Source organism: Pimephales promelas, chromosome 17 (assembly GCF_988280905.1).
Source record: "Pimephales promelas chromosome 17, fPimPro1.hap1.1, whole genome shotgun sequence".
Classification (NCBI taxonomy): domain Eukaryota; kingdom Metazoa; phylum Chordata; class Actinopteri; order Cypriniformes; family Leuciscidae; genus Pimephales; species Pimephales promelas.
In genome coordinates, this window is record NC_142785.1 from 15589371 (window position 1) to 15833163 (window position 243793).

The window sequence follows — 243793 nt, forward strand, 5'->3', positions numbered from 1 at the left end:
GCGAAAATGCCTTGTTGACGCTAGAGGTCAGAGGAAAACTGATTCAAGCTGATAGAAGAGCAACCGAGGTATGCAGCAAAGCATTTGTGAAGCCACAACACACACAACTTTGAGGCGGATAGGCTACAACAGCAGAAGACCCCACTGGGTACCACTCATCTCCACTACAAATAGGAAAAAGAGGCTACAATTTGCAAGAGCTCACCAAAATTGGACAGTTGAAGACTGGAAAAATGTTGCCTGGTCTGATGAGTCTCGATTTCTGTTGAGACATTCAGATGGTAGAGTCAGAATTTGGCGTAAACAGAATGAGAACATGGATCCATCATGCCTTGTTACCACTGTGCAGGCTGGTGGTGGTGGTGTAATGGTGTGGGGGATGCTTTATTGGCACACTTTAGGCCCCTTAGTGCCAATTGGGCATCATTTAAATGCCCCGGCCTACCTGAGCATTGTTTCTGACCATGTCCATCCCTTTATGGCCACCATATACCCATCCTCTGATGGCTACTTCCAGCAGGATAATGCACCATGTCTCAAAGCTTGAATCATTTCAAATTGGTTTCTTGAACACGACAAAGAGTTCACTGTACTAAAATGCCCACCACAGTCACCAGATCTCAACCCAATAGAGCATCTTTGGGATGTGGTGTAACGGGAGCTTCGTGCCCTGGATGTGAAATCTCCATCAACTGCAAGATGTTATCCTATCAATATGGGCCAACATTTCTTAAGAATGCTTTCAGCACCTTGTTGAATCAATGCCACATAGATGTAACACAGTAAAACACAGTATTAGTATGGTGTTCCTAATAATCCTTTAGGTGAGTGTATATGTATGCTTCTGGCAGCATTTTTGAAGTATCTTCAAAATAAAATAAGCCCATTCCTCATTAGTATATCCAGGTCAGTAATATTCTGGGTTTGTGTGCTGCAACAGCTTTCTTCAAATCCCACCAGAGATTTTCTACAGGGTTCTATCACGGTGACTGTGATGACCACTGGAGAATCTTGGAGGATTTCTTCTGAAACCAAGCCTTGGTGGAATTTGAGGTAAGCTTGTGATCATTGTCCTGTTGGAAGGTCCAATGATGCCCAAGATTCAGCTTCCTCACTGATGGGATGACTTTTTCTCCCAGGATTTCCTGATATTTCAAGTAATCTATCCTGCCTTTCACACACTGCAGATTTCTAGTGCCATAGGATGTAAAGCAGCCGCAGAACATCACAAAGCACCACCATGCTTAACTGTAGGCAGAATAAGCTTCCTTCTTCTTCCTCCAGACATACTCTGGTCAGTGGTGTACGTTTGGGATTTCTGGCATGCGTTTAGTATGTGCCTTAATGTGCAAGCTGAAACATCAGTGCCTGTTGCCACCAAGTCTTGCTGCAGCTCTTTTGCAGTCACTCAAGGGTTTTTCTGAAGCTGCCTTCTCAGAAATCTGGTTGCAGCCACTGATAGCTTCCTTTTTCTCCACCGTTCAGGAATAATACCACTGTTCCTTTAACTTTGAACTTGCAAATTATGATTCCAACTGTGTCTTTCTTTAGGAACATTTAGTGCCTTTGCTATCTTTAAGTATCTGTCCATTGTTTGTGAAGGGCAATGATATCTTCTCTTAACTTTTTGGAACAATATTTCTAACGTGCAGTCAAACGTGACACTTAACAAACATAGCAAGTTCAGATATTTCATGTCTTCTAGCTCAAGCACACCTGATGCAACTAATGAAGCCCTTTATAGTTTTATAGTCATCTATCTATCTATCTATCTATCTATCTATCTATCTATCTATCTATCTATCTATCTATCTATCTATCTATCTATCTATCTATCTATCTATCTATCTATCTTTTTTTGTTGATTTAATTTTTAATAATTGTTAACTTAGCAAACTTATTGAAATAACTTTGAGTCGTGATGTGCACTTCATGTTTGATATGATTCACTGAGTTAGTGGTAATGGAGAGCATTTATGTAGTTCCATTTATATTAGTATGCTGTCTTAAAAAAAGCAAGCTGCCTAATTAGGCTGTAGAATGCATTGCATATCAATACTTTTAGGGACAGAGCCATAGTATTTTGTTTGTTGCAAGTTTAAATGTGCTGCAATCTCAAAGTTCTGCACTGATTGATCTTTTATGATGTCGGTGTAACTCTGTTCACTGTGATCTTCATGGCTCCACAGTCACAATTTTAATATGTCCACACAAAGAAGTGGGCTATTGTTGAAGTGAAAGACAGCGCCCTCTACAGTGGCTCAGGGTCACATGAAGATTGATGTGAATGGATCGCTGACCTTTGAAGAAGATCAAAGCCGCACAGGTTACATACGTCTGCCTGTTTAACGCTTTCATCTTTATGCAGCTCTGGGAGTCATGACCTGAGCCTGTTTATCTAGCCAGCCCACTGGTGGAAGCCTGAGAGATGCACCTGTACACTTTATTCAACAGAAAAAAAACAACATATTTTTAATTGAGGTGCTATTGAACAGTTTTAGAACACAATGCACCGGTTGGATACAATGTTGAGGAAGTTAATTTAAAAAAAGAAAATGAATTACTATATATTAATTACATCTTCAACAGTGTAATTATTTTAATCTACTAATCACTCTCTCTAAAAAGTACTGGATTACTTGTTACTATTTACTTTCTAAATCCCATATCAACTTCACCCATTTGAACAAAACAAGGAAAGACACTAAATTGCACTTTTGTGATTATTTTAAATAAACAATATACAATTGCATTAATTATTCTTGAACTGACCGAAGTAAAGGGAGAAGTCAACCCGGTCTCACCCCAAGACGTCATATAACTGACGTTTTGGGACGTCTTTTGACCATACGTCAATATTCGCCTTTTTAGGGCCCCCTTAAACGTCGGTAGATGAGGTTATGGGATCCTAACTCTACCCCATACCTAAACCTAACCCTAAACCTAACCCGTCACCTAACTGACGTTAAAGGTAAAGCGTCAGTTGTATGACGGCCCGGGATCGCCATCTACCGACGTTTAAGGGGGCCCTAAAAGGGCTGATATTGACGTATGGTCAAAATACGTCCCAAAACGTCAGTTATATGACTTTTTGGGATGAGACTGTGTTAGAGAAGTTTACATTAAAAACATACATTTAAACATTACATTTTGATTCACTATTGTTTTCTTATATAGGCTATAATTGTTCTATATACAACATTACATCAGAAGTAACCGTAATTCAATTACAAAAAAAAAGAGTAATCCATTACTTTATTATTACAGTAATCAGATTACATTGTAATTAAACACTGCTCTTCAAAATATGGTTCTTTATTGGCATCTGTGGTTCCATGAAGACATGGAACCTTTGATGGTTCCTTTGATCAAAATGTTCTTTAAAGTGGGAAAAAGGTTATTTGGATAATTAAAAAGTACTTCACATTAAAAAAGAGGTTATTTTCAGATTGAATAATTATTCTTTAAATTATTGCCGCTCAAAAGTTTACAGCAAATTGTCTGGAAGCAATAAACCGCAAACCAATATAGTTCTTGTTGACATAACAGGAGCAGCCCTAACGTGTGAAGATTTGGTCTCATTGGTGGGTAACGGTGGATAACAAAGTGCTATTACATTCCAACAGTGAGAGTGAAGTCAATTAAGCCATTTCCCCTCCAATTTATCTCCCTGCAGCACCTAGATCAATTGGACTGCAGCTGCAAGGGCCATGTGTGTCTGGGAAAATGAGAAGATTGAGGTAAACCTCGCCTGGCCCCTAGGAGAAAGACTGGCAAGATTGTCTTCATACCTGTTTCAGATGAATGGGGGTTTTAAGTCTGGCTGTCTTTAGGGTGTGTGTTTCTCTGTGTGTGTGTGTGTGTGTGTGTGTGTGAGAGAGAGAGAGAGAGAGAGAGAGAGAGAGAGAGAGAGAGTTGGGAAGTTGGGTTAAGGATAAAGATGGGGTGTGGGTTGATACAGATTAGTCATATGCTGTCATAATCCAGAACATGCTATATGTGCTATCTTGTAATATATATATATATATATATATATATATATATATATATATATATATATATCAGAAACAATACAGAAACTATGTAACAAAATTGAACTAGTCAATTTTTTTGCATTTTTTAAATTATAACTTTACAAAATGTTGTAAATGTTGTACTTTAAACAGATTTCAATTTCAGTATTTAAGTAATTTGTCCTTTTTTGTGTACATGTCATGTAAATGTTTGATGGTGTTATAAAAAAAAAACAACAAAGACTATATTTTTTTGTAAAAACAACAACCAAAAAGAAGCTAAAAGCAACAAAACCATTTATTTTAAAATTGATTGCTGATTGCAGAACTATGCTTTATTATATCAAAATAATAACGATATTAATAATCAATCTATTGACTAAGACACTTTTTTGTAAATTCAATAATCAGCCCATTCTCACTCCCAAGGCGTCACCTAACTGACGCCTTGGGAAGCATTTGGACATGCTTCAATATCTGACGCTTTAGGCGCCCTTTGCGTCAGTTGGATGACGCCCTAGGATCGCGTGTACCCTACCCCCACCCCACACCTAAACCTAACCGCGTCCTCTAACAGACGCTTTCCTTTAGCGTCAGTAAGATGACGCCGTAGGATCGCGTCATGTAAGTGACGCTAAAGGGCGCCTAAAACGTCAAATATTGAAGCATGGTCAAAGGTGACGCCTTGGGGTGAGAATGCGTTGCAATAATTTATTCATTGGCTGCAATAATGTAGTCTTTTAATATTTAAAGGGAGGTACAACAATTACTTATAAATACAATTAATTGGCCTTTATTTGATTATTTAATCAATCATGATATAATGTAATTAATTCAATTTAAAAAGCCAATACAATTAAAAATAATATAAATTGAATTATTAGACAAAACATCTGCTTAAATTCCCACCCCCAGCCAACAATTTGAATACCAGAACGTTTTGAGAATGGTTAAAAAAAATGTGTCTTAAAAGAACATAAAACCTAAAACATTAGGAATTGGTTTCCAATTTCCACATTTAGATATATGTAATACTTAGTGCAATTGATTTAAAACGTTAAATGGGTCCCAACACAAATACCATCTTGTCACAATTAGAAACACATTCATAAACCTAGTTAGGAGTTTCATAAAACACACTACGAGAAGATGGTGTAGCATTTTACAGCAATATACAAATATAAAGTTAATGATATGCTAGTGATTTCCCTTTAGAAGTGAACTTTGAAATCTCTCATGTTTCTTTAGATGCTGTGGTTGGTAGACATTCAGCTGAACTGTGACCGAAGCCATCTGGAGCATTTCCCCAAAGGCATTCTAGCGTTCCATGCCAAACCCAATTAGCCAAATCACATTTCAAAAGTGCTTGAGTTTACCTGCCAATGGTCAAATCCTTCAGGTGTCAAAAAGAAGGCTTAGACCTGGAGGAGAGAACCAGAGAGCAGAATGGAGTGGGATTAGGTTGAACAAAAGGGCCACAGATATCCTCCAACACCTGTGCGCGTACTGTGGCCAGTGGAGTGTCTGCTAATGGGAAAAGCCTTTGGTCCAATTTGCAGGTGCTCAGAACCTAATCTCCCATCTCTTAGGCTGGGCTGGGTATCTGTTTTCCGATGTACTAGTTCAGCAGACCCAGTCTCAAGTGATAGGCAGAAGACTTCCATCCACCCTTGCAGCATAATCCAGGTGATCAATCATTTACATCAGTAATTAGGGCCTGGTGTCAAAACAGAAATGGAACATGAGCCTGGGGACTTGTGTGTAGCGGGGTTGACATCAGACTTGGCAAGTGTTATGGGTGATGTGGCTCTGCGTGGGTGAGATTGAGGGGGTTGCACGTCTCAATGCCCAACTGTGGTCCAGAAGCCTGAGGTTAAGACATTCCATACAACTTGATACACGTTTAAGAATACCATTTGTTCTGGGACAAAACAACTCAAAGAAAAGATCTATTAGTACTGCAAGATGAAAAAACAGTATCTCTCAGGCACGAAAAAATACCAAGGAGCCATTGGCTCCTAAAACAAAATATATAGCAGCCAAATGACTATATACAGTTGACATACAGATTTCCTCCATCAGAAGCATATTTTTTGTTAAATATTTGAATGTTTCTCAAAATGAGATGATTCCTTAATTAAAAACAAAACGCTGTTGTGAATATATCTGTACTTACACACTGCTATATGACCAAAGAGTTAAGACAAACCTAAAATATACATCACAGAAATGATTCTCGGTTCATTTAGAATCGGGTGAAATCACAAACTGAGTGTGGTTCACTGACTGAGTTTGATGAAAGAGTTTCATGAATAAGTTTGCCTGACTCATTTTAAAAATAAGTATTTGTTCATAAATCAGACATGACACCGTGCTTGTTGTCACAGGCAGGAAAGACTGGCATACATGCAAGTTTTCCGGAATTTCGCTAAATGTTTCAAGATTTTTAATTTTTGAGGCAAATTTGTATATTTGTCGAATTTGGAACCCTTTTGCGCAAAATTTTCTTAAAAATAAAGGTACTTTATGGCATCGATGGTTTCATGAAGAACGTTTAACAATCGTGGAACATCTGCATTGCACAAAATGTCTTTAAAGTTAAAAAAAGTTCTTTAGATTATTAAAATGTTCTTCACTATAAAAAAAAATGGTTCTTTTAAAAAGATAGTTCACCCAAAAATGAAAATTCTGTCATTACTCACCTTCATGTCGTTCCAAACCTTTAGTTCTGAAAACAAATGAAGATCTTTTTGATGAAATCGGAGAGCTTTTTGTATTCTCCATTAACAGCTACACAACTACCACTGTGATGCTTCAAAAAGTCCATAAAGATATCATTAAACTAATCCATATAAATCCATATATAGTCCAAATTTTCCAAAGAGACTCATCCGCTTTATATGATCAACTAACACAGTCTCATCCCAAAGAGTCATATAACTGACGTCTTGGGACGTTTTTTGACCGTACGTCAATATCCGCCTTTTTAGGGCCCCCTTAAACGTCGGTAGATGGCGATCCCGGGCCGTCATACAACTGACGCTTTACCTTTAACGTCAGTTAGGTGACGGGGTAGGTTTAGGGTTAAGTTTAGGTCTGGGGTAGAGTTAGGATCCCATAACCTCATCTACCGACGTTTAAGGGGGCCCTAAAAAGGCGAATATTGACGTATGGTCAAAAGACGTCCCAAAACGTCAGTTATATGACGTCTTGGGATGAGACCGGGTTGGATCAACAGATTGAATTTAAGCTTTTATTCACATTTAAACATGATCAGCGAAACCACATCAGCCAGAAGCTCAACCAAACTGTGTGACGCTCGAGAACAATCCTCAATGGTTCTCGCAGAAGCTCAAATTGAGTCTCTTCAGAAAATTTGGATTAAACCGCTCAATTCATTTGGATTATTTTACGATCTCTTTATGAAGTTATTGAAGTGTCAAAGTGGTAGTTGTGTAGCTGTCAAGAGGGACAGAAATCTCTCAGATTTCATCAAAAAGGTTTTCATTTGTTGCGAAAATGAATTAATTGTGACTAATTATTTAAATTTTTGGGTGAACTATCGCTTTAAGAACTGTTCACTGAATGTTTATTAGCGGAATCAACAATTCTTCTTCTATGGCATCGCTGTGAAAATCCCCTTTTTGAAACTTTATTTTCAGGACTGAAGGTGTCTGTTTTTGGAGAAATATTGACCGATGGGTCATTCAATTGAACTGAGTGAAATCCAATCTGAAAAGAGCATATTTGGGGTGTAAAAGGATTCAAAACTAAACGAGGCACCAATGTGAAGTTGTGCAGACCTAAAAATAAATAATAAAATAAAATAAAACTTTATAAAAAGCCTCCAAACTGTACCGGAGCTGGTGGACAGCCAGCTGATTGAAGTTTATTACCCGTGGGAACGAGGCGAAGTCGGCTCTTACAATAATAACGCCACAACCCGAGCAACTGAAGGTGTTTCACTTTAACCTTTCACGCTAAATACCAGTCCAGTAGCCCAGGGGAGGACGAGAGAGAAAACATAGAGTTTCTCAGCTGAACTAAATGGCCACGCTTTGAAGAGGTTGGCCAGGGCCATCAACAGGTCCAGTAATGAATTAATCCATTGGAAGAGGCTGTCCATGGGTGGGGCAGCAGATCAAAGCATGTTTCTCTTATTGCCTGCACCTCAGGTGAAGTTGAGGCATGCAGCCAGTTGGGGTGATACACTGTCCCACACATCACCAGGAATGCAGAGAACTTTGTATCCCTCTAGAGTCGGGTTTCACGGTGAATGCTGTAGATATGATTTCACGCATGCACTGAGATCAGTCATTATGAAAAATTACTGCGGTCGAAATAGCGAGCAACTGTAAAACAGTAATGATTAAATCCAGGGAGGATATGCTTGGTGATTCTTTGAAATTAAAAAGTATTTTTTTTCCCAACGATTAATAATAGAAGATTAAGTATCATCTTACGACTAAAAATTGGTATCTAAATGCTTGGTAATGAGTGGTTTAAAATGCGATCTGCATTGGAAATTCTACTACAAAGCACCGTACAAAAATATGCAATTACAAGCTGCCCACAATGGCCACAGGAAACGGGATGAAACGAAAGTAGTGACGGATCATTGCTTCCATATTGTGACGTACATCTGAGTGAAAAGCTTATCCCCACCAAAAAAGTAGGACTTGGGAAATGTGGGCGTTGCACTCAAAAAATGGAGGCAAATCTGAATGTGAGCTTGCTGTTCATTACAACAAAGGGAAGATTCAGAAGATCAAGTTATGAATTAAAAAAAATCATAAGGTCTGATTTGTTCACAATATTGAAAATAATTCTGTCTATATGAATGTAAGAGATTTTGGAAAAAAGTTCTAGAAAAGTGGAAGGGAACCAAGCATCAATATTGGTCACTTTACAGTTTGTATGACAGTTAGTAATTTATGTTTCACCAATGCTATGCATTGTCTCTTTGGGGTTTAAACTATATAAAAATATATTGGGATTCAAATAAATATTTTTACAACAACGTGTTTATCTTGTTTCTGTCATGTTTTCACATAGTTTGATGTCACAATTGCGCTTCATAAAGGATGTGGATGTGTTTGAGGATGCATTGTTGTATTGTCTAATTATATTAACACATTTTGGAATTCTAGAAAACAACTTTCTAATGTAACATTTACATAATCATCCCATCCTCTTCATCACGGGCCGAAATGGACGTCAAGCTATAATGTCATCTTGGATTATACGTAAATCAGGCTTTACAAAATGAAAAAAAGAAAAGTATATTTGAGGCATTGAAACCATGCTAATAGACTTGAGTCAAAATATTTTTATTTGATTTTATGTCTTTCTTTATGTAGTTTAGTCCTATTCCTCAACGGGACCTGACTTATGAGACTCAACAAGAGACGGTCTCCTTTGGACCCAAATTTAAACCAGAATGAAAACAAACCTTGTTGCGCCACCTGGCCATATGAACACAAAGGGAGTTAGACTGAGGAATTATGCCAAGAATCAGTGTGTGTATAGCAAAAGCAAAATCTGAGAAGCATAATTTGCTGTGCTTCGCCATTGCCTGCCAATCACTAGCTTCCACTGGGTAAAGATAAAGCGCTCACTCGGAATAATAGCTCCTCTAACGTGCACTGGGATATAATCCTAGTCAACAAAGAAGCACTTTGAGAAAATCCACTAAACAGCGCAGAGGCTCTCCTGAGAACGTCCACTGTATGAAACAAACATCAGAACACATACAGAAGAGCCACTGAGACCTCATTTCACTGAGCTGGATTACTTTCCTGTGGGAACAAGTCATCAAAGATCCATATTTGCCGCTCTCAATAGTTGCGTTGTATTTACTGTGCAACCACCGAGTGTTAATTCCATAATCACGCGGCTCTGCTCTTACTCAGACGAAGTGGGTTGTCCCTTCAAGAGGCAGTCGAAAAAGGCAATGCAAACTGGGATATGTTTACATCATTCAAACACCTGTTTTTACCACAAGGTCTTGTGAATGGCCTCTCTGTGATGCTGACTGGGGATGTGTGTGAGACAAATGATCTTGGGTTGTGGGACCTGTTGTTGTCTGTTCCCCTTGAGTCCACACAATTATTTGAGGTAGATCAAGAAATCATTATCGTAAATAATGCGCTTAATTCATAAACATACGCTCATGGGAAGAATAGAGCAAAGAAATAGAGCATTTCCTGTAATTGAAATGCTGGAGAAGGATTATAGGATAACACATTTATATTCAAAACAAAAGAGAGCTGTGATTTATTATCATTGACAGGTGTCAAGTGTTTGAAGGAGTGAGGAACGTGGCTAGCCTTTGCGGCTTTTGATTAGCCTTAATGATCTACCAATAGGGAAGTTTGGTTGAGATCACACAAGGATGTGGTAAAGACAATAAGAGAGAGTGAGCCACAAACCACAAACAAGACTAATGAGTTAATATGTTTGCTTGCTAACTCTTGCAAACTCTCAAGGTACTCTTCAGATTGAACAGAAACAGCGTCGAGAAAACCCCAAGGGTGCCATTTAAAAAAAAAAAAACAATGGAAAGCCACAAACTGCCGAATCAGGAGCACTGAATTGAACTTTGGGCTGAGAAAAACAACGGATCATTGGAAAAACTTGCCTTGACCATTTCTATCTACATTTTTCAAAATAACGTGCCTATACCTACAATTGACTGCAGTAGCACTATTGGGGTAAAACACTAACAATTATTCCTTTTCACACAAATTATGATTACAAGTGCAGATTATGACTTATAAAGACTTATTTTGTGCATTTCCACACTAAGTTATGACCTCAAAACACGTTTAAAATAGGCTATTACAGTATTTTGATATTGGCATCGCATAACCAGCTCCATAAATATGGCATTCTAATAAACTTGCTTTAGTCCCAACAAGCAATAGCAATCATTTTACCATCTAGGTCAACTCGATATAGTCTATGACTTCATGACTTTTGTGTAAACATACACGCCACTTTCAAGTCAAGTGCATTTTGAGCTATCCGTATGCGTGTATGTCTACGCCATTAATATCCGAGTGATTCCGCGTGTATGTACACACCGTTAAATGTCTGAGCGAAATGTAGATCTACATCTGGGGAGCGATATTTTTTTCCTAGGATGGTAGGGGGAGATTCATAAATGGTATTAACCCCAGTGAGGGGTAGGTTTAGGGACGGTGTTGAGGTAGGTCATATATTTATATATACAGTAATAACGTTAAGTCAACGGTGTTCATAAACACGCTGAAAAGTGATGCGTGTCGATAGCACGCCAAAAATGGAAATATGAATTGGCGTGTCATACACGCAATTTCATGAGATCAGTCTGGGCTATGAGTAACCCACTTCTAGTCAAAATAACCTTGAATTTGGTTTATGGCAAAATAACTTGCGAGATGTATGATATTCCATCATGTAAGTTAAAGGTACAATATGCAGGATTTTTGCAGTAAAATATCCATAAACCACTAGGCCAATTTTATATATTTTGTTTAGTTTATTACTTACAATATCCCAAATGTTTCCAACTATTTGTAAATCGTGAGAAAATTGCGATTTTTAACCAAGGAAACGGGGCGTGTGAGCAGGGGTGAGGAGTCGCCAGTCAATGACGTCATATCCGCGTTACCCCCGGTTTCCGCCAGGTTTGACCTCGTACTGTAATAGTAACCATGGCGACAGACGTGGACAGCTGGGTCGGTTATGTCCGTTATGCGTGCTGAAAGGTGTGAGCGTCCCTATCAAGGTTTTGTTCAAACATTATGGACCATGGCAAGCAAACTTTGAGACAAAAAAAAGACTAAAACGAAGATCAACATCTTTCCAGATGCCGAGAGCTCCACGTCCGTGACTATCTTCGACTTGACAGAGACGCGAATGTTGCATGTTACTTGTGCAAACAGGTGAGCAAATTAATAAAACTAATCAATGTTATATAGTTCAACATGATGAAAAGTTAGAATATGATCTGTATGTTATTCTCTAATGCCTGGTTCCGATTACACAATTTTTTTGTCTGTTACGATAGTCACTGTGTCAGATTACGCGATTTTGGCTCCTAAAATCTTGTCGTGTCGTGGACAACACGCATGTCAGACTACACGTTACTTCCTGACCAGTCATCGCATACAGTCTTTAATGGTGCGCGTGATGTCATCGATAAAGCGAAACTCGTAGCGAGTGAGTTCCTGGATTGCTCGGCATTGCCTTTTCAGCGTGAGAAATACACGGTGTGGCGTGTGAGTGTGTGAACTGGTTGAACTGCGTGTGTCTCACGACCCTGCTCGAAGTGGACAGTATGGGCTGTCAATCCTCTAAAGAGGTAAACTTGAGGTAAAATATTGTTTTCTTATATATTTTTACTTATAGTTTTAACGTTAGCACCATCGTCTCTCTTTCGTTTTGTCTTTTTTGAAAGTTGTATAAAGCTTGTGCTCCTATTGGTCAACCTCATACAAGTGACGGAACCGTCGTGGACGACCGTTAAAAAAAATGAAACGTGCTTACGTCTTTTTGTCGTGATGTTGTGGAGCATCGCAGACGCGACGTACGAATCTCCACGACACCCTACGTCAAACGGATCGTGCCAAAATCGGGCTAAAATCGTGTAATCTGAACCAGGCATAATGTTAATATAGCTTAGTCTCATACAGCCAACACACAACCTAACTAACAACGTTCAACACACACAAATGCAGTTTAGTGTGATAGTGAAACTGTTAGAGCAAGTGAAGCCATGCTGTGTTACCTCAAGTTTAATTCCTTTAATAAACCTGTGTGAGTAATTTAGCACTTGCGTGTAGTTCGGTAGAATTAAATGTCCTTATTCCTTTATATCCATGGTGAGTCGCGTTGCGTGTGATTCTGGTATACATCTAGTAATCGCGCCCGGCTTCATACTACATTCATGTTAAAAACATCACTGTATTCACTCATCCATAAAAGATCCATCAGCTTCACGACAAGATCCATATTTCCGCTTAATGCGGAATATACGTTATTAATATACGCCTTTGTTATTGTATAAGGTTAGTGACCCCTGGTGGTGAAACAATCTTGCATATTGTACCTTTAAGTCAACAGTGGTTACAAGGTGTTGGGTTTCATTTCTTTGACATTATCTTTGATGACGTCTATTGTTGGGCTATATGGTAGACATCTATTACATTTTTAATAGAGGTAGCTCACATGCTCACATGGTACAGCACTGAACTAGTGATGCATGTTTGTTTTTATTCTATCGGTCAGGTTTAGGGTATCTAGTTTATTTTAAACTTTCAGCACTGGACATTTCATTTCCAAACTGTTGGGATACATACAATAACCAAGATAAAATGTTGCTGGATTCACATTCCGTATAAAACTGAACATGCTTTTTATGCCACTTACTGGAAATTTCCATTTTAAAGTGTGGCGAGACATGCAAGAAGCAACGTAATACAATTTTACAGAACCTTTTTATTTAAAAAGATAAATATCCACAGTGAGACACCTACAATGGAAGTCATTGTGGCAGTTCTTTGGAGGATTTAAAAGCAGAAACCTGATGCTTATAATTTTATAAAAGCCCCTACATGAATTATCCTCCCAAAACTTGTATTATTTGAACTGTAAAAAGGTGCTTTTAGATATTGTGTCAAAGTACTGAGTATTTGAATATGTTTTAATCTCAAGTGATTTTCTTAAAGGAGGGAAAAGTCTAAATTAATATGTGAGGTAATGAACATTATGCTTAAATGAGTTTTAAAAGTATTGAACCCACAATATTCCTTTAACCAACCTACAGTCCTGCCACTTTTGCTTGGGTTGAAGATTCTTGATTTTCTCACAAATGTTCAACACAAAGATACAGTACACGGACTACCTGAACACTTGAGCGCCAAATGAAGGAGTTGACAGGTGTGTTCTGCCCGTGATAATTGTTCCAATCAAACCCAACACCTGTTTGCTGCTCTCCTCTCCCATATGTAGGCTGTTATCCCCTTGACATATGTCACCTCTCAATCTCACGAGGGCTAATTCAGTGGTTAGCACGGAGAAATAAACACAGATGCTGCTGGCTAACTCAAAGATGACCTGCAATGGCTTGGACTGCCAATGTAAAACTTTCCTATCAGCACTTGTAAGCTAGTTTGTTGCAAGCGTCTATTTGATTCTAGTATTTAAGGTAAGACAACAAGGGACATGGATTGAAATCTTTGTGTTAGCAAATAAACACTAGTATGCGTGTGGTATCAGGGTCTTAGCTCTCTTTCCTAACGTTGCCTGTGTTTACCATCAAGATGTGGCCAGAGGGTTTGTCGTTTTCCTCTTTCTGAGACAGGCTACATCGAGATCGCTTGATAAGATTTCGGCCTCTCTTGGACACGTTAACACGGGCCCCATTACCCATTATCAACTCCCAAGGGCCAAACTTGAAAAACAACAGAGGGTAGCTTAAAATCTGCAAGAGAAAACCTTCTAAGTCTATTTTTCTCACAAAAAAACAAAACAAAAAAAACTCTTATCTGATTGACTTGGCTGTAGCAGTTTCTTTGACTGGTTTGGTAAAAAGAGTGTTTTTTTAATGCTTTAAAATCTCGTAATTGGCAGGGGAAAAAAGTGAAATGATGCAGAACGGTTCTGTTTCACCCCACTCTGCAGGTGATTACGACCTCTCCAAATTCAATTCTTCAGCGATTGTGCCTCCCAAATGAGCAAGTCCCTGCTGAAATAAAAATAAAGGAACTGGAATGAGTGCTGCAACGCAACAAGTATTGCGCAAACATATCGTTTTCACATGTTTGTGTGAATTAACAATTCAAGATCCCATTAATGTATCTGTGCCAGAGAGAGCGAGAGAGAGTTCATAAATTACACGAGAAAGTTAAAGGAAGAACAATGTTTTTGAGCCTTGAAAATTGTATTGCCTGTGGCAATTTAGACTGAGGAATTCAGCTTTGAGGTTTGTCAAAAATGATGGTTTTCATTTTTGACATGGATCCGCTTTGACATGGAATGATGGATCCGCTGTTCTGAATTGCCAAGAGTTTCTAAGATTCTCTTTATCATTCATGCAAGCATATGTATTTCAAACACATCCATCAAACAAAGGAAAAACCTTCAAAGAACAACAAGATGTTGACGAGAAACGCTGATCCCAGAGCAAAGGAAATGCCTGAGAGTCTGATAAGGCTGTGCTAATGTCCTGACTATATACGAAGCTAAAATCAATCTCCTGGAACTGTTTAAACTCATCAGGAACTGTTTAAACTCGAGTCATGTGTATCAGCCACTCCCAGCAAAAAGGTAGCCTATTATTAAAAGGGGTGGTATAATGCCCCTTTTTACAATATGTAAAATAAGTATCTGTTGTCCCACAGATAATTTTTTACATCATGTTAAAGTTGTCCCTTTTTAGGGTCGGTAAAAATACATTGTTTCATGTGTCCCTTTAAATGCAAATGAACTGCTGCTCCCGGCACAGAAGGCGGAGCTTCAAGAGTGTGTGTTGTTAGCAGCTCCGATTACCTCACATAGACAAGCACTGATATGTAAGAAACGGCAACACAGTCTCATGAAAATGTGTATCTATACCACGAATGTCATTTCTCGTGGCATTTATACGCCAAAAATGGTTTTTGCGTGCATATGCTACGCACTAAAAAACCCTCGGTTAGGTTTAGGGGGGAGGGGAGTTTGTGCGTATTGTACGCCAAAAAGTGCGTATCATATGCACGCAAAAAATGCGTACCATATACTGTTTTTGAAAACTGTTTTTGCCGTATAAATGGCACGAGAAATGACATTCGTGCTATAGTTATAACTTTCATGAGATCAGGCTCGAAACGGTTCTGCCTTTATGTTTAAACGGGAGTCGGACAATGATGGGGAGACTCAAGAAGTGACAACATGGTGGCGAGCCAAAAAAAAAGAAAGTGACAAAATAGTATGCAACACGATTAGTTGATGGCTTTATGTTGCTGATTGGAGTTAATGTGTTCCAGGGGGCGGGGTTAATGTAAATTTTAGGGTTGGTGATGTCACTAACTTGAAAGGAATGCCGCGTAGTCCCTACCAGCCGTTTGTTGTAGTCCTTAAATTATTTCTGTAAAATCAAATCGCCCTTTGCTTTAAACTTTGAGCGTTGTAACTTTGCAGATGCTGTTTATGCTCAAACAGCAACATTACACACTAACTAAAGTGAAAAGTGAAATCATAATCAACCACCCCTTTCAAAACAAAAAACAAAACAAAAAAACACAGTAACCTTGACAAAACAGGAAGAATTTAAGCTAAATAAAGTAGCGACACATTCTTCAAAATTATACTTGGAGAGTAGTATACATCACATCTCATGACACTATTCAGGCTCCATTGAAAGTGTACCTAAAGTTTCTATCAAACAAAAGCCAGAAAAAAAGGCACCAATTCTTTTGTATTCAGCTGTGTTTCTCAGCATATGTAACCAAATGTGTACAGTACACGGCAGCCACAGCAGGTGTTAAAGCAGAAGATCCCAAAGAAAGCAAAAACAATAGCTTGTCTTTCTTCAGCTATCCTCAGTTAAAGCTTTAGTCCACAGGTAAATCACAAGAAGCTGAGTAGTTCTGATCTGCCCCTTCAACTAAATACTGGATACAAAGCACAAGGCTTTAGGGATTACAGAAAAAAAAAAAATCTCTTATCGGGCCTGGGAGCTGTGGTCAGGAAGGGTGTGGCTGCCTGCAACCAAAGAGGATAAACTCCATAAAATCTCAGTATCACAACCTTCCATCATTTTGCATCCATGATGTAATACGCTGGCCACGCCATGCTCCAGTAACACCAGGGACGGCGGTAAGCCAAGGTGACACAAATCTTGCCAATCTTTGTACTGCACATTCAAATATCCGACGGAAACCTGGCCTGTACCTCAGTTTGTGGCTTAGCCCGAGGCAACGGGCTGCACAGTGTCCTTCTCATTGTCATGCATTAATGAGTGCGAGAGCCCATGGGGTCACATGGCTTGGAGGTTCATCCTCTATTGTTTTTTTTTTTGTTGTTGTTTTTTTTAGCTTTTGAGATTTGAAAACCTTACTTTTCCCTATTTTTTCCACTCCTCCCCCACTCTGCCATCTTGTTACCTTCCAGCATTGAGGGCTGGAATGTTTTTGAGTGTCGTCAACAATGACAACAACAACAAAACCGGGACTTGCCCACCTGTGTACCCGCCCCTTCCGAAACAATGCCGCGTCTAGGCCTGCCAGTCATTCTAACCCAACCCACGGCCCCCTGTGGACTCGGGAATGCCTGAGTTTTGTGTTTTTGCCACTCCTAAGCCACTCCTTAAGTTCTCAGGGAGATTAGCTATAAAACTGGAGGGGTGCTAGTCTCCTATCAAACACTCCAGCTGTTTCTTAGGTAAATATGAGGGGTGAGCCTAATTTAAACACTCATTAGTGACATCCACTTTAAATAAATGTCACTGATGTAATCAAAAAGCTATGTTGTTATATCATAATGAACATCTTGTTTTTGTGTGATTTCTTCATAACAAACCAATGAAAATCCAAGACGTCCGGTGATACATTTGGAATCATCAAGAAGTCTCGTAAATGCTCACCAAGGCTGCATGTATTAGATAAAAATGTTTTTTAAAAAACTCAGTAAAACAGTAATATAGTGAGGTATTATTGCAGTATAAAATAATTGTCTTCTAATTTGAAATGTTTTCAAATGTATTTTCAAATTCCTGTGATGGCAAAGCTGCCATTACTCCAGTCTTCAGTTTCACACGATCCTTCAGAAATATCTATATATTATTTGTTCTCAAACATCTACACACTGAATAGTGTTATACAAAAGGGATAGTTTTCCCCAAAATGAAACTTTTGTTATTATTTATTCACCCTTATGTTGTTACACACCCATATGCTTACATACATTTCTGGGGAACACAAAAATGCAAATTTCAAAGAATTTGTCCATATTTTTTCATGGAAAAACAGGTAATATAGTGGCTTCCACGTTTCCAAAAGGACAAAAACAGCTCCATAAAAGCAGTCCATATGACCAAGGCACATTTTAAACATTCTCACATGATTTGTGTGAGAAACAGACCGTAATTGAAATAATTATTCAAATCACATGCGTGTGTCTATACACTCGAGAACCAATGATGTTTGATGCTGTTGATGTCCAGCCTTTTAATTATATAATAACTGTGCCGGAAAATAACATAAAATGATCATAAATGTGGCTTTCTAGCCGGAATTGCTCAACTTCTAACCTCAGCAATTGGGAAGGATAATAAGTTCAGAAGGATTTTTTTATTTTTTATTTTTTTTTTTTAAAGTGGACTGGTGGGAAAGCATCTTGAATCCGTGTCTGTAGGTACATATGCACAGCACATTTTAAGCATCGCCCTCCAGTAAAATCAAACTGTGTTACAGAGGAAATAACAGAACAACAGCAACAACAAAAGAAAACAACAAAATTGACTCTGTAGACCTAGGACCACATAAATAAACAGGAAATTAGATTCCAGTAAGCAGTTACAAAAAAAAAAAAAAAAAAAAAAAGAGAGAGAAGAGAAGAACTGTTTCTGAACGAATGAGATAGCCTCGCCAAATTTCGGACTAATAGGGCTGTGCAGTGATAGAGGTCTTTGGATAGGGACCACATGGTAATGGGGCACACTGGGCGTCTGGGCTTTATCATTTTGACTGACAGCTGGGTGGGGGCACAGCCTCTGGCACTTTAATAGCAGACCTCTTAGCCCACCCACCTGACCCTGCCCTTACACACCATCTTGAAACACCTATATTATGCTCTCAGGAAGAGGGCTAATGAGGGAAAAAGGTTCCGGAATCGGGCGCTATTTTTGGATTTGGGATTTCAGACAGTCATTAAGTGAGCACAAGAGATAAGCAAGTTATTGTTTTTGAATCTTAAGTTTGTGTATTTCTTCTCAAAATTTTTGTCATTAAAGGAATTCAAACATATTCATATTAAAATAAATGACAGAATATTATTAAAATGAATGTTTAATATCAATATAATTAATATTATTTTTTTATAAAGTTACACAAAATCTGTTTAGTATTGTAAAGGGCATGTTTACACCAGGTCATTTCATGTTCATGCGTTTTTACAGATTGGATAGCTCTCTCATTTGTTCAAATGTTCCATTTACTATTCCATTTACTAAATACTCTAATTACTGTTGTGTTGTCAAAACGATTACTCACAATTAATCAACATTAATCACATCTTAAATATATATACAGGGTCACATGGTATGACAAGATATATATAATTACCACTAGGGGTGTAACAATATATGTCACAATGTATCGCAATACAAAACTGCAACATATATCGTGGATAGTGACAATATGTATTGTGTATAGTTCACCCCAAATAAAAATTACTGTGTAAGAAAAAAAAAATCACCATTGTCCTGTGCATTGGGTTATCAACAGTCCAATTCGCATATACAGGCAAAATCCATCATTGGATAACAGTCTTCAACAAGTCGAACCACAAACTGTATGAACGCCGTTCGTGGTTTGACTGGTCGAGACTGTTTTCCAAAGATGGCTCCTGCCTGTATACACGAAGTGGACTGTCTTTTTAAAATATCTTCTTATTAAACTGTCTGTACTCTTACAAAGTTCTCAATGCTTCGGTTTGCATGCAGGGACCCTAATTATGTTACCATGTTAGTGTGGGGCTATTTTGAGCCTTGTTAGTGGTATTTTTAATGCCTATATACTAGCATTATAAGCTGAACAGTTTTTAGAGATAAAACTTTTTACATTTGATTATTATGAAAACAATTCTCAGAGAACAGTTGACTAGAACCAATGTGTAATTAGACCAAAGGTTCATTTTGCGCTGGAGTTGTCTTTTAGGAAGAGTGTGGGTGTGTGCTTGCGATTGATTCAGCGAGAGTGAGGGCGGGGCCTTGATTTCGCAGCTTTACTTCCTGCTCACGACTGCGCATGTCTGGTCCCAAAAATGCAAGTGTGCAGACTCAAATCCCAAGATGTCAGCGCCATATCGGGACACTGGCGGCTTCAGTTCTCTCCAATGGAAAAGAGTGAAGGGGCCTCGTCCAACTTTTTTTTACAGTCTATGGTGTAAACCAATAATAAACCTGCTGCTCTGTGTCACGTGAATCAAAGAGAAAATCAAAGAGAAAATAAGTTACTGGTGTTAACTGAATCGTTTTTTTTTAGGTTTAAAGGTGCTCTAAGCGATGTCACACGTTTTTTAGGCCAAAACATTTTTTTGTCACATACAGCAAACATCTCCTAACTATCCGCTAGCTGCCTGTTACCTAAATACACTGTAAAAAAAAAACGCGGTCTATGCAGACAACCAGAATCCACAAATAGCAACAAAGACAAACTGCGGCGACTCGTCCACGAAACATAACAAACTATTTCAGCCAATAACTGACAAGAAGGCCCTGATGGTGGGGTTTGGGGGGTCAGTACGTGGATGAGGAGAAGGGAGGGTCTATCTAGCCTCTGTTTTGTTTGAAAATACTTTAAACGTCAAGAAGAAGTCACGTCACCCCAGCCCGTTCTCATCCTTTAACGTCATATAGAACGCTATATGCAAAAATGGCGCTATACTACGCACATGGCACCCTTTATCGTTAATATAACACGCGAACCCAAGATGTCATGTATCCTTTAGCGTGAATGACACGCAGACCCTACCCCACGCCTAAACTTAGCCCTCACAGCGCGTGTTATATTAACGATAACGGGTGCCATGTGCGTAGTATAGCGCCGTTTTTGCATATAGCGTTCTATATGACGTTAAAGGATGTGACATCGCTTAGAGAACCTTTAATAATAATACATTTATATTTAATTCATTTTTCCTTTACTTTTGATTTCTGTATAACTACATGTTAAATGAACCTATTGTACCTGACAATCTTAATTTGCTTAATGGATATTTTAGTTATATCGAAGTTGTCCTATTGTTTGTAATTTACTTCATTTTCCTTATTTTTATTAATAGAAATTAGATAAAATATATATAAAAAACTATATCATGATACACATTGTTATTGTGAAAAAAGAATTTAGTCATATCACCCACCCCTACAGTATATAGTTTGCGCGTTGGCTTGCTGAATTGATCCTCATCTGCAGGTATGCTTGTTGCAGTGTCTGGTTATAATGTCATAAATCCTATAACACGCTCTCACACTTTTTATTTTTTAACATTTTGGGAGGAGTACAATTTGCAAATGTGGTTTCGACAACCAGATGTATTTACACTTGTCCCATTTCGTTTGGAATGTGTCTCAGGCCCTGTTAACACGTGAACGCTCGTGGGTGAAAAGAAACGTAAAAATATTTTATCGGATGTGCCTTTCGTTTACACGGGCGACGGCATTTTGGGGGCTTAAAAACGCAAAAAAGTGAAACCCCCTCCAGAGTGGAAATCTTAAAAACGCTCCACCGCCGCGTTCCCGTGTAAAGGGTAAAAACGCTAAAGTCTGCTTGATAGTGAAGGTTGTGCGCAGGCGCGCAGACTTGGTTTTGTTGTGTGGCAGTGCTCCACATTGCCACCTAGCCGCCTGGAGTGCATACTACATTGAACTTCACACACTTTTGCTTCATCATATGCACACGGATTTCCAACCCAAAACGCTCGTCTGAGCGCAGAATAAAAGGTGGTAACGCAACGCCACTTTTCCTTTTCTCTTCAGAATCTTTTCCGTGTAAGCCTCAGACCACCTGCTTAACTGGTTTGAGTGATCAGATTTAAATCTGTCTTGAAAGAGTTTCGGAGGGCATTTATATCTGGTCTTTTCAAGATTGCAGCTCTCCGACCAGAGAAATTGACCAGGTGTAAACATTCTTGGACAAATGGCAACTTTGGAGGTTAAAGTGTATATTATCAATATTCAATATATTATCAATATATTTTTTATATATTCTTTGAGCAACACTAAAGTGCAGTCCCCATTAGCCAGTGAATTAATAGCAGTAATAATTAAAGCAATGAAACATTTCCAGAATGCACCATATACAGTGGAGTCCAACTATTTGAGACTATATTGGTGATTTTAAATACTGGCATTTAAAGGTGCTATATGTAACTTTTATTCTAAAATGAATGCTTTTTTATTGCCTGTGTGTGAAGGAGTTGTAATGACACATTACAATGATCCACTTGTTGGGTTTTGCGATTACCTCTGAAGGCCAGTATTCCTATTTCTATGTGAAGTCTCCGGGTCGGATTCTCTGCGAAATCCATCGGATGTGACGTGCATGCGTGCTCCCGAACCTCTCTCCTTTTTATATACAGCCTATGCGACGACACTGCAGCGAATCAGTCTGATAACACCAAAAAACTCCTGCCTCCAGCACAACACACACTCCAACACAAATCCACATAAATATAAAAAACAAAACAAAAATGTATCTGCTGAAGCTCGTCAAGCCAAATGTCAATCGGATCGACTTAGGACGAAAACACGGATCAACATCGGCACAGCGTTTGAATTATGGAGAGACCTCCGCTATTAAGTTTTCAGATATGCTGAAATAATCGTAAACTGTACACACTGATAAAAGTAGGCAATTATTGTAACGTTGCAGTAGAAGTTTACATGAGTTTCTAGCATGTGTGTTGAAAGTCTTAATGTGGCCGATACCCAGCCCATTCTCACTCCCAAGGCGTCACCTAACTGACGCCTTGGGAAGCATTTGGACATGCTTCAATATCTGACGCTTTAGGCGCCCTTTAGCGTCAGTTTGCGATACCATGAGTGCTCGCTCTTGTGTTCGAGCATGCGTAAGAGCACGACCGCTCTTGAGGAGGAACTGGAGGAAAGACAGAATATATGAAAGAAACTTTGGCTTTTAAAGTCAAGTGCAGATTAAATAATGGTATTTAAATGAATAGTTTACCCAAAAATGAAAATTCTATCATCATTTACTCACCCTCAAGTTGTTCTAAACCTACATGAGTTTTTTTTTTTTTTTTATGTTGATAACAGAACTATAAGTTGCTGATCCCCAAATATCTTCTTTTGCGTTCAACAATAGAAAGAAACTCACTGGGAATTAAAGTTCTGCTCCTTTCTAGGTCACTAATCAAATGTAAGCAAATTTGTGACACTGACCATATTAACATTCATGCTGGATCATGGACATGGATCATCTGGTTTTCTCATGTCAGCTTGAGTGATGCCTGCAAGCAAAACATAAAATATACTAAAGTCATGTTAACTCATATATTTTTCACTTAATTTGTATGCCAATAAAATTATATGTAATGAAAAATAATTTAGAAAAAAAGCAAAAAGTGAGAGGCCAAACGCACTTGCAAACTTGAGTGAGAAATGTAGCTCTTGCAGGTGCACTTTTTGTATATCTCAAAGTCTGTGATATAAACCAGCACCATTTTTTTGCATGTCCAAAGACAACCATTACAAAACGGAGACCAGTGTAACTTGGCAATGATAAATTTCTCCTCTGGACCGGCTGCTTTCCAGATGAAAACAACTAATGAGGAAGTAAGGTGGAAAATCAGTCAAATCAGGTGGGTTCAAGGCGGGTGGGCTGGAGGAGTCCACCCATCACCAGCTTGATACAAACCAGAGCACCTCAGAGTCATATTCTCTCTCATGCAAACACTCAAAATAAATGTTCATTCATAGATGCATTGAAATGAACATGGCATGCAACGTTATATTTTCATATACACAATAAGGAATCGAACAGTGAACAGAAACAGAGGAAAGCAAGAATATCTGGCCAACTGGAGGAAAGCCAGAAGCTCTGAAAGAAAGTTTGGCTGCAAGGCAAGTGCACACTACAAACCTGTGATTAGTAAGTCCCAAACGACATTGCACAAAATGAAGAGGCCATTAAGCAGTTAAAGTAAAAAAATAAATAATAAAAAATCACTAAACTGTATACTTTCATCTGCATGCCTCCAGGTCAGATCTCCACTTTGGAAAGAAAACGTCTGTTTAATTCTGATTTTTGTTGTTGTTGTAGAAAATCTTTCGAATCATAATCAAATTAGCCAAAATCATTTAATAAACAACCACAAAAGGGCCAGGATATGTGTAGAACTTGAATGACGGCTTTTCAAGTTCTGTGAATTCCACGTGGACCTGCCGAAAACCTCTTTAATAATGCTTTAAACAGAGCTCGCCTTGTGTTCGATCAACCACATTAATTCAGCCATTAATGATGCGGCTGCTTTGTTTCACACTAACTCTCTGTATCAAACCAATTACTTAGTCTTTCCGAAACAAGGCTCTAATAAAAACAAGTACGTTAATTGTCCAAAACAGACATCCATAATCATTTGATACTTTCCAGGGCTAAAGCTGTGATAACTGGTTTATTTGTATGTTCTGCTTCATAGCCATTGTAGAAATAACAAGGATTCCTCATATACACAGATAAGCGAGATGCATGCATTTGGGAAAAAAAGCAAATGCATCTATATGTATTTTAAAAATGCATGAGCAAAAGTGTTTAGAAATGTAATCTTTGTATATATATATATATATATATATGCTTTTTATATGAATAATTAATGATCAAAGTTGTCATAATATATTTTTTCTAACAGATAATAAAACCTTTTCAAGAATGTAATTTTAATATTAGTACTTTATGCCCAATATATATATATATATATATATATATATATATATATATATATATATATATATATTGCAAAATGATAATCATAAAACAGCTGCATTCAAGTTTTAATGTTATTTAAATAAATAAACAGGACAAAAATGATACATAAATCAATGCATTTCAGACACAACAGACCGCAAGTTTTAGAGATTCTTTTTACAGCTAGTGAAAGTGAATGGGATGCAAAGAAGGTGATGGAAAAGACATGTCTCGATAAGAACATATGGCAGCAATTATTCAGAGAAAACGCTGTCTGACCAGCTGCAATTAACACACTGCCTCATGTCGGCCTTTCTTTTAATAGCTTGGATTGCCCTGTTTAGACTAAAAATAAATGGGCCAATTTAGGGCTGTGGGGACTGTCATTTCAGGAGCATGAACTCTGACCTTGGCCAAAACTGAATGTCCAGATGGAATGTAGTTTGTTTGGCACAAAACCACATCCCTGCAAATCCAGAAGAAATGGCTTCCACACCTGCATTAATCACTGCGAACGTGTACACTCTAAAAGTGACCATGAAATCGAAATCGAAAATTCTTTCTTTTTTTCATGGAATATTGCAGTATTATAAATAATTATCCGTGCAAAAATCATAATATTTAGCAGTGACATCTCTTCTCTTCTCTGATGATGTGTTTACTGGAGCGAGGGTGGGGCAACCTGTCACTCACATTAGATCGACCAATAGCAAACCACAACCATCCAATTCGATCCAATAAAATCCCCAGTCCCGGCCAAATTCTTTTCTTGTTTGAGAAGACATTTCACTCGGATATGCATAACAATAGGGAACAAAAGCAACTTCATATGACTTTTCAAGATTTCAAAAGGAGGGAATATAGAAGAACCATTTTGGATTGATTCCCTGAAGAACCTTTCAGTGAACAGTTCTTAAAAGAATATATTTTTAATTATATATATATATAACCTTTTGTGGAATGAAACATTTCCATAGATGTAAAAGGTTCCTCATGGAACCATAATAAAGAACCTTTATTTTTAAGAGTTTATCAACTTCTAAACAAAAATACAAAGACTCTTTGTAGATATGTTTATTTTTCCATAGCAATTACACTGGATTTCTCAAACTAGCATTGGCGTTATAATCTAAAGCCGGTTCCAGATCACTATCTAGAGTTTGATGGGGTGTGAAGAGGAAAGCCTCTGCATTTGGGACTACGATAGCCAAACCCTAAATCACCTTCCATGTCCACCCTGAAACTTTCTTCTGCTAAATTACCCTCTTGTTTAAAAGGAATTTGCAGCCAGATTCAGGCTGAATTTGTTCCAGAGCACTGGGCCTGACCGGTAGTCCGGCACAGATGTTCAAATAAGCCCAAGAACAACAAGAAGAACACTTCACACCTGGAAAGTCTCAACAAAAAACTTGGCACCCCAGAATCTGCAGACTTGTCCTAACTCAACCTTTCACCCCTGGTGATGTCAACGCATCATTCGACCAATCAGAGCACTTCAGCCTGCCATTGACTTTGCCGGCCCAGACACAAAGACAAATGAATCAGATTAAATGTTGTTGTTTTTTTTGTTTTTTTGTTTTTTTAAATGGCGCACGGCTAAAGTCAGTGAGGATCCAGCTAGAAGCCATATGTGGGTTTGCTCTAATAATTATTCAAAATGAGCTCCAATTTGTAATCCGCGAATGAAACCGCTCTGGCTCACGGGGGCCTGTGCACAATCTGTGTTGTTTGTTTCTCCAGATGCACTGTATGTAACGACAGCAGAGCTTTGTAGTGAAAGGCCAACTCTTGAGAGTTTTTGCCTACGGCTAAGTCATTTATTCCATCTGAACTGGAGGAATACATTTGAAAATGTCAAGGAAAGGCAAACTTAGACACTAAGTCATGGTACTATTCCTTCCAGAATGAAATGGAGACCACCTGAGAATTACCGTGTCCAAATCATGTCACACTCAATTAAATAGGACTAATAATGAAGGCACATGAAAAGTCCATGCAATATTGTGTCTCCTAAGACATAATGTCCATAACTAATTGTTCTGCTTTGCGCAAGCTACAGCCAAAATTTTCTGAATCATACAGCAGAATATCAAATGTAGTCAGTGTCTCTGTAGCTGTTAATACAATTAGACAAACCAGTACACAGATTCTTCTATTATTAAGAGTGTTTGTTAAGACAATTATTAATCCTCATACTTAAAGGGTTTGTTCAGCCAAAAATGAAAATAATCCCATAATAGGTAAATATGACTTTCTTCTTTCAGCCAAACACAATCAGATTTATATATATATATATAAAGAAATTCCTGACTCTTCAAAGCTTTATACTGGGAGTGAATAGAGTTTTATAGCTCCAAAAAGCACATCCATCCATCATAAAAGTAATTCATATGACTCCAAAGGGTTGAAAAGGGCCTTCTGATGCGTTTTTGCAGTGTTGTAGTCGAGACCACCTCACTCGAGTCCGAGTCTAGACCGAGACCAGAGAGAGTCGAGTCCGAGTCAAGACCGAGTCCATAGAGAGTCGAGTCCGAGTCGAGTCCGAGACCAGAGACGGTCGAGTCCAAGTCGAGACCAAGACCAGTGAGGGTTGATTACCTAATTTACTTTTATTTACTTAGAGAAATCCTTTTTTTTTTTTTTTTTTACTGAATTTACTTAGAGTTTAAAAAATATGATCAGTTTAGGGTAAAAAGGCCACATAGTAGGTGGTGTTAAAAGTAATTTTATTACAATTTGTCATGTGCAGTTGCGCATTAGAAAATCACCAATCACTGGCCGTGTCAATCAATTTAAAGAAATATTTTATTAACATACATTAATAATCATGAAAAATATTTTGAATTGAACACGAGTGGACTCGGGAATAAGTCCGAGTCCTAAAAAAAAAATGTTCGAGTACGAGTCAATTCCGAGTCCAAATGCACACGAGTCCATGACAAGACCAAGACCATTAAAATATGGTCTCGAGACCGAGTCCGAGACGAGTCCGAGTCTCGAGTACTACAACACTGCGTTTTTGTGAGAAAAAATATACGTACTGTATTAATAACTTAATTCTGGTAACGGAAGTCGAGTTCTGGCGGAAGAGTGACCTCTGACCCGACGCTTGTATTGACGAATGTGGAAAAGCAGAGGATAGGGCAAAACTAAAAACCAGTCACAAATTAAAAGTCTAAAACAAGATTTTTTAAGACAAATGTCAGAGGAGCTTGAGATGTTGTTTGAACCGTGAGAAGCGTCTCGCCTAAGCTTTCGCTACTCCTCGCGTATGGCCGTTACCGGGAGCAGGTGATTATAGTTTATAAAAGTTATAAAGAAGGATATTTTTTTAAACAAAAACACATTGCTTCACTACAGAGGCCTTTAATAACCCCTTGGAGCCGTATGAATTATTTTATGATAGATGGACACGCTTTTTGGAAGAGTCCGAATATTTTTTTTGTAAATAAATCCGATTGTGTCTGGCTGAAAGAAGAAAGTCATAAACACCAAGGATGGCTTGAGGGCGAGTAAATTATAGGAACATTTTCATTTTTGGGAGAACTAAACCTCTCTAAGTATTCAACTTTGCCGCAAAAAATTTGTCTTGAGCTGTGAATTTGTCTTGACCATATGAATCAAATGGCTTGTTGAGGTGAGTGATCAGATTTATCACATGGAGAAAACAATCCTACAGAGACAAAAGCTCATATCATAGAGGCATGGGTTCTTTTGACATCCAGAACACCTTAAAAACCCAATAGCAGCACAAAACCACTCAGAAAAAAGAGCAAATAATGGCAAGAAACAACAAAAGTACATGAGAGCACCAAAATCCTGCAGTCCAAGATGCTCCCATTGATCATCGGTGCAGCACAAAAGAGGCCATTCAAATGCTGAGCTAAGGTCAAGTGATGCTCCAACAAAGAGCTGTGGGTCACATAGATCAGATAGACACTGTCCTCCAGTGGTGTTTCTTCATTAAACAGACACAGGTGAGATGACGGTTTGGAGTTTGGCCCAGTCAAACCAGCCTTTACCTGTGATCACCCAAGCATGTAGAGTGGAGAGAGAGAGAGAGAAAGAGGAGGGGTTCAGGACCCTAGCCGAAGGGCAACCTCGTCACTCACCTGGGCCGTTGTCTTTGGACAGGACACTCGACTATCTGAAACAGCAAAGCACCCCCACACACAGTTTATTAAGGGCAGGTTTGTTCTTCCTGACAGAGCTCAATTGTAGATAATTGTCTCTTTCAGATCACCGAGGGCTTGTGTGATCCTCCGTCCATTGAAGTTGAAGGAATGACGGATTCTTTTCGCATGTGGATGGATGGAGGGAGTTCCACTTCACATAGCAGAAAGCAATAAGGAGTCAAAGACCCTTTTTCAAAAAAGGTTTAATTAAACTGTTACATTCAACCTGGTTCATGGTTTTATTTTTACTATTTTAAAATATCAGTTTTAATACTTTGAATATTCTTTAATATTCAACGCCATATATTTCAAATTTATAAAAGTAATCTATAATCTATGGTCTAAATTATTGCAATGGCCTGATTTCACTGTTACATCCCAGGTGAAAAGGAAATATATTTAAATTGTACTTATTTTGATATACTTAATGTATTTTAAGTGTACCGTATTAAATATGTATTAAATGTGCTAAATTGAAACAACTTCAAGTATATTAAGTGTACTTTAATATGTATTTAAGTTCAATTTTAAGGTAATAGTAATATATTTTATTATACTAAATTGTGCTAAAATGGAACCATTTTAAGTACATTTAATGTAATATAATAGCACTTATTTAAAGTGTATTTTAATACACTTTAAATAGACTTTAGAAATACAGCATTAGTATATTTTTAGCTTCACATTAATGCGTTCTGAGTATATTTTAAATATATTTTCAGCTTATTAATAATGTATTAGTAGAACACTATAGGACCCACTATTAACATATTAAAAATATATTTTTCCAAAAACTATTTAATATAAAAATAATATATTTTAATGTATTAAAAATAGATTTAAACATTTGAATTCAACAAAACCCAGTAAAAAAAATATTTCTACAAAACACACAAACACTCATTGAAAGATAAACTTTAATGCACTACATCAGTAAAGCATTATGAAAACTAAACAAAATACATTAACATAAAATGCATTGATTTGCAGAGGTATTAAACAGAACAAAAAATAAATAAATGAATAAACTAACTGAAAGGAGTAGTTCACTTTTGAAAAAACTTTTGGTGATAATTTACTCACCCCCATGTCTTCCAAGATGTCCATGTCTTTCTTTCTTCAGTCGAAAAGAAATTAAGGTTTTTGATGAAAACATTCCAGGATTTTCTCCATATAATGGACTTCACTGGGAACCAAACGGTTCAAGGTCCAATGGGTAACAGTCAATTTGTCGTGAAAGCATGAGAATTGGCTCAATTGCGAGAGTCTTGTGCTGAATGCTTGAGAGTTGGCAGCCCTGACAAATCTTTTTTCGAGTCACTTCATTCATTAAATGAACCTAATGACTCGGAAAAGGATTTGTTAATTTTGATGAACGAGTTCAAATAGGAAAATCATGAACATGCATAACAGAACAGAGCAAGGCGACCATTTGAGCTTATAAAACTTAAACTTGTGGGTTTTTTTTTTTAAATGAGCGATCGTTTCGCTTGATAAGACCCTTATTCATCGTCTGGAATCGTTTAAAGCCCTTTGAACAGTTTGCACAGAAACTGTCTTTTGGACCTTGAACCGTTTGGTCCCCAATGAAGTCCATTATATGGAGAAAATCCTGGAATGTTTTCATCAAAAACCTTAATTTCTTTTCAACTGAAGAAAGAATGACATGGATATCTTGGCCTGGGGGTGAGTAGGTTTTTTTTTTTTTTTAAAGTGAACTAATCCTTTAAGTCAAACAAAGTGAAATACAATAGCAAAAAGTAAAGTGGCCAAATCTTGAGTAAAAAGAGAAGTTCGTGACTTTTTCAGTCTGCCATAGACTCTTTTGGGGACATCAGAAACACAGAGGGAAATCTGGCAAGAATCAAAAAAACAAGCATTAGTATAAACTTGTTCATTTATAATTCTAATAAAAAGCTGTCACTTTGTTACTTAATTCAGAACACTTAATGCACAAAAAGTCAGATATAATTATTATAACAAATAGGATTTTTCTTTATCATAAAGAATTTTCTTACCATTTCTGAGGTTTCAGGAAGACACAGCTCAGATGATCTTGGGCTTGAGCTGAATGAACCTTGTTTCATGGACTCCAGGGCCTCTTTGAGAGATGCTAATATCCCTGGAAGCTCTACAAAAAAAAAAAATCAAGTTGCATGTTATACAAAGTTAGGGCAGAACAAACACTAGTTTGTGTTCTTCATATATAATTTGTATTTTGTTTAAATGGTGATGAACCATATTTAATGAACCATTACTGTAACTTCCACCCTATTATTAAAGTAATTATTCATTATTAATAAAGACAGAACTTTCTATTGAAAGTTACAAGTTGGTGACAGCTGATAACGCCTTGATTAAATGTAAAAAAGCTGAATACCACACATAAAATCATATAAATCAGTCCCTCGAGAAAAACACGATTATGTGATTGCATAAGTCAATGCATAATCAGGCAAAATACATATTCATTTTTCAAATACGTGTTAATATATAATAGGTCACTTAGTTACTTAGCTGCTACATGACACACTATTGCCTTTTTTTGTTGTTTTTCACCAACAAAAAGTTACAAATCAAGAGGATCAACTACTACTTACTCGACTTGACCTCATCTACTCACGGTTAGGTTTAATAAAAAAAAATGTCTTTGCAATGTGCAAATTCCTTGGCTAGGCTAAATATTAAATATAAAATTTCTCATTTCATTATTTAACATCATTTTAATTTCTCAGTGCAAGATATTTAATAATTGGTTTTGTGAAAGCTTATAGTTGGTGATTACAACTTAATTTATTTATCGAATTGACATGAAAACTGACAGCCTACTAATAATTAATTAGATTTTACTATGAATTAAATATCACAAATGTGTATTAGAGCTTAAAATATATTATAATATTTAAAACACAAGAAGTTACTTAGGGACAATCAAGCCTGTTGTGTAATCACCATTAATAACCTTTTTTTTTTGCAAACACAGTGTGCAATGTTTTTATAGTTGTTTTCACTGTCTAACGTTAGATCTAAAACATTAAGTTGATAGACGTCAATGGATAAACGTTAACTCGCTTTAGTGTCAAATCAACAGAAACGCCAGTAATCCACAGAACATCGTCATCAACTTCTGAAAATATTTTAAACTAAACCCAAAGTGAGAATAAAGCCAATTATACTAATCACTTAAACTAATAAACTTACCACCAAGAAGTAAGATCTTTTCTGGCAGTATCTTGCTCTGTCCATGTCGTGGCGGCGTACCTCTGCGTTGTCCTCTTCACTGCTAAATTGTTCGCGGGAGCTGACGACCTGGTAATCTGCTCGTGTGTTCTCTCAATATTAGATCGATGCTATCCACATTCACTAGGTCCGAGTCAGTGAAATAACAAAGCAAAATTTGGAAAATACATGATTTCTGTTGAAATATCCGAAGCTATAATGGGATACCACAGACAGTCAGTATCCGCTGTCTGCGCCCCGCCCAACATGTAAGTTCAAATGGCAGTGTGTGATTGGACAATTGCCGGCAAGCTTGTTTTGAAAAGATTGGCTCTGATTGGTCCAAATGAATGCAACTGGAAATACTAACTAACTAACGGCCACAAAAAAAGAAACAACTCTGTTAATATAAACATAACATGCTTTATAAACAGGTTTTTTATTCATTTTGGCTAAACAAATGTAAGAGTCAAGCTTCAACAAATTTATTTAGTTTTTCTAGTATGTACACCTGATCTTTTATGTTGATGTGTGCAAGTACTGGTATTCACTTGTTTTGTGGAAAAGACTATTTGATTAATTAATGCAGAAGTATATAAGTGCATTACTTGTAATTTTTAAACTTTATATATATATATATATATATATATATATATATATATATATATATATATATATATATATATATATATATATATATATATATATATAGATAGATAGATAGATATATGTATATATGTCTCATTTGTTTTTCACAATATTTTTTTAAAGCAGGGCTGAAGCACATGCTACAGTATAACATAAATATTAAAAATATATTGCTCTAGTCCTATACAAGGTTAAATAAGTTATAAGGTTACAAATTGCTATATACACACACACAAAGTAAACACAAAAAATACTTTAATTTAGCAACAAGTATGCTTTCTGTAAATACACTAAAATTTCACTAAAACTATGTTTGTTTTTAGCATATTTCTAAAAGTGTAATTAAGTGTATATTTATTAGCATTGCGTTTCTAGTAAAACATTTTTAAATACAATTAAAATATGTTTGTATTTAGCATTTCTTAAAAATGTAATTAAATACCAATGTACTTCTAGTACACTTTTTAGAAACATATTTAAAGCATGATTGTCATTAGCATATTTATTAAAAATATAATTAAGCATACATTTATTACCAATGTACTAATAATATACTTTTTTAGAAATACATTAAAAGTATGCTTTTCTATAGTGTATTTCTTAAAAGTGTATTTAAACATATATTTATTACCAATGTAGTTCTAATATACTTTTTAGAAATACATTTAAAGTATAATTATCATTAGCATATTTATTAAAAATATAATAAAGCATACATTTATTACCAATATATTACTAATATACTTTTTATAAATACATTAAAAGTATGCTTTTCTATAGTACATTTCTTAAAAGTGTAATTAAATATATATTTATTACCAATGTACTTCTAGTATACTTTTTAGAAATATACTAAAATGCAATAAAATACATTTTTAGTACACTTTAAATAAGCATGTTGTAAATACAAATGTATTATAAACACACTATTTGTATTTCAAATATATTTTTAATACATTTAATACAACGTCTTTTTCACCTGGGATATACATGCATTTAAATAAATCCCTTGGCTATTATGTACTGTAGTTAATAAAAATCCCATGCATCCTTAAATTAATAAATGAACACAATTAAGACGAATGTTAAGACAATTAAAGAATCAACAATCCAATCAAAAGAAGTGGCATTCCCAATGCAAACGAGGTACACTTGGTTTAACACTACCGACGTTACTGCACCTTCAACTGATTCCAGTTTCAACTTGTGATAACGTTTAGCTCCAAACTGTTTGACGTCATCCGAATAGAGAGGTTCCCCTCATCACACACACACACACACGCACAAATGCACATGCATACATGCACACACCTGCAGCTGGTCTGATTAATAAACTCCCAATGGCAGTCCGTTAACAGGCCAGCTGTAGAACAGCAACAGAACCATGTGTGAAATTAGCAGGTTACAGGTCCTGTTATAATGTGCCTAACATGGGCTGGCCCATTACTCACACACTAACACATATCCCTGTAAACTGAGACAAAGCCTGGTTTATTTGGACAAGAGGGGACATTAATCAGTCATTCCTACAAAAGAGTACATTATCATATCCCCATCATATGTCATAACATAGATATAAAAGTTGGAAATGGGTTAAATTTATATGCACATGCATATATATATATATATATATATATATGAAGAGTTCAGATGCAAAAGCCTCTAAATGCCATTTGAAATTTTCTTCTTGAATGATGATTTTTATCAAACTTGTATATTTAAGTTCAGTAATTTCACTTAAATAATATAACAATTAATAGGTAATTATCATTGCCATTTAAGTGAAATCACTGAACTTAAATATACAAGCTTGATAAAAATGATCATTCTACAAGAAAATTTCAAATGGCACTTAGAGGCTTTTGCATCTGAACTCTTCATAAAACATTTTTTTTACTGTATACAGTATAACATACTGTATATATACAGTATATGTATATATTTTTTTGGAATATTGTTTTACATTTTCACTGGCGTACATACTTCCTTATATTGTCAAGGATATTGCCATTCCTTAAATGAATCATTGTGCGGAATAAATTCAGTTCCTTTAATGACATAATTATCCAGGAAGTGACAACCTTTTATAGGAAATCAACAGCTAAGAATAAGTTTTGTGCAATTTTTTTACCTCAAAGCACTCAATTCTGTTTCATCCAATTACAAAAATATTACCACAATTTTAAAAGATGGTTAAAAATCTTAAAATTAAAGTTGACTCTGATAACTAGTGTTTGTGCATATTATACTCAAATTATGTTTTCTTTCTATTTAAAACCTTTTAGTAAACTGTGATTAAACTGTTAAATAGTTCTTCTGTTCAATTCTGTTGTGTTCCACTCTGTTACTTTCCTTGAAATTATATAAACAATCAAATAGAAAGCCCTAATGTACATAACGCATATTCATAACTAAAACTAGGATTGGAACCAAGAAAAATGTCAAATTATTGTCTTTCCTTGCATCTAGATCTTCCTAGCAGATCTGTGTGACAGACCCCAAGTTCTAAGTGTATTGAGAGCGATGACCCACGCTAAAGGAGTGTCCCTCAGATAAGACTATGTCCTCAGTATTTTTACCTTTTTCCACTCCATTAAAAACCCATTCACAAACACAAACTCACATCCTCAGCCTCAAGAAACACTCAACGCACCAACAAAGACGCTCTACACATCCTGGATGGTCATGTGGTGACAATGTGTGCGCTGTGGTGGAAGTCTCCGAGAGGAGGAAGCGAGCTGTTGCCTCAAGCGACTCGTCCTAGGGAGGAATGTTTATCGTGTCCAGTGTCTTTGATCTCGCCCACTTAATCACTTCCTGCACACTGTACGTGAACTGCAGCACTGCCGCATAGGGGAAGCAGGGGGAGGCCATTAGATGTGGTTACTCCTCCACTACCTTCCACAAGTCATTAGATAGAGTCTGCGATAAGGTGCCCAAACCCATGGTTTCAGGGTGTTGTGGCTGATTCCTTGAACATCTCTGAGGACCGAGTAAGACAGCCTTTAATTGCTGTCTGGATTCGATTGGCGTCTCCAGTGCTGGGAACTTCACGGTATGGGGGCGGACAGGAGCCCTGAATTAGATTTGATCTTGATTCGATTCATTTGTATATATATCGGGTTCAGTACATGTCAAGGAAAAAAAATGTCTCTCAATTAATGCTGCAAACTATACAGAGAAACCTGTCGGTTGGAATATTACAATAATAAAGGTTAATATTATTGCAATTATAACATTTATTTGTGTACTAATGTTTAAAAAGCACATTAGGCAATTTTGATAAGTTTTCAAAGACATAATTATGTTTCTACAGCGCAGTCTCACCCCAAAAAGCCATATAACTGACGTTTTGGGATGTCTTTTGACCATACGTCAATATTCGCCTTTTTAGGGTACCCTTAAACGACGGTTAGATGACGTTATCGGATCCTAACCCTACCCCAGACCTAAACCTACCCCGTCACCTAACCGACGTTAAAGGTAAAGCGTCAGTTGTATGACGGCCCGGGATCGCCATCTACCGACGTTTAAAGGTACCCTAAAAAGGCGAATATTGACGTATGGTCAAAAGACGTCCCAAAACGTCAGTTATATGACTTTTAGGGATGAGAATGTGTTGGTTTCTACTCCAATTTGTTTATGAAATATTAACATTTAAACATACTATATCTTCCAACAATACATTCTGATCTTCATTTATGTTTACTAGTGACGTGGAATAGATGATCAGTTTCGTTTCGCTATAATTAAGGTGGATACAGCAATCTGTTACGCCATATAGGAGTGCCACAATAGTATTGATATTGGATCATCCAAATTAGAATCGATTAAAATCGCGAAATCCACATTTTCAACCTAACTCTACGGCAGTCATGGGCTTCGTTCCTTGTGCACACATGGACAGCCAAGTTCACAAAACACTATAAAAAGTGGTAAAACCGTTGGAATGGCCTTTGCGCATGCCGCGACAAGTTTGAGGTGTTCTGAAGGTAACCTCCCCCTATTATGTCTAGTTCTCACCATGACATGGTTTCTGGGGCATTCCTGTCAATAATAAAAGTGCCACGTTGTTGCTGGGAACCGTGATTCAGCGTAGACCAGCAGACTCCATTACAACCCCATATACAGGCTCTCTTAGGTATCGGTGGAGAACTTCGCTGCCCTTTAGTACAACTCAAGCCCTCAGGTTAACCGGCTCCTCCCTATGCAAACCCAATTGCATGTAGGAGATTCTCACAAGCCTTAGAATAGGGATAAAGCTGGCTCCACACCTGGGAGAGGCACAAGCAGGGACAACCTGTTGGCTCGCCCGTGAAGGATTGGAGATTTACATTTTGTACTTCCTTGTCCTCAACGCTTATGTCACTGTTGCTCTTTTGACTTTCTGCCAGGGTTCAGTCTGTCAGTGGCGTGATGATGGCTGGGCAGTTGGCACGGCGTGTCGGCGCTCATGTACTTCGCTAGAGCCAACGGGTGTAGCTGATGAGTGTTACAGAAAACCTTTTGTTTCTCAGTGAGTGACGAGATCTACAGAAGGAGGATTTGTAGAATGTTCCTGAACCCATTAGTTACCGAGGGTCATGAACTGTTGTTTCCCATTACAGCTTTCTGGGTGTTCTGGGATGAACAAACATGGCAATTATCCAATATTTGCAGCCTGGACTTTAAATAAAACCTTGGCCAGAATGAAACGTTGCAGAATTCAAATGCGTGACATTCGCTAAATTATATGTATCGGACACACTTTGTGTGTCTCTTATCAAATATTTCAGCTAATTTAATGTTAATTTCAGCTATCAGAGTGTAACTCCATTTAACACAATTTATAGTAGGGTCAGTGACATATAAGAGTGCTCACAATGAAGAAAAGGGGTAAAAGTTGGTTTCAAGGAGATTTTATACCATTTTGAAAAAAGGCCTTTTGGAGTAGCCATTTGTTACGTTCCCTGGAGGTTATAAGCTCAAAGAAATGAGTAATACCAGGAAACAAGGGTTTTAATTAAAGAACACAGGAGAAACATCCATTCTAATGCTGCGTTCATGTGCTATGGTAATTATGGTAAATACCAAAAGCCGACGTGGAAAATGCACATGAACACCCCCTCATGTGGTATTTACCACTGGGCAACTCGTAGAATGTTTTCATGGACGGGTTGCTGAGATGAGATAACCTTTGACCATTTCAAAATGGCGGAGAGCACCGCAAGAGTCGTGAATGGTTAAAAAAAATTATATACTATTCATGATCTAGAAAATATACAGCATATTATTTACCTTTTGAGTTTTGATAAATCATTTTCTTGCTGTAGCAGATGACTTAAGCAATCTAAAATAGTTTTAGCTAAATAACAGGTCTGGATCTCCATCTTTTTACCACATTACGACAACAAAAGAACTTGAACGCAACACACTGGTAAATACCAGTTCACAAGTGGAAAATATCCTATTTTCCATAGCACGTAAACGCAGCATAACACCAACTAATTAAAGGGTTAGTTCACCCAAAAATGAAAATTAAGTCATTAATTACTCACCCCCATGCTGTTCCAACCCCGTAAGACCTTCGTTCATCTTCTGAACACAAATAAAGATATTTTTGATTGAATCTGAGAGCTAGATCAGTCCTACATAGACTACCTAAGGGACTGGCTCTTGACGGCCCATAAAGTCATTAAAGAAAAAGTTTAAATATTCCATGTGCCTACAGCGGCTCAATTATAAGTTTATCAAGCGACGAGACTACTTTTTGTGCGAAAAAAACATAAATAACGACTTTATTCGACTATTCCATTACTTCCTGAGAACTGAGACGAGGACGTTCTCCTTCGACTACTTCTTGTTACCGGCTGCTCACCGCTTAGGAGTATTACCGCCCCCTACTGTATAAGATGATGTGCTGATATAGCTGGAAGTGCAAAACTTTCTGTTTACAAGCAGAGGAAGATGCGCGCTGTACATACGCTTTTCAATTAGCGTATTTTCTGCACTATAAGGTGCACTTAAAAGCCTTTAATCTTCTCAAAAAACGACAGTGTTCCTTATAATCCGGAGCGCCTTATATATGGATCATCATTTTATACGGTAGGTGGCGGTAAAACTCCTAAGCGGTGAGCAGCCGGTAACAAGAAATAGACGAATGAGAACGTCCTCGTCTCAGTTCTCGCGCATGCGCCCATAAGGAAGTAATGGAATAGTCGAATAAAGTCGTTATTTATGTTTTTTTTCACACAAAAAGTAGTCTCGTCGCTTGATAAACTTATAATTGAGCCGCTGTAGGCACATGGAATATTTAAACTTTTTCTTTAATGACTTTATGGGCCGTCAAGAGCCAGTCCCTTAGGCAGTCTATATGTAGGACTGATCTAGCTCTCAGATTCAATCAAAAATATCTTCATTTGTGTTCCGAAGATGAACGAAGGTCTTACGGGGTTGGAACAGCATGGGGGTGAGTAATTAATTACTTAATTTTCATTTTTGGGTGAACTAACCCTTTAAATACACAGAGGAATGAAGAGGGAAACAAGACGCAGCTGGGGCAAATGAACTCACAGGTGAATACACTGAAAACTAATGAACACAGGACTGAACCAAAAACACAATGCAGGGGGAAACACAGGACATACATGTAACAAAAACATGTGATTGTGCACATCTTAATCATTTTCAGTTTAATTATATATAGGGGCCTGCAGAGGTCCTCATGATGTCACATCCAGTTTTTTTTTTGTTTTTCTGAATGTTGAATTGCAGGTTCATAACAGCACCGAGATACAAACACTGTTATTATGGTACAACGTGTCATAGCAGTCATGGTGAAAGGGCTGGCATCTTTCATATTTCTCATTCAGTAATACCCTCCAGCCTGTTTCTTTGCTGTCAAACTGTGCAGCTGGCACACATTCACAGCACGGCTTTCTTCCAAAGAACCTTTAGGATCTCTCAAGAACCCGACCAGCCCAGTTTCTATTGACTCACAAATATGGGAGTAAACATTCCAGCTCAGTTACATTCTGTTTGCAAAATATCATTTTTCTAAAGTACTACAATCTCTAAAATAAGTGGCACAACTAAACTGGAGAGAATATATGTTTCTATGACAGCGTAATTGTTTCAACTGACAAGCCACTTGTTGGCTTTAACACTGCCATATTATTTTTATGGTTGCACCACCCACATGTTTACATATACATAATCCTAATTCTGGAGTATACAGGTGACATCATTTTATGACAAGACAGTTAGGTGGATCTATCTTGATACCAAACATATGCTCCATTAAATGAGGCGGCACAATGATCATGTGAGAACTGCACTCTCCAAAATACCTGCATAATAAACTTTCATACTCATTTCAAGTCAACATGAAATACTCACAACCCATTTGACCTTTGTAATGACTATAATGAATTGAATTGATTTTGGACGAGTTCCCTTGTGTTTGCACCTATTGAAAAGAAGAAAAAAAGCTCCTTCCTCCCAGCCTCTTCCTGCAATGAATTGAAACAGGAAAATACAGATATGATATCATTTCTAAGTTGTATCAACGTATATATATATATATATATAAACTTAAATATAACACACACACACACACACAAAGATAATAAACTTTTTTTTTTTTACTTCTTCCTCCAAACACTTTAAAACCATCTAAAACAACACAATGTTAGCACAAACATGTTAGCATAAATGTGTGTATTGTTTATATAGTGAGGTCACTGAGGACCCAGATCAGAAGTTCATAATAGCCTTTAACAAATATAAATACAAAGAGTACCCACAAAACTCCAAGAGAAGCTGTTCTGGCACTGTGTGTACATGTCGGCTTGCGTGACTGGGGTGTGTGTGTGTAAAGGTTCCAGTCCTGCCTGAGGGTGCCGGCACACAGGGAGCAGCTCTTTGCTTTTAATCCTTGAGAGTCTTAAAAAAAAAAGTCATATAAAACAACAAACACTTCAGCTTTGACATGGGATGCCAACGGTGCCCTGAACAACCACAAGCGGAGGTGACTTAGTGCAGAGTCTGCAAGCAAAGAACCAATACACACAAACAAGGGCACCATTATTTAGAAGAAAGAATGCTGTGCCAAGCACTGAGGTTTTTGGAAATGTTTAGGTGCAACGGTCTAAACACAGGGAAAGCGTTAAACTAAAGGTTCATAATAAACTGTTATCATAATTCAAGTTAGAAAGACAGCTGAGGTCTGATATGATACTAGCAATGCAGCTGTTCAGTCAGAAGTGAGTCAGAACAGACAGCAGTTTTGGGAACGCCTCATAAATACGTTGACATGTCATATGTTACTGAGTCACACTGGTCAAACTCATCCTCCCAGCACGCCTCACCACCACAATACACAAAGCATCATTGCGGGCATTTCCTCCTGTAGCTTCCTCAGTGGTGCCACCGTTGACACTGTACTTTGTTGACTTCACAAAAATGCAAATAGTAAATCGATCTAGTAACTAAAACCAACATTAGAACACGCTTCAGATTAGGGTCCAATTCTAACCATTTCTTACTGCTTATTGATATTTAGTTAGGTAGTTGTTAAGTTTAGGTACTAGGAACTGTGATGTAGAATATGGTCAGGCAGAATAAGGCATTCATATGTGCGTTATAAGTACTAATAAACACAAGAAAGGGGTCTTAATTGAAATGTGATGTGAAAACGTTAAAAAGTTTCATTTTGTTTAACTTGATGTACTAAAATAACTGAACTAAAACTGAATTGTATATATATATATATATATATATATATATATATATATATATATATATATATATATATATATGTATATATTTGTCATTTAATTTTTATATTTATTTTGCCATGGCAGTCAATATTTTTATTGTTGATGAACTGGAAAAAATCGTTCTGAAAGTGATTCCATCGATATTGTTCCTATGTACAGTTATTATAATTGTGGTCTGGACACTGCTATTCTTTTATGTATTCAGAACGATTTTTAGAACTATATCCTTAACGTTATAATTATCATCCTTGTTGTGAATGGGCCTTTAGTCCCGTTTGTGTCATCACGTTAATCACAGAATTATATATTAGATGTGATAGTCTCATTCTGTGTATAGTCCCACAAAGAGTAGTGATTTTGTTCCTAATATATTGGTATATTGGCTTAACTCAAGAAAGAATATTCCACATCTGTACCATCATCACATAAGCATTTCAGATAAATGGTCGCTGAAGTTCCACTAAAGTCATTATAAGACTGGGAAGTCTGTTTGAGAAAGTTTGTTTGTCTTTGATTGGTATCATTCGCCTCATTTAGGTTCCATTTTACAATTTGATCTGTGTTATGTTGTTCCTTTTAACATTACCAGCCACTGTTTACTCACTAAAACCAATTTTTCCTTGCATTTGGCGAGGTTTCATTTTGGATCCTGTCTGCATCCTTATTAGATTATATTAAAGGTGACCTATTATGGGAGTATTATACAGAATAAATCCCATTGGAGTAATTTAGTACTTAGTAACTTTTTAGACCTTTTTTTCATACAAAAACATTTAACATTAGACACTAAAGCCAGTTGAAAAAGCATAATAAGACCAAGTATGTGATTTAAAGGGTTAGTTCACCCAAAAATGAAAATTAAGTCATTAATTACTCACCCCCATGCTGTACCAACCCCGTAAGACCTTCGTTCGTCTTCGGAACACAAATGAAGATATTTTTGATTAAATTTGAGAGCTGTATAACTACCACATTGGCTCCTAAAGGACTGCCTCTTGACGGCCCAGAAAGTCAATGAAGAAAATGTTTAAATATCCCAAGTGACTACCGTGGCTCAACTATATGTTTATCAAGCGACGAGAATACTTTTTGTGCGAAAAAACAAACAAAAATAACGAGTTTATTCGACTATTTCTTTTCTTCCTTGTAGGCCAGAACGAGACTTCCTTAGATTTCCACGACGCATGCGCGAGATTTGCGATCTGCTCACACCAGCTTACACTACTTCAGATCGCAATTCTCGCGCATGCGTCGTGGAAATCTAAGGAAGTCTCGTTCTGGCCTACAAGGAAGAAAAGAAATAGTCGAATAAACTCGTTATTTTTGTTTGTTTTTTCGCACAAAAACTATTCGCGTCGCTTGATAAACATATAGTTGAGCCACGGTAGTCACTTGGGATATTTAAACATTTTCTTCATTGACTTTCTGGGCCGTCAAGAGGCAGTCCTTTAGGAGCCAATGTGGTAGTTATACAGCTCTCAAATTTAATCAAAAATATCTTCATTTGTGTTCCGAAGACGAACGAAGGTCTTACGGGGTTGGTACAGCATGGGGGTGAGTAATTAAGTACTTAATTTTCATTTTTGGGTGAACTAACCCTTTAAATCTGATTTTAAAGGCATATTTTAGGCATGCCATTTTCTCAGTATGACAAATTCTGAATCTAGCAGGAGAATTGGGAGATGCCGTTTCTCATCATGTTCCTCATCTCATCAGAGACACTTCCAGGACTCTGAGCAGGTATACAGCTGGTGCCTGTGCGAGAGTGCGCGCTTCTGAAAGCAGAAGGGTGGGAAGCGTGAGGAACCTGCTGTGTCCCGTCCCAGGTGGAAGGCTTTATGTGGGGAGCATTACAGAGGGTCAGGAGGGCCAGGCTCAATACCTGCTGTGCTTCTGAGACCCCCCTCACCTGGCCGACTCGTGTCTGAACAGGCACAACCTGAGCCCATTGTGATCAACGGCTCTGTCTCTCACCAGGGGCCAATCTGACAGGGCCGCTGCTCTCCACAGGCCAACTGCCTGACACCCACAACACCAGGGATAAAGACTCCCATCTGCTGGCCTTGACTCAGTGCCAGATGGGCTGAAGACCCTCTGCAAAGCTGAGGAACCAGGAAGAGGCCGGGAGGAAGGAGCTTTTTTCTTTTCAATGGGTGCAAACGCAAGGGAACTCGTCCAAAAACATTCGAAATCCTCCTAAATTGCGTAACCTGTGAAATCTGGCACAGCTCTCGACTGGAAAACAATGGGCCGCCTTTGAAAGATCCCCATTATATTTCTGACAAGCCAGAATTCATCATGCAATCATTCGTAACGAATGCACACAGAACTCATGCTGAATCCGTTTGAAGGATATTGTGATCCAAAAATAAGGGTTTATAAAACGTCATTTTAAGCCCCGCCTAGGACCGCAGGTTCAGTTGTTGTGACATTCCAGTCAGGCCATTGTGTGCTTGTCCTCCGTGCACGTGACAAGAAATGCTTGTTTGGGAAAGCGAATAGAATTAAAAGAAAAGAAAAGAAAGCTTTTGTTTACTGGACCTGGCCCTCAGGTGCAGGTGACCTTTGACTCCTTCAGCTCGCAGGTGAACAAAAGACCCTTGAGGTGGAAACATATTTCCCTCAAGCTAAACACCTACTAGTGCAGGAACTCCATGAAATACCAATATATATATATATATATATATATATATATATATATAAACAGACCATGATTGGTAATATAAATATCAAAGACACACTCGTGTGTGCTTAAATATTTAGGTAAATAAATTTAGGGATTACATGAAATTTACAGCAGAGCTTCAACAAGTGCCAACAAGTGACGGACAGCATAGTCAAGATTTTGGACTATACAGTATTAGAATTTAATGATACTGTTTTGAGAAAAAAAAAATATGTGTGTAAACAATAAATATTACAGCATACTACATATTTAATGAAAATATTCAGGACTTTTCATTTAATATAGACTTTGTTCCTTATATTATATTATATTATATTATATTATATTATATTATATTATATTATATTATATTATATTATATTATATTATATTATATTATATTATATTATATATTCAACTTGTGTCCCGACTGGTTACCAACTACAGTCAATATTTTGGACTATACAGTATTATAATTTAGTTTTATTTTTAAAAAATTAGCTCACTAAATATTACAACATACTGTTTTATGTTTAATATTCGATGAATCATTTTCATTTAAATGGACCATATTCATTCAGGCCATTTTTTTCACTTAATATGCTCTGTTCCTGTTAATATATTATAATATAATATAATATAATATAATATAATATAATATAATATAATATAATATAATATAATATAATATAATATAATATAATTCAAATCTCCAATTTGTGTGGCACTTACGTTTAAAATAATTGGTCATTATTTATACATAAAATACAGTATATGCAGCTGTGTAGATAGCATGAGTCAGTTAGACAGTGGTATCGTTTCCCATCAGGAGGTATTACAGTTTCAGCAGCTCTCCCAGAGGCGACGATGACCCACCATCAACACCAGTGAATCCCTGTTTGGCAGATTGATGATTGATTATGTATCTCTTTGGAGATTATATTTTCTCGAGACATCTCATCCTTCAACCCAGTCCCAGAAGCTAAAGACAGGTTACGGTTCAGTGACAAGTAAGTCTGGTTGAAAGAACAGGAACAATACTTCCTCTTATCGCCAGGTGACAATAGGACTAGTGACAAAGATTTAAAGTGCAGGGATATTTAAGAAAAAGTTATACAATTTAAAAATATAGTAGGTACAGTTAATCCGAAAAGAAAAATGCCTCCAAAAACTCATCCCTCACTGTACTAACTGTACAAAGAAGAGTTTGTGTTTCTCCAGTGGTTATGTTCTACACACAGCTGTGTTTGGGTAGGTGGGTGTCTGTCAGACTGATACTGGCTCAACACTGCCACCAAGCGGAGTATCCTCAAAAAGCCATGTGTAAATAGGACTTCTCTGCTTCTTGTCACCACTGGAGTGGGCGAGCTGTGGTTATGCTGGTGAGATGACCTCACTGGAAGGGAAACACATAGAATGGGATGGGAAATTCCATTGCGCTGTAGTGTGAGAATGCTAAGACCCTCGTTACAACGCATGCTAATAAAAAGAAGTGTTCGGTTGACTTAAAGGCACAATCCTCAGCCCAATAGGAAATCTTTGTAATCCTTTAAGATTTCATGTTCGACATGTCTGTTTGTGTCAAAGTTATCGGAAAGGGGGAAACCTTTGAATTTTTCATAACAAGACTGACAGAAAAATTCAAGGTTCAACTCACTATTTGAGGATACAAGCTATTTGGGGGTTTTGGAAAGGAGGAAAATGCATGGCATGAAATTGCCAAGCACAATGTTAAATTCTGCCCTTTTTATTCATTTATATTAAGTTTTTCCAAAAAAGGAAAATCTTAAAATATCATCACAGTTAGAATGATTTACAGTATAGTAAATACTGCAACGAAAATATACATTTCCAAAAACAAGTCTGACTGAAAATACAAGTTACAACTCACTATTTAAGGATAAAAGGTATTTTTTTGGGGTGGTGGACAGGAGGATAAATACACTCCCATGTCTGCTTTATCCGTAGGCTGTGATGCCAGTAAACAATGGGAGTGTTGAAGAGTTGTAAAGAATTTGTATACTGGTTTTATTGGTGTGTGGGAATATAAGGATATGGTAATACTCAGAGATGCTATGAAGAATTATGACTCAAGTTATATAAAATTATATATATATATATATATATATATATATATGAAGTCACATCAACATAAATTAATTTGAAAGAAAATAAAAAAAAATAATTTCACCTACAGGAACAATGCTAATATATATATATATTAGAAACAATACACACACTCACCTAAAGGATTATTACGAGCACCATACTAAAACTATGTTTGACCACCTCCCCTTTCGCCTACAGAACTGTCTTAATTCTACGTGGCATTGATTCAACAAAGTGCTGAAAGAATTCTTTAGAAATGTTGGCCCATATTGATAGGATAGCATCTTACAGTTGATGGAGATTTGTGGGATGCAGATTGGTGGAACGGACCCGAAGCTCCCGTTCCACCACATCCCAAAGATGCTCTATTGGGTTGACATCTGGCCATTTTAGTACAGTGAACTCATTGTCATGTTCAAGAAACCAATTTGAAATGATTCAAGCTTTGTGAGATGGTGCATTATCCTACTGGAAGTAGCTATCAGAGGATGTGTACACGGTGGCCATAAAGGGATGGACATTGTCAGAAACAATGCAAAGGTAGGGCGTGGCAATTAAACAATGCCCAGTTGGCACTAGGGGTGTGCCAAGTGGCACTAAGGTCGCCAAGAAAACATCCCCCACAGCCACCTGCACAGTGGTAACAAGGCATGATGGATCCATGCTCTCAAGAAATCGAGACTCATCAGACCAGGCAACATTTTTCCAGTCTTCAACTGTCCAATTTTGGTGAGCTCTTGCAAATTGTAGCCTCTTTTTCCAATTGGTTGCGGAGATGAGTGGTGCCCGGTGGGGTCTTTGTAGGTGGCCCATAAGTCTCAAGGTTGTGCGTGTTGTGGCTTCACAAATGCTTTGCTTCATACCTCGGTTGTAACAAGTGATTATTTCAGTCAAAGTGCTCTTCTATCAGCTTGAATCAATCGGCCCATTCTCCTCTGACCTCTAGCACCACACCAACAAGGCATTTTCGCCCACAATACTGCCGCATACTGGATGTTTTTTCCCTTTTCATACCATTCTTTGTAAACCCAAGAAATGGTGGTGTGTGAAAATCCCAGTAAGTGAGCAGATTGTGAAATACTCAGACCGGCCTGTCTGGCACCAACAACCATGCCACGCTCAAAATTGCTTAAATCACCTCTCTTTCCCATTCTGATATTCAGTTTGGAGTTCAGGAGTCTTGTCCAGGACCACACCCCAACTGCCATGCAATTGGTTGATTAGAATTGCATTAATGTGAAATTGAACAGGTTTTCCTAATAATCCTTTAAGAGGGTGTATATAAAAAGGATGCCCATTAGATGTGTAATTGATACTTTAAGTATTTATGCTTTTTTTCATGTGGTCACATACAAAACAGCACAAACATGTCGGCATTTAAATTAGTGGTATTTTTGCTAAGTTATTACTATTCATCATTTACAGTACTCAGAACTAATTGTACAGACAACATTCACAATTATAACTTAATTATCCCCAACACCAATTAACTTACACAATGAAACTTTTACTGAAACGCCCCAAACATAGAAAGTCAGGACTCAAAGAAAGTCTTGATTACATAGTTTCGGTTTGCTCATCTCGTAAATACATTCTGATATTACCTGTAGTTAGCATTAGTTGCGTCGGGTGCTGGGGTTGTAATTATAGGCGTAGTGCTGGCGCTTCTGAAGCCCAAAGTATGCTGAATAATTCAAACGCAACAGCATCACATTAATAATCACTATTCTAAATTCGACAAGTACATGTTAGCATTAGCATTAGCATTAGCATATGCAGGCAAAATTCATCTAAATCTGATTTGTTTCGATCCGGTATAAATCTTACCATGCAATAAACAAACAACAACAACAACAAAAACACTGAAGCACAAAAACTTGCAAAAGCAAACACCCAGATGCAAAGTTGTGCATGTTGAAGATGACACACAAAGTGCTGGGATTAGTGGTGTTGGCTTTCTTTCCATCGTGCGAGAGAGTGTTACCACAGGAAACCTGATCTTGTTCAATAATTCACAGTAACACTGGACCAACTACAGCATTCTCCATTAGCCCAGTTCAAGACCTCTAGCCTCACACCTTTCTTGGCAGTGGCACACTGGATGTGTCAACACTAGATAAGCAACAATATTTAAACTCCACAAGGCAAGCACCGCACAAATCAAACAAATAAATGTACTTCACCTGGACCGTATGATAATCACAGTTGTATTGTGATACAAATACAAATTTTCTGCAGAATAGATGTCTATAATAGGTTTCTCACTCTCTCATGAATCTCTCCGACAGTGAGTTGACACGCAATCCCGCCTCCCCTCACTCAATCGTTTCATTGGCGTAAATTTCAGCGTGGAATTGCACACAATTTGACTCATTCCCACAGATTTCGGACATAGATAAAACTCCTCAGTACTAAACAGTAAAATACACATAAAATAATGAAAAAATGGCAGTCTTTGTTTTGTTTTGTTATGTTATAAGTGAACGTAAACAGTTGAGAAAGAAAATGCGTATGCAACAGTGTAATGGGTTGTGTGTTAGGTCTTATAAGGGGCTTTTGTACCGGATGAACCTTTTCATAGTTCCTAGAACTATTGGCGGAAGTACCTGGAATTTATCGTGTTCGCACTGAACGATTTTAGTTATAGGATCTTGTTTTGGAGGAACTAATTTAGCTCCTACTAGAACTAAAGGAACTATACCAGTGATTGGTCGAACGCACGCTGATTGGTCGAACGCACGTGAAACATCAGCAGCTGACATTTTAAAAAAAGTTGTATTCTAAAACATATCATGAATTGATTTATCTTTTATTTGAACTTCAATGGAGAATTGTTTTACTGAATTGACTATTTACTGAAAACAAGTTTTTACAGGCAAATAACTTTGCAGATTGATGAAGATTCATTCAAAAGGTATCTTATAGCACACTTTTGCATAATTATATGACTCATAATATACCAGTGGCTATATCAACATCAGACATGTATTATTATTTTTTAATAATCAGGGTCAGTTCATTTTGGTCAAAATCGAAAACAGATATATTAATTGATATTTTTCTAAAGATTTTAATAAATATCATCTAACTACAACTACTTTTTCCCTATCATGAATCATTTAGTAGAAAAGCCCTTTATTTTCAAATGTATCCAATGTATGCCCATTTTGATAAAAAAAAATCATAAAATCATATATAGTACTAACAAAAGTCTTAGACACGTTAGTATTTTTGACAAAAAAAATGGTTTTAAGCCAGTTATTTATATATTTTGCTGTAGAGTGAGTCAGTAGGAAATTTACAGAGATCTCATCTCACCATCGTCGAGTCTGTCTGTGATTACAGTAAAAACAAAGACAGACGAAATCCAGAAAAACTGAGGCAATGTTTCCAAGACGCTTGCATCCTCACTTTACAGCAGTGCCTAAAATTTTCACAGTACTGTAGCTTTAGAGGCAGGTTTCTTCAAGGGTCTTGGAGCAGTTCTTCTGGATTTTGTCTGTCTCCGTTTTTTTCAGTTTCTTCATGTAATCACAGACAGACTCGATGATGGTGAGATCAGATCTCTGTGTGGATCATTCCGGCTGTTGAAAATCAAAAATGGATTATTACATCTAGGGCTTGATATTAACACCTGCCAAATGTGGGTGGATTTCATCATGTGGGTTTGAAAAAAAGCTGTGAAAATACAGATTATAGCCCCAATTTACACCACAAACTAACTCTACGAACATGGAAAACAGTGATAGATGGGCCTCTTAACCTTTACGCTAAGGACAAAATCCAACGCAACTTTGAGGGGACCAAGCCAAATATGATTATGTATTTCTGCTCAGCAAGCAACACTGGACATCAACCACATGGCATATACTAATACCTTTCCATATACAGTCGTTCTATGTATAACAGTTTTAACGTATTATAACGTATTAGTATTATTAGTATTAGTATCTTGTAATGTATTAGACAGGACTGTTAGACAGATCGTAAACTAATGAACACAGGGAATGTGAGCACTGTGTGCTCACTCTTTTTAAGCGCCGTCAAATTAAAGGTCTGCCGTCGTCAACAACAACAGGCGCGACTTGCGTCACTTCAGAATTTCTACTGGCGGTGCAAATGCAACCAGGAAAATGTTCCTACCTAGAACTACCTGGTGCGAAAGCCCCTAAAGTGACAGCAGCCTAATTTAGGCCTACCTGCCACCCAATTATGAGATAATGTTAAAAATATCTAGATGGCAGTTTTTCTCCATGGTATCAATGTCAAAATTGTGGCCAGTGAAAATGCTGAGTGGCTAGTAACTTTGGAAAACCACTAGCCACAGTGGCTGGTGAGCAATAAATTAATGTCAAGCCCTAATTGCAACTAAAAGGAATGCTTGGAAATGTAAACAGATATTTACCTCTGACTGAATGGCATATTTTTTCTACCGCCATGTACCTTAGGGGGATCCATACTCCCACCCCCCTTTTAAGAAAAAAATAAAAAATATATATTTTAATAAAAAATAAAATATATATTAATAAAAAATAACTCAATGACAATCATCCGTTCAAGAAGCGAACTCTAAGAACGTTCAATTCTGTCATTTTTCCAGTAAGAGAATTTTTTTATTTATTTCTTTATTTAAAAGTGGATATTTATAGAAATTTCAGTATGAAATTCCCTTTCTGGGAAGCATCTTAAAGTTTTACAAGCTTAAGCACAAGGCTCACAATGATAAATTTAAAACTATAAAAACTGAAACCATAATTATATCCCAACATATATTACAAGCTTAAGGTGGAACAATACAAGAGAAAAGAAATTCAATCTGGAAAAAGGCTTCTGTTTCACAGAATGACCCAAATCACTCAGTGAGACAAACACGAAGCTATTATAAGAAGGAAAAAGCAGGTTTAGTAAAATGGGAAGATGGGACAGTTCTCAAGTGGAGACATATTAAGGGATGAGGTGAGACAAGAGTTGTGAAGTGCTGGAGAGGCACCAGATCTGGTCAGAAGCTCTCATGTGCACTTTGTCTCCATTTACTTAATTAAGATGTGAAGCAGCGGCCCGTTCTGGGAGGGCATAAATCCTTCGGTTGTCCAGGAAGAGCTATAAACCACACATCAATTATAGAGACCAGCAGCATGAGCGTGACTAATATCCACATCACATGCTTTTTCACACCAGAGCCACAGCCAATGAGCACCTACAGTGCCTTGACAAGACAAGTGCGTCACCTCTTTGACCGGTGATGCTCTTTACACCCACCAGACTGACCTTATGTGCTCTGTCACAGCTGATCATGTTGGTAAAAAAAGGTCACCAAATCTAATATTGATGACATACATTAAAAAAAATCTTGTCTGACAACTCTGTAGAAAGTTCTAAAGACGTGTGGAAACAGAAGCCATGCTATCTGAGATATACATTTTTAAATAGCTCCTAAATTCACATGCCTGAATGGTGGAAATCCAAACTGTGGTTGGTATGAATGAAGCTGCTGCATAGAGCTGTAAGGACACCCTGATAGTTCCAAGTGAAGTAATGATATGTTTAATGGCACAACACCCTCCTCCTGTTGTTAAGCTGTAGAGACATGTGGAACAGCCAACTGTTTGCGTGAGAGAAACTTTTTGGCTTGGTGCCCATGTGTGGCATGCTGGAAACATAAGACACCAGGAAGACACTGATGCTGTTGTTCTCGACACCCAACTCAAGTGGCACTTTCAACGCAGTTTCATTTTTATGCACGGTTTTAACCATGTGTTTTGACTTGGCACGAAAATGTGCTCTGACAGGATGAATTTAATCTCAAGGTACTTCCATAATGTGATGTGGCTGCAAATTTGAAACAAGATAATCAACGAGAAAAAGTGGAGGTTAGGACTTTCTGGGTATATTTTATCCATTGGGAATTGGATCATGAAAAGTGGGCTGAAAGTGAAAAGTCATAAACGATCATGAAAAGGGCTGAGTAGCAAGCCTAAGCAGATGGACTAGTACAATATGGACTCAAAGCACAAACTGTGAAACATCTTTCACATTACACATCATAGCTAGATGTTAGTCATGACTCATAACTGACATCTTTGATTGTTTTACATCATCAATACATGTCAGGCATCTCTACAATGATAGCTACACAGCCGACATTTGTATTTTTTCTGTTGTAGCTGCGGGTGTTTACCAGTTATCCAGTCACAATTATATCACGGCGTTAGCTGGAGGCAAAACAAAGAGAAAACTGGAGAAAACCAATACAAACCAGCATAGATTCAGCTACATATGGAGCTTAAAATGGCATCTTGTGTTGTTGGTGTATGGGCTCCAATTTGAAATTTCATTGCATAATTATTTCTAAACTAATGTGATTATTTGTGAATCTACTGTGATTGTATACATTGTTGTGATTGATTGTGACTAGACTTTTTGAAGAACCTGTTAAGAAAGAATAATCAAATATATAAAGTATCTGCAATTTTTATTTCTAGAAAATATGAAGAGTTCAGATGCAAAAGCCTCTAAGTGCCATTTGAAATTTTCTTCTAGAATGATAATTTCTATCAAGCTTGTATATTTAAGTTCAGTGATTTCACTTAAATGGCAATGATATTTACCTATTAATTGTTATTTAAGTGAAATTACTGAACTTAAATATACAAGTTTGATAAAAATCATCATTAAAGAAGAAAATTTCAAATGGCATTTAGAGGCTTTTGCATCTGAACTCTTCATATTCACATCTTTAAAGGGTTCATGAACTTGGTTTTTAAATGTTATTATATTGTTGTCTGAGGTCAACTTATGACGTTCGCTTGGTTTTTGCATTCAAAAACATCAAAATGAATAAGTAATAGGCTATTTTGTACCCTAGTTTTGATCCTAACTGAAAAATGCTCGGTTTTTACGGGCGTCTCGCATTGAAGACTTGGAAGTAAACGCCCACTGCTGTGAGTGGATAACAGTTTTGCATATTATAATGAGTTTCAACTCACTTGGGGGAAATTGTTTTGAAAAGGTCCAATGTTGTAAAATGGCAACCAGAATGATTCGCCCATACATGTTCGACCTAGAATCCGTGTGTTGCACCATTCCTGTCAGATCCAATATAGACGGCAAAGCACCGTTCTTTACTCTTAATCGGTCTGCAAATCCAATCTTCTTTACAATCCTCAGTGAAATGAAACGAACAGATGGACAATGTTTTACCTCATCAGCTGGAACGTCATTAAAAATAAAGTTTATCCAAGCAGTCCAGAGGAAGCATTTGCAGCGACTGTCTTCTTCTACAACCAGGCACTGCACAATATTCTGTATTGCTCGGTAGCTCGAGGTAGGAATCTATGTTATTTAGCTATGTGTGTAATGTGCAAATCGGTGGGGCTAAACCGGCCGTGTTGAAGCAGGCGTTGATCTTCTTCTGCAGGGGTGGTATTTTATCCTCTTTGACGTCATAGTTCCCCACTTAGAAAAACGAGTCGTTTGCTGGGGCTGGTGTCAATAAAAGCTTTTATTGGACTAACCAGGACGTTTTCAGTTCTTAAACTTACAGGATATTCTTATAATATAATGACCTCTTAGATGTCAAAAGGTAAAGAAAAAATAGATTTCTCAGTTCATCACCCCTTTAAAATCGCACTGTAATGTCACTCTTTACATGGTCGTCTTCTGGTCCTCTGGTCGCTGGCTAGGCATAACTTCGAATCGTACCACGAGTGTGATCGTGATCTTACATTTTCATACGAGTTTGATTAAACAACATGATACAAAAAGTAACTGCATTACTTACTTATTCTCATGAGATTGGTTTGGAAAGTCACACTAAGCAAAGATTTAGCATCAAAATCCATCTTTTAAGATTTGTCTCTTAAGCTTATTTTGACTTAAAATCCTGAAAAAAAACTGTAAATTGCTTGAATCAACTTATTTATTAAATCGTTATTTATTCTTTAGAACAACTCATTTTTAAATATCAATGCCACATTAGTGCACACGTGTCTCATCTTAAGAGCTATAGCATCAAGTGCCTGAGCATGCCACTGTTCTGAATGGGAGAAACCCCAACAATGACAATGTCAGCAATTATGCTCAATAGAGATACTTCTACTGATTCAGCTCTGGAAGAACCTGCTGTATCACAGTGCTAACACAGAAACTGGCACCTGGGGCCCTCCGACTAGCTTATCTTAATTATCATATCAGCTGTCTTTCAATTAGGGCTTACTTTAATGGATGCACCCATTGCATTCATGCACATGGGCCAAAGCACAGACTAATGTAAATTATTGACAACTCGCGGCAAGGCAATTACAACCTAATTACAGCTTTTGTGATTCAAATGACAAAACTGGTAAATAGGACCTGTAACCTAAAACTAATTATTGTCCCCCCGCCCCTCCAGACACTTTTGCCTACATACTGTACTGGCTCTCATTTCCTTTTACTCATTTGTTAGATCGGTATCGCAGCATTGAGGAATGTTTCCTTCAGTGTCTGTTAGCTGTCGGTGGAGTAAAAGACTGTCCTTACGTAATAGAGCAGGTAAAGAGAGGTACAGGAATGTGCAAACAGCCTCTTCATTTTATCTCAGGTCTGTTTTGTGCAACCTTTTCACATTCTTTGTCATGACAGAAAGCTGCAATCATTCCCATTGTGTCGTGCAAAATCAGACTCAAAATGACAGCAATCCACCTCTGAGCTTCACCTTTCAGAGAGCAAGGATTCTTTGATGTTAGTCGACTCGGGATGCGGAAATGCAACAGAATATTCCCTCTTAATCGCAGATGTGGCTCTGAGGGTGTAAGCTGCGGTGGGTTTGCACCAACATTTTAGAGTATTTTATGTGCTTAGCTTTTGTATGAATTATGGCAAATTTTATTGGTAAAAACTACATAACAAATGCTGAGCTCTTGCCTGATCTAATTTAGGCCTCTAATAATTGTCATATGTCTTCAGAATGTCTGCCAGCACAGTGCTCTATTGGCAAATCTAACCTCTTAAACCATAGCACATGCAGTCATTTGTTAATATGGCTGTTAAATATGCTATAAATTCTGGTCCGGTTTGCAGACTGGCCAAAAGAGCCGCCCACTTAGACCTGTTTGTCCAAAGTGACTTTTATTTTTCTGTGCACAATAATAAATGGGTGAGGATTCTAGTTCAAATAATAGTTATTCTGCAGTATCAGTTCAAGACAATACAGAAAACAAAGAATTTACAGAAAAATAACATTGTAGAAAATGGATTTTCCTATCAACATGTGAAAAATGTTAACTACACTCTAAAAAATGCTGGGTTGTTTTAACCCAACTTTGGGTCAAATATGGACTAACCCAGCCGTTGGGTTAAATTTTTACATTACATTTTTAACCCAGCATTTTGGGTTTGTCCATATTTGACCCAAAATTGGGTTAAAACAACCCAGCATTTTTTAGAGTGTATGATTCACAGTGATCTATTTAACAAATCATATAAGGCTAATTGGGAAATCCTGTAGCTTAAAAAGTAGAGTATGGTATTAGCAACAGCATATGGTTTTGATTCCCAGTGAATGCCTTTTTACCTTGTAATTATAAACCTTGAATACAATATAAGTCACATTGATAAAAGCATCTGCAAAGTGCATGGAATTGGAATAAGCATTGGTTGCTGGTATAATACTTTTAGCATTATACACAGTTCATTTGTAAAAAAAAAAAAAAAAAAAAAAAAAATTCATTACAATCATTATTTCAAAATACACATTCAAACTGTGTTTTTCAATTATCATGAATTTTAATATAATTTGGGGTGGATTTTCCATTTTTACATTTTAATCAAAATATCTGATTATAAATATCTAATAATTAAAAAGTAGTGATATAACTTTCCATTTTATGGTTTTCTTGTAATGGCTTCCTGCATATCAGTTACACCACAGTAACAAACGTTTTCAAGTATTAGTAAGTATTAAGTATTTATTTAGCTGTATATGAAGAGGGGGTTTAATTTATGTCAATACATTTACAGTCCAAATTAATAAATAAATATATGAAGAGTTCAGATGCAAAAGCCTCTAAGTGCCATTTGAAATTTTCTTCTAGAATGATAATTTTTATCAAGCTTGTATATTTAAGTTCAGTAATTTCACTTAAATTACAATTAATAGGTAATCTTCATTGCAATTTAAGTGAAATTACTGAACTTAAATATACAAGCTTGATAAAAATTATCATTCTAGAAGAAAATTTCAAATGGCACTTAGAGGCTTTTGCATCTGAACTCTTCATATAAGATGTCGTGTAAAATTTTTGCACAGTTAATTTTTTAAATAAAATTTTATATATTATTTTTATGTGTTGTTGAATGACTTAATAGATTGAAAAGAAAATTGTACAGAACGTAAAAAAGATCTCGTCATTGACCCACTATCCAACACAGTCATTTGACTGCAGAAGTTTTCTAAGCCTTCATCTCATATTCTATTATGAAGGTGACAATCATGGTGAGTGCTTGGTGCCAGTCGCATTATCCACTCTTTTGTGACGTGCACAATACTGTATAGTCACACAGACATCATGGAGCATTAAGAACTGGCTCTCTAACTACCACCCACAAACTCATGAGAAAAACAAGACCTCAAGAGCGAGCCACAGTCAGCGGCGGCCCACACAAACATGATGCAGAGGGGAAAAAAAACATAGAAGAATGTGAAGGTGTTGGTGGTTGACGCCACTCTAAGCCAGTGTGGCTCAGGTGAGCATAGTGCTTTCGCAGGTCTGTTGTCTGGGCTTGGCTCGTCACACTCATGAGAAACTCCCATCGTGCCCTCAGGGCCTTCTCTGCACGGCAACAGGTATGCGTGTTGACACATGCTGAATCCCTTTCTTTTCTTCATTTTTTTTTTTTTTTTTTTTTGCTCAAAGTTCTGGTGAACATCGCGTAACGCCCTGTCTAAACCGCAGACATCAGAAAAACCACCTGAGTGAAGCTGTGACTTGTTTGATTGCACAGGCTCACACCCTGGTCTCTCCCACTTCACCCCCTTCCCATTCCCCACCAGCCCCATCCCAAAAACACACACATTCACAGTTCTAATGGCATCAGCGATGCCACCTGTCCATCACGGCGCGTTCCCCTGAGGGCTGATCCGGCCTGGGCTGCTGCCATGCACAGGGTGAAAAGACATGCTGATAGATGGAGGAGGAGATGGATTCCAGGGGCAGGTGAAGGAGGTGCCACCTTTGATCTGTTTCAAGTGTAGAGCGAGCAGGAAGAAAGAGAAAAAAACAAGTGACAACGCACATTTCAAAGGTCAGACACACTTTGTCATCATGTCAAGTGGTTGAGGAGCGATCTGTTGCCCTCCAAATATGACAAACAATCTTATATAATTTTTAAGAGCATGATTACAAAAACAAGTGTCATCATTGAAAGCCATGTTTCAAGCACACAATTAACTTAACTGTTGCAATTAACTGAATTTCTCCCTTTTAGAGTGATTCCAATCATATTTCATTTCATATACAGTGAGGAAAATAAGTTCTCCCACTTAGAAATCATGGAGGGGTCTGGAATTGTCATCGTAGGTGCATGTGCACTGTGAGAGACATGATAATAAAAAAAGATATGATTTTATTTATTTAACTATTTATTTGAATCATGATACAGCTGCAAATAAGTATTTGAACACCAGTCTATCAGCTAGAATACTGACCCTCAAAGACCTGTTAGTCTCCCTAAGTCAATATTCAGGAGTGGGAGCCCTCCGAGGGTGAATGGGGGAAACCACAGGGGACTGTATCATGACTGACTCCCCTCACGGACCAGCGCCGGGCTTGAGCAGAGACACAAGTGGGTGAGATACGATAATTTGCAGGTAAAGCCAAAAGGAATGATACAGGAGTAATTTGCCTAATTATTCTGAAAGGACCCACGTAACTGGGACTGAGTTTCTTGCATGGCTGTCCAAGGCGGAGATCACGGGTGGAGAGCCAGACCCATTGACCAGGTAGATACTCAGGGTTGAGACGGAAGTGAAGATCAGCCTGTTCCTTAAGACTCGTTGTACAGTAAGTGCACATTGGGGGTGTGCAAAGCAGCCAGTATTTGTATCTGTATTTGTATTTGTTGAGGGGGGAAAGTGTATTTGTATTTTGTATTCAAGTAAAATTCAAAATTTATACTGTAAGTATTCTTTAATTATATCCATTAAAATAATTATGGATATGCAATATTGATTGATGGTTTTTCTATAAATCCAGCAATGAACAACAAGGAACATCACTGAAAAGAAAATAACATAACAGCCATTACCTCATCCACGGTTAAACCAACAACTAATAAAATACCATTGTGAACATTATGAACCCCACCACCCATCCTTTTTGGAGGACACTGAACTAAGTAAGGGATAATGTATAGCGAGGTGGTTGATTATGAGCCCGACGAGAAGCGGAGGGGTCTTACAGTAAATCAGCCTAAAGGGTTTGTATTCGCTATAACAACCGCCTTGCTATACATTATCCCACTTATTACATGGCTACAAAATAAATCAATAAATTTACTCAAAATATTGATTTAAATAGGAGTTTACTGTTTTAAAAACGATTGCTTCCGATAAAAATAAATTGTCCGTTTCCTTCTCTATTATGGCAACGCTCTGTTTTTCATAGCAACGTGTTATACTTAGCACCAGTCTGTTATAGGGCCCTATGAAATCCGTTTTATTTTTTCCCAAATTCCGTTTTTGTGTGTGTGTATGTGAGAGAGACGTGTGAGTGATAGAGAGACAGAGGGAGAGCGGGGAAAGGAAATACAACTGAAAGAATAAGCTGCGTGTTTTAAATTGGGCTAAAAAATAAACAAAACGCAATGTGGTGGCCGGAGTTGATATTGTGACCGCAAATTAGTCTATGTTTGGGAAACACTGCATAAAAGGTACGTGTGAACTGCTCGGCTCGGCACTGATGTCTTATAGCGTTGAGTTTCTTAACTTGGAGAGCCATGGAGAGCCACTTTACCATGCTTTCATTGCTTGATTTCGTCATTGGAGCTGAAATGACAGGGTGGGGGGGGGGTTAATGTGTTACCCAGATTTGCTTCCCCCGGTCTGCATTTTCACCAGACATACGTTGTTCTCCCACACAAAAACAGAATTTCAAACCAAATATGTAAAATACCACGGAATTCCGCGTAAACACTAGATTCTGCGTTAATTTGTCAATTCCGCAATTCCGTTCACAGATTCCGTGATCGTGGAAATCATAGGGCCCCATATTAAGAAATAACCATGGAAATAAAAGACAGCATTCTAGATTAGAATTCAACCAAGCCATGTAATAAAAACAAATAATTACCGAGCTAACAAAGCGACATAAACACAGCGAACATAAGAACACCTGACTATAGACGTCAATAATGCAGCGTAATGGAATAACCTCCTGATCAAACTCCAGTTCCCGAAAGTTATAAACTGCCTCCGGAACCCAGTTAAGGTACAAAAATACCTTTTTTTAGGGGTTGGGGGTTGAAAACAAGGATGCACTGGAAAGGAGTTGAGCAAGTTGAGGATTTGCGAAGAGAATTTTGTGCTTAAGGCCATTGCACACCGAGTCTGAAATTCGCATCCGAAATTTTCGCACGTTAAAAAAAAAATTCGACCTCACGTTATGTCAGTCACGCTTGCACACCGCCTCCGAAACTTTCGTCCGTCATAAAATTAATCAGATCGGGTTCGATTTTTTTGCGTTTTTCGCATCCAGAGCCAGCATTTTGAGAGGTCTTTTGACAATTCAAGGCCGGGGGGAGCTCGTCCTCAAATCATTGCACATATGCGCCGTGCTTTCAGTTTCGGTTTTCAATTCGATCAAGTGTTTATGTTCTCTTCTCTATATTGGATTATGAAATTAATAAACCTCCCCTTTCAATCAGATTGAAATTTAGGATCGAATATGGTGTGATTGAGCAGCCTATTCGATAACTAATGTATTATTTGGGCACAATATACACAATAACAGCCTAGCTGTTCTGTCTGCCCAGCGCTTCCAACGGGCCGCGCGCGGGTGTGTGTTTGTCTGTGTGTGTGTGTGTGTGTCCATACCTGGTCCATTTCAGACACACTGCCAGTCTCCGTTCAGAATCGATTGGTTCACGGAAATTGGTGGTCTTGTTTTTAATATGTGGCTCCAGAATCGCTAGCAAAGCATCGAACTGTCCCACTGACATTCTGAGGTAAATTTTGAATCGCTCAGGATAAATTCGCAACTCCTTGATAACTCTCCTTCCTCTCGGCGCAATTTCAGGATTGGATGGACGTAATATTTTCTCTTTCTTCCCTTTTCAATAAGAGAGAGGGCAAAAATCATCCTCACTGCTTGACGAATCCATTTGGTATTTTTGTGTTTTTTTCGCGCAAAGGTTTAAGAAATACGCAACGGACTCGGTGTGCAAGGTTTCTATGCGTGACGAATTTTTAAGCTGACGAACACGAAAATACGCATACGAATATTTCGTGCTCAGTGTGCAATGGCCTTTACTCTTTCCAGAGTAAGTAACGACTTACAGTGTGATTGATTGTGGTGGCAGTAAGATCTGAGAAATCAGGTGAGTTCTTGATTAAGTCGTTTGACGGTTGGATGGTGGGTGGTAACCAGAGGTGAGACTGACATTGATGTTGAGTTGCTGGAAAAAGGCTGACCATACTCAAGATACGTCTCGTCGAGGTCTGAGTCGTTGTCTTTGGGTAGGGCGTAGAATCTGAATACATAATTACATACGTATTCAGCAGTTTCCATGGCAGTTGAAGACCGGCTAGTAACTGCTTGGAGGATTTGATGATATTGCAAGTGGAACAATTCTGGACAGAAGAGATTGTGTCTGACTGCATAGATGGCCACCATAAGTGATTTGTTAACAGTTGAATTGTGGCTGTGATACCAGGATGAATGAATGAACCCACTGTATAACTCTTGGTGGACAATTTGGTGGAGGTGGATCTGAACTCTGGGCCTCCCTCACTTGAGTCATGATGTCACATTGAACTGGGGCCAGAATGAGTGTTGGAGAGATAATGGATTCATCGGTTTGAGGTACAGGCATGGACTCATGCTGCCGGGATAGAGCATCAGCCTTGTCGTTCTTTGATCCAGGTCGATAGGTAACAGTGAAATTGAAGCAATTAAAGAATAATGCCCATCTTGCTTGTCTGGAACAAAGCCTTTTTGCAGTACTTAGATGTTCAAGATTATGGTCATCTTGATCATCAAGACAAGGAATGGATCTCTGGCCCCCTCCAACCATTGACTCCATTCTTGGCCACTTGCATGGCCAATAATTCAGGACATCATAGTTGTGTTCAGTTGGGGTGAGTTTGTAAGAGAAATATGCGCAAGGAAAAAGTTTAGGGGAGATATACCATGGCATTGAGAGAGAATGGCTCTGATACCAGTATTGAAAAAAAGAGAAATCATTGTAGCGCCTTGGATTGTTGTAGGTTGTGGCCATTTCAACATTCAATTTCAAAACAAATCAACCATGTTTTCTTTATGATCTATAACTATGATGAGGTGCCTTCAAACAATGTGTGCCACCTATCTAGACTGGCAAATATTAAAATCATTTGTTATGCAGCTATGGCAACCATATCGGCAAAGAAAGATGAGCAAACAAAGTTGTAAGTGTCACATGATGAAATAGTAGCATTGCAAAAGAGCCAAAACAAAAATAGTTGCTGTGCCAATACTTCACTGTTAGTAAGTTACAGACTGCTGAGACATAAGCACATGTGCCACAAAGTGCGATCAGTCTCACAAACAGAAAGTGATATCAAAAGCAACCCGACTCCCCATTAAGCCTTTAACAGACTCTCAATAGAGTCGTTCTATATCGGTTTCAGATAATGCATGGGAATAAGGAAGAACAATACCATTACACAAGAATATAGGTAGACTTCTGAGGCTTTCCTTGAGTGTTATAGGATACATGATTTACCTTCAGCTCAATGAAATTAAAGTCGTGATCATTTTACAGCAAAGGCAACATAGCTCAGTGGCATGTATTTGCAGGCTTTTAAAAGGGTTTGTAAAATATTAGTTATACATTTTTTTTTAAGTAAAATATGGTATTTTGTTGACATTTCTTAAAGAAACAAATTACACAAAATCATATCTCAAGCATGGTATAGAAGCCCTTTTCCAACACAAATAAAAAATAAAAAGGTAATTTGAAATAAGAAAATTCACATTTTGGTAAATGAATTCAAACTGGAAGTTATAAAGTCGCAATCATGACAAAAAGTGTTTGCTATTTGAAAACGTGTGAGATATTGAAGTCATTGTCGAATCAAAATAACCAATTCTTATTCTTTTATTTCAATGTTTATTATAAAAAATTATTCTTTAAATTCCTGATGGACTGAACAAAGTCTTGCCCTACATTTTTTTCTCATTATAGGAGAAATTATAGGAGTTGTATACATTCACAAGATGTAAACAACACTGGTTCAGAAGCACTTCCTGTTTCAGTTTGTAACTGTTTTCTTTATTTCACATGTAAAGAAAACATCTTAAAGATGTTTGTTTAACTTTTTGATTCAGTTTTAAATGTTCTGTTGGTTGTATTTTATCCCAGCTTTTATGTAGTGTTAAAAAACTGAAACAGGAAGTGCTTCTGGACCAGTGTTGTTTACATCTTGCAAAATGATAGAACCTCTTTCACTTGGGTATACGTCACAACATAGAATAAAATATTATCACAATTTCCGTACTTTGCTAGCAAGAAGTCACATTGATATTGAAATTCAATACAAATAGTTGTTTTGAAACCACTGTGCTTCAAAAACATTTAAGTTTCCAACACGTTCCTACATGTTACAAGGACGACTCATTGAGCACATAAACTCACATCCTTGTTGTAGTAAGAAATCCTTGTTTTAGCAACTTTTTGAAGCACAGGAAATGAAATTGTAAACGCAAGCAAACCAAGAATGTCTCTTCAAGTTATGTTCAACACTGACCTTTTTTCTCTCTCAATAAATCGAAAACTACCATAAAAACCCATTAGAAACTCCCCAGGGAACCCTTGGCTCAAAAACGCTAATTCTTTTCTGGGTTTTATGACTACAAACCCCCTTTTTTTGTATGAACAGCTCTATATAAAATACAATATGGTCCTTTAAGGACATTTAAAACTTTAACTAGGGAAATTTGGGTCTTCTCTAATCCTGCGAGCACAGACGATACAGGGAGCACTGAAAGATGTCAGCTCAAAGGCACCAGTTGGTCCAGTGCAGGCAGCATTGTATCACACACTGTACTCATAAACAAGGCTGTCTTGTATTTCCTGTTGCTTTGCACGCCATCTTCTTGGCTGCCCTAGACAGGCTTGGCTGCAGTGACATAGTTGAGGTGTAGTGCTGGGACACTGGGCACATGGCCAGCTGAGAGAAGGTGGTTCAGACACCACCCTGGCTTCAGGCACTGCAAAACCACAGCCCCCTGAAAAAACATCAGGCATACTGGATACGTCAGCCCTCCTGAACGCCCCCAAAACCATCATACAAAACCAAGGCAGGATTCCAAAGTCCAAGAAGTACACCCGTCCTCACAGTGCAAGCCTGAGGGAAGCCTCAGCCACAAGGTAATTCTCATAATGTTAAAAAACAAATACACAACATCAATGATTTCCTTCTTTAAAAAGAAATTATAACAAAAACATTTTTTTTAAAGTTATATCTATCATATTAGAATCATTTCTGAAGGATCATGTGACACTGAAGATCCTTAAAATTCAGCTTTGCCGTCATAATTTGACACCTCTGGATTTAAAATCAAATCATATTCCACATTCCATAACAGATGGGGGCAGTATACCTCCAGAAAGTGAGTTGTGCTGCAGTCGCGCGGACTCTCACGTCTTCAAACAACACAAGCGAGCGCTGTTTTGCTTTCTTTCTCGCGCATATTATTCAAATCATTTGGCACGATAGTAAAAGGTTGGAAGACCGCAGTTTCACGTGGAGCATTCGGAGATTATTAGAGATCAGAGACTCAATGAACAACATCTCAACACTAAATGATGAAGACCGCCTCATAGATGCCTGTCTCAAAAACAAGCTGGTGCATTTCAACGATATGGGAAAATAAAAGCCTAGGCTATTATTTTAAGTTTACGGTATTCGTTTTGTTCATATTACACTTTTATTGTTAGTTTGAATTAATTTGACAGACAGCATTCACTGATGTTGATCAAGCTAGCGCCATTCAGAGCTGCCAACTCTCACGAATTCACCACGAGACACACGTAATTGACACTTAGCAAGCAGGTTAGTTAAGCTCTCAGATTTTATTACACATCAGGTTCAAGTACACACACAAGCTGCGCGAGTTACTCGTCTATTGCAGTTTGGCAGGTGGTTATGTTGCCCGCCCGCATACCGCCTCCCATGGCCGAAACTGGTATTACGACACCTGCCGGGCCGGGGCTAGTAATTTAGCATGCTAATTTAGGTTTATATCTCGGCAGCACTATAACTTGTCAGTTTTTTTAATGACATCATTGCACTTATTTCTTCTCATTCTTTTGATGCATGTAGCTCATTTTTTGTATATTTTTACCTCAATTATTACATATGGCACTTTTAAAGTATATATTCAAATAAAAAAAATAATCATTTTAAATTGTAATAGTATTTAAGGGCCAATTATTGATTTTACAATATTTTTCATGAAAATTAAATTATGAAATCTTTAAAAACTGGCATTGGCAGAGGTGTGGTGATCAGGCAGATGCTAACCACAAAGGTGTACCCAGTTTTAAAAGTACATTTTGTTGGTTGAAACATGCTTGTAAAGTAGATTCTTGTTAAACGAATCTTCAGTCTGTATTGTTAGCCTATATAAGGTTTCAATAGTCATAAACAAGGCCTAGGAATTGTTTGCTATAAATAAATCATACAATAAAGATCTTTCATTAGAAACCTGTATAACTTTCTTTCTTTAGGATAAATACAAAGAAAATGGTAAAGGATTGCACTCCTTTGTAACTTCAATGATTGTGGCCTTGTTTCAAACTTCAAAAACGGGTGTAAAATCATCATAAAAAAGCATCACAAAGAGCTCTAACAACGGTCTTCTGAAACAATATGACAGCTTTGTTAAAATAACGGTGTGAAAATGTTGACAATGTTACAATGAAGTGTTGAATGAAGTGTTGTTTTAACAAAGTTGACAGTTCATAAAACATGTCTGATTAATTAGATCATGATTTGAGCTGATTTGGTTGACAGTTCTTCAGTTCGTCACACAAATCTGTCATAAGACTATATTTTGTCCTTTATAATACAAGATATCTATAAAGAGATATGTCCTTTTCAAAGTTCAAAAGCTCCAGGCTGCACTTATCTGTAATTACATTAAATAGAGTAACCAGATCTTTCAAAATCTGCCATTTTGTGCATCACAGATTTAAAGGGATCATGACATCAGAAATCCAAATTTGCCTGGATCTTTTAACATATATGGTCTCAGTATCATTAAAACATCCTGCAAGTTTCTCAGCTTAAAACGTCCTCCTCATTATAAACAAAGCATTTATTTATCAAGCTCCGAAAATGGCTCGTTTTGATAATGCAGGATCTGTGATATCACAAATATTTTGAAATATATGACTGCCTCCAGAGCAAGATATTGACGAAAAGTTATACATCATCGTCCCATAGGCCACTGACATTATCCAGATATTTGAATCAAAACTGCAAATTCGTTTGAAGAAGCAAATTAGCCAGAGATCATCTATCATGATTAGAAGATCTGGCATCTGTCAAATCAGATTAAATGTATTAAGCGAGGTACGAAAAATGGACCCCAGCTCTAGTTGGATGATTATGTTTGTTCGGAGCATTTTGTTTTCTGAAATAGGCACAGCGTAATATGGAGTTTCCAAAGAAACTTGTTGAAAGATGAAGTCTGTATTGCATCTGACAGCAGCTGCATCACATACCAGAAGTAAATGATTTCATAATGCCAAAATGTAAATTACGGTTTACTCTTACTCGCGTATAATAGCAGGTGGGCGCTGACACTATTTCCTATGCAATGACGTGAGCCAATCATAAAAGTGGCCTTTACTGACAAGCCAAAAGAGCCGTCCCTTAAAAACTGATCATTTTAGAAAAGAGGGGCAGAATTAGGGTTGAAAATATATGGTTGAAAGTATGAGAGACTTACAGGACCCCCCTTAAAGGGGTCATGAACTGGCTTTTTAAATTTTATTATATTGTTGTCTGAGGTCAACTTATGACGTTCGCTTGGTTTTTACATTCAAAAACATCAAAATTAATAAGTAATAGGCCATTTTCTACCTAGTTTTGAGCTTAGCTCAAAAACGCTCGGTTTTTATGGGCGTCTCGCACTGAAGGGTGTTCTGCTGTGAGTGGATAACAGTTTTGCATATTATAATGAGTTTCAACTCACTGGTCGGTGCATGTGAGGGAAATTGTTTTGAAAATGTTCAATGTCGTAAAATGGCAACTGGAATGATTCGCCCCAGAGTCCGTGTGTTGCACCATTCCTGTCAGATCCAATATAGTCGGCCTAGCACCGTTCTTTAATCTTAATCGGTCTGCAAATCCAGTCTTGTTTACAAAACAATGCTCAGTGAAATGAAGCGAACAGACGGACGATGTTTTACCTCATCAGCTGGAAAGGTCATTAAAAGAGGAAGCATATGCAGTGACTGTCTTCTTCCACAACCAGGCACTGCACAATATTTTGGATTGCTCGGTAGCTCGATCCGGATTGTCATCACGAGGTAGGCATCTATGTGATTTAGCTATGCGTGTAATGCGCGAATTGGTGGGGCTAAACCGGCCGTGTTGAAGTAGGTGTTGATCTTCTTCTGTGGGGGGTGGTGTTTTATCCTCTTTGACGTCATAGTTCCCCACTTTTAAAAACGAGTCGTTTGCTGGGGCTGGTGTCAATAAAAGCTTTTATTGGACTAACAAGGATGTTTTCAGTTCTGAAACTTACAGGATATTCTTATAATATGATGACCTCTTAGATGTCAAAAGCTCAAGGAAATTTTGATTTCTCAGTTCATCACCCCTTTAATGTCCCCACAGCATTCCCTCCTGTCCCGCTGTCCCCCTCCCTTCATCTTGCTATACCTCCCTTCTATCCCTCTATCCCTCCCTCTTCAGAGTCTGGTATGAACAGTCTGTAATTGTGGAGAGGCCACAGCACACAGCCAGGGATATAAATACCCATTTCTCCTGTTCCTGTCAAAATAAAGGACCTTATGAAAAAAAGAAACAAGGACTCTTTTTTAGTGGTATCCGCCTGCCCGTTTAAGAGTTTATTTTGGGTGCTTATGAGCACTGTGTACCTACAGCATCCTCAAACTGGTTTCCTTAAAAAGATGCACTTGGTTGCCAAGAGATGTCCACATACAAATAAATGAAAGTTGAAATGGTTCATTTGTCCGGGATTCAAACCGTTGAAAACATGGCCAGGTCACAAGACAAAAGTATAATTTGCATAAAAATAAATTAAGCCTGTTTTTAAGATTTGAGACATTATTTTCAGACATTAGACATACAAATTTAAATAATATGTTTTTGTTTTTTTTGTATTTATGTAATAAAAAAGACTTTGAGGGGCACTACAGTGTCCCTGAATAAGGCAAAGGCCTAATGTTTTTTGTTTTTAAATTGATCACTTTTTCGCAAATCCAAATTGCAATCTGATAGTGAAATAGTTTGGAAAGCAGAGAACTTTTTTTCCACAAACAGCTTCCAGCATCTTTTAATTAATCTTTTCATGACTTGATGAAATCAAAACACACGTCGTCTGATATTTTACAAACCCATTTAACTGTTTACTTATTCACAATAGATTATCTTTTGACAATAATGACTGTAGTCATAGGGGAAAGCACCCAGTGTGATAATGCGATTCAGTGCAATACAGTTTGTACAGTGTTGTTTTAAAAAAAAAAATGTTCTTCTGCATAGGCGGCAAGGAATCTATTTTAACAACGGCATTTTGCCTATTCCACAGCAACCTTTTTCTATATCAGTGGGACCACACATTGTGCCGAGAGACGAAAAGGTATACGTGACTACATCAGCTGAGTCTTATTTCATTTGAAGTCTTACAGTAGATAAATGTGACTCCCAAACCGGGGTACTTTAATGGGTTTCAGGGGTTCTTTTGCCTGGTCAAACATATTAAAACAGGGGGGGTGGGGGGGGGTAGTTAATTTACTTGTTTTATGTTTATTTGCAGAGTCCCACTATTATGGTTTTTTGAATATTCCCTTACATGCCGTGTGTAATATAGCGTTCTGTGAATGTAAACGCTCTGCAAAGTTAAGTCGAAAGTGCACAATATATAAGATTACTGTCTCCCAAAAGAAAGAATCGACTCTGAACTGATTATGATTATAATATGATTATGATGCTCTTAAATAGCATAATAGGGGCATTTAGAGGAAAGAAAAATGAACTAATGGAATATATGTGCTACTTCCCATGACACTTCACAGGACAAGGGGTTTGGAAAAAGGATGGGACGGATGAATCAATCCACGTGCTACTTGTTTTTTTTTGTTTTTTAAGACTTAGGTTATCTATGACCATTGTACAGGTAATAAAGTTAAATGATATTCTGTATAAACTGTATTATCTGCATTGCGTACTATGCCAAGTAGGCTACAAATAAAAACAATATTTATATGTACATAATGCCACACATATCTTCATAGTAATCAGATCTTCTGACGATGAACCACAAAATATAATATATCACTGAAAGGACCGAAGTGTTGCTGCTATTGCCACAACAAATGATATGGATCACTGACTCATGCCGGTGTAACCCGCATAAAGATGAACGTGAAGGACAGTGTATTCTAAGCTGTGCGCTGTGCACAATTTACTGCTGCTTGCTTTATTTATTCATTTCTCCCTCATTGACAACAAGTACAAAACACTTGAAAAGTTTGCAAGATATTATCTGCCATGAGCTGTAAAGTTTTTTTTTTCTTTTCCTATACACCAGGATGCCACAACGACAATAAAGAAAATATGTATTCAAGATGACGAGCCTGAAGATCACCAGAGAAGAATGTTTGGAAAAAGAATGGGCGGGATTTTTGATCTTAACATTAAAGTTTATCCTACATTTAAGAGGAAATGCTATGCCAGTAAACTCAGGCTGCATTTAAAGGTCCTATATGCCACTTTTTTTTTATAAAATGAATCCTTTTTTTTTATTGCCTGTGTTTGAATGGGTTGTAATCACACATTGCAATGATCCACTTTTTGGGTTTTGCGACTACCTCTGAAGCCCAATATTCATATTTATATGTGAGGTCTACCTCACATTTCCTGCTAAATCCACTGGATGTGACGTGCATGCGCGCTACCAAGCTGACGACATGGAGTCTGAAAACCCCCAAAAGCCTCCAGCACAACACAGACTCCAACACAAACTCCAAAAAAAAAAAAAAAAAAATGTATCTGCTGAAGCCCGTCAGGCAAAACGTGAATCTGATCGACTCTAGACGAAAACGCGGATCAACATCGGCAACATATTAGTACAACATATTAGTAAACTCTAGTGAAATAGCAAGGTAAACTACAGGAAACATGAAATGAATACAAAAGAATGTTCCAGGATAACAAAAAGTAGGTGCTTTAGGATGTAAGTTATTTTATTTACTAAATCTACTAAAATCACTCACCCCACTACTACCATATTGTAATACACATTTCCAGACACGTTCAGTACGGTACTGTTACTTACGATCTCACTGTTACACTGAAATTGTTCAGTAGTTCACTAACTGTTTTCATTATCATATTATACATTCACCTATATGTTGACATTGCTGATTATGAAAGATGCCCGAATAGTTAGTGAAATGGCTTATGCTATATAACAATCACATGTCGGCTAAATGCAGTTTATTGTAACATTATCATGGTACGAGCACAGAGCATTAGTTCAACGTCAAGCTGAAAGTAGGCTATTATTGTAACTGCAGTGGGAGTTTACATTAGTTTCCAGCATGTAGTGTGATGCTTTCGACGCCGATAGTAAATGCTCGCTCTTGAAATATCGAGCACGAGCGCTCTTGTTGCATTCTGAAACATCACCGCTAGAGGCTGCTAAAAAATACATCAAACACCTTTAAAATAGTAGGTTTTGGTTTTAAAACACATAACCTTTGCTAACCGATTTTTTGACCCTCGAAAAACTGACTTTTTGAAAACTCTGGTGCTGTGTTTCAGCGTAGATGGACCAAAACATAGGCTGTGTCCGAAATTGCATACTCTCTTGAATTGGTACTTATTTTGAATTTGAGTGATTACTTCAGGGCTTCTAAAAAAGTGTGTTCTATATAGTATCATATGCACATCAGAATCTGCTTTTGTCACATACTTTTTTTCGTTTACTCTATAGTAGGAAAGTATGCAATTTCGGACGCAGCTCTAGACTTTTGAAAAAGTTCTCATTGGGTCTTCTGGATCATTGCGTATTCTTCCCTGATTCTTCAAGCCCCTTTCATATGACCATTACGCAGAGATGTATTAAGTACTAGAAACCCAGACTTGAGTAAAATTACAAGTGCTCTATCAAAAAAGTGACTTGAGTAGAAGTTGAAGTGCTCTTTAAGCACCGCACTTAAGTAGAAGTACTAAAGTATTCAACATTTTTTGTACTTAAGTATTGCAAGTAGTTTATTTTAAAATTCACTACTTAAGTACTAAAAGTAAAAGTACAAGTATTGTGTCATGTAATTATTAAAGAAAGCAGTCAAAAGTTTGAACTAGCAATCAAATACAGCCCATTCTCACCCCCAAGGCGTCACTTAACTGACGCCTTGGGAAGCATTTGGACATGCTTCAATATCTGACGCTTTAGGCGCCCTTTAGCGTCAGTTAGATGACGCCCTAGGATCGCGTGTACCCTACCCCCACCCCACACCTAAACCTAACCGCGTCCTCTAACTGACGCTTTCCTTTAGCGTCAGTTAGATGACGCCGTAGGATCGCGTCATGTAAGTGACGCTAAAGGGTGCCTAAAACGTCAAATATTGAAGCATGGTCAAAGGTGATGCCTTGGGGTGAGAATGCGTTGTCAAATAAGGCACTTTGGCGGGATACAAATTTGCTTTGGCGGCCGCCAAAAAAATGTCATTGCAGGACAACCCCTGAATTAGTTGTCAATGTGTGTGTCAATCAATACGATTACCCTATTAAACTGGCGAGCGATTTAGGCAGCATGAAAGCCAACTTGCAACGAATGATTCGTAAAATTTTTATAATTGTAACGAGTAACTAGCAGAACATTAAAAAGAATATCGAAAAGTATTAAATTCATCGAAAATATCTACTGAAGTAAAAGTAGAAGTATGAGAAAAAACAATACGTACATATATAGCATTTTCGTACTTAAGTACAGTACATAAGTAGTTCTACTTCGTTACTATACATCTCTGCCATTACGCTACCCAAACACGACAATAACAGACCAGCCTCGACGATCGTGTAACAGTAACATGGAGACGAAACTGACTTTGCGGACTTTGTGGTCCTTGTGCCGATAAAACTTTGCATTTTATAATGCTGTAGCTGTCTAAATGTGCAAGAGGCAAGCTATTATTAGATCAATATGCAACTATCAACTGTTTACACTTGCACGTGTAACTATCAGATGTTCACACTCGTCCGCGTTTTCATTTTAAAATGCAGTGTGGTTATAGTCTCAGATAATCCGAGAAAACCGACAGTACTGAGTTTGTTGTGTTGCATTCTTTTCACACACTCACTTGTTTAAAGAATAAGGTGAAAAATGTGTCTGTGTTCTGGTATTATGGGATGGAGAAGGTGTTGATAAGAATCTGAGCTGTGCGTGCATAGACAACTGCTGACGGACTGCCTCGTTTGATCTTGCTTTTGACAAGCAGAATGAAACTACGCTTAGCGGCCCACACACCTGCTGCACTGGTTTGCTGCACAGCACTGTACATTTTATAACACACACACACACACACATACAAAGCATGGTTTTTGATTTGCAAAAATAACATGAAATATTCACATTCATGCCCATTTCCACACATCAGACTTGCACATGTGGTTAGAAATACTGTCAATAAACTGTAGTGGTGTTACTGCGGTGTTATTGTAGTGCTGTAACTGGTGTTACTTGTAATGCATTACACCCAACACTGCTTATTGGCGTCACAGGAGAGTAAGGTGTCCATTGAATGTGCAATTCAAAATATCTCTGGAAGTAGCAGGTTATCCGGATACTTCTTGCCTAAATGATCTTCGAAAATTTTAATAAAATAACTGACTCTGAAACAACTTTCCTTTTCAGCTGATATCACCACAGCCTTTAATTTTAAATCCCTCTTCTTCTAAACCATCATTTTCACCATTCAAACAATTCCAGGTCCCTTCTTATATTTTAGGCTGCATTTACACTGCAGGTCTTGAGGCCCAAATCCGATTTTCTGACTATATCCTGCTTGCATCATCTTTTAAAAGTGACCCATATCCGATTTTTGCATTCACACTATACACTGCTGAAACTACCAAATGCAAACGTTCTGACCTGAGAAATTAAGCAAAATAGCACGAAATTCAATATATGCAGATGCAAATAAAATTATCCAGTGTTTTCTTTCCACAATATTTCAATAAGTCATCAAAACATAGGTCTCGTACGGCGGAGAAAAAAAAGAGGAGAGGCTCTAGCCACCAGCACTTAAAACGATGCCTCATATATCGTGAAATGTCTTCAAAATTTTTATTTCTGTAACAGAAATTGTTCAGGATTTATTTCTGTAACAACCTTGCATTTTTGCCTGCACTCTTCACCCCAAACACTCAAAAGACATGAAACCTCCGCATTGCTCCACTGTATGTATCCTTTCTTCCACCGCACCTATAATCGCACACTTTTTAATGACGTACGACTCGCATTTACTGGGGAATATCCGTTTTGTCTGCTTACATGGCACACACAAATGCACGTATCCAATTCATATCCGATTTATTACCACATATGAATGAGGCCTGAATCCGATCTGAGAAAATCGGAATCCATTTTTTTTTCCTGCTTACAAGTTCACTGGTCATATCCGATCTGTGCCACATGAGAGGAAAAAATCGGATTTGGGTCACTTGAACCATGCAGTGTAAACGAGGCTATAAAGCGTTGAATATTCTCAGAAATGATACATTACTGAATGTCACTGTTTTGCGAATTCAATTTCACATTGACTTCAAAATAATCCATTTGTATGGTTCTGTGCTTTCACTGTCCCAGAAAAGGCTCAATAAAATGCAAACGTCTGGATCTAAATCCCAAGAAACATGTTACACACAGTCTTCAAAAACAGACATGCAAAATAACAAGGTACACATGCATAAAACATCCACACACCTGCATCCCAAAACACACACATACATTTTCATAAAAAAAGAACACGCACACGCATCAGAATTCCCTGTCTGGTACGGCTGGGAAGGGCTTGGATGAGAGAAGAGGAAAGAGGAGGGTTATGTGTGGAATGCTCCAAACCCGGGCTGGTGTTGCGACTCGTCCCAGACTCTGTGCCGTCACCGCTGGGGTCTGTGGCCAGACCTCCCTGTGCCAGACCCACTGGCTCCAGAGACCGCCCAGGCCAGTTTAGCTGCAGCACAGGGCCCATAATTACCCAGCTCTACCCCCTACTCTCTCTCTCTCTCTCTCTCTCTCTCTCTCTCTCTCTCTCTCTCTCTCTCTCTCTCTCTCTCTCTCTCTCTCTCTCTCTCTCTCTCTCTCTCTCTCTCTCTCTCTCTCTTCACAATCCCTACAGCAGGGGCTCATTCATCTCTGTTTCAAAACCTAGTGAGCTGCCTACATAGGCAGCATTTTAAGGCATCATTCAAGTACTCCCCACTAAAATTTGGGCCTTTTTAGACAAATTTCGAAGGCAACCATTATAGAGATGCTAATTCCAATATCTATTGCAACAAACTCAGTGAAAACAAAAAAATGTTGTCAAGCGAAATGCAATCTAATAATATAAATACTGGGAATTAACTCTTAACATTAGGAACATTTTATTATTAACCTCTACCAGTGTTAGTGATGACTTAATTTTGTAGGCTAAACTGAAGTTAGCATCACCCTGTTTCCGTCGACATAAACCCAATAGAATTGTTCCTAATGGCTTTTGGATTATTGCAGAAAATAAGCTCTGTGACCAACAAAAGTTTATGATTCTGAAAGTTTATGAAAAGTTTTGTTCATCATAAACTTCACAATTTAATTAATTTTGAAGCCTAAATACAATCAGCAGAAGTAAAAAGCTGAACGTAGGCGATAAACGAAATACACTACCGTTACGACTTCAACGTCACCACTGAGGTAGAATAGTTTGCAAGAGTGTGATTTTTAACATAATGAGGCTGTAAAAAAAGACTAGTAAGTAGACGAGTTTATCTGTTTCGGCAACCTCTGTAGTCTCAATTAGCCACTTGCTAACAAATGCCTTTTTAAAGACAAGTAAAATATATATTTTTTTAATTTATTATTACTGATGCCTTTTAAGTAATAGTATGAAACGTGAAAATATCTTACACTTCAACACAACATCATTTTAAATTCATTTGTTAGTCAAATCTCAAATTCAGAGCACTGTTTGTGTGCAACTATTTGAGTTGTTGCCTATAGAGCATACTAAATCACTCAAAGGCAGCTCGCTAGGTTTGGAACAGAGCCAAAGACTCATTATTCATCATCAGTAACTCATTATTAATGTCATTCACTGCTGTTTTATAGATGTGCTACTAGGAATCGCATGGCACAGTGTGTGGTGGGATGGAGAAAAGACTTGTTAAAGTAACTGCTTATAAGTTTCTGTTCGGCAAACATCGTTTTACATTGTAGAAATAGGGTGGAATGTGTTCGGCAACACAAATAATCTCATAAAAAAGCAATAGTTCTAAACTGATAGGAAAAAAGTTTCACAGGTTTGTTATGAAAAACAAAACTATGCTAAATGCTCATTGTAAAATGCAATAAACCAGATAAAATCAGATATGTAATAAAACTATTTTTTAGAAGGATAGATAAAACACTTCCCAATTTTTTTTTTCCCAACATCTACTATATTTTAGTGCAAATTCATTTGGAGAATTGTGGCGAGCCAGATTCAAACTAATGTCGCCTGCAGGAGAACCAAGGCTCAGTGTTTCTGAACATGTTTGCTAAGGTGGGACACACCTCATTAATGGTGAAATTTACGCTTCTTTCAGTGGCGTTTGAGAGACTGAAGAGCTTGATTTCAGGTGTCACAGAGCAAAATCTGAATAAAAATCGGAGAAAATCTTCAAATTGAAGCCGCTTTTGCATAACATTGCTGTAATAAAGACAGAACGTAAACCCTCTGAAGTCCATGATTAAAGCTTACAGAGACAGAGACAGCATAATGATGCTTAGTGATCAAGGAATGTTCCAGGTTCAATATAACTTAAGCTGTAGCAACAACATTTGGGGCATAATGACGTTACGAAAATAATTTCTACTTGTCCCTCAGTTAGTTTTTACTTTTTTTTTATTTTTTTTAAGTGGCAGCTTCAGTAAGGCACTTAGAATGGAAGCAAACCGACCCCTGCACGGCTGAAAAGCAGAAATTGAGTTTTTGTTATGTTACTGTAACAGTGATTTTGTTTTAAAAATAGCCTACTAAATTATTTTCTGGTGGTAAAAAATATTATGCTACAATTCAAAATGCATTTACACTTCCCTTGAGAGTAGTTAGCAGGCAGCAGTACTGTGCAGCATTGCATAAAATGATAAAACAATGATAAAATGACCCAACGTGCTAACAGTTGCTAACTGCTCATTTGTGGCCTCTAAGCTTTCCATGGAAATGGCTGCAATGGTGAACAGTGTTGACAGTTTTACTATACGAGATGAAGTTTAGATAACGTATGCAAGCGTGCAGAAAGGGTTACAGCAGGAGACACCGAGGCCTCCACTGCGGTTTCCAAGCCTAAAGAAGACCGGCGTTGTTTATCTGGGGTCAGAGGTTTCATAAATCTAATGAAGCCTTCTCGAGGAATACCTCATTCTCCATGAGAGAAATGAGAAAATTATACACTTTACTGACCGCCTGTCCTTTTCTCCCCCTCTCTCCCTCTCTCCCTCTCGCTCTCCGTTTTACCACTGCTGCTATAATTTCCTCTAAAGCAAAGCTACCTAAAATAACTTTAACCTAAAATTCTCCATCCGGAGTCTTACAGGACTTCCTGGAGGTCCTCCTGGGTGGCTTGCCTGCTTCATTCGCACCGGACTTTGAGCAGCGAGGTGGCTACTGATTGATTAGACAGATGCTTAGAAACCAAAAGCCTCTGGTTTCCATGACTTCCATGATTCCATGATCATTGCCATTGGTTTGTTGCAGATTAAGGCTGGTAGACTGAAAAATGAAAATCTTAATCAGTAAAAATATCTAAACATCACTTCACATGTCAGCAATTCGCTCAACTGGGTCTATTTTTGTCTTCGTTTCAACTTTATTTCGATAGTCCACATTAGACATTCTAGCGACTGTAAGTAACTTTGCAATCACATGTTAAAGGGTTAGTTCACCCAAAAATGAAAATTAAGTCATTAATTACTCACCCCCATGCTGTACCAACCCCGTAAGACCTTCGTTCGTCTTCGGAACACAAATGAAGATATTTTTGATTAAATTTGAGAGCTGTATAACTACCACATTGGCTCCTAAAGGACTGCCTCTTGACGGCCCAGAAAGTCAATGAAGAAAATGTTTAAATATCCCAAGTGACTACCGTGGCTCAACTATATGTTTATCAAGCGACACGAATACTTTTTGTGCGAAAAAACAAACAAAAATAACGAGTTTATTCGACTATTTCTTTTCTTCCTTGTAGGCCAGAACGAGACTTCCTTAGATTTCCACGACGCATGCGCGAGATTTGCGATCTGCTCACACCAGCTTACACTACTTCAGATCGCAATTCTCGCGCATGCGTCGTGGAAATCTAAGGAAGTCTCGTTCTGGCCTACAAGGAAGAAAAGAAATAGTCGAATAAACTCGTTATTCATTTGTGTTCCGAAGACGAACGAAGGTCTTACGGGGTTGGTACAGCATGGGGGTGAGTAATTAATGACTTAATTTTCATTTTTGGGTGAACTAACCCTTTAAGTAACTCGCATTGGAGTATTAGTGGACTGTTAGATTGTTTGTGGTTAGGTGTTAGGGTTCGGGTTAGTAGAAGTTACGTTGACTTGTGGTTGCCAAGTTACTTGTAGTCTGTTGGGGGAGCATCGAAATAAAGTGTTAGCAGATATTAAGCATACAGTAGACTAAGGCCCCATCCACACTACTGCGTTTTCATTTAAAATCTGAGACCTTTTGCTACGCTTGCACCTCCCGTCCAGACTAAAACGGGAAAAACGAAGACCTAAAACTGAGAAGTTTAGAAACGCTGCAGCTCCGTTTTGCGTTTTGAATCTCCGTAGGGCGTTTTAGTGTGGACGAGAAAAGACGTAGGAATTTCAGAAACGCTGACGCAGGGGCTGACGCTTGGCTCCATGATTGGGTGTTATCAGTCATGACGTTTCCTTCCCTGATTCGTCAATCACTGTTTACACCGGCACGCGCATGCCCAGTGTTGGTGAATGGTCACGTGATCCGCGTTTTCAGTCGTTTTAATGTGGACGGAGACCATTTCTAATACGCAGATAAAATGCTGGTGTGGACGGAGATCGTATTCGTTTTAATTCTCAGTTTTTTTTTACGAAACCGCAGTAGTGTGGACGGGGCCTAATACTCTCATGAGAGTGTGTTGACGTGTAGTTGCAAAGTTATAGGTAGTAAAATGTCTAAAGAGGACTATCGAAATAAAGTGTTACATTGTCTTCTAATTAAATTTGAGCAGAGAAGTTCGTAATAACAATCTACAGAATTTAAAAGCTAAGACTGATTCATACTTTTGATAGCTGATTCATATCAAAAGTAACTAAGCACAAAGATTATTGTGATTATTGGATGGGAGGTGCGTTAGAAATAATGTTTAGTGAAGATTTGTTGACGCATCAACTAAAATATCATAGACCAATATATTGACCTTGGGATTTAAGAACTAATATCAATTCATCAAAATGAAGATATAGTAAAATCCCAGCCCTAATGCTAATAGCTCTGTAGTTGCTGTTCAAATGTCACTCCAGTTCATGTTGATGTCAAAAAGCATACTCAGCCTTTTCAGTCTCTAGTGTAACTACAGCTTCACATTCAAACTCCCACTGATTATAAAAAGGTAGTTCTCAGAAGTAAAACCCCAAAACCACAGAATACGATTGATGTCTGTTGAAACAGAGATGCCCATGAGCTCATTTGAACCAAACGTTCTGCCTCTCTGAATCGTGAGCTCGTCCTCTGTAACACAAGCCTCATATTTCTCTTCATGATCTTCCCTTCTGTATATCCATCAACAGTAGTGACTAGTGACTGCTTATACAGTCGTGGAAAAGAAAATACAAACCTACAAATTTTGGTTAAGGTATGCAGACTAAAACATGGCATCAAAAAAAGACTGATTTATGATTTATGGTTCCTGAAACTCCCTTTGTGGTTTTGTTGTTACAGTGTGTGCACGTCGTAACCGAGTGAAACGACAAAGGACAGAGTCTCAGTATATTCAGTATGAAGAGCATGACAACCTTTAGTAAACTTATAGCTAAACTTAATAAAGTCAGAGAAAGAGTAAAAATCGGGATATATGCATACAAAATTGTATGCATCTTTTTAAATAAACTCTATGAAAATGTGGTCATGTTAGATTATGCCATTGGAATGTCCTTTCTTCAGAGAAAAGCAATGTATTCCAGTCTTTTTGTCTTATGAGCCCCCGTCAAAAAGCAAGAGCGCTGTTGCTCCTCCCATGAAAATAGTTCCTAATTAAGCCACAGCAGTAACACAAAGAGCAACACTAATGTTTCCTTTGATTGAGTGAATGATTCACTCATACTTGTTTCGGTAATGCGTCCCATTTCAAAGACTGTTTGAAGTCCGATTGCGTCACTGCTACATGACGAAGGCTGTCCCAATTCGAAGGCTCTTAAAGCTAGGGTATACGATTTCAAAGATTGTTCGTTATTAATATCCTCGTTTATATGCTGGTTATGGTTATATAGTACAATCCCAACAATATGAATAGAAAAAAGAATGAAAAAAATCCATTCACTCTATTGGCTGTACAGCCGCAGAGAAGTTGACCAATGTAAGCTGTCCGGCCGGACAGCTTACATTGGTCAACTGCTCTCACCAATCACCAGGTCCACTTGAAACTCTGCCTGGCGCTCGCGTCTCCAACCCAACCGGACCCGACCCCGCCCCCCTTCTTGCGCGAGGCCGCGAGCAAACAGCTGAAAGACCGTCTATGGTAGCTAGCTAAGTAGCGTCAGATCAGCAATGGCTAAAGCAATGGATAAAAATATTAACGTTCGAGCCGATGGGAAGTTGAACAAGATGCGCTGTGTGCTGCTATAACAATTACTGAAAACCTTAGCAATACTAGTAGTATTATAATGGTGGTGGGGAGTTTAGAACATTTCATGTGTTGCTAATCTTGCGTTGACGTGAACTCAAAAGTGACACAGGTCTTGGATCAGATAGCACAGAGGGGAGGGGTGTGTGTGTGTGGAGGGGCGGGGCGGGTGAGTTTTTTAAAACTTCCCTACCGTCTCAGGCTTTCTCGACCGATTTTTAACATCGTATATACCATCGCTTTAAATGCATCCTGAACACAACAGATCTGATACAACAGATGGATCCTTCATGGCCGTGCCTACCCCAGAATTCATTGTTGGGATTAACTTACTCAAATAAAATGAGATTATATATAGTTTATACTCTTTATTATTTACAGAAATGGACCATGGTGAATATATTTAGACAGTTTGTGAACCCTGTTTTGTTTTCAGGCAGTTTAATTTAACTTTCAAAAAAGTCTAGTGAAACCGTTACTGTCACTCATCAAAGGCAACTGACAGTTGCTAGACGACAAGAACAAGATAGTCCAACCTTCGCGGCCTCTGAAGTTCGATTCTTTCGAAGGATGCAGCCTTTGAAGTAGCACACACAGCCAATTCATGTTCTCCTTTTGTCCATGAATAATTAGTTGAACAATCGGTCGCTCATAAAACAGTATGATCTAAACATCAACAAGTCGGGTTTAGTAGGTAAAAACTCATTTTTCTCCATTGCAAAACGGATTTTTAACAAAGTTTGATTGTCATTCACAATGCTTCATGGGATTATAGTTATTTCCCTCACTGTTGTGTACCTTTGTCTTTTGTCTGATTTTTTTAATGCTCGGAATACAAGTTTGTAATATTGTGATCCACCTGGCTTGGATCGTGTCTTATAACGCTTTAACAAGGACTTTTTTTAAAATCCCATGGGAAAAACGAATTGGAAAAACACTTTTGGAAACCAACGATGATGAAAAAGTGGGCAGGCACTAATGCACTAAATGAACCACATGGGTAAATTCTGTTTAAAACAAAGCAAAAAATCAAACATGTTTCAAGTATTCTGCTGAAGTACATTTGCACCATAATAGTTCAAACCAAGGGACTCCACACACACACATTCAGACTCTCTCTCTGTCATATGGAATCTCGTGGGTGGCACTGGATAGGCAGAGCGCTCTGGAAATAGCTCCGGAGCAACCCCTCTGTTTCTCCAACCCAGATTTCCTTTTCTGAGGTCAGCACAAGGGCTGGAAGTGCTGTGCTGCAAACCTCCAGTCGCCATGGCCGACCGCAGTGGCTTCTCTCACAGCACTTCAAGGGCCCGGCGGCAGTGACCAGATGGCCCACCTCACTGGAGCATCTCGTAGACTCTACACTCATTCACAGAGACTGTTAGACACGCTCAATATAGCTAGGAACACAGAGCCAGACTATGAGTGATGCGTGTTAAGCGAGAAAGGAAATGGAAGATTTTTTTCTGCCACAGAAAAAAGAACATTTTAAAAGGTAATTGTGACTTTTTATCTTTTTATTGCTAATTTATATTTCACAATTCAGAGTTGTGAATTGCGAGATATAAACTTGCAATTCCGAGAAGAAAAGTCTAAAATGTGAGATATAAACTTGCAATTGTGGGCTAAAAATATTGCTATTATCTTTTTTTTTTTTATTATTTAGTGGTGGGAGCAACAAACACAGAATTGAGACATCTAAATCAGATTTTATAAGAAAAAAAGTCAGAATCGCGAGAATTGAACTGAGAATTCAGAGAAAAACAGTCAAAATTGCGAGAGATTTTTTTCTGAGGGAGAATAGTGAGATTCTCAACGGAAACAAACTTCCATAAAAATACGTGTGACTTACAAAATCAAGTCTTCGACAAATTCTGTCCTGATTTTTTCAAGGGGAGGGTCTATGGGCGGGTAAATGTACAGGCTTTTCCGATCGTTTTTTCTAATGGACGAAATAAGCTAGAAGCTTTCAGTTTTGCAGTGAAAGTTGCAACTACTGTACTCTGGGAGTGCATGTTAGAAATCTGGAATGGAGAGATAATTGTGCTTGGTATGTTTTCACCTTCAAACCAAACTTAGGTTTTCAAACTTGCTGACAAAGTTTAAATACCGTCTGGCTACCGAGCTTCCCATAATGTTTACGCGTTAAGTCAGTAGGCAGAGAGATTTATTATGAAAATATGTGTTTAATTTAACATACATATACAGCATACCAAGACTGTACTTATTATCAACAATTAAAGTTGTGTTTTGATTTTTTCTTGTAAATCTGGAGTTTTGCACCTCTTTTTAATGGAAGAGCATGCTAGAAGGAGGAGGCCAGTGTAACGCACATGATATCATCACAGCTTATCCTACATGATGAATAAAAATCACAAACAGATGATCAAATATAATTTTATATCAAACTAATGAGGAAAATAAAGTGGGTTGAATCCAAATATCTTTAAATAGATTGTAAATAGAATCTGGCATCCTTCTGAAGGCAATCTGCCTGCACTTGAGGAGTTGAATGAATCATTTAAACATGTGTAATTGCACTAATAAAATGCTATAGTGAATATTATTGATTACTGATTGATTAGCCTATATTTATTTATTTATTGAAGACTTTATTATTAGGCGAAGCAAACTTTTTGCTGAAATATCCACAACATTTACAAGTGCATGATTTATCGTTCGATCAGATTCGTGTGGAATTTGCGTACAAAAGAATAGTGTTGTAGTCAAGACCACATAACGCGAGATCAAGACAAGACCAAGACCAGAGTGTATCGAGACTGAGACAAGACCAAGACTTTTAGGGGCCGAGACAGAGTCAAGTCCAAGACCAGCGCCCCACACTACATGACACAATAAAATGTGAAACATGATCAAAAGAGATTGATCAGAAATTTTCTCAAATTGATCTGAAAAATCCATATTCCCATAAAAACAGAGATATTTAACACTCAAAGGTGAAATAAGCCATCTTTATTCAATACTCCTGGGTGACTTCCATCATTTAGTAGAGAATGTAAAACAAGTCTTCACTTTTCTCCACCTTTTATTAACAATACATGATGACATGGGTGACAGGCAGCAGTAAGAAAAATACATATTTTTTTTACAAGCAAGGATGTTAACAAAAAATTAGTCAATATACTGGCAAATTAGTGATATTTTCACAGTTATGGTCTTGTTCATAGCTGTCAACATTGAACATTGAAAATAAGTTTCCCGGAATCCATCCCCAAAATAAGGGATTTTTCTTCTTTTACACGATTCTTACCCTCTAACTTTAAAAGCACTAACCATTAAAAGTCTAAACAGTTTATAACTAGCCTACATATGTGTGAGAAAGAAAGAGACAGTGTGTCATTTAAAAAAAAAATATGATAGAGAATGTTATACGCTAATATCAGCTTATGAGGGAAACAGACAAGACCTCATTTCACATGGCTGTGTCCGAGGATGAATGACTTCAAGCCGAATCTGTACGAGCTAGTACGTCTCTTACAGTCAGAGTGTAAAAATAAAGGATATTTTATGGAAAATACTAAAACGGGAAGACAGCGGGAAAAGAGCTAAAAATACGTGAGAAACCCGGAAAAACGGGAGGGTTGACAGTTATGCTTGTCTGGTATTGAAAAAAAATCCTGAGTCCTCAATGTCCGAGACCGAGACAAGACCAAAAGCCAAGACCATCAAAAAGTGGTCTCGAGACCAAGACCAAGTACTACAACACTACAATAGAAACATGGAATCCCAGTGCAGTGTCTTTGTCATGTCGAGATCACAAGAAAATGAAGTTGTGATCACGGGAAAACAACTTTTGCTATGTCAAGATCACAAGAAAATGAAGTTCTGATAATGAGAAAGCAAGAAAGAAAAAATAAATAATCCATGGCCTCTTAGGCCTTCCATAGCTTGAACATTCAAGATGCTTTTACTTTAGTTATAAATAACTGGTTTTCTGTTCCATGGAAGGAAGTCATACACACTCAAAAAAGTGAGTAAAAAAAAAGTGATGACAATTTTCCATATGAACACAGTTAAGCTTAAGGTAAGACATTAACCAATGTCAAAAAAGAGGACAAACACAAACAAAGGCAGTCTGCCTGAATGTAAAAATTTTAAATGTTAGTATAAACTCCAATTTTCCATTTTTACAGCCTTTTTTACTCCGGCCAATGTTTTTCGAGCTTCCAGAGGGCTTTACGTTTCCTTTTCCTGTGGTTTTCGCAGACAAGAACAGCCAAACCCAAATGTAGATTCTCAGCTTGGCACACTGATGACACGAGTGTGCCGGACAGACAAAGGCACAGAAGAAAAATCAAGCCCGTTTAGTTCTATGCATCTTTATTTCTCAGTGGTTTTTGTATTTTGTGGCCCAGACATACAGACCCCGGGGAGGATATTCCTAAATTCAGTTGACTGATTGTGCTGAAGGTAGAGCACTAATGTCATCCCCAAGTGTCATACACACAGAGAAGGTATTCTCGTCCATAAAGAAATCTGGACTTAAAGAAAAGTCTTTTTTTTTTTTTAAGTGCAACATGTAATATTTATACAACATGTAAAATTACTTTTCTAAGCAATCAGACTTTTGTTTTTCGCCAGGGAGATGATAACGTGCTAAATATAGTCAGACTTACAATGCCATATGCAAGGTCACATTTTTTTTAGAGTTGTTCCGATTCCGATACTAGTATCGGAAATGCCGCCGATACCAATAAAAATCCGCGTACCGATCCGATACCATTTTATTAAACAATGTCTAGTTATACACGCTAGCTTTGCTTACTGCTGCAAAACGGAGATCAACTCTTCTTCGCTGCTAAAAACAGCGGTTGCTTCCGACAACGCAGGAAGTCGTGCTGTTGCCACAAGCAACCACTGTTTAGAGCGGCGAAGAACCGACCAGCCAGTAAAACGGCGACATGTCTCATATGCCATAGTGCAATTTCGAGGGGTAGAACAAGTATTAGCAACTTCAACACAAGTAACTTAAGCATTTGAATACCCGTCAACCCGCAGAACATGATGGCAGACGGAGGATGAGCCGCGTCAGAATCAACAATCTCTGAAAGCTTCATTCAAACGAAGAGAAATATTTTCAAAAGACAGCCAACGAACAATAAATATAACCACTATATACAGTGCTATAATGAATTGCAGCTGAATAGATACTGTACACACCCAGGTATCAGATAGGTACTGAATCCTGAATCCAGGTATCGGAATCGGGAAGAGAAAAAGGGTATCGGAACATCTCTAAATTTTTTGTCGTATTTTGTATTATTTTATTATTAAAAAGCATATCACACATTCAGTTTAATTTCTGAATCAAAGTTTTTTTTTTTTTTTACATTTTGTGGGGAGCATGAAGAAATAAAAAAAGCCCTATTAAAATTGCCTATAATCTTAATAATCTTTTATTATATTTTCTTGATATATCACTTATATCACCAAAACGTGTTCCCCAATGTTTAGTGTCAAATATATATATATATATATATATATATATATTTTTTTTTTTTTTTTTTTTTACTACGAATGAGTCTGGTATAAAAGTTTTCCAAAACCATCAAATTCAACAAAAATACATGTCTAAGAACTTTGGCATAATTCATTTAAAAATTTTCATTTTATAAATCACAGGCACTTTTTACATAATTGACCCTGAAGCAATGATATCAAGAGCCCCATAAATAGTAATAATATAATAAGTAACCAGTAATAAATCACCGAGCAACCATTTAGAACACCTTAGCAACTGAATAGCAATGCCCTGGCAACCACCCAAAAGCTCTAGTATTGAAGCCACCACACTGTCTCTGAAGGCGGATATTCCCCCACCACCCCAACTCTCGCACACTGTCACCCGTGTAACACACTGCAATGACTTCGCTGTCAGCTGAACGTATGGAACCAATTTAGCATGCTCCCCTTTCCTCTTCCTGTGCGGATGGGTCAAATCTTTGCACATCTGGGCCCTCCTCCAGCTTTACAACAACCAGACCCCTGAATATCATGACGAGCGGAGATGAAACAACACAAACTGAGAAACCACAACAGCCTGACGCAGGCAGCAAATATGACAGCTCTGCTAAAACACATGAGCAGGAACATCCAAATTGAGCTTTTGGACAATTCTGATTCTTTTACAGTAATGTTTATAGGTCAACCTGTATTCTACTTCTAATTGAAAGAAAGAAAGAAAGAAAGAAAGAAAGAAAGAAAGAAAGAAAGAAAGAAAGAAAGAAAGAAAGAAAGAAAGAAAGAAAGAAAGAAAGAAAGAAAGAAAGAAAGAAAGAAAGAAAGAAAGAAAGAAAGAAAGAAAGAAAGAAAGAAATTTATAATAAACAATTACTGATTACTTAGAATAAATAAAGCTATGCAGAAAGAAAGAATATCAATTATTTAATTACACAAAACATATGAATAACAATTTCAAATAAATAAATAAAGATGGACAGAGGGAAAGAATGTCAATAATTTAAATAAATAAATACTGAAAACAGCTTACTAAATTACTACTACAAATAAATTACTAAATATATAACGCTAAGCAGAAAGTTTAAATAAAATAAATAAATAAACTAATAAATGTGAATAACGACTTCAAATAAATTAGTACTGTCAAACGATTAAAATATTTAATCGTGTGTGTATAAATGTATCGATACATGCACAGGTCCAAGGGCTCGATGTTTGCAAGTACACATGCTCAAATGTGTACATGAAAATAATGAACATGCTCCTGAAAACTAAATTGTTCTGTTATTTTCAGTCTCTCCCATTCACTTTCAATGGTCGCCCATTGTGACCATTTTTGACCATGCCTACTCTCAGATAAATGAGGCCCACGATTAATCAGATGCAAACAGACATGTAAAACCAGTCCTAATTGAAAGAGAACAAGTTGACAAAAAGATTGAATCCAAGATTGGGTGAAACTATGGTATAATGAGTGATTTATAAGCTATTTTTTATAGGCCGGTCATTTTTGACCGGGAACACCACAAGTGTGACTATGTGCCATATTTTTTACAAAACAAAAGTTTCAAAACAAAATTCCTGGTGAAACATTAGAGTAGACTAGTGTGATGAACAGTAGCCATTTTTTTCAAAAAAAAAAAAATTCATATTTCCAAATTTACTCATAGATTATTAGTTTTTTACTAAAAAAAATTAGATGCCTACTCTCGGATAAATGAGGCCCACGATTAATCAGATGCAAACAGAAATATAAAACCAGTCCTAATTGAAAGAGAACAAGTTGACAAAAAGATTGAATCCAAGATTGGGTGAAAATATGGTATAATGAGTGATTTATAAGCTATTTTTTATAGACCGGTCATTTTTGACCGGGAACACCACAAGTGTAACAAGGTAACAGAACTCCCAAAAAAAAAAAATACGAAAATGTTCAAAAAACAAATGAGATATAGTTATACCGCTTGGGAACAAAGTCACTAAGTTTCAGTCCAAAGCGATAACATTAACTAGTATTTTCAGGAAAAAGAAAATCTGACCCGAACACCACATGAGGGTTAATGAATGAATGAATGAATGAATGAATGAATGAATGAATGAATGAATGAATGAATGAATGAATGAATGAATCTAAAACTGAGCAATCACAACAGCCTGACGCAGGCAGCAAATATTAAAGGCTCTAAAAAACTTGTGCAACACCTCACAAACAACTGGATACCAATCCCAGTCATGCGTTCATGCACACGTCAGATTGCACTTTTGGACAATTATCATTATTTTACAATTAAGTGTCCCCGTACAAGAATTAAAGAATTATTTCAGTCACTCTTTCCAAATGCAGATCAGCCGGACAAGTAATGCATGTAAACGCATAAATCAAGGATAGACATGTTCTGCAGTTTGGCACACCTTACGAAGCTCTTGCCCTGAGCAAGATTCCCTCACACACACACACACACACACACGGCTCATTCTTTGGCCTGCTCTCACATGCTGTGGGGAGTGTTGGCTGCCTGGCTCACTGGTCAGGTCTGTTGCCAAGCCTCAGCCCAGAACTGAGAGGCCTGTGTTTGCCTGGGCGCTCTCCCTCAAAAATACACTGCGGCTTCGAGGAACAGCTCTCTCAGCAGCCATGGAAAATGTAGACGCAATGAGAAAGACCAGGAAGAGGGAGGTGTGGAGGTGTTATTTTGTTTTCGGAGGGTTTGAACCCCCCCAGACAGCTTGTGATTTTCTTTAAGGTTTTAACACATTGTTAAAGCCTAACGGCCCTCGTCCCTCGAGGAATCTCTAACTGTCGTTTCGGCTTATTTGGTTCTTCGGTGTGTCTCTTTGTTTGCGGTTAAAGCTGAGCCGTTTGTCCAGGTGTATCTGACTGAGCCAAAGCCAAACTGAACGCACCACGCCGTCACGTCGGGCAATGAGTAAAGTATATCATGACTGAGTGCCGTGTTCGGTATGACTGATGTTGTATGTCATAGTTAAGCTGTTGAGTGCTATAATTATCTAATGAAATTACATACTGCTGATCTGGCAGAGTGGGTGAATTAGATTTTGACACCTCACCTGACTCTAGTATAATGACAGCCTTTCGCACTAATGATGTGTGTAACATATTTATTTACGACAGCCCTTTCACTTCAGTGACATAATCGAGCAAAACCACAACAATACAAATCATCTGATGAATGGAAAAGGCATTATAAACGCAGAAATTTGCATTTGTCGGTGCAAAACCAACCAAAATGATATAGGCTGTTGTTAGTCCTTGTTTTGGTAGGTTGCTTGCTTACTATAGCCCAAGTCAAAAGAGGTAAGTAAATTAATAAATACACAAGTTACTTAGAATAAATAAACAAAGCTAATAATGTATCATCAATAACTGATAAAACGGGAATATATATATATATATATAGAATATACTGATAAGAAAGAAAGAAAGAAAGAAAGAAAGAAAGAAAGAAAGAAAGAAAGAAAGAAAGAAAGAAAGAAAGAAAGAAAGAAAGAAAGAAAGAAAGAAAGAAAGAAAGAAAGATTATTAAGGAAGGAAATAAAAAAAAAATAATAACTAATCATTTAGTTCTAAATAAAATAGGTAAAGAAAGAAAGATAAAGGAATCTAATAATTTATAATAAATAGGCTAAACAATGGCAATATATAATAAATAAGTAAATAAATTGGTAAAGAAAGAAAGGTAATAATGTAATAAAGGAATAATAAACTGATTGATGCATTGTCTCCATTTGGTTTGCTTGCGTAACAGACTTGTTTCAACATGATCAAACCGCCAAAGGTCTCATAGCGGTAATGATTTTGCATCCATATGAAGCGGCTGAGCTTCTTGCGTAGGCATAAGTTTAGAATAATACGTTGGAAGAAAAGTAAACTGTTATGAAGCAGCCATTTAAATATGAGGCTTGTTTTTGATGGAGGTTACTGATGAGGTCACTCCGAAATCCTGATTAAAGAACCTTCAGACTGGCAGTAATTGCAGGTGCAGACGGAGCAGTCTGGCTTTCTGTGGCCAGTTAAAGAGTGATTCAGTCCGATAAGAAACTCTGTGCACTTCCTTGTGCTTTCTGAGCCATTCTACAGCAAGCGGCCGACGGTGAGCCCGGATCACAAGGCTGACGGCCTCCACTGGGCGGGTTATCAAAACGTGGAAATCAAAAACTAATCAACACAGCTTGGAGGTCGTCCAGTTACTGCCAAATCCAAATTAAAGCAGCACAGAAACCACAGCAAATCAGACAGGTCTCTGAAGTCTATCAGAAACCAATATATGGTTTTATATTTCGACAGGAGGTTTTCCCTGCTGTTTTGTTCACACTGACATTGAATCCGAGTATTTGGATTAGTAAGTCAAACTATTTTGCGAGGTGGTGATTTCATATGAATTTGTACGATGTGATTTTTCTGGAAACATTAAAAAAAGGAGGCCCACCTCTAAAATGTACCCATAAGCAAAGAGGTTGCACAAATTACTGACCAATTCACCAAAACATAAGATACTATACAAATTTCAATGTGTTAGACTATACTAGCAAATCTCACCTGCTGATTATCACTCAGTATTATCATCTGCTAAATGCTAGCCTGACTTCGTCATACTCATATTCAAGAGAGAATATGAGTCTGAAACTCCTCCGTTGGGCTTTGATTACGAGGGGTGTCGTAACTGAACCAGGAAAAAAACAACAACTCTGCACTCAATTGGATAGTCGGTAGACATACAACCAATCAGAGCAATAAGTCAACGCAGTAAGTCAACTCCTTAGCGCAGTTTTTAAATACAGAACGTAGCCTAACTTTATTTATTTTAGAAGTTAAATAACGAGTGTTGCTTCTTTTACTTACTTCTCCATGAGTGCCACCAAAGGAGAAACCACAACGACCACAGGCTTTTCATTACGTCCCATCTTCTTAACGACCGTCAGAGCCAGCTGATAAGTTACACTTTTCCCGAATCATGTAGGAAGTATGCCAAAAATATCTTGAATGCATATATCAGAATATCAAAATATCAGAATGCATTATAATACAAAAAAATGGAATGTCACCATACTATTTCTTCAGTGTGTAGAATGTACACTGCGCTATATATTTATTTACTTCCTGTATGACAAATGAACCAGATCAATATCAACCAACTTTTTTTTAAAGCATTTCTTTCTCAAACCCCCGAAAAATGAACAAATTTTAACACAGAAGTGGACTGAGAATGCTAATTAATCAATTTTCAAGATTACAAAAAAAACCTGCCATTTGCGAAATGAAGAAATGCAAAGTGACAAGGTCATGTGTCAATAGTGTAGCAAATTACGGTTTAAAATTTGTATTTTGCATAATGTGTTCTTTCACCTGTTTAACCAAAGCGACTTTCAAACGAGGTACACTGCTAACAATTGGTCATTTCAACCAAGTACAAGTGCACTGCAAGCTATACGAAAAGCAGAAATGTATAATGAGTATACCTTATGCATACTATATGTTAACGTAGCGTGAGCATCTGTTGCTCCGTGTACAGACAGAGGTCTGGCGGCTTGTTTGTCTAGGAGTGTGCGGTTCTTCTTACCCACGATTTCAGCGGTGCATTGGAGACGTGGGTTTGGCGCTGTTTGATCTCTATAGGAGGGATGCAGAGGGCTTCCTCTCTAATCTCTGTCTCGAAACGAAGACAGGAGATCCAAGCAGACATAAACCCTGCAGGAGGTGCGCTGGTGGCCTCTGTCTAGTGTCTCAGTGTACAGGTGTACCCACACATCCATCCAACTCACCACAAGCAAACATGCAAGACCCTGAGAAGACCCAGTACTTTTCCCTTAAAGAGGTTGAAAGCTTAAACCTTTAATGCTTTTAATTCATTCTGCGCCCCATCCTGGAAATTTGCTGAGGCTCACTGATGGGTCCTAGTTGAGAACCACTTGAATTGAGCATTTATTTAATGGCATTGATTACTGAATGGATGATTTGACATCCACACCACTAGGTGTCAGTACAAAGGCCAGTTTCCACTAAAAACAATAACTATACGCTTTTTTTTCTAACGAGGTTGTGCTACAAACAATCCTTATCCATCAGTTTGACTGAATGAACTGAAAAAAAAATTCTCACGTTCAGACTTCAAGACAATAACATAACATATTCTATTTTAATGTGACATGGTATAACAAGAAAATCTATGGAAAAAGCTCAGTCACTACATTCTTTTCCTCCTGATAATTTTATTTCTTCCATTTTAAGCTGTAGCAATATGAAAAAGGACAGCATATACTGCACATTGGTGGTCTGCTCTCTCGATTTAAATTATGATAGATCCACTGAATAATTCACTGGAATGCATCAAGAATCTCTTGTTTTTCTTCCCAAATCCTCAAGTCTATTTCAGGTTTGTTTTCACACAGATGCTTTTAAAACATAATTGTCTCCCCTTTTCACTTCAAATCCCTATTCGCAGGGTTTAGAAATGTTTCTAAGGCAATATTTATTGTCGAAATTACAGAAATCACTTTGAAATTGTATCACTCAATGTTCCAGAAACAGATAATTATAGATGTAAGTCTAGTAAGAGGTGTATGTAAACCTCACTTCCCTGGCCTCAACAGGTGTGTTAGCAAAAGTCGCTAGAGACTGTGGTCTTTAACGTCTTTGTTAACGCACCCACCTCCCATACCAGAAACGTTGGTTCGAATCCCCATTTGGTGCCATGACCCGGATGGGAGCAAGGTTTAGGGGGGTAAGTTAAATAGAGGCAAGCTTGTAAAAGCTGTCCAAGTAAACCTCATTTCCATGGCCTCAATAGGTGTGCACACTGTTGTTTTTAGTGTTCTTTTTAGCGCACCTGCTAGCAGGTTTGAATCCTGCTTGAAGTGGGCCAAGAAGGAACGGTTACATTTGGTGCCATGACCCGGGTCGGAGAGAGGTTTAGGGGGGTAAGGGTAATGGAGGCAAGCTAGTAAGAGTTCTGTGAGTAAATCTCACTTTCTCAAGAGGTGTGCTAGCGCAGCGCAGTCTCATCCCAAGACGTCATATAACTGACGTCTTGGGACGTCTTTTGACCATACGTCAACATCCGCCTTTTTAGGGTACCCTTAAACGTCGGTTAGATGACGTTATCGGATCCTAACCCTACCCCAGACCTAAACCTACCCCGTCACCTAACCGACGTTAAAGGTAAAGCATCAGTTGTATGACGGCCCGGGATCGTCATGTAACCGACGTTTAAGGGTACCCTAAAATGGCGGATGTTGACGTATGGTCAAAAGACGTCCCAAGACGTCAGTTATATGACTTCTTGGGATGAGACTGTGTTAGCCAGCGACTGACACTGGAGACTGCGGTCTTTAGCATCCTTGTTAGCGTTCTCATCTCACATGCCGGAGACCAGAGTATGTGAGTGGAGTGGAGTGGGAGCGGAGCGAGGAGTGGAGCGGCATGATTTTGAATGGAGCGCGGAGCGGATTTTTTAAAAGTCGGAGCGTCGTGGTTTTCACTCGCTCCGAGCGCGCTCCACTACCGCTCTATCACGAGGACAATTCATGCCAACGGCTCATTATAGAACTGCATTTTTAGTAAGGATTCAGGTGTTAAACACATTACGCTAGCATGATACAGATGGATCACTCAAATCAGAAAAAAAATGTGAGGGTTATGATGACGCCGATGGACATGAGTGGCTGCGGGAGGTTATAGTTATCAAGCCTGTACTGAATATGAGCGGGCACCACGATCTCATGAAAGTGCGAATCTATAGCACACATTTTATTTCTCGTGCCTATTATTATATGCCAAAAAATTGTTTGTGCGTGCAAATGACGCACACTAAACCCCTTGGTTAGGATGGGTGTGAAGTGCGTTCTTGCCATTAAGTGCGTATCGTAGGCTATATGCCCACGAGAAATAAAATATAGATAGCCTACGCACTTTCATGAGATGGGGCGCTGGATCGGGCGGGGTGAAAGCACATTTTAAACAGGTACTACTTATTCACCAACGCAATCGCTTTCTCACTAATGCATTGCATTCAAACAAATGTAATCATACAGTCGGCTATCTGTCAGTATTTGATTTTAAATTAGCATAAATCTGTGAGAAATGTAGCGACCCGTAGATAAATAACTGATGAAAACGTAGTTATTTTCTTCTTTCCAAACAAAATGTGCTCTGCAAAAAGCAGCAATGATATTTAATTTATAATGCTGATAACCTGTAATAAGCATAGCATGTCATAGGAAAAGTTTGCACACTATCCAAATCCAATAAACAACATTGCAACTATTCTCCTAACGTTGTTTTTTATTTATTTACTATGCCTATGTATCTATTATGATGAGGAGACATTTTGTGAGATTTTAAAGCATACTTAAATACTTTATTCGGAATTTCCTTGGGGAGCGAACACGGAGCGGTGTTTCTGATATCAGTGAGCGAGGAGTGGAGCGGGAGCGGTAAATGGTGAACCCGGAGCGGAGCTGGAGCGGAGTGATTATATAATGCTTGGAGCGTGGAGGGGAAATTGTTGCCGCTCCACTCCGCTCACATACCCTGCCGGAGACACAGGCTCGAATCCCGCCCAGAATGGGTCGAATAGGATCGGTTACATCAGCAAATGACTTTTTTTCTTGTTATTGGAGCAAATGGAAATACAAAAGTTATAGTTGTTGTCTACCCCTGTTCACCCATTCATAGAAGTTTACCCAACTATGATGAGGTCGGCTTCTGAGAACCCTGGAAATGTGAAAAGGGTCCATTAGCATCCACACCAATGCACAATAATGTACTGCTTGTTATAAGAGGGGGCCACTAACAAAACATTTTCTTACTCAAGTCCTCCGATGCCATTTTTACTAGATTTAATGAACTAGTCAATTCAGTCTCTTCTTAGAGTGCTAGCTAATTAAAAATGGCTCATTTGCATGATACTACAGTCAGATTAGTATCAATCTAGAAATATATTTGACTGCAGAATACCGATTGACCAATCGACATGAAGTATTCCAGAGAGCTGGAATAAACATACAAACTTATTCTCAGGCTGTACTTATATATCATTTTTCAGAGCGTTGGGGCAGTTCATAACCACAAGAATGCCAGCAAACGCCAGAAATACCCAAAATGAAACAATGACTTCACAAGTGTGAAGACAAACAGACACGTTTGTGCACACACACAGAAAGCATTGTGCTATACTTAAGAAGATTTTGTGTTTGTCTTGGTGTCTTTATTTATTTTGGTGTAGGTGTTGCGGGTGGGTGGATCGTCTGGGTCTGTTTGTGCTGTCTCTCTTTTTTGTTTGGTGTATTTAAAGAGACTCAACATTCCAAGTTTTTTTCTTCTCTCTCTCTCTCTCTCTCTCTCTGTCTTTCTTTCTCTTTCACTTAAACGAGCTGTGCTGTGTTGCAGCATTTCTGAAAGTTAGGTGTGGGTTTTGGCATAGCTTTGAGCTGACTGTAGCATCACACGGCAATGCTGACGCTAAGACAGAGCAAGTATGACGGAAACATGGCACTACAGTGTTCAGGCTTTTTTTATTGTGCGTGTATGTGTGTTTGAGAGAGAGTTCTACTTCCTGTCTACATTTCTCCGGCCCACTTAGACAGTGAGGGAATCTGGGCGGACTGCTGGCCACATGACATTTCTGTACTCTCGTAGAGTGATGAGTTCAGTCCTTCCCTCCCTCCCTCTGCTGCTCTTCAAAGCTTCGACATGTCATCTCCCACCACAAAAACAGAGGTGGGAAGACTCACTGGCGCTACCGCTGCCTCAGGGTGTCTGGCGCTAAAGCCGCCTGCAAATACAGCGGAGGAGGGGAAGAAATGTACCGTATGTATTAAACAAGCCTCGTAAAGTCAATGGCATCAAACTCTGTGTGAATTTGTGTGTGCGTGTGAGCAATAGCTATATCAGGTTGGTTTCTTCAGTACATTTGGGTGCCATACATATACAGTATATTTTTTGTTTTGTTTTGTTTGTGAGGACTACATCTATTCTACATCTACATCTAGTTGGATCTATTATCCAACACACCATGAAAATTAACTAGTTGTAAACAAGTAAAATGTCTGTATGAGAACCAATCATTTTGGACCCTTTACATTATTCTGGGAAGATGAGTCAGTAATCTCATTCTACACTACTGGTCAAAAGTTTGGAATAATTAAGATGTCTCTAATGCTCACCATAATACAGTTAAAAATTGGGAAAGTTCGTTTTAATATGAAGGGTTCAGATGCAAAAGCCTCTAAATGCCATTTGAAATTTTCTTCTTTTTTTATCAAACATGTATATTTAAGTTCAGTAATTTCACTTAAATAACAATTAATAGGTAATTATCATTGCCATTTAAGTGAAATCACTTAACTTAAATATACAAGCTTGATAAAAATGATCATTCTAGAAGAAAATTTCAAATGGCACTTAGAGGCTTTTGCATCTGAACTCTTCTGATCTGCTGCACAAGAAACATTTCTTATTATTATCAATGTTGAAAACAGTTTTTGCCTCTTCATATATTTGTAGCAGGGATGCACGATATATCGCCCACCATATCGGTATTGGCCGATATATGTTCATTTTATTATCGTTATCGGCCTGATAAGAAAATGTGGCCGATATATTAAAGCAGATAAATAATGTATTATTCCCTTCAGCTGAGACACTTGTTGAGCACTGTTCATGTTTTTGAATTTATTGAAATATGATTGAAATCTCTTCAAAAAAAAAAAAAGAAAATAAAGTTTGGTACAACATGTGCAGCGCAAATCTGTCATATCGGCTATACAGTACAACACTAAAATGAGAACATCATTATAATCGTGCGCTTGGGAGATGGGTTTAATTGTGAGATTTTTGTTTTTGTAATCAGGCTCTCAAAATTATATGAAAATTTGGATTTAAATTTATCAGCTAATATATCGGTTATCGGCTATCAAATATAAAGAATTATCGATTATCAAAATTTTCATATCTGTGCATCCCTATTTGAGGAAATTATATTACACTACCATTTAAAAGCCATTTGTGGTAAGTTTTTAAGTGATCAAAATGGACACATTTTTTATTTATAATTTGAATAAATGATTCCTTTAAATAATCTTGAATCTTGAAAATCCTTTATAATATTAAGCAGGATAATTGTTTTTAACAATGATAACAATCAGACATATTTATTGAGCAACAAATCAGCATATTAGAATGATTTCTGCAGGATTTTTTTACCAAATATGCCAAAAAATAGGCTACCATATACAGTACCACTATAGCATTAAAAGACACAGCACTTCCTTGAAAATTAATTCCGGCACAGCACAGCACAACCATAATGAAACAATGAAATGACCCTTCAGAATAGATGATGCTTTGCTAGAGAGCTACATATGGCACTTCAAATAAAAATGCGTAATAAAAACACCATCTCTGCATCACTTTTACAACATTTCATATCCCACAGTTCTCAATATCTCTGAAAACCCATGCCAATGGTGATTCTTGTTTTATTACAAGCTCTGTCGCGTTCACTTTTTTTAAAAGAAGTGAGAGCTTTGAGATTTTGTGGGCTTCATGTCAACCTTTCTCACTTGACAGCTAACTTATGGTGACAAGACAGGCAGAGATGAGTGACGCGTGTATGCAATTTACTGTAAAAACCATCCCGACACGTCTAAAATATATACAATTATAATTAAAAACATACCAAGCACAATGTTCTCTCACCATTTCTGATCTCTAACACACACTCACAGCATCCGGCTGGTCTTGCGACTGTCAGAACAGAAACAGAAGCTGCTGCATATGCTTGTGTGAAGCCTAAATTCCACAAACATATTTTGTCCATGAGAAAAAAAAACAATGCATATACCATAGACCATTCCCTTGATTAAATCAGGACAGAACTGGTTGAAAGTTGACAAAAGATATGGATTAAAACACCAGCTGTAAAATAGTATGCCTCATCTACTTGTGATCCGATCGACCAAAATGCATTTGAATACCAGGTGCTGACAGGGCCAAAAAAACGTTTTGGAAGAAGGAATTATTATGGATTGAATCATTATTTAAATGTTGTTCATTTTAAACAAAAAAGTTCTTCTTTTTTTGTAATATTATATTACAATTGGGAATATTTAAAAGCAGTTTTTAAAATTCGGTAAAGCTTGCAAATTGTAACAATTTACTGTACGGTATTTACTGTATTCATAGAAACTGCAACTTAATTGTTCAACTGACATATATAAGTTTAATGACAACATGTGAATCGAATGGTAATCTGTCATATACATCTAGGCTTACTATAATAGGCTATATACTCCATAGCAACACCGCCTAGCAGCAAGACAAACACTGCAACAGTATAATATAAACAGTTACTATTAATACTGAAGTCCATAGCTAACAGTTCTCAACCACAAGTTAGCACAACTTAATAATCTAATTAGCTCCTCCAATTGATGTGAGAACCCTTATGAAAAAGAAGTGCTTAATTCTATTGAATGTGCTACTGACTGTACATGCAGATAATAATGAAATAAAAGGCTACTTAAGTGTACCCAAAGAGAGTATACGCTCCTTAACAAACTTTTTAGGTGCAAAAAGTGCACTTTGTAATCCAAATTAAATGTAACTTATTTTGATGTGTTGACTAACTGATTATCATGTATAGTCTGTATTTGATATTATATTTAAAGTTAATATATTTAAAATGTACTGAATTGCAGCTTTATCATTACACAAATATATAAGTTTCAATATAAATGACATTAAATATACAGTAGGCTATCCATAACATATTGTTGGACATATATAAATCAGTGACATACATTCAGGCTTAGTATAACTTCTGCTGTGTGGCCGTAACAGTAGGAATGCATTAAAGCACACTAGATCTGATAATTATAGAGGAGGTCAAATAGACATGAGGGATATGTCTAATCATAATTTATTCTGACGTGACTGACACAATGCCACATTGTTAATTGATTGCCATTTTTCCTCACAGACATTTGCAGATCCAGTTATAAAACACTCCCAGTCTAACCATTATGCTCTTGGCTTTTGCACCTCTGTGGTTCACCAAAGTTGCTAGCTATTGGCTGGAAGACAAAGTAAGCAAATTTGACCATGCAAAGCAGAGCATTGTATGGTGTTCTGAGCACAAAAAAAACTGAACTGCATTCATTGTGTATGCAGTTGTAATTTCAAACTGCTGAAAGGAAAAATGTTAGGACATAACCATGATAACACACTTGCAGGTTTGGTTTCTGTGTGTAGCCATATGATCAGCTGTCTAACAGGCAAACACAATACACCCCTAAGAGTGATCCTGTTAAAAATGGTAAATAGTTGCTTGTGATGACCGTTATGTGTTTGGCATAAGAGCTCAACCTTAATTACGAGAGTTTATATCAGAGCATCTGGGTTATTGTTTATAAGGGACCCACATCAACACACAATGTCTGTGAGAAAATGTCATTGTGTCCATGACTGATGTTTGTTTGAATTGGCAACCGTTCACTGCAGAAAATGCTGGTTGGCACCTAATAAAGTGCTAGGCATATAAATAAATACATTATGTGAAATAACCAAATTCTACACGCCTGTCTTAGTAGCTAATCGACAATGTTATATTATTATACAATTATTACATTTCTTAATTATATATACAATTATTTAACTAAATGTATATTTAGCAAGAACTAAAAAATACATATTAAAATCACTTATATACATATTATATTACACTAAACTGTTTGCTTCTCTTGGATTAGCTTCATGTAAGTCAAATGTTTCTCAGGCTGTATGTATTTTGGTGCTTTACAGCTTTAATAAGTTGTATTCTCATATGACAAGAAAAAGAAAAAAAAGAATGCAGTCTCAAAGGATCTGGATGTTTATCTGGATGTTATATATATATATATATATATATATATATATATATATATATATATATAATAAAACAAATGTTACTGCCTTCCTTCTGATCTCTCATAGGCCACATAATGTGCCATGGGTCACGAAATCAAAGAAAATCGACTTGAAGAACATGAGAATCAGGCCTTTGGGATTAAATAGAACACACTGTCTCTCTGACAATTTATAGCTCTATGCAAGTCTGATGTTACGCCCGCTATTGTGACTTACTAAGACTTCGTTTCAGGAGTCTGTCTGCTCCATGCTAGCAACCCAGAATGTTATATAACCATTTTGCCACTTTTATCTGACATAACACCATGTAGTATGTTTTATCCACGGGGGTGAAACACAAAAAGCAGCCTTTTGGTGTGAAATTACAAAAACGCGAGAAAGAGAAAAACAAAACGATGCAATGAATCTTAAGAATAACTGCAGGATACAGTTGCTCATCACATTTTAGTGTCTTGCCAAGTTGTGTTTGTGTGAAAGTGAATGTGAGAGGATAAAGACGTGCTGACACTATCAAGTCCGTAACATCACAAACAACTATTATGGGGATACTGGTAACTAAGCAGTTGAAATGTCATTGTCTGCTTATATTCTTATGAAAGCATTGCTGTATTTCTACCTGTCCTTTAACAGTTAGGCTACAGGTATGTATATGGTCCAAACATGAAGGTCCAATATATCAAAATGTTGGGTTGATGCCACTGTTGTCACATAAGAAGCTTGAATGGGAATTACAACAGCATTCATTCTTTAGCTGCAGGTAATCACACTTTTATGCAAGATGATGATTGGTTATTACTTGGTAACTGCAGATATAAAGGAAATGGTAAATGTGAGATTAAAGTCAAGTTATTGTTGGTAAAAAGAGCAGACTTGCCAAGAAAAAAAAAAGAAGTGAACAGGGATCATTCAGGGTATGTTCAGTGTTTCATAAACGAAACAAGACTGCCCTCTAATGACAGAATAAGAATCTGTCACCTCAGAGCAGCACTCTGGGCATGTCTGAGAGGCAAACATGATGTTTCCAGAGTGTTCATTTTAGTTTCTGATCATTTCATGATGGATGTGAGGGAGATTTGCATACAGCTAAGGGTTTCAGAATGGAGGGGTTAATTTGCATGTGGTGACCTGAAATGCACTGCCATTTGGAAGTCTACTGCAGTTATATGTTGATTAGTCCACATAACTAAATTTGTGTTGTTTTACACTTTACATATCAAGAGGTGACCAAAATGCCACCTTTTCTTTTTTACACAAAAGTATAAAAAGAAAAATATAAAAATGTATCATACCAATATGTTGTTGTTTTTTTAAAAATGAAATGCAAAATTATCAACACTGATATAGGAAAACTGCGTCATTAAACAACAGCAGAGGCGTGATATACCAACCAAACACATGACCAACACTGGGACTAATATTATTGTCAGTGTATAAGTAATATGGCCTATGAGTCAACAGCATTTTCTCTTTGCTTTTGAAAGTTCATAGATATACACTGATAAAAATGATTTTTTTGGTGAAGTAAATACTATAGAAAAAACAATGCAATTTACATGAAAAAAGTTAGTTCAGGCAAGAATTTTTAAAAATAAGTAAATTCTATAGTAGTACTCAATTCAAACGTGTTGAAATGAAAGTGTAAATATCAATATATAAAATTTAGTATAAATTACTCATCTTTTCTGCACAGGTGTTCCCATCATGCACTGGGCCATGAATAATTAATGAGGTTTATTTTTCACTGTTTTCCATATGTATTTACACTATTGTATCATTGCTTTTGTTGTTAGGATTAGTAATTTGCCATTTTGTGACATTTGGAGTTCATTTTCTACTTAAAATGACAAATTCAAACACAAAAACAATATCAAATCAAATGTTATACGTCATGTGTTTACCAAGTATTGAGGTCTGCGTTCAAACATACAATTTCAAAAATGATGATGTGATGACGTACACATGTATTGATTACTTAAACATTTCTGAGAAAATCATATACTTAAAAAGTGTGGTCAAATTCAATGTTATACTGTTTGAGTGAAATATTGTACGAAGAAAATAGATACTTAACCTTTAATTAGCTAAATAAAAATTACTTAATTTCTTATGTTACTTTCACTTAACTTAGTTACGTATAGTTTACTTAATTCTGTGTGAAATATACTCAAAAAATATCAGTGCAAAAACTTGCCTTAAAAAAAATTACTCATTGTTTTTTTACAGTGTACCGTACATACATACACACACACACACACACACACACACACACACACACACACACACACACACACACACACACACACACACACACACACACACACACACACACACACACACACACACACATATTAAAATGTTGATATTTAGTTTATGAGTTACCTTTAAAACTGCCAACTACAGTGACTTTACTTCTATGCTACCAGCAGGAAAAACCATGTGGTACAAATATTTGTTGTTTGATTGAGCCTAGTACAGAACCCTGTGGCATTCCAGTAGTGTTTCTAAGCATTTTAGCACAAGCAACTATTATTGAAGCACAAGTCAAGACAATAGTGAATAGCGTGACTAAAACAAAGTGTCATCTCTGAAGAGATGCTGGCCTCACCCTAGTATCACACCTGAGATAAAAGGTATTGGTACGAGCTGCTCAGACCGTTCAGCCAGGTTATGTGATGACTCTATGGGAGGAGACCTCAGGAATCTTGGAAGGTCAAGGACTAAATAAACTTGTCAGACAGGAATTGTCCCCAAGCAAAGGTTTACAATCCTACCTTCGTACACAGCAGCTGCATCTCTGAGTGGTGTCTAATTTCCATGAAAGGCACAAAAAAAAAATCTTGTGAGCAATACCATCTGGTCAATTCAAACAAATAAAAGCAAACCTACCTCAATAAAACACACACCCAAGCTGAAGTACTCGTCATTAACAGCAAAACAAAAAGCGATTTATCAACCAGTTTAGATCTAATGGAAACTATGGAAGGCCCATGTTTACTTTTCATCAGGTCTGTTTGCTTACATTACATGTGTTTGTTTGTTTAGGATAAATCTACTGTTTTCCACAGATTAACTCTAGACAATGTTTATCAAAGGTTCTAAGTGGGTAACAAGAAATGGGTAATAATGCTAATATTAAATCAAAAAAACAAAATAAAAACAATGAATGAATATAATTGAAATGTAAATAATGGCTACCCCCTTTGACAGTGTTGATACATAATTTTGTACTTCTCATTTTAATGACTGTGGAATTAAAAAAAAATAAAGTGTTTATGGATTGAATTGGATTTATGGGATATATAATCTTTCTGCGCCTGTCAATTTTCAATAAGAATATTCACACTTCAATAGCTAGTAAAACAACAAATAACAACTAGGTCTGATAGCAGACTTAACTTGCTACAATTAAATGAATAACACTTGGAAACTAAAAGGACATTAAATGGAGTGTTCTCAATGATTGTTCTCACACACAAACACAGACTGGCATTTAGCCAATCTGACGACGAATCTGTCATTGCAGGATTAGAGCACGATGATTTAACAGTCCTTTAACAAGAAAGGAGACGTTTGGAGAGCCGAGAGTCAGTCCACAGTCTCGAGTCGCTGTCTGGATTCTGCATAGACTGACTGTAATAACACATATAACTGACGTCTTGGGACGTCTTTTTGACCATACGTCAACATCCGCCTTTTTAGGGTACCATGTCTAACACGTCCATCCTCTTTTTTTCTCTCTTTTTTTATGGCATCACATACAGTCTACCCTGTGTATCATATTTTATTATTTTAGGGTGTATAATACTTCGACATTTTACAATCATGCTAAAAGACTTTTTTACATGCTAAAATATTACAAAATATCAATCAGGTAGTTAAATTTGAGGTCATGATCAAATGTGATCAAATAGTTTTATCTTTTTCATTTGTGATTTTACTTTTCTATTGGATTGTTTAGCTGTCTGTAGCTCATTATTTCCCTGAAAACCCCATGAACAGTAATCAAACGTCACATTTCAAAGAAATGTTAATTACATTTGCAAGTCGACACTCAAATGATTGAGTTAACAGAAGAGATTCTGATTGAACTGTGCTGGTACATTCTTAAAGTTTTGGATAACTTTCAAATCTCATAGAAATTGAACATGATCCGTTTTAAAGGCTGATAAAAACCTGTTCCAGCACACACTGTTCCACTCCAATCAATGAAACCTGGACCTGCAATGCACTCAGATACAACTGTCTGATTTCGGGGGAAAAATACTTGGAAATTACAGGACAAGTTGAACTACAGCTACAAAGGCAAAGGATATCTCCTCACCTCTATTAAAAGCAACATCTGATCGGCAATCAGTTGATGCACAAAAGAAATTGAAAGACATGTCATGGGGTCAAAGATGCAATCAAGACATACTGATTCCCAGTCACGATTTCCCACCAAGAGCACATGACACTCCTCAAGAGAGTGTTAAAGTTGACCTCAAAACGTTTAAGGATTACTATAGCATAAAGCATTTCATTTACTTTAACAGTGTTGTACAATTATAAATGCACAGGTTAATGCACTCAAAAAATGTAATCAAATGCATGATTTTATTTGAAGTGCATATAAAGTGTCCATTCATTTAATTACACAATTTTAACATAAAATAGTAAGCTTAAAGGGGCTATATGTTAGTATTAATCCCATTTTATTGCCAATGTGCGAACAGCTCATCACGAAACTAAAAAAACAGACCTTACCCGACTCCCTACACTGTATGTGTCCGAAATTGCATACTCTCTTGAGTAAATGCTAATTTTGAATAAGTACGTATTTCTAGGGGTGCAACGATTCCCTCATGTCACGATTCGATATCACGATACTGAACTCACGATACAATATTATTGCGATACTCCAAGACATATGGTAAAAGGTTAACAAAAAATGTACTGTGTTGATTTAAAATGCTAACTTTGATATTACATTGTAGGTTTAAATGAATGGCCTTGGACTTGGTGCTTGCAACCCAATACAGGACAATAGAGATACCAGAATAACAATATTCATGATTCTGAAGCTGAAATTAGTTATTGAGTTATTGTAGATGCTTTCACTGACTAGATATATTTAAAATAATGTCGGCCACTTTTTACTGGTAACATCAGACATTTGGCATTATCAGGACCCACAAATATTCCCCCATTGCATTAGTATACATTATAATCAATTATATATAATAGTTCAATGTAGTGCTTGCATGGAAACTCTGAAAACATACATTTTTTTCCTCACACAGTAATTTTTATTTTGGGGACCTATCTACGATACGTATTGTTGCATTTTTGTATTGCGATGTATTGTGGCACGATATATTGTTACACCCCTATTTCATGTCTGCTAAAAAGTATGTTCTATGTAGTATGAATCTGGACGTTATGGGAACACAGAAAAATATATTTAGTCTCATTCACCGCTATATCAACTAGAAAATATGAAAAGGGTCCAGTCCATAGATATCATATAGAGACATGATATATACATTATTTTCTACATTTACTATATGATGTCTATGGTCCAGTTCATTCACAAATCTTCTCCAATGACCTCATGGGATAGTGTTCAGAATTCAGAATTTTGCGGGAAGTAGTAGGTCACCCAGGTATTTTCTGCCTAAACTTACTAGGTGTTTCTCATTGAGGATACTTCCTTGGCCGGACGGGTCCTTCCAAGTCATTTCCTTCAAAGGCTAGGCGGGGGTCCTCGCATTCGGAGAACGCATAAATGGGTTGAAATTCTGAGGATCCTCGGAACATTAACGACAGTCCTTCGACGGACGTCGATGACGTAGCATCCTCGAAATTCCGGCTCCCGGGGATCCTTCCTTGACATTGAGCTATCTTGCCTAGGCTACTCTCTTTGTTTGTCTATATTCTTATTATGAATATAGGCTATTTATTTGAACATGAATTTGAATTTTTTTTGTGACATGCAGTTTTTCACTTACAGGGGAGTAGGCCTATGTAATTTCGGATGGAACCTGTAAAGCCTGTTGATTTCATGTGAAGGATTCGGGACGTTTTTGGAGGGAAAATCAAAAGGTTGTGACAGGCGCGCTCCTGAGCTCCTTCTATGACACATGAAATGGACGCTTATAAAATATTCAGGATGCTGAAAGTTGTCAATTTGCGTGTAAATAAAGGTATTAATTCAAACTCTCACATATATTATCTATTCTCAAATATAGCCTATGCCTACTTTGCAATCAAACTAACAGTGCAATTTTAATTAAGCCTACCTCATCTGTCGATAGGTGAATTGCAGCAGTGGTGCAAACATCCAGGTCGATGGGCAGATGCTTTAACGGCTGCTTTTTTGCTGAGCATTTTTGTGTTTTGTTAATATTGAGAGGACAGCCACAGCACTCATAAATGTCACTCTCTGCAGCGTCGGGATGTTCATTAAAAGCATATATCACAGCAAACTCACAGGTAGGCTATTTTGAACTTCTTACTTCTTAACAAAGAACGACGAAAAAGAACTATTCCTTCAATTCGTCAGTCTCCTGTAGTCTAGCTACTTTACGCGTGCACGAGTGCGAACAGTTCACTTGTCGGCCACCAGTGTCGCTAATAACACGGTTTGTAAATTCTACAAATAATAAAATAACCCTTTGTTAGTCATAAATAAATTAAACCGATGCTTTTTGCACTCGAAATCATCATTCATTCATTCATTTACAAAATTAATTTATTAAAAATTGCTTATCTGCATAAATCTTTGTGAAATCAAATATTCAGTTAAAAAGTATGATGAACATGGTTGAAATATGGCTATATAAACCTGGTTATTGTGTATTTAAACACATTCAGTTTTAGAACTGTTACAGAAATCTACCCATTTCATTATCAAGTTGATCAACTTACTAAACTAACATTAGTTTGTGTTAAAACATGCAAGGAATTGAAGTTTTTTTTACAGTATATGCAGTTCAAATCATTAATCTTAAATTTAGGCCTAATACTTTTGAGTGTGCATTTCGTAATGAGGATTGTTTGGATGATATAGGCTATTCCATCCTATAACTGCCTGATATGGCAAACAGTTGAGTATAACATGGTAATATGGTGTCAGCATTGTCGGACCCCATTGAATGAAGCAGTTTTCATATGCAAATGAAGAGCCTCTGATTCTTTTTGATTCAGCACTCAATGTTAGACCTCTGTGGGCTTGGAAGCGCATGAGTGGCGTTCAGGTGAAATTATCGAAAATTGGTTTCTTGCTTTGTTAAGCACCTGTGGTGAGATCAAAGAGCACAAATCCGGTGTGTCAAATCCCAGGTTTCAGTGAGAGGTGTTTTTGCGATGCCCGATATGTTAGTCATTTGGAATTTTAAAAACTATTTTCTAATCTAATTATCCGATGAACACAAACAATGCATCAATCTTTTGAAGTACTTTATAAGTACATTTAAATTGCTTCAAAGAAACAATTCATGCGTTCTGGAAGGATGCTGCTCAGACATTGACTTAATCAAATCCTCGTTTTTAATTTTGATATATATTCATTGTATAAAGACATACGTATGAAGAAAAGGTTGAAGAAAGATATTAAGAAAAGGTCAACCTATTAATCCATGATGTTCTAGTGGTTTGGTTTCATCACAGACACTGTCCAGAAGATATTATTCCACGTGCACATAAACCTGAATCATTTAAACAAAGCCAAATGATGATGCATAGGACTGACACTTTAAACCATCTGAATCACTTTGCAGCAGAACACTTAATTTAAATAACTTTTCAATTACTAAGTGGTATAACAAGTTACAGTAAGAAGTAGTCAGCTCGAACAATTCCTTAAACAATTCCAGTTTACTGATTTTGTAAACCCAGGCTCATTTGAAAGCAATGGGCTTTCGCTTACAGAGATCTTATATCTGAAAAGAGCTTACTGAACGATTAAGTACTTAGTGATTTAGTCAACACTACTTGCGCAACAGAAGGGATTGTTTGCCAAGCCCTGTTACAGTATCATAGACATCTTGGTCAATTTGTTTAGCTCAGAAAACAAAATGTCACAAATAAGCTCCTCTTTATGTATGTTGTACAAACAAAGAAATTGGAGGTCAAATAATGACTAATGTCATTTGAATCATATGACCGTACCGATAAATGTAAGTATGCATTGTGCTGCGTATGTTTATCCCACAGAGCACTTATTAATTTGAAATCTTAAGTGTCGGGGGTAAGTAATATGGGGTGAGAATTGTTGCATTATTCCAAATAAATAGATTATGATCCACAAATAAATGTATAAGAGTTTCACCAAAAATATTGAGAAGAACGTGCTACGAATGGTCAGCTCAATGTGGCTGTTATCTGATTGGCTGAAGGAAACAGTGGGTGGAGTCCACTTATTTGTGGATTTGATGCACCTCAACAGAAGTGTTTTAAAATCGTGTGAGGGAATTTACAAATGCACAGGAACCGATTCACAAATAAATGCCAGTCAGAGTTGTGTTTGTGGCATAAAAAACATTTGTAAATTTATATTTTTATTTGCAAATCTCATTTTATTTATTTATGAGTTTATATCCTATATATATATATATATATATATTGTGAAACTATTTACATTTATTTGTGGATCATAATCTATTTATTTGTAATAATGCAACAATTCTCACCCCATAAAGTAACGCATGTGAGTTATGTAATCAGATTACTTTTTTCAAGTAATTAGTATAGCAACATGTTACTTTTAAAATTACAACAAAATATCTGAGTTACTTTTTCAAATAAGTAACCCAAGTTACTTTGTTTTCCCATTTATTGACTGACACCTCTCCTGTACGCATTTTGAGAGAAATCGGGGTCTAAGTGCAGTTGTGTGCACTTAGATTCAGTATTCCTCAAAAGGAATAAAAAGCAAAGTCAGAATATTACATAAACCTGCAATAACACAAATAAACTTTATGTATTTAGTCTCACTTTATTAACCACCAATGTCTTTGCTGCTGAACTTCGATTATCTGACCCCACCTAAACAAAAATCACTTAGATAAAAATCACATTTGTGTTTATTGTTTTGGGTTTTTATTGCTTCTCCTGCATTTATTTCTTCTGCAGTCCAGCTTAAATGTTTGTTTAAGCAGCGCCCTCTACTGCACTGGAGGGAATTTGCATTTTCTTTCAGCCTGAGGCTTATTCATTTCTGGTGCGAAAGAGGGTTTAACCAGAGAATGTCTAATTGAAGAGAATTGGCACTGGCTGGTTACTTCCGGTTTCTGGACTGGCTGCAGTAACACGTCTCTGTCCATGCGGGGGCGCTCGCGGTCGAGTGCAGAATGAATGGGAGTCAATGGGGTTTCACCCCCAGAAATCCACTTTTCTCAGGATGTAATTTTTTGTCAAGTGATTTTAAAGTTGCATTCAAAAGGGAGGGCTAAGATAATACACTCAGCTGAAAATTGCATTTTTAAGTTCACTTATCGGTTGTAAAAATCTGTTCAAAAATGTGATGACGTCACACAATAGCAGAATGCTAGCGTGTTCCGGCCAACAACGGCCTAACCTGTAAGAAATCAAAAGGACATAAGTACTCGTTCATTCGACTTTTGGCCTATAATCTATATTGAACTTGCGGAATCAACAATAAAATCTATGTTGATTTAACGACAAGCAGGTGAAAGAGACACATTTAGCCGTTTAGCCCCATAGACTCCCATTCATTCTGCGCTCGCCCGCGATCACCTCCAGTGGAATTCTAATGGAGCTGCAACCAAGATGATACACAACTGGGCTAATAGGAAGTGCCAAGGCTCTCCGTTAGACGGGCTCTGCTTTAACCAAGGAGGTAATCCATCGACCTGAATTTGAAGCCTCGCGGGAGCTGCCATCTTGTAGCAGAACTTCACTTGCGTTAGCATTTCCATTGACTCCCATTCATTTTGGCTTCACTTTGATAGCAAATAACTTTACATCTGAGGCGTTTGAAGACCCCATTTGTCCTTTATTTATTTCTAAAGAAACACGACCATGTATAAAATGCTCCATTACCTTGTAGCTTATGTTATGGCCCCCTAGAAGCAATTTTTTTGTAAAATAGGCTAACGATTGCGTCATAACCATGCGACTCTCTGTCGCAGAGTAGAGAGATTACCGTATGGACAGGAGGAGAAGCTCGCGGGCAATCGGGGAAACGTGGAGGCAAAATGACAAAATAATTAATCAGAATACCTAGCAAAATTGTCTCCTTCTCCTAGCTCATGGACAGCTCCTACTCACTCTCCACCTCTGCATGTTTCGGAAGGGAATGATTCAGATTTCTCATGACACTGCCACTAGAAGACAGACGGGTTGCTGACGTCACTTCTACGTCGTCAAGCTCTGTTTGAGTCGGTTTGAGTCTGCGCGTCAGGAACGGAAGTGCTAAAAATCGCTAAAAATGGGCTTCACTTGTCTCAATGGAGTTCCAATGAGATGGCTCTGTCCACTTCTTATACTGTCTATGGCTTTAAATCTGCCAAACATTTTTGTTATTAAAACAGGTGAGAAAAAGTAATGCAAAAATAATACAACTCATTACTTTTCATAAATCTATTGCAATTATTATTTTTTAAGGGAGTAATGCAATATTGTACATCTTCAATGATTCTATACCCCCATAAAAGGGCCTAATAATGGACAAAATAACATTAAAAAATCAAACATTATTTCATTAATTATTTTGCATTTTCATTGACGTGTGATGCATCAATTAATCCTGGATCAAAAAATGGAGCCACTTATCACTTAAGTCAAGTGGTATTTATTTTATATATTTTTTTAAGGTGGTATTGAATTGGTTATGGCAGAGAGATGGTGGTGACGTGAAATGAGAGGGGGTTGGCAGGCGTATGGATATAAATGCAGCCACCACTAACAGATTTCAGCAGACCCTCCTGCCAGACAGACTATAGCGACAGGGGAAAAAAATCTATTATTTGAGAAAGTTTTGTATTTTTAAGCTCATTGTCAGTTTTGTTTTTAAAAAAACATATTTAATATTTGTAATTCCACATTTTTGGTCCTTATGGAGATTTGTAAACTCTCAGCATTAATGCTCACCATACTTGTCCTTGCCTACAGTGTTGAAGGATTTTCTTTCTCTCTAAACAGAGAGCACTGGATTTCAGATAACTGGAAGGTGAGTAAGGATTTATGCATACATATATTTAAAGCAGATTGTTCATTTGAGTAATTATGATAAATAAATGAGTGTGTATTCTCTCCATTACAAATGTTTGGTACTAAAAGAATGAAGAATAATGTTTTATTTTTCATCTAAAACTAAAAGGATATGCAATGTTCCTTTCACATCCAATATCAAAATGGTTTGGTTGTTAACACAGGATGAAGCAGTGGAGACACTAGCCAGTCTATTAAAGAGATCCAAATCTCATCCGTTTTATGGGTTAATGGGAAAACGCTCCGGTAAGACTTCAGATTTGCTTTTGTTGGCTCTGGGGTTAAAATGTTTTACTCAGAATATACTAACAATTTGAAATGTGTTGTATTGTAATTATTAGGCTACAACAGAATACAGTCTAATTTAAAATTATTTTTAAGAGTTGTAGCATTTTTAAATTAGGTTTTGAATATGTAACATTATAATTCAGTATTTTAGGTTTTGTCAAATAACATTTTTGTACCCAAGTTATTATGCTGGCAACAATTTGTAAAAAACAAAAAACAAACAAACATTTTGACCTCATTATATATTCATAATCGTATATCCCTTACTTGTTCTAGTTCTCCAACCTGTGGAACGAAGAAGTGAGTAAACGCACATTTCTGAATTAAAAACTGCTAAATAGTATAGCATATTTATATCTCAACAGATTAATTTTGTCCATAGTCTAAATGTCTAAACTTGGTTTAAAGAAACTCACATTGTTTCCTCAAAGGGCATAAGGGAGACATGTTTGTGGGACTCATGGGCAAGAGATATTTAGGAGGTATGACTTTACATATAGCTCTGCTTATACCAGCAATATAATGTTTAATTTAGTACTGTTGATTCTATGCTGCATAGGTTTATACTTGGCGTAAAAGTGATTCTATTAATCTGTAGGTGCCGTCACAAGAACAATCCCAGAGACCAGTACAGAAATGGACAAATCTGCAGATTTGAACAAACAAAAAGGTACAACACTGTTTTCAGAACTGCATTTATGCAAAAATTATGAAATGAACGAGCAGTTTATAAATCTGAAATCATGTTCTTCACACAGGAGATCTTCAAGAGGAATGGGACAGACTGCAGTACTACTGACATTTTCCAACACTGTATTACAAACTTCACAAGCCTCTGTGTCTCAGTTACAATTATTCTTGACTCTTCACTGGCACCAACAATAAACTCAATGAGAACATCATACGTGAGCATTTTTAAGCAAGTAAATGTCTTGCTTAAGATATCAAATGTGACATAATAAAAGTATTTATCAAAAATGACAGTTCTTTTTTTCCCCGGTTCAGATTTACATGATAACATTTTCCCAAATAAACCAAGAGACAATGTTTGAAGAAAATTAAGAATGTAATCAATGTAAATCTAAAGGTTTTTTGTTTGTTTGTTTGTTTGTTTTGTTTTGTTAAGGCCCCATTTTCTTACATTCTATTGATGAAAAACTATTTTTTTTGCTATTAAAAACTCAAAATACTTCTAATTTTAAAATATATGTTGGGGCAAAGAAAATACTTTGGCCAGAGACATCAAAAAATAAATAGCACTGTATAAAACAAAAGTGAGAGAGATTCCAGAGTTACAAAGAGCACATAAAAAGAGACAAAAATGACAGTACGGTATATGCAACAGCTGAAGCCATTGCAAAAGGAGTCATAAAAATATTTAACGGCAGTCGAGTATGAAATGCAACATGTAAGTCCATTAGGTTCCTTTGGGAGGGGTCCATTTTAGAGAGCTGGGATCAATGGTCTTGTTGTTGTTGCCCCTTTTGGTCTCTTTGGCCTTCCACTCGTCAATCAGGTCCTGTGCCATTCATGGAAACCAAACAAAAAAAGAATCAGTTTGTCACAGAAAAAGACTCATAACCATATATTTCATTGTTATAAAATGTTAATATACATCTACATTGTACCTTAAAACGTACAGATTTTAACCGGGTAACTTGTGTTGCCAGGTATTTTGACAGATTGTGTGGTTTTGTGAGCTTGAGGTGTTTTCCCTCAGCACATACAGTATGTAATCTTCCTGTAAAAGTACCCTTTCAAAATCACTCAAGTATTTCCATTTAGGAAAAAAAGCTTGTCCTAAAAGCAAGATAAATGCCATTGAATTCCAATTAGGGATGAAAGAGTTACCGATTAAATGATAAACCATGATAAAAATTCCAGACGGTTAGTAACACTATTTCATACTTTAATTGTCATTAAAAACGGTTAGTAACACTATTTCATACTTTAATTGTCATTAAAACGGCATTTATTATGGCCATTTGAAAAACTGAGTAAATACGATTCATCATTAAGCAAAGTAGAGCAACCGTCTCATGCTGAATAGGTTTCCCTTTGTGTGAAAACATGACGAAAGGCATGGCAATTATATGAAAGAGCATATGAATGAATGTAGGAAAGGTTATAATGTATTATCCTACATTCTGTGTAATGCCTGATGGAATAGGCTGAAATGTGAGGTTTATCATTTACAAAAAAAAAAAAAAAACTATTTGAACATTTTGTATGTGTTAAATTAGTAGATAACATGTTATATTGTAAGTCACCGAACTAACATTTTTGGTAGATTAAATATCTGTCCATCGTTCTTAGTTATTAATTTAATGTTAATGCAATAAAAAAGTGTTTTTTTTTTGTTGGTTTTCAACAACTTTTCCAGCACATTTGAACAATACTGTGATAATATTGATAACCATGTAGCCTGGAAAAACCCAGACAACTTCCGGCAAATTTAGATTTGCTCTCAAAGTTAGTCTGCCGTCGAACATCACTTGTTCCAATCAGCTACCGCGTCTGTTTTAACCCTAAAACCGTATTCTGGACAAATGTGGGCAAAATAGTTTTGATTTATTTTTAAAAAATACTTCCCTTGATCTGAGCGGTACAAGACTTGGCTACTTTTCCTAAGTTTGCCTCCTGAACAAACACAATTTTTTTGACTCAATTCTACAATGTTAAAGGGTTAGTTCACCCAAAAATGAAAATTAAGTCATTAATTACTCACCCCCATGCTGTACCAACCCCGTAAGACCTTCGTTCGTCTTCGGAACACAAATGAAGATGTGGTAGTTATACAGCTCTCAAATTTAATCAAAAATATCTTCATTTGTGTTCCGAAGACGAACGAAGGTCTTACGGGGTTGGTACAGCATGGGGGTGAGTAATTAATGACTTAATTTTCATTTTTGGGTGAACTAACCCTTTAAGTGGGTAAAAAAAAAAAAACCTCCTTAATCTTGTATTAGGGTCAAAAATGGGAACCCATAGAAATTAACGGGGAAAACTGTAATTTAGAGCATTCTAAAATAAGCCAAAATAAGACACCAGGTGACAGCAAAGTCACTTCATCTTTAGGTTTTAGCTCTAAGAACTTATTGGAATGATATTTTAATGTAGTTAAAAAAAAGTAAAAAAAAATGAAACATAAAAATAAGCATAATTTACATAGAAAATATGGTACTTTTTGAAGTAAATAAATTCAAAAATACCCCCCCCCCCCCCCAAAAAAAAAAAATTCCATAAATGGATAGACAAAACCTTGTCGTAGACAGTGATATAACATTTATAATAAATAAAATTAGGATCACACATGAGTGCCCACATTTGTCCACAATTACAGGGTTATGGGCTATAAAGTGGTTGAGCTGTTTTGTTTCCTTCTTGTTAAAAACAAAGCAAAGAACAACACTCTTGAGATGTTTCTCCGCCGCTCATATGTCATCTCATTCATCGCACTGATTGGTTTTAGGTCTATCCGCGACGTCCGTTGGTGACGCCCCTCTGGAAATGATTTGTCTATGATGCTTTGCCAGACCATAACTCAGTTACAACTGAGAATGGTCTGGTTTTAACCAGGCTAATAACCATGATCGTTTCAAATCACTATAATAGTGATACGAAATTTTTCATTGCGTTTCATCTGTACTTGCATGCATATTTATGGACAATTTAGTCTAAAATATTCCTCTTGAAAAATTATTTGAAAAAAAAAAAAAAGTAATTGAAATGTATTTTAATGGAATGATATATTCTTCAAGAACAGAATCCATAGTGTAATTGCTATTAAAAAGATTTTTTTTATATATATATATATATATATATATATATATAAAATCGCTTAATTTTTAAATTGAATAGAAATAAGTGAAAGAATAATCATCATCAACCTTCTATGAAAAAGCAGCCCTATCATAAGCAAACTTATAAAAGCATGTAGGTAGTAAATGTGTGCTTTAAAAAAAAAAAAAAAAAAAGGAAAAGAAAAGAAAAGAAAAGTGTCCTGATACCTGTCGCTTCAAGACCAGATGCTTCCCCTTCCAGTACTTGAGCATCTGAAGTGACTGCAGCGTACTGACAATGTCCACAGGGTTCACTGCGGTCTCTTGACTGATCTCTGAACAGGAGGAAAAAAAAGAAACAATGCTAAACCTGCATGGATTTTACAGGGATGTCATAGTGAACGTGCCTACAAACTGTTCTTACCCTTAATGGAGATCTCTTTGCCCTTGAAGTTGCACATGTACCGCAGCAGAACTTCTTTCCAATAGCTGCGATAACTGATGAGGCCCAAATCCGAGAGAGGGCGCTCCGGTGAACCGACCTTCTCTTCAACCTTCGACAGCAGGTAACCTAGAACCACGACAAACAAACAATGTGATGCACGAGAACTCTGTATGAAAATATGATGATGATAAAAGTCTACAAATGTAAATAGTTTTTATGTCCAGCACTCAATCCATAAAGGTCTTCGTCGCGCTTAATCTGGTACAAACCTAACAGATAGGGCTGGGGCGGTATATCGAGTTTGTACTAGGGCTGAACGATTAATTGCATTTGCGATAAAATCGCGATATGATGAAACGCGATTTTGTAATCGCCAGAGCTGCGATTATACTGGTCACGTGACACGCGAGAGAAAAGCAGTCTGCAAGATAAAGCATCAACTTGCCACGCTACGCGGTCTGGCGTTCAGAAAAGAAAAGTTTATTGTGTTATTTATTCTCTCCTCTCCTCAACAATCCTGGATCGATTCAGAGAATTTCAGAATCGAGTATGAGCTTAGTTTTTAAACACAGATGCGTGATGACGCTGCGCGTGCTTTAGAAACGAACCGCGTTCTGAATCTGCTTGCTTCTATTTTCTCGCTCTCTCTCTTCCTCACTCACACACACACACATGACACCTTCCAAAACATAGTAACGTTATTTCATAAAGTTCGGGACTGAACCGAATTACAAGGACATTCGCGGGCTTCATTGAACAGGTTTTGCCGCTTTGCTTGATGTTATAACGTTACACTTGCAGTGCGCGTTCTCTCCCGCGGGAATTTTCTTTACAAATGCTTCACAGAGGCATTATTTATGTCTTTTGGAATGCAGTTGGCTTATATATTAAAACTATGAAAATCACTGAGAAGGCTGCTTTCATTTTAAAATACTAACGCATGCTTTGTGAAGAGCGCTCGTGCACGCGGCCGTGAGCGACTCATTGGTAAATGTACTTGCATGTCAAAATGCTTTTATGACGCGAAATTAATGTAAACACGGTCAGTTATATCTTAAACCAACAGGACAAACCACATTTACAATTTGAAAAGAGATATATGCATTAGTGTGAATGCAGCTTATCGTATTTAAACTGAGGGGAAATCACTCCAGCTCTTAAATGAAAAACATTCAGACAGCCTACTTTTAAATACTGAGACCACTCTTTCTTTATTGCTTGTAATGTTTTTTTTTTTTTTGTTTCTCTTTATTTACTAGCTTTTATATTTTGAAGCTATATTATTTTATATAGCCTATTTAAAATTCTTAACATGTAATTGCTTTAATTAAATGTTTTTTTTATATATTTATTTTTTAAAGTATGTGTTTTTACACATGTAATTAAATTCATATTTTAAGAGTTATTAAGATTAATTAATAAGAAAAAAAGTAGATCGAATCATGAGCTATCTAAAGATTCCCATCCATACTATACAATTATTTATTGCTTGTCTTTGTCGACTAATACAGAAGGTAAATAACTTTTTTTTTAAATCGCATATTAAATCGCAATCGCAATATTGGCTAAAAAAAAAAAAAATCGCAATTAGATTATTTTCCAAAATCGTTCAGCCCTAGTTTGTACGATATAAATATCTATCTTAAAAACTAAAACACCAAATTACAAGCGCATCTGAAAAATAGTGGAGGACATAGAATGAGCTGCTGTGTGGAAAGACATGATATGCTTTACATTAAGGGCTTTAATAACTCAGATGTAGTTAACGCGCATAGTTTAAAGCAGGCTTGCCCTGTCAGTTGCTCTGACAGATATTTACGCCGTTTAATAAGTTGCGTTTTCCTCAGTGCATTGCTTAAATTTCACAGGTATATTCTACATCTGTAAATGTTAGAAAGTCTTGCAAATATTTAAATTTTGCTAGTCAAGAGTGGGCGAGACTTATGCAAGCAAGTCTCTGCTAAACTTCAGAGACGTCATGAGCGCCACCGTGCACATGCACGCCAAATAGATGGAGCGCAATTTAATAGGAGGGCAATAATTCTTACTAAACTAAAATATAAATTTTGCTAAAACATTTGTTGTTGGACATTAAATGTGTGAATTTTAAACCTACAAGTGTATTTTTATGATAGCAGTAACTGTAAAATGTCTACTGTAATGGGGTAACCAAACGTAGCCGAATATAAATACTGAGCTCAGATAATTGAATGAGTGTTCGTCTCACCAGTTATAGGGGTGGAATGTATCGCAGTTGATCTGTACGGTTTAGCACGCATGTGATTCATGGAATTAAATGCTAAATTTAACCATCATAGAGTTAGTGTTTATAATTTAGACATGTTTTGTCTTGCCAATTTACACATTCAAAGAATTTTAAACGCGGGAGAGAGAGATGCGCGTTTCAGACAGTGCTCGAACACCAAATTGATTCCTCTTTCGCGTTTCCTTGCCCTTGAACGGACACAAACACAAAATTATGTACCCGTCTAAATGCCCGTCTCGGAAAGTATTCTCTCGTTTTTGTCATAAGTGAACAGTTGAGAAAGAAATCAAATGTTTGTCATTTTTTCGGCTATCTTAAGTGACAGCACACAGCTAATGTCTGTTGTCTGGGTCATTATCACTAATAAAACCACAACATACAGCTTTAACAAACATTAAACTATAACAAAGTGTTATTTTACAAGTAGGCTAAATTATTCATTTCTGTACCTGAATACTACTGTTAGACTTTGCAACTTTGTAATTTAGTATTCATCTCTGCTTGTATTTTGTGTGTTCTTATTTTAAATTAATAAATGAATGCAAAGTGTTCTTTGGACATTTCACCGAGCTCTATAAACAGACAGGGATGCATCACAGGTACTCACTAAAATCAATCAGCATCTTTCCATAGCCCTGTCTCATGTACTGTGGCATAGTCAGGATGCAAGACACATTGTAATTCAGGAACGAGTTCTTCTCCTACGGAAATAAAAAGAAGCAATTATGAAAACTCTCCAGACAATGTTATGATTCAGGAAAAGGCTTCAAAGACATAACAGGCAAACATTTTTTCAAAATTAACATGCAAATAAACGTAGCATTATATTAGCATGTTCTGCTGATTTATGAGACTTTCAGCAGACAATTAGGGTGAAGTGCTCTTCAGGTAAGTATCCCCACAAAACACTTTAGCCTGGTTCAGATTTTTGTTTCTTTAAAAATAAAACTTCAAATAATTAACCCCCGTAGATTGGCACTCTAAACCAGTTGATCCTTACTCGCATATTAAGAATATAAAACATACAGATCAAAACAGAGAAATTAAATCAATTGTTCCTTCCCCAGTTTAAAGCAGCATCCCACTAACCACTTTAAGAATGGAAGAGGGATGACAGACTTTTGAATGCGTGTTCTGACTGTGTGTTTGTCCCTTCATGGTTGTGGAAAGTTTCATTGAGAAAAAAGGACATTCATGAACTTGTTTTTGGCTCTGCTTTAATTTATGTGTATAAATGATGGGGCTAACCGATGAATAAAGAGATATTCACAATAAGCACAAAGCAAGAGAACGTCAACTCGTATGCAGGGTTTTTGACCTCAACCAGTTACCTGATTTGACATTACAGACTCTTTACATTATGAAATCTGGTAAAACTTTAAAAGCTGAAAAAGCCAGAGAAGCTCTGATTGGAGGTTTTAAACCCTTCACTAGTCAGTTATTAAATGCGAGGCAGTTATTAACTGGTCGTGGCCAACACCACATAAGTACACCTCATCGACTGACTTTAATTTCAAGCTATTCTGATGTTCTAAGAGGAGTGGACCTTTACCTCAGCAAAGACTTCAGCCTATGTGAATGAGATTCATGACTGAAAATCAGTTAAAAAAAATGGCTAGTGGGACAGTGGCCATAAATGCAAATGTGTTAAGCGATTATGCTATTGTATATCTTAGATCATGCAAGTCCAGCACCACATTACCTTTGAGAAATATCCCACGAGGTGACAGCCTGTGTTATCAGCTTCAGTCATGACATAAAACAGGAAAGGCTCCACATCATAGTACAGTGTTTTATGGTCCAGGAACAGCTTGGCCAGCAAACAGAGGTTCTGGCAATAGATCTGTTAAGACAGGTATAGAAAATATTAGCTTCATTTGTAGCAAACAACACTCATCAATAGACTAGAATTTCACATAAGAGGGCAAATAGTGATGGTCTATTTCACAAAGCTACAAACACATCCAAAACTCCTTTGCATACATACAACAATGAACAATGAGTACATTTAACATCAATTCCTCACCTTGTTCTTTTTCCCATCAACCTCAAACACAGAGATGGCACCTTTTCTGTAGACTTCATCACCAGGAGGGTGTTTCCACACACATTTGGCCTGCATATACCCCATAGGAATAAAAATGTCAAACTTAACTTTCCTTTCAAATATTTTTAGCAGGTAGGAAGGTAGATTTCATACCATATGTCTGCGCAGGATGGTCTGGCTCTTCATGTACTTAAGGCAGAACTCACAGACGTACAGACGCCCCAAACGGGCGTACTCCTCGGGGTAGGGAGAGTGGTACCAAGTGTCTAGCTCATAACGGCCAAACAAAATGGTCTTGATCATGTTACTGCCCTCTGTGATCTGACCCTGCAGACGCAGTTTCTCCTGCAAAAAACAAATTCATTGGAATTTATACATACAGCCAATTCAGCTAAAGTAACAGAACTTTAGCAGTAAATCACAGTATGAGTAATTTTATATCACAGTATACCATCATATAATTATTTTTGCTAAATTCAACAAAAAGTGTTTTAAATGTATTATATATATATATATATATATATATATATATATATATATATATATATATATATACACTAACTGATTATTGTCTTAATTTATTTACTATTTGATGGGATGCAAGCCAAAGGGTAAAGTGTGTTCCCATTGTCAGTTGAGTTTGCAATGTCAAGTGTGACGTGCAAGGAATGTGTAATCTTACCAGATCCTCTGATGCGCGAGCCTGAGCTTTTCTGAAGAGCTCCAGATCATAATCACTAGTGATGTTCTCCAGCAGAGGTTCTCGAGTGGTGCCATGTATCTGTCTGTGCTCCTGAAACATCAAATATGAACAGATATAGTTAAATCACATACATAAACAATTATACCCCATAGGCTTGCTGTGGCAGTGTGTTATTTAGTTCAATTGGACAACAGAATTATAAACAAAGCGTCTGCTCTGCTCAATGACCAGAGTAAGGACAGGTGACTGACAGGACGATAGCACAGATTTGGTGAGCAACAGATGGATCCTTAAAGGGTTAGTTCACCCAAAAATGAAAATTCTGTCAGTATTTACTCACCCTCATGTTGTTCCAACCCCGTAAGACCTTCGTTCATCTTCGGAACACAAATTAAGATATTTAAGATATTAAGATCGCTCCTGCATAAAGTCCATAGGCTTCTTGAGGGACTGGCTCTTGCTGTAAATGGTAAATGATTTGTTTCTGTCCCCGAAAAGTCATTAAAGACATCGTTAAAATAGTCCAAGTGACTACAGTGGCTCAATCTTAAGTTTATCAAACGACGAGAACACTTTTGTGCGCAAAAAAACAACAAAAATAACGACTTTATTTCAACTATTCACTTCCTTCTCCATGAGCCTGTAAGTCAGTTAACGTAGTGTGATTGCGTAGAGCTACGTCACACGTAGGCTCACTATTGACCGACGCTGGTCATGTGTGTGTGATGCGTGTGACGTACAATAACAGAAACTTACGCTATTAAACTAGTAACCTGACTCGCGCAGAGGGAGAAATAAACGAATAGTTGAAATAAAGTCGTTATTTTTGTTGTTTTTTTGCGCACAAAAGTGTTCTCGTCGTTTGATAAACTTAAGATTGAGCCCCTGTAGTCACTTGGACTATTTTAACGATGTCTTTAATGACTTTTCGAGGACAGCAAGAGCCAGTCCCTCAAGAAGCCTATGGACTTTATGCAGGAGCGATCTTAATATCTTAAATATCTTAATTTGTGTTCCGAAGATGAACGAAGGTCTTACGGGGTTGGAACAACATGAGGGTGAGTAAATACTGACAGAATTTTCATTTTTGGGTGAACTAACCCTTTAACATCATTGAAAAACAAAACATGTAAAATCTTGTAAAATGTGTGGTCAGTACTGCCACTCTCTTTACAATTACTTGTGATCATGAAATTGAAAGTTAAAAGCGAGTACGCATTCAAAGGTGATATCAATACACCGCATATCGATAGCGCCTCCCTGATGACTGAAAATTATATACAATATAAATTCTAAAAAAAAATAACTAAAAAAGTTGTATTAATTTCTGAAAATGATCATGAAAAACAAAATGGGTAAATCAAACTCTTGTTGGTCCCAGAGCTCATTTTCTGTAATTATCTAAAAGCCAATGGAAAAATCATATTAGTTTTTTGCCAAGGGAACCAGGTTGATTGTAACTTCCGGGCAGGCCTATAAAAATACGTCATCACTGGAGCGCTTTTTAGCTTATAGGACCACACACACACACACACATTAATACACAGATATTTTAGAAAATCGCTGAAAGAACACTATTACCATGTACTTTTCTTTTTGGTCTTTGGTCAGGCCAGAATCCCTCCTCTTCCTAATCTCCATGACCTTCTCTTTATATCGAACCTGTCTTGGAGTTGGAGCCTGTAGAAGAGCAATGCAAATTAATTACATCACACTTTTACTAAAAGGTACTTTGTGTCTCATCCACATAAAGCTCTTCATGCATAGCTCATCAGTCATAACTTCACTGTGGTTACCACAGAATTTATGGCTTGCAAACAATCACATCTCATCTTAAAAATGGAAGGCAACATGCTGCTGACGTTAGGACTTCACGCAAGTGTCTCTTTTTTGTACAAAAGCATGCATGCACTTAAGAGGCATTAACACGCTGGTGTGATGTTTGTTTAGTGTTGAGTGAACATCTGTTTGCTGAGAACCTGATGTCGAGTAGCGTGTCTGTTCTCCTCGTTCTGCCCCTGACTGCGCTCTTCCTCTTGTTTCTCACGTTCAATGGCTTTCACCTGATCGAAATGAAAAGCACACAAAGATAAACAACAGAAAAAGTGTTAAACAATTTAGAAAAAGGATAAAGCACACACGCTTACAATAAATTATCATTGCAATTTAGCAGTCAACCAAAACTATTTTTCCCCTGAAGATCATACCTCATTCTATCCAAGAAAGTGACCAAAAGATACAATTTAATAATAGCAAATAACAAAGTATATTTTGGACTAAACACACCTTGCACTCATCTGCTGACAAGTTATGGTAGAGAGGGCAGCCTGATATGGAGAAATGTCGCTCATGTTTCCCTGTTAAATGTCCTGTATAAAAGAAATAAAAAAATAAAAAAAAATGTACAGATAAATTTTTTTATAATTTGACTATAAACAATCCAGTGAAATGTAAATGTTTTAAAACACTGGAAACATTGTTATTTATTTTTTTGCAAGTAAGCCCTTGTAAACCATTAGCTCTGAATTTGATTATTAAACAAATGCAAAAGGAAATTAATTTGAAGAGCAATTACCCAGAGAATTGCACCCAGGTGTGGGGCACTTCATATTAAAGTTGTAGCTCTCATGAAAGCGGCGGCGTTTTGGACGATGAGAGGGATCGCTGCCAGAGTCTTTCTGGTCTTTAGTCACGCTCTCATCATGGGATGCATTGGGGCTGGATATGTCGATGTCTGATTCGGATGAGGGTGCATTTCCTGTGGGCGTCCTGGGGGGAGACTCGTCTCTCTCTGCTGCTTGCTTCACATCCGGAGGAACATCTAGATCAGGAACAGAATTAACTCCTTACAAAAATATGTATAGGTAATACATATAATACATAAAGATTTGCAGCAGGGAATAACAAAAACAGTAACTTTTAATAATTATAATAAAATATATTTAGAAGAAAAATGTCCAAGTGAAATGCCTGAACAACACTAGTACTTTTTAAAGACACTAACAATCCATTTGTAATTACATCTATTAATTAAACACATACAGTACGTATATCCTAAGTAACTCAAACTGTGTTCACACTTAGTACGTAGTTACACACGTAGTTTGGTTATCTTGGTTCTTTTGATCCGGACCAAAAAAGAAAAGGATGCATTTAGTCCAGGGTTTGCTTACCATTCACACTGTAATATTTGATACCGAACCAAAAGATACAAAACAAAGAAACTGCTTTTATGGCACGAAACATACAGAACATAAAGGAACGCAATGACACTGTGTGCTAAATGCACCCGTTGTATGCGCGTACATATGGTGGTATTTTTACCAACTGAGAACTCACAACAAGCTTAGAAAATGTGTAAAAGAGTCAAAACAGTATCAGGAATTGCTGTCACACACAAATGAAGATCTGCAACAAGATGACGCAGTTCCAACACCTATTTCAAACTGTAATGAGCAACTCTGCTATGATGATGAGGAAAAAAACAGGTATCTTTGAGTACTTTATTTTTTAGGGTTGCATCTTGAGACATCACATCCTATTTTTGGTTTGTTTGGTCCATGGTGCTTTTTTATTTCAGCCCAACCACACCAGAATCCATTTGTTGGATGCGCACCATGTTCGCACTTAAGTTTGACAGCCCATAAACTGGGTCATACTGTATGAGGCACCAATGTATTATCAGCTGTGTGTGTATACCTTGAGAGCTCTGGCTCAGGCGCAGTGATGCTCGGGTCAGACGGGTGTTATTGCGCTGATTGGCTTCACTATGAGAGCTGTCGGTCTTCTCATGATCTCCGGAGTCATCAGAATCTGCAGTCCCGTCTGAACTACTGCCTGCTGTTCTCTGCAAACATGGTGTCAACACAGTTGAATCGATATGCACGTGTAAACAGGTCAGAATAAAAATAATAATTATAGATACCAACAACACACTCACACATATAGATATAGCACTAAAGTCAAACGGAAACATTTTACTATAAGCTATTGAGTCAGGATTGTGTTTAAAGCCAAATTGCTAACTAGCTTCATTAACAGTTCAAAACACACCATTTCGGCGGCACTTAAGATAAAATGTTAGCTGCTAATAATAGCGTTGCCAAAAAAATTAAATAAAGTACTTGAAAACACACTAATTTTGTCCGAGAATGTAAATAAACATTGAGCTAGCATTTAGCCCGCGCTGAGGCGAATGGGCAATTCTCGAATTTTCTCTCACCTTTCTCCGCGGCATGTTGCGTCTAATAAATCCAAACGCTGTACTTTTTACAGGGTTGTTAAACGGGTATATTTACTCTGTGCTATCTGATATAATACAACAGCAATGTGTTCATAAGTTCGTGTGTTTCTGTTCTCGCCAATTGTTCAGCCTCTCGCGACTCGCGCCACACAGGATCATGGCGGAAGTGACGTAAAACGAAAAAGATCAACATGGCGACGCTGAAGCGCCGACCAATTACATAAAAAAAAGAAAAAAGAAAAGAACCGCCGACCAGTGAGAGGAATGTCAAATATATTTTTTATTTTTTAACAAATTGGCGCAGATAACAAAAGCTACGATATGTTTTTCTTTTATATAATAATTCTAATTATGTTCATTTTGATTGTATTTTATTATAGCGTTGACTTCTATGAAAATTTAATCCCTCTTTATCTACATTTAGGAATAATGTCAAAATAACATTCTTAAATTAATCAATAGCTCTGTGGAAAAAGTACAGGAACACTGTTTTGAAAAGAGCAGCTTCTCTGACTCACTAATTGAATGTATAGTTAGAGTAGTAGCCTAGTAGTCAATATATTTTATTTAATAAATAATAAATGATTAACATGCTGCTGATATATATATATATATATATATATATATATATATATATATATATATATATATATATATATATATCAGGGCTCGAAGGGACAAGGAAAAGATCATTTTACTTGCCCAACCGGACAAGTAGCCTGATTAGAACAATAATAGAAAATTAGAAGAAAAAAAAAATAGTAACAGGACTGAAAGTAACAGGATTGAGTTTTTAAGCAAAAAGTTTAGATACATGGCATATGGCCACATATTATAGATGCTGATAGCATGAGGACACTGAGCCATTTCTAGTGCCTTACCAAAAAATTTTAAATAAAAAAAAATAATAATCAAAGAAAAAGTTTAGGAAACAGGACCATGTGTTGAGATTGACCTTCAGTCATACAATTTCATCAAATATACATCAATTAAAATGACTTACTTTTTGTCACCCCATTGCCTTCAAGATTCAGATGATGCAATTTACTGTTAAAAATATGTCTTGTGGAATATTCCATGTTTTTCAGAGTGGGGATGTAAGGGTATAACAGGACTGAATGAAAATATGGGGATATGACAAAAATGTGTATTTTATCTAAAATATTAGATCTTTTTTTCCAGTTTAAAGCAGATTGGATATAAAGTCACATAACAATGCAAAAAAAAAAAAAAAATCAGATTTCTGAAGGATTTTAATCATTAGATTTATGGTAAAGTTCAGAGATAGAGAGTGGGGACATGCGAGTAGTTTACATAGAGACGATAACAGTATTGTTTTCAAAAACTAGCACTTTGAAACCTGTTTTCAAAAGTTTGTGTTTTTGGGTCCCCGAAAAGGCTATTGTTAATGTAAATGAACAACAACAATTTTTTTTTTTTTTTTTTTTTAGTTGAAAACAGCTCTTAAGCTACTGTGATGTTAATCAGACTCAAATAAACAGCGGTTTAGGTTTGCATGTTGCTCTGGCAGATTCTCACCCGGGGAAGGGTTAGTGTGAAGGGAGTATTAATGTCTGGGTGAGGGTAGAAGCGTCAGTGATTTTCTCGAGTGTTCCACCACCTCCTTTAAATGGGATGAGCAACGGGGGGTTGGGATGAAGTGGTATGTTCCTCTCCCAGCAGCTGAGACCATCCATCCTAAAAATAGAGTCAATCACTCAGCCAGCGAGCCACAGACAGAACTCTCTCTCTAGTCAAGTCTTTTCTACACATATAAGGAAAATCAGTCAAAACATTTACACAAACTACGTCAAATCTACGAGATGCCAAAGATTGTGAGACCAGAGAACTGGTAGGTGTGAACATGGATGTTTATTTGAAATGGTAGAAGCCGCATGCTCATGTCTTCAACAGTATGAAGGGTACATGTGATTTTCACAATGAAGTCTGAACTTAGACTTAAAATGGCTTCATCATGTTAGATCAGAAAGTTCTGATTTTAAAGAGTAACCAAATGAGAAATACTTTGCTTAAATTGGTTCTTTTCATTTCTTTAGTCAACCAGCCAGAACACTGTGGTATGACCGGAAAAAGTACATCACTATCAACTTTTCGGTTCAAAACCCAAAAGATGTTCAGGTAGATATTCAGGACACAAAAATTACTATGAGGTAAGAGAATGATCTTATTTATAATATCTATTATATATCAAATATTTATGGTTGTTTTTGAGTTTCTCAGTTTTTTCTCAGTAATATCCCATAGGAAATTCGGACTGAAATGATTCTCATTTAAAAAACTTCCTGGCACATAATGTATTTCACTATTTAAAAGTAAGAAAATGTATAAATAATAATAATAATATTTCACTTGTTTTTCAGATGTAAAGATGTGGATGACAATGATATCTACAATGAGATTGAATTTTATGAACGCGTATTAAAAGCTGTAAGTAGTTTACCATCCTTTTCTGTGATATAATGAATGTGTAAATGAAATTTCATCCATTACAACCATTCTGTGGCTTTCCCAAACCACTTTGTGGATGATGCCCTTTTTAGGATTCACAGGAGAAGGTCTTTGACCGGACAATTCATATATTAATAAGGAAAAGAAAGGAAAATGTGGCATGGCCTCGACTCCAGAAAGATCTAGCAAAGGTATCTATCTATCTAGTCTGTCATTCTGTCTGTCGTTCTGTCTATCGATCTCTGTCTGTGTGTCTGTCTGTCTGTCTATCTATCTATCTAGTCTGTGATTCTGTCTGTCGTTCTGTCTATTGATCTCTGTCTGTCTGTCTGTCTACTCATCTATGTCTATCTATTCATCTATGTCTATCTATCTATCTATCTATCTATCTATCTATCTATCTATCTATAGTCTGTGATTCTGTCTGTCGTTCTGTCTATCTATCGATCTCTGTCTGTCTGTCTGTCTATTCATCTGTCTATCTATCTATTCATTTATGTCTGTCGTTCTGTCTGTCGTTCTATCTATCTATCTATCTATCTATCTATCTATCTATCTATCTATCTATCTATCTATCTATCTATCTATCTATCTATCTATCTATCTATCTATCTATCTATCTATCTATCTATCTATCTATCTATCTATCTATATAGTCTGTCATTCTGTCTGTCTATCTATCTATCTATCTATCTATCTATCTATCTATCTATCTATCTATCTATCTAGTCTGTCATTCTGTCTATCCATTCATCTGTCTATCTATCTATCTATCTATCTATCTATCTATCTATCTATCTATCTATCTATCTATCTATCTATCTATCTATCTATCTATCTATCTATCTATCTATCTATCTATCTATCTCTTGTTCTGTCTGTCTGTCTATATGTATCTCTGTCTGCCTGTCTATCTGTCTATTTATCTATCTCTGTCTGTCTGTCTATCTCTGTATTTCTGTCTGTCTGTCTGTCTGTCTGTCTATCTAACTATCCGTCAGTCTGTCGTTCTGTATTTTAATCCATCTATCTATTGCATTCCTCTGAGTTTTCTTCCGTCGCTCTTTCAGCCAGCATGGCTGTTAGTAGACTTTGATAACTGGAGGGACTGGGAAAACGAGGAAGAAGATGGCATGGCAGAATATGAGCAATATGTAGATGTAAGTCTCTTACTGTAATCTGGGTAATGCAACTATCATTCTAGATGAAGCTGTTATCATTTCACATATTGTCACGATGTTGTAGTGTGTTGAGATCATAATATATTCCTACATTTGAAATGCAATGACTCTTCTGTAATGCAGATGCTTAATGACATGAAGAACAAAGGAGAGCCACCTGCCATGGATGATCTGGATGATCTCGTAAGTGCCAGAAACTGTATCAAATGGTTACACAGTCTTTAATCATTTCATTTCAGTTTTGAGGTCATCACAACACTTTTTTTTTTCTACACAGAGTGACTGAGTGGAACAGCATTGTCCAAGATGAATCTACACAGTTCAGTTTTTCAAAATGTGAATGCAGTAAAAGTCTATTCACATTGCCAAAAATAAACTTGCAATAGATTTTTTTTTTTTTGGATCAGTACATTAACCCTGGCATTGTGAACTAGACTTATGTAATATAACTGTGACATGTTTACCTTTGATTTTCTTGAATTCCTTGCAAAATCATTGTTGCTTTGTGTGAAACAAAATAGATGTGTATTTATTTTCTATTTGTGTTGTTATATAACTGAGGAAATAGATTGTGTATTCACAAACTATAACGTTTGTTTTCTACATTAAAGACTTTATGCTTTAGTATTTTATTATTGTTTTGTGAACAATTGCTTTTTATTGAATAATTGTTCAATATAAAAATGATACAAAATAGCGGTGGTTGTTGAAGGCAGAAGACGAAGATCCGGGTTAAACACAAACTTTACTTGATGAGTACAGGCAGGACATACACAACCACATTAACAAGAGCCGAAAAGGGACTGAACAAAAGTATACACAGGAGGAAATGAGGTAAACTGATCAGGGACCAACGAGAACAGGTGCAGAATATACAGAACATAATTGTGACAACGTTACAATAAAATATGCATCCCCACCCCCCAGATAGACTTATTAATCATAAGAGAGAGAGCCTAAGTCCCTCCCCTTCCGGTCGACCTTATTTTGGAAAAATATTGAATGGTAGTCAATGGCGAGAGACAACAAATATTTTGATCTCTTTTGAACTGTGCCCTGAATTACACATATGATGTTTTTCAATTTAAAAGATAAATTTTAAAGTAAAGAAAGTCGCAGTTTGATGTAAAACCGTTGAGATATAAGACGTGGAAATACGTACAAAGACTACAAACCCCAAAGGCGCACATTTTCTCTCAATGAATGAAGCTAACTTTACTGAGGCTATTGTCTGTCATTGTTTCAATAGTCTTACGTTATGATCGTAACCTTAAACCGTCATACCTGAGTGTTTTGTACCAGACTGCACACACACGAGCAGCGGATCTCACTTCCCGGGAGATGTAGTTCATAGAGCGATTTTCACATAAAACTAAATGTTACTCTTCTGTTTTATGACAAACTGCGACATTTTTGACTTTCAGAATTATCTTTTAAATTGAAAAACATCATATATGTAATTGAGGGCACAGTTCAGACGGAATAAAAAGATAAGTTGTCTCTTGCCATGGGCTACCATTCATATTTTTGGTCTCATGAGCTGGAAGCGGAGGGGCGGGACTTAGGCAGTTCTGCAGAATTGAAATACATTGCAGAGGAGAATGCAAAAAAACCAAAATAAAATAATTAATCAGCAGATAAATAGAAAATACACTCAAAAAATGCTGGGTTGTTTCAACCCAAATTTGGGTCAAATATGGACATCCCAATGTGATCACACCTCAGTCCAGTTGATGGCGGTAATGCACAACGATTGCAAGCCGCCAAATAAAATCTACCGAAGAAGAAGAAGAACTGTTTATGTTGTAGTTTGATGAATTTTGTGTATTGTGATCCGTTCAAACTCCGAATGGAACAACTTCTCAGTGAGTTCGTCTGATGGATAAATATTTTTTTCGTCACAATGTGATAATAGTAAATGTAGAATGGTGTAAATGATCTTTATATCATCTGTATTTCTGATGGTACCGGTTGGTATTGTTATACAGATAATTTTTATATTGTTCTTTTTAAACGATGAATATCTGCAATGTACTAGCCGCCCGTCGAAATGGCATTGTTAAAATTCAAAGGAGACCTAACGTTAGTTTCAAATACTGGTGACTAACGTTAAACAAACGGTTGCACCCCCAAAATGTATTTACTTATTTATTTGTTATAGGCACAAAACGCGTTTCCACTGTCATTGTGTAAAACTGTGTTTCTTATTGCAGAGCATGTTGGTTAAGGTGAAACTTGGGGATGGCCAAAAATTTGTTAAAATATACGAGCTGAGCCTGAAGGAATTTTTGTCTGCTGGTAAGAAAAAATATATACTTTTTATAGCGATAAATCGTTTAAGTATCATGTTATTGATTCAAATGTGCGTTTTTTTATTCTGCTGACCCCGAGCAGCTGTGTGAAACATTCAGTCTTGTCAAACACGCATCCATCGAATCCTTGTTTCTGTGTTGCAGATATTAAAATGAATCACTGAAGTACTGGGATAAACGTTTAATGTATTGATTGGTATAAACATCGAGCAAATCACCTTTTTTACACTTTAAAATAAAATTGTAGGCTACCAATTACACCGTTATGCCAAAAGGTGACGTCAAGAGACTGGAATTATGGATTTGTTCTTGAATCATTAATTCCAAAGATTAGTCTGATTCATTAGCAATGAAACATTTGAACTATTCAGTGTTTTCAACCACATAATGTTTATTTTTAGATTTCAGACATTTAAATAGACATAAGTATTAGCAAAAAAAACATATTTTGAGTTTGTAAAATACACAATGTCTATGGAAGCGGCAATAATCCTTTCCGTTATGACATGTTTTATTCATATCAGATACACATTGTGTAAGTAGCTTTATATTTTACCCTATTCTTCTCCCAGTTCACCGGCCATTTTCATGAATTTTGATAGGTGCATCTCTTATTGGTTGGTATTTGGTAATTGTATTTTATAATACTGTCACATCTTACATTTGCTCTGAAGTTCAGAGTTACCAACAAGTAACTGATCAACCTTGCATTGTATACCCTTTCTCATTAATTGGCATACTTTTTTCCCCCAGCTTTTTTAAAGTTTGGTGTCCCAACTGTACCCAAGAATGTGAAGGTTGTTGATGAATCGGGGACTGAGGTGGATGAGGATGTTTTTGAGGAAGTAGTTAAAGATCCCTCAGTTGGTGTTCTCACCATAAAATATGCAGGTGTGTATGTTTTTATTTACTTGATTGCTTATTATTAGTATCATGAGGACTTTTACCACCCTATATTCAACTAGACTTAGAATCTGCCTCTCCACAAGCCTCTCCTGTGCAGTTAAATGTGTCCCTGTCTTCATCGATTAAATCCACTGAGGATACTGCAATTATTGAAGAAAGCCCTTCAAGTAAAAGAATTAGACTAGATGATGAAGCTAAAAAGGTGGGCATCAAAGTTGAAAAATTCATCAATCTGAAATAATAGCCTTTCTTTTTATTTTTACATATTTTGTACTATAACATGCCATATCTATGCCTTTTTTAAGTTGGTGGAATCCATTCTTGTCCATAAACCTGGTGGGGAGCATATAATAAATGAATACAACCGATTTAAAACTTTGGGAGATGAAACGAGGAGGAAAATGGTGAATATCCTGGCAGCTGACATGACAGAAAAGAATGGGTAATCTGCATATCTTATCTCTCAATGTAGTTCTGTAATTTCTTGTTTATTTTTAACCTGTGCTAAAGATTGGTGATTTTATTTATTTATGTATTATTATACAGTACATCACCATCAAGGCAGGTTAAAGAAAAATATGCCAGAGGAATTGTGTCTTTGTTCCCTTACCTCAGTGACCCCTTGTCCAAAAAAGGCTACGTAAGAATCACCATTTTGTTATTATTTTAATTCATGTGTTGACATGTTAAATGCTGATGATCACACACACACACACACACACACACACAATACAGGTGGTGTATTTTGCTCTTTTTTGTCTTTCTAAGGAACATTACTATGATGGTGAGAGTGGCACTGGGTACTTGGCATGGAGAATCAAAACTATACAAAGAGGCCGGGCTAAAGAACGAAGAGCATCATTTGATGGTAGAGAATGAAATTCAGAAATCACCTTTTTTTTCATAGCTCATTGTGCCATCTATCACAGTTTTGTTACTATTGAGTTGCCATAACTGACATTTTAAAGATGGTCTCTTTTCCATTTTTTATTTTTTTTAGTATGAACTGTATATAGTTATCATCTTTATGCAGTGTTGATGGTTCTCAAATGCTTAATTCATCAGGACAAGGATTGTTTGCTGAGGGGATGTCTGTTGGACCAACTGTAAAACCGGAGGAAGAGTTTACTCCGGAGACTGTCTTGAGTGAGGATGAGTGCAAGGATGCAATTGCATTCATGAACCATTCTGCTGATGTTCTCACCATAAAACTTGATGCAGGTTTGTATGTTTTTAATTACTTTCTATCAATTTTCTCAGTGCTTGCTTATTAGTATCATGTCATGATGAAGACTTTTACCACCCTATATTCAACTAGACATGGAATCTGCCTCTCCACAAGCCTCTCCTGTGCAGTTAAATGTGTCCCTGTCTTCATCGATTGACTCCACTGAGGATACTGCAATTATTGAAGAAAGCTCTTCAAGTAAAAGAATTAGACTAGATGATGAAGCTAAAAAGGTGGGCATCAAAGTTGAAAAAATCATCAATCTGAAATAATAGCCTTTTTATTTTTACATATTTTGTACTTTAACATGCCATATTTATGCCTTTTTTTAAGTTGGTGGAATCCATTCTTCTCCATAAACCTGGTGGGGAGCATATAATAAATGAATACAACCGTTTTAAGACTTTGGGAGATGAAACGAGGAGGAAAATGGTGAAGATCCTGGCAGCTGACATGACAGAAAAGAATGGGTAATCTACATATCTTTAACTGGTGTTTATCTCTCAATGTAGTTCCATAATTTCTTGTTGTTGTTTTTTTTTTAACCTGTGCTAAAGATTGGTGATTTTATTTATTTATGTATTATTATACAGTACATCACCATCAAGGCAGGTTAAAGAAAAATATGCCAGAGGAATTGTGTCTTTGTTCCCTTACCTCAGTGACCCCTTGTCCAAAAAAGGCTACGTAAGAATCATCATTCTGTTATTATTTTAATTCATGTGTTGACATGTTAAATGCTGATGATCAGACACACAATACAGGTGGTGTATTTTGCTCTTTTTGTGTGTGTTTCTAAGGAGCATTACTATGATGGTGAGAATGGCACTGGGTACTTGGCATGGAGAATCAAAACTATACAAAGAGGCCGGGCTAAAGAACGAAGAGCATCATTTGATGGTACAGAACGAAATTCAGAAATCACCTTTTTTTTTTTAGCTCATTGTGCCATCTATCACAGTTTTGAAGTTTTGTTGCTATAGGCTATGTGCACAAGCGTAGTTTCGAACTTCCGCTTTTGTCAGAAGTCGGCATATCAGTTTCCGGTCTACGACTGTTCACCCGCATCCACTAATAAACAAACAAGATGAGTGCTGCAGTTGTACGAAAAAAAAGAGTTCTTAAACATATCTAAGTTTCTAAGAACTGTAGGTGGATCTAACGTCCGTTTCACACCAGTTTGCAGTGTGTGTTGCGGTGCAGGTAACACAGTCTCATCCCAAAAAGTCATATAACTGACGTCTTGGGACGTCTTTTGACCATACGTCAATATCCGCCTTTTTAGGGCCCCCTTAAATCCCGGGCCGTCATAAAACTGTCGCTTTACCTTTAACGTCAGTTAGGTGACGGGTTAGGTTTAGGTATGGGGTAGAGTTAGGATCCCATAACCTCATCTACCGACGTTTAAGGGGGCCCTAAAAAGGCGAATATTGACGTATGGTCAAAAGACGTCCCAAAACGTCAGTTATATGACGTCTTGGGATGAGACCGGGTTGGTGCAGGAGTGTGCTGTTAATGCATTCATATATTATGATGCGTTTGCAGTGAATAACTGATCCGCGGCTGTAAGTTACCACAAACACATACTTATTTTTTTTTTGCGAGTCGCCCAAAATGTTTATTTTGTGCAGCCACTGCGCACAAAGGTTGGTGTTTATCAGGAAGCAGTGGAAGCTCAAATGGCTGTTAGCGACTTGAAGCAGAGCAAAGTGCTACACAGCTGTCTCCTAACGCACCACGTTAACAGGTTAGGGCTTTCATTGTTGCAGTGTACATATATAATTTAATCATTTTCAGTTTTATTATTTTAATTCCTTTCTACACTGTACTCATTATATTTTTATATGTGGAGTATGTCTAAGAGTGTATGGTCTACTCTCACACATGCTTTTATAGATGAATGTTTTACTGTCTTGAGTTAACTGTGAAGCACTTTGGGCAATGAACGTTGCTATTAAATGTGCTATATAAATAAATAAAAGTTGAAGTTTCACTTTTCACTGGTGTGGTACATATAACAGCAGCACAGCGATCGTTTCCACACAGAGTCTATTTCTCGTGTGCTGCAAACGCTGGTGGTCAAAATGATAAAGATTGACCTGAAAATGTACTACTTAATTTCACCATGAATGCGTTTAATTAAATATAATATAGTAATCTCACCATAAATGCACATTTAATCAAGGAAAACTACAATTTACTTCAACAAGGCGACAGAATGAACAACACTCGTCTCAATCGTGGATCTGGAAAAACAAGTTCTATGTGACATGCAAGATCTATTGTTTTAAAATTGAAGTCGGCTGCTTTTGTCAATTTCAAGTTTTAATTGAAATTATTTTCGATTTTAATACAGTAAATATTTAACCACTTGCTTGAGCAACTTATAAGTAATGCATGGAATAATAGCCCTAACGTTTTTTAAATTGTGTTTAAACGTGCATACAAAGAATCGTAATGCTGACACAACTTTTTGTTTTAAAAAATAAGTTGCAGCATAGCTTCTGGATTTTAAATAGGAATAAAAAGTATGTGTTTGTGGTACAGCCGTGAATTAGTTAATCAATGCAAACGCATCATGTGAAAGCACTAACAGCACACTCCTACACCGCAACCATAGACTGTAAAAAATACCGCAACACACACTGCAAACTGGTGTGAAACGGACGTTAGATCCACCTACAGTTTTTAGAAACTTAGAGATGTTTAAGAACTCTTTTTTTTCGTACAACAGCAGCACTCGTCTTGTTTGTTTATTAGCGGATGCGGACGAACAGTCGTAGACCGGAAACTAATATGCCGACTTCTGACAAAAGCGGAAGTTCGTGACTACGCTTGTGCACATAGCCCATTGAGTTGCCATAACTGACATTTTAAAGATGGTCTCTTTTCCATTTTTTTTTTTTTAGTATGAACTGTATATAGTTATCATCTTTATGCAGTGTTGATGGTTCTCAAATGCTTAATTCATCAGGACAAGGATTGTTTGCTGAGGGGATGTCTGGTGGACCAACTGTAAAACAGGAGGAAGAGTTTACTCCGGAGACTATCTTGAGTGAGGATGAGTGCAAGGAAGCAATTGCATTCAGGAACCATTCTGCTGATGTTCTCACCATAAAACATGGTGCAGGTTTGTATGTTTTTATTTACTTTCTATCAATTTTCTCAGTGCTTGCTTATAAGTATAATGAAGACTTTTACCACCCTATATTTAAATAGACATGGAATCTCCCTCTCCACAAGCCTCTCCTGTGCAGTTAAATGTGTCCCTGTATTCATCGATTGACTCCACTGACTCACAGGATACAGTTATTATTGAAGAAAGCTCTTCAAGTAAAAGAATTAGACTAGATGATGAAGCTAAAAAGGTGGGCATCAAAGTTGAAAAATTCATCGATCTGAAATAATAGCCTTTCTTTTTATTTTTTACATATTTTGTACTTTAACATGCCATATTTATGCCTTTTTTAAGTTGGTGGAATCCATTCTTGTCCATAAACCTGGTGGGGAGCATATAATAAATGAATACAACCGATTTAAGACTTTGGGAGATGAAATGAGGAGGAAAATGGTGAAGATCCTGGCAGCTGACATGACAGAAAAGAATGGGTAATCTGCATATCTTTAACTGGTGTTTATATAATCTCTCAATGTAGTTCCATAATTTCTTGTTTTTTTAACCTGTGCTAAAGATTGGTGATTTTTTTTATTTATTTATTTATTTATTATACAGTACATCACCATCAAGGCAGGTTAAAGAAAAATATGCCAGAGGAATTGTGTCTTTGTTCCCTTACCTCAGTGACCCCTTGTCCAAAAAAGGCTACGTAAGAATCATCATTCTGTTATTATTTTAATTCATGTGTTGACATGTTAAATGCTGATGATCAGACACACAATACAGGTGGTGTATTTTGCTCTTTTTTTTCTTTTTTTTTTTTTTGTCTTTCTAAGGAGCATTTCTATGATAGTGAGAATGGCACTGGGTACTTGGCATGGAGAATCAAAACTATACAAAGAGGCCGGGCTAAAGAACGAAGAGCATCATTCGATGGTAGAGAATGAAATTCAGAAATCACCTTTTTTTTCATAGCTCATTGTGCCATCTATCACAGTTTTGTTGCTATTTTACCTTTTTTTATTTTTTAGTATGAACTGTATATACTTATCATCTTTATGCAGTGTTGAAGGTTCTAAAATGCTTAAAGGGAGTTTTACTGCTTTTTTTCTTTGCATGATTGTGTTTATGGGGTGCAATATAACATATATGCGTGGTTTTTCTTGTTTTAAAAAGTCTTATTTTTCATAAACGTCACCTTTATTGTCAGCCGCGCTCTCCTCTGTCCTCGAACGAGCTGTTGACTTCCTGATTCTCTGAAAACACTCCCTCAGAAACAGGCAGTGGGCTCAGATTGATTAGTTTGGGCTGGTGTGTGGTGATTGGCTAAACTGTCGCTCACGTTGTCCGGAAGGTTAACATCCATTACCTTTACGGGCGAAACGTGCATGCGCTGCAGTATCAGTTTGAGGCAGAATCGGACCGAGAAAAGCGGCGATGAAGAGAGTCAAGCAGAACCTCACCACACACGGCTCTTACTAAACGTTTCTGAATGATAATTTGCTACATTTTTTAACTTTATACACGTTTGTTTTACACAATATCGTCTGATTGGCAACAATAGCAACTGACTGGCTACAAATTTTATACTCAAACCGCGTTGGCATTCGTTTATGTTCTTGATCAAATCGAAAATAACGTCATAAAGCATATATACATGGAAAAATATATTTACAACATTAGTACTTATACAAAATTCAGGTCCATAATGTTTGTACGCATTTGTCGTAGACACAAAATAGCATAACTTGTAGCCTAGTGGCTATAAAGGCAGCGCTGGCATTTGAAAAAAATAAAACAAGGCTACGTCTGGAATTATACATGCAAATACATTTAAAATGGTTAAGTCTTAGCCTACTTACAGGTTGTGGCCCAACAACTGCTGACTCTGGTTTTAAAGTTGAAACTGCTTCATGTTTTAGTAACAGTTTCTTGTTGAATCCGGTGTTGAATTCGTGGAGATTCTGGAAGCTGTCTTCCGTAAAATGCGCAGCACAGAGAGCTAGATTACGATCGTCATTTTCAGGAACATAATCAAACATAAATTGTATCCATTGTCGACGAAGTACAGCGTCCGTGGGAAGCTCGAACACAGAAGACCTGACAGCTGGATGAACACAACACACTCGACGAGCCGCAGAAATATGGCAATGCCCGTTTTTGCATATTCTTGAGGGAGGGTTGATGTAAATGTATGGGTTAGTGACGTCTAAAACCCAGCTGTAGTCCCATTTGAGTAGTCTTTGTAGGCATTAAACTTCCTGATTTTTAAAAGACGATATCTCTGCTTACACTGCAACCAACAGCAACACACTATTTAAAATCAAAAAAGTGAAATCGCAATCAACCCCCCCCCCCCCCCCCCCCTGATTTAATTAATCAGGACAAAGATTGCCTGCTGAGGGGATGTCTGGTGGACCAACTGCAAGACGGGAGGCAGAGTTTACTCCGGAGACTGTCTTGAGTGAGGATGAGTGCAAGGAAGCAATTGCATTCATGAACCATTCTGCTAATGAGGACGCAGTCAAGAAGAATATGAAATTGACATTTGACTATCGCCGTGACATGGTTCTTGACCCTATGCTGTCAAGTGATGTATTGACAGTCTTTCCACGTTTCAAAGACGTTAAAGGCTTGGTAAGTAAAGTCTTTATAATCCAAGATTTTAGGATTTTTAAAAATGCTTAACTGTTTTCTGAAAATTAGTTTGTTCAGGGTTTATATCTAATAGTGATTCCCCTCCTTAGATTGAGCAAGACTTTGTTCTGATGTTTGGAGAAGGAGTGTCAGGCAAGCTACTGGAGAAGTGGACTACTGCATTCAAGAATAAAGTAATTCAGCAGTGCAAAAAGCTTCCAACCACCAGTTATGTTGGAGAACTCCTGCTAGCAGCTGAATCTCCGTCTGATGACTCAGAAGATTGTGTTAATTTTGGTAAGATGTTCAAAATAATTTAATACTTAGGTATTTTTTGTAATATTAAATTAAAACACTAGCCTGACTTCGTCATACTCATATTCTAGTCAGAATGTGAGTCTGAAACTCCTTCATAGGGCTTTGATTATGAGGCGTGTCTTAACTGAACCAGGAAAAAAAAATCTCTGCACTCAATTGGATAGTCGGTAGACCTACAACCAATCAGAGCAACGCAGTAAGTCAACTACTTTGCATAGCACAGTTGTCAACTTACTTATTTTAGAAGTAAAATAACGAGTGTTGCTTCTTTTACTTGGTCCTCCATGAGTGCGACCAAAGGAGAAATTACAACGACCACATGCTTTTCATTACGTCCCATCTTCTTAGCGACCATCGGAGCCAGCTGATAAGTTACACTTTTGCCGAACCATGTAGGAAGGACGCCAAAAATATCTTTCCGATCGACAAATGCCTTGAATGTGGTTTTCTGTTTGTCTATTAAAATGAATGCACTGTCGATTTATTTCACAACAGACGCGAAAGCGGAATCTATACATCTCAATTCTCCAGCTGCAGTCATCTTTGAGGGAAACCAGTTAGCGCTCTTTGATAACGTGATGATTACGTCCCTGCAGATCATCTGTCCATCAACGTATAAAGCCCGCCCTGGCAATTTGATTGGCCCGATCATTTTTGACTGATCATAGTTTCTCCTCAATGGATTCAGTCCAGACCAAACTTCCCGACCAAAAAATGTTGTGGGCAGAGTTCGGGCTGGCATCCAGGCTATTAAAACACTACCTGGCCCCCAAAAAAGTCGCTGTTTGGATTTAAATAGTCCAATGCTTAAGAATATGATTGGATCATCATTGCACTGATTATTTTTCAATCATGTTATATGTTCGGGAACAGTTATTTTTAAACCATTGCAGTGTGCAGCTTTTCATTATGAAGGCACTTCATGGCCATATTCCAGGATTGACAAATATGAAGATTCATCAGGCTCAATTTGTGAAACAATAGTTGAGAAATTAGAATAGAATAGTTAGCCATGATATATCTTCCTACATAGTTGTTTAAGAAATGAAAAGCTACACACTCCATCAATTGTTTAAAAGAACTGTTCCCAAAACACATAACATGATAGAAACATAATCACTGCAATGATGATGATCCAATCATAGACTTTTTAAATCCAAACAGCAACTTTTTTTTTTTTTTTTTTTGGCCAGGCTGTATATTTTATATAGTTCCCATAAATGTTTTTAATATTTATTCTTCAGTATCAATTTTCAATATTGATGAGGTTTTGCTAACATAATTAATTCTGTCTAAACAGTTTGGGACTCCGACCTCTCTTCTATAATACTGCTGCTGCATCTGATTCCACCTCCTGCCCAAGGCCGAAAAAGACCAGGAAAGGTGTCTGCTTCTCAAGCAGAGAAACATCTTGTTGTCTTTAAGAAGGTGTGTGTTTTTTTTTTTTTTTTTCATAGTTTCTTTTATTTAACACATCAGTGATGGTTCTCTTCAATTTGCTTGGTCTTCTCAGAGTGGAACAAACATTGAGGAGCATCTTCGAAACATCACTGCTAGTGCTCAGCCCTATCTCCTGGCTGTGGGACCTCAGAAGAAATCAGTTCACCAGTACTTTATCATCCTCGATCAGCATGCCATTCCATGCAAGTCAACCTCTTCTCTTGGTGCCTTTGATGAACTGTTTAAGGCACACTTTGTTTTTGGTACCTCCTACAACACCATGCTACACAACATGTACACTTTCATTCAGACCACTGTGTACAACATAGATGTTGGCAAAGTGAAAGAGAGTCCTCGTGTTGCTGAAATCAGAGCAAGGCTGCTTAGCTAGGTCCTTTAAGTTGTTCTGCCCCCATGAAGTGTTTTGTTTGTCAAGCTGATTCAAATGGTTCAAAAGAGCTTCTTATGCACCTCAGATTAGTTCATGGGTTTTGTTCCTGGGAAGAATCTTCACCTTAAATGCATAGAAGCAGATTGTGGTTCTGTGTTCGGTACTTTTTCAGGTTTTAGGAAACATCTGCACACAAAACATGCTGAGCAAAGTGACTGTGAGCAAAATATTGACACCACTGATAGCCATGAGACTGCCAAGGCAGATGGACAAAGTAGTTCTGGAGTATTTGATCAGATTGGCAGTGCTGGTGGCCACAACATCTGTATTGTTAACATCAAATAAGAGCACTTTCAATATATGTGCATCTGCTGTTACACAACTAAAAGTTGCTAGATTAAGTCATTCTGCTATAAATGGTTTTGTTTCATCTATGGAGGAAATGGTAACTGAGATTCATAGTCAGGCCCAGGATGCAGCCTTGCACTGCCTGCCTTCACAGGACACCACTACTAAAAGAAAGCTAGAACATTCATTTCAAAACTTGGAAAATCCATTTACTTTGTTAAATTCTGAAGCCAAGCGAAAGAGACTCTGTATGGAAAAGTGGGGAATTATTGAACCAAGCGAAATTGTGCTTGGCACAAGATTTGACAGGAGGAGAAATAAAACTACAGGAACATTTGATCAGGTTGTTGTAACTGATAAATTTGCTTATATTCCCATTTTAGAAACACTAAAGGCAATTTTACTTACTGATTTGTTTAAACCCAGGCATGTTCCAAAAGAAGGCATTTATGTTGACTTAAAGTGATGCAGCATATTTTAAAAGTAATCCTTTTTTTTCTACAGAAAAGGATGCCTTACAAATTCAGTTATTTTATGATGATTTTGAGACCGCTAATCCTTTGGGATCCAAAAGGGGCATACACAAATTGGGCTTTTTTTTTAAAGACGCAATTAAAAAGTTTCAGAAACATCATCAAAACACTAGCCAAAAAGCACCAATTTTGTATTGCGACATACTTGGAGTCTTTTAGCCAGTACAGATTGTCTCTTGGCCCAGGAAAAATGGTTGAACTCTCTGAACTTAAATGTGGCCAAGAGATCGCCTCCAAACTAGGAGTGGGAATGTCACGGATATGTGCGTTGAGTTCCGTCTTGGTGATTTGTTTAAAATATGCTGCAACCCTTTTCACTTCACCAGTCACCGAAGCATTTCACTGCCCATTGGGTTGATATGTGTGGTTGCTAAGAGTGTTGCTAAGGGCGCAGTGATAAATAGAACCGTTGGGTGAAGCGGTCCTAGCCGTGTTTTATCGTGAATAAAGCACAGCTCTTGACCAATCAGAATCAAGGATTGTTACTAACCGTTTTATAAAGTGGATCAAAACTGTATGTTTTGATGACCATTACCATGTATTTACAGTCAGACTGCATCCAGAGTTTTTAACGTAGTGAATATTAATGAGCTGTGTTCTGTCAAACCATTTGATCTCCAGATGAAATATGGTACAACAGATTCTGCACTGCATGTAGTTCCGTATTGCCATTTAAAGGTGCTCCATGCGTTTTTTAGCAGCCTCTAGCGGCGATGTTTCAGAATGCAACAAGAGCGCTCGTGCGCGTGCGTGCTCGATCTCAAGAGCGAGCATTCACTACCGGCCACATGGAGACTTTCAACGCAACGGCGAAAGCATCACACAACATGCTGGAAACGAATGTAAACTCCCACTGCAGTTACAATAATAGCCTACTTTTATCAGCTTGACGTTGAACTAATGCTCTGTGCTCGTACCATGATAATGTTACAATAAACTGCATTTAGCCGACATGTGATTGTTATATAGCATAAGCCATTTCACTAACTATTTGTGTAGTTTTCACAATCAGCAATGTCAACATAGGTGAATGTATAATATGATAATGAAAACGGTTGGTGAACTAAACCGAGCAATTTCAGTGTAACAGTGAGATCGTAGGAAGTAACATTACTGTACTGAACATGTCTGGAAATGTGTATTATAGACAATATGGTAGTAGTGGGATTAGTGACGTTAGTCAGTAGATCTAGTAAATACAAGTTACATCCTAAAGTACCTACTTTTTGTTATCCTGGAACATTCTTTTGTAATCATTTAATGTTTCGTTTAGTTTACCTTGCTATTTCACTAGAGTTTACTATGACTACGTTTATATGCAATTTTCGGGTTATGGTCGGGTTAAGGTCACTATTCGGGTTTCTGAAACATTAGGAATAACCCGTTTACATGCGTGAACAAAGAGAGTTTCTCCTGTATACATGAAATTGCAATATCCCGATGTAAACGGCGATGCGCGGTTAGCGTCTAGACATACGGACAACCTTAAGACGCAATATGACGTCATTTCCGATTCTTCTTCCGGTATTCAAAGACAACAACAACAGCAGCACGCGGATAATGAATAGTTCGGGGCAGATAGCGATCGCCTTTTGCGCTTTGATGCTGGTAACATTACTGACGTGTTGTGTTGTGTTGCCGATGTTGATCCGCATTTTCGTACGGAGTCGACCAGATTCACCGTTTCCCTGACGAGCTTCAGCAGATTAAACTTTTTTTTTTTGTTTTTTATATTTTTGTGGAGTTTGTGTTTGAGCTGTGTTGTGCTGGAGGCAGGACGTTTTGGGGGGTTATCAGACTCCATGTCGTCGTCAGCTGAAGTACCGTTGGTCGCATAGACTGATAGAGGCTTGGGAGCGCACATGCACGTCACATCCGATGGATTTCGCAGGAAATCCGACCCAGAGACCTCGCATATAAATATGAATATTGGCCTTCAGAGGTAAAACCCGAAAAGTGGATCATTGCAATGTGTGATTACAACCCCTTCAAACACAGGCAATAAAAAAAGTATTCATTTTATTAAAAAAAAAGTTACATATAGGACCTTTAATGCAGATTTTTGTAAATGTATGAGTGTTTCCTGAGCCTGAATGTTCATTGTTGTTTTAATAAATGTTTTAAATTTGACCATTGAAGTTGTTTTCTTTGTTTTGAAAACTTGTTTTTAGAGTTAATTTGACATTGTTTAAGATTAATTGTTTTACTGTACTAACACCACAAAGGGAAATACTGACACTTACTTATTTGTTGCACCACAAATGGGTTCTAAGAATTTTACCTTGAGCGATTATTTTTCATTATTAAAAATTTAAATAAACTCTTCATTAGTGAATAATTAACATCAATAAGAGTTCATTTCTGATTTGTGTTAAACCGTGGTAACACCAAACAGAGTTAATTTCCCCTAGTGTTAAACTGTGGTAACACCAAAAAGTTAATTTCCCCTATAGTGTTAAACTGTGGTAACACTGTTCAGTGTAAAGCAGTGTTGAATTTTTACTCAAAATACAGTTAATTTTTTAAATGGAGAAAATTTAAGACCACGACTAGAGTCAATGTATCACCAATTCTGAGTGGGACAAAATACACTCGGACCAAGTGTTAATTCTAACTCTTATAGAGCTAATTTAACACTGCAAAATTTACTGTAAGTGCCATCAAAGTTTCACCGCAAGTCTTAACACTCGTCTTATTTAAGGAAATAACATTTAATATGAAAAACGGTGGAGTATCCCTTTAATCATTAAATATTAAACAACCAACATTGAAGGAAAAATATATTAAAACAAGTGGTATCTGCAATCAGTCGATCAATAACCTATGTCAATCAATCAAGTCCCCAAAAACAATGGTCTTCATTGTTAGTAGTATCCATTGTTTTATAATGTAAAATTTAACATGATTCTTATATTTGTAAAATTGTCCAGATACTACATCTAATAAATGATCAAACATTCTCAAAACATGCAATTTTTTGTTTTAAATAAGTAGTTTAAGACCTTTTTTTTGTTCATTGAAGGCTTTTAAGGTTCACCTTTTGTTCATTGACCAGCCTGTGCTCTGCAAACGCAGCAGAGCTCAGGTGTTCACCACTGTTACGCATGGACAACTGTTGCTCAACTCTTATGCAGCAGGATTGTGCCATCTTTCATTAAATACGTCAGGTGTGTGGAAAAGCCTTTGCTATTGTATAAGCAGAAGTCCATTGGCCAAGTCTTGTTTATCACTGCTTACAAAGAGGACGAGACCCACTTAAGACTGAACCACAGCGATAAAAAACGATAAGGAGAGAATGATTGCTTAGGTGGAAGGAAATATCACATGATTACTAGTGCTATCATGATTTCTTGCAACATTTTTAAATTCATATACTCACCGTCATGATGTTACAAACTTGCATGACTTACATTCCTCTAAGGAATGCATAAGAAGATATTTAGAGGAATATGCTGGTCATGCTTTCACAATGAATGAGGGCCGAATCTTTTAAGGTCACAAAACCTAAATAAAAGTTTAGTGAATCCGACTTGTGCACTATATTTCAAGTCACCTGAATTCAAACGGTTAACACAATCAAGTCTGAATGATTTGTTCATAGATACTTGCAGACCGTTGTAAAGATTGAAGCTAGAAACTACAGTACTTGCCCCTGTGAAAAAGAAGTGTGCTTAATTGTAAGAAATGTGCACTTTTTCACTTCAAGTACACTTCAAGTGTATATTTTTAAGAAACTGTACTTTCAGATAATAAAACATTTATAGAATAAAAGGCGGATTACTTTGGCCAAGTACCCACACTTGCAGTTTTTCATGACCACTTGCCTACTTATTTCCAGAGATTGGCCAAAGTGTTCAAGTGGGCGTGACGACAGCAAGTGTTTTAAGATTTTTGTTTACTCAATAGGACACCACATTAACTGGAGTTTCATTATCAAATCTTTTGCAAAATTCATATAATCTCTGCAGTCTCTGCCCCAATAAAATGTGCAAAACTTTGTTGTAATCAAATAATATGTCAAATCTAATTCAATTAACTTTGGAAAGTTTTCCTAGACATGAGGTGAAATCAACAATTAATCGATTACTATTTTTAAAAAATGCACTGTAAAAAGTTCAGTTTAAAGTCCCCATGAAATCAAAATTGAAGTTTTTTTTTTGCTTTTAGTATGAATGTGTTAGCCTTATTGATATCAATAGTCTGCTTCAAAACAATGAAACAATTTGCATTTAGAAGTTATAAGCATTCAAATCTTACAGTCTCTCAATTTTGATTTTGATGACATCACTCTGCACTTCAGCACTCCTAAGTTAAGATTACAGTATTTTCTGTAAATCTAACCAATACAATTTCATTTAATCATAAAATAACAACAATTAGGTATTTGAAAACTTCACATTCATTTCACACTTAAGTATTATTTAAGTACTCTTTTAAAAAATATGCTAAAGTCTACTTCTTTTCACAAGGGTGCATGACAGTATACGTTTCACCATTGACCAAAAAATTGTCATTCATTACTCACCCACATGTCGTTCCAAACCCATTTGACTCTCGTTCACCTTCAAAACACAAATGGATATATTTTAAATTAAATCTGAGAGGTTTCTGCCACAATTACCACTTTGTCGCTTCAAAAAGGTCATAAAGAGATCGTAAAACTAATCCATATGAATCGAGCGATTAAGTCTTACAGGTTTGGAACGACATGAGGGTGCATTAATGACAGTTTTTGCATTAAATATACTTTTTTTTTTTTTTTTTTTTTTACAGCCAATAACCAAATCGCATTTTTCTGGACAGAATAGTGCTGTGTTGCATGTTACACCCGTAACCTTCAGTGGGGAATGAAAAACATTGATAAGGATGTTTGTGCAGTCTGTGATGTAACGGGCCGCACAGATTCTCCTGGCCACCAAGCGCATAAACAAAATGTTCTGCACTTTGGCCTACTACGCCCATCACAAACCCCACTGAACAACAAAATTTAAAAGTCTATAAAAGAGGTTAGAGAAAAGTAGGCAAGGAAAGTTAATATTTAAAAGCAGTCCTCAGGAGGAAAATTAATCAATGTGGATGGGATTTTTTTTTTTTTTTTTTTTTTTTAGAAAAGTATTTTAGTATAAAAGTATGTTTTTAACCAACCAAACACAATGTAATTAATAATAGTAATAATGAATTAATTTGTAATATTGAAAGCTAATATGCCCACTGGATCTGAAAAATGATCAGAGGCTTTGGTGATAAGTTTGAAGTAAAAGAGAAACAAACAACGTCTCCACAATATAAACATTTATTCTTTTATTATGCAAAATCATGTGCAGTTAAAGTAGTCTGTAAGTAAAACTGAAATAAATGCATGCATGCAATTACATTGTTAAGGGATAAAAAAAGAAAGAATATAGGCCAATCATAGAGACAATATTCCATAATTAAAGTCATAAAAAATATCTCTGGAGATATCCTTGGCTTAGTACTGCATGTAAGTTCAGTATAACATAATACAATATAATGGTACTCAAAAATTGGCTATGTATACAGCCGATTTTTGCTAATTGATTTTTGTTATTTATGTGTGTTCAAAAAAAAAATGGATCTAATCTAAATGGATCTAATCTAATGTGTAGAATTCTTTGTTCATCTAAAGCCAGGGTTTTGTATGACGTAAAGCTTCAAGTATCCCTAGTGAAAAAGAAAACATACTTTATTGTATTTGAAATATATTCCATATTCAGTAGTACATTGCAAATATACTAACAAAAAATATATCTTCAAATATATTAAAAGTGTATTAGCATCATGGTTTTATCTATTTTCACACAGCCTTTAACACAAAAATAATTTTACTATATTTTCTAAAAAATATATATTTTCTAAAAATATACTTGAAGAGAAAATTCTGGTTATTTTTAAGAGTATTTAAGTGTATGCACTAAAATATATATTTTAGGTAAGTCTATATTTAAACTGTGTGCTGGAAATTATCATTGTAAAAATGCGTTGAAAGTATACTTTCAAAATACATTATAGTTTACAATAGTATTTTGTATCAAGTATAGCTAAGTATTATTTGTCTATTAATGTGCATTAAGCAGAAGACAAAGTGTGCAATTCGTAGTATGGACTTATAGTTGGCTCCAATAGCCGCGTGGGCAAGTGTACTAACATTTAGTGTGTAGCCGTTGTGATTCGGGAGAGCCGAGTTTGAGTCCCATGTGGACCTTTCTCGATCCTGTCCCTCCCTCTCTCTCCCACCTCACTTCCTGTTTAGCAATTGTCCTTTCCTAATAAAAGGCAAAAACGCCCAAAAAATAAAATAAAAAGTACAACTATAAATACACTAATGGTATATTGCTTGTATCTTTCAAAGACACTCATAATGAATTAAACAAATAAAGTACACTTTAATATCACTAATCAAGCATGTAACTAGTCCCTACACAGGCATATACTAAGTATACTTGAAGTTGTTCCAATTTAATACACAAAAGTAAACTAAATACATTTAAAGTTATGCTTTACTACAATTTAATTATGACTACAATATACTTAGTACAAAATGAGTTTGGCTGCAAGTAGCATTTTTTTTTTTTCACTGTGGATTCTAAGTGTATATAGTTGAATGGTGCAATAACTCACTTTGAGATGAATGATCCCTATAACGGCAGTCATGGGAACAATGTACAGATCACAGCCGTACTGTATGTCCAGATCATGACTGAGGGACCTTTGAACATAAGATCTGAATGAAAGTTACTTAGTGAATGGGCCAGCCTCCTTTAAAACCATTCACACAGTAACTAGATATGCAGGGAGGCTCCATAATATGATGACTTGCCAACAATATGCTCAAATTATCTTGGAAAGATCTAAGTGATAATTACAGGCACATAAATTCATCATAATCATGCGAGAGGATTCGAGAGGTCTCAATGTCTCATCATGCAGAATAGAACGGAGATATATACACTTACCTAAAGGATTATTAGGAACACCATTCTAATACTGTGTTTGACCCCCTTTCAGCCTTCAGAACTGCCTTAATTCTACGTGGCATTGATTCAACAAGGTTCTGAAAGCATTCTTTAGAAATGTTGGCCCATATTAATAGGATAGCATCTTGCAGTTGATGGAGATTTGTGGGATGCACATCCAAGGCACGAAGCTCCCGTTCCACCACATCCCAAAGATGCTCTGTTGGGTTAAGATCTGGTGACTGTGGGGGCCATTTTAGTACAGTGAACTCATCGTCATGTTCAAAAAACCAATTTAAAATGATTCGATCTTTGTGACATGGTGCATTATCCTGCTGGAAGTAGCCATCAGAGGATGGGTACTTGGTGGCCATAAAGGGATGGACATGGTCAGAAACAATGCTCAGGTAGGCCGTGGCATTTAAATGATGCCCAATTGGCACTAAGGGGCCTAAAGTGTGACAAGAAAACATCCCCCACACCATTACACCACCACCACCAGCCTGCACAGTGGTAACAAGGCATGTTGGATCCATGTTCCAAGGCATGATGGATCCAACTATCCATTTTCGGTGAGCTCTTGCAAACTGTAGCCTCTTTTTCCTATTTGTAGTGGAGATGAGTGGTACCCAGTGGGGTATTCTGCTGTTGTAGCCCATCCGTCTCAAGGTTGTGTGTGTTGTGGCTTCACAAATGCTTTGCTTCATACCTCGGTCGTAACGAGTAGTTATTTCAGTCAAAATTGCTCTTCTATCAGCTTGAATCAGTCTGCCCATTTTCCGTATTTTTGCCCACAGGACTGCCGCATACTGGATGTTTTTCCCTTTTCGCACCATTCTTTGTAAACCCTAGAAATGGTTGTGCGTGAAAATCCCAGTAACTGAGCAGATTGTGAAATACTCAGACCGGCCCGTCTGCCTCCAACAACCATGCCACGCTCAAAATTGCTTAAATCACCTTTCTTTCCCATTCTGACATTCAGGTTGGAGTTCAGGAGATTGTCTTGACCAGGACCACACCCCTAAATGCATTGGAGCTGCCATGGTTAGATTAGATAGTATTAATGAGAAATTGAACAGGTGTTTCTAATAATACTTTGTTTTAATAAATTTGCCATAAAGACAAGTGATTCATGAAATGAAAACTACCTTACAAGTGTAGCGGAGTTGTATACAAACATTTAAGCTTTTGTTTGAGTGTAAATATTATATCTGGAAATAAATAGCAGTTGAATATAATAGCTCTGTTGTTAATTTGAACCTCTAATATTATGCCCATCAAATGAGAGGGTTCTCTAGTTTTCAGCATTATTTGGGATTTTATCCATAAGAAAAAACAGACTATCGACATCGGATGATATCATTCTAAATAATCGGCTATCGGTATCGACTGAGACATTTCATATCGGTGCATCTCTAATATATACATATATGTATATGTACACACACATATTATATAAACGCAAACTTTAATGTTGGATGCAATTAATTGCTATTAGTATCCACCCATCCTGTACATGCCATTTGAGGTATTTTTTTAAATGGTGCACTGCAAAAACGTTTGCTGAACGATTGCATCAGTTGCAATGCAAATCTGCATCAGTCAAACTCTATGGTTTACCATTTAGCAAAGTTTTGCCTGAGTATTGCACTACATGTCCTTTCCATGCTTGTTTTCATTTGAAATCCAAGATAAGGCTCCAGGAACAAGTGCAGTGGGAAGTACCAAAGCAACAGCGCACTTGCTGAATGACAGAAGGTAGAAAAGGATCTGGTTGCTTGAGGAAAATGTCATCTTATCCAGGAGCTGCAGCAACACCAAAGATACACCAATACACCCAGTCCTGAAAGAACCGCTGCTGTGTTTCTTGCTTCTTGTTTCATTGTAGCGTGACAAGTGAAGACCAAGCCCCAGCCCGAACAGGGTGCCCATGTTCCTCAACAGGCTGGCGAAGGGGGTGGAGTCCATAAGGACCCAGTCTGGATTCACACACCATTTCTTTGCCTTTGCCAATGTCCAGAGCAGATCCACACCCAGAGCTTTCAGGAGCACATACAAGCCCACAGCAAAGAAGAGCAGGAACAGCGTGACGTTGAAGTACTTTCTCAGACTTGCGTTGTAGATCCACTGCACTCTGGAGAATGTTTCTGCTACAATTATTCCTGGAAATAAAGACCAACAACAAATGCTGATGCACTGTAAAGTAAACTGTAAAATATCATTTTCTGCTGCTCATTATTTCTTCAGAAATGCATTAAAAATGTTACATATAAATGACTTGAATATAACTCTGGTATGATGAGCATATATTTAATTTCTCAATTGAAAATCATTTTGACATTTTTGGGGTGGGTGGTATATCTGCCTTAATATCATAATAAAGGAGAACAAGCTTCATTTACAGGATGAAATTCTTGAAAATAACCGAGTAGTTTGCCATAATCATTTATTATTATTAATAAACTTGTTATTAATGAACAAAACTGCTTCACTGCTTACTTATTTGAAAACTTTTAGCTTCCAAATAACTGTGTCAAGGTCAATAAGCCAATCAATATATTAGGTAAATGAAAAGTTCCTGAAAGGGTTATTATAGATAATTAAAACAGAAAAACAAAACAACAACTAAAACATGACAAATGTGTTACATAAAAAAAAAAAATAACATAAACTAAAATTTCATTTCGGACCTTTATAATTTTCATTTAATTTAACTTCATGTAGTAAAATATCTAAAATAGTATTATAATAGTATCAATAAGTATATCAAAAACAGGTTGTGAATTGTCATGTGGTGCAACTCCCAAATATAGAAATATACTATATATATATTATATTATTATTATTATTATTATTTTACATAGTCATTACTTTTTAAATATTCTTTAAAATGGTATAAAAGTTTAATGTCCTTTTTTCCATAATGGAAACTCTATGTCATTGGCCCACATACTTGTATGAAAAAAGAAGACACCTACCTGAAATAACTCCACTGATAACTTGGTGTGGGAAATGTGCAGCCAGATAGACTCTAGACATGCACACCAGTAACTCCACCAAACCCAGAAGACTCCAGAGCATCAACTGAAAAAATCTAAAAGCAGACATTGCTGTATATTTAAGCATGAAGCCCTGATGATGTTCAGGCTCAGACCTATTTTCATGTCTCAGACTCACCTATAACTTAAAGGAGGCATTTTTCTTTCAGCAACAATAGAAAGCACAGCTGTAACCATTACGTAGCCAACTCCTGCAGAACCCATGGCATGACCCGACGGACTCCCTGACAAAGAGAACCAAACAAGCACATTGGTGAACACCAGTCTTGTGGAAAGGATTACAATATTGCGTTACTTAAGAAAGGTAACTAATTGAGTCACTTAGTTACTTTTTATGGAAAGTAATGCATGATGTTACTTTTTCCTAATCCCTGGCAGGGCTTGCGTTTTTGTTTTTAATTCCAAAAAAGTTCTATTTTTGACAAATGTAAAGGCCCTTCACACCAAAAGTGAGCAATAATTGAAATACAAATGTGATGCTTATCTTAATTCATTTTTGCTTGTACTGTATGTATGGTTGAATGGGATGCAATACTACAATAAACATCATCAGGGTTCGACAATAGGACTGGCCCAGGGCAGGGGGCCAGCCAGAGTAAACGTCGTTCGGGACAGTTGACACAACAGTCACTTGCCCGATCAGGCCAGTGCTGCATCACAAAAGTTTATCATTTGCACATGTTTTAAGCCTTGCCAATTTAAATATTGAAGCGCAGGAAGATGCGAAAGAAAAAATGCAAAATTGTGAGAAGTTTGGTGTGTGGCTTCTCAGACAGTGTGTGAATGAATGCTGAATTGAGCTCTTTTTCAAGTCTTGCGCTTGAATTCATGTCTCTATCACGTCTTATTGCGCATATTCCAACACAGTCTCATGAAGATGCGTATCTATACCACGAATGTCATTTCTCGTGGCATTTATACACCAAAAATGTTTTTTGCGTGCTTATGCTACGCACTAAAAACCCTGGGGTAGGTTTAGGGGGGAGGGGGGTGGGGAGTTCGTGCGTATTATACGCCTAAAAGTGCGTATCATTTGCACGCGAAAAACGCGTACCATATACACGCAAAAACTGTTTCGTGCTATATGCTATAACTTTCATGAGATCGGGCTCGCATATTCACACAAAATTATGTCAAAAAATGCTGGTCTCAGCGAGTAAACAGTTTGTATTGGTAATATCTTATATAAACATTGAAAGTTGACGATTAAAACGCGTGTAACAGTATTTTGCAGCTCTTAAAGTGACTGTGACCTAATATACTGCTGCTGTCTGTTAATCAACAAACATACAGTCACTGCTCGACTGAATAACTTAAGGATTAATCTATATTTAATTTAGAAAGTGAAGACTGTAATTTGTTTATTTATTCTTATTTTATTTCTGACTGTTTAACAATATACTGTGCATACTGTATATACTGTACATACGGACATACTGTAAAAAAGTTGCTGCCTTCAATTTTTAAGTACAATCAACTTAGATGTTTAAGTCATTTCAACTTAAATTACATCAAACTGACTTCAGTTTGAAGAAAAAATCCGAACAAAAAACTGTTGAAATCAGTTGAATCTTGTATAACATAAACAAGTTGACCTATTTTGGTACGTTAAAGCAATGTAAAAACATGTTGTCATAACTTATTGATCATATACTTTTTTTTACAGTAGGGGACCTGTCAGTCAATAAATTACTTATTTGAAAATAATAATAATAATAATAATAATAATAAAATAAGTGAGATATTTTGTTGCAAATTTAAAAGTAATGCGTTTAAATTTGAATACAAAACTCACATTGTAAATGAATGCGTTACCCCCAACACTGTGGAAAAACAATTGTTTGATCAGAGATACTGTACATCTGTTCAGGAACTTCCCAGTCTAAACTGGTTTGCTGGTCTTGGCTGGTTTATTGGTTGGTTTTCAGACCTGTGAACCAGCTTAGGCAAAATACCAGCAGTCATTTAGATAAAATATCAGTTCATGCAGGTTATTTATGAGCCATGTTAATTGGTCCAGAGTACTAACTCAGGTCAAGAATGAATGGATACTTGGCAGTAACATGTGTGACTTCACTCAAAGACGGCCCTTGAACTGGAACAGGATGATAGCCAGGTGCCAGATCCATTTCCACATGATAGATTAGATCAGCAGAATAGATTAGTTAAATTGCACAACTACTGGTCTACGGAGCAGATTTACTTTACGTATTTCATACATATTTATGAAGTAAGGGGATATAATGTACAGTCAGCCATTTATTATTGCAAAAAAAAAAAAAAAAAAAAAAAACAGACTGGAAGCTTTTATTTAGCAGAACTGACCGATTTATTAAATGACAACTTACCAAAATAAATTAATAAACAGAAATTAAATAATTATTTGAAATTAAATACAATTCATTGAGTGAGAAGAAAGAGACTTCTTCTCACTAAAAATGAGAGATTAAGGTCAAGTTCCCTTTCGTAGTCACTTCGAGTTACGTCAGAAGTGACGGAGATTGGGGGTTTCGCATAGAAAGCCAATCCTCTTCGAGTATTTAAACACGAGCCAATGGCATGCAATGCCTTGGGGCTGCGGAAATTTGCATAGCGTACTCCGCCCTACTCCGTGAGTATAAAAGGAGGAAGTGAACGCAACCGCAGTATGTTTTCGCTTCGGAGCCAAGAGAACCTCTTCACTCCTGAAAGCACTGTTCAAGACTCTTCGAGACGAGCGTCCTCTTCAGTGTTGGTGTGACGGCGGTACCCAGCGAGATTCTGCATCGCCTGCGATCTGAGCAGTGGTCTGCCAGACTTTGCGCTTCTCCCTGGTCGCTTCAGCGCTGAAAGAGTGAATTTCCTCCTCTCATTGAAAGAGCTGCACGCGCACGTCTTTTTAAAGACGGTTCGCCCGTGCTCTTCTGGGTGTGATTGATTTCTGTCGTCATCTGATGGTCACGATCGCTGCTTTGTATGCCTGGGCATTTCAGCATGCAGCAGCAGCGTTCGTGGATGACTCATTTTCCTTCTGTGGGAACATGACCATCTCTACACTGAGGTCGAGACTCAATGATCTCACTTGAGTGAGAGTCCCGGTCCCCCCCGCTCGATCGGTTTCCTCCATAGGGGGCCCGTCGACCCGGGGACCTGGTGATTTACGGTGATGGTGTGGGATAAGCCCCGACGATTCCTCGGGCCACACCTCCCGCCTCAGTGCGAGAGCCAGCGAGCGTTAGTTCGATTCAGTCGGTTGCTTCTTCGGTGGCACCGGCTGCTTCGGGCAGCGCTCCAGATGATGATGCGATGTCGATCACAGCATCACTAGGCGGGCTTGACTCCTCGGGAAGTGAGGATGCGGCCGCGTTGCCTCCCTCGGGAGCGTCAGCGCCGCCGTGTCTGATCCCGCGATGATGGCCGTGCTATCTCGGGCGTCCGTGAGCATCGGGTGGGGGTGGAACTCCGCCCCTCCCCGATCTCTCGCGGCTGAATAATTGGTTTTTGGGTAACGCTGCCGCCTTACGGCCACGGCCAACCCCAATTTCCTTTTTTCCCCGAGTTGCATGCGAAACTGACACGCACTAAAAAATAAATAAAAAAAAAAAAAAAAAAAGCGTGCTTAGTTCCCCGCCCTTCCTCCCCTCGGCGATGCGGCTGTCTGTGGGTACGCTGGGGCTCCCCCGGTCAACCGGCGGTTGCTCTCAGATGCCCCTCCAAAGCCTATGGGTTCTCGTCGTCTATGGCGGCGCGATTCTGTAGAGCGGCGGGACAGGCAGCCTCCGCCCTGCATATGATGAGCACCTACAAAGCTAGCTGCTCAGGAATGTGCACGAGGAGGTGATGGACCAAGCGAGCTGCGAGCCTGCCGCCTACCTTGTCCTTAAACGGGTCACGGAGGCGGTCGCTCGCTCCCTTGGTCAGGTGATGCCCACCGCTGTGGTCCAGGAGCATCATATGTTCGGCGGTGCGGTCCAGGACTTTGCCCAGCACTTCTCGACCGCCTAGGAGCAGACGAAGGCGGTTTCTCTGCCCCGACGGCCAGCTGCTGCCTCCAACCAGCCGTCGGCTCGGACGCCTCCGTCAGCTCGCCGCCAAGGACGCCCCCCTGCGGCTCCCTTCCCTCCCACGCGGCCCCAGCAGCAGCCTTCAGCCGGTTCGCGTCGCGGAGGAGGCCACAGGTAAGCGTCCCCCCCCCCCCCCCCCTCAGGCCGTGTGCCCCGCTATACGCCAGGCGAAGCGATGTTCCTGAGGCGGGCCGCTCAGTGATAGTGTCATGGTTTTTCTCAGGAGGCGGTGGCAGGGCCCCTCCTTCCCCGGTGGAGGGCCGGTGGAGAATCTTTTGTTCTAGCTAGCTCCCTGAGCTGGTTGAGGAAAAGCTGACACTGTCATGGAGCACACAGACTGGCATGAGCGCGCACGACGTCCATTGCGTCGCCCCGTTCATTCCTCTCTGTCTCGGAGGGCGCGGAAGGGTGCGTGTGTCGTCCCCGGGCTACGCCAATCCCTTCCCCCTCTGTCGCCAGACCCCCGGCAGAACAGACCCCCGTGGAACGCTCTGCCTTCCCTGGTCTCTTCTGTCGGGGAGCGGGTTTCGACGGTGCATCCGGACGGGGTAACTCCTGCACGCATGCCGGTCGACCCGCCTCGCTGCCCCTCCGGGGGGACGTCTGTGGTTCGCATGACCCCGTTGGCTCACTTCCTGGAAGCCTAGCTAGCGCTTCCCGGGTATCCCACTGGGTCATCAGAACGATCAGATTCGGCTACGCGATGCAGTTCGCACGGTCTCTTCCCCGCTTCAGGGGAGTTCGCTCCGCGATGGTTGGTGGCAATGCCCCAGTCTTGAGAGCGGAGATTGCGACCCTGCTGGCGAAGGGTGCAATCGAGACGGTCCCTCCAGCCGAGGTGAGGTCCGGGCTTACAGCCCCTACTTCATTGTCCCCAAAAAAGACCGGTGGGTTACGACCGATCCTGGACCTGCGCATTTTGAACCGTTCTCTCCATCGACTACCGTTCAGAATGCTCACGGCCAAACGCATTTTCGAATGTGTTCGGTATCAGGATTGGTTTGCAGCGATCGACCTGAAGGACGCGTACTTCCATGTCTCCATTCTCCCTCGACACAGACCGTTTCTTCGGTTTGCCTTCGAGGGCCAGGCATACCAGTACGCCGTTCTCCCAGTCGGGTTAGCTCTGTCCCCTCGCGTCTTCACGAGGATCGTCGAGGCAGCCCTTGTTCCCCTTCGCGAACACGGGGTTCGCACACTGAACTATCTCGACGACTGGCTGATACTAGCACACTCTCGAGCTCGGGTTTGCGAACACAGAGACCTGGTGCTACGGCACCAAGCCCGTCTGGGCCTTCGGGTCAACCGGGAAAAGAGCAAACTTTGCCCCGTGCAGAGGTTCTCTTTTCTCGGCATGGAGATAGACTCGGTCGCCATGTCCGCGCAGCTCACGACGAGCGCGCGCACTCACTGCTGGCTTGTCTTCGACAGTTCGAGGGCAAGAGTGCGGTTCCACTGAAACTATTTCAGAGGCTCCTGGGGCATATGGCATCCGCGGTACGCCGCTCGGTTTGCTTCATATGAGACCGCTTCAGCTGTGGCTTCGCGATCGAGTCCCGAGGTGGGCATGGCATCGCGGCTCGCTCCGAGTTCCAGTGACTCCGACGTGCCGCCGAACCTTCTTCCCGTGGTCGAACCTCAGCTTTTTACGGACAGGGTCCCTATTCAGCGAGTTTCCAGGCATCTCGTTGTCTCCACGGATGCGTCTACCACGGGTTGGGGTGCCATGTGCAATGGGCATGCAGCCGCCGGTTCTTGGACAGGAGCCCAGCGCCTCATGCACATCAATTGCCTCGAGCTGTTGGCAGCACGGCTCGCCCGGCACCGCTTCCGAGCGTGCTCAAGGGCCAGCATGTGCTTGTCCGCTCAGACAACACTACGGCAGTAGCGTACATCTACCACCAGGGGGGTCTACGCTCGCGCCGGTTGTCGCAGCTCGCTCGCCACCTCTTGATATGGAGTCAGAAGCACCTGAGGTCCCTTCGTGCAGCTACATTCCTGGAGACCGGAACCGGGCAGCCGTCGAGCTGTCCCGGGCCCGTTCCATCTCCGGCGAATGGCGACTCCATCCCCAGTCGGTCCAGCTGATTTGGGACCAGTTCGGGGAGGCACAGATAGACCTGTTCGCCTCTCGGGACTCGTCCCACTGCGCCCAGTTTATTCTCTGACCCGCGGCTCTCTCGGCTCGGATGCGCTGGCGCACAGCTGGCCACGGGGCTCACGCAAGTGTGCGTTCCCCCAGTGAGCCTCCTTGCACGGGTGTTGTGCAAGATCAAGGAGGACGAGGGGCAGGTCTTGCTGGTAGCCCCTACTGGCCCACCAAGACGTGGTTCTCCGAACTCTTGCTCCTCGCGACAGCACCTCCTTGGCCTATTCCTCTGAGACCGCACTCTCTCAGAGACGGGGCACTCTGTGGCACCCTTGTCCCGATCTTGGAGGCTGCACGTGTGGCTCCAGGACGGGACGAGGCAGGTTTGAGTTCGCTGCCACCTGCGGTGGCGGCAACCATCACTTCCGCAAGAGCGTCGTCCACGAGACACCTTTATGCGTTGAAGTGGAACCTCTTCGTCAATTGGTGTTCTTCTCGCTGAGAAGACCCCCGGAGATGTTCGATCGGAGTCGTGCTTCCTTCCTGCAAGAGGGGTTGGAGCGTAGGCTGTCGCCCTCCACCCTTTGGATTTATGTCGCGGCCATTGCCGCGTCTCATGATGCAGTGAAAGGTAAGTCTATGGGAAGCATGACCTGGTCATCAGGTTCCTGAGGGGAGCGAGGGGGCTAAATCCCCTCCCTCCCCTCCTGCCCTCTGGGGACCTCTCAGTAGACCTGGGTGCTCTGCAGAGGCCTCCCCTGGAGCCTTTGCAGTCGGTAGAGTTTTTGCCCTGTCCTATGTGACAGCACTCCTGATTGCATTGGTCTCCATCAGGAGAGTAAGGGACCTGCTCGCACTCTCTGTTGACGAAGTGTGCCTGGAGTTCGGGCCGGCTTACTCTCACGTATTCCTGAGACCCCGGCCTGGATTATGCCCAAGGTTCCTACCACTCCCCTCCGGGACCTGGTGGTGAACCTGCAAGCGCTGCCCCTGGAGGAGGCAGACCCAGCCTTGGCACTGCTCTGTCCGGTACGTGCTCGCGCACCTATGTCGACAGAACGCAGTGTTTCAGGACCTCAGACCAGCTCTTTGTCTGTCATGGGGGGAGCCAGAAGGGAAGGGCTCTCTCAAAGCAACGGCTGTCCCACTGGATAGTGGATGCCATTGCTTTGTCTTACCAGCAGCAAGGCCTTCCGTGCCCCCTTGGTGTGACGGCCCATTCCACTCGGAGTGTGGCCTCCTCTTGGGCTTTAGCGCACGGCGCCTCGCTAACAGACATCTGCAGAGCTGCAGGCTGGGCGACACCCAACACCTTCGCCAGATTCTATAATCTGCGAATTGAGCCGGTATCCTCTCCGTACTCGTTTCGGCCAGTTCTGGATCCGCTCAGGTGTCTTCGCTTGCTCGCCACTCCACTCCCCGGACTGGATAAGTGCGATATTTCCTCAGTTCTTCCATTGAAGCCTTGAGTCCTCCAGCACCGACGATGCGGGCACCACTGCTGTGGCTCTGGATGCTGGCTAGGTGCCTCCATGCGTACGGTTCCCCCCATGGTAACCGTCTCATGTGTATTATCCACTGTAAGCCTCTCTGAGCATGTGTCTTCCCTTGGCAAGCCATCTGCCACCCCTGGAGCTGAAATTAGTAGCCACCTGCGGTTGGTGCTCCAGTGATTCCATATGTGTTCCTATGTGGCCATATGTGTATTCGTAAGTCCTCCCTTCGGTAGGCAGCTGGTAGCATGTCCCCTTCGGGATATGTTTCCCAGTGTACCTTGGTAATCCTGTGTCTAAGTCGGATCCCCTAAGGAAAACAGGTAAGGCTCGGGGGTTCAGACTTTCGCAGGGCACTGGAAGACAGCCTGAAGTTGGCGTGATGGCACAGACCCCCAATCTCCGTCACTTCTGACGTAACTCGAAGTGACTACGAAAGGGAACGTCTCGGTTACGTATGTAACCCTCGTTCCCTGAGTAGGGAACGGAGACGTTACGTCTCCCTGCCACTTCTGCTGTATCGCTGGGTAGATGCCGAGTTCAGTCTTGGCTCCTCAGCGAAGACATACTGCGGTTGCGTTCACTTCCTCCTTTTATACTCACGGAGTAGGGCGGAGTACGCTATGCAAATTTCCGCAGCCCCAAGGCATTGCATGCCATTGGCTCGTGTTTAAATACTCGAAGAGGATTGGCTTTCTATGCGAAACCCCCAATCTCCGTCACTTCTGACGTAACGTCTCCGTTCCCTACTCAGGGAACGAGGGTTACATACGTAACCGAGACGTTATTATGCAAAACTATTCGACTGAAGAAAGCTGTGATTGACCAAACAAAATCAAGTATTTCAGATAGCTGTGTAATAAATATTGTAATATACCTGGTCCAGTTTCACAAGTGATGGGGAATTGTTGCAGTTCAGGATGTTTTACAGGGCCATAAAACTTAGTCTCATTCACCCACCAGTACGGCCTCTCACCGAAAAGCACCCTATAAATACATCAAAAATGTATATGTATATGAATGGGAGGGAGAATAGGAACACAAAGAAAACATGGAACTCAATTTAATTATTTATTATAAATAATATTCATCTAACACATAATAACTGAAATAATTCATGTTTAATATTAACAGAAATAATATTTTTGCTCGCACTTTATATTAAGTGTAATATAAGGTTAGGGACAGGTTTGGTAGGTTTAACAGTCTATTTACAGATTACAACTGTAATTACATGAATGTAATTAGAATATTTTATTTAAATATAACTACAATGTAAAGACGTATGTACACAATTAATAAGTGCATTGTTTCATTAATTTAAATGGCCGCACACAGTAGTTAAAGACATTTAAAGGGATACTTCAGGATTTAGCATTAAGCTTTGTATTAGTAGAAAACCTGTAGTATTTCCGAATTACGATGTCACAGTCCTCGTCTGCACCAGTCTGTCTTGTCATCAGCACTACACTTCCCAGGATCCTCTTGTCTCCACTCCTGAACTCACTCCCTCATCAGCCACCTGTTCCTCGTCTTGATCTGTGCCACCTGTTCTCACCTCATTATGTTTGATTCCTCCCTGTATTTAGTTCTCCCTCATTCAGTCAGTCTTTGTCGGTCAATGTTTATGCTACCTGTGTTTGCTCCCGTCTGTTTGTATCTGTGCCCGTTATTGTATGAGTAAAAGACTCCTCCTGTTCTTCTGCTTGCACCACAGCGTGACAGACGAGAGATTTATGTATTTTTTGTATGGAAAATTTTTGTGTCATGACTGAGGATTTTTTGGCCAGAGGCTAAAGACTACAATCAGTACTAGTGGCTGTCCTGCATGTTCTCAAGGGATCCCGAGGGATCTCACTCACAGAATGTACACACAGTGTCAGCCATCTTCATTTGGAAGCTAAGCTAGCAGGCTCTTGTTCTGTGGAGAAAGCTAAGTAGTAGGGGTTACCATCCTCTTTTTTCTCCGACATGTCCGGCCGTCGATGTCCGGGATTCAGCTTTTGCTTTCTGCAGTCGCCATTGATGGTTTACATGCACACCTTTTGTTTCAGTCTAACTGAATTCATTCTGATTAGTGAATCTGAATGTAGGGTTTACATAAATGCTAAAAAAGTGATCGGTTGATGTGCGTTTTAGCATTGCTAAGAAAATTCCCGCTCCTCCGTGAGAGATACGAGACCGGTGCGTCTCACAGGTGTCGCTCATCGGTAATCACGCCACCGGCCTCTCGCCGTTCTCCCGCGGCCCTAGCCTCGTCCTGCTCGTGCTCGCCACAGTAAACATTATGAATGGCGACTGTGGAACGCAAAAGCCGAATCCCGGACATTGTGGGACGTCTCGAAACACTTTAACTACTGCGCTCTGTTACCGGTAGGCGTGGCCTCCTAGGGCAGTGAAGCAAGTGCATTCTGGGAGTTGTTGTCTTTTCTCAGAAAGTTCCAAATTCAACAATGATTTCACTTTTCTTCTACATAAATTACCCATTTTAAATACACATCCATCTTTCCAGAGGTGAAGTATATTTTCGATTTATCGATAATGCGCCAGCGTAATCTTGTCACATTTTTTAGTTCAGTGATTGTATCCCCCTTAATAAGCTTTTAAATGAAGAATACGCAAACAAAAAGGCATCTCACCACTTCAAGACGAGGTTTAGCCAGTCTCCAACCACGGCCACCCAGATGAGTTTAACACCCACGTCTCTGCGCAGATGAAACCAAATGGGGAAAAACACAAAGAATGTGGTGTGGAGATCCGCCACCGAGGAGACCCACTGAAACAGATTCTCATAGTCCCGGTATTCGTTCTGCAAACGGACAGCTAGATTCACCCCCCAGCTGTGAAGCAGGTCCATCTCTGTAGCCTGAAATCAGGACGGTCACCCTGGACAAATGCGCTCGAGAGGGAGGATAGACACAAGGTGCAGGGATGGGGAATGGGGATCAAACTGCAGATATGAAGGCAGCCTGCCAGATCTCGTCTAAACTCGTACCCCAGTTTTCTGTTTTAGTTGGACTTTATTCAAGGCTAGATGCATTGGTTTTGTTTGCATGCTGGTTGGAGAACTCAGGGTCCCTCGATTTCATGACCTTTGACCAGTGATGACGCCGATGAGGCAAACACTGATAAAATGAGTGGACACATCAATTTGTGTGATGTCACTATGATGACATCTTACAGTGATGCATTTAATGCAAATTTTAATGGATCTCTTTGGCTTTTTTGACAAATTCATTGATCCATTCCTGTTTTGACTTGTGACATTTTGTTTTGTTGTACTTCATGGTGTTGTGTTCTTACAAACGGATGTTTATGGGCTCTTCCCTTGTGAAAAAGAAGCACACTTTAGCATACTTTTAAGAAAGGGCACTTAATACGTACATTAAAATAATATACTTTAGTGTATTTGGAGGCTTAATTGCATAGTTACAATTACATAAACGTGTACAATAGTTTAAATTTATATTAAATACATACAGTTAGTGCTTTTTGACCCACTTAAGTACTTAACATCTTCATGGAATTCATAATTACTTGTTATAGTGTTTGAAAAGTGTATTTCTGAATGTACTGACTAGCATTTATGGTAGATTAATTTATTTAAAGCTACACTGTGTAACTCTTTTAGTTTATTCTTAGCTAAAAACACTTAGTTCTTCCAAAAATACATGTGCTCATTAATGTATATTTACTTCGTTCAAGTAATAAAGTATTCTCGTAAGTGTATAATATGCCATTGAAAATACATACGGTAAGGGGTTCTAATGTCGGTCGTCATGTTGCCCCTCCATCTTGAAAGTACATTAGCCAAAGAGGGACATACTCGTTAATTCAAGCTTCGCCTTTTGCGTTTACGTTTGAGTTAACACTCATGGACGAGGTCGAACTGGAAGCCATGTTAATCTTGGACTACATTGGCCACCGTAGGAGTTAAAACGAAATCGGAATTGAGAGGAACAGAAACTAATATTCCCTGGATGGTCATATACCTTTTCACCACTAGATGGGGGTAAAAATCACACAGTGTAGCTTTATGTAATTTCTACTAAAACACATATGGCATGCATTTAAACATACTTCCCTAGTATTTGAAAAACAGTTTGCGAAAAGTATGACCTACTACTGCGGAGATTGGAAGCACGCTGGAGATGATTTATGAATGGAAATAAAGCAACACAACTGACACTGGTCACCTGACAGTAACAACATGGTGGATGTAGTATGTCCGAATTTCATCCATACAACCCATATTTATACTATATAATATATATATATATATATATATATTTTTTTTTTACATTTGCAAAGTAAGTTTTAATTCAAATGTACAGTATACAATTTCGGACACACCCATAGGATACACAACTCCATTTCAAAGAGTTTTGTACCAGCAAACACATTGCTCTCAAACACACTTTCTTGACATTCTATCTATTTTGTTAGCTGTAAAGGTGGTCTGTAAATATATTTAATAAAATAAAATGTTACTGAAGGACGAACAAACATCTCAAATATCAACAAGAAAAACCTGATTGCAGTTTAGCTTCATTTAAGCATTACAGATCAACTTAATGAATGATTTACTTATGTAACAACACACATGTAAACAAGCAAATCAGAAACTGCTTATGTAAGCAGCCAAATGAATGCCTGTCTTGGAGTGATAGGTTCCCACAGCTCTGAGATTATCTTCTGAACAGGATTCCCCTTCTTGTTTGTAGGAAATTTTCCCCTAGTTTCTCAAAAGTCAAAATGACGTAGGTCTATAGATTAATTGCAACATGTTTGTTTTGGCAAAAAAAAAAAAAAGAAAGTCAAATGGACTACTAAATAACATAAATAAAAATCAAAATAAACAAAAAATAATAAATAACTTGTATTAATTAAGGAATTATTTCAATTGTGAAGTATTTTTACTTTAATGTGGTATTTGCAATGTAGCCGATTTAAATAGTTAAAAAGTTTAAATTAAAAATTCTGAATTACATTTAAAACTATATATGCTTAATAATATTATTGCAATGCAAATTTTATTGGTGCTAAAATAGGCTTAATTTTCTTAATGTAACATATACACTCTCCTGCCACTTTATTAGGTAGGCCTACCTACACCTATCTCTCTGGGTTCACATGGTCCGAAAAAAAGAAAATATCCAGTGAGCGACAGTTCGGTGTGCGAAAATGGTTCTGGTTGATGCCAGAGGTCAGAGGAGAATGGCTGGTTCATTTCAACCGCCCAGAAAAGCATCTCCGAACGCACAACACGTTAAACCAGAGATGTAACGAAGTAGAACTACTTAAGTACTGTACTTAAGTACTAAAACACTGTATCTGTACTCTACTAGAGTATTGTTTTCTCATACTTCTACGTTTAATTCAGTAGATATTTTCGATGAATTTAATACTTTTACTTGGATATTTTTTTAATGTTCTGCTAGTTACTTGTTACAATTATGAAAATTTTACGAATCATTCGTTGCAAGTTGGCTTTCATGCAGCCTTAATCGCTCACATTGACAACTAATGCAGGGGTTGTCCTGCAATGACATTTTTTGGCGGCCGCCAAAGCAAATTTGTATCCCGCCAAAGTGCCTTATTTGATTGCTAGTTCAAACTTTTGACTGCTTTCTTTAATAATTACATGACACAATACTTCTACTTGTACTTGTACTTGTACTTCACTACTTAAGTAGTGAATTTTAAAATAAACTACTTGCAATACTTAAGTACAAACATTTTTGAATACTTTAGTACTTCTACTTAAGTGCGGTGCTCAAAGAGCACTTCAACTTCTACTCAAGTCACTTTTTTGATAGAGCACTTGTACTTTTACTGAAGTCCGGGTTTCTAGTACTTTATACATCTCTGCGTGAAACCCTAAAGCAGATGGACTACAGAAGGACACACTGACGAAACTGAAGCTACAATTGCTTGTTTGATGAGCCTAGGTCTGATATAGGGTCAGAATTTGGAGTAAACAACATGAAAGCATGTATTAATCATCCCTTGTCAGCGGTTCAGGCTGGTGGTGGTGCTGTAATGGTGTGAGGGATATTTTCTTGGAACACTTTTGGCCCTTTAGTACCAATGAAGCATTTTTAAATGCTACAGCCTACCCGAGTATTGTTGCTGACCATGTCCATCCCTTTATATCTAAAGTGTACCATCTTCTGATGGTTACTTCTAACAGGATAATGTCACAAATCTCAAATCATCTCAAACTTGTTTCAATATATGAAGAGTTCAGATGCAAAAGCCTCAAAATGCCATTTGAAATTTTCTTGTTTATTGATGAGTTTTATCAAACTTGTATATTTAAGTTCAGTAATTTCACTTAAATAACAATTAAATGGTAATTATCATTGCCATTTAAGTGAAATTACTGAAGTTAAATATACAAGCTTGATAAAAATGATCATTCTAGAAGAAAATTTCAAATGGCATTTAGAGGCTTTTGCATCTGAACTCTTCATATATACACAAATGGCCTCTATAGTCACCAGATCGCAGTCTAATAGATTAGCTTTATCGATGTGGTGGAACATGGATGTGAAGCCAACAAATCTTCAGCAAATATGTGATGCTATCATTTCAAACAATATGGACCAAATCTCAAAAGTGTATCTGTTACAAGCTAATAAAGTGGCCGGTGAGTGTAATAAATATGATTTTACTTAATTGTAAGAATCACACATAACCTATTACCTATTTTATAAATTGTGTTGCAATAATTATAGCAGATATATATATAAAACAAAATCCAATTACAGATGTTGACTGAGGCCGTGTGTGTTTTTGAGGTCACAGATGAGTTCAATGATTCACTGCTACGTCTTTTCTGTCCTTTTTCTCCTGAACTTGTTTGTGCGTTATCTCTTCTGACAGGACAAACATGCTCTTAACTCTAGCGGTTTTTTTTTCTTCTGTTCCACTCTGTGTTTTATTACACATGTGCAAGGTTCAAAGATCGGTTTGTCCATGCGTTGTGGTGGTGGGCCTGCTGGTATAAAAAACCACAGGCAGGTGGTGGAGGACTATCACTCTCGAGTAGCTCTACAACATGAATGCTGTGATGGATACAGTGCACGGGTTCGGGGTGAGTAGCACCCAATACCTGCAGACCCATTACAAAGACGCCCAAGGATGGTTTCTTTTCGTCTCCTTTGCGGCAGATCTAAGGAACACCTTCTTCATCTTCTTTCCCATCTGGTTCCATCTGAAAGAATCAGTCGGCATCAAGCTCATTTGGGTGGCTGTCATAGGGGATTGGCTCAATTTGGTATTCAAATGGTAAGCAAAGCAAAAAAATGTGTCAAATTTAAACATTAGTTGACAAAAAAAATGACTGTTGATTCATCTATTCAAGGATCCTGTTTGGAGAACGTCCATACTGGTGGATCCACGAGACTTCCTACTACATCAACAGCACAGCGCCACATATTGAACAGTATCCCATGACCTGTGAGACTGGCCCAGGTGCGTCTTCTTCTTCTAGAAGTACCACACTTGTCCTCATAAAACCTGTTTCATCATAAAAGACCACTTTGATCACTTATCTGCTTCTTGATGCAGGCAGTCCATCTGGCCACGCTATGGGCGCTGCTGGTGTTTACTACGCATTGGTCACATCCATCCTTGCCATAATGCTGAGCAAAGAGAACAAATCGCCATCCAAGAGCCTGTAAGTCAATCTTTAGCATTAGAAGCTTGTTTCAAAATAGATTTTTGGTTCTGCAGTACATTTAAACATCTTTTTTTTTTTTTTTGTCAGATACTTGCGTGGTTCACTTTGGACACTCTTCTGGGTGGTCCAGGTCTGTGTATGTCTCTCTCGAGTCTTCATCGCAGCTCATTTCCCCCATCAGGTTTTCGCAGGCGTTATTTCAGGTAGGAATCTCACAAATTCATCATCGATAGATGAAACTTAAAGCAACACTAAGTAAGATTTTTTTACCTTAAAATAATGTATTCAAAATCGTTTCAGTGTTTTATCAAGTTGTGACAGGGTGAAATGCACTTATGCCACCGCTTTTACGCTCCTTAATCTGTTATATCCAGAATGAGACATAAGAAAACTACAAATTTGACTTGCTTTACTACAAATTTGACTTGCTTTAAGCGTTACAATTGCTGATAGATGGAGCGTACTCGACAGTAGACTACAACTACATGTAAGATGCCTAGCAGCCAGGTAGCTTTTGAATTGTCATCATGATTCTAAAGCCGGTGCTGGATAAACAGGGACCATGTGCTTGCGTGCGTGTGTGTGCGACTGTAGGATGCGGTAGGCTAAATTATTTACGACAACAGTAATGGACAATTCCGCTTCCAACCTGTAGGGTGACCGCAGAGGAAAAATTACTTAGTGTTGCTTTAAAATTGTCGACTTAGAAATGCACCTGTGTTTTGTTTTTTGACAAAGTGCTTCAGATTGCTCTTTTCCTGTGAATTGAACCCATGACCTTGGGATTTCTAGTTTGGAATAAAAACGATTTACTGTTTTTGAAAGGAGACTCTTATACTCCTCAAAGCTGTGTTTATTTGATCAAAAATGCAGTAAAAACAGGAATATTGTGAAATATTATTACAATTTAAAATTACTGTTTTCTATTTCAATATATTTAAAAATGTCATTTATTCCTGTGATGCAAAGCTGAATTTTCAGCATCATTACTCAGTGTCATGAAATCATTCTGATATCCTGATTTGATAATAATAAAAAAATCTAATTAGCAATGTTAAAAACAATTTGTGTTGCTTAATATTTTTGTGGAACCTATGATACACTACCATTCAAAATATTTGGGATAAGAACGATAAAAGAAACGACATTAATATGTGAAGAGTTCAGATGCAAAAGCCTCTAAGTGCCATTTGAAATTTTCTTCTAGAATGATCATTTTTATCAAGCTTGTATATTTAAGTTCAGTGATTTCACTTAAATGGCAATGATAATTACCTATTAATTGTTATTTAAGTGAAATTACTGAACTTAAATATACAAGTTTGATAAAAATCATCATTAAAGAAGAAAATTTCAAATGGCATTTAGAGGCTTTTGCATCTGAACTCTTCATGTTTATTCACCAAGAACACATTAAATTGATGAAAAGTGACAGTAATGTTACAAAAGATTTCTATTTTTAAATATAAGCTTTCCACTATTATTAATAATAATCGAGTACCGATAAATGGGATATCATAATGATTTCTGAAGGATCATGTGATGAAGACTGGAGTAATGATGCTGAAAATACAGCTTTGATCACAGAAATAAATTACACTTTAAAATAGAGTCAAATAGAGCACAGTTCTTCTAAATTCTAAAAAAATATAACTGTTTTACTGCATTTGAAAGCAAAATAATGCAGCATTAGTGAGCCTTTCTTTTAACATTAAAACATTCCAAACATTTGACAAGTTAAATACCAGTTGAGAAACTGGAGCAAAAAAGAAATGTGTCATATTCTTAACTTATTTGTGTCCTTTACAGGCATGATTGTTGCGGAGGCTTTCAACAGACAGAAATGGATCTATAGTGCCAGTCTAAAGCATTACTTCAACGTCACGCTGTTCCTGCTCTCGTTTGCTGTGGGCTTGTACGTGCTCCTGAAAGCTCTGGGTGTGGATCTTCTCTGGACCATTGAGAAAGCCCAGAAGTGGTGCGTCAATCCAGCCTGGGTCCATTTGGACAGCACACCGTTCGCCAGCCTGTTGAGGAACATGGGCACCCTGTTCGGGCTGGGGCTCGGCCTTCACTCCCCACTATACACGGAAAGCAAGAAGAGCAGCAGCGCTCGCACCAGGATCTCCTGTATCGTCTCCTCTCTATTTCTTCTGCATCTCTTCGATTCCATCAAGCCTCCCACACACACGGCTGCTCTCTTCTACCTGCTGTCTTTCTGCAAGAGCGCCACTGTTCCCCTGGCCACGGTCAGCATCATCCCGTACTGCGTGTCCGGAGCCCTCGGTTTACAAAGCAAGAAACAGCTTTAAGCTGGGAAAGAACTGTACAAGACTGTAAGCAACGGCACAACTATTTACAGTATTTCAGACTAGCACATTTTCCAGTTCATCCCATCAGTCGAAGGAACACTAACTGATGAACAACTCGCCAGTTTAAAAGTGTTTTCTAACTCAGGGATGCAGATAACTAGTTTAAGTTAAACCCTGTTATATTGTAGGTACTGTTTATGATAATGTGTTGTGTAAGAATTGTGAATTTTAGAATTTTTAATTTTATATCTTAGGGGCTGTTTACACGACACCATTTTTTTCAACTAAAAATGGCAAACTTTTCATGCGTTATGACAACGCATTTTGGGGTTTGAAAACGATACTGTTATCGCCTCCAAGTAACCTACAAAAACACGAATGTGTGAAAACGGTGATGTCATTCACATGCATTCTGTAGAGGCGTAGTGTTTCTTTAAAAAAAGTGACATCACCAGCAGAATACAGCGTTTTTAATCATTTTCGCAGATCCACGTGAACGGGGATCGACAACGTTCTCGTCTTTTTGTATTTTTTTTAATAGTACATGGCTGTCGTGTAAACCTCCCCTTAGTGCTTTTGGATCTAGATGAAAAGGTCTGGTATTTGACAAAGAAGTAAGTTCTTTTTTGAGAACTGAAATAATAAAATATACTACAGTATATATAGGATGACACATTTTGTCCTATCTAAGCTGTATACTTTTTTTGAATATATTTTCTGTAATATTCTATTTTTTGGAAATTCTTTAGGTCTTTTTTAAAATAAAACTCTGAAAACATGTTCTTTTCACTTGCATTTTTTTAGGTTACATTTTATAAATAAATCTAAAGTGTGTGACAAAGTGTACAATTCAGTAAGCCAAATTCATGTAGTCATTAATATAGCATGCTGCATCCCAGCAAACACAGAATGTTCCCCTAATGTTCCCATTTGGTTATTTTTTGGGAACCAAATAAGAATGGGAACATTCTAAGAAAACTTTCCTGGGTAACCAATAGGGAATGTTCTGGGAACCAAAAACTAACGTTCTCAGAACGTAAAATTATTAGCTGGGATAATAATTGGGAAAAAGTTTAAAGGGATACTCCACCGTTGTTGTTTTTTTCATAATAAACTATGTTATTGAAGATTATAATAAGTTTTGTCGTACAGTATGAGTGAATCATGTGTTGAGCAACCTAAAGTATTGAACATTTTCAGTCTTCAACAAAAACTACAAGGAATCCCTAAGACTGAAACGACTGCTTGGCACTATGGCCATGTTTAAACCTGATATTAAGATGCGGTCTGTATCTGTAACAGATACTGTAACAGAATATCCCTCTGTTTTGTCCACTTTCAAACACTTCTGTCCTGATCTCCAGAGGAGGGTGGGTTGAATTTTTTTTTTTTTTTTTTTTTTTTTAGATCTTTCAATCTAATGGACAAAATAAGCTTGTGTAATTTACAAATGAAAGCGCCCAGAGACGACGGAAAAACAAAAAGCAGCATTTATTTCTGCTCGGAGTCGCAAGACCAGCCGAACGCTGCGAGTGTGTGTTAGAAATCAGGAATGGTGAGAGAACATTGTGCTTGGTATGTTGTTCATCTTCAAACCAAACTTGGGTCTTCAGCCAGCAAAGTTTAAATCCCTTCTGGCTTTCCATAATGTTAACAGGCGGTCTTTCGGCCACATGACATGAGAATTCACACTACAAAAGCAATCTGCTCGAACTGGAAGGTGGTTGAAAGTGGACAAGCTTAAAACATTTTAGACCCCATTTACACCCAGCGTGACGCATCTTAATACCAGGTGTAAGGGCCTAAATGTACACATTTATTTCCCATCCCTATTTTGTGACTTTAATGGAATAATTCACACACAAATTAAAAATTCTGTCATCATATCATCTTCTAAAGACTTATATAATGCCTAATACGTAACAATTTAATACAGTGTATTTAGATTAGAGCAGCTGTCACAATATCTTATTCATATCCTTCCAAAAATGAAATGTGATACATTTAATTCAGTATTTTCTGTCAGTCTTTATTAAGAACCAGTCCATCAGCAGACAAATAATCAACATCATGAGCCATATGGTAATTTCTGAAGAGTGTGCATTCCTTAAAATTGAACAAAGGAGAAAAAAAACCCTCATAGATACAATAGGACTCCAATTTACACTCGCTCTCAATCAGCTGTAAGCTTAACAGTATCATTTCGGTTCCTACAAAAATTAATTAGTATTAAAAAAAAAAATGATTTTGGTGACACTTTACTTAAAGCCTTAATATATATATATGAAGAGTTCAGATGCAAAAGCCTCTAAATGCCATTTGAAATTTTCTTCTTTAATGATGATTTTTATCAAACTTGTATATTTAAGTTCAGTAATTTCACTTAAATAACAATTAATAGGTAATTATCATTGCCATTTAAGTGAAATTATTGAACTTAAATATACAAGTTTGATAAAAATCATCATTAAAGAAGAAAATTTCAAATGGCATTTAGAGGCTTTTGCATCTGAACTCTTCATTTATAAATTATTTGGATGGACAGTAAAAATTAATTGGCTGGAGTACTTACTGTATACAGTGATGAAGATGATGCATCATCTTACATCACAAGGTTTATTTAACATACAGCCAACATCCAAGCCAGCATGTGACAAACAATACCACACATTGAAGTGAGCACAATGAGGAACTTAAATACACAGTGATGATGAGTCAATGACGAACAGCTTTGATGATCGGTATTGGTGTCCATGGATACTGATGCGTGGCGGGAATCTAGAACCAGAAACACACATCATGAATGTAAACGAAACAGCATGTCCAAGAACCTAAAACAGACTGAACAGGACTGTGACATTCATGCAGTGCATCAAATGTAGAAATAGAGCATCTATCAACAAAAGGTGTAAAATGAAGCTTTGCGACACATTGTGGGCTTTCATGTAGACAGTTTCCTTGCAACTCACGACACTATCTAGTTCAATGCGCTTGATGCACATGCAGCAGTGTAGACAGAGTCTGGATCATCATCAACACACCTGTTTGTGTCTGCGGTTGTTTTACTCCTCTCCTGCAGTGAGTTTGCAGCTATGCTCTCGCAATAAGGACTCAGCCTCTGCCCTCTTCACCAGACTGTTGGCTTTACCCTGGTAACGTCCAGCCTTTCCAGCTCCTTTACCCTGCAGCAGCTCTGACACTCTACACATCATGACACCAACAGGGGAGCATTTCATTCAGAAGAGTGGCGTCTACTGGAAGCATCACAACCACAACATAATTCTGCATGCAACAATTCAATTTGACGTATTACAGAATCCTTCCCTTGACAGGCAGTGAACATACTTCTAAAGCTAAGGGATGTTAGCAAAAGCAACCAAACTTGTAGACAGTAAATAAGATGGAAGAATGGTAAATCGTTCTTGACTGAGTTTTGTCTGTAAATGTGGTGCATTTTTGATTATTGTGGCATCAAGTATTTTAAAATAATCGTAGTCACAAGTGGGCGATCCTTGGCACTTTTTCTAAGGCTTCTAAATTATTAACATGATCAAAATTTTACACAATCGACTACATGCCTTCTGTTGTCTCTGACTGATAGTTTAAACTTTATTAACACGTAAACGGCCTTTTAGAATAATCGTGGTACTCTTTACTGATTTATGAAGTAAACATAAGAATCATTTTCAAATTGTTAAGAATATTTCAAGATGAACACTTGCTCCTTGATTATCCATACATCCTTTTTTTTAAAATCATGCTAAAATGTATGCATCAACTATGATTCAGACTTTTGAGGAACATTTATTTGATCATCTCACAATTGTATTTGCATCATATGTTTTGCTTTCAAAATAAAAACTAAATAGCTTTGGTCATCATATGTTTTGCTATCACAATAAAAAATAAATAGCTTTGGTCATAAAACTAAGCATTTTAATATCATCTTAACATATTACTGGGAGATATAAAGTGACGACTGATATTTATATTAGGGCTGTGCAAAAATTAATTGCGATTAATCGCATCCAAAATAAAAGTCTGTGTTTACATAATATATTTGTGTGTGCTGTATATAATTATTTTGTATATATAAATACCTATGCATGCATGTATATATATAAGAATTATGTGCGCTTAAATTCTGTATATATAAATAAATACATCATCTATATTATATAAATAAAAATATTTTATATATGAATAACACATTTTCTTAAATATATACATGCATGTGTGTGTATTTATATATACAAAATAATTATATACAGCACACACAAATATATTATGTAAACACAGACTTTTATTTTGGATGCGATTAATCGCAATTAATTTTTGCACAGCCCTAATTTATATGCATTTTATTAAAATATTCTGTTATACTGTTATATACTCTTACGTTTTTGCCATAAACTGTGAATATCAGCAACTGCATAAAATTCATATTTTTTCCTCCTCGTCTGTAAGCTCCATATTCTCACAATATCATAGTATATGAGGCCTGATGCGTCAAATATGATGCTCAACAAAAACACATTAGCAAAACTTTTTTTGTCTAAAGGTTCGATATTTTTTTTTTTTCATTTTAGAATGGAAATTTTTGACTATTTTTTAATATGCCAAAAAAATTCTGTCATTAATTACTCACCCTCATGTCGTTACAACCCTGTAAACTTTTGTTCATCTTTGGAACACAAATGAAGATCTTTTTGATGAAATTTGAGAGCTTTCTGTCCCTCTATTGATTATCAAACATAAACAGAAGCTCAACTGAACCTGCTTGATGCTCGAAAACAAACCGACAAACCTTATTGGTTCTTGCTAAAGCTCAAACATGCTGCGTAACAGAGAATGCACCTCATTGGTTCTCGCACATGAAGCGAACATGCTTGAGCTTTTGTTTACCTCTACTGATGTGTGTGTTGATGAATGTTTATGTGAATTAAAGCCTAAATTAAATCTGTTCATAATATAAAGCAACCGAGTCTCTTCAGAAAATTTGGACTTAATCGCTAAATTCATATGGATTAGTTTTATGATCTCTTTATGAAGTGTTAAAGTGGTAGTTGCGTAGCTGTCAATGGAGGGACAGAAATCTCTCAGATTTCATCAAAAAGATCTTCGTTTGTGCTCCGAAGATGAAAAAAAGTCTTTTGGGTTTGGAACAACATGTGGGTGAATTTTCATTTTTGGGTGAACTATCCCTTTAAAAGGGTTGAAAATTGCCAATACGAAAAGACTTAAAAAGGCACACTAGACCATTTTTGGAGCACCTGCACCGCTTGTTCTTTTCTTTGTTTTTCTAACCCATTATAGTAGTCAGCATCAAGTGCCATATATCATTTTTATCAGGAGAACTTGAAGTTTCAATCTATCTCATTTAAATAATCCAATTTTACATTTAATTTGTCTTAGAATGAATGAATTTACCAGATTTAAGAAAAACGGCAGCATATTTGTAGTGATTTTTTTTACTCAACTTAAACAAATCCTCCTAAAGGTTTGGATTTTTTCCTTTAGAAAGCTGTACTTGGATATTTTACATTTCCAGATGTAATTTTGACTACATGCAACAATCCCTAAGCAAGTTATAGGTATTTATTACAACATTATTATAGGCGATTTTCAGTGAAAAGCATTGTTTCAGTGAAAACAGTGTTTTTCATACTGACAATTTAGATGTGTCCAAATTTGGACACATCTAAATTGTCAGTATGAAAAACACTGTAAATAGTTAAGGAAGTAACATAAATAGAAACATTGTAGTAGAACAATGAAGCAAAAAAAAAAACAAAAAAAACTTATATATAAATAAAACTTATATATATATAAACACACACACACACACACACACACATACATAGCCTATATGAACTACTTTGACTTTACCTCTGTTCAAATTTCTAAAGAAAGATGCTAATTGGTCGTGCAAAAGACCAGAAACTATATTTATTGGTTGAGTAGATGATAGTTTTAACCAATCTGGGGATGGGGTGGGACTAAGCATTAACAGTCATTTATGATTGGCTCAGAGGAAAAAAACGCACGGGCTTCTTTGACGAATCAATGCTGATCAAAACTTGATGACGCAATCACATTCACTACGGAGCTTCTGAATGTCCAAACGCGATTAACCCGATATCACAGAAAAGCCGCGAATCTCCTCTTTATGGGACTTTTTAAAGCATACGGATTGGAGCAGCGGTTCAAAAGTTATTTAACATTTAAGAACAACAGTTATTTTTAGCCGCCGGCGGCTGTATAGGTCTTTAAGGTTAACAGCTTTAAAGTAATTTCGGTGGTAAACAAACTCATAGTAGAGCGGAAAAAACAGCAATGTTTTACGGGATGCTTTACGGGAACGACGTCAAGCACATCAACAACAACATATAAAGCCACTTGCGCGCATTTCACGGCTATTTACGACAGTGCAAGTATACCACAGCGACTCTAGGGGTCGCTGTTTCACAAAACTACAAATGCTGCGTAGTGTGCCTTCAAATAAGTATTGGACTTACCGAGGTCCCACTTCAGTGATGATATTCTCAGGCCCTGCGAGCAGGAACAGTCCTGCACCCTTCTCCTCACCCACAGTCAGGAAGATCACTGTGTCCTACACAAGCACAGCAATGAGAGTGCAAACTACGTGTCAATCTCCAGAATGGGCATCTGTGAATAACACTGCACATAAATTGGAATCCAGAAATAAAAGATGTGGTTCACCTGAAATCCAATTTCATTTGCGATGATGTTCATGAACTCATTATCTCCATCTTTGCTGTGAAAATATCACCAAAAGGCAGAAAAGCTGATAAATGGACTGAACTTTTCAATGATACCCTAATATTTTCATGTTGAATATCTTGTTTTATCTGGAATTACATCAGGTTATGGAAGTAGAATGGGTTGAGAACGGCATTTCTTGCTGATTTTATTCCCTCATAAACCACCATGAATTTAAGGGGTCATTTACAAGACATGGGTTTCAACTAAAAACAGATTTTTTTTATGTGTTTTGGCTAATCATTTGCATGAAAACTGCGTTTTGGACAAGTTTTTGAAAACGATACAATTATTGTCTCCATGTAAAGTACAAAAGTGTGATAGCGATGACGTCATCCGCATTATGTGTACAGTTATAAGTCACGTAGTGTTTCTTTACAAAGTGACATCGCCAATTACTGGCCTTGCAGCAGAATACGCCGTTTTTAGTTGTTTTCATGGATTCATGTGTACGGGACAAAGTTTGTCATCTGTACGTGAAAAACAAAAAAAGACGTTTCAGTTTTTAGTACATCGTTGTCATATAAACATACCCAGAAATTGATCATTTATTTTTGGTCATAATATTTTTCAAATTCATTCATCCTTTTAATCTTTAAATCAAAATAACTTCCTAGCAGGGACTAGAAACACAATCATCCAATAGCAAATCACAACCATATGATCCAATCTACATCCAATGGACAAAATCAAGCACCGCCCTACATTTTATCTTGTTCGAGAAGCCGTTTCACTCAGATATAAGACTTTAACAGGAAAGTTAAGCACGCACTTGTGTAAGCTGAAGAAGTTTCCTCTGTCCATTTTGTTTTTGAAGTTCTGAGCTATCAGAACCGCCATATCCCTCAGGATAGTAAGGTTACTCTGTCACAGGAACACACAGGGTACTGATTAATAATTGCTCAAACGAAAAATGTATCAGTTGACTTGTTCGACAGTAGCTTACCTTCTGAAGACGTTTGACCGTCTTTTGTAGCTTGTCCACGGCATCAACATGCTCATCAGTCCCTGTCCTAATAGACCACAGGAAAAAACGTTAAGTTTGTCGAGGAGAAGCAGACAGGTCACCTGATTCAAAGGAGAATAACTCACTTGAGGAGGGCGGTCAGAGATTTTTCAATATTGAAACTCTTCTCAGCATACTTAAGCACTCTGTTGCCCACTAAGAATATCAGGTTGGTTTTGTTCTTCTTCCCTTTTTCAGTCCCCAAAATCTTTATAATCTAATGAGCATGCAAACACAATTTTTGAGTGATTAAACAGCAGAATATCACTGAATAATATACTAAGACTATGGCTAAGTTGGGAGGTGAGATGACCTAAATTGTGCTCGACAAGGACAGAAGGACTGACCTGTAGGTGACTGAGGTTGGACACATGAGTCCCACAGCACATGTTGGCGTCTACGCCCTCAATGTCAATGATCCTGATGGGCCCAGCATGGTCGTCCGGAAGCCCGCGGCTTCTTACCTGTTAAAAAAAAGTTAATCAAAAAAGACATTTATATTGTTATGAAAGGTTTCTATTTCAAATAAATGCTGTCTGTTCATCAAGAATCACGAAAAAAAAAAATGTATCGTGGTTTTCACTAAACTATTAAGCAGCCCAACTGTTTTCAACATTGATAATAAGCAATGCATCTTGAGCACTAAATCAGCATATTGTATTATTATTATTATTATTTTTTTTTTTTAAATAAAAAGAGCCTTGTGAGCATGAGAGACTTCTTTCAAAACTTTAAAAATCTTACCAAACCCAAACTTTCAAAAGATTTTTTGAATTTGACAGATAATACACTGCCTGGCCAAAAAAAGTCACTTTTTGGATTTAAACAGGCAAACGCTTTAGAGTCAATGATTGGATCATTATTGCAGTGATTAAGTTTCTACCATGTTATATGTTTGGCAACAGTTTTTATAACCCTAATTGGAGTGCGTAGCTTTTCATTTCATAAACAACCATATATGGATATAACATAACAATATTTATTTCTATCAAGGGGACATCAATGTTTGGTGAAGATCTTGTACTGACAATGCAAGAGTCCATCCCTCTGTAAAGTCTCCTCCAGCACAACCCAAAGACTTTCAGTGAGTTTAAGATCTGGACTCAGAAGAGCCAATACATGTGTGAAAATGATTCTTGATGCTCTCAATCATTCGGTCACAGTTTGAGCCTGATGAATCTTGACATCCTGGAATATGGCCATGGTGTGTCTTCCTACACGCTTATTTAAGAAATGAAAAGCAACACACTCCATCAGTTAGGGTTCGAATCAGAAGATATTTGCCGTTTCAAAGCCCGATTAGATTTGGCTTGTATTCTCATATTCCTCCTTAGGTAAATGACAATGTAGTATTTGAGATTTCTAATAAAGACTAAAAGTAGATTTGTGAAGATGCACACATGCCTTCTCCACAGCTGGATCATCAATGGAAAGAAGGTTGACAGTGACGGGAATGTGTGCACGGATTTTCTCATTCACAGCAGCCTCCAAAACCTCCATTTCTCCGGGCTTCACCGAGGCAGTGTCCAGCTCTATGCTGCTCCGCTGACGTCCCAACTCCCTGTATCATTTCATCACCAGCATGCTTTAACGTTTGATAATCTAATTTATTTTAGAGTCATTTAATAGATCCTACTAAAGCTCTTACCAAGAGGTAGTTTTGTATCCAAACATTGTCTCAGCTAAAGCTGTGATCAAGTGCTGACCTTTAAAAAAAAAGCAACAAGTATGAGATAAAATCAGTTTGAACTTTATTAAATTCTATTGTACTATATCAAAATTTGTTCGTCAAACTTGATTGTAATGGTTTTACAATCTAATGATTTTATACTTTTTAGTACAATTGTTCAAACATGGTACATGTGTTGTTTTCTTGTGAAATTGTGAAGATGTACGAATATCATTTATATTGTTAGTGATATTTCTAGATGAACACTTACTGGACTGAAGTCACTTGGGTTTACTTGATTATCCATAGATAATCGTTTAGAAAAATCATGTTGAAATGTGAGTATCAAATATGATGTATCAGGAACTTTTATTTGTATTATCGCTCAATCATAATTTTTTGCATTGTATTATTATATACCTTACTTCCGTAATGAAAACTACAGAGGTTTGATCATACAACTGTTATCATAAAAGTATTTAAATATCATCTTACAAAGACATACTGTGTTTTGGGGAGATAGAGTTACAACTTATATTTACATTTTACATGCATTTTATGCAAGTAGCCTGCTATTGCTTAATTACAAGCTACTAGAATTTCGCCATATGAATATTAGTGACTGCACCAAATTGCATATTTTGCTCAGTTTGGACATCTGAATACAACTGAGGTGTTTTTTCCCCCCTCTTCAAGCTTCATATGAGTTTTATTCTCCTACTGTACATAGTATGTGACCCATAAAAGCTAGAAAATGTTTTTTAAAAGTATATATTTTGTCTAAATGAACTGTTTAATCCTTTCCACTATTATTTTATTTCATATGTCAGGTTTTGGTTCTCTCAAACACATTCCTCACCCGAATGCTGCTGCATGTGGTCAAACCGTCGCTCCCAGTCCAGTTTGATGTGGACCTCCTGACCCTCCTCCAGGGCAGAGCTGATGAAGTGCACAGCCTCTGGACCCTGTCTCACCACACGCAGGACTGAGACACCACCGACCGTCCCATGATCATCAGGCTGGGAATGATGAAAACACATCAATCTCAAATCAAGCTCATGCTATGAAAATATATATATTTAGGGATTGTTCACATTGTATCTAGATACTAAGTTACCAGCATTGTTTGGCATTAAAGAAAGAGAACTTACCTGTCCTCCACCCTCTGGAAACAGAATCGTGTCTTTCAGAGTCACATTAAAACCCTTCAGCTTTTCTTTTTTCCCATTATTCTCTAGCTTTAATTCTGCAGGCACGCAAGACACGACAGACGTGTCAAACTACAAAAGGAAAGTGAACAAACAAAAAGAACATTGACTTTTTTGGTTTGAATGTATGTAGCTGACCTAAATATTCCTGAAGTGAGAAATGCACTTTTACAAAATATTATACATACACTCTGGATTAATATCAAATCAACATGTGTTACACATGAACTGTATCATATGCAGAGAAGTACAATCTCTGCAGCTGTCACTGCTGGACATGTGTTGTCGTTAAAAACACTCTGTGTCACACATTCAGGTAACGTAATGCTCTTTATTCACTGTTCTAGTGCTACAAATGTCTTTAAATCTGAAATAGCCGCATACCTGCTGCAAGTAACTGTCCCTTTGACACTGAAAAGCCATGTATTTCCATGTACAGTATTTACAGCAATCACTTTGTGACAGTCGGCACCGACCGAAAGAGCGCACACACAGCCAATTTTCAAAATAAAAGTCTTTTACTCAAACAAAATGCGTATGTGTGCATCTGTGTGTACATAAATCATGTCACGTAATCTTGTATCAATGTAAGACATTTTGCTATAAGCTACACTGTTGTGATGTTAAGTTAAATGCATAAATAATTAATTCAATAAATAATTAATGATTTGGCATGACTGGAAAGTAGATCGTGTTTTTTATTCAAGAAGAAAAAAAAAACATAAAAATTAATCTAAAATCAATATATGGCCCATTTTTTATATTTTTTTCCTAGGCTATGTAGAATCTTCACAGAGATTAATAATTATCAAAAGACACTTAATTTGACAGATGTCAAGAAACATTTTCTTATTACAGTTTTGTATGAGGGAAAACAAATTCTTGACCAGTAGGTGGCGCAACTGACCACAAATTACATATAGTCTAATAATTTAATGAAAACAATTCGGAGTGTTTTAAATGCGGCATACGAAATGAATGAATCCATAAATTAATGAATTAATGCTGTATTTGCTTGCCATGTGTATTTGATAAATATTATTATAATATCCTAAATTTCAGGGAATCGTATGCAGTAAGAAGAAAAAAGCATTAAGTCACTTAAGGGCACTGCCTATGACAGTAATTTTCTCAGCAATAAACAAAAAATCAATAATTGCATTCAACTGCAGACAACAGCCCATTACCAGTGAAATGAATATGGCACGACTTCGATTTTCTCATTCTCGTCCTTTTTTCCACCCACCCAAACAAACAAACACACACGAGGTATTGCCCCTCCTTCAGGAGGTCAGTGAGTGATCAGAAATCCTCGAAAACTCCATCGGAGACCTACGTGCTTCTGTTACCAGTAATTCAATACACTTCATCAACTGATTTTTCTATGCAACTCCCAACACACATGCGTGGTGAGTGAGTGAGCGAGCTCGAGCTGTATAGAGCAGCAGATCTCTTCAAGACGTTCACACACTTACTCCTGATGAATCTCAAAGCACACTCATCCTGTGGGTTTGTGAAGATGAGCTTTCGTGGTAGGTTTCCGGCTGCATTACTAATCTCTTCACGAGCACGCTTGAATATAACCGCTAACTGGAACATTCGAAGGGCTTTGCGGTTACAATGTTTCATCTGTTGATCCTCGCAACTTTAGAACGCTTCCAGTTGCTTTTGCCTTGATGAATGCTAGAGCTGCTGGTTTAATGTTGTTGTTGTACCATCTGTTGCGAATGCATCATGTATGCAGAACTTGGAAATGTTTGTTTTATGTTGTAGTAGTTGTTATCAAATAGTGGCAGGGTGATACTGTGATCTCGAAAGGTTGTAATCTTTCCCATGATGCCAATGTTAGCCTAGCATTTAAATTTTTTTTGAGGTACTTAAAAGACTAAAGGGATTCTGACAGCAAAAGCTGTTGGAATAAGGCCATGGCTACAGGTTGCTATGCATTGCTATCGTAGATGGAAAATCTGTAAGGGAATTGTGTTTTCTCCTGGCTTGGAAAAGTCATCGTCTTAACGGGACCCTGTAATGTAGATCTCAGTAATGTGAATGCAATTGTTTTCATATTAGTTTCTGTTGTTTTTTTATTACATTTTTACAAATTTTTATTACATTTTCAAACCAAAATCTGATTAAATGACCCTAAAATTATTAAAAAAAAAAAAAATAAATAAATAAATAAAAATAGTAATAGGCTACTTAAAAGTTAACTGTAGAAGTACGAATGCACTGAAACTGATAATATTGTGGCCGATATTTAAATTCGTTATTTTAAATTTAAAATGTTTCAAGTGAGTCTAGACATCATAACATTAAGTTTACTTATAATGTATTAAATTATTGTTTTTATTAGATATTAACTTTTAGTGCTTGATAATCGGCAAAGCTAATCGGTTAAAGTTTACAATGATTCAGTTCGTTAACGTTAGCATGCGTTCAGTATTAGAAATTAACAAAAAATTACTTTTTAAATATTTTTTTAATAAATATTTGTTAATGTATTATAAACAAGCATGACTTAACTAAACAATAGTACATTTTTAAAATAACATTAACCTAGATTAATAAATTATGTTAAAATATTATTTATTAAATGGTCTTAGGTAATGTTAATAATAGAGGTGTAACAATACAGTTTATCGTGTCACAATATACCGCAATACAAAAATGCAACAATATGTATCGTGGATAGTTATAATTAAAACTATCTGTGAGAAAAAAAAAATATGTTTACAGAGTTTTAGTGTCAGTACTACATTAAAGGGATAATTCACTTTGAAATTAATTTTTGATATGTTTTAGCTAACCTCAAGGGCATCCAAGATGTAGGTGTCTTGTTTCCGTAGTAGTTTCAATTTTAATAGTTTTAGGTCAAAGCGTTCTTGTCTGTCAGTCATATAATGCAGGTCTATGGTCACCACCTCAAAGAGCATGCACAGAGAAGTCCAAATTTAATATTATTTAATGACTCGTAAATGTAAGTACACATGGCCTAAGACACAAAACGAGCGGTTTGTGTGAGAAAACGAACGGTATTTATATTGTTTTTACCTCTTGTAACCACAGCTATGTCCAAGTCCACTCATTGTTTACACAGAAAAAATATCGTAGGTAAGGCGGCTAATTAAAATGGTACTAATTTGCGCTTATCCGGAATGTTTAAACCCTTGTAAAAGAAAACAATTACGTATGCTCGCGTGATCTCCTCTTCACTTCCGAAGAGATCACTTCCTGCGCTTGCACAGACCAAAGCGTCCGCGCCCCAAGATCACTTGGACGTGGCTGTGGTTACAAGAGGTAAAAACTATATAAATAATGTTTGTTTTCTCACACAAACCGCTCGTTTCGTGTCTTCGGCCGTCAATGTGTACTTACATCTACGAGTCATTAAATCATGTTTAATTTGATTTTGGACTTCTTTGTGCATGCTCTTTGAGGTGGTGATAGACCTCCATTCTATGACTACTTCGGAAACAGACACCTACATTATTTAAAATGTATCTAGTCAGTGGCAGAGTGAAAGCTTATTCGTCTTTAATAATTCTGTATTTTTAACTTCAGAATCATGAATACTTTTATTCTTGTGTCTCCGCTGTCCTGTGCATTGGTTACCACCAGCACCAAGCCCAAGCCCATTTATTTACACCCACATTGTTATATCAAATTTAAATCCAAAATCGTTAAATCCATATGTCTTGGAGTGTCGCAATAATATCGTATCGTGATATGAATCGAATCGTGACATGAGGGTATCGTTAACTTACACCCCTAGTTAATAAATGAAACCCTAATGAGTGTTACCAGATAATCATGAAAATGTAAAAATACATGCAATATGAAATTTTAAATGGGCGATGCATTCAAATAAAATCTATTTTTTGCATATTAAAAAGTTTTTAATAACTTGATAGGTCTGGGCTGAGCATCACGTCGTTTACCCCATTTATCTTTGATAACATGCCCTAATGTGTATTTGGCTGCATGATTATTTACCGTAATATTCTGAAGAAAGAAGTGTTTCAGGTTTAGTCGGTTGACATAATGCAGCATTGTCTAGATGGTTTCAGCGCAGATGTTCTCAGATGACTAATGACTAAATGCAATTAGGATTAACCAGGAGACATTTATTAGGTAGTGACTGGAGCTGCTGGTGATCTCTGGGTAATTGTTTGTCTCTCAGGAGTGTGTGCTCTGGAAGTCACTGGAAACACAAGGCCAGCAGCAGCTGGGCTTCGGTCCCAGAGGCTTTAGGTAAAAAGACTTGACGAAACATGGAAATGTGCAGTTTGCATATGAAATGTAAGGTATTCTCTGCTTAAAGTTATGAAACTTTGCATTAAGCTGTTTCTTGTATATACGACTATTTTAAGAAGAGTGACATGGATACAGCTAAACCAAAAATGGTTTAGCTGTATCCATCCACTTCAATGATAAATTAGTTTGGCTCTTTTCCTCCCATGCTGGTAAATTTGTTTTCTGTGTGGTCTCTCTTTGGTAAGTCACATAACCGAGAACTCTAGGCTGTTTATGGAAAATATGAGACACCGCATGGAGACACGTGCTCCTAATATAGACTTTTACTTTGGAAAGCATAGTGCTGTCGAGTGTGTCCGTGGATAGTTTGCCACTGACACACTGATTTGTTTGTGTGTGTATGTGTGTTGCAGAATTCCACACACAGTAGCCTATGCACTTTAAAAATGATATTGAAAGAAGCTGTATAAATCAAAAGAATATGTTTTTAAAAGAAAGGATTTTAGGGGCCATTTAGACAACAACTTTTTCAACTAAAAACGGAAAACTTTTCATGCGTTTTGGTTGTTCATTTACATGACATCTTGATAATCCTAAATAAACGTTCTCCTAAAACCTCTTACCATAATTGTGAGTTTCACACACACTACAACTCAAGCATGCCTTGGGCAGGAATGAGAAATATTGTGATGTGGTCATTCATTCCCAGAAGAAGATTCTGATCATTCTTAGATCATGTGCTTATATTGTTGAAATATCTGAGAGAATAATACAATATAAAAAATGTTGTTTAGTTAGCTATTGTCTGGAAGAGTTGTTGTCTGAACACTTTTCTTTTGCCATGGCACTGTAGATTAAAACTATACACTGTGTGATATTTACCCCCATCTAGCGGTGAAAAGGTATATGACCATCCAGTGAATATTAGTTTCTGTTCCTCTCAATTCCGATTTTGTTTTAACTCCTACGGTGGCCAAGATTAACATGGCTTCCAGTTCGACCTTGTCCATGAGTGTTAACTCAAACGTAAACGCGAAAGACGAAGCTTGAATTAACGGCTATGTCCCACTTTGGCTAATGTACTTTCAAGATGGAGGGGCAACATTGCGACCGACACTAGAACCCCTTACCCGTATGTATTTTCAATGGCATATTATACACTCACGAGAATACTTTATTACTTTAACGAAGTAAATATACATTAATGAGCACATATATTTTTGGAAGAACTAAGTGTTTTTAGGTAAAAAATAAACTAAAAGAGTTATACAGTGTAGCTTTAAGTATAGCAGCACATTTTTCAGTTCAGTAGAATTAGATATTAATTATTATTCAAATATTTAAAAGTGTAGTAAGGCCTGTTTCAGACCTCATGCATGAGCAGTGCATAAGCCGGGCTGCACATATAGCTTTCAATCAATTCATATTTTTATGAGTATTTAATTTGTTTGTTGTCTCATACAATATTGCATACTATTGTGTTGATGAACTGATTCCTAGTGCATTTTCAACATATTTTCAGTTCAGCACACAGCATGAGGTAAAAACTACAAATCAGGCTTGGGAAATATGACAAATATATCAGATCACAAATTCTTTTCAGGCTGGACCGCAATCCTCAATCTTATCTCGATTCTTTTTCATATTGGTGTTTGAGGGTGTTTCTGTTTTGCAAGAAGATAGTGCACTATAGCCAAACTATTTTCTCTATTAAAAAATACAGTTCTACAAGATGACAAAATGCAAAAGGGTTTAGACTAATTTAAAGGGCTTAGATTTATATATATATATATATATATATATATATATATATATATATATATATGTATATATATATATATGTATATATATGAAGAGTTCAGATGCAAAAGCCTCTAAGTGCCATTTGAAATTTTCTTCTAAAATGATCATTTTTATCAAGCTTGTATATTTAACTTCAGTAATTTCACTTAAATGGCAATGAGGATTACCTATTAATTGTCATTTAAGTGAAATTACTGAACTTAAATATACAAGCTTGATAAAAATGGTCATTTTAGAAGAAAATTTCAAATGGCATTTAGAGGCTTTTGCATCTGAACTCTTCATATATATATATATACTGTATATATTCTATGGTGAAATGATTGTTGTTCCCTGGACATGTGATAAAGGGTCTCTCTGTGTCCGAAAGGGCAGACACTGCCTCTTCCCATACTTTTTTATGAGTGAATGAGGTCCAATCTTGAAACCTGCACAAATGCTTGGAAAATGGAAAATCCCCCTTGTTCATGTTAAGATTAGACTGGAAAACCATCCAAATTAGATTTATTTAGAAATTAGACATAGCAGTTTACTCAGTCATTCTTTTTTAAATGTATTAAATTTTTCAAAGCAGGGTGGGAACAAAAACTTGTAGTTACACATAATGATTTAGTCAGTAAAGGCAAGTGGACAGAGAAATGTGTGTATATGAAAGAAGCTTTTTCCTCTTTCCATGTTTTATATCTGACTTTTTGAACTGCTTAAATTTATGCTTGTGTTGTTTGTTAGTGTGAACTCAAGCCGTGCTGGTAATGCTAATGAAGTTTCAGCTTATGGAATGTGTGTGTCGAGGAGTTTAGAAGAAGACAGAGAGTGATTGAGAGACTCAATGGATCTATTGTGGCCTGTTCTTCCCCCAACAGCAGTGTTGTTGGACATCTTACTCTGACCCGTAGCTTTAGTTGAGCAATTAACTGACCCTTTACATCCCAGTTTTTGTAGATTTCGAAATCTGTTTTGAGTTGGGTTGGGTGATATATTGCATAACAAAAACAGCTTATTAAGCCATTTCACAATATTAAATAATAGGGCCATTATAAATGAACGAGATGTTGCCAGCACTGAATAATCTGCATAGATCTCTACCTGCATGATTTTGCAAGCAATAGTGGGATGAAATGTAACAAATTTTAGGAGGAACGAGGCAGAATTTTGCGTGAGCGGGATTGAAAAATGCATCCCAGTATTTCTTTTTGCAATTCAGTCAAATTGCTTGAATCATCAACATCATCGTGTTGTTATTGAATAGATTTGACAGGCTCATAAAATTTCACACAGAAACACATTAGAACAATTTATGAAACAAGACGTAAATAAATATTTCACACAAAAAAAACATTTATTTGTTCAATCATTTAGGCAGCTTTATGTAATTCCAAACCTGTATGACTTTCTTCACTTTAAAAAAAAAAAAAAAATATATATATATATATATATATATATATATATATATATATACACAACACAATGCAATGCGTAAATAACAAAACAGGAAAAACACCTGTAAAAAAGCAATACCGAATTGTGATGAATTTTTATATACTTTTTTCCCATGTGTGGGACACAAAAAGTGAGAAAAAAGCACTGTAAAAGTACTATAAAAGTTGTCCATAGACTTAAACACAATATTTCATGCCTTCTGATTGGTATTCATCTAAACGATTGCCTCCTCCAGTGAACTGAGATCCCTATCAGTGAGTCGTATTCATGAACCATTTCAGTTTTGTGAAATTAATCAACTGATTATTGGAAATATTGAAAATACAGTCATATGAGTTTGGAACGACATTCAGGGGAATAAATTACATCTGCATAAATCTGCATATTTGTGATATTTACCCCAAGGGGATTTTTTTTTTTTACCTTTTATAAAGGTTATTTTTTCCCCCAGTCTTAAGCTGTACTTCATATTTCATTTTAAATTCTTAAAGCTCCAGTCTGTTGCTTTTTTGGTTAAAAAATGATCCAAAATAAATCTGAACAAGTACATAACCAGCCAGTGTTCGAAACTATCTGCTTGCTGTAGCTCGATTCAAAGCGGTAAGCGTGTAATAATGTTTTTAATTCCAGTGGTACTGGTGGATTTCCGTGGGAGATTTGAGCGTGTCTTTGCGTCATTACGTCACATCTGTACACGTAAAGAAGGAGTCTCGACTAGTTGGCTATATTGCGTGAGGATGTTGGAGGTGGGGATTTATAGCCTTTTTTCACAGCACTTGATATAATTAAACTTTTAAATTTGATGGCAGATCTAGAAAGTTTCAAACGACAATCACCAGTGACAACAGATTCACCCGCTGTAAAATGCAAAAAATAAATATCTGAAGGGCATTACATGTAGTCACGCAATGTTGATGTTGTTAACATTAACAATTTGAGAACAAAGTATAATTTGCACGGTTTGACTTGATAAGATAAAAGAAATTTAGATTTATTCTGTGCGATTTACTGAATTTTTTTTTTTTTGTTAGTTATTCAGAAAAGCAAAACTGGAAAAAATTGTTCAGATGAAATTTTAGGTTGAAAATTCTTATGTTGGTCATACTTCCAAAAAGTATAATCTGTGATTCTGAATGACAGTATCCACATCGGAGTTGTGCCGTGCCGAGACACAACTCACATAATGTTAATAATTCCGAGAATGACTGCAATTGCAGATTTCGAACAGAGATGGCGACAAAGAGGAAAAACTGAGGACTGTAGCTTTAAATTTTACCAATAAATTCAGTTAGAATAATAAGGCAGTGCTGTTGCCAATCAAATTAAATCATTTACACTGAAAACTTTTAAATGCATTAAACACTGCTAGGAGATTATAAATATATTTTGAATATACAAATAAAAAAATGTCGGAAAGAACGATACTTTTATCGTTACGATACCTGCCTCCAGTTTGCATGGCTGATTCATTCAAGAATGAGGTGGTTGTTTATGAATGGGTCATTGAATCTTTAACTCAACCGATTTGTTCAAAACGCTGAATTATTCAGTAATGAAAACATGGTTAAGTGTTGCTTTGAGGTGTGCTATAGTTCTTCTGCTGCAATCTTTGTCTGGAATTGCGTCTCAATTGTAAGTGTCTTATTTGTAACTGTTTATTGTACTGTTGTGTAAAATCAGTGTCACATTTTCAATTACGATGGTATTCAGGAAAACAACTCTTTGTCATGTGGTATTGCTTAATTTAAAATTGTTAAAAAAGACAAAACTCCAGATTTTGAAAGATTATCTCAGTATGTTAAATCTCAGTATGTTAACTGAGTTTCTTTTTGTGTGCTGCGCTCATTTGTTTCGATTTCTCCTGCCTCAACAGCACAACCTTGTTATCGTCGGTACATTATACAGTATCCACCATAATCGCCACTTACACTAAATGTAATAAAATCAGTCATTCTCGCATTCTTGTTATTGATGTTTTTAATTAGACTTTAATTGTTTTTAATTAATTAAAAGTAAAATTTGTGAAGTGAAAGGGAGTGATTGACGGATAATATTAACCAATATATGTGTAATATATTTTGAGGGCGTACAGATTACATTTCTGGAATATATGTGACCTTTATGTGAATTTATTTTTATCTTTTCAACACTGTATTCTGTCACAATCAGACCCTGTATTCTTGTACAAACCTTTCTGACCCCGTATTCTTGTATAAACCTAGATAAAGCAGGTTAAATAAGTGACACACAATACCGGTGGGATTTAGACAGATAGCAGTTTTGTTCAGTCTCACACCTTCTGTTTGCCTTGCATTGGTGAAGCTGTTCAGTAACTCAATACCACTTCTGTTTACAAAGGCCGTTTGAGTCCTATAGATGGGTTGAAGAAATGAGTTGTGTATTTTTATTAGGTTTCTTTCCACAGAAAGTTTCAGTTGATTGCTATTATACGGAAAAAGTGACGCGTGTGCTGTACTCAAATTGAAACCTGGAATCATTTCTAAAGTAAATCCAGCAGTAGTTATAGCAACTGCTTTTTTTTTTTTTTGCAAATACATGGTATGAGTAAGTTCAGATGAAATCACTTATTCCTTGTCACCGATTGTGCATTGTTATAATGAGTAACCAAGCAACTGGATAAAGGAGTGAAGCAACTTCCTAAACCTACATGTGATACATTCTTGAATTAAGTTGGAGCTGTTACTAGGAAAAAAACAGCCAAGAGGTCTCCAGCATTCATGCACTCTTTCAATACTGTTTAAAAATATATTTTCAGGATGCATGAAGCTGGTTAAAAAACAAACAAACAAACAAACAAAAAAACATAAAAAGATTGTGCTAGAATCTAGAAGACTTAGAATCAAAAAGTGGGTACTCCTGGTTGAACATTTCATTTGTCACTACTCCCTACATAATTCCCATACTTCCATATGTGCTGATATTATAGTAGTATTAGTAAGTTTAACATTATTCTAACTCTTATAAAGAATTATTATATTTGTTCAAACTTCTCTGGTAGAATAGCCGTCTGGTAAAACAGCAATGCAGTGAAAAATGTGCCTTGAGAGGAAGTGAGAGGGTGTTGAGAAAATCCTTTTCTGTGAGCTTGATGTGGTTGATAGGCTTGTAAATAGGACGTATATACCTTTATATAAAACTATTGTTCAAATGTGTAGGTCAATGGCTACTTCCTAATGCTATGTACAAAAAAGCAGTGCCTGATGATGCTTCGCAAAATGCTTGCTCTTGAAAAATGGGTCAGTACCCGGTTTATTTTGACCAGCTTGCTCCTCAGAATCACAACCTGTAGCGAAGTATGATTAATTATTGATGTATTTTCTACCGGATGTTCAAAAATGCAAAGTTTTGTGTTTTTATTTTGTTTAAGTTTCCGGCTTACTGGCTAAATCAGGTCTTAGTGAAATTCTTTCCTAATATTGTCACTATTACTAGAGCCAGACCGATTTATCGGTATCGGCAGTTATAATGGCCGATAAATGAATATTTTAAAAATAAAATAAAAACGGACGGAATGCTTCAACCATGTCATGAGTGTTGGAGTTGTATAGTTTGTCCACCATAGGGCACTCTACACTGTCCCTGTTGGCAACACTCGTGTATAACGCAAAATATATAACGTATATTTTCTAGATCATGAATAGTATATATTTTTTACCATTCACCACTCTCGCGGTGCTCTCCGCCATTTTGAAATGGTCAAAGGTTATCTCATCTCGGCTACTCGTCCATCAAAATATTCTATAGTTGCCCAGTTGGAAAATACCACATGAGGGGGTGTTCATGTGCATTTTACACGTCGGCTTTTGGTATTTACCATAATTACCATAGCACATGAATGCACCACTAGTCCAGCAAAGAGTTGGTGCCGCTTTGGAACCAGTTTTCCTGGCCGAGAATCGGTTGTTTGGCTGTCGAAACACAAAGAACTGGTTCGCGTGCAGGTACCGGCTCCGAACCGGCTCTCAAAATGCTTTGGTGGAAAAGGGATAACAGTGCCGTCAGAATGTCTTAAATAACAGTATAGGAAAATACAGTTGGGGGGAATGTGTGTGATCAGAAATCGTGAAATTCATCATTCATGTTTTATGATGCCATTTTTCTGTCATGGTCTATGAACCCCCTGGCCCTGAATTAGCCTGGCCACACCATGTATAAAACCACCACTGTTGTTATAGTCACCGACTAACTGAGCAGTTCTGTTCTGGATGAATGAATGCCTCCAGTTAATGTATAGCTTTGCTCATATCAGTTAATGTTCTAAAGAAGCACATGAGATTATATCACTCACTGGAGCAGGTGACCAGCTCAAGTGATGATTGTTGTTATAAAGTGTGCAGATTTTCCGTTTTCTAATTCTAACATAGTTATATCTTTATTTAGATGCAGAAGAGTTTTAGCCTGGCATGCCAGACCTACCTCAAGATGTTCTTTGCTGCAAAAATAATTTTTGCTGCCACTAGGGTGCGTCTAGATTTCTAGGCTAGAAGAGTTTCCCTTTCACGTTGCATTGACATTTATCTGACTATTTGGCAGGCATCTTTATACTCAGTTCATTCTGAGGGTTGTCAGATGTTGTCTTATTAAACTATAAATTCAAACCTAAAAAATATTTGATGTTATCTTTTGCTTTTTATTACTTTTTATTTGATGTTATCATTAGCTTCCTTGGGTTTTGACCACATTGTTATGGTAGATTGCTTGTTCAAATGGATTACTCATTCAGAGTTTTAGAAATAATGTCTGAACGCCCCTGAAAAGTCCTCCACAATCCTGGAGTGTAGTTTTTCCTTGTTTCTGAGAGGTTGCTTAGCACTTAATGTAAGATTTGTGGCGTGTGCAGATACGTCGTGTGACCTTGGATCACAAAACCAGTCACAAGACGTATGGGTATATTTGTGGCAATAGCCAACAATACATTGTGTTGGTCAAAATTATGCCAAAAATCATTAGGGTAGTAAAGATCATGATCATCCATGAATATATTTTGTAAATTTCCTACCATAATTATATAAAACATTTATTTGTGTAAGTAAATGCAGCACAATCGCGAACATATGGACAACTTTAAGGGTGATTTTCTCAACGTTTTTTTTTTTTTTTTTTTTTTTTTGCACCCTCAGATTCCAGATTTTCAATTAGTTGTATCTTGGCCAAATATAGTCCAAACAATACATCAATGGAAAGCTTATTTATTCAGCTTTCAGGGGATGTCTAAATCTCAATTTCGAAAAATTGACCCATGTGACTGGTTTTGTGGTCCAGGTTTACATACGACTATAGAGAGACAGACTAAATTGTCTTAAGAACTTTATTAGGCCATTAGTCTGCAGTTACCACTGTTGTTTGACATTTACTGTCACATTCTCAGCCTGGTTATCTTCACTTTTTTCCCCTCTCTGTCTGTGGAGAAAAGGCCTCTGTACATGTGTCATTCAAAACACATTGTTTTGTAAGTTAAAAGAAAAAGACACAATGCATATGTCTTTGTTTTTATGCTTCTAGTAAGGATGTGTAATGTTTTGCAGTCTATTAAATTTAAATAAGAAACATATGATAATGAAAAACTGACTGTCCATTTATCCAGCTTATTGAATGATATACTTTCCAACTAAATAAAGCTTTCTTACTTTCTTGAAGTTTTCTTTCATTTATCTCTTTATTTATTTTTTTTGCTTCAACTTGCTTTAAAAAATATTTCTAGACATATAGGGTGAATTATATATGGTATATTTGTGGGTTTTCTCCAGTCAATTTTCTACCGGTCCAATCAGCGAACTGAGGGAGTGGCTGAGAACGATGACATTGAGGTTGTGTGCTAGTCTGAGTTGACATATGTCGCGACCAAACCTTAGCGATTGACTATGGCATATTGACTGCATAGATCCAATAGTTTTACTTTTAAACTTAAACGGAATACCCGCCTTCAAGGAAGCTAACACTTGTCAATGGAGAGCGGCCAGACTCTCTGCACAAATGATATGTACGAAAGTCTGGTAGGACCAGACTAAGTAATTACTGTACACTGTGCCTCGTTTACAAAATCTGCTGTCAAATTCTTAAAGGGTTAGTTCACCCAAAAATGAAAATTAAGTCATTAATTACTCACCCCCATGCTGTACCAACCCCGTAAGACCTTCGTTCGTCTTCGGAACACAAATGAAGATATTTTTGATTAAACTTGAGAGCTGTATAACTACCACATTGGCTCCTAAGGGACTGCCTCTTGACGGCCCAAAAAGTCAATGAAGAAAGTGTTTAAATATCCCAAGTGACTACCGTGGCTCAACTATATGTTTATCAAGCGACGCGAATACTTTTTGTGCGAAAAAACAAACAAAAATAACGAGTTTATTCGACTATTTCTTTTCTTCCTTGTAGGCCAGAACGAGACTTCCTTATAGATTTCCACGACGCATGCGCGAGAATTGCGATCTGAAGTAGTGTAAGCAGATCGCAAATCTCGCGCATGCGTCGTGGAAATCTAAGGAATTATTCACGATTCGTTCACGATTCCAATGACGCTGCTGATGTGTTATCTTGTGCGCCCGATTAGGACGATTAGGACATCCACGACATGCACACTTACGAACCATTTTTAAAAAATATTGCAATACCAAAATACAAACAATGTAGAAAAGCTTGAATACAGCACGTGTCTCCATCAGACTGTAAACGAAGCTCGGGCGCTCAAGATAACACGTCAGCAGCGTCATTGGAATCGTGAACGAGCAATGACAACAGGACCGGAAGAGAATACAATGCTAAATAAAGTCGTTGTTTTTGCTATGTTTGAACCAAAAAGTATTTTCGATGCTTCAAAAAATTCGAACTAATCCACTCATGTCACATGGACAACTTTGATGATGTCTGTATTGCCTTTATGGACAAGGTACATTTTCAATGGAGGAACAGAAAGCTCTCGGACTAAATCTAAAATATCTTAAACTGTGTTCCGAAGATGAACGGAGGTCTTACGGGCTTGGAACGACATGATGGTGAGTCATTAATGATATAATTTTCATTTTTGGGTGAACTAACCCTTTAAAGTTTGTATGCCCACTATATAGGTTATTATAAATGTCTATAAGTTCATACTGAAACAGTCCAAGGCCATTGTAATTACAGTCGATAGTAAACATGATGATCTCTTGACGGCAGTCCAATGAAAACTTAAGCAATAACAATATATATATATATATATATATATATATATATGAATCAAGCTCAGAATTAAGACCAGAATTAAGTCTTCTGGATAGCTGCATAAAAGTGATGATAAGAAAGTGGGGATGTTAGAATAGTGCTGTTATTTTGACTTGCATTATGTGTTTGTCCTGCTCAGCTTGGCTAGTGAATTTTGGGTTGCTTGTCAAAGTGAAAACATCGCAGGAAACCACAGTTACACTCTGATATAAGTTGTGACAGGAAGGAAGGCCATTGCAAGTGTGTTGAAATACGAACCCCTCCCTCTATTTCTTGTGTACTCAGCTTAAACAGCATCTAAGCACAAAATGAAGTGTTTTGGGTCAATTTAAGTGTCGGTCAAACAAAAAGTACCTGTTCTTGTCCAAAATAAACTACAAATTGGACTGGGCTTCATATCAACCTACAAAATTATTCTAAAGTCTAAATTAAATGGAATTAGCAACATCTGTTCTTCCTTATTGTTATGCACAACTGATTTTCGAGAAAAAAAAAGTAGGATGGGGACAAGGGCATCTATGCATCAGTTTGATTGGTCTTTGAGATGTGGGCGTGGCACCCAAAAGTGGAGGTGAATGAAAGCAGGGGTGGAGTTTAACCGCAATAAATGATTGGACAAGCCCTGCCTCACCAGTCTGTCATTTATCGTTCACTTTCGACTTAACAACTTTGCAGAACGTTTACATTCACAAACAAGCTATATTACACACTGTGGGAATATTCGAAAAACCATAATAGGGGCACTTAAAAAAATACATTGGACAAATTGATAAAATTAAGATATAACAATACACGATAAGAACATGTAATATGCAAACATACAATGCGAAAGTCTTTACTTCCCTATTGTGATGTACCTTATATCCCAGTGAAACTGCTTCTCAAACAAGAAAAGCTGTTTTCTCATTTTGTCCCATCAGGATTTGATTGGATGGTTGTGAGTTGTTATTGCGGTGATCCCATGTGCTTGACAGGTTGTCCCGCCCTCGTGTCAGTAAACATGTCATCAGAGAAGAAAAGAGATGACAATCGACCAATCGCGGCGATTTCTGTGGTCGTGGCTCCTAAACGGTGCTCTTAAGTCGTATAGTGAGAGACGTTCAAAGATGGCTGTTGTCATGGTCTTGCAGCCAAAGTTAGCCTATAAGATCATTTTGAAGAGATTTTTCCTGATCATCTCTTAGTGTGTTTGTTGCCACGACCTACATGTGCTGACTAGCCAATAAAAATGCAACATCAAAGGCGTGTTGATCAATACGACATGGCCCTAAAACTTAAAACCACTTAACTTCTGCTCCATTTGCAAGATTGGGATACCAATTTGGCCTCTTTTCCCTAGTTGTGACCACATCCATAATCTCCTTTTTCGCTTCCGCCTGTTTTTTTTATTTTTTTTTTATTCCAGTGAACATAACCACAATTCCAAAGTGCGATTTATCTTTCTCTATACCACTAGCTCATGCTGATGATGGTTTATTCTTCTATACTATCTTGCGTGGCAGCCTATGATTCAAAAGATTTTATCACCGCACAGTCTACATACATATAGACATTAGAGCCAAACCGATATATCGGCCGGCCGATATTATCGGCCGATATTAGGCATTTTCCATAATATCGGTATCGGCAGTTATAAATGGCCGATAAATTAATATTTAAAAAATAAAATAAAAAAGGAACGAAACACAATTTAATCATCTCTCCTTGGCATGTTATATTGAAAATGTATGTTTTACAATTTGCAGTATGATATCTATTGCTAAATTATGGCTCATCATAGACTAGCTAACCACATAGCAAGCTAATGCCACTATCATCAGTGGAAGACCGCTAACGTTAACATTAATGAGCTTGGAAACCACAATGAACTTTTTCTGCCTAAATAAAGTAATTATTACTGTATTTATAACTAGCATATCTCTAATTACAGTCCCTGCATAAGTTATACTTGCGAGGAGTGAACATTTAGACATAGAGAAAAAGTATCAAACGTATATTGTGCAGAAAAGTTAGCTTTTCTTTTACACGTGTGTGAAATCCAACAATATTTAACAATAAAAAATATCGGTCGGCCGATATAGTTTTGTTTCAGCTAAATTCTTTAGTATTTTTTTTTTATTTATTGCTTGTATTTTTAATTTTTTTTAATTTATTTTTTTTAGTATAGGCTAATGAAAAGTTTTAAAGTTTTAATGCAAGCCAGATGTTGTGCATGATGGATAGTTCCCTTCCCCCTACTACCGCTGTAATGTAAACAGTCCTGACACACCCGTGGAAACGCACTCGAGTCGAGAGCTCCTGGAATTCTTCAGTCAGACGATGCATGTGGTCCTGGTCAGTGTGTTTCTGCTCCAGCTGTTCTGAGAACGAAATGTGCTGCTTTTTGTAAATGCAAGAGGGTTGAACATAGCTGGCGGTTGTAGCGGTTCACGGTTTGCTCCAGTGACTTGCAGATTGGAAAAGTTTCTTTTAAGGAGTTTCTTCTCTTGACAGTGAATTATGCAGAACTCGGGAGGAAAATGAAACTCGTGAGTAGTTACAAGTGGTTTTTAACTGTTGCCATATTGCACATCTCACTGGGCGTTGTTGCACTCTTGAATCGTTTAATGCCTTTGCTATAATGTAAAGACTTGTGAAAACAAATTTGACAAGCTTGCAATTAGTTTTGTGCTTAAATATGAATAAAGTGATGACTATTTATTTATTTTATTTTATTTTTAATGTACGTGTGAAATCACGTATAAGCAGTGTTATTTTTATATCATTGAGATATTGTAGTTTTTATATTTTTTTGTAGTTTAAGTAACTTAAGTATATCAAGAGAAATCTATCTTTAGCAACTAGCTGAAATAGTTTTTAAATTTATATTATATTTTGTAATTTTTTTTTTTGCTTTTGTTTTTTTCAGTTAACATTAATTATATTTCAAATAACAACATTTTTTTTTTGTTTTAGTTAACTATATTAACCCTTTTTCACACGTAAGTTTAAAATATTCTAACTGACCCCCCAGCGTGAGTTTTTCAAGGTGACCGTTATTTAGAACTTGTCACTTTGTTTCTTGTCTCAATGTTTCCATGGTGAAGTGTCATTGCTTGTCACGTGACACAGCGCAACCACAACACAGCACTAAATGAATGATGGTTTCATGTCATTTTTCCCTTTTTATTAAAAATATTGACTAATGTATTAGCTACAGCATGAAACGCTAATTGTCCGATTGTCAAATATGTGCAAGTGGATGGGTTTTGTTGTATAAACATCTTTATAACGATCGTGTTAGTTGAACTGTTTTGGTATGCACAATGGGCGGCGCCATTTTAGTTTGTTTTACAGTTCAGAGAATCGGATCTGTTGGATTTACGACGTCAATTCCTCCACTTCTCATGAAATTGGCCGGTGAACTGGGAGAAGAATAGGGTCAAATGTTAAGCTATTTGCACAGTGTGTATCTAATATGAATAAAACGTGTCGTTTTATTATAATTTTAAGGATTATTATTGCCGCTCCCGTAGACATAAGTGTATATTTTACAAACTCAAAATCATTGTTTTGCTATTACTTATGTGTATTTAAATGTCCAAAACCTAAAAATAAACTGGGGCTGGGTAATAAATATAGATTTCTCGATATTAATCGATTCTCATTTTTACGAACCAATATCGATTCTTAAATCTCAAGAATCGATTAGTCATCCTGTTTCATTTGAATGAATGGAACATTGTATCGTGGCTGCGCGCATCCAAAAAATTGCAATAATCTTTGTCCTTTGTTACTATTGATATGAAACGAAGTCTCAATTTTCAAATTACGTCCATTTTCTTTAGAAATTCAAAAACATAAATTTTTTGGCGCTGTGGCGTGAGATCGCTCTGGCGGAGCTCAAGAAGAGAAGCAGCAGCGCTGATCTCTCTTCCGGCTTAATAATACCAGTTACAGCGCGAAATAAACATGAAATGAGCATCTGAAAGTGTGTTAAAAGATATAGTACAACTTACAACAGTCACATTGATTCGCTCAATCAGCGTTTCAACCGTGGAAAGACGGCAGTTAAACAGCTTGTAATAAATGTCATGTATTGTCATATTTACCTCAGAAACCCACATAAACTCGTTAGTCAGCTTGAAAAAAAACTAAAAAAAATATATACACCATATGCATTATAATCTTAATGTTCTTTAATATTTAATGCATATTTGAATAAATCTGGCAAGTTTTTATGACAGCCACCATTTAAATGTTTATATTTCATATAATCTTCTTATTATAAAAATAAATAAAAACATAATTTAAGTGTTTGTATAGCTACAAAACAGTTAATTATTACCTTCATATTAGGCTAATGAAGCCTAGTAGGCTACAACTAGACTCCCATAGTTTACAGCATTAGTTAAGAGATTTGATTTCCTTGAAAAAATTTGCTTTTTATTGTAACTGATTTCCAAAATAATCAATATTGAATCGAATCGGAATCGAAATCGAATCGTGAAATTTGTGTCACTACCCAGCCCTAAAATAAACATTATGATTGAAAACACTCAATAGTTGTGATGTATGACAGCACTGAGTGCGTCTGTCTCTGGCTCAGTTCCAGCCAACGCGCCAGCTACGTTTGAATTTAGCAGTTGATCATGTGATGCGCTGACTGTTCTAATCACACCGGTGTGAGCGTATGCTCCAGAGACCACCAAGACTGATCACACCGCTGTGATCATAGGCGTGAAAGGGTTAACCTTTGGGTGAAGCGTATTAGAAAATGTTGGGCAAAAATATTCTTTGTATGTCTGTATTAAGATGTCTGAACTAGTTTTCTTTTTGTCCTTTCTCTTACAGGACAGACGTTTATGACGGGGTTGTAGGTGTGCATCATATTTGGATTAAACTTCTGGAAGTTGTGAGCCAGACTTCCCCAGAGCCCTTCCCTTGTAAGGATCATGGTCAGAGAAGGACTTTGTGTTTCGTAGCAGTGTGTGCCTATGTCGGATTCTCCAGTACGTTTCTACAAGCTCAAGGGCTGATATGAATAAAGTCGAGTCGTGGTCTGAGGAGGAGGTCTCGCTCTGGCTGACCGATCAGGGTTTGCAGGAATACTCTGAACCACTGAGAAATCTAGACGGACAGGCTTTATTAAATCTTACCACGGAGGACTTCAAGAGGCCATCCCTCTCCAGGGTCACGTCAGATGGGGGTCTGTTGCTCCTGGAAAAGATAGAGACTCTTAAGATTGAACATCACATCGATGTTCACAAGAATGGACATGCCAATGGGCACATGGTGTTGAATCATAACGGGAATGCTGGGATCACCGGCAAGGCTCCGCGGAATGGCGTGGTGAATGACTTCCACAAGGAACTGGTGCAGATTACCATACCCGAGCCAGCTTCTCCACAGTTCCCTCCCGAATGGGGAAAGAGCGCCGTGGCTCTTGTCTATGCCTTATGCTGCTTCGTCTTCACCACCGTCATTATTTCTGTGGTCCATGAACGTGTGCCTCCTAAGGAGGCAACTCCACCTCTCCCTGACAAGTTCTTTGACTTTTTTGACCGAGTGGAATGGGCTTTCTCTGTATGCGAGATCAACGGAATGATTCTGGTGGTCTTGTGGATCATACAGTGGAGTCTCTTAAAACACAAGTGAGTTTTCTAAGTTGCACACATTGTGTATGTTTTATTCTTCATGAGTAATGTCACAAAACCTGACTCTCCAGATTCAATAAAAATACATCTATTAAATTTGGCTTGAAAACAGTGAGGAGAATTTTCAGATTTTTACAATATTTATATGACAAGCACACACAATTTTCGCTTAAATTAACTTTAACATGAACAAAATTTTCAGACTATTTATTATGACAATTAAATGCAATGTTCACTTAAATTAGCATTACTGTAATTATTTTCTCAAAATACATTTAGATTTTTACATTTAGTCATTTAGCAGACGTTTTTATCCAAAGTGACTTACAACAGAGGACTAAACCAAGTAAGTCATCGTGAAGAGGCAAAAACAATGCAAGAAGTGCTCAAAATACAAAGTTCAGACATTGCTTGGAGTAGCATAAGCCAGATAAGCAAGGATTTAAAGGATTAATATTATTATGTTAAAGGGATAGTTCACTTTGAAATTAATTTTGATATGTTTTAGCTTACCTCAGGGGCATCCAAGATGTAGGTGTCTTTGTTTTCACAGTATTTTCAATTCTGACATTTTTCAGTCAAACCGTTGTTGTCTATCAGTCATACACTGGAGGCTAAGGGGGTCCACCAAAGAGCATGCACAGAGAAGTCAAAATTAAACATGATTTAATGACTCGTAAATGTAAGTACGCATTGATGGCATAAGACACGAAACGAGCGGTTTTTGTGAGAAAACGAACAGTATTTATATCGCATTTACCTCTTGTAATCATAGCCATGACAAAATGATCTGACGGCACGGGCGCTTCGGTCTGCGCAATGCGCTGGAAGTGATCGCTTGCGCGCCTACGTCACTCTTTGTTTATACAGAGATTTCGGAAGTTTTACCTTTCACTAAACATATTTAGATATACGGGAAACCGCAATGGAAGACGATTTTGGTATATCTAAATCTGTTTAGTAAAAGGTAAAACTTCCGAAATCTCCGTGTAAATATTGAGTGACGTCACACGCAAGCGATCACTTCCGGCGTAACATTGAACTGATTCAGTTCGGTTCAGTTGGACATTGCACAACTGATTCAGATCACTTGGACGTCACTCTGATTACACGAGGTAAAAACGATATAAATACTGTTCGTTTTCTCACAAAAACCGCTCATTTCGTGTCTCAGGCCATCAATGTGTACTTACGTTTACGAGTTATTAAATCATGTTTAATTTTGACTTTTCTGTGCATGCTTTTTGGTGGACTGACAACAACGGTTTGACTGAAAAATGTCAAAATTGAAAATACTGTGGAAACAAAGACACCTACATCTTGGATGCCCTTGAGGTAAGCTAAAACATATCAAATATGAATTTCAAAGTGAACTATCCCTTTAAGTGTTCACGGAAGAGATGAGTTTTCAGTTGTCTTGAATCCTGACAGGGATTCTGCATTCTGGATGAGGGCGGGCAGATCATTCCACCAGCATGGAACCGCGAATGAGAATGTTCTGGAGAGCGATTTCGAGGCTCTCTGTGATGGTACCACAATCCGTCGCACATTGACTGATTTTAGGCTTCTGGTAGGGATGTAGAATGAGTGGAAGTAGGAACGAGCGGATCCTGTGGTCGATCTGTAAGCAAGAGTCAACACCTTGAACTTGATGCGATCAGCGAGTGGTAGCCAGTGCAGAGAGATGAACAGAGGAGTGATGTGGGCCCTTTTGGGCTCGTTGAAGACCAGACGAGCTGCATTCTGGATCATTTGTAGAGGTTTAGTTGCACATTATGGAAGTCCACCCAGAAGAGCATTGCAGTAACCAAACCTAGAAATGACTAGGGCCTGGACGAGAAGTTGTGTTGCATGCTCAGATAGAAAAGGCTTGATCTTCTTGATGTTGTGTATAGCAAACCTGCATGATCTTGCTGTCTTTGTAATGTGGTCTGAGAAGGTCAGCTGATCATCAAAGGTTACTTCAAGATTTCTGTCTGACCTTGATGGGGTGATTGAGGAAGAATTTAGCTGGAAAATAATTAAGTTTTACCTTCTGATTACTGTTAATAATATAATAATAAAATAAAGAATAATAATTCGTAACAATCACCATTTTCACTAAAACTGTCATCACCACTAGGAAAGAAAATATTCTCATTCTCCTTTCTTATGACAAAATTATGTTATATATATTTAAATATTATTTTATGACAGTAGCACAATACTTGCAAGAAAATATTATACTAATTAATCTAAAGCAAAAAAAAAGTAAAAAAAAAAACAATAAAAAAAATGATTTTGTTGTCATTGCTGTAATTTGACTGTAATATTATTTAAATAATATTTAATTGACAATTAAGCATAATGTTCCCTCAAATTCCCATTACCATAATATATATATATATATATATATATATATATATATATATATATATATATTTAATTAATTAATTACATTATTTATTTATTTATTTATTTATTAAATGAATTAATATCTGTAAAACAAATCCCTGTAGTTCACTAATATGAATATATCACCACATCTTCCTTCCCCAGATCAATTGTCGGTCGCCGCTTCTGTTTCATAGTCGGGACGCTTTACCTCTACAGGTGCATCACCATGTACATCACTACTCTACCTGTGCCTGGCATGCACTTCAGATGCTCTCCGAAGGTAACAACGAAATAATCCTACTTTCTTTTCCTTTTCTCATATTATTTGTTATGTTGTTTTAACATAGTTACTTCATAATCAGCACAACTAACCTGCTAGGCAAGTATGTTAGCGAGTTAAAGAAGTAATAAAAAACGAAAGCAATAAAAGTATGTGTGTTTCTCTCTTGTTGATGGTTATAATAGTTATAATACTTTTTGTTTGATCCAATGAATATTCTTGATGAGTTTTGTGTCAATTTTTGTCCAGTTACACGAGTAAAAAAGACCATGTTATTTTACATAGCTCTTGTAATGATCGATACTGTATGATGCTTCACTTGTAGGAAAGATTACAAAATGCTAGAATACATTTTTAATGTATTTTCATCCCATAATCTTTCAGTTCATTCTCTGTTACAGGATGGGTCAGTTGACATCTATGTTTTTAACAGTGGATGTAAAGAATTTGTGACTGTTCTATAAATATCCTCAGAGGTCATTAAGGGACATATTTCACATTGAACTGAGAAGCATTCATGGAAAATGTGAAGTGTGTTATTTTTATCTCTTTTAATATGTCCTGGGAACCCATTCATAATGAGGAAGACACATTAAATATGTTGATAGGATGTTGATAGTTTTTTAAATGTTTGAGTTTTAACACAAGCCATTGATCAATTAACCCTTTCCCTGCCATCGAGGGAAATTTCACTGCTATACGGTAGGGGGCGCTATGATATCTTCTGAAAGAGTACAGAATCTCCTGATCAAAATACAGGCGACAAAGCAGCAGAAACAAGTGATAGCATAGCATAAGTAGATGCATATGTAAAATAACGTGATCATCAACATTTAAACCGCTTATTAATCAAAACTGCCTAATGTTACTGATTGAAATGTCGACCCAGGACGAGCTATAGGAATTTGCAAGCATTAGGATTGTTGATGGACTCAATCTACTCCATCTCCATCTATGCATTTTTTCCCCAGCACTTTGCTCAAAATCTTTTGCCTTTTTTAATAAAACACCCTTATTCCAAATGTTGATTACAAAAAAATGCATTAAGCTTTTCATATATATATATATATATATATATATATATATATATATATATATATATATATATATTAGGGCTGTCAAATGATTAATCGCGATTAATCGCTTCCAAAATAATAAAAGTTTGTGTTTACATAATATATGTGCACTCTGTATAATTATTTTATATATATATATAAATACACACACATGCTTGTATATATTTAAGAAATATTTTCATGTATATAGATTTAAATACATAATTTATATTTTATATAAATATAAATATTTTATATATAAATAATATTTTTTTCTTAAATTTACATAAATGTGTGTGTATTTATATATGTACAAAATAATTAAACAAAGTGCACCAACATATATTATGTAAACACAAACCTTTATTTTGGATGCGATTAATCGCATCCAAAATAAAAGTTTGTGTAAACAATAATTTAATTTCACAATAATATTGCTCATACTCCAGTGGGTACAGGAGTATGAGCAATATTATTGTGAAATGAAATTATTGTTTAGAGTGTATCTGCTCTAGTGTTGCTATGCTGCCTGCCAATGCACTGGCGATCCTTTTGCAACAGTGTGTGTGACTCAGTGTCACCGATGGGATGCCGTGAACACACACTAGCTACACAAGACAGGAAATCCACACCACCGGGCATGCAGGAAACATGTATCATCAAGCTCAGCAACTTGTTAGAACCTGCTTTCCTCTTGCATATGACATGCTAACAAAAAAGCCTAGACTTAAACGCCAAGAACTTTGCTTTCTAGGAGCCATTGTTGCTTTTATGTTGCGCCTCAAAGGGGTCATTGTTTTTGACAGGAACTTGCTGAGTTTGTAGAAACAAATAAGGTCAAGCGGTGAATCAAAATAGATGAAGGAATTCTGGGTGAATAACATGATGCTAATGCTTGTGTGTTGTTTCTGGCAGCTGTATGGCGACTGGGAATCTCGGATACGGCGGGTGATGAAATTGATCGCAGGAGGGGGTCTGACCATCACAGGCTCCCATAACTTGTGTGGAGACTACTTGTACAGTGGCCATACGGTCATGCTCACCCTCACTTATCTTTTCATGAAGGAGTGTGAGTAGACGATTTGGGACAACACGGTCCCCTAGTGGACATACAGTGCTACCATGCACACTTAAAAATGTATGAAGGGTCTTGCATTATTTAGATTACAATAAAATCAAACTGATTTGACATTTATTTTATCCCCAAAAAACTTTTCAAGCCAAATATTCACTAAAACAAGTTTAATTTGTAAGTGGAATACCTTACACCTATAATGCATTCAAAATAATAAGTCGTCTGAGTTATATCTGATTAGTAACTTCTCTTAAATGAGTGATTGCATAGCAATTTAAAAGTTGTATCAAAGTCATTTCTACATTTTCACCCTTTTTATTATTCAAATATTCTTTGAAAGTTCACATTTTATGAGCTTTTATTAATATTCATGATACATTTGATTTGAATACATCATTATGTGAAATTTAAAAGATCTGAGAATTACCAGTATTCCATTGAAATCAACAAATTTCATTAAATTCATTTTAACACCCGACTGCTCAAATTTATGGAACATACATATTCTTTTGTGTTTAAATTTATTTAACTAGAAAATTATTGGTAATTACACTTTAAAAAAATGAAACGCATCCTAACAAATAAGCATAAAAAAGACATGAGTCTAATAATAATTGTACAGAAAAACTTGATAAACATAATCACAAGCTTGCAGAAAAAAATAATAGAGGACCAAACATTTTCAAGTAACAAACTCTTGTCTTTTTGGGTGTATCTAAATCTTTCTAAATGTAGTGCACCAGTCAGCTCTGTCAGACATATTTTAAGAGCTGGAACTTCCTTTTTCTTCCAAAATAAAGTAATACTCCCCCCCCCCCCCCCCCCCTTTTGGTAGAGATTAACCCATATGAAACAAACTATTGTACTAATGTAGTCTCAAAAATTCTTCAGAAACTCCAAACATTTTCATAGGATCTGGTTCAAAAATGCATGTCCCAAAAAAACCTGAAAGATTTTGTTCCAAACCGAAACATACACATTCTTTTTCCAACAGAACAACATCAATGTTACTTGAAAAGATATTTTTCTAACAAAAATATAGCCTTTTTGGTTACACTTTACTTGGAGGGGTGTGCAAAAGACTAACATGACACCTATATAATCATGACATGACATATGTTATGAATATGAAGGAAGTTTTATGCATGTTTGTGACAACTGTCATTAAGTGTCATTCACTCAGTTATGATATTTTTTAAGCAAATATGACATTGTTTGAGATGTCTTTGTTATGACACCTTGACAAACCAATACATCATAACCTGTCAGTGTCTTTGTCATGACAATTCAATGTTGTACCACTGTAGTTGAGGTCACGAAAAATATTCATGACAGTTATAATGCCTCATGACAGCCAATGTCAAAGCCAACCACATGACAGTTTAACTTCATTTTATGCCAAGCTGTCATGACAAAGACACTGACAGGTTATTATGTATTGGTTTATGTCAAAATGTCATAACAAAGACATCTCAAACAATGTCATATTTGCATTCAAAATGTCATTATTGAGCGAAAAACACTTAATGACATTTGTCATTAATATGCCTAAACCCTACTTCATATTCAAGACATGTCAATATCATGGTTATGAAGGTCATGCCAGTCATGTGTTACCGTCTTTTTTAGTAATACAGTTCAGTTCAATAATAATTTATTAAACCCCAAGGGGAAATTTGTTTCTATACACTACCGGTCAAAAGTTTTCGATTGGTAAGATTTTTTATGTTTTTAAAAAGAAGTCTCTTTTGCTCACCAAGGCATGCAATTATTTGATAAAAAATAATTTAAAAAACAGTAATATCGTGAAATATTATTACAATTTAAAACAGTGGTTTTCTATGTAAATATATAGTGAAGTGTAATTTATTCCTGTGATCAAAGCTGAATTTACAGCATCATTACTCCAGTCTTCAGTGTCGCATGATCCTACAGAAATGATTATAATATGATGCTCAAGAAACATTTATGATTATTATCCATGTTGAAAACAGTTTTTTACATTTTTATTTCAGGATTCTTTGATGAATAGAAAGATCAAAAGAACAGAATTGATCTGAAATGGAAAGCTTTTGTAACATTAATCACTACAATTCAAAAGTTTGGGGTCAGTAAGAATTGATTTTTTATATTTGGGGGAAAGAAATTAGAAAATATGTTTATTCATCAATGTTTATTAAAATTTATCAAAAGTTACAGTAAACACATTTATAATGTTAGAAAAAAAATATATTTGAAATAAATGCTGTTCTTTTGAACTTTCTATTCATTATAGAATTTTTGGGTAAAAAATGGTACATGACTGTTTTCAACATTGAAAATAATAATTTATGTTTTTTGAGCATAAAATCAGCATATTAGAATGATTTCTGAAGGATCATGTGACACTGAAAACTGATGTGATGGTGTTGAAAATTCAGCTTTCAAATTACATTTTAAAATATATTAAAATAGAAAACAGTAATTTTAAATTATCATAATATTTCACAATATTACTGTTTGTCATTTTTTTTTTTTTATCAAATAAAGCAGCCTTGGTGAGCAGAAGAGACTTCATTTAAAAACATAAAAAAATCTTACTGATCTATAACTTTTGACTGGTAGTGTATATCAAATGTATAATAAACAACAATAAAAATTACACACATATTTCCGTTACTTGCATATTATAATGAACATTAAATCTAATGTTCCTGTGAACAGGGGAATAAATAATGAGACTTACACATTCATTTTAAAACAGATCAGATTAAACAAATAATGTTGCACTCATCACTGATTTTTGCGTCATCGGATGTTTTTTCCAGACAAAAAAAAAAGCATAAATCTTTCGTCTCAGGGGGATATGAGGGCGGAAAGCATGGTAATTTTGAGAATACTACAGGTTTTCTACTAATAGCCTACAAAGCTTAATGCCAAATCCTGAAGTATCCCTTTAATGTGATGAACTTCACCTTTGGTTCTGTAATTCTTCACTTTACTGGAGGATTAAAGAAGCATTCACTGTTATAACACCCCCTAATTTTCTCGCACCTCACAGATTCTCCGAGAAGGTTCTGGTGGTACCACTGGGGCTGCTGGGCGATGTGTGCAATAGGAGTGTTCTGCATTCTTCTTGCTCATGACCACTACACGATTGATGTTGTTGTGGCCTACTTCATCACCACACGTCTCTTCTGGTGGTATCACACAATGGCTAACCAACAAGTGCGTTTCGACGTCGTCAACATTTCCATTCAGAGCCCTATATTGTATTTTAACCTCTAACCATCTGCATCTGTTTTAGGCTCTCAAAGAGACGTCCCAGACCAACTTTTTCACCCACGTGTGGTGGTACAGATTTTTCCAGTACCTGGAAAGCAATGTTCCCACCGTCGTCCCCCGCAGCTACCAGAAGCCCTTCTCGTGGAGATCGCTGCAGTGGGGTCACGTGAAGTACACACGGATAGATTCAGACTGACTGACGTGCAATTTTGGAAGTTGGTCTCCAAAACATGTGCCCAAAGTGCCGGAACAAGCCTGACATTGTAGCCAATCCCTTTAACTAACAGACTAGTCATCCAAAGCTTGTCATTCCTCTGTGCCGTTCTCACAGGATTGATTTTTGGATGTACAACTTATCACGAATGGGCCTAAGAATGGAGACAAAACCATGGATGGGGCTTTCGATGGCCTGTGATATCATCTTACGTCAATAAAAAAAAATGTTTATTTTCCCGAATAACTTGACAGTGTCCAAGTATCTTTGCACCTGTTTACAGGCATAAAGCCATCATCTCAAGATATTTTTGTTAACTCAAGCAATTTTTTGACGCATTAAATCTGAGCAAGTTTTGTACAGTTTCTAGTCGTTTGCTGTCAGAGAAGGTTTATATGAATATAATTTGTATTTTTTTAACTAATTCTTTGTTTTTGTTTTTTCTAAACATCGAATGCTCCTCCTCAGTGCCTTAATAGTTCGGGAACGTTGTTCTGGCAGTCAACTGCAGTGTATTTATGTTCGTTCAAAGACAATTCTAGTGTTTTGGACTATATTCAGGGTGGTCATGCTGTAACCACATATGCTTGAAACAGAACTCACCTCGTCGCCCGAATGTAACAATCCTGCTCGCTTTGAAGAGTATTTCCATGATAGTGTCAGCAAAGCTAATTTGGTTGTCCATAACCATTTCTCTGATGTTGTGTTCGGAAAGTATTTATTAATGTCTTTGTATCATATTTTGTCAGACAGCTGGTGCTTTATGGTTCTTACTGAACTCCAGGTCTCTGCAGGTTGTGCTCGGTTTGAATGACAAGAACGATGTGACCCGATCCATCCTCTCTGAAAGCCAGAACAGATGTTCTGTCCAATTGACCACCCTATTCAACAAGCTGCTATTGTGATGTAACAGTAGGAGGTGTTCGTTCATTGACAAACAAATAAATGACAAATATTAGCACAAAAACTGCTTTCTTTGTATGATTATTTTATTTTAATTTTTGTGACTGTGAGTATATCATCAATGTAAGTCATCAGTGTTTCTCATGATCTTCAACTTTAATTTAAAGGATTTTCGTGGCTATGTGACACTCAAAAATAAAATTTAAAGGGCTCCTATTATGCCCTTTTTTGAGGTGTACTAGATTATGTTTTCATGCTTGACCATTCAAATATGCATTTTTTTCACATATTTTACATGATTACAGCTCCTCTCTCCTCAGTCTTCCGAAATGCAAAATGTACTGTGATTTATTTAGCCTGCCAGTTTGTTGTGTTCGAGAAATGTCACGCCCGTTCAGAACCACGGCGCTAGCTCTAGATATCAACCATGGAGTCGATTTCAAACCATTTGGAGCCCGATTCAGACCCTGACCGTGTTAACGAACAAGAGGATTGTGCTTTCAAGCAAGGATTTCACAGATGCCTGTTTTGGTGCATGTCTCTTTAAATGATAATTAGCAACTGCTCACCCCACACCTTTCAGCTTGTTGACACAAGACGCATAAAGAGCTGTCATGGTGCGTTCACACCGGATGCAAATAGCGCGTCAGGCACGAATGATTTCAATGTTAAGTCAATGCAAAGACACGTTACGCGCGTAAAAAATTCCTGCGGCGCGAATGAGGCATAGAGCGCAGCGCGGAAGACGCGAATACGCCTCATTCGCACGTCAATTTCACGCGAATTGAGCGTCTGCCGCGTTAAGCGCGAATGATTTACTTAGTGCTATTTGCATTCACGCGTTTGACGTGAATTCGTGTCTACCGCCCGAGTTGAAAAATCTGAACTTTGGCGTGAATTCGCGCCGCGTTAACCAATCAGGAGCCTGCTGCTTGCTCAAGTGGTGAAGTATCTGGATGCTTCAATAAATTATTTTGTAATATGACTAAATGTGTGGTGGGATTATGCACAACAAAGCAAATATTTTATCATTTAAAACTTTATTTCTACTGTATATACGAGGCATTTTGTATTGAATGTTATTCATTCCATATCAAGATTATATGAAATATTATTATGATGTAAAGACAACCAACATACATGTGCATAAGTTCGTGTCTGGACGTGAGAGAGAAAAATTCACAGGACAGGTTAATAACTTTTGAAGGCTGGCTCTATTTATCATTAAAACAAAATTAAATGACAGCTGGATTAGATGGATGAGGGCGAGGGTGATCCTCGCTCCGATGCGGGACTACAGGTCGTCAAACTGGACGTGTGACAGGCGGAAGTACCGCTGACATCGGCCGTCATCCAGATGGTGAAACTCACCAAATGGTTCACCTCCGAAGGGTCCGGTGGACACAAATATATGGCGACGATGATCCCCACACCGCTGTTCTGCTCTCCAGAGCAAATACAGAGCGGTGACTCTCTCGATGAATGCTCGGTCGACATAAAAACAATGGTCGCCAACGGATTTCGCTTGTGACGCGCATCACGCGCGTGCATTTCGCTTCAAACTTTTGTTTTTACGCGCGTCAGTTTCACTCTTGACACGCGAATTAACACAAAGTGGTCAAGCTAGACGCGTCAGTGAATTTGACGCGCTATTCGCCTTCGGTGTGAACGCAGCATCATGGGGGACTGTATGCAAATGGCTGAGGGCGGAAATATGCTAATATGGGACAGTCCACCTGTGATCGTGGGCGGAGCATGAGTAATATGACATCATATCGCTCATAAAATCCAAACGACTTGATTATAGAGAGTTTTAAAGCTTTTTGAGGATTAAAAAAAAGGGGTAAATGGATTTTTGGAATTTTTTTTCATTGTATGGTGGTTGTGTCCACACACTGCAAAGACACATTTCTATGCAAACACTGTATAAAAGTGACCGCTTAAATAGAAAACACAACTACAAATAAGAAGACATTCTTACAAGTTGTGATCCATAAGCAACATTTTTTGTGACTTTATCATTAACTGAAATAGTCCCTCTGTAGTAAAAATTAACATCATGATGGTCACTGGTATCTCAACTGTTATGCAACTAATCTAATCTGAGTTTGGTTTCACATGTCAACATTAAATGCGGCTATAAATGAGAGAATACCACCTTTGTCCAGCTAGCTATATAAGTGTGCACTTTTTCCACACTGGATTCACGTGTTTCTTCCACACAAAATCTGCACCATTTACTGAGTTTGCACCAAGAGTAAAACATGTAAGTAGTTTCCCACATATTATACAGTACTTATTTGATAATCTATAATGCTTGTACTGGAATGTTGCGTGCATGTGTGTCTATATATATATATATATGAAGAGTTCAGATGCAAAAGCCTCTAAATGCCATTTGAAATTTTCTTCTTTAATGATGATTTTTATCAAACTTGTATATTTAAGTTCAGTAATTTCACTTAAATAACAAATAATACGTAATCATAATTGCCATTTAAGTGAAATCACTGAACTTAAATATACAAGCTTGACAAAAAATGATCATTCTAGAAGAAAATTTCAAATGGCACTTAGAGGCTTTTGCATCTGAACTCTTCATATATATATATATTATGAATTATTTTTTGAACTGTTATTTTGTAAAAGTGTATAGGCTATTGTGTGTGCACTTTTCTGTGTGTTTTCCCTTCTCAATCCTTCAGCTTCGCCATCACAGGAATAAATTACATTTCAAAATGTTATTAAATTGTAAAAAAAAAAAAAAACAAATATTGCAAAATATTCAAGATCAAATAAATTGGTGATCATAAGACACACAAGAACATACAGATCTTCACTTTTGAATGGTCGTGTGTGCATGATAGCGACATGTGCCGACACGTGATTTCGATCGTTGTGGATATGGATTGATATTTCAGTTGTTGGACTGTGCTCGAGTAGAACTGTTTTCACACATACTGTAGTATGTTTATATTTTGGGTTACATTTTATTGTAAGATGTCCTTGTTACAGTGTAATTTTACATGTATAAGTACTGAGTAATTTTAAATAACTAAGGTACTTAGGGTTTGTTTAGGGTTAATTCAAAGATATTGATATAGTAACTACATCTTACAAGAATACTGTAGAATAACATGTTACCTTATGTACATTGTTCTGTGTGTCCCAGTGAAGGATGGCACGGAAGACTGTGGGATGTCGTCTCAACGGTCTGGAGATGTCGCTCATAGTTCTCTTCCTTTTGATGACAGCAGTGTCAGTGGGGCTTATCACGGTCTTGGCTCTCAAATTGGATTCGGAAAAACGTAATAACATGTTTTAAAGTAATTCTTCTGAACAGTACTCTTGGTTTTAATCACACTCTTAGAAAAAAGGTTCAGTGTGGTTCTATTCAATTTTAAACAACCCTGCATGCCAAAAAGGTTCTATATAAGGAGAAATGTCTCATGTTTAATGGGTTATTTCAGTCTAGTGATCAAAATATGTTTAAAGGGACACTCCAGTATTTTTTTTTTTTGAAAAAAGGCTAATTTTACAACATTTTAAAGGGATAGTTCACTTTGAAATTAATTTTTTATATGTTTTAGCTTACCTCAAGGGTATCCAAGATGTAGGTGTCTTTGACTCGCAAATGTAAGTACACATTGATGGCCTAAGACACGAAACGAGCAGTTTGTGTGAGAAAACGAACAGTATTTATATAGTTTTTACCTCGTGTAACCACAGCCGTGTCCAACTGATCTGATGGCAGGGGCGCTTCGGTCTGCGCATGCGCTGGAAGTGATCGCTTGCGTGTCTACGTCACTTATTGTTTACACAGAGATTTCGGGAATTTTACCTTTCACTAAACATATTTAGATATATCGAAATCGTCTTCCATTGTGATTTCCTATATCTAAATATGTTTAGATCTTCACTTGACCGAAACATATCAAAATTGAAAATACTGTGGAAACAAAGACACCTACATCTTGGATGCCCTTGAGGTAAGCTAAAACATATAAAACATTAATTTCAAAGTGAACTATCCCTTTAAGCAGTTGAGTTTTACCATTTTTGAATCCATGGAGCCGATTTTCTGATATTTAGAAGAATATCAGTAACTAGACAGTTTCTTACAATACGGGAGTTGTAAAATGAGCCTATTTCCAAAAAAAAAAAAAAAAAAAAAAAAACGGAGTATCCCTTTAAGAGCTGTAGTACTAAATCCATGAAATGATTCAATATAGGAACTTCTTTAAGGTTCTATATATGATAAGCCTGACAGAACAGAACCCTTTAAGGTTCTATGAAGAACCTTTTCTTAAAGTAAAATGATGTATCAGACCAACATTTATTGTTCTTGAGCAATATTTTTGCCGGAGACTGCACAAAATATAAGCAAGTAGTGGTTTTAGACTTTTGGATCCCAAGTGGTTTTAACTGTTTGTGCACCAGAAGAAACGACCCCAGAGCAACCGACCCCCACAGTAAATCCTCAAGAGAGCCCGTATCTGATCGGTGTGGGTCGTGCGGACTGCACAGGGCCTGTGGCGGATTTGCCTATGGTTAGTTTCATTTCATTTCAATTCTTTTATGCTCAGCTCATTTCTTTATATTGATTCTCATCATTTGATTTTCCTCTAAAGAAAATCTATTGCCAGCTGTTCTGTTTGATTATTGGTGGAAGTTTATGGCAGTTGATATTCATCAGTTGTTAGGGTCTGATAATGTTTATAACTGTCCATTGATCAGATTTATTGATAAGGGACAGATAAGGCCTTTGTGATTGCCAATGTTTTGTATTTTTCTCCATGGGAAAGATGGGTTATGCCAATACTGAGCAGACTGCGAGAGGGATCCACACACGCCTGTTCAGTCGAGCCTTCATTGTGGATGACGGCAGTAAAAGAGTGGTGTTCGTGACTGCGGACATCGGCATGGTCTCTCAGAGACTGAGGCTTGAGGTAGCGCACAAACACTACACTGCCACATTCACTGGCATTACTATGAGTTTGGTCTTCTGTATTCATGGAGAAATGTGTGCATAAAGCAATTCCATTAATTGCATATTGATCAATGATGGATTTTTTTTTTTTTTTGGCTCTAAGTTATTAAAAATTTATTTTTATGAATTCAGCAGAATTTACTTATTATTTGTCAATTGCTATTAAATTTCACAAATTAAAAAGAATAGGCCTGTGGCATGAATATGAAATTGTATATAGAAAAACTGATAACTTATATCAGTTATTATATATATTATAACTGAATACACACACACACACACACACACACACTATAATCAAGGAATATTGACACTGAAAAAAATAACTTTGAATGTTGTTTCTGCTGATTATGGCAGCGGTCTGACTCTGAGATGGCGAAAGGGATCATAGTTCATGTAACATTAGCAAAATATTATTAGCTGTTTGATAACATAATCAAACAAAAGACTTATCATATTACTGTTATGTGTCCGACGTTGTAAAGAGGGATACCTTTGTGCAGCGATTACTTTAGTAAGTATAGGTGCTGTGAGAGAGTGGAGGCGGGGCTAATTAACATATTCCTAGATCTGCTACACTTAATGAACATTCAAGCTATTTTAAGGCATGAAGCATTTTTTTTTTCGACAGGAAAAAAAAACATATGTCACGGTGATTAAAGATGAGTTTTAAGGGATAAAATGTTTGACTGCAGGGGGACTTCAGAAATAATTTTATCAATGTATTATTTATTCATATTTTACACTACTTGCCATTTTTGGAATCATTAAATCAAATTTTGGTACAAACATGTATAAACAAAATGAATACAAGGATTTTCCATATCTAAGAATCTGACGTGTGTGTTTCAAACTAGACTTTCTCCATCTGTTCATCCCTGGCATCTGTTATTTTGTCATTGTCTCATACCATTTTAGGTTTTTCAAGAGCTAAAGGCAAAATATGGAGACCTGTACAGACAGGACAATGTGGTCATGAGTGGCACGCACACACATTCAGGCCTGGGTGGCTTTTTCCAGTACACACTCTTTATGATCACCAGTAAAGGCTATATTAAGCCATCTATACAAGCCATCGTCAGTGGAATAGTCAAGGTATGCTTGTATTCTCTCATTCGAAATATATGTTAGCTATGCTTACTCTTTAGCTCATGTAAATGCCTTCAACATGTCATTGATAATGATTTATGTCCTGTCTATCAGAGTATTGATATAGCTCATAGGAATTTGAGACCTGGGCGAATTTTCATAAATAAAGGACAACTAGTCGACAACAACTTGAACAGAAGCCCACATTCATACATGAACAACCCTGAGGAGGAGAGAAACAGGTTTGTGCGTTAACTGATGTGCTCATATTGATCCAACAGCAGTTTAAATGAGCTGAAATCCCACCAGTGTCAGAAATTTGTACTATTAATAATAATTGTAATGATAATAATTCTCATTTGTAATATAGGTCTCATTTGTTAACATGAACAATAACAATGAGCAATATATTCTTACAGTATTTATTAACGTTATAGTTCATAAATATGTCTTGTTCACAGTGCATTAAATACTGGTACAACTTAAAGTGATTGTTCACCCAAAATGTGTGATGACATTTATAATACTTTACTTTGTGTTTTCTTACCTTGGCATTACATGTCAGAAAACTATTTAACAAAGCATTGCTATTGTGTGTGTGTTAAAATTGTATGTTGGTACAGTATATTATTATCACATTAGCATTTTTGCAGTTTCATGAATTGTTTTGTGTCTCAAATTTGTTTTACATTTAAAATGTGTGAAAACTTGCCCCAATCTTCCTTACTGTTTTAACTTTTTCATCAAAAATACTTTTATTTTAGCTACACATTAAACAACACTCCCAATTAACTACAAGTTAATTTATGGCTTTGTTTCCAATCCAGATATGAATTCAACACAGACAAGCAGATTGTCATCATGAAATTCACAGATCTGGATGGGGATGGAATGGGATTGCTCAGGTATTATACACCTTTTATCATATGTATACGCTCCAGACATATAGCCATCTTGGAACCGCCAGGGTGTCTTTACTCACTGTAATAATCAATGGTGCCAAAATATCATTGGCTAACACTCAGTCAACTTACACTCAAATGTTTATGGACTTGCTTTGACTGTTCTAATATGGTGAATGGCTTGCATATAATGTCCCAAGGAAGCAGCTAATGAGGCTTATATATTATGTATGTATGTGTATATATATATATATATATATATATATATATATATATATATACACAGTATATATATATATATATATATATGAAGAGTTCAGATGCAAAAGCCTCTAAATGCCATTTGAAATTTTCTTCTTTAATGATGATTTTTTATAAAACTTGTATATTTAAGTTCAGTAATTTCACTTAAATAACAATTAATAGGTAATCTTCATTGCCATTTAAGTGAAATCACAGAACTTAAATATACAAGCTTGATAAAAAATGATCATTCTAGAAGAAAATTTCAAATGGCACTTAGAAGCTTTTGCATCTGAACTCTTCAAGGATTATTAGGAACACCTGTTCAATTTCTCATTAATGCAATTATCTAATCATCCAATCACATGGTAGTTGCTTCAATGCATTTAGGGGTGTGGTCCTGGTCAAGACAATCTCCTGAACTCCAACCTGAATGTCAGAATGGGAAAGAAATGTGATTTACGCAATTTTGAGCGTGGCATTGTTGTTGGTGCCAGACGGGCCTGTCTGAGTATTTCACAATCTGCTGTTACTGGGATTTTCATGCACAACCATTTATAGGGTTTACAAAAAAAAAAGAAAAAAAAAGGGAAAAACATCCAGTAAGTGGCAGTCCTGTGGGCGAAAACCTTTGACTGAAAGAACCACTCATTACAACCGAGGTATGCAGCAAAGCATTTGTGAAGCCACAACACGCGCAACCTTAAGGCGGATGGGCTATAACAGCAGAAGACCCCAACGGGTACCACTTATCTCCACTACAAATAGGAAAAAGAGTTACAATTTGCAAGAGCTCACCAAAATTGGACAGTTGAAGACTGGAAAAATATTGCTTGGTCTGATGAGTTTCGATTTCTGTTGAGACACTCAGATGGTAGAGTCAGAATTTGGCATAAACAGAATGAGAACATGGATCCATCATGCCTTGTTACCACTGTGCAGGCTGGTGGTGGTGGTGTAATGGTGTGGGGGATGTTAGGCCCCTTAGTAACCATTGGGCATCGTTTAAATACCACGGCCTACATTTGCATTGTTTCTGACCATGGCCACCATGTACCCATCCTCTGATGGCTACTTCCAGCAGGATAATGCACGATGTCACAAATCTTGAATCATTTCAAATTGGTTTCTTGAACATGACAATGAGTTCACTGTACTATAATGGTCCCCACAGTCACCAGATCTCAACCCAATAGAGCATCTTTGGGATGTGGTGGAACAGGAGCTTTGTGCCCTGGATGTGCATCCCACAAATCTCCATCAACTCCAAGATGATATCCTATCAATATGGGCCAACATTTCTAAAAAATGCTTTCAGCACCTTGTTGAATCAATGTCATGCAGAATTAAGGCAGTTCTAAAGGCAAAAGGGGGTCAAACACAGTATTAGTATGGTGTTCCTAATAATCCTTTAAGTGAGTGTATATACTATATGCTGTATCCATTTTACATCAGAAAATCACAAGTTTTATTGCAAACAGAGTTGGATCTTAGAATCAAGGTATTCGGCTTCTGACAAATATTCAAAATGCACTAATAATTACTGCATTGGCTATGCATCTGTCCTCAGCTGGTTTGCTGTCCATCCCGTCAGTATGAATAACACCAATCGCATGGTGAGCTCGGACAACCTTGGCTACGCCTCCTATGCCTTCGAGCAGGATAAAAACATTGGCTTTCTTCCTGGTGAGGTAAAAGGTCACCCTTTTTTAATTACTCCTTCTCCCTCTGAGCTCCACCATTAAGATTAATGGATTGTCTTTATTAGTTATAAGCTTCTTGAAGAGTACACAAGGACCTTTTCTACTCAATAAAGTCAATAGTTCCCATGCGAATGCTGTAAACACTGAGGAAGTTTAATGACAATGGTTAATTAATGATGTTATTATGTGACACAGCAAGACTCTGCTGTGGAAATGAAATGGAAGATACTATTGATGTTGCTTATGTTGGCAGTTATCTTTAATAGGCTTTTTGAGTTGTGGACAGTATGAAAAGTGCAGTGCTAACGCCTCATGGGCTGTTTACCTCCAGGGTCCTTTTGTTGCTGGTTTTTCCTCCAGTAATCTTGGAGATTCATCTCCCAACATTCGCGGCCCCGTCTGTGTGAACACAGGCGAGAAGTGTGACTACCTTAACAGCTCCTGCCCTGTCGGTGGAGTGAGTTATTATTATACAATATGCTATAATACATATCTATCTATCTATCCATCCATCCATCCATCCATCCATCCATCCATCCATCCATCCATCCATCCATCCATCTATATGTCTGTCGACATAAATATAACCTTGCATTTCAAAATATATTTCAAATATTCACTCACAGTTCTAATTAACATGTGCCTTTCAATAGAAAAAAGCATGCATAGCTTTTGGACCGGGTGAGGACATGTTTGAAAGCACCAGGATCATAGGAGAGAATATGTATGAAAAAGCTAAGGTGTGTGTCAGTTGTCATATTGCTTGATCGTTATGAGCATGTGTGTGGAGTGTGCTTCTTCACCGAGTGTATTTGTTCTGCAGGAGCTGTACAGCAGTGCAAAGCAGGAGTTGCACGGACCGGTTCACGGCGCACATCAGTGGGTCAACATGACCGATGAAACTGTCCCATTTAACTCCACTCATTCAGTGAGTACAGTGCTCCTGTACACAAAACACAGGCAATGAGACTATCTAAAAGTTGATTTGTATACCACTTTTCACAATACATTTTATTTTGTAGCATCTTTTCTTTTTTTATCCTGTTAACTTTATATATTACTGTCTGTCTGGTTTTACAGACTAGGTTTAAGCTAGTCCCAGACTAAAATACATGTTTGAGCTATTTTAAAGCTGCAGTCCGTAGCTTTTTTTTTTTTTTTTGGTTTTAAAATGATCCAAAATACATATTTGAGAAAATACATAACCAGATAGTGTTCAAAACTGTCTGCTTGCCTTAGCTCGATTCAAAACGGTAAGCTTTTAATAATGTTTTCAACTCCAGTGGTACTGGATGGACATTACATGTAGTCACGCAATGCTGATGTTGTTAGAATTAACAATTTGAGAACAAAGTTGCACGGTTTTGCGTGATATGATAAGCGATATTTAGATTTAATCAGCGCGATTTACTGCAATGTCAGAACCATAACAGAAGTGGATGTTTCTTACTTGTTAAGACGACATTTTTTGGTGAAAATTCTTATGTTGGTCATACTTCCAAAAAGAATAATCTGTGATTCTGAATGCCAGTATCCACACCGGATACTGTCTCCTCAAACATTGTGTTCATCCACACTGTGCAGTGCCGAAGTACAACTCACGTATAACAGTTAAAGGGTTAAATCACCCAAAAATGAAAATTCTGTCAATATTTACTCACCCTCATGTTGTTCCAAACCTCTATGTGTTTATTTGTTCTGCTGAACTTCTGCTGAAGATATTTGGAAGAATGTTGTAATCAAACAGATCTCATTCCCCATTGACTACCATAGTATGTATTTTTTCCTACTATGGTAGTCAATGGGGAATGAGATCTGTTTGATTAAAACATTCTTCCAAATATCTTCCTTTGTGTTCATCAGAACAAATAAACACATAGAGGTTTGGAACAACATGAGGGTGAGTAAATACTGACAAAATGTTCATTTTTGGGTTAACTAACCCTTTAATAATACCACGAATTACTGCAATTGCAGATTTCGAACAGAGATGGCGACAAAAAGAAAAAAACTGCAGACTGCAGCTTTAACTAAAAGCAACTTGTACTGAGATGTCCTGTAATATATTTAAGTGCCATAGTTTTGTCTCAAGATGCACGCCGGTAATATTTTTTTCTAAGGCACGTTTATAAAAGCTACTTAAATTTCCTAATTTAACTAATGCCTAATCCTGGCTTAAGCCCTGTCTATGAAACCATCTAATGTTACCTTAATTTCCATGCAATTATAGAGGGGATGTGACATAACGATAAAGCACTGTTTACATTGCCTAAACATCTACCTAAACAAGTATTGCTACCTCAAAAGGAAAGGTACAGTTTATGACCCCTGAGCTTATACTTAGTTGAAGCACCCTTTGAGCCAAAAGCACACTGTACCAAAAACTGTGTGAACTTCATGCTGACAGAGTTTCTATCACCAGGGACGGACGTGTAAACCTGCTCTGGGACACAGTTTTGCCGCTGGTACAATTGACGGAGGAGGCGAATTCGACTTCGTACAAGGTAAGGATGCAAGCTATGAATGTCACAAGCCTGAGAAATACTTTGTCAGTTCTTATTGTTGGTCACATATCTGATAATTATGGTTGTGTTAATTCTTGTGACCAGGGGATACAGATGGAGACCCCTTTTGGGATGGGATAAGAGATGCGCTTTTGGGACCCCCATCTAATGAGTCCAAGGCTTGTCATTGGCCTAAACCCATCCTCGTCAGCACCGGGGAGGTATAAGGACAAGTAGAGCTCATAAATGAACAGAATAACAAAATCCAATCTACAATACGGTATATTTAGTTAGTATTAGCATAAGATAACAATGTGCCAATCACTCTAGAATTGGCACTTTTTACATAGTGCATGAGAATGGGTAATGGAAAGTACTCATATGACATGTTTTAAAGTTTTCTTTGTTTTGAAATAATAACAGTAATTCCTGTTTTCATGCAGATGGATTCACCCCTCCCATGGCATCCGGCCATTGTGGACGTTCAGATCATCACTATTGGCTCTTTAGCCATAGTTGCAGTCCCTGGAGAATTCACGTGAGTTCTGTTAATTCGCAAATGCAGCAGCTGTGTTAATATAGGGAAAAGTGTCTTCATAACCAGACAATATTGTTCAACTCATGTTGTCTTCATTGTTTCAGTACCATGTCAGGGAGAAGGATACGGGAGGCAGTCAAAAAGGTGAGAACGGTACATACTGTACACTCAGTCAAAAGTTTGGAATGATTATGATTTTTTTTTTTATATATTTTTGAAAGAGGTCTCTTATGCTCAACAAGGCTGCATTTGTATGATTCAAAAAAAAAAAAAAAAAGACATTGTGAAATGTATTCCTGCAATTGAAAATCTGAATGTTCACCAGCATTACTCCAGTTCACATGTCACATGACTCTTCAGAAATCATTCTATATTGATTTTCTGCCCAGTTATTATCCATGTTAAAAAATGCATGACAAAAATGCATGACATGTTTTTGAGGATTATTTGATAAATAGAAAGTTTAATGAACAGCATTTCCATAAAATATAAATATATTTACTGTCAATTTAATGCATCCTATCACAATTTTCACAAAAATATGAATCTGTAATTTCATTTGCATTTTCAACAACAGAAAGATAAAACAATAATCTTATTAATCTCCTCTTCATATCTTCAATATCTTCAATACTTAATGTACTCTAAAAAATGCTGGGTTGTTTTAACCCAACTTTGGGTCAAATATGGACTAACCCAGCCGTTGGGTTACATTTTTACATTACATTTTTAACCCAACATTTCGGGTTTGTCCATATTTGACCCAAAATTGGGTTAAAACAACCCAGCATTTTTTAGAGTGTGGAATCAAACCTGCCACAACAGGTTGACACACCATGTATGAATCCGAAGTTGAAGTAGATTTTTTAACAAAACCTTTTTTTTTTGCTGTATCACATGGTTTTCATAGGAGTTGGAGGTGCAAGAGTCTTTCACTAATGCAGAGGTGGTTGTTGCTGGTCTCTGCAACATCTACACCCACTACATCACTACATACGAAGAATATCAGGTATATATTGTTGACCACCATAATAGTCATGGTATTAACATGGTGCTACAAGATCATGTCAAAATGAGACGACAGACAAATGTGTTTTTTGGTCTGGCTTTTCAAATGGTTTTCTTCTGCTCTCACAGATCCAGCGATATGAGGGCGCATCCACCATTTTTGGCCCTCACACTCTCTCGGCTTATATCCAGCGCTACAGAGGACTTGCCAAAGCTATTGCTCATGTAATTCCATTTTTCATTGCCTTCCAGTCATTTTGTAACTTTTTAATGAACTGAAATTATGTCTGATCTCACGAATGAACCAATCTTCCACAGGGAACAATAGGAGAATTGCCTAAGGGTCCCGAACCTCCTTTCTTTGATGAGGACACACTTTTTAATCAAGTGAAGGACCCCGTGGAAGATGTAGCGCCAGCTAACACCACCTTTGGTGACGTCTTGGAGCAGGTTAACCCTGTCTATAGAGCGGTAGGTTAATAATTGTGATACACGGTCACATATACCATTGCTCGATGGAATTTTGTGGGCAAAATCCAGTCATTTCAATAGGAAACAGGGAGTTTCCCATGAGGGGGAATAAGTTCCCTTATGCATGTTCAAGTTGGTCATGCGAATCCGTTGCGTTCGTTGACCAACAGAAATCTGCTAGTTTTGAAAGTAATTTCTGTGTCGGCAGTGAATCAAACATCACTACGCTGACAGTGGACATTTTTGCCAGCACAATTTTGCTAATCTAAGATTTTATCGAAATGAGTGAACTAGTGAAAGCTAAGCTTGCAACAGTTAAGAAGATTTATGTGATTTTTTTTTTTATTCTACAGGGAGAAATAGCATCCGTCACATTTGTTGGTGGAAACCCGAGACACTCTGGAGATATTGTGAGTACTTTAGTAGCAGTATCTGTACAGTATTTTTATTTTTGCAAAACAAGCTGTTTTATGCATGAGATATGCCTAATCTGTGGTGATTATGATATCAGAGAGATAAGACATTGGTCACAGTGGAGAGGTTTCACAACGACACCAACACATGGGAAATAGTTCACACGGACGCATCATGGGAAACAAGGTAATGTTCTGTCTACACATTGTATACAGTATAGGCTCACGTTTTTTATTAAATGTTCTCTAATGTTTATATCACATTGATTCGTTTATACTTTTACTTTGAGCTTGTGTTAATGAAGACATCTTAAAGCTGACCGTATCTCTGTCCCCCGATAAGGCAAACGCTGAGTCAAGGTCTTATCACATTATATAGCCAGTTCATTCCTCAAACCGAAATCCATATAAGATCCTAAACGAATTGTAGATTAGACAGTCTATACAATGTATACTGACTGACATACTACGCAATGGCAAAACGCAAGTACGTCACTGGAACTGAGAATATGGCTTCAAAGTTTTTTTGATTGAATGATGATTTATCAATGTTTTTCTGAATTTTGCGCGTTGAGCCAAACCTGTCGAACAGAATTGTAACACTTGTGACTGATATGCATTTGTATGCACTAGATTTGGTATTTGTTCTAGTGATGGGAAGTTCGGATCATTTTACTGATTCGGATCTTTGAGTCTCGTTCAGTAAAATGAACGAATCTTTTATCGAGTCATTTCGTTCATTTCGGTCATTTCATAATTATATAATTAAAATGTCATGTTAAATATCCCATACATCTAGTACTTACGAAAATCTTAATTACATTTGTAAAAATAACATAATAGGGTAATGCAGCCAAAGCCAAAAGCAACTGAAATAACTGTAACGTTAGCTATTAATTAGTTGCTGGGTCTAAAGTTCAGGCTATGCAGTCTGACCCTGTTATAGTTCACCTCACCTCCTGATCCGAGACGTTCTTTGCTTTGCAACTTCATATTTATCAGGTTTGTTCTCCTCCTCTCATGTCTCGAGACGTTAGCTGTTGACTCGTCAGTGTCTGACTCTGATCTGTGCTGTCTGCTGGCCGTGCCATGCGATATAGCAGGACCGGAAAGATTAAAGATTAGTTCATCTCTCGAGTTCGGGTTCGGCCGGGTCCGAGTCTTTCGTTCTTCCTGTCAGTCCCATAGAGTCTATGCTGTCAGCACCGGAAAGAGAAATGATTAGTTCATCTCTCGAGTTCGGGTTCGGCGGGTCCGAGTCTTTCGTTCTTCCCGTCAGTCCCATTAAGTCTATGCTTTCAGTACCGGAAAGGGGAATGATTAGTTCATTTGAGTCTTCGGGTTTGAGTCCGTCGTTCTTTTCTCACGTGGCCACGGGTCTCGCATCAAATACAACATTAGATTCGTATTATTGACTGCGTCTGAATATTGTGTTATATAGGCATTAAAATACAAATGTTCAATAAACATTAACGTCCATTATTCCTTATTCCTTATTATTGTCCCTGTCCGTCTCTTTTCTATATTATGCATCTGTGGTGTGTTTTATTATATATTGTACATTAATTAACTACTATTATATTATACATCATCTACGTGCTTGTTTGTAAAAGGTTTGTGAATTAGTTTGTAAAAAGTTTGTGAATTTGGGTATTCAATACGGTGACAATTCACGTGACTAAAGAACGAAGGACTCAAACCCGAAGACTCAAATGAACTAATCATTCCTCTTTCCGGTGGTCTGACAGCATAGGCTCAATGGGACTGACAGGAAGAACGAAAGACTCGGACTCGAGACTCGAGAGATGAACTAATCATTTCTGTTTCCAGTACAGATTCAGAATCCATATGTTGCGCAATGCGCATGCGCGGGTAACACAAGATGAACGAATCACTCCCTGAGACAACTCGATAGTCCCGAGTCATATTAAAGATTCGTTCAAAATGAACGAATCGTTCATGAACGACACATCACTAATTTGTTCAAAGGTTACATGCAATTTGTAGGATGGTTTGTATTTATTTGTGAAATAGCATATTATCTAGGCTCAGTTTTTAATATTTGTTAAACAGTCAAATTGACATTGGTTTTTTGCAAATTGCTTTCTGTTTGTCTGCGAGACGAGTTTTTCTTTGCAAAGCAGATCGAGTTTGTTTGCAAAATGCTGGATTTGTTTGTTTAATTATGGCACATAATTCACTCCATAGTAAAGATTCTGACTCATTTCGTGTATGTGTGTGTAACTAGGTTTCACTGGATTAAAGGGATTGCCGGCCGGAGTCAGTCAAAAGTGGAGTGGCACATCCCGCTCACAGCGCAGACAGGAACCTACCGGATTCAACACTTTGGACATTACAAACAATCCAAGGATAACAACACCATCATCACGCCATACGTGGGCGCTTCTGATGCTTTCAAAGTCACCAGAAGTTTTTACTACTTTTGATCAGTCAGTGTATCACTGAGGAAGAACATTATTTGCTGTAAAATATTAGCTGTTCAGTGCTTAATAAGCAGCATCAATTTGTAAACTAATGTTGTTGTCTAAGGTAAGCATGCAAGAATAGTATATATATATATACGTCAAATGCGCAAACATCAACCTTTCTGCTTTTTTTTATTTCTAAAAAAAAATTGTAAAATTGTTGTTTGGTAAAGTAGCCTATTATCGATCTGTTCCAGTCCTAGCTTCTGATTGGTCTCTGCTGCTTAAATAAATACAATATTCACAATATTGTACAGCACACATAGAGGCAAACTGTTAAAGTTAGGTAGGTATTTCTTCTGAATGTATTTAATAAAATCATGTAGGCTTATTAATTTAAATTTGTGTCCCTTTGTTTTGTCCAGTCATCTTTATTTATATAGCGCTTTGTACAATTCAGATTGTTTCAAAGCAGCTTTACAATGATACAGGAAAATAACAGAAGCACTTCAGTGCAGTACACAAGATCCAGGGGGCGGAGTTGGATCCAGATCTAAGGGGTGGGGTTAAGAATCAGGGGCAGATGGGTATGTTTAGGTTTACGTAATGTGGGAGGAGTTGGATCTGGATATTAACTCTATCAGGTGACAGAATGGAGAAAAACAGAAATCAGGCACGGTCGAGGGGCCAGTTCACCTCTAGCCAAAAAAGTTTAGTAAAAGTAGTAATTGGAAGAACAAAATGGCTCAATAGAACACTGAATAATAACCATTCATAATAATAGCCTAATATCATTAAGTCTTATGGGTTTGTTTGGAATGCGTATGCTAAATGATGAAGAAATCTAATTTTGGGGTGAACTATCCCTTTAAGAAATAATTTGTTTTGGTAAAGTCATCAGACATCTGTAGGCTACTCAGACTAAAAGTTGTATATGAAGAGTTCAGATGCAAAAGCCTCTAAATGCCATTTGAAATTTTCTTCTAAAATGATCATTTTTATCAAGCTTGTATATTTAAGTTTAGTAATTTCACTTAAATTACAATTAATAGGTAATCTTCATTGCCATTTAAGTGAAATTACTGAACTTACATATACAAGCTTGATAAAAATGATCATTTTAGAAGAAAATTTCAAATGGCATTTAGAGGCTTTTGCATCTGAACTCTTCATATATTGTTTTCATTCGACCAGGTGCTTTTTGAGGGTCAGTGAAAACGCATCGTTTCGTGTGTGTCCCTTTAAACGCAAATAAACTGCTGCTCCCGGCACAGAGGGCGGAGCTTCAAGAGTGTGTGTTGTTAGCAGCTCGGATTTCCTCCACAAGCACTAAAATGTAAGAAACTGTTCTGCCTTTTATGTTTAAACTGGAGTCGGACAGTGATGGAGAGACAAAGGAAGAAGTGACAACATGTAGAATGCAACAGGACGTTTCTGAATGGTAAGTTGATGGATTTATGTTGCTGATGTGGACTGTGGAGTTAACTAAGTCTAAAGTCTTTGATTAGCATTTTCTGTCATGATAATCTATAACATCTCGTGTTGTCTATTGTAAGATGCCTACAGAGTGACATGCAAATTTTCTCTATACAACAACTCTTCCTCTTCTCAACATAGACTGTGTGTTCCCAGTTACTATCTTGAGGTGACTGGGGGGGCTCCGTAGTCCTTATAAAACGATTTCTTTAAAAGCAAATATATTCCTTTGGTTTGAACTTTGAGCATTGTAACTTTCCAGATTTTGTTTATGCTCAAACAGCAACAATACACACTAACTAAAGTTAGAAAAGTTAAATCATAATCACCAATAATTGTGGTAAGACCAGCGATGCTAACGTTAGCTTAATAAAAACTAGCCTACTGAATGTACATGATACATGTGTTAGGGTTTCATGACATATCAAAACGTGTCACAAATAGCACACACACAAACACAAAGAACAGTCTGGAACAGTAGACGTGTCTGTAGAAGATAATTTGGTTTATTGATGATTAGTTGCTTTACTGTAATTCTATTTTCACAACTACCTTACTCTGTAGCACTATGAAGCTCTGTTTATTTTTTTTCCCTGACGAGGCTCATCCAATTCTCCCACCAGTTCCGATGCCAATCATCGAAACAATAAATTATTTCAAACAGTCCATGATCGAAAAACAAAGTTCATATAAACAGAGTTGGAATTCAGGTATAAAAATACGTTCTAAGTGCCACACAAACTTTAATACTGTCACCTTTAAGGCATGTTTTATATTTAACAAAACTGTGTATTTAAACAGTGTTCTCATATTCCCCACTTATAAAAAGAATGAAGAGGGAAATATTAGTAGCAAGCGTGTAAATATCTTATAAAATATAGCAAAACTAAAGAACCAGCCACAAACTGTCAAACATCTCTGAAAATAATCCTAAAACATGCAGATACATACCAAGGCATATGAAAGCATGATCTGTTAAAACTCTGTACTTGGGTGTTAATGTAAATACTGAAAGAAAACCAACACAAAAACTACAACTTTAAATACAACTTAATACCAAAGATTACTAAAGTAAATGTCTGGATAAAAGTCATTAGCGCAATAGGGTTTTACAGAGTGTTTCAAAATATTACATATATTCAATTTTAATGATTCGGTGTTAAAGGCAGCATTGAATTTGTATCACATTGATGCTTGGTCCAGCCTAAATTTCTGTAATTTAGATCATTTAGAAGCTAGTAACAATCAGTTCAAATGTGATTGGGTCACCTATCTGGATGATCCCAAATTATGACACAAGTAATGTTTCAATCAAGAAGATTTATGCCTTGACAAACAGCAATAAATCATAAAAAAAAAAAGATTTTTTCTTTAAAGGTTTGGGGTTGAGTTGTGGACAGCCTTCAGGTCGCCCACTTCCTGAGTAAAGTCAAAAGCTGACTCGTATTCTTCAATATCGCAAAAATGCTCATAAAACACTTGGGAAGAAATAAAGTTATCATAACTCTGAACAAAAAACTATTAAAATAAAAACAAAAGAACAAATAGGACATAAAATGTCAGAGATTGTTAGTCAGGGATATCAAAACACTCCATATCCATCCCCGCGGGCTGCCACAGCAAAGGCCGGGTAACCCTCGTAGGTTGCATAGGCAGTCAGGTCCTGACCCAGAGAAACAGCCTGTTTCAGCTGGGTAGCACTGGTGCTGGCAATTGTATAACCTGTGAAGCCAAACGGAAAAGACTCAGGGCAAAATAACTCTTGAAAAGCAAAAAGTTTATTTATATATTTTTTTTTAATGTTTTTTTTTTTTTTCAAAAAATATGTCTATCCAATTAGAAAAAAAAGTTTTGATGGGCTAGCCTACTATATAGAACTCAACTCATAGGATTATTGACTCAATTTAAAGCACTTTATGCCAAAAAGATTCTAAAGCCTACAAGAAGACGTCTTAAATGAATACATAATACATTCATGTTTGAGTTATTTATATTCTATTGATAAAGTATGTTAATGAGCTGTTTCGTTAAAATGAAAAAAGAATGGCAACAAAATGAATAAATTAAAACTAAATTCACAAAATCATCCCATGGTGGGATTGGGAACCCCTAAAAGGACGTAAATATTAAGTGGCTGACAGAAACCTTTTCAGGTTCTATATAACCTTTAACCTTTTCTTCTAAGAGTGTTTAGAGTTATTATACTCCATTATAACAGAATTAGCATCACAGCAAAAGAAGTATCAGTCTTACAGACCTCACATACCTGGGAATGCAGCAGCGGAGGCGTCAGCGCCCTCTGTCTGAACACCAAGAATCTGCAGAGTGTGTTCGGCCGCATGCAGCTTCGCCTCATCCATCGATGCACAGAGCTTGGCGGGGGTGAACGGGTGTCTGGTTGGACACACAGAGAACAACAGTGGTAAAAATACTAAAATGTAAAAATGTATTGTATATGCTGTTGAGAAAAATACTGTATAAATATTCTGTATGTTGGGAAGTGTTGTGTGCAAAGGGGCTTTCCCAGTCGACCTTTTCATTGTTCCTTGAACTAATTGCCGAAAGTACTCGGATTTTGGCACGTTCGCACTGCAGGAACTAGGAACGATTTTACGTCTAGGAAGAACTTCTTTTGGAGGAACTAATTTAGCTCCTACTTCAGAGTAGGGTTTAAACCAGTACTATAGGAACTATCCATGGCGTTAGTGTACGCAGAACATTATTTACATCGGTCTGCGCAAGAGCCGGAAGTAATCTCTTGCGCGTGTATGCGATATTTCGGAAGTATTATCTTCCACTGGGAAGATCTAAACAAATTTAGATATACAGGAAATCGTAATGGAAGATGATTTTGGTATATCACCAGGCAATATTTAATTTTTTTCACAACCATATTTAGATCACCATGCCCTCAGATCACTTGGACGTGGCTGTGGTTACAAGAGGTAAAACAATATAAATACTGTTAGTTTTCTTACACAAACCGCTCGTTTCGTGTCTTAGGCCATCAATGTGTACTTACATTTACGAGTCATGTTTAATTTGGACTTCTCTGTGCATGCTCTTTGAGGTGTTGACCATAGACCTGCATCATATGACTGACAGACAAGAGCGGTTTGACCTGAAAATATCAAACTTGAAACTACTGCGATAACAAAGACACCTACATCTTGGATGCCCTTGAGGTAAGCTAAAACATATCAAAAATTAATTTCAGAGTGAACTATCCCTTTAAGTTTTAAAGCTCAGACATGATTTTGCATCACTATCCATGAAAGGTGAGTTTCTGATGTAATGATGTATCTTGGAGTGTAGCATAACTTTCAATTTGAAGCATCCTTCATGTTCTTCACATGACTGCAATGCACAAAAATCTATCTAGGTAGAGAGCACATTAGGTTCAGACAGTTAATGTGAGTATCGTTTAAGAAGAGGTTAGGACGTACATATTTGGATATTGAGTAGCCAGAGCAGGGATGGTGACTTTGTAAAGGAACAGTTGCCTCTGATCTGGTCCAATAGCAGAGTGAAGCTGGTAAACAGGTTGCCCCCAGTTATTCTTTTGGCAAATATCCTCCAAGATCTGCAAAACAGGCAAAATGTTCCTTGGAGAAATGTTTCTTGAAAACTCTCTCTCCTTTAAATTCCACAAGTGATCTTTTCAGTGAGGTTATGAGTGTACCTGTGGGGCGTGTTTGATGCCTTGGGGCTTCAGAGTGACTGGGTTCATGGGCGTGAGCTCCATGCCAGGAAGAAGGTCATAGAGTTTTTCGTCAGGGCGTTTGTCTGTCTTGAGTTGGTATGTGGCGCAGCCACGACCCACGCCTGCATAGGCAAGGTATCCTCGCCCACCCAAACCACGTACGCCCGCTGCCCCTACAGGTACATTCATGTAAATTTCTAGGAATGCAAGAAGGCATTGATTCGAATCAAATCACCAGAAATCACCCAGGTTTCAATCAAGACAATCATATAGATGTATTCCAAGCCAGCACATTACAGAAGTTGCTTCTCATTTTGTGTCTGATCATAACTTTTATAGATTTGGCAGACTTGATTTCTGTACCACATCCATTCAGAACAATATATTATTGTCTCTAGACTGTAATATGCAGGCATGGATAACCCATTCAAATGTTAGACGGGACAAGCAAACTTTCAGTATAACAGAATATGTTGTTTATAGTCAAATGCAAAGAAGATGCAAATGCATGTTTTAACTGCCTGAAACATTATGTAAAGATCTTTCATTACTCAGACTGATCTCATGAAATGGCGTGTGTATGACACGGCAATTTGGATTTCCATTTTTGAAGTGCTATCAACACGCATAATCACTTTTCAGCGTGTTTATGAACGCCGTTGACTTAACGTTACATTAATGTATATATAAATATATGACCTACCCCAACCCCGTCCCTAAACCTACCCGTCACTGGGGTTTATACCATTTATGAGTCTTCCCCTACCATCCTAGGAAAAAAAAAATATTGCTCCCCAGATGTAGATCTACATTTTGCTTCGTTTCGGCGTGTACATGCACGCGGAATCACTCAGACATGTCATGTTGCATTACTAAGTATTTTGGACTCTTTAAAGTCACCATGGAATTAAAATGTTCTCAATGTGCTTCCTGAACTTATTGTGCGCAGTTATTCCAAATAAAATGAATGTTTCATATTATTTGATTAAAACACAATAAAAAGAATTTCCTCCAACCACCTGTATGTAACATACTCTAATTGATTTCATCCAATCAATAAGGTTCCTGTTTTTTCATTTAATGTGCCATTTCACAGAATATTTTTTTCATGTTGACTTCAATAATTGTAGTTTGGCCTTGTATTCATTTGATTGATTGATTGATTGATTTTAGACATAAAGTAGATCTTTTTGGTCATTAACATTCAGAACAATTATATATATATTCATTAAGAACTACTGCATTTTAGCAGATCATTCACAAGTTTGATTAACAGTTACAGAATGAGATATATTTGGACATGATTGTCGCACCTTAAATTGCATCTGGAACAGATTTCAACAAATGAATCAGATTACCCACCTCTCACAGAGGGTGAGCGTACCAGACCCCTGGTACTTATGTGCCCTTTGGTACTGGGGAAGCGGAATTGATTAGGGATAGTTGTGTACGCAGGGGGGGCGTAGAATATTGGTGCTCCTAGGTAGGCAGCTGAGGGGTCGTACATTTGGCCCACGGTGTATGCGTAGTCTCCCTGGAGCAGGGCACCGCCACGACCCCCCGTGCCTCGTGTGTACCGTACATAGCTGTCCTTATCCACTGGTTTGGCTAGCGTGACCTCAATGGGAGACCCGTCAATGACCTGGGGGGAAGTCCAAGTTTTTTATACAGAATACTTCGAAATGATTCTTTTTTCCTCTAGATTCGATTTCAATTAGGTTCACCTTTCCATTCAGTGCATCCATGGCATTGATGGCATCCTCTCTTTGAGAGAAATGTACAAAGGCATAATCTCTGATCTTCTTCACCCTTTCAACAGCACCTGTAGATTAGCAGACACTCTAAATATTTCAATGAAATCACATAAAACAAATGAATTCCTTCAGATTCAGAAACAGGTTTTGATTGGTCCTTGGTAAGGTAGGCATCATAAACATCGTTGTTCAAAACTAGTTATCCATATCCAGAGGCCAGAATATTGAGTGGCTTTTTATTGTTTCCAACAGCTCACCAGGTTTGATGCTGTTAAACTCTTTCTCAATGGTCTCCTCTGTAGTAGGCAACATCAGATTACGAACATAGAGGATCTTCACTGTGGCCATGGTGTCCTCGTCTACTTCTACCTCAGGTTCAGCCCAATCGACTGCGATAGGATGACCCCACAGTTGAATTCTCCCTGAAAGAGATTGTGAAATCTGTCTCATTGGCTATTCTTTTATCTCTCGCTCACCTCCTATGGGCAATGAACTAAGTATCTTTGGACTCAACATGAGTTCAGCCAGAGGGAAATCAATAAAATCGTGTCTTGCTTTGGAGTTTGAAAACAGATGATTGCTTTGGAAAACGTCTGTACATTTTGGGAAAGATGAGTGTATTTTTGGACATGACGTACAGGATACAGTATAAAATCATACTATAATAGTAACTATCACAGTACTGTATTTTCCGCATTATAAGGCGCACTTAAAAGCCTTAAATTTCCACAAAAAAAACGATAATCTGGAGCGCCTTATATATGGATCAATCGAGCTTTCATGAAGGTAGGAATAATCTCTGAACTGCTAGGCAACACCATGTAACGGTTAATGTTTTATATTTGGGCAACATCTTAACTTTGCGTTACAAGCAGCAACACTGACTCGGATAATAACAAGAGGGAGCGGGGCAGGTTGGAGACAGTAGAATTCGAGGAATTCGGGGACGGGAATGAACTAAAATAAGTGAGCTTTTCATGTCATACGTAACTGAACAATGTTGAGTATGCACTAACGTTTAATTTAGTAGTATCACGCCGGGTTCACAACAGACGCTGAAGCGATGCGTAACGGAAAATCATGCGCGGTCTGGCGCAGATGCTTATTCGGTTTGATAAGCACCAGATGCTTATTCGGTTTGATAAGCACCAGATGCTTATTCGGTTTGATAAGCACCAGATGCTTATTCTTTGCGGAGGTCGACAACCGCTTCTGCTCAGTTGTTGTTTATTCAGAGCTATTTTTTTTACATCGTGGGTAAGTAAATAACCTCATAATATATAAATACACCATGTTTCTGTAACCAAGAAGTTTGTACACTTCTTTTATTAATCCGTTGTCAAGACACACACTTATCAACTCCTGCCTTCCTCTGTCTTGTTGTTTCCCTGTTTGTTTGTGTGTTCGCATTTGTCACTCGCGGCATTTTAATTTGAAAATTGCTTATATTTTGACAATTGACCAGATAGTCAAGTGTTTCTTGGTGTAACTTCCTTTCCCGCGGAAAAAATAGACCAGACGCCGAAACTGGCGTTTCACGGTGCTGCTCTGCCTCTGGTGTGAACGACACCATAGGTTAACATGGGCACCGAAAGAAAGCGGCCTCCGTTCCGCGTTGCTTCAGCGTCCGTTGTGAACCTGGCGTCACCCCGAAAATCCACTGGATCCGGCATTGGCGCGGAACATCAGCGCCACGTTTTTGATGCGTCCCTAGTTCGGCGTCAAAGTCCACTGGGAGCGTCTCAGACGCATTTCAGCTGCGGAGCGTTGGTGACTTCTTAGTCTCCACCGGGTTTTTTATTTTTAAAATCCACCAGATCCTCATGCCGTTCTGTGTCTGACTTCCTGCCCGGTACGATGTGCTCTGTGCTGCTTGACGCGGAAATAGACCTGCTACCTATTCCCTGCGGAGCGGCGCAGAGAGACGCTTCTGGGACGCTTCTGAGACACGCTAGTGGACTTTAGAGCATTGACTATAATGGCCGCAATTAGCTCCGGCATCCGCAACACTGACGTTCCATGCCATAGATGGATCCAGTGGATTTTAGGGGTCAGACTTTATTTTACAACTACCCTGGATGCCAGCCCGAACTCCGCCCACAACATTTTTTGGACGGGAAGATCGGTCTGGACTCGATCCATTGAGGAGTAATTATGATCGGTTCAGAAATCATCGGGCCAATCAAATTGCCAGGGTGGGCTTTATACGATGATTGGCAGGTGGTCTTCAGTAACGTAATCCTCACGTCATCAAAGTGCGCTTGTCAAAGATGACTGCAGCTGGAGAATTGAGATGTATAGATTCCGCTGTCTCGTCTTTTGTAAAAAAAAAATCGACAGCGCATTCATTTTAATAAACAAACAGAGAACTGCGATCAAGGCATTTGTCGATCGGAAAGATATTGTTGGCGTCCTTCCTACATGATTCGGGAAAAGTGTAACTTATCAGCTGGCTCTGACGGTCGTTAAGAAGATGGGACGTAATAAAAAAGCCTGTGGTCGTTGTGGTTTCTCCTTTGGTGGCACTCATGGAGAAGTAAGTAAAAGAAGTAACACTCGTTATTTAACTTCTAAAATAAATAAAGTAGGCTACGTTCTGTATTTTAAAACTGCGCTATGCAAAGGAGTTGACTTACTGCGTTGCTCTGATTGGTTGGTTGGTCTACCGACTATCCAATTGAGTGCAGAGGGGTTTTTTTGTCCTGGTTCGGTTACGACACGCCTCATAATCAAAGCCCAATGGAGGAGATTCAGACTCATATTCTTTCTTGAATATGAGTATGACGAAGTCAGGCTATTTTACAACGGTACGTGTTTACTGAATTAGGGAAAAGTTCCCCTCGACGTTTGGGAGAAGTGTGAATAAGGCTGGGAGATATTGTTAATATGCACATTAACGTTTGAACAAGTTGTCAGAAAGCTTAATAAAGTTTGACTTTACCTAACTGTTTTGTTGACATTGCCTGGCATTTAGCACATCTAGTGGATGCATAATGCAAACCCAGTCAAACGTTTGACTGCAGTATCTTATGCGCCTTATAATCCGGTCCGCCCATATGAAAAATGTTCTAAAATACATCATTCATTGAAGGTGCGCCTAATAATCCGGTGCGCTTTATAGTGCGGAAAATGCGGTATACATGTATAACTTCAATTATTAGTTGTATTGAGTTTTACCTGGCAGCAGTTTCCTCCTGGCCATGGCGGCAGCTCTATGGCTTTCATACTCCACAAATGCAAATCCTCGGTTCTTGGTCTTGTCAGCAGCGCTTGGATAAACAATGACATCCATGACACCATCCGTCACCTTCTTCATCTCTGCCAGGATTTCCTCTCTCTTTTTGGTCTTTGGAATGCCGCCCACAAATAGACGACAGTTGTCTACACTTGCACACACACCCAGAAGTCTTCCATTCCTGTGTGAAGATGTGTGAGAATTGTTCAAAATGCTTCATTCACTAGATGTCCACTTTGAACAATGACTCACCGGATTTCGTAATTGTTGAGCTGCTTCATGGCATTCTTAGCCTCTTGTTTTGTGGAAAAGGTAACAAATGCATAGCCTCGATTGTTGCCATTGAAGTCCATCATCATCCGTACTTCGTATATGTTGCCGAACTGCAGAGACAGGTAAGCTTAACATTTTTACAGCTACGCCACACTACAATGTACATCACCACCTCTGCGTAAATACATTTGTGAAGTCTTGATTGTATATTTTTTTCCCTTCTGTCATATTCTTAGGTAGGAACAGGCTTCCAATCTCCTTTTATTTGGGGCAAGTCATTATTAATTTTTTTATTCTTTTTTTTTAGATTTATTTTAAATTGTTTATTTCCTATTATTTTTGTTGACCACCTTACTTTTTCACAGAGTGGTACCAGTTCATCCTCAAAGAGGTCTCGAGGAAGCTTTCCCACAAAAATCTCACTTCCTCTCTCTGGAGGCGGGCCTTCCCAGCCAGGAGGTGGACCACCATATCTCCTCTGGCCATTTTCCTGTGGAGAGAACATCTGATAACTCTAATAATATATAAGTTAATGTGCATACAGATCAGAATAAGCAAACACATAAATGAGTACGGTAATACTATAGAACTCAAGTTTGAACTGATCCACAGACATGTGCTGCTTTTTTACAGATGGAAAGAAGTGAGTTTTTTCCATTTCCACCACATGATGGTGCCACTACACTTCATACTAAAAATTCTGAAGGAAACCAGACAGATATACTGTCCGCATATCTCCATTCTCCAGTAGTGAAAATGTCAAAAAGATGGATATTATGGACCAGCGACAGAATTTTTATCTCAGATTTCTCAAGTTAGAGTCAATTTAAGCAAGTGTTTCAATCCCATAATTCCACAATGGCATCTGTCCTGCTACCCGAGGCTTTGGTAACTCCTACCTGGTGTATGTGAAATCCTGTGCGCTGGATCAGAGTGCGTAGCGCAGCCTCTTTCTGCATGCCAGTCAGTCCATCCCCACATTTTTGATTGGTTTCCATTGTGAGTGATTATCAGCAATAAATCAGCAAAATTAGGGGTGCTCACTGAAATTAAATCAAAGTTCAAACACACATAAATGATAGGGCAAGATAGTATACTCTTGCTTTAATTCTGAACATGATAAGAAGCCAAGACATGTTGCTCGTAGAGAGGTTCAAAGGTAAGTTGTTCATATGTCCTAACCATGCCTTTTTGAACAACGCTGGCTGGTCCATTACTAAATAGCCCCCTTTCTCTTGTAAGTGTAAACAAAATATCTAATTCAGGTGGAGGGGAAATGAGTTTTTGGTCTTAAAATAGGCATGTAACATCTTAATTTAATCATTGTTTCTGATGAAAGTTGGTTTGATCAGTATGAAGAGAGCTTTGGTTATACTGTTGGTTGGATTTTCATCTGCTGGACATTGTTGGCAAGAAAAGTGGGGAAAGGAACATTTTCCTCACCTCCAGGTCAAGGACCTTGGTGTAATTATTAACTAAAGAGAGCAAATCAAAACAGTAGACGATCATTGAGTCACATATGTGTTTTAAGAGGAGGACATCTGTGCCCTGCCCTCATTTCACACCTTGTTTCATCTGATGAAAAAGTCTTCCCTCAATCGGAACTTAAAGCATAATTCTATTATTACATCAGAAGATTGCTCTGACTATATAAATAGCTCAGTGCTCAGAAGACTTTTAAGAGATAATCTTAAATTAAGATTCTATCATCATCCGCTCATCATCATGTCATTTCAAGCCTGACTTTCTTTCTTCTCTGGAACATAAATATGTCTATAACAAATTTTGTCCATACTATGAAAATCAATGGGGTCCGAAACAACATTGGAGCCCATTGACATCAATGTATGGACAAAAAACAGACCTTTTTCAAAATATCTATTTCTGTGTATACTCTTTTAGAAGACAAATAAATATCTTCTTTTTCAAACTATCATAAATGTTTTTTCTTCATTAGGAGAAATAAAATTATAAGAGTATACATCTAAATAGTAGCTCTGATCATTTAATTTAATGATAAGTTCACATTTAAATCTATCACTTTTGATTGCAGACGGCTTATCTGAGAACAATTTAAAACATCGTTGGGATTTGTTTAGACCCCCGATGGAGACTCAAGATTTCTAAGCTCTGAGGAGAAAAATAGTGCAAGCAGACTTAAGCAAAATGAATGCACAAGTCCCCATTTATCTATAACAAGATCTCCTTTGTGATTATTCTTTCTTCAGAGAGAAGGGTGCTATCGAGCGTGATTGACTCACACAGCCACAAGTCTTTAAAATCATCAGTGGAGTGTCTATTTGTCTTTGTCTTTTTCAGCTTTACTTGATCAAAGGGAGATGCTGAAGAAAACAAAACATGGTGAGTATAGAATTGGGGTCAAATGTGACAAGACTGCATCTGGATGTAATCATGACAGTAATGACGACACAATGATCTCTGTTAGTGGCTCAAACAAGACACATGAAAGCTGTTAGTTAGCTATTAATTATACATGGTTTTATATTCATAAACAGATACATGACATTAGTGGCCAAAAGTGATGTCAGGCCTAAGAAAATGGAACCTTGTTTTCACCATGCAATAAAACAATAGATAATTACAACTCTATATTCCACAATTTCGACTTTTTTCGCAATTTATCGCAATTTATATTGCGTGGTCATGTCTCACAATTCAGCCTTTTTTTTTTTTCGCAAATAAAGTCCAGCTCTGAAGAAAAAAAGAAAAATGCAAGTTTCGTTGAACTTATAGAGTCATTAAAAAAAAAAAAAAAAAATCCCCAGACATCACCTTTTTTTGCCTCTACTGTATACTAACAAAAATGATACTAGTACTCTAATACATTTAGGCCTACACATATAAAAAGAAGCACTTAGTTGTTAAAATAAACTGTTTACAAGTCATATCTTGCCTAGGACATCAAGGATTGGGCCCCTGTGTGCTCTCTTGAAATTTTGTCTATTTCTTCTTTTCATAAATACTACAATGCAATGCATCCTACCATCAATGACAGCACTAATGTGTTTGCCTCTACAAATTCAATAGCTTGTGCAAAGCACAGAGAGTTTATCCAAACTGAAAAGACTTGTAACAGATGACACTGGTGGTTGAGATGCTATTACCGCACACTTTTACAGTTAGTGAATGTTGCCTTTTATTCAATCCATGTGGTGCATGGGACCAAAAATCAAAATTTGTGCTTTTTTTGAAGCTCAAACATTAGGGATAAAAGAGAGATGGCTGAGCATTACGAATCCATTAAAGAGAGCACTTTGACAGTTGGGAAAGGGCTCCATTAGTCTGCGGTTCATCCCCTGCTCTCTCCTGGACAACCTGGTTACCGTTTGCATAAACAAGATAACTAGACGTGCGCTTATCATGCCTGGATCTCTGGCTGCTTTTCAGCCCATGTTGACTGAGGCTAAATACACTTGTTCTGAAGGCCGCTGTGCTGTACAGAAACTGCAACACGTGTGCAGGGAATATAATATTTGTAAGTGCACTTCAAATGCATGTTACATTTGCAGAATGTCTCTGTATTTTAGCGTTTAAGATCATAAATCAAGAATGATATGCACTGTATCTCCCACCACAACCACACCATTGCTACTGTTTAAAACCATCTGTGAGGTGGTAATTAGCATGGCAATGGTTTAATGCAAACATATGATGGTGAAGTACCACATGCTGAAGCATTCCAGTAACAGTGAGCAGGGTTTATGTCAGCTCACCTCCTAAAACTATAAAATTCACATTTGCATGTACATATGTTACAACGTCACAGTTGAAGACAGGTTAAAGGTGATGAGTGGCTCGTTTCTGTATTAGAAACACAGATGAAGCCTTTCACAATAGAGTTTGCGCTGTTGAATCTTAGATCTTTCTTATAAATAAACTGTGATATTTACATAAATAGTCAAACGAAAGTGTATAATTCATTTGTGACCCATTATGTATTATAGTATTTTGCCTTGACAGTGTCCTTGCAATCACACTGGATGGTTTAAATGCAAAATGATCAATTGCATTGCACAATAAAAAGCATTAACAGAGCCATGTGGACGAGCACAGTGTTTTCTAATGCCACTACCTGACAAGTCTCACAATTTAATATTAAAGATGCAACTTACCTGAGCAATTTCAGAGATCACCACCCGGAAGACTCAGACCCTCATTCTGCTGAATTTGGCAACGTGTCACTGGGGTGATTCTGTAATCACATCATATCAAACTCCAAAGGTTCACCGTCCTGGGGCTGTTTTACAAGCTGGCGTGGTTAAACGTTAACCAGCTCTATCTCTGCCTCTCGCTGTAGGCCAGCCCTTTGACCAGGAACAGCACGATATCACGGTTCGCCTGTAGCAGGATGCCTCCTGAACCACAGATCATGCTGCAAAACAAATTGCTCTTTTGTGTCCCAAATTTTAATAGCTCTTGATCTATTTTATGGATCTCTTCTTTTCGGCCTTCTGCACATCATACAGGCTGAACAAATGCACAAATATACTGAAAATTAACATATTTGCATGAATACAAAGGGCCTGTGTTAAATTATATAGGTGCTCCCCAGCAATTCAGCATCGACAGGTTTTTCTGGGTCACCCTTGCAAGTTGCCACAGGGCCCAGGATGGTCAAAGTTGACCCTTTGACGGTCCTGATATAGGCTATACTATTCTGGTCCTGACGGTCCTATTTGTAAAGTAACATTTAAATTATTAAATGCAGCATTAGTCGCCATAAGATTTAGAGCTAGGGTCCCATAACATTTGAGAGAAAGAGAGAGAGAAAAGAAACTGATGCATACAGTATTAGGGATTTCAAAATCAGCTTATACTACTGTTCAAAAGTTTTATTTTATTCAGCAAAATAATGAGAAATGTTTCTGGGGCTCAAACTCAGCATATTAAAATGTGACAGTGAAGACTGGAGAAAAAAAAATCAGCTTTGCCATCATACAAATAGATAAAACTTACATTAACATAAAAACGTTAATAACGTTAATACAATTTCACAATATAACTGCCTGTATATTATATTTCTGTATTTTTTATTCTATATTTTAATAACTGCAGTCTTGGTGAACATGAGATACTTTTAAAAACATTTAAAACTGACCTCAAACATTAATGATCATGCATACATGCATTATCCCTTTAATAATACCACATTGTTTCTCACTCAGAATAAATAGGTCTTTAACCATGAACTATTTTAAATTTTAGGAAAGGATTTTTGAGGGGTCTGAAAACTCATTCACACAAATATGAAAACGCTGACCAAATTCCATGTTTTCTGTCCTAGATTGTTCTTTCTTTCCACTCAACACCATGTATTGATAAAGTAAACATAATACTGCTGATGTCTTGTTGTCATGGCCCACTGTTTGCTGTCTACTGACTTGTTTGTTTGACTTTGCTATGGACAAGTGGTCCCGGTTCCTGTGCTTTTAGGACAAACTCTGCTGTGCGCTATGTTCTATATAGCATCGTTTTACCTGAATTTCACACGAATGCAGCCATAACTAACCTCCAACAGTGAAGTTAATTTGTGTATTACTACCTAAGGAGGCATCCTTTTGATTGGGCTATAGACCGAAACTGGCTAGCTTTAATGTTTCATAAATAATGGCGCCCCCTTGTGAAGAAAAGCACCTACTGTCTAGATTATTTTTGTATATGTGAGATTCAGGCAATCAGGGGTTTCAGAGCCGGCCCGAGCCTTTTGGGGGCCCTAAGTAGAATTTGATTTGGGGGCCCCTCCCACTACATGGACCTGTGCTTGATGATTATTGACACAAATATCATGCAATAATGATACATTTCAAATTAATACAGTGAGCTTATGTATAAATACAAAATAAAAAAATAGAAAATATTTAATAAAAAATATATATTTCTTAAACATTTACTTTACCCCTTTTGCTAGCTCTTTGAAACTTCTTAAAACAAACTGTCTCAAAACATATCAAATAAATGATTTGCTAAAATAATGACAACTGAGATATCAAAAACAATAAGAGCAAGGGTTCAACAATGACAATTATTGTCGAAATCTGTAAAAATAGTATTATTTCTCAACTGTCCAGGGGCGATTCTAGGATTTTTTCAACTGGGGGGCACAAGAGGGGCCACAATTATTACAGAGGGGCCATTCTTATGTTGTGTATTTATGTAGAACTGTAGATATCCAAATCATTTCAAGTTCAGTAAGCTTTAAAATCAGCAATAAACAGTGATACCCTGTTATCTTTTAATAGCAGTTATTTACTGCTCTAAATCAAAACAATAAAATACAATTTATATTAACTTTTCACTTTACAAAAGTGATAGAAAAACTGTAATAAATAAAATAATCCAATGAATTAGTGTCCAACTCACAAATAATAATAGAACAGCCTTATTTATATAAATGCATAATTATATTAATCATTCATATAATAAATACACAATTAATGAATTCATAAAACTGTAATAAAATTGTATACATCTTTTTCCCCACATCCTATTCAATTTGCATTTCAGCAGTTGCAGTAAATTTGCATTGATGAATAGACCAAATCTGCTTATTTCGAGGAAGGCTAATTAGTCTTGAGCATATTGATTGTAAAATATCACATATAATACTTTGTTAGATAGCTACTTTTTCAAAAAAGTATGATTAAGTTTAATGTAATATATGTGGATCATAGAAACAGTGACTTAATTATCCAGTAGTATTAATTATTTATTTTGCTATTTAATCATGCATTTTTATTTAATTATCTTTTTTATATTTTTTTATTTGAGAATGTTTCTGGATGCAGGGATTAAATTAAAAATTCTTTTGACTGATTTTTTTTTTTTTTCAGGCCAAGTCATATTCCTGTAACTTTATTTAAATAGTCGAGACCAATAGCGTTTTAAGGAGAGATGTTTTAAACCGATCTAATATTGCCAGTTTGCGTAATTTAAAAGCTATTTTAATTTATAAAAAACAATTACTTATCTTGACAAATAGGCCTAATCAACCATCTACATAACTTTTCAGTGCATGTTTTTATTTATCTTATAAGACCAAACAATGCTAACTGGCTGAGGGAAAAGTGAAGTTTCATAACTTTATATATTTAACTTTTAGGCTATTTAACTTTAACTTTGTATCCCATTAGAGAGCTGACTTATGTTTAACTGAATTGTTTACTTGTTTGCTCATTGTATAGCTTATTATAGCCTACCTATTAGGCTACTTATACTTTTGAATGGGATATTATCATTAAAACTGACATTTAACAAAAGAGACATGGTTGTGTAATTTTATATATTCTAAAATATATAAAATATTCTTTATGTGTATGTTTTTACTATACATTCTCTTCACTGTGTGTAATACAACAAAACGATACAACCCTGTCTGTTTGTTAAATGTCAGTTTTAATGATCAATAATGTTTCACATTTTTAAAATGAAAATAAAAAGAAGCAGGGTTGTGTTTTATATTTCGTGTTATAAATATATGCAGTGAAGATAGTCAATGTGAGTTAAGGTTACCTGAACCACATTTTTGTGGCCATTAATCTGTTCATGATAATGTCCATTTATAAATGAAATGAGGCAGAGTGCTGTTTTATATGTATTTCGTTTTATTGTTGATGAAAAGAAGCAAAGTTGTGTTTTATACCATATAAGAGATAACCGGAGTAGCCGCATGCTGAGTGACGCGATCAAGAACGCGCTATTCCATTGGCAGAATGACCGGACTCGCGTCCTCTCGTCCTCGGGAGTTCGTTCTCCGAAGTTTGCGTTCTTGGTATTGAGAAACGACCAATATTGACCCGCGTTCTGTTTTCCATCATACGACCGCAGCAACCGAGCAGTAGCCTGACATGTACTTCTCAAAATCTAAGACTAATTGAGTGAACATGGAGCAGTTATTCCTTGAGCGGGAATTGAAAAACCGGAGTGGACCATGAGCGAAGTGATTACAGAATGCTTAGAGAGAGTAACGTGCTTTCGCTCCACTCCAGGCTTTATCATTTTCCCCTCAGCAGGGTGAAAACACATCGTCTTTCCTTAAAAAATAATAAGCTGTATAAAATATATCAACTTACCGTGTGGTTTTGAGAAGCATCGCGCGACGCGGAATCATGAATTATTC

General features: G+C 37.3%; 10 protein-coding genes and 1 long non-coding RNA gene across 19 annotated transcripts; 6 read left to right on the top strand and 5 right to left on the bottom strand.

Annotated features, from left to right (window-relative positions):
• Positions 1–30559: 30559 nt before the first annotated feature.
• On the bottom strand, positions 30560–32516 carry LOC148971499 (uncharacterized). The gene is made up of 3 exons (XR_016147179.1): positions 32059–32516; positions 30876–30988; positions 30560–30711 (listed from the first exon to the last, which is right to left on the bottom strand). It is a non-coding gene; the product is annotated as an uncharacterized LOC148971499 (long non-coding RNA).
• Positions 32517–110117: 77601 nt separating this feature from the next.
• LOC148971500 (uncharacterized) lies at positions 110118–111856 on the top strand. Of its 2 annotated transcripts, none has more exons than XM_089121975.1 (6): positions 110118–110385; positions 110591–110672; positions 110991–111014; positions 111146–111196; positions 111313–111384; positions 111473–111856. In XM_089121975.1, exons 1-6 carry the CDS (start codon positions 110272–110274, stop codon positions 111511–111513), a joined length of 384 nt encoding a protein of 127 aa, XP_088978101.1. In that variant the 5' UTR covers positions 110118–110271; the 3' UTR covers positions 111514–111856. The 2 variants fall into 2 exon arrangements, with proteins under 2 accessions (XP_088978101.1, XP_088978102.1); XM_089121976.1 differs by having other exon boundaries at positions 111146–111178.
• kat7b (K(lysine) acetyltransferase 7b) lies at positions 111405–124378 on the bottom strand. The gene is made up of 14 exons (XM_039664757.2): positions 124180–124378; positions 123657–123804; positions 122533–122778; positions 122244–122326; positions 121937–122020; positions 121539–121637; positions 119937–120047; positions 119408–119599; positions 119234–119323; positions 118910–119050; positions 117815–117908; positions 114921–115067; positions 114725–114831; positions 111405–112233 (listed from the first exon to the last, which is right to left on the bottom strand). The coding sequence occupies exons 1-14, from the start codon at positions 124192–124194 to the stop codon at positions 112132–112134; spliced, it is 1659 nt and encodes a 552-aa protein (XP_039520691.1). The 5' UTR covers positions 124195–124378; the 3' UTR covers positions 111405–112131.
• Positions 124379–125859: 1481 nt separating this feature from the next.
• Positions 125860–128482, top strand: ptges3l (prostaglandin E synthase 3 like). The gene is made up of 7 exons (XM_039664758.2): positions 125860–126052; positions 126258–126371; positions 126582–126648; positions 126762–126860; positions 127740–127829; positions 127974–128033; positions 128128–128482. The coding sequence occupies exons 1-7, from the start codon at positions 126024–126026 to the stop codon at positions 128134–128136; spliced, it is 468 nt and encodes a 155-aa protein (XP_039520692.1). The 5' UTR covers positions 125860–126023; the 3' UTR covers positions 128137–128482.
• Positions 128483–129610: 1128 nt separating this feature from the next.
• Positions 129611–143211, top strand: LOC120474475 (uncharacterized). 2 transcript variants are annotated; one of them, XM_039664760.2, is made up of 21 exons: positions 129611–129715; positions 130064–130148; positions 130916–131053; positions 131128–131270; positions 131374–131510; positions 131615–131708; positions 131837–131936; positions 132134–132289; positions 132387–132529; positions 132630–132766; positions 132890–132983; positions 133097–133196; positions 135271–135426; positions 135516–135664; positions 135769–135905; positions 136030–136123; positions 136251–136350; positions 137798–138051; positions 138162–138348; positions 139670–139797; positions 139883–143211. In XM_039664760.2, exons 2-21 carry the CDS (start codon positions 130067–130069, stop codon positions 140198–140200), a joined length of 2847 nt encoding a protein of 948 aa, XP_039520694.2. In that variant the 5' UTR covers positions 129611–129715; positions 130064–130066; the 3' UTR covers positions 140201–143211. The 2 variants fall into 2 exon arrangements, with proteins under 2 accessions (XP_039520694.2, XP_039520695.2); XM_039664761.2 differs by having other exon boundaries at positions 131152–131270.
• A 3147-nt stretch (positions 143212–146358) lies between these two features.
• On the bottom strand, positions 146359–161762 carry g6pc1a.1 (glucose-6-phosphatase catalytic subunit 1a, tandem duplicate 1). Its single transcript, XM_039664777.2, has 5 exons — positions 161379–161762; positions 159617–159726; positions 151233–151338; positions 151034–151149; positions 146359–150217 (listed from the first exon to the last, which is right to left on the bottom strand). The coding sequence occupies exons 1-5, from the start codon at positions 161594–161596 to the stop codon at positions 149706–149708; spliced, it is 1062 nt and encodes a 353-aa protein (XP_039520711.2). The 5' UTR covers positions 161597–161762; the 3' UTR covers positions 146359–149705.
• A 3998-nt stretch (positions 161763–165760) lies between these two features.
• g6pc1a.2 (glucose-6-phosphatase catalytic subunit 1a, tandem duplicate 2) lies at positions 165761–168877 on the top strand. Its single transcript, XM_039664776.2, has 5 exons — positions 165761–166032; positions 166109–166218; positions 166315–166423; positions 166514–166629; positions 168236–168877. Exons 1-5 carry the CDS (start codon positions 165803–165805, stop codon positions 168736–168738), a joined length of 1068 nt encoding a protein of 355 aa, XP_039520710.2. The 5' UTR covers positions 165761–165802; the 3' UTR covers positions 168739–168877.
• Positions 168878–171378: 2501 nt separating this feature from the next.
• Positions 171379–179887, bottom strand: aarsd1 (alanyl-tRNA synthetase domain containing 1). Its single transcript, XM_039664772.2, has 13 exons — positions 179789–179887; positions 179348–179476; positions 179056–179215; positions 178176–178233; positions 177932–178088; positions 176875–176991; positions 176614–176744; positions 176468–176534; positions 176294–176385; positions 175462–175516; positions 175257–175351; positions 171780–171939; positions 171379–171516 (listed from the first exon to the last, which is right to left on the bottom strand). Exons 1-12 carry the CDS (start codon positions 179825–179827, stop codon positions 171801–171803), a joined length of 1239 nt encoding a protein of 412 aa, XP_039520706.1. The 5' UTR covers positions 179828–179887; the 3' UTR covers positions 171379–171516; positions 171780–171800.
• Positions 179888–180677: 790 nt separating this feature from the next.
• sgms1b (sphingomyelin synthase 1b) lies at positions 180678–208986 on the top strand. 3 transcript variants are annotated; one of them, XM_039664775.2, is made up of 6 exons: positions 180678–180813; positions 198959–199758; positions 202300–202417; positions 204388–204541; positions 207588–207754; positions 207834–208986. In XM_039664775.2, exons 2-6 carry the CDS (start codon positions 199145–199147, stop codon positions 208005–208007), a joined length of 1227 nt encoding a protein of 408 aa, XP_039520709.2. In that variant the 5' UTR covers positions 180678–180813; positions 198959–199144; the 3' UTR covers positions 208008–208986. The 3 variants fall into 3 exon arrangements, with proteins under 3 accessions (XP_039520709.2, XP_039520707.2, XP_039520708.2); XM_039664773.2 differs by having other exon boundaries at positions 180699–180936; XM_039664774.2 differs by lacking the exon at positions 180678–180813 and adding an exon at positions 196429–196653.
• Positions 208987–211091: 2105 nt separating this feature from the next.
• On the top strand, positions 211092–225616 carry asah2 (N-acylsphingosine amidohydrolase 2). Of its 2 annotated transcripts, none has more exons than XM_039664764.2 (21): positions 211092–211194; positions 212101–212236; positions 213369–213478; positions 213734–213877; positions 214837–215013; positions 215122–215249; positions 215835–215912; positions 217723–217843; positions 218187–218312; positions 218509–218595; positions 218679–218783; positions 220278–220359; positions 220465–220580; positions 220803–220897; positions 221002–221041; positions 221808–221906; positions 222035–222130; positions 222224–222376; positions 222730–222786; positions 222888–222976; positions 225038–225616. In XM_039664764.2, the coding sequence occupies exons 2-21, from the start codon at positions 212107–212109 to the stop codon at positions 225234–225236; spliced, it is 2232 nt and encodes a 743-aa protein (XP_039520698.1). In that variant the 5' UTR covers positions 211092–211194; positions 212101–212106; the 3' UTR covers positions 225237–225616. The 2 variants fall into 2 exon arrangements, with proteins under 2 accessions (XP_039520698.1, XP_039520699.1); XM_039664765.2 differs by having other exon boundaries at positions 213372–213478.
• Positions 225617–227179: 1563 nt separating this feature from the next.
• Positions 227180–239918, bottom strand: a1cf (apobec1 complementation factor). 4 transcript variants are annotated; one of them, XM_039664769.2, is made up of 12 exons: positions 239790–239918; positions 236556–236699; positions 236012–236146; positions 235636–235766; positions 235326–235564; positions 232406–232570; positions 232119–232216; positions 231757–232036; positions 230374–230567; positions 230138–230274; positions 228958–229085; positions 227180–228413 (listed from the first exon to the last, which is right to left on the bottom strand). In XM_039664769.2, exons 2-12 carry the CDS (start codon positions 236652–236654, stop codon positions 228274–228276), a joined length of 1746 nt encoding a protein of 581 aa, XP_039520703.1. In that variant the 5' UTR covers positions 236655–236699; positions 239790–239918; the 3' UTR covers positions 227180–228273. The 4 variants fall into 4 exon arrangements, with proteins under 4 accessions (XP_039520703.1, XP_039520702.1, XP_088978104.1 ...); XM_039664768.2 differs by having other exon boundaries at positions 230374–230591; XM_039664771.2 differs by having other exon boundaries at positions 228324–228413; positions 228949–229085; positions 230374–230591.
• Between the last annotated feature and the right edge of the window lie 3875 nt (positions 239919–243793).

Coding starts and splice junctions, on each gene's coding strand:
- aarsd1 (XM_039664772.2), bottom strand. CDS start 179,827: ATGGCTTTTCAGTGTCAAAGGGACAGTTACTTGCAGCAG. Junction 176,992..177,931: donor ATGATCCAGCTGTGGAGAAG/GCATGTGTGCAT, acceptor TTTTTTTAACAG/GTAAGAAGCCGCGGGCTTCC. Junction 175,352..175,461: donor CAAATGAAATTGGATTTCAG/GTGAACCACATC, acceptor GTGCTTGTGTAG/GACACAGTGATCTTCCTGAC.
- LOC148971500 (XM_089121975.1), top strand. CDS start 110,272: ATGGAGATTTGTAAACTCTCAGCATTAATGCTCACCATACTTGTCCTT. Junction 110,386..110,590: donor GGATTTCAGATAACTGGAAG/GTGAGTAAGGAT, acceptor TTGTTAACACAG/GATGAAGCAGTGGAGACACT. Junction 111,385..111,472: donor AGATTTGAACAAACAAAAAG/GTACAACACTGT, acceptor TTCTTCACACAG/GAGATCTTCAAGAGGAATGG.
- g6pc1a.1 (XM_039664777.2), bottom strand. CDS start 161,596: ATGGACCTGCTTCACAGCTGGGGGGTGAATCTAGCTGTCCGTTTGCAG. Junction 151,339..159,616: donor CACTTGTGAAACTGGACCAG/GTATATTACAAT, acceptor TCTCTTTGTCAG/GGAGTCCGTCGGGTCATGCC. Junction 151,150..151,232: donor ATGCCTCCTTTAAGTTATAG/GTGAGTCTGAGA, acceptor GTCTGCTTTTAG/ATTTTTTCAGTTGATGCTCT.
- g6pc1a.2 (XM_039664776.2), top strand. CDS start 165,803: ATGAATGCTGTGATGGATACAGTGCACGGGTTCGGGGTGAGTAGCACC. Junction 166,219..166,314: donor GACCTGTGAGACTGGCCCAG/GTGCGTCTTCTT, acceptor TTCTTGATGCAG/GCAGTCCATCTGGCCACGCT. Junction 166,630..168,235: donor TTTCGCAGGCGTTATTTCAG/GTAGGAATCTCA, acceptor TGTCCTTTACAG/GCATGATTGTTGCGGAGGCT.
- a1cf (XM_039664768.2), bottom strand. CDS start 236,654: ATGGAAACCAATCAAAAATGTGGGGATGGACTGACTGGCATGCAGAAA. Junction 232,217..232,405: donor GTTTAACAGCATCAAACCTG/GTGAGCTGTTGG, acceptor GCTAATCTACAG/GTGCTGTTGAAAGGGTGAAG. Junction 232,037..232,118: donor TGGATGCACTGAATGGAAAG/GTGAACCTAATT, acceptor ACTTCCCCCCAG/GTCATTGACGGGTCTCCCAT.
- ptges3l (XM_039664758.2), top strand. CDS start 126,024: ATGCCAAAGATTGTGAGACCAGAGAACTG. Junction 126,372..126,581: donor GACACAAAAATTACTATGAG/GTAAGAGAATGA, acceptor CTTGTTTTTCAG/ATGTAAAGATGTGGATGACA. Junction 126,649..126,761: donor ATGAACGCGTATTAAAAGCT/GTAAGTAGTTTA, acceptor TGCCCTTTTTAG/GATTCACAGGAGAAGGTCTT.
- kat7b (XM_039664757.2), bottom strand. Junction 121,638..121,936: donor GACACGCTACTCGACATCAG/GTTCTCAGCAAA, acceptor GCTCTTCTACAG/GCTCCAACTCCAAGACAGGT. Junction 119,324..119,407: donor CCATCCTGCGCAGACATATG/GTATGAAATCTA, acceptor GGGTATATGCAG/GCCAAATGTGTGTGGAAACA.
- asah2 (XM_039664764.2), top strand. CDS start 212,107: ATGGCACGGAAGACTGTGGGATGTCGTCTCAACGGTCTGGAGATGTCG. Junction 220,360..220,464: donor CGAATTCGACTTCGTACAAG/GTAAGGATGCAA, acceptor TCTTGTGACCAG/GGGATACAGATGGAGACCCC. Junction 222,977..225,037: donor GACGCATCATGGGAAACAAG/GTAATGTTCTGT, acceptor GTGTGTAACTAG/GTTTCACTGGATTAAAGGGA.
- sgms1b (XM_039664775.2), top strand. CDS start 199,145: ATGAATAAAGTCGAGTCGTGGTCTGAGGAGGAGGTCTCGCTCTGGCTG. Junction 199,759..202,299: donor TGGAGTCTCTTAAAACACAA/GTGAGTTTTCTA, acceptor TTCCTTCCCCAG/ATCAATTGTCGGTCGCCGCT. Junction 204,542..207,587: donor TTATCTTTTCATGAAGGAGT/GTGAGTAGACGA, acceptor CGCACCTCACAG/ATTCTCCGAGAAGGTTCTGG.
- LOC120474475 (XM_039664760.2), top strand. CDS start 130,067: ATGTTGGTTAAGGTGAAACTTGGGGATGGCCAAAAATTTGTTAAAATA. Junction 131,271..131,373: donor TAGATGATGAAGCTAAAAAG/GTGGGCATCAAA, acceptor GCCTTTTTTAAG/TTGGTGGAATCCATTCTTGT. Junction 131,511..131,614: donor GACATGACAGAAAAGAATGG/GTAATCTGCATA, acceptor ATTATTATACAG/TACATCACCATCAAGGCAGG.